Source organism: Anas platyrhynchos, chromosome 4, assembly GCF_047663525.1.
Source record: "Anas platyrhynchos isolate ZD024472 breed Pekin duck chromosome 4, IASCAAS_PekinDuck_T2T, whole genome shotgun sequence".
Lineage (NCBI taxonomy): Eukaryota > Metazoa > Chordata > Aves > Anseriformes > Anatidae > Anas > Anas platyrhynchos.
In genome coordinates this window covers 38,670,604-38,901,227 of record NC_092590.1, presented here as the reverse complement: position 1 = coordinate 38,901,227, position 230,624 = coordinate 38,670,604, and the positions used below count along the sequence as shown (strand labels likewise).

General features: G+C 39.3%; 2 protein-coding genes and 1 long non-coding RNA gene across 16 annotated transcripts; 2 read left to right on the top strand and 1 right to left on the bottom strand.

Annotated features, from left to right (window-relative positions):
* Positions 1 to 1,609: 1,609 nt before the first annotated feature.
* On the bottom strand, positions 1,610 to 19,329 carry LOC106015430 (uncharacterized). Its single transcript, XR_005265219.2, has 3 exons — positions 18,539 to 19,329; positions 7,248 to 12,171; positions 1,610 to 3,753 (listed from the first exon to the last, which is right to left on the bottom strand). It is a non-coding gene; the product is annotated as an uncharacterized lncRNA (long non-coding RNA).
* A 7,697-nt stretch (positions 19,330 to 27,026) lies between these two features.
* Positions 27,027 to 122,475, top strand: GAB1 (GRB2 associated binding protein 1). Of its 13 annotated transcripts, none has more exons than XM_038177970.2 (12): positions 27,027 to 27,582; positions 80,762 to 81,056; positions 92,128 to 92,341; positions 94,966 to 95,046; positions 98,767 to 99,371; positions 101,313 to 101,398; positions 101,604 to 101,907; positions 114,451 to 114,540; positions 116,669 to 116,762; positions 119,487 to 119,562; positions 120,217 to 120,339; positions 120,589 to 122,475. In XM_038177970.2, the coding sequence occupies exons 1-12, from the start codon at positions 27,511 to 27,513 to the stop codon at positions 120,745 to 120,747; spliced, it is 2,199 nt and encodes a 732-aa protein (XP_038033898.1). In that variant the 5' UTR covers positions 27,027 to 27,510; the 3' UTR covers positions 120,748 to 122,475. The 13 variants fall into 13 exon arrangements, with proteins under 13 accessions (XP_038033898.1, XP_038033901.1, XP_038033900.1 ...); XM_038177972.2 differs by lacking the exon at positions 119,487 to 119,562 and adding an exon at positions 117,096 to 117,219 and having other exon boundaries at positions 27,032 to 27,582; positions 101,697 to 101,907; XM_038177969.2 differs by lacking the exon at positions 119,487 to 119,562 and adding an exon at positions 117,096 to 117,219 and having other exon boundaries at positions 27,035 to 27,582.
* A 9,584-nt stretch (positions 122,476 to 132,059) lies between these two features.
* Positions 132,060 to 156,013, top strand: SMARCA5 (SNF2 related chromatin remodeling ATPase 5). Of its 2 annotated transcripts, none has more exons than XM_072037417.1 (24): positions 132,060 to 132,450; positions 134,415 to 134,489; positions 137,279 to 137,445; positions 138,190 to 138,290; positions 138,963 to 139,063; positions 140,937 to 141,116; positions 141,889 to 142,044; positions 142,142 to 142,273; positions 143,236 to 143,304; positions 143,864 to 143,973; positions 144,549 to 144,775; positions 146,360 to 146,481; positions 146,571 to 146,723; positions 147,920 to 148,056; positions 148,707 to 148,851; positions 149,094 to 149,213; positions 149,443 to 149,553; positions 150,097 to 150,210; positions 150,408 to 150,530; positions 151,796 to 151,928; positions 152,874 to 152,992; positions 154,021 to 154,233; positions 154,713 to 154,823; positions 155,712 to 156,013. In XM_072037417.1, exons 1-24 carry the CDS (start codon positions 132,280 to 132,282, stop codon positions 155,775 to 155,777), a joined length of 3,156 nt encoding a protein of 1,051 aa, XP_071893518.1. In that variant the 5' UTR covers positions 132,060 to 132,279; the 3' UTR covers positions 155,778 to 156,013. The 2 variants fall into 2 exon arrangements, with proteins under 2 accessions (XP_071893518.1, XP_027311571.2); XM_027455770.3 differs by having other exon boundaries at positions 132,064 to 132,450; positions 147,920 to 148,052; positions 148,703 to 148,851.
* The last annotated feature ends 74,611 nt before the right edge of the window (positions 156,014 to 230,624 follow it).

Here is a 230,624-nt window from a genome sequence, read left to right as displayed (position 1 = left end):
CTGAGCAGTCCACTCCCTTGCGCAGAGTTCAGCTCTCAGTCCAGACCACCCACATCATGAATGAATGCTCTGATCTTGCCCTCCAACCACCTGGAACTGGATAACTGCCTTTCAAAATAGACTACACCCTCTTTTATTTCCTAATGTCTCAGGTACATTTTTCAGTACTTAAGCACTTCACAGGCAAGGGTGATATCCATTCTACTTCTATAATGGTTACTAAAATGTTTATTCTCCAAGGGAAAGGAAAAATACAGGACAAAAGATACCAGCACACAATTTTTTCAGTGTACTAATATTGCACCTCTGTCTGTTTCTGCCCAGTTTCAAACTCAAGTTTGCAATAGGGAACCTGAGGAATCAGACTTGTAAGCCTGTAGTTCCTGTGACTCCAGAGCCTGGAGAAATTTGGGGGTACACAACCTCTTGTTTCAGAAGACTTGGTGTTACCACTTGGTGCTTTAGTAGAAAGTGTTTTTTTGAATCTGCACAGTGCCCTGGTGATTTGGGACTCTTAAATATGCAAATAAATGTTTTGGAGATCTTACATCTTTCCGGGGCTGTTCTTATTTACAGTGCTGCTGTTGGATGAGAAGCTGAAGTGGGCTGTAGGTGAGCCTCAGGCTGGGCACATCGTTCTTAGGATCCCTGTTCTGGCAGAGGTAATACTGAGGGGAATGTCCAAAGCTGATGAGGAGAGGCAGGATCAGAGACCTGGGAAGGGCCCTAAAATGTCAATGGAAGGATCATTGAGATCTTCCTCTGTCTCACAGGTCCATGGGGGACTTTATCTTTCGAACTCCTCAGCATACCAACCAAGAACAGAAAACAGGATAGAACAATGTAATCATGATACAGTTATCAAAAGATAACCAAATGGCTCATTCCCACCTGCCTAGTAGCTCCAGAGATGAGTTTTGGGAGGACAGCTACCCTCTGCATCCTGGGAAAGCACAAACTTCAGTTCACATTTGCTGAAAGTGTATTTGGCTGCTGGAAGGGCCAGAGGGAAGGGTCCCGCTGAAGGAGCCATAGAGCTGAACTAGTGCAAACCAGCAGTTATGCATAGGAATGCAATAAGGTTTTGCCTAAGAGCCTCCATTTCTAGACACTGTCCCAGCATCCGCATCAGGAAAACAGCCCGCTATTTGTTTCCTTCCAACCTTTGTTGGGTTCAGAGAAAACACAATTTTTTGGAAGAAAAATTCTTCTAGTGGAATGCAGTGCAGAAAATAAAGAATTAGGAAAAGAAACTGCTGATAAAGACTGCATCAAAAGCAGAATAGTGATCAACATCTAAGTGCAGAAACAAAAGCTCATTTACTGTAAATGATGCACTCTGATCTTTGAGTCAAATTCAACCATAGTGTAACAGCATTAATTGACCCTAAGGGTTTGGCTTTTCTTTTTTAAACGTTCTCATCTTGTTTCTGGAAAAAAATATGTGATAACAGATTTGCAATCCGCCTGATTTGCATTCTTAAAGTTTATTATGGCCCAGCCTAGCCCGCGTTCACATTCCAGTGTCTCCTCCTGAATAAACCGAAGCACCTTCCAGATGTGGTTGATACGGTGATTATGTTTCTGTGCTGCAAAAGTTATATGAAGATTTCTTAATGACAAGCACAAGTTTTTATTTAATTTAGGATTTTGCCTTCCAGTAAGCTCATCTTTTCATAATGACAAAGCCAGTTCTGCAAGGTTCAAAGTAGAAGCCCTTGGAGGTTAATTTCCTGCCAGCAGGGGAGGAGTCAACCACCACTGTGTGAGCATCACTGCAAGATATGGGCTGGGACACTTGTAGACCGCCATCAAGACAAAGAAAGAGTGGAGGGAGGCACACAACCAAACATAAGTTTTGGAATTTAGTCCTTGTATTCTGGCTTGTCTGCTTTGTCTTTTAGATGAGAAACTCCATGGGATAAAATTGCATTTTCCCCATTTGGGTATTTGTGTAGCATCAAGCACGGTATCATCAAATGTCGTATAATTCATCACTGATGGGACAATGCCAGCTGTGAATGATTTAAAGACAGAAAGGTCTTCTTCTTAATGCATCAGTACCTGTTTGAATGTACTTTAAATGAAATTCAGTTCCCTTTACAGTTAGGGCTTAGGAAAAATCTGTTAGCTATTCATAGGCCTCATTTTTTTTTTTTTCCTGTCATTGTTCATGCAGAAGGCTAAATAGTATTTAAAAATGGGTTAAATAAATGAAGTTTTTGCTAGTATGTCTGAAAACATAACCTGTTGTCCTGGACTAGATAGACACTTATTGCAACACTGCATTTTCAGCCACATTCCACTGGTTGGAAAAGATATGCTTAGTTCTTTGGAAAAGATCTCTAAGAAGTGAGAAATTCAAAAATGCTCGCTTCATCAATTTTTATAGCCAGTACGTTTCCCTTTGCTTCATGGTTGCCAAGAACTTTTATCCATTAAGGATATTCAGGCTCACATAAATTCAGTTCTTTTACACAGATACATGCGTTCGGAGATAGCTAGCAGTTACCGGACTCCAGGATTTACTTACACAAAATGCTACTGAAATGAAAATATAAGAAATGAAATAAATAAAAGCTAATATATTGTTAGGCAAGTGTGGTTAGGTTAACTGTCTACTGAATGAAAAAAATATATAGAGAGAAATTAATTTAGCACGCAATGTAAATTTGACAGCGTGTGGTGTCTATGTGTCAACTGTGGATGAATCTGCTGATAAAATATCATGATCTGATAAAAGATCCTCTCTAATAACTGCAATAACTGCATTGTATTCTTTATGTTCCCATTTTCCTAGTGGATTGGTTTTCCTTTCATGCCACTCAGATGTTCCCTATGCTCTTTCAGGAGTACTTTGCTATGCAAGCTGCCCAAATATTTCTGATAACACTTACCGAGTTAATTGCTTTCACCTCTCTACTGGTTGTCTCATACCTTGCTGTGATCAGCTTCCCACAGATACATCCCTGGCTTTCCCTAGCAGTGTTCCTAACATTGCTGCTCTCCTTCCCTGCCCAGCAGTCACACAAGGATATCTGCCAGCACCACGTTTCAGATGGTTCAGTTCTCTTCCTTTCAACAACACTAACTTCTCGCAATTCGCATTTACAAAGCCCTGTGGGAAAAGCAAGCCTTTTGGTCAGACATTTTGGGATGTCATGTTTTTATTTTAACTCAGGGAAATTTTCATCAGGGAAAGTAGCTGAACATGCTGTTCCCAGTTTTTCCCCAGTTTCTCTGGAATGTCCTCCTTGGCTGCTTCGATGGGATTCCGAGCTGGCTGAGTCTGCTCCTAAGAGTGGCTTTTTGCTCACCTACTTTTAGTTAGAATAAATAGTTTGGCTTTTGTTTTTACCACATTCAGTGATGGTTCCTTGCCATCTGTTTTTATTGGCTCCAAGTTTTGTTGGGCTGTGCCAGTGACTGATAGACAGAAACCTGTGCCTCTTTAATCCTGTAACTTGCCCCCTTGCTGTCACCAGGTGTTGCCCACACCGTGGTCAGCTGCTGGCAGTGGGGGCCTGCGATACATGCAGTGAGACGCTTTCCATTTTCATCTGCCGGTGTTCTCCACAGACAGCACAGCTTCCTTCAGACCTGCCGGTGAAACATCCCATCAGCTGCACTTCCTGCACTTTCCAGTGACACGATGAACAGCTGTGATTTCGTAGCATGCACTTGAGCATGTCTCCTGATGACGTTTGGAGTTCTATTGGTCACTTCATGGTCTCTTGCGTGCAGTTCCCTCTGCTGAACAGAAATTATATGCCTTCAGTATCAAGGAAATCATGCACTTACTACAGCCCCACTGTGTGTACCTCCTCAGGGAGAGCAACTCTTTTCATTCAGCCAATTTCCAGACACCTAGACAGCCAGCTGCACAAGACCAGAAGAGACCAGTGTTTTGTTTGCCAAGAGCTATTAATGACAGCCTCTCTGGTGTATCCTCTGTGCCTGCTGCTTTCCCAGGCTTCCTTCTCAGCCGAGAACATACCACTTCCTTCCCCCAGACCTGGGGCTCACAAGGGAGCTGGGGACTGAGCAGCCACAAGCATGCTGTGCAATCGATGGGATGCAGTGTACATCAGGTGATGCTAACAGCAGCCTCGCAACCCCCAGGCTTCCTTCCTCCCTCCCTCAGAAGGTAGGTGTCTGGGCTGCATGTTCATGCTCTCTCTTCCAACCTCCCATAGTATGAACAGTTCTTCTGAGGTGGCCAAAAGGACATCTCTGCAGTGTCTCCAAATCTCCCACTGAAGTCTCCAAGGTAGTCTTTAAGCACTTGGAAAACCTTCAATCGTGGCACAAAGTGTTTGGTGAGGAATTGGACCACTACAACATTTGCACAATTTCTTGCCTTAGGATGCCCTAGGTTATGCCTCTTCCCTTAATGTCTCGTCTGCTGCTGCGTCTGCATTATCCCTGTTTTGAAACTCTCCTATGTTCCTCAATCTCCAAACCATTCTCTTTCTCTTCCTTTACTATTTTCTGCCTGCTCCAGCACCTTCTCATTTAGCCACGGTGAGGTCCAATGCTAACTTAATGGAAAGTGCGTGGAGACAAACAGTACAGGGCTCGCTTTGCTCCTGAGTTTGCCTGGGTTTGTCTCTGTGCTCACTTCTGACAATGCCTCAGCCCTGTTTTGCCCAGAAACCAAATATTTCAGCTGATTCTAGAAAAAGTCAGCCAAAGCTGACATCCTCAACATCTTGTCTTTTCAACTTTCAACTTTGAGCTAAGAAATGGCTGATCCAGAGCCTGCATTGTTCATTTCACACCTGATCTCTGGGGTTTTTATATCATTACATAAATGATTTAATTCTTTGTTCTGCTGTGGGGAAAATTCAGTATGCTGCGTAGTCTGGGAAACTCCCTAGGATATGGAATGAAAATGTAAAGAGTGGGTAAATCTGGCAATATGAACTCCACCAAAGGAAAGAAGTGATTCCTTTAGGTGCTCTTCTGCTGGACACTGCTTGAACTATTCTTCTCCTTTTGCTGTGATTGCTGGCTGATTTGACCATCCTCTTCAGAAACTTTAACAGACAAAAATTTGTCTGGTCTTTTTGTTTGTTTTTTTTTTTTTTTTTCCTGGAAATTTTATATAAAAACAGTGCACTGCCACACACACCAGGGAAAAATATAGGTGCTAGCTCCTAACGGCTATGGTATGTATACATTGTATTGAGGTTTACTATTTAAACATAGACCACATCTGGAATTGTATATACCTTGAACCTTATATGTCTGAAATGTTGACTGTTACTCACAGGCATCAGAAATCTGTCTCTGCTTAATGTCACAGGTTTTCCAGCAAAAACTACTGAGTGAATACAGTGAGTATCAGAGTGGCCGTGATTCCCAGTGGGACCGGACAGTAATATAAGCATTGCAGGGTTTGTGCCTACTTTCTTCAAGTTCTTCTCCTATTCATAATTAAATGTTGCACACAGCAAGTATAGGGCACATGAAACCACAGTGTACCTTCTTGCCTACCTCTCAACAGCCATATTTAAACAAGATTTGCTATAAAGATGCTAACGTTGTTTTGTTCGCCCCATGGAAAAAAACATGAAGGGCTTCTGAAACTTGAAAAAGCATGTGAGTCGCAGGGTCTGTTACATAAGGAGATTAGGAATGAAATAAGGACGTACTGTGTACTAGCCAAGCTATCCTTTATCGTTCAAAGAGACTTAATGAAATTCCTGAGTTTTGTAACCAAAATAAGGTCTCTCTCTCATGAAAAGGATAGACTAAAATGCTTTAGAGGAGTCAAAATATGAAAATGAGGTTCTACATTTCTGCTTAAAAAAATCAACAGGATGATGGAAGAGCTATTTTTCTTTTCTGGATTACATAGCCGTACTATTGATCCAACTTTAGAAAATGTTCTTCCTTTAGAGAAACTATTCTTGGCAATAAAATGTTTGTGCAAGCAGCGATATGAGAACATTTTCAGGTGTAAAAACTACAGATCTATTAGGCAACACAATGAAATCCAGAAATATGAGGATAATAAAAAGCAAACTTGTTGAAAATTTATATTCACATCAGAAAGATATCTTTCAGGAAAATTCTGGATACTAGATCCAGAAAAGAAGAGTCAGCGTTGAGCAAAGTATTGATTAGAGGAATGAAAAGATCCATAAAATCCTAGCCATGGCAATGCCAGAGAAATCAGGTTTGTTTATATGTCTCCTGTTGTGGCTTCAGAAGAGTGAATATGTTCTGTCATCTTGAATCTTTGTTTTACAGTTTATAATAGACTTTATATAGTTTTATATTTTGCTGATTGTGTCTCAGTGGCTCAGAATATGAGCCTGCAAGATGGCAGATCTGAAATAAAAACATTATAGAAAGTCTTACAGCTTTTAATAAAAATTGAAAACTATCTAATAGATAACTGAATTCCTGAAATGGCCCGCGATGGCAGTTACAGATCATAAGCTTTTTCTTACTGAGAGCCACGTGGGACTTTCAGCAGGTCATATATTAAAATACACCTTGGCATTATCAAATATTAAGGCAGAAATATTTAGGGCTCACCTTTGGCACACCAGAGTGACGTCTGAACTTCCAGATAAAATGTGTCCCTTCTAAAACACCGACTTGGTGCTACTGAGTAGGCTGAAGGAATGGGGCGGTAGGTTTCTGTGACTCTCAACAGAGGGAGGAATCTCCATGAGACTTTCTGTGGCCCTGGAACACCTGTCCCAGGTATACTGGTCCCCAGTAACCTCTCTGGGAAGCTTGCAAGGAATTGTTCCACCTCATAACTTACCCTGATACCAATTGCATAGGCTGGATGGAAATTTCCACCTATGCTTGGGGCAAGGGACCCAGAAATCTCTTTTGACTGCAGTTTAAGATGTGCAAAGAAACATCTCTCTGTCTCTGTAGGCCCTGTGTATATCTGCCTATTCCACGGAAGAAACAAAAATGTGAATTTCCCCTGCCATTTCCTCACGGGTCATTCTAGGAAGTCATCTTTGCCCTGATGCTGGGTCTCCCTCTCTGCACCCCAAATCAGCATGACTGAGACCCGCTCTTGTTCTGCGAGGAGCACAGACAGCACGAGGAGGGGTAGAGGAGGAGAACTTGGACCAGAGGGGTGGCTCGTCCTGGGGCATTCCTGCTGCAACGCCAGCAGGCTCAGTTCACAGTTCTCCTTGCTTCCTCTCTTCCCAGCACGAAGCAGACTTCGAAGCACAGCATAATTAACCACAATAAGTAATGAAACTGACCTAGTTTGGATTTGATCGCAGTGTTTCCAACTTGGTGTGCCGGCTGGCCTTTCCTGGTGGGAAAACTCCTGCAAAAATAGCCTCCCTTGGGAAGACACCGTTCATCCAGATGGCATACCCACTGAAAAATAGGAAATCCTCTTTCTCATGTAGTACAAAACCCAGATGGTGGAAATTAAAATATTTCCCACATTGTTGAGGGCATCTGAAAGGAAAGATTAACTTGCACCTGCCAGTCAACCAAAGAGGAAATCAGATCCCAATCTGGTCAGATCATGAGTGCTTCTGGACCAGGTGCGGAGACAGATAAGGTAGCACCTGGGATCCATTGGCCCCAAGGCTCACACCAAGTCTTACCACCCCATTCTGGAGTGGGACTTTCCCCTCAGTGCCAGGGCTGGGTGTGTTTCTGATGATCTTCCAAAGCTGCTGGGACACGGTCCTGGGCAACCTGCTGTAGGTGGCCCTGCTGGAGCAGGGAGCTGGACCAGGTGGCCTCCAGAGGTCCCTTCCCACCTCAACCAACCCATAATTCTGTGAAGAGGGCAAAGAGTGGAGCCTGAAGGTGAAATACAATGTGTAATAGGGCAGATGAACAAGCGAGGGGTTAATATGCAAGGAAGAGAACTGGCGAGAGAAAACAGGAAGACAAAGGGAGGGGTAAAAAAAAAAGGCTGCACCAGAAGGAAATTTATCCTACAGAGAATAAAAAAGAGAAAGTCGGACCCCTGGATCCAGAAATTATTTTCATAGCCCTAGGGCAATGAAGAGGGTCAGTTTTCAGTGAACTGAAAAACGAACAAGGAGAAGTAATGGTAGTCTGAAAGTCTTGGGGAACCTTCTGAAGTCTTTGAAATGCTGATACTTTAAGTTACAGCTGCCCCAAACACACAGGGCAGGGATCTTCCTTTGAGGTAACAGCCCTGATGTTGCTGCTCATTTCTTGAAAAATACCAGAAAGCAAAAAGGATTTCTAGAAAGAGTTTTGTTTTGTTTTGTTTTGTTTTCTGTTTCATAGATAGCTGTCCATTTAAGAAAAAATTAACATTTTGTAAAAATAGTAATAATAATAACAATAATGATAATAATAATAATAATAAATAGCCCTTATTTTGTTCTACTTTTTGAAGGTCAGTTTTCTCTGAAATGAATTAATCAGAGTCCAGCATAAATACCATATGCTGACTCTTTAGCCCCAAAGTGAGAGGAAAAATACATTTAGTTTTTGTTTGTTTGAACTTTAATGTAAGGGGTTCGGGGAGCCCTCTACAATGTCCCTTGGTGAAATGTTTACCCTGCCATTTTTCCATGGGGACAACTGTGAGCAGCTGATCTTCCCCTTCTAGGGAAAGGGTTTATTTTGAGGTTAAGGGAGACAGCTACTGGAAAAGAATCTTATTTAATAAAGAAATGAACAATTCATCTGGCAGAGCTGACAAAAAAGGCCTGACAAAGGAGCAATAATAGCGTTAACCTCAGGCTCTGTGTGTGGTCCACAGATGAAGTGTTTTGAAGGCCATGGTTTGCCTGTCCTCTCTGAGTGAAGAGAGGGAGAGAGAAAAACAAATCTGTGCCATTGCTGCCTGTGATTTTTTTTTGTCTTGTTACAGGAAAAGCAAAGGCAACTGTGAGGCCAGCTTACTCTCTGCTTGTGATTGAACATCCTATTCTTGTGGTCATGGCAAAACTAAACGGTGGTTTGGACTTCCAATAGCCCCCACCCCAAGTTCTAGATTTCACTGAAAATACCCGGAGTTTAACAAACCACTTTGTTCCTTAAATCATTGTTTTTCAAGGGAAATTTAATTTAAAAGATGTATTTATAACTAAGTGAAACCCTATGCTATGCAAACAAAAAGATTATTGTTTGAAATAATTCCCGTCTAGTTGGGACCATGTCCAGAACTCATATTTTCTCAGAGCCAAACTGAAATGGGACTACAGACATTCGGCTCTAAATCTGGTAATCCACGACTTCAGGGGCCAAATCCTGCTTTCAGCTCCACTGCTGTAAGTTCAAAGTTACTCCACTGACTTCACATTTGGCCCCATATGTGGAAAACAAGATTTCACCTCCGTGTCATGCTTTGCTCAATTTCTTCTTGGATTTCTCTTTGTCCGTTTTCCTCTCAAATTTAAAAACAAGAATTTAATCCAGCCAGCAGATTAATTTGAGCAATAAAGAGCCCATGTAAAGTGGGCCAAAAAAAAAAAAAAAAAAAGTAGAAACTGGAAGGTGCTGGTGCCTGGAACTGAGGTCCAAAGGCATGAAGTACCTTTTGCTCTGGCTGACAGGAAGCTGCTCCTAATATTTGTGTATTTCTGAGGAAGGGAGAGCATTCCAGTTCATGCTATTTCATGAACAAAAGTGTATTTTAATTAATTCCGAACATCAGGCATTGTCAACTTTAAGGATCTTATTTCATCATGTTTTTCAGTAAATTGCTACCATGATTGGTTCTGCCCGGGAGCCAAACTGAGCGTGGCCCTTATGTGTGTCAGGGTAATGAGGAGGAAGGAATCTAAGTAACCAGCCTTTCCCTTGCACAGCTCACATAGAAATAAAAAGTTCAGTCTGTGGATTCCTCTCTTTCTTCCTTCCCTCCCTGTTGTGAAAAAGAAGACAAATAAATGTGTGGGAAAATAATTTTGATAACTTGAGTTATTCCAAAATCTTGAGATTGATTGAACAATAAATTGTAGATCCATATGGGCTTTAGTATTCATCTTTCCAAATCTTTGTCTGCAACCGGGAAATCTCAGACCTTTTTAAAGAAAAGCAGAAGCTGGCAGTCTCAGACGTTCTCATGTTGACATGTCCCTGGAAGCACGAGCTGTGTAAAAACACAGTCAGTGTGAGATTAGGCAACAAAGACTGTTTTTCAGCTCCATGATAATTACTGGAACCAGGCAGGCTTACATGTGCAGGGAAAGAAAAGGAAAGTAATCCCACCCTAGAAAGTCATTCCTTCCATATGCATGTGAACTCGGATCTAGGCAGAAACCTATGACATGGTTTATGGTTTCCTTAATATAAATTAAAACCATCGAACAAATTATCGCAAACATTTCTTATAGACAATAACAGTAGATGTGTAGAAGAAACTGCAAAGGATTATCGGTGGTCAATATATTTAGTTTGTGAGAATTACCTAAGCAAAATATGGTTTCATATAAACACATTACCTCCTAACACATTTACACCCTAACTGTAGTTTATATTGACAGTGAAGATATGGTTGATCAAAAATAGATCGTCTGCCTTCCCATATCAAAAAATATATTCCTCTCTGTTAACCACATGCCCATCTGCTTTTTATTCTGTCCTTTTTATTCTGTCCTATTTTTATTCTGTCCTTGGTTTTGTTCTGTCCTATACAGCTCTAGCTTACTTCATGTAATTTCACAGGTCTGTTTATGAACGAGTTTCTGTTACTGCTGTTCCTATTATTACTCTTGTTAGGTATATCTGATTAGGCTTTACTAGTCCTAGAGAATCCAACACCAGGATGGAATTAAATGTACTTAAAACCTGTAGGCTACCCAGGCACCTGAATGGAAAAAAGACTGAAACATCCTCAGCAGCTGATGGCTTCACCATGGCACTGCCCTGTCCCCTCCCAGGGCCTCCACCTCACCCTTCACTGGCTCTTGGACCAAAAGTGGGAAGCAAAGGAAACAAAATGGCAAACTAATTTGTTTCTTTGCTGCTCTTCCTGCAGCAGAATCTGTACTGTCTCTTCCCACCCTTTCTCAAGAACAAGGAGTCAAAGAGTTTGTTGTATCCTAAGGAGATGCCACAGGTGATGGCAAGCTACTGCTCCAGGTTTTGTCTGATGCACAAGTCTCTTGTACTTCAGTAAATCTGTAAGGGGAGGATGCGCCTAAAATGCTCATACAAAGCTCACCACTATGCAATTTTTGAAATCAGAAGTAAGTAATAGAAGTAGTAGAGAAGTCAGGTAGGGTTTTAGAAGGAAATACTACTTCTTTAGATGTGTGTTTTAGATAAATAAAATTAATTAAATCCTTCAATGCACTCTTGCTAGGATGGTCTAGGATATTCTCTAATAATCTTCTATCAGGACCACTTGCTAATTATGCTACATTGTAGTACTAAGCAGGGATATCTTAGAAGGGCCTGAAAAAATGTCTCCCTCTCCCATTGAATAAATTCTTACAGTGCATTCTCTGGGCTGTAATAAATAAAGAAAGGAACTGGGAAGCCATTAGGTACGGCCTGGTACATTTCAGGACGAAACAAGACAGCATTATTTTTTCATTTCCAATACTGGCCTAAAATGAAAACTCAGGATAGAAAATGACACTACAAACATTCAATGATAAGGCTATTCAAGCTAGATTTTCAGTCAGTTTAAGGGCCATGCCAGGAATTGTTAGAGAGCTTATCAAAAGAAATAGTCATGATGATTTAGACAAAATAATTGCCTTTGACCTTTCCTTTCCTAGTGAACAGTTCTCCTTCTGAAAAAGCAGACTTCTTAATGGTGGCAGTTCTCCAAAATGGTATAGAAGTACTTATTCATTAGTGACATGGAGTGGTTATCATTGGAAAATTCATATTAGGTTGGACTCTTGCTATTTTAAATAAATTACAAAAAGCCTATTCCTGACTTCTTCCACATAAAAGAACAGTTGACTTGAATGAGAAAAAAAAAAAAAAAAGTAGCAAATCCATCTCATCAGAGTGCAAAATGTACATTTCATGGATACAGCGCTCCGTGCTATAGCTGTGTTCAAGGCAGGTGCTCTTGTAGGAATGTCCCATCCCCGGTCTCCCAGGCAGGAGATCTGCAGGAGCATGATGTGACTCCTGTGCAGCTCAGGTGGATTTCTCCTCATGCACAATACAGCCTTTTGTCCTCACACACATTAGGGATGTGACCAAGCTGTGTCACACGAGCTGGAAAACAGAAAACACAACATATATACACAACTGCATCTTTAGCAAGCTGAATACAATTACAGTGTTTTTCGTACTGCTCTGTTCTTACCATAATTTGCACAACAAGAACCAAATGCTACTTTGGTGCACCAGGTGTTACAACATTATTGCCATGCCTAGAAGCCTCTTCACATCCCTAACTGGGGCATTGCTGTAGTTCAAATAGCAACAAATTACAGTGGTCTAAATAGCAAGTCAAGATAATGAGTCCAAATTGACTTCACTGCAATTGCATCAGTGCAACACCAGGTAAAATCTAGCCTTTGGGTGGAGGTAGCTCCTCTAGTGGAAGGTAGGTTGGTGTGCCTTGCCCTGCTTCTTCCCTCTTGCCAGAGGAGGTAGCAGCTAGAGCCAGGGGAAGGTGCATCCTCCTTTTGCCCTGGAAATATTGGCCATTGGGTGTGCCCTGATTTCCATCTCGTGTTCATCACTCGAGCTCAGAGGATGGATTTACAGCTTGAACTGTCTGATTCCTCAAAAAAACGTTCTTCTTCAGGCGTTTTCCCCAAATTTGAGACTTCGCTTGTGAAACCCTCTGCCCACAGGGGATTCCGCTGTGTGTAAATGCATTGCCAATGTGCACACTGAAATCTCTGTAATTAGTGCAACAAGGTTGTTTTTAAGCCTTCAGCTGATGGAACAGTGTATGATAGTGATAATTTTTGATATACAGATAGTGTCATTGTCCACTGTCAATACAGAGTTCATTTGTGTAAAGGAAAGATATTCTTTCTTGAAAGGAAAGGAAAAGAGGAGATGATTCAGATCAAAGTTGGTATGAGGCTCAGTACATAAATATTCTATAACATGTAATTGTAGAACTACCAATTATATGACATATGATACAGCTTATTGCTGGCTTTACAGAAAAATTATGGCTCATGAGATAATCTTGAGCAGCACTTCAGGGTTGCCTTACTGTTTGGGAAGCTTAGTGATGACAGATACCTGAATCTGTCGCAATACTAAATCAAAAGCTCTTGTGGTATGGCTAAGCTTCATGATAAATGGGATCAGCTCGATTCAGGGACTGCATTTGGGACTGTCTTCCTTTGCTTCCTATTTGCATTGGGCCTGATGGATCCGACCTGGTGATCTTGGTCTCATGGTGAAAGCCGTGGCACAAGCTTGTGCTGGAGCACCTCCAGCTCCCCGTAGCCTCAGGAGAAGGTTGCCAGCCTCTTCTTTCATCAACTTGCCTCCTAGGTCCTCTACATCACAGTAGACCCCAGGGTGCAGGGAAATCAGTGGGACAGAGGGAGGAGTCCTGAAATTTGGCTGCAAATGTAGCATGACCTCTATTACCACTGCACAAGCAGAGAGGCTCTGTAGTTACCACCACCTCTCTTCTGTGCAGAGGGATCTACACATTAAAAAAAAAATAAAAAAAAAAAAAGCAATGCAGAGCAATGCACAAAGCATGTCTTCATCAGCAGTAGTGAGTCTTGACAACTGTGGCAATGTTCCCACAAAGGCTTTGCAAATATTTATTAATTGTTTCAGTGTATGAGAAAAGTATAAACAAAGAGTATTGATTATTTCAGTCTTCTAAGCTCATTATATCTGTGGATACTGCAAATGCTTTTAAGCACAGGAGATTATTCAGGGCAAAGCTCCTTCTGCAATGCATTTGAAGATTACGGGAACATTATTGATATACTCACACACGCTCAGTGGTGCTCCATACGGGCTTATAAAGCCAAGTGGTATCTGCCTTACTTGATCACTCAGAAAGTTGCTGACCTCCTAAACAGAGTTGTTTTGCTAAAGCTGTTTTGCTGATTCCTATGACATATGGGCTTTCCTGATGTGGGAGGTCTGCTTTGGCTGATGGTGGGGCATGAAAACTACGGTCACAAGAAGTTGGGCTGTAATTATATCATATGTACGCGGAGCCCTGCGCTCTGCAGAGAGGAATGTCAAACCACTTCAGTGTTTATCAGTTCCCTATCTACGGGTGAGCTAGGAGAGCTGCTCTTCTTATCTTACCAAGCCCATGTTTCTGGAGCTGAAGGTCACAAATTCCAAAAAGCTAGATCACAACTTGGTGCGAGCTTGTGTTTGTGTCTGTGGCCTCTTACCAATGGCATCTCATGTTTGAACTGAATTCCTGTCAGCATATATTTGCTGCCTCAACGTGAAAAACATTTTCACCTCACTCAGAAAACTACCGTGACTGAAGCATTACACAGTAACTTGCTGCTGCGCAGTTCCAGTGCTTTCTACATACATGCAGTAAATGAGAGGTCCACTTAACAACTGTCATATACCGCGTTTATTATGGACTGCAGCTGTTGACAGTTATGCAACTGGGATGAAATGCATCCCCATAAAAAGCACTCGTATGAGGCCTGTGCCACCACATAGATTCTGCCTGAACCCTCAAAATAGACCTCAGGTAGGCCCAGCAGCAGCCAGGGGTCTAAGTGGATGACAGCAATCTGAGGCACTTTGGCTGCTCTCTATAATATTTTTAATGCATAATCCATCTACCCCAAGTAATTTCACTTCCCCATTTCTGGTGCTGTCTAGGCACTTTGACTGGAAAACAGCAAGCACAGCATGTCTCTCGATTTGCTCTTTTCCTGCAGAGAAATTTAGGAAATCACATAAAAACAAAACAAAACAAACAAAAAAAAAACCACCTATCTTACAGCTTGTTTACACCAAATATTAATGTTGCACCATGATATGGTCTCCTATTCAAATTTACACTTTCTTTTCCTGTAGCTTTGAAGAATCTATCACACACTTTCCTCATGTGGTGTATGTAGTAAGCTGCAGAATTACTTCAATTCCCACTGGCTTCAGCAAGTTGCAGGACTTCTTTTTTTTCATTTGAGCTGAGGTTTTGGCAGGGGCTTTGGGGAAACAGCAGTACAGATGTATGGTCATGTAAGAGCAGATTTATGATTGCACATGAACTCTTTAGTATTTCAACCACATAATGTTCCTTTACATTTAGGCCTTTTACAGAGTGTTACGGAGAATAAATCCATATACTTGCAAGCACATCTCTTTCAGCCACTTATGCAAATACGAAGCTGGCACAAGTCAACATCTGCTGCTGTTACAAATGGGCCTGTGTGCATACTGTTTGCTATGCACATATTCAGTGCAGTCCCCAGTCCTGCAGGACACGCTGTGCTCCCCCCAAATCACTCAGCTTATACCAGTAGAAGTCTGCCCATCTGGAGAAACGGGTCAGAGCAATGTATATCTGTGTGCCATACTAAATCTTTAATTAAGTTTGGAAAGGTCAAAAAGATTTAACAACATTCCTGAACTCAATAAAGCCTACCTGTGGCACCTACCTGTTTTATCTTTAAGCATTGCATGAGTTTTTTCCAAAAACATTACTGTTCTAAGGACTTCTAAATCAGAGGCCACATAGCTATTGATTATTGTCTGCATGCTTGTAGCGACAAGGATCAGCTCTTTGCTGATCTGGACAAACACGAGCAGTGTGAGAACAGGCATGGGAAAACTTGGCAGTTAATTATGGCAAGAGGCTGATCTGGATGCAAAACAGACATGGTTTTATAGCATGTTTTCTCTCTACCAGATCTCCATAACACTATAATGAGCACTGCTGTCATAGTAAATTCCTGCTGTGAGTCAGAAAGGGGGTGAAGTGGAAGAGCCTCCAACACGACCCCCAGTCCTGTTTGCCAGGAGGTGCAGTGAGTACAAGGCCCCAGGACTCTGCCCATGGCTTTTCGTCCTAACGCCCCTTCTGTCCCCTGGGGAGAAAGTGAACAAAACTGGGTTTAAGTTTTGTTCCTGACAAGTCCTGGAGTTAGAGCTATAAAATAAAATAAAATAAAATAAAATAAAATAAAATAAAATAAAATAAAATAAAATAAAATAAAATAAAATAAAATAAAATAAAATAAAATAAAATAAAATAAAATAAAATAAAAAAGTGGGATACGGACACTACATTCTGATTACAACCCTGTTAAATTCCCTGCATCTTTACATCTTTACTTTTCATTTTTGATTTTTATTCTTCTTTGTCTCTGCTTGAGTAATAACATCACCTGCTTGTCTTATACTAAACACATCTTGCTTACTTGCCAGCAATGTCGTTTTGTGAATGGTATATCTTGACTGCTACAGAAAAATGTTAGAGGAAAATCATCATTGCCCATATCAATAGACTCTTACATTGATTCGTTCCATGCTTTCATGCTCTGTTTTTATTAAATGTTTAAGTTGCTGTGTTCTTATTAAATATTACAGGATGTTGCAACAGATGGAAATAGGCCATTGCAACAACTTTCACATTACTAGTCAGTAGCAGTTCCCATTTCATAAACCTGCTTTATGGGAGCCTGTAATTATACATTCATAATAAAATATGAACTATATACAGTTTGTACATTTATTTTCAGTATTCAGCCAGAAAATTTTAGAGTAGAAGCCAAATCATTTTCAAAGGGAAGAAAAGTATATCATGTGCCACATTGAACCAAGATACTCTGTTACACTGAAAAACTGCACACCAAGAACAGAACAATCTCTTCTCACAAGTAAACCTTTATTGAACAAAACATCATGGGGCAAATTTTGTACTTTTGCATTGAAGAGCCTGATTGCACCATAGAGTTGGAGACATATAACTACTGGCTGACATAAAAGTGATCAAGGTCATAAAATACAGCTGAGGTTATGCTACTTCTCCTCACCTTATCATATGAAGGGATTTCAAACCACTTTTAACCTTTGGTTAGCTCCCAGATAGGCTTTTATCAAATCTGTTCAGGCGTGCAACAAATTAGACTTTAGCTTATTATCACTATTCCTCTATCTGGCTTTGCTCAATTAGGTGTGTTGGGCATTTTTCAAATGGCATTAGGTACCTCATTTTTTTACTACAGTAAACTCACAAACAGCTGTGCCAGGAAGAGAGGAAATACAATATTGCTTCTGACAGGACTGCAGCGATACACTTTGTCCCACTGAGCACAGAGAAGGAACACTGTGAGTATTGGGAAAGGCACACAGAGCCGCTTGGTTCCTGGAAGAGTCTTGGTACTGTGGAGCAAAAGTTTTGGGCTCACCTCCAAAAAAAAAAAAAAAAAAAAAAAATGATCTTGCTCCCTTGAAGTATGTAGTTGTCCAAAATTTTGACAGCTTTAGTTTCTTGGTTTTGTTTTTGTATTTTTGTGGCGTTACCTATCCTCTCTCACTATCAAAGATGTTTGCAGAAAGAGTGCTCTGACTTCCTGCCTATTTGATCACAACACTTTATTACTTCTAATTTGCTGTAAGTGGGAGGCCAAGGATTAGCACAGAACTAAGCGTTGCAAACTCAGATCTTCCTGCTATCTGACTGCAGTATTACAAACCATCTACATCCAGCTCCAGTTTACTGTGTTTGAACAGAGAGTTTACCCTCATGGCAAAGCTCACATTCTGTCTTTTTACAACAGGTTAAAATATGAGGGGCAGAACACCTTGGCTACACACAAGTGGTTGCCCTGAACAAAGGGTTGCCTCCTTCCACGTTTTTATGCCTGGCTCCAACCCCCTCTTTTATCAGTTTGTGGCTAATCCTGCACGCCTGGCCTCGCCACACTCCTGCTGTCCGCCCAAGCTCAGGACACCCCTCTGTCACCGTAGCAGAGTCTGAAATCTTTCTCTTGCTCTCCAGAGGGGAGTGAGCTGAGGTGCCGCTCTCATTTCACACCCCTGGCAAAGCATGACCTTTTGATGGGATCATGAGTACCCTGTCATGCACTGCCTCCGACACTCAGTGCTGGAATTGTGTGGCTGATCAAGCAAGCAACAGCTTTACTTCTTACCATGCTGGATGACCTCAGATTTGTGAACAAGGTGATGGCCCACTGGGTGAAGTAGGGGTTTTGCTTCACTCAACATCTACCTTGGTAGATGAGATGGGAAGGGGAGACACAGAGCCCCTTCCCACACACAGTAATGCTCCTCGGCCTCCTGAAACTTCTCACTGATCCTTCCCAACCTCCTGTCCTCATTTTGGGAAACCGTGCCACCCCTCCCACTGAAACAAATGTTGCTCCTCCTGAGGATGAAGATAGTGTCTACAGCCAAGTCCCGAGCTGCTGGTTTGCGCCATTTTGATCCTACTACAGCAGCTTCCCAGTTCCCTTTTCCCAGGTAGGCCCTTGTTACTAAAACACAGCTTGTCAGACACTCTCCGAGAATACTTTTTCCTCAGAAAAATATTGATTCACATTAAATATATTCCTTAATTCTAAAATAGAGCTTCTGAACAATGTACAGGCATAACAAAAAGGTAAAAATACCCAGGAAAAAGTAGCTAAGCAGTTCAGGTACTCACTCAGAAAGCAGAGGCAGACTCAAGTTCTCCTCCGTGTCAGAAAATGCAGGGATCAAAACTCACCCTTCCCACCCTAGCAGGAAGTGAGTTAACCACAGGTTACGCCATACTTTGCTGTTCGCAACCTTCTCTCTGTTTTTCATGACTTTTTCGGTTGGGTCACCGATTCCTCCCCCTTACAAGGGAAACAGCCAGCTTCCAGAGGAACAGGAATACTTAGAGGAAGGCTTCAAGCAATCTAAAAACATTGGGAGGAAGAAGCATTAAAAAATCGACATTTGACTTTTTAAAGAGAACACTATTACGCACTGCCTTTGTATAAAGAAAAAGTAAAACAGTACCCTCTAAAAATTAAAGCTTTTTGATGTTCCAACACTAAAAGTTGTATCTTTTCTCAGGACAAAAACAATCAAACAAACAAACAAAATAAGAGTGGAGCACTATGAAATTTTCAATGCCTGTGATGAAACACCTTAATGATATCTGAGGCCCACACCAATGGCCTCAGCATGAACCTCGGCAGAGTGCCTTTTTCCTACAGTGTTCGTGTGACAGATAATGAATGACAGGAATGTCTGCGACCGCCTGCCTGCCCCAGTGATTGTTCTGGAACAGGCTTCAGTCCTCAGCAAATGAAGCAAACAAATCAAAATTATGCCGTAGTAGTTACACCATACAATGAATCTATGAAAATAAGTATTCCGTTCCTGAAATACCAAACGCTTTACTAAAGATGTGAATCTCAAAAACCACAACGAGCTGTCTGTGAAAGCCCACAGTAGATACAAACAACATACAGTAGAGCACAGGACTATATTTCAGAGAAAATGGTGAAATAAATTAATTTAAAATTTGATGTAATAGTCTCCAGGAGAGGAAGATGACTCAATAAGCAGAAAATATTTGTTTTGGGGTCAAATGTAGCTCTTCCACTCGGTCATGAGTTTTCTGTGAGTGGTTTAGTTCATGTCTTTTGCAAACTGTGGCTTGCTAATGACTTGTGACTATCCAGGTATTATCAATAATTAATATTTGAGTTGTGTGGCTTGTCAAGTGAGCAACAGTTTTAGTTCTTACCATGTTGGATGACCTAAATTTTGTGGATAGGGTGATGGCCTAATCAGTGAACTGAGATACTGATGCCCTCAAGGACACAGGGGCAGGTGGAGGGATAGAAATAGAAGACAATATATGGTGATTTTTTGGAAATTCACATTTTTTATTTAAATGCAAGTAGAACATTAAATCTATTCACCTATAATACGGAAATATCTTTTTCCTGTGCTTTGAGTTCTTTAACTGAAAAATGTGTTTGTGCCTGGAAGAAGCAGGGAAAGTGTGGTATTTCTGGTACATTACTGAGGAGCTGTAGAAGGAACAAAGACTTGTAACACTCAAGCTACACTGAAAAAATGTCAGAGGCATCACTTTGTGGCAAGGAGAAGAAGGATAGAGTTGTAATCTTAGTGAATCTGAGTTCCTCAGTTTTGATCTGAATTTTGCAGTGTTAGCAAGAATGAGTCCATAGTTATCTTGAACTGTTCCCCTCACTGTCCATCATACTTCATTTTTCATTGCTGAGAACTCTGATTGTTCTCCAGAAGTGCTGAAAGTGATGCGAGAGTAAACAAACAATCTCTCTAAATTGTGATCTGATCAAAGTTACATGAAATTGTCTCATCCTCCTGTTCTTTATAGATTTAGCTCAGGACATCCTGAAAAAGCAGCTGTGACTCCACTGCCCTCCTGCTGCACTGTTTCTCTAACATGTTTGCACGTTGTCTCGGACACTGCGTAACCTCGGGGCTAGGCATTTCTCTTCCCCTGATGGTGTCACTACACATGCTATAGCCTGTCAGTTTGAATCTGATTTTTCCTTTCTAGTTTGAGGGGTACAGAAACATTTGGAAGATGTAATTCAAACTCAGGCCATATGATACAGTCCACTCACTTAGCTGAGAACATCTGCTTTGCTCCACTGCTGTGCACTCCTGACTAGGTAATAATTCTAGACAGAAAAGGTCAGACTGAGCCTGAAAGAGTTCAGACCTATGGAAAAGAATCTTCTGATGAAGCCTGAGTCCAGTGGAAACTCTTAACATTAAAGTAAAATAATGAAGCTCTTGCAAAGAAAAAATGCATGTTTCCCTGTTTGAAAAGGCAAAAACTAAGCATACCTTCCTTCTCCACATTTCAGCATATTTAAATGTTATAGAGATGTTAGATGTTATGGTAAAGAGTAGAGGTTGATAAAGTAAAAATAATGGTAGCAACACATTTCTATGTCCTTAGAGGCAGGCTGTGGGAATCTCAGGCCAAAGCACTGCAGGTTTTGTAAGTAAATACAGAAAGACCATGTCTCTCCTTTTCGCTCTGCCCGAACAAGACTGTTCTGGCTTCAGTGCAAAGTGTTTGACTCTGGATCTCAAGTCTTTTTATCTAATTTGTAAATTCAGTAGTCTACCTATTCCTGCTATTGATAAAGGCTAAGGATCTTAAAAATTCTCGAAAAGACTTGACTGAAATTAAAATAACTTAATGACTGAAAAATAATAACTAAATAATAACTGGAAAAAAATATATATCTGTTCAGGACTGTCATTTACCTCCAAGAGCATGGTTACTTTTCTGACTCACATGCTAAGGTTTCATTTCACCTAACTTTACACATCACAAGCATGGCTATGTACTTCTGTGCTACTTGTCTAGACTCTTTTTATAGTCAATGGAGATAAACAAGCTCTTCAAGAAGGCAATTCACCCAATCACCTTAACCATCTGTCTTTGGAAGAGATGAAATGCGTCCTAGTTGGTTATATCTCACCACGGACTATAAAGAAGTGTAGATGAGTAGCTCATATGCAAACGACCACGCTGTAGATGACTACAGTGAGATGCACCCCAGCCTAGATGACTTGCACTGCTAGTTGGCTTAATGTAGTAGGACTCCTCTTTGGCTGATGCTTTAGGCAATTGGCGGGACTATCCCTGAAACTGTCCTTACTCCAGTAGAAAGTATTGGGGATGTGCAAGGCATACATTTCTTATTCTTCTAGTGAGTTAAAAGAGGCGTAAACATGTCTGTCTCAAGAGCTATTGTTTAGCATTTCTGAAGGAGGGGCCCCTAAATCTGCAGATAAGATAATTCATGGTGGTGGTTTCTCTGCAAAGCAGCAGGTTCCAAACAAAGTGAATTTAGGTCCTATTGTGTGACCCTGTAGTCTGAGAACATGTTAGAGAGGCATCTTGTAGCTGTTGTCTCTATTTTGTGGTGGTAGGTCCTCTTCTGTGATGTCTTATGCTGTCGCTGAAACCACCATCCTGAAATGTTTTCTTAATTGCTGTCTCTTAGCCTTTAGCTGCTCCCTCAGTTCCCTACATTGCAATAAATTTATTTTGGGGGGAGAAGTTCAAAATGTCTTCCACCTTGTGTATTTGGAGGACAAACCACAGCCAACCAAAACAGTTTGGGTGATGCGTTCTTGACTATGCACAACAGAGTTTGGTCTCTTATATGACCATGCATTGCAATTTATCCTGAAAACACGGTCATCTCTATAGTAATTCATATTTCTATTACAGGTTTAAAACAAACTTGTCTGAACTGTTAAGTTTCCATGGTGTGGAACCTGTAAAATGCTTCCTGATTTTTATATAAAAAATTCCACTGATTTTCAGCACACTAGGATAGATGCAAAGGTATCATCCTTATGGGGGGAAAATCTTGCTGATTCATTTTTACCAGTATAGACCTGAGGAAGTTTCTGCATGGCTGGCCAACCAGCTCACCTGCTCCTTCTTTCTTGCTCAGTCTAGAGAGAAAAGGGAAATTCCCTTGCATGAAGTAAGGCATTCAACTTATCCCATGGTCAAAAAAAAAAGGTCAAATGGACAAACATTTACCAGTGAATTTCCATTCCAGGAGTGTGAAGGAGAATTTTCTACAAAGATCACAAAGGAGATCTCAATGTATTACAAAAACTGTTTCTTTTTTTTTTTTTTTGTGCAAGTTCTGCAGTATACCCTTTTCTGTGTTTGCCTGCATCAATATTGAAAGGAAAAACACAAAAAAGACAAGAGGTAGTTTAATGACCAGTAAACAACTCTGAAGTGTTTGGACATCAAGTTATCTCATTTAATTATGACTATTTTGTATTGCTCTTTAGTAAATCTCTTTTCCAATAATACATCTAACTACAAACTGAAAGAAAGAAATACTAAATAATGTAATCCATGGACTGCCAGAAGAATTCTTTAAGTTAATCTACCTGGGAATATTTCTGAATCAGAAGGAGAAATATCTCAGATGAAAACAAATTTCAACATCTCTTTTTTTTTTTTTTTTTTTTTTTTTTTTTCAAGCTTAAAAGAATTGTTTGCACTGGTTCATTGTTGCATAAATACCTAAAAATGTCTTGGGATATAGCTTGACATGCAAAATGTATGTTTTTTAATTTGTGTTTTAAGTTTCTTGTGCCATGACAAAGTGCAAATTTTTTTTTCAAATGTATGGAAAGGGCACAGAAGAGTTTAGGCATCACTGTCAGGAGCCACAGCTGAATGAGGCTGCAATGTGAAACTACAGAGGAATAAATACATAGTTTTTCACATCACACAATACAAAGTCAAGAGCTGTAGCAAGCAGCATCTTTTTATGCAAGTCCAGAATTTCTAAGCTATTTGCATGAGAAATTAGTATCATTTATATTTTTAAAAACAAATCCATATGAATTTAATCTCCTCATCTATCAGCTCCTGTTTCCTTTGTCAAGAGGGTTTGGCAGGCAAACCAGAGGCAAATGGATTTACACATGACCTACTTTATGTGGTGAATTATATAAATAGTCTACTCCAAAATTTTGGAGAAGCCATTTAGAACGCTTTGGAAGGCACGCATAAAGGAACACAAAGTCAGTGGAGGAATGAAAGCATCTTTCACATGCTCGTAGGATGAAGGTAGCAATTGAGAAGAAACAAGTCAGAGAAGCCTGACGTCCAAGGCAGTTAGCCAGCCTGTGCCAAAAGCCCCATGACCGTGCGTGTGGCAGTCACACACCAGGGCACAGTGTCACCCTGCCGCTGGAAAAGCCTTTTGTTCAGTTTTGTACAACACAGCTCATCACCGTATCTGATCACAAAATGGATACTGCCTTGGAAGACAACAGCTATATGGGATTCATAAATAGTAACACATGCAACTGTGCAGGAGCTGGGCCTGGAATTATGTTGGCATTAAAGCCGGCGGGAATTCCAGCCGAGCTCCGCTCGCTAGCGGCTCAGCTGGGCACATCCGCTCCTTGGCTGCACACAAATGCCAATTGTAAGCTTCTTTTTTAGAAATGGTGAAAGCCTCCACCAACTGCAAAATGACTGGTGGCAGTTGTTTGGTTTTTTTTTAATGCCAGGATAAAGCAAGGGAAACTCATGGAAAATAAGGCAGCGGTTCCTCAGGCCTATGACGATTCACAGAAGAAAAGAGCAAGATGGATCTTAGAGAGCACAGTGAAACTGCTTTGGCTTTTTAGGCCATCACTGATATGCTAGCAAGGCAGAGAAAATCCTTTTTCCTCCAGGATTGCCCGTGAACAAAACCGGAGAAGACCTCCATAGTGTAATTAATTGACCTGAAAGGATCTTTATTCTCTGAGCTTCCTGAATAAGAGCACACTTGCACGGAAATAACCTGCGGGGTCAAAGTGAGGGGAGAGGGTGGCCTTACCCTGACACAGAGCCCTAGCGGTCAGTTAACCCAGCGGCAGCGTGAGCCAGCGCCTCTGCTGTGAGCCCTCCCCGGCACACCGAGACCAGGGGAAATCCTGTGCTCCTCAGCACAAGACATGTGGCAGGAAAGCAGCAAAATAGACCGTGTTTAACCTTGTTTCAAGTCTCAAAGCCAAGTCACAGCAGGAAAACTAGCTGAAACATTCATTCTTGACAGAGTCTTTGCGACTCATATGCCAATTTCATGAAATTATGCTCTACCCTAATTTAGCCGAGCGTAAGGAATTTTCTGCATGGCATAAATTATTTCACTTGTGCCCACTAACCTCTCTTCAGAGACATGTTTACAGCTCTAACTGTGCAGATTGTAACAGTCAGACCTAAGTATTGCACTGTTTACGCATTTCATTAGAGTTCTTAATTGCTTTGGTTTTCCTTACTATGAGATATCTAAATTACGAACTGTGGAACCTTGCTGGTTATGCATGGAAATCCACTGTATTAATATTCTTGGTTTTGCTAGATGTTAACTTACTTTGAAGAAGTACTGCTTCATGCAGCCCTTTCTTGACATTACTAGTGAAAGTGCAGGTGGGACTGTGAATGGGTAATTCAAATAGCTGAGAGCAGGAAGGGAAATCCACTGTCATGATTAGAAAAGGAGCAGTCCGATAGACAAGATCTTAATTAGGTACTTGGAAATCTTTCTTTGATATGTTATATTTTCATAAACTGAACAATTTTATAAGATTCAGCAACAAGATATGGTCTAAAAGAAAGTTTTTATTGAGTTCTAATTATTTATCGCGATTGTTGACATTAACTGCTTTTCCCTAACTTGTGATTTATCATTATATGGCAGGAATGACACCTACACATAGAATTTGTCTCTGGACAGCTATTTTCCAGCAAGGTGATTCTTACCGAAGCTATATGACAAACTAATGCTGGACTCCAGGCTAACATTGGTTTCAGGGTATTTTAAAATGCAAATGTAGTGTTTTGAAATTCGAACTCAGGGGCAATTTTGTGTCTTTGGGCAAGAAGGCTTGTTTGGTTGGTGCTTCCATAGAGACTGCTTAGCCAAAAGACTGTCTTTCTTTGATTAGCCCTCAAGATTGGGGTTAATTAATGGGATTTAAATGAATGATTGGATCATACTTTAACATGCTAATGACAATGGTATTTTTAGTATGTTCACACCCATTCTATGTGATTGTGCTCTGATAATACTAAATTGTCTCCAGGTTTCTAAAGAAAACTGGACAATTTTGTGGTCTTATCTGACATTTGGAAGTAAACTCAAATGTCAGGATTCTTAAAAAACTGCATTAGCAACTTAAGTGAGGTATAGTGAAACCCAGCTTGAAATCTAAACCTAACACTACAATTTCAAGTTATGCTACCAGCTGCATGCATCATGTCACTTTCCTCATTATTCCTGTCAATAGCACAATGAGGCAATTGCGAGGATGTTGTGTAGAAATGTCAGTGAGGGTGTTTCGGATGCTAGGATGTGTGCACTTCTTAACATTGACAAAGCACATAATTAACCTATTTTCTCTTTTTAAATGTTTTTGGCAAAAAAAAAATAATATGTATATATATATATTTGCTCGTTGATGATCTTTCTTTTACCAGTGAATAGCATTTCACCTGTCATAACACTTCAAGGATTAATGAAAATAATTATGTGCGAAGATTTACAGTGAATTGATGTACTGGTTTTAATCCCTTCAGGCTTTCACCTTTAATTTTCCTGTTATTTCTGCAAATGATCCCATTAAAACGATACAGACGTTGCTTTGCAGCTCTTTAATGTGATACACCTTGATGGATCAGAGCAAGCGGAACAACACGCTGCCTTCAACAAAGGCACACTAGGGGGACTAGCTCTCTGTGCTGGAAGAGCACTGTTGCTAGCAAACAACACAGCAGTCCCATCCCAGAAGGCTGCAATTAAATAATCTGTAAAATAATAAAGCAATAATCATAATAAAAGACTTTTTATTAGGAGATACTTTTCGGCGGAGTGCAAAAGACGGAGAGCACTATCAGCAGACTCGCTCCGGAGAGGAGTGGCTCTGCCGTTTGCCTTTTCTGCTCTCAGAGACCAACTTTGTATGTGGAGATTTTTTTTCATAATAATTATTTTTTTTTCCGTCAAGGCAGTTTGAAACTTGCTAAGAGGAGTTTACTTCTGCTGAGGTGCTTTTAATGCACTTTTAAAAGTTTATTTTACTGAGGTGTTTTTTATGCAGATTTTTTAGTTTTTGTTTGTTTGTTTCTCATCTCAAACGAAAGATTTTGCGGTGCGTTTCACAGAATTCACCAACATTTGGGCGCCGGCTGTAACATTTCTTCTCCACACAGCCACCCGGCCGTGGCAGCCGGGACCCCCTCACCGCCCCGCCGCTCCCCACGCCCCCAAACCGGCCCTAAAACCGGACCGGCTGGGCTGGGGGCGGCGGGGCTGCGTTTTTCGGTGTGTTAGTGTGCCGGTTTATCGCTTTTTCCCCTCTTTTTCCTCCCCTCAGCCAAGGGCCCACTCCCCCCTCACGGCCGCAGCCGGCGGCGCCTACAGCTCCCAGGATCCCTCGGGGATGGCGGTCCCGCCTCTCCCCTGCCAGCCCTTGTTGTTGGGAATGGCGGGGGGGGGGGTGCCGTGCCCGGCCCCCTAATGGCCGGCAGGGGGAGGACCCGGCCCCGCCGTGCGCTCGGGCCGCTCCCCTCGGAGGAGGAGGAGGAGGAGGAAGGGGAAGGGGCGAGCCCAGCCCAGCTCGCGGAGCCGCTGAGCGAGGGGAGTGGAAGGAGAGGGGGAGCCCCCAGCGGGAGGATCCCGGGGGGGCGGCGCCGGCTGAGGCGGGGCGGCGGCTGGATCCTGCCCCGGGACGGCGGAGCCCAAGTTGCGGCGGGGCGGCGGCCGCCCCTGTCTGCCTGCCTGCCGCTGCCGGGGCCAGCAGGAGGAGGAGGAGGAGGAAGGGGGGAGCCTCCCGCCTCAGCCCCGCTGCCCCTCCGCTTGTTGTGCGTGAGAGCCAGACACACACACGCCGCTCCCCGTCCCTCCTCCCTCCCTCTCTCCCTTCTTCCCTCCCTCCCCTTCCCTCGCCCCGCACAGCCCCAGGAGGCCGGAGCGGGCGCGGCGCTGCCGCCGCGTCTCGGGGCTCCCTCGGCCCGGCCCGGAGGAGGAGGACGAGGAGGAGGAAGAGGAGGACGAGGAGCGCCCCGGCGGAGGGGCGGGCGGCCCAGCCATGAGCGGCGGGGAGGTGGTCTGCTCGGGCTGGCTCCGAAAGTCGCCACCGGAGAAGAAGTTGAAGCGCTACGTGAGTGCCCTCGCCCTCCTTCTCTTCGTTTCCCTTCGTTTCCCTTCCCTTCTCTCCCCTTCCCCGCGTCCCCCCTCGCCCTGCCCGGCCTCCTTCGCCCCGTCCCTCCCGGCCGGGCCCGGCGCCTTTCGCCCGCTCCCGCAGCCCGCCGGGCTCCCCCCGTCCCTCTCTTTCCCTCCCCTCCCTTTCCCTTTTTTCTTCTTTTTTCCCCAACTCCTTTCTGCTTTCCCCCTCGAAACGCCGAGCGGTCAGCTCTGCCCTGCCGCGGCTTTATCGCCTTTCCCAGCAGAGTGGGGAGAGGGGCGGAGTTTTTCCGCCTTCCCCGGGGCTCCGGGCTCGGGATATTTCGGGTTTTTTGCCTCTAAACACCGCTGCCCCGGCCCCAGGCGGCCCCCCCAGGCGGGGATGCCCCGGGAGCGCTCCCCGCAGGGCCGGGGGAGCCTTTGCCCTTGGGACCGGAGCCCTGCAGGAGGAGGGAGCTGCAAGCCAAGTGCCTTTTCCTCGTGTTTCCCCCAGCTGCCCGCCGGTGCTCAGGAGGAAATATTTTAGCGGAGCCGAGCCGGAGCTCGCAGGAAAATGGAGCGTGTTTGCTGAGAGGGCAGATTTCGTGACAGGGCAGCGGCCAGGCTGCTGGTGCTGCTCGGGGCTGGCGGCGACGCTGCTGTCAAGTCACGTAGGAGGCAGGGGTGATGCCAGAAGTCAGCTCTGCTCAGCCCTTTCCCATTGGCACCGCCGCAGCCTCATGGTATCTGTGTAATTGGTACAAAATGTGTTTATTTTTATTTTTTTTTCCTCTCTTTCCGTCTTTGTTTAGCCCGTTGGGTGGTATTTAAGTAGGAACGGCCCTCGCAGCTCGGCGTCGTTTGGAGGCAGCTCAGCCTTTGCTTGAGAGCTGAACCTCAACGCAGCCCGGCTGCTTTCCGTCCGCTGGCGATTCACGGCCCCTTCTTGGAAAGGAGCTGTTGTGGGCAACTTGTTAAATGGCAGGGCATTGATGAAATCGGCTCTTAAAGTTAGTTATTAAAAATAATAATAATAAAAAAATAGCCCCTTCACCGGTTCCCAGTGACAAAAACCCTGCTCTCGCCAAGGGCACAGGATCAGACATACGAGAATGACCTGATGGGTCACGGGAGGGCTGTGCTTCCCCCGCTGAATCGGACACAGGCTGTATTTTGGCTGAGCCTCTGAGTGTGTATTCAGAGCATGCCGCTTCACCAGTGTGCAAGAAGTGGGAAAACTATTAGTGTTTTTAAAGTTTGAGTTAATTTCCCACTCAAGCCCTAAATCGTGTACAGTTACACTGTCTGTTAGTGGAAGAAAGTGTAAGTGAGAGTTGGCTGCCCTAAATCAATGCCGTAAATCATTCCCTAATATTTTAGCTTTTTTCCATATGACTTTCTGTTCAGCATATTTCTAGCTCTGTTTCTGTATCAGAATAGCATCAGAACCTTTGAGGGTAAAAGTAGCCGTCGTGTTGGTCAGGTGGATCCCTGTCCTACAAGAGTAGTTCCTTAATTTTCACTTAAAATGGGGATCTACTTTTTGAGGAGGCAGAGAATCAGTGATAATATGGTTGGCCTGTGTTGGCAGGGCTTCGTGTAACATCTGTGTGCACCCAAGGCCATAAGGTCAGAAGTTTAAATCTTGCATGCTGTCGCAGATGACTTTCTGCTTGTATTCTCCCGTGTAAGAGAAAGGAGAGACTGTGTTTAAAGGAGGACTTGAAGTAAAATTCCTCTTGCTATTCTGCGGTGCCCGATCAGTTGTAGGCTAAAGGGTCACGCTCATTTTTAAAGGCATAAAAATGACCTTGACATCGTGATCGCAATCTTTAAGCAAAGAGAAAGTTGACAAATAAATTGGAACTGAGTGCAGTGATTGAAGCATTGGCTTCTGCTCTCTGTAATTCTAAACTTCTGCTAGGGCACAGAAAAGCTATGTTTTTAAAGCCATATTTTATCCTGGTGATATTTCAAGAGACTGCACCAGGAGAAAAGATGGGAAAGTGATTTCAATAGGAAACTGCTTTTCTGCAACGCATACTTTTCACATATATATATGGAAAATTGTAACTTCACGCCCTATTAGATTTTGCATGCAAGTGTTGGGGCAAATCCAGGTTACCATCTGGGAAGGGAGATAAAAAGTCTGAAATTGCAGTTAAATATGGCTTCAGTTCTTAGGAAGGGTGAAAAGGAGCACTTTGAAGCTAGTGCATAGACATGTGTTTCACAGGGACTTCAATTTTTAGTTTGAAACAGTTGGACACAGCATTAAAGCTAGCTTGCAATCATTTGGAGGCTAAAAAAAGAAAGTAAACTGGCCTACAGGTGGCAAAAACAGATTTACTTGGATATATGCCTTAATGCCATGTATATTTTCTCCCCCTCAAAGCAGTCATATTTTGATGTCATGTTCCTGTGTTTCAGGTGTGCAAGTAACTTTGCAATAACCATTTGCACCTGTTGTTCGTTCCCCGGAGCTGGTGTTCAGAACAGTTTCTTTGCTGGAATAGGCTTTCAGCAGGAGATTTTGGGGGAGAATACTGTAGCTCCAAGATCAGGATGTGGATTTAGGAGACAAGTAGGGAAAGAGTTTTGGGGCTAAATCCTGCACAGGTCTCTACAGCCTGTTCAATGCTTCCACGAGTAGCAGGAAAGGACTTGTGTCTGCATAGGGATGCAGGACCGCTATATTTTATGGCTTCTGTTACCTTCTGCATTGTTTGCTATTGCAACTTGTTCTGTTGCCTTCAATTTTGGGAACTTCTGTGCCCTTGTTTTAACCCACTGTCATCAACTTGCACTTTTACTGCTCTTGTTCCCTTATTTTTAAAGACATAATTGGAAATCCACTTTATCCCAATTTGTACTTCAAAAAGCACTTGCAAACCCTGGCTTTGTAGTTCTCTGCTGCATTGCACATACCAGTTAAAATAGCTTGTTCTTTGTGGTAGCAGTACAGAGAATTTTCTACTGTCATAGTGTTAAGAAGCAACCAGATATTTAAACACAGCTGTCCTTTGGTAAAGCAAGGAAGGAAAGAAAAACTTGAGTGAACGGGAGTAAGTCTTCTTAATTCTCTCCTAGGACTACTATGCTTTCGTTTGGGTGGTGTCTGGGGCTCTGTGGGACGACCGAGTATGCTTAAAACTAGGGTCTTAGCGTTGATGCTTGCTTTATGCAATTGATTTGTAGTGTCTACTGAGGTAAAGAGCAGCTCGTGCCTTTGTGATTTTTAAATATAAGTGTGGTGTAGCTGAAGCTAAGCGTGTTTTTTTTTTTTTTCCATACCCATACTTAAGACAGTGTAGGTATGGAAGTAATAAAAGTGGAATATTTTACTGTGGTTTTGCTTGGCGTTTACTCTTTGGCACTAATCACATAGGTACCTTTTTGCTCTTGAGTAATACTTCAGCGTGCTAAGATATGTAATGGTGTTAAGAAATGTTTTATTCAGCAGAACAGTTGTAATCTGGTAGAAGCTGAAGTGCATGACAAAAGCTCATTTTCTGGAAGACACCTGTTTGTGTTAAAACCTTCTGTGATCTTGCATCAGCGTAGTGAGCAAATCTGAGAATCCGGTTGATTTACATGCATGAACACACATACACAAAAAACACAACAAGATGAGCTTGTTTGACATCGAGTGCTGTCCCTGTAAAGCTGGGTGGTCAAGTCAACGCAAGGTAGGTGAGTGTAGTCAGGTAATGTTCTGTGACATCTTAGTATTCAGAACTTGATTATACTTGTGCCTCCTGCAGAAGTTGGTGAAGATCTTGCAGGAAGCAGTGCAGAAGTGTTAGTGCAGAAGCCTTACGTCTTGGACAGAAGTCGGTCCCTTCCCTTCTTCTGTGCACACTGCAGGAACCAGTATCTTGCCTTCTGATATTTATAAACATAAGTTAGTGAACCATAAGCCACGAATTTGAAAGCACAAGTAAACGTAATGTTTGTGTTGCTGATTGAAGGAAGCTGCGTTGTTTTATGTGCTGACTGAAGGTGCTAAAATGGACTTGGTTATAAGTTTGGGGGTTACCTACCTTACAAGCTTGATCTTTGGGCATAAATCTCAGTTCTGCAGCACAAAACTCAATCTGCAAGTATTTATCCTGTGCAGATTTGCGAAGAAAGACAGTTTTCTTCCACTAGTTAGTCTGATTTTTTTTATGTAATATACCATACTGATATATGCTGTGAATTTAAATGTTTCTTATCGAGGATGGTCAGACAGCTAGTACCTGAACTGTTTGAGCACTTACTTGTTGCTGGGGCAAGTAGGAAAGTCAAGAGGAACAGCGCTGTTTCTGTTACTTCAGTCTGAAGTGTGTGTGAACTGCTGGACACAGGAAAAAAGCCATATATTTCTGAAGATGTCTTGATGAGAACAGTTTTTCTTAATTCTGTTAGATAGTAACATTTATTTTGAGACCAGAAGATCTGAGAGATGATGAAATACTCAAATTCCGACTTCATGTTATTGAAGATCATTCTCAGTTGGATCTATAGCAGGCTGTGGATACTCTTTCATCGTGGTTCTCTCTTGGTAGATGGGTTAATAAGATTTGGTGCAGCTAATCACAAGGGATTACAATTCAATGAAGACTAACTGGGAGCAGGGGGAGGAAGTGGAAAAGCCAATTATTGTCTCCAGCTTTCTGTGATGCTGCACAACATCTGCTATTCCACGTAAGCACAAAATCTTGCGGTGCTGAACATTGAGTTTAGGCAACGTATATATTAAAGTCGAAGGAAATCATGAAATACCATAAACTTAGCTTTCAGTTTGCTGCAGATGACCTTGTTTTGCCTGTCTTTCAGTCAACTAAGGCTTTCAGTAAGCCAAAATGCTAGAGAAAGCAGCTATCTTAAATAAATGTGAATTGGATATCTTGAGAAAAGGAATGTTTTTATTGGACAGTTTAGTTTTAAAAAGTCTAGGCCTTGACTGTCAAAATGAGCATATATTTTGGAGGCCGCTGGAGTGCTTTATTACTCCCCAGTGTGTGCATAGCAGTGGTGTTATTTTTGGTTGTTGAGGACACCTTTCAGATGGGATATAATCCCTCCATTTTCCTGTTTTGGTATTGAACAGCCTGCTATTTAGAAAGGGGAGAGTGCTAGTCAGAAAACTGTTTCCAGTGTCCTTTTTTCCTCTGAAAATTTTAAAATCTTGATGTGATGGCTTAGAAATTCTGGGGTGTGTTTGTTTTTGTTTTTTTTTTTTTTTTTAAAAAAAAACTTTGCTAGCCTTTTTTGACATGGCTTTTGGATCATACAGCTAGAATCAAATGTAATCTCATGTAAACATTTAAAACATATTTATTTCTCATTAAATTTGGCTCCTGGCTTTAACGAAAGTCTCACTTAAAAAGTGAAAGGAGCATCAGTGATTCAAGATGTAGCAGTCTTAATTAAGAGTAATTTCATATATTGTAGATAGCTTTGGTTAGGGTATTTCATGTGTTTTTAGTTTTATCTTTTTTTCTAGTCTAAAAATGGACTTGACCAAACTATGTTAGGTAAAGTGTTTTCTTAAATCAAGAAGGGGAGTACAACTGATGGGATGCAAGTTTTGTTTTTACACAGAGCAAATCAAATCAAGATATTATTTTACATTACCTTATAGTTTCATCCCCAAATCTATTTTCTCCTTATTTTCATCCAAACCTCTTCTGTAGCATTGCAGTGACAATGTCTTGGTACTTTTTCTTAAACTGACCTTAAAATTTTCCATGCTTCAATGACTAAACACTTTATTGCCAATAGAAGCAATTTAATCTGTTGCAATTTAATTGCAGTATTTCATTAGGAGGGACAGACCTTGTGTCATGCAAATTACTTGTGCAAGGCAGGCAGAAAGATCAGACAGAAAAGGATAATCTTGTCAAGGCAGGTATGTTGTGTACAGGTGAACATTGTTAGTCCAATACAATTTGCTGTTCTAGGGGCTCTAATGTGAATTAAGATCCTTATATGTACAAACAAGTATTTCTAAGGCAGTACTACATTTTTCTTTTTGGGGGGATGGGGGAAGAACAAATTCTGCTATCTCCAGATCAAAAGGAAAGTGCTGTGTATTCGTAATTCCTGCTTTACCAATTCTTGAATAGGCTATTGCAGTTCTTTTTTATGGATTTCTGGCTTGTTTACTTTAGAAAGTGTTTGTAGTTGTACAAATAGTATTAGCTTTATGCTGGTTGTAGTTTTTCAAAACCGGCTTCTAATAAAGTTACGTAGTCTGTTTTTTCTGCTTGTATTTGGTCTTGCTTCCAGCTGTTAACAAAAGTTTTGTTTCTCATGATTAACTTCTGAAGCTTTTTGGAACATTCTGCACACTTTCAGTTGTAGAAAATAATCTCACTTATAGTGTTTACCTTCTTAGTGGTGTACATGAGGGAAGTGTTCATAAGCTAACTTTAACTGAGATGAAAGAGACTGAATTAACTGCTGAACTCTCTAACCATCATTTTTTTAATTATTTTTTTTAACCGAAGCCTCATATAGGAAGGACTGTATTTAACTGCATTTCTTTGCACCAAAATTACCACTTCAGGATCAAAATACCTGAGGCTATGGTGACGTACTTTCCTTCCTTTTTGCAGGTAAATGGCAGCAATTTTGGATAAATGACAACGTGATAGTTGTCTGTCTTGGAGCTGGTGGTATTACAACATGAAATTAAGAATCAGGCATTTGTGTCCGTATGGCTTGTGTATTATTAAATATAATATCTCTTCATAATAATACAAGTAATTCCGTGTAAAAACATACCTTGAAGAAGTGCCACTTCTAGAAGAACGTGCCAAGATAGCATAGTAGTCTGTCGCTTCTGGACAAAGCTGAGTTTAGGCCCCACGTCAAGAACTGAATTAAGTGAGAAGGTTTTGCTGTTGGTACAGCAATTCACTGGCAGTGTGACTTGAAAAAAATAAGATGCATTTTCAGGAGCTACGTTCTTTGAGAATTTGGGGCAAGCCTCAAGCTTTGCCTTCTCTGCTTTTTCTGAAACAGGTAACTTTGGTTTTCTGGCAAACCCTGGTAAACTTGGATTAGGGGTTCTGGTGTTTGCAGATGGGGCCCTGTGGTTTTACCCCGTGGCTCTGCAGGTAGAGGTGGGTGGGAATGGCGGTAGGACATGTGGATGACCTTGCCTAGCAGGAGGAAAGCAACCTCGTGTCTTTGCTTGTTTTCCACACTAGAGTTTCCCAGCAAGCTAACTGGTCACATGTTGGTTGTCCTGCTCTTTTATAAGTGAAAACAACAACAGATAAACCCTTCGTGGCAGTGGAGATAGTGGCTGTCACAAACTGAATCTGCTTCTCCACCCATTTTCCAGCACAGCCAGCCTTGGGGCAGGGTGATGGCAGATCTGCTGCCTGCCTTCCTTGAGGGTAAGTCTGTCTCCACCCCAAAAGGAATGCGATGGGTTTCAGAGGTGCAGGCAAGCACGTTCCTCTCTTCTGGGGTTACAGCTACTTCCGGGATCTTCGGTATTTTTGCCTCAGAAGAAAAGCAAAAAGAAAAACAACACAAAAATAGACAGACTTCAGTTTATTTTTCTGTGTTGTCTGGGGCTTGGGATTTAAAAGCAAAATAAACCTGTAGGTGTTTATTGCTGACAGTAGGAGTTCATGGGATTAGTCTTGGGGTATGGAATAAGAATACAGGAAGCTATTCAAACACAGTTAATACCCTTGCCTTCAAATAGACTTTTGATATGACCAACACAAAAGAATTACGTTGCACTTGGAAGAGTTACTGTAAGTGAAGATATGTACATGGTATCAAATGAAAAACAGGTTTTGAATTTTAAGACTTGAAGTAGAATGATAGCCATTCATAAAAAAAAAAATAAATCTGGGAATAGTGTCAGTTTGTCGTCATCTCTTTGTATAGAGAACTGCACTGAGTCACGTAATGTGCTAGACAAATGTTCCCGTTCACACTTAATGCATGTTTCTGTTACTGTTTTCTGACACTTGTGTTTCCATGTAGGTTCTTAAACAGCATCAGATGTAGTAAAGAAGCTGGGCTTGATTTTTGGGGGGGGGGGGGGGTGGTGCAGAAGAGGATTGACACTTCTGATGGATTGCTTGTTGGAACAGCTAGATCTATAGTGTATGAGCCATAATTCATCAAGTCCAAGGCCATATGCAGAATTTGACAGTTATAATTAAAAAAACAAAGCATATAAATCGTAGAAATGTAGTGAAATACAGACGGTAAGTCTGCGCTTTCCCAGCAAGCACTAAGAAGAAAAAAGAATATTAGGTAAAACTGTTGGGATTATTTATCTGATGCTTGTAGTGGATACGGTACAGATTGGTGTTGTATACTTGTCAAGAAACAGCTAAGACAGAATATCTGAGTCCTCATGTGTGGACTTAAGGAAATGAATGGACAATTTATCTTTCCATGGTTCAATTAAAAAATAATAATAGGGAGGTAGTAAGAATGAAGAGGAGAGGGTACTCGCTGCAGTTTGAGTCTGAAGAGGCTTGCCCTACCTGGAACAGATTAGGCAGCAGAGCACTCTGCCACACGGAAGTGTCAGAGGTAGGTTAGGGGTGGGATCCAGTCTGGCAATTCAGCTTTCCTAGAAAGTAGTGATCTGTATGAACTTGATTTGAGATTTAAGCCACAAACTAATAGAACTTTATCCCCTTTGATTATTTCACTTGTTACATAACTCCATGGGGTTTTCGTGTTTCTTTTTTTTTTTTTTTTCTGTCTGTGGTGCTATGTTTCTTTCAATTATATGTTTTACTGAGTGATGTTCTCAAGGTGGCATTAGAGAAACTTTTTATTTACAAAATCCTGTTCTGTTGCTACAGGAGAAAACTTTTTTTTTTTTTTTTTTTTTTAAAAAAAGTGCAGGGGTAAGTATGAAGTGCAACAGTATCTTCTGGTTCTTGCATGTGCTTATGTCATCTCAGGTATGGTACGCAATTATTACTGCGAGTTTGCATCATGCTGTGCTTTTTGCAGTCTAATGACTTGTTTCTTATCTAGTGAGAAAACATCCTGAAAGCTCAATGCTGAGGTTATGTCATGTTCTGGGTTGTGACCTAAAAGTTGCCTGTGTGCACAATTCAAGTTGAAATACATAAATTTGTCAGCACGGTGAAAAGTAACTTAAGCTGCTGTTCGCTATTAAAGGTCCATCAGCAGACAAGATGCTTACACAGACTCCAGAGTTGGTTCTTTCTAAGTTGTCACCTGTCTTCTCCTTGCCTGGGGTTTTGGGAAGGGAAACTTTTTGGGGGGTGGGTGGGAGGGGAAGAGAGATAAAGTGAGGAGTAGCATTTAAATGAGTCATTAGTGTAAATTGGGAAACATAGCCTTGGTTTCATCCCAGAGTAATTTTGTCCCAGGACAAGTAACTGCAGAGTTTTCTGCTGTGGTGTGTACTTTAATGCTAAGTTAATTGCCTTTTCACACTCCTTTGCATTTTTCCTTGACCTGACATCTCTGTGAATCTCTACTGCTCTGAGATGAAATAATAATAATATAAAAAAAAAAAAAGACAGGAATTTATTGTCTGATTTATAAAGAATGGCAGGGATGTCTTTGCTGATTATATAAATGAGGCACCATCATCGTTACCTAAACTTGTCAGTGTTCTTTGGTGGCATTTTCGTGTCGTACAGCCATAGCCGACTCATTCAAATCTTCCAGTTCGCTGTTGGGGCCTTGGAATGGGCACATGTTTAAATTGCAGTAATAGTCCGCATAATTACACCTTTTTGCTGGGCATGTGCTGTTGGGAGCTGATCTAAAACTCTGTGGAGAGGAGGTGCAAAGTCATTAGCAACACTGGTGAGATGCCCGACAGCTTCCAAGGACTGCTGGCGAGGCAGAAGCGTTCCCAGCGGGGGTGCTTCTGAGCTCTGCTTACGGGAAGAGGTTTTCCTGTCAGCCTCTGTTACCAGTGTCCAGCAAAGCCAAAGCACGTTCCTGCTTCCTTAGGTGGCTGGGATGTGAGCCTTCTTTCTGGCCACCTTTTTCCCGTGTCCATTTTTTTCCGGTGGTCCCTTCTTCTCAACTTGTTGCTTCCCATTGCGGGCAGCGTGGTACGGGCTGAGAAGGTGGCAGAGGTCTTTCTGGTGACCTCCTTCATGGTGGTTTCTGTTACTTCAGGATGCCCAGTGGCAGCAAAACCAACCTGAGTGTCATGGATGCTGCTCACGCTAGTGATGTGGTTGATATAGAAGGGAGAAAATGTTCACTTGGGAGTGGTTCGAATCCTTTGCTGCTGGTGGCTGTTGTTCAGAGGGAGGGCGGGATGGAGCCTTCCCCTCTGAAATGTAACTGCTTAAAAGAACTAGGGAACAGGGAAGACTGTGATCCATCCTTCCCAGCTGGGCGACCGAGCCGGACAGATGTTTCTTACTCAGTGCTGAGGAGGAAAGTCCCTGGCCAGCAGCTCTAGGGTAAGGGTTGAAAGGTGAAGAAATCCTGCGGGGGGCCTCCTGCTGCGATGATCGCTTCAGCCCTGCACAAGTGAGAGAAGATCCAAAACTTGTCTCCCGTGTCCTTTCCTCCTCCTTCCCCTTGTTGCAACTATTTTCTGTTTATTTTCCTACTTGTAAATTGCATAATTTAGTCCTTACTGTCACTTCCTAATGTCTGAATCATAGGTAGCTCTTCCTGCCTGCAGTAAACAAACATTTTACTCCTGGCGCTTCTCCAGAAGTTGAAATTGTATTTATGGAGGTGGGGGGGTGTCCCCCTGGCAATGTGCTTGGGAAGCTAATTCACTCGTGTACAGATGGGGAAAAACAAAGACTTCAGCTGGCTGCAGAGGGGTGAAGTAAGCAGCTTATCTAGTTTTCTCAACTGATGTAGCTGTTCAGCTGATCAGGACAAGCAGGTGAATGGTAGCACATGATAACAGGGTATAAACAGTGGGTTACAAGCTTCTGAAGTTAGAAATGTTATCAGCTAGGGAGAACTGCATCAAGTCTTCCTGTCGCTGCTGTTAAGTCTTCTATCCAGTCGCAGACCTTGCTTGTAGGTACAGCGCTGAGATGCAGGGGTCTGTCATTTAACCAGTGACTTTTGAGCAGCGCTGTCTGGTCTGACAGTAGGGCTTTGCTCACTTTTTTTTTTTTTTTTTTTTTCCTATTTTAGCACAGGACAAGAAGATAATACAGGGCACTTGGGGACACAAGGTCTGCCTCCATTAGCCTGCTGGACTTCTTAGGCCGTATCTGCCAAAGCTGCAAAACAGATGTCAACCTCGCTTTTCCTGTTACTCCTATTATTTTTGAGCTGTGAAGAGCCTTCATTTTATTTTAATTTTTAGATTGACTGAGTCCACAATGAAGCATGGAAGCTAAAACTAACCCATGGAGGCCTCCCACCTCCTTCTCTCTTGCTCTCTCTTTCTCACTCCCTGTTGGTCTGTCTTGAATCTTGGTAGACAACCTTTGTGGTATATTGTACTGAGCGGCACAGCTCCCTACATTGCAGCTACATGTGGAACTGTTAAATGGGTTTAAAATGGTAAACAGAGACAACAGAGGAAAGATGCAGTTCTTGTTATGGCAATTTGCCATTTGTACCTTCCCATCAGTCTCTGCATCCTCACTTCCCTGATTGCTCCTGCTAAAATGAGAAGGTGTGAATAAGTCAGATTTATTAAGGACAGACTAGATGAGGTAAGAGCACTTTGTATGTCACACTGATGTCCTAATTGTTTTCTTGAAAAAGAAATTCTCTTCTTTTTAAATGTAACAACCTACCTTGATTTTTTAACTACTCTTCATATAGCATGGGAAGCAGATGATTTAAAAAATAAAGATATAAACGGCAGACTGTGCCAATCAAAGCAATAGAATATTACTCCAGCTAAGTTTTATACCAATTTCAGAAAAAATGGTTGAAGCAAAACCAAAAACCAGCACCTACCCTCACCCTACACCTAAAAAACCCCACTGCTGTTACATGCCATGGAAAAACTCATGTTCCGGCTTCTCCTGGCCGGATTACATAAGCACAGGAGTAGAAGGTTTTTCACGGGCAATTTATTCTCTTCCAGTCAGCAAAAGAAAGGATGGATTTCCTCACAAAGAGAAATTTTGGAACTATTAGTTCGTCTTGGAAGTTGTGAATGAGTTACTCTTTCTGTCATCATCTTCTGTTTGCACTATTTCCCTACGTGTAATGAAAGAATCTAGATTTCTTTCCACAATGCTGGGAGGAGTTCTTGATTCCCATGGTTGGGCTTGAATTGAATTTTCAGTATTTGGAGTGTAAAAATAATTTTGGGGATGCAGTTTGGGTAATGAATAATGGTTGGGAACTGAGAAGAAATGCAAGTGTGATAGATGACAGTATGTTGTTTATAACACTGCTCTAGTATGATGGCCAGCTAGTTCTTAAAAACACTCTACCATGTGGGAAATAAATTCTGTAACAACCATATTTAAGGTGTTTTCATTACTGTCCTTTTGCTACCTGCATTTTGCAGTTTTTGGAACTTAATAGTACAAATTCAAGTAAATGCCATGTTAAATAATGTAGGAAATACTTGTGTGTCCTTTGTACGCTGCATGGTGGACATTTTGCTGAATCAGAAGCAAAAATGCAAGGGCTGGGTCCTGTAATTATAGTATTACAGGACCTGTCTACTATTGCCTTTTAATTTATGTTTGTAATATGAAGTTTTTCTGGTTAGAATAAAGATAACACTGAACAAAGAATAATGAATCCCAATTTTACTACCTTTTGCATTACTTTAAGTTGTCTTGTAGTGTTCCATGGTGATATTTTGTCAGTTCTAGTCAATAAATTATCACATTCGTTTGTGAATCTTTTAATTTGAACTTGAAGTTTTAAAATTATGATCTTGCAATAAATTGCAATGATTGTTACTGGCACTGCTCATTTAAGAAGATGACAGTCATGCCTTCTCAAAGGGTGTTGGGTGTTTTTCTTGAAGAAGTCATAAGTAATATTGAAGTCAAATCTGTTGGAGGGTTTTATGATTTTTTTTTTCTTAGCGAATAGTTAAAGCAGTGCTTCTATGAGTTGCTTGTGAAATTGCAGTAAGTGTCAATTTAGAATGCAAATATTTCTCTAGGTAATTGAACTATATAGCCTTTAGTTGCTATAAAACACCTTCATAGCATTAAGAAAAAAAATCATGCTAAGCTCTATACCAAAACTTGTAACTCTGAGAGCAGGCGTAAGCCAAGAAAATGGTTGGGACTGTAGTGGAAACATACTTTCCCACGAAATAAAATCCAAGGATGTAGCCACCATAATTGTGCAATGAATTATCATAAACGTGATGTCATAGTCTCTGCAACCTACTGAAGGGGTAGTCTGATTTTGAAATCAACCAAGTAGTGAATAACAAGTTTCTGAATTGGCCCAGACAACAGCAGACATGTCTGCATCGTTTGGGGAAAGCAGTCATCTCCGTAGAGAATTAAACTATTTCAAAATAGAATTTGTTGACTTAATGTGTTAATCTTGGCTTTCCACGAAGAAGTGCAGCATCCCGCACATATTAATTATTTTTAACAGATCACTAAACTACTACTGGCTTTGTAGGTAAAAGACTGATTGAAAGAAGGTTCATTGAGGCCATTAGGTGTTTAAATCCTACTGGACAGTAATTACAGTTTAGAGGAACTACAACTTCTTACTCTCCCTTGTGGAGAAGGGTCCCAGATACAGGGGTGTAATTGCAGGATTGTAGCTTTGGATTTACAGGGATAAATCCACAGGTTTGCCCAAGGGTGTCTTTTGAGGATCAGGCAGAACCAACAACCTTTAACGTATGAATAGTACAATTTAGAAACTTTATGATAATTATTGTATATGATAAGAAAAATACATTGCTTGAACACCAGCTCTGTTAGGCATGCATTATCTTACTGTATAACAACCAAGTGAATGAGTCCTTTGTTTGTCACACTTTTGGATTAAAAATTAAGTATTGTTCATTAAATTATTAGAACAAGTTGAACTTAAATTAAGTGTAGTAAATACTTGTCTCATTGTCCAAATGAGTATATATTCTAAATATAACAAAGCACAGTATACATTTTTAATCTTTTACTATAACTTCTTGGTGTGGTTATATAATAACTAAAACAATTTATAAACTAGTGATGTGCCAACGAAAGATCTCTTCACTTTCTTAGCAGAAAAATCTTTACACCCATCCCCATGTCCTTCAGGCAGAAACCTGGGTAAATAAACAGGCCTTGCAGTATGCCCAGAGGGTTATCGGTAAGGGGGAGGCGGGAGCAAAATCGAGAGCCAAGAGCCTTCCCAGAAAACTATCTGCTGGTATGTTCCATGTTTGGGAAACCTTGGCTTCCACGTGGTTCAGTCTTTCCTCATGACTCCTACAGATGCATACAGGTGACCTTTTCCAAGCTAGTTTCTCATGTCAGTGGTTCGTTTGTTCTTTTTATGTGTTTTTTCCTTCCATCTTTATTCACTTTAGAAGCAGTCAAAACCTGCTTGTTTGAGCTCCTCCGTATAGCCTTGTTATGCTATAGCCTGCTATTCTGGTAACCTGAGTAGTGTTTCCACTAAAGGATAGTAGGTTTTGCTTTTTTTTTGATTTTGGTCTCACTTTCTTTTGGGGAAGTGCAACTTCTGCATTACTGTGTATCTCTTTGTTGGTATGGACCTGTCCCTGGATGAGTACCCATGCTCATTTTACTTACGTTTTACATCAGTGGCACTTTCTTCATTCTCTCTGTTCCTAAATCTTGCCTTTTCTCTGAATTCTTTTCTGTATGTTGCTATCATACTCCATTTGTTAGTGCAACATTAATATGTTCTGTTTTCTTGTAAGAAGTTTTTGCAGTTCACATTCTCCATTACTTTAAATTATACCCATGTTTTCCTAACAACCAAGTCTCTTGCACACGACTTGGCCATTCTAGGAATATGTAGATGAAATGGCCTGCACTTGTCATTGGATTAGGCATGTAGACTTTTTCCAGACAATATAAACTATAGTTGCTGTCATTTTTTGTCAGCCCTGCTAATCAAATTGTACATTTCTAAATGCAACAACTAATTTTGTCTTAAATGCATGAAATCCAGATGATGTGAAGGTGGTATCCAAAGCCTTTTGTAACTGCAGTGTGTCCTTATAGAGACTTGTATAATTTTTTTTTACCTGTCTGCTCCAGCAGATTTATTTATTTAACTCCATGGTAAGTTAAGCATTTCACCCCTAAGTCCTCTCCAGTTTATTAGAACTTGAGTTTTCTCATTCAGTTCTGACTTAAGGCTGACCTATGATGCGTACAGATGAACTGCAGGTGATATTTAACACATACATGAAATACTCCTGCCGAGAAGGGTAAGGTTCAGTTTTGGACAACAAGAACGGTTGTTACTCTGAGTATGTTACTTAGCACGTTATTTGTCATGTTTAAAAATGACAATAAACGTATTTCAACTTTTTCACAAATATGGTAAATGGCCACAAATCCCTTGAAGAGCAACTGACTTAAGTAACCACATCCCCATTTTTCTTCTGTCTCCCATCTTTCTGAGTTAGTACGCTACTGAGGGAAGGAGCTTGTGGACTATGCTGTGAGGAGAGTTTACACTGAAAACGGTCTCGTCTCTCTGCTTGGAAAGCATGTTGTAGGCTTGAAAAGAAATGATTCTTATTTAGTAATAATATGGGTAGAGTGAGAAATCCCTCTGTAGCTAGGGCTTTGACTGTGTAGAGATCCATAAGGCTGAAACAGATTGAATTAGTGCATAGGAACAATTGACTGAATACCAAGTGCAGAGCATGGGAATTATCTGCGCTCTGTTAGGAGCGCTGCCAAGATAAGCTGCTGTCTTCTGTATCAGCTGCAAAGTTTCTTCGTGGTCATCCCTCAGTAAAGCCCCAAATAGCACACGTGGTTTGAATTCCATTGAGATATGAAAGCAAACACAAATATGAAAGCCAACTCCTGAAAGAATGAAACATTTTTTAATTTTTAAGCCAAATTTTCTTTCACTTGATGATCTCACTGTTCTAATAGGAAAAAAAAAAAAAAGGAGTGAAGCCTCATCTGAAGGGGCTGAAAAGCTTCTTCTCAGTCTTCAAATACTTCCTTCAGTGTCTGCGCTGCCTCTCCCGGGCTGAGCCTCTGTCAGGTAGGTGTCTCCCGGCCTGTGGCGGGCCAGGCCCAGACGGGCTGTGTGGGGCTGGGGGCTGCGCTTATGGCACTGATTGGACTTCGGGGGCTACTTGCTGTTTTCACAGACCTTAAAAACGCTCTGTGAGTGAGTTATTGGAAAACTGAACCGATTGCTTGGCCAAGAAGTGGATCTCTGTATCCCAGATACTGCAGCGCGTCCAAGCCCCTCGCTCTGGGAGAGGAAGCAGTTGTGGAGCTACCTCAGGGCTGTGCGTGTACCGAGGGAGGTCAAGGCACCAGAGGTGGCTGTTGCTAGTGTTAAAACTAAGCAGCCTATGCATTTTGGTTTTGCCATGACCAGTGGTAGATGCCTGGGGGGAAATAGATAGAGCTGTCTGCATGTAGATGTAAAAGTCACCTGGAAGTGATCCAGAAATACTGCTTACTCTCCCAGTTGTTCTCTTGCACCTCTCCGTGCAAGAGATTCCTGGAGCGGAGGGATGGAGATGATGACTTGTTATTTTCTGATCTTGCTAACCTGCAGTGTTCTTAATGGGAATAACTGGAAATGAAGAGGCTACTCAGGTGTAATGAGGTTTAACTAATGTAACCAATGTTTCAACTTGTTCTACTGCATGTTTGCTCTAAGGCTTGTTTACGTATTGTATAAGCCAAACTCGCCTGTCTCGTTGGGTGAGTGTGGTTAAAAGTCTGCAGAGCTAAGTGAACTGCTGTAATATCTTACATAGCATTAACAAAATATGCCCCTGTGGTATGACACATGGCATATGAAATCTAAGTGCTTTTGAGACACGCCTCATAATGGTGATACGCTTTTTTTTTTTTTTCATATGGTGGGAAATTAAGCTTGCTCAAAATGTATTGTAACTATCTTTAGCTAATCAAAGAAAAAAAATCAAAGGCAGAGGGGCAGGGATCAGAGGCCCAAAGGAAGGTAAATGGAAACTGAAAACTCTCACCACTGGTCCTTGGGCTTGTTATGAAATGAATTAGAAATGTTTGCATTGATGGACAGTTTGTATGCTGTGAGGTGATTTTTTTTTTTCTCCCCCAGCTTCCCAAGTACACTGCCTTCTTGGGCTTCCGGTGAGCTTTTTGGAGTTCATCACGCGAATATTTTTGGTATTTTATATATTATCACTTCTTTGGCCAACTTCTTTCACTGAGATCTAGTGTAAGAAGAATGTAGTAGGCACTCAGATAACACTTTCAATACCAAGGAAAAGTACCACTCCAAGTTTTGTCCTTTAGTCCTAAACTTAATGAGTTAATACGAAGCTAAATTTAGTAAAGAATTTTTCAAGTAAGCTGCTTATTCAGAACTACTGTAACTTGATCAGTATTTTGCTAAATACTTTTTGCTAATATGAAGTAAGTCTGGTTTTGAACCAAGTTCTGTAGTTAATCTTTTTTGCCAGTTTTGCTCATGAGAGCTGCTTCAGCTGTAGGATTTGGTTTGTTGTAAAAGCCTTTTGTGCTTAGAATTGCTTTTTGTGGTCCCTTGTTAATGCTAGCATGTAACATCTGCATTCCTGTAAGAACCTGAAGAGTCTCCAATTTTCCAGGGTCCTATCAGAAGTGCTATCTAATGGAAATATTTCCTTATCACACATTGACATAAGGAACTTTCATAGAAATGTTTATTTTGAGAAAAATAAAAAATATTTAATTTTAATGTCACAGGAAAAGTATTTTAACAAGAAAACAGATAAATTCTTCAGAAGTCTAAAAATAAAGCTACAGTGAAGCAAAAAACTTCCACATTATTTTTTCCTTTATACATTCCCTGCTCTACTGAAAAGTTGGAAGGAAACGCAGCTCTGTAATCTCGGGGTTTGCTGGTTTTTGTCTTCTGATGGTCTTCCTAATATGTGTGGCATGGTTTGCTTAGTACTGACTCTCTAAAGTTTTCTAGGGTAATGTAGATAGTAGGCATGTACTCTTGTAAAGATGTGTTGTGGTTTGTATCTCAGTTCTTTACTGTAGTTCTCTGACCTTAATCTGTGTTATTGGAAAGAGGTTTGTGCAAAACACTGGCTCCTAAGGCCATACAGGTGATTTTCATCTAGAAACAGTGGCTACAAGGGAATATGCTGCCTTGTGTGAAGCTTCCCAGTAGTTTTTTCATTATATCCATTTTCAGTCCGAGTGTTTTGAGTGTCAGGCAAGAAACTGCAGTTGCCATTAGCTCACTGAGTTGCGTAGTGATGAGGGTCTGGCTTTTCCCCTGGGATCCCGATGTGAAAGTGAAGCCAATGAGGGTTTAGAAGCACTGCAAAGATGCTAGACATAGCAGTTCTTCATTGTGCTGTGAAATTTCTTGATGGCTTAAAAATTTCTGCATGGTAGGGCAAGTTCCAGGTGGTAAATCAGTCTTGAAATTAAGGAGGTTGTAACTGGTAAACTTTTCTCTGGAATAGAACAGATTTGTTTATCCAGCAAATGAGAGGTGGTATAAGAACGCCTTGCTCTTCTTACTGCCTTAAATTGAGAAGAAGGAGAGAGGAATCCAACAGTGTGAGCTGAGTGCACCATGGGTGAGTGGATGGCCTTGTATATTTACATTTGACTTATTATAGTGTAGTCATTCTTCTTCGTCTTCTAAAATTAGCAGAGCACAGCATAATTATAATACTTTCATGCTTCAGGATAACCTTTGCATTTCATTAGTTCATTGGTTCTTATTTATGCTACGTCAGTTCAGGAAGAAAAATGCTAAACTGGAAGAACTTGTTTTGAAAGTTCAGTACAAGTGTGTGCTTTCTTCATCTCTAATTTTGTATCTCCCACCTCTTCTCTGAATGTGAAAGTCTGTTTGCCTTGTCCTTTATAGTAAATGGGAGACTTCACTGTGAAGCAGCATCAAAGCAGTTTATTTGCCTTCAAATACATGTATGTATTTGATTAGAAGTTGAGTTGACACCCCTTAAATCCTCCTTTCTTCCTCCTCCCCCACGCAAATATTTTTAGGACAAGATTTACTGGTAAAAATAGTAACAGGTTTGAGGCATCTTGCTTTTTCTTAGCTCTGCTTTCCATTCTGCACTCAGGCTTGTGCATCTCAGCGAGGTGTGGTGGTGTTTGGACCCTGCCAGCTGATGTTGGGTCAGTGACACGGTGCTGTGCTGCGAGTAGCTGCTGGCTAACAGGCAGCTTGTCTCACACACGTCGGTGCAGGTTTTTCCCGTAAGAAGTCATGACTTTTGGTGACTGTGCAGTACAGGGGTTTCTAACTATTTTGGGAGCTTTTCTGGAGGGACAAGTAAGCAATCTGGGGGCAGGTTCTTTTCTTCTCCGGTAGCCCTATCCAGTGTGGGACTGGTGGCTGCTCCCTCCCCCTGGCCAAGGGCTCTGTGGGGCCACATTTTACCCTGGATATCATCACCTGAGCATTTGTCCCACTGTCACTGTGTGTAGCAGTGTGTGGCCAGCTGTCTGGGCCCACCCGGGTGTCCCTGCTTGGTGCTGGCATGATTTGCTTGCACGCCTGGCTGGGTCTCACCTGCAGCAGGCTTGTGCTTTGCTGCTTGGGAACTGCGGGCGTGGAAGATGCCCGTGTTCCTATGGGAAGGGAGGCTTTGGTGTTTATCTGCCTGGAACACCACTTGAAAGGTAGCCGGCGAGGAATGTGCACCCTTTAAAGATCACAGTCTTGTAGTATTTTATGGATGCTTTGAAAGGCAAAAGAGTGTTTGACAGGGTTAGCGGGCAAATAAATGTATGTGGCCCTGGGGCTCTTCACCCTGTTGTGCTAACATAGCTTTCAGACAAAACCAGAAGGATGAGCTAGTCATATTCTCTTCCTTCTGTGACTTGTTGCAAAGACTGGAGTGAAAAATGAAACATTTGCGCTTCAGACTGCTCTCAAGTGTACGACGCATACTTCATCTTAGTGTCTTTCCTTGCCGTTGATGTTAATGGAAATAACCTCTTTCACCACCCATTTTTCTTGTTCACAGTCTTTTATGTGACCTTGCAGTGAAGTCATAAAAGCTTGAATCTTTGCTATCGCAATCCTTGCCATAGCAACATGCGTCATAGCCGTATAATTATTTATTTAATGGGTTTAATTATGAAAACTGGAAAAGGCACTTATGAAAACTGGATCAGGTAGGAAAAAAAAAGTAGTACTTTTTTAAAAGGAAAAAATACTTTCCAGATAACTTGAGAAAGGAATAAGTTAAGTTCTGGAGTGTTTGTTTTAAACTTGATTCCCTTGCCTACCTTTTCCTCCTTTTTCATTGTTTTTTTTTTTTGTCCGCTGTGCAAGAACTATGCAGCTGCTTCAGTGACTTTTTTCCCCTTTGCCGACCTATAAATACACTTCCTTTGTCATGTTGTTTCCTAAGAGCTTGGCTTCCAGATAGCTTTGCTGTTCAGAATTTTTCTTCTTTGAATTTCATGTTCTCATGTAAGAAAAAGTAATTGGAAATCCTGAAAAACAAATGCTCTTTGTTGCTCTTTAGTTTTTAGGTTGTTTGCAGCTTTCACTTCTCACATTGTGAAGTCAGCTTTGCTACTGACAATCATTCCCACAATAATCTACAGGAATAAAATTTGAAGTTTTTAAGACCATACGGACACTTGCATATTCACAGAGCAGAGAAGCTTTTTTATAACTCAGTGCTGTGCTTCGGAAGTTCTCTTCATTTGTTTATTGACAGCATGTATACACCAGAAGTTACACAATCAGCAGTGTCTTGCAGGAGTACGCAGGTCATGGGTTCTGATTAACAGCTGAAAGCAATGGGTCCTTTTCCTTAATTCATGAGGGGAGAATGAAATGCGACAGCTGTATTGATTCCTCTTCAGACTCACTGACATGTTGTGAATCTTTCGATATAAATCAATAGACAGCTCTGATGCAGTAGCAGGAAAATACCTGATGTTCTGGCAGAGTTGCCCTTTCCTGTATCTCTGCCTTCAGGCTGCGCTGGAGTCATGAATGAGAGTGGGAGCCGGTGGAGTGGTAGCATCGGAGCAGGTCTTGGCAGCTTAAGATTTTATAGACATTCCTGCTACAACTGCATTAAAGGCTGGTTGCGAAATATGACTTGGTGACAGAGCAGTGAATTGTTAATCCGGGATGGGGCTAGAATTTCAAATTTGTGAACTTTTTGGCATGGAGGTAAGGGTGGGGTTTTGCAAGGAATTTCATGAGTTGGTTCGTGATATAAAACGCCTCCTACTAGATCAGGTTGCCCAAAGCCCCATCCAGCCTGGCCTTGAACACCCCAGAGATGGGGCATCCACAGCTTCTCTGGGCAGTATTGTGCAAGTTCTTCTAGGCCTTCAGAGAAAAAGCAATTTGAAATTAAAAGTACTATTGCGAAGGGACACAGAAGTCTGTACGAACTTGACATCTCTCTATATATATCTGTTTTTACTTAAACTAATAATATTTCCTTTAGTCAAACATCCGAAACCTGGAGGAGAAGTTGAAGTGGAAAGTGGTCAATTAAAAGTGACAGGAGAACTCGTGTTTGAAATCACTACGTTGTCTTGTCAAATTAGATATGCAAGAACTATGTCAAGTCTTCTGCAGCATTTTGTAGGTTTTGTCACAGTTGCTGAGGAGCTGTTGATGTCTTAGTGGTGGCTGGCAGGCATCTTCAGATGCATCTCTGTTTGGTTGAACTTTGAGGGCTCAAAAAACTGTTGTTTGAGTCTAGTGTAGCCTTTGCATTTGGAAAGGCAGATGGAGTGTACTTTCTCCTGAAGTTTCTCTTCCCTTTTCTGGAACAAAGTGGTCCTTCCATAAGTCTGCCACCACCTGGGGTTTGTGGTTGCTATGGGTGCGTGTGTGTTTGTGAATTTCTGTCTGCAGCAGCAATGTGGCTCATCCACAGTGGAGCTCTTTGCTGTCTTATTGAGTGACACTTGAAGAAAAATGGTTTTGTACAACAAGAATTGCTGCATCTTTACAGACTGACTCCTTTCTGTGCTGCTGCTTATCTCTGCTGGGTGCCTTCTCTGCTGACTTGATGAATGTGTCTCATTTAGGTAGCAACTTTTCTTCTTTTTTTGGGGGGGAAGGCTCTGGGAATACAGAGACTTGGAGAGTAGCTGTCTTGTAACAGCAGAACGGGCTGCACTGGGGTGCAGAGGTGGTTTACTGGGAGCTTTACAAGTGAACCTACACCTGGTGAGAAGGGAGTGGCGGGAATAACTTGCACCTAAGAAAACAAACAAACAAAGAGGAATAGGCGAATTCTGTAATGGTACAATCTCTTCCACTCGCCTAAGGCAAGGTCACTACATTTCACCTTTCGCTTCTGGAAAGCTTTCACTTGTGTTACAGGGCTTCCCACACCAATAACTACTGCAAAAATTCCCATTTATTCTTTCATGTTCTTTTTTTACTTGCCTGTATTTTGACAATTCAGCCTTGTTTCTTCTGAGGAAGATCAGATGTTCTTTTAACATTGCAGCAAAACTGTACCACTTAACCATGTTTTGATGCATAATGTAATCAGCTTGATTGCTTTTTAATATGTCATTCAGACCTACGGTTACTGTCAGCTGGGCTGAATAGGTTCTCTTGGGGAATTTCTGTAATGTGTTCTGGTGGATCACAGCACCTGATGGTAATTTTTTTTTTCTTGAGGCCAAATCTGTGTCCCAGGAGTAAATGGTGATGTTAATGTGTAAAGCTGAAGCAAGTTGTGGAAGAGATGCTGGATTCTTTGTCTTCCCCTGCTGCAGTGGGGAGGGAAGGGCAGTTTTTCCTTGGGTGGAGGAGCTGAGGGGAAGTGAATTAGCAGCTTGGAGCTGTGCTACTGGGAAGTCTTCCTCCTTTGGTATCAGTTGTGCACACCTCATTGTAGTTTGATCACTGAAAATCTAGCACTGAGTCTGTAACAGCTTTAAATGCAGTCCTGTTCGTTTTGCAAATCGTAGTGCCAGGCTGCATTAAGAGACAGCTTACTTTTTCAAGTGTTTGTTCTTAAAGAGCTTTATTGAGTGTATGAGGTGTGAAAATAATGCAAGCATGTGGTTGTGCTTTTTCTTTTGTCTGATTGTGGTGGTGTATCAGCTTTAAGGTGAATATGATCTCACTGAAGGATCAGCTGGTTGAACGTGGGACCTCTTAATGTTATGCATTCCTGATTACTCATACCCCTGTACTTTGTAACTAATTACATTTTTTTTTTCCAATTTTCTTATTGGTATGTGATGGTCCTAGGAGATACAGGTGCCTCCTTTTTTCTTCATTGAAAGGAAGCATTAAAAAATCCATGTGGGCTCATTGGATGTCTGGAAAGTACATAGATAAGAATTTACACTTGACTTTTTCATGTGTTTGCTTAATTAAGCACACTGCTCTTCAGTGATCGTTCTCTTAACAGCAGTGTGCTTTGCTTTGAACTTTGGGGTAGTGATGCTTGGCTGCAGCTTGCATTAGTGGAAAATGGTAGGTGGCCATTTTGTGTGTACTGTAAGAGTTTTTCCTGATGCAGTGAGGTACCTGTGAAGTGTCCTTAAGGGAAACAAGATCTCTGCATGGCAGTATGAGGAAGGATTAAAAGCGAGGCAGTGAGTGATCCCCCTTTCCTCTTTTTGAATAAAGAAGGCTTTCCAAGTAACATTGACTAAATTATTAGAAAGGGTTCAAGATGGGAGAATATTGGTGAAAACAAGACTGATAGCTCACCTCTTCAGGCTGATTGTGCACTGCAGGCAGCTTTTTATTTCGTGTAACACAGAAGATAGTGATTTCTTATTGTCACATCTGCACTCCTCCGTTCTTTCCTCCACCCCTCTTTTTTTCTTCAGAAAATTTCTTGGCGAGGCTATCGATGCAAATTTGACCTTTAAGTTTTTGACTGAGCAGCTCGTGTTTCAGGAAATAGTTGAGAATGTGCAAGATAATTTATTGCAGGAATTCGGTGCGTTTTTATCACACTTTGAAGCTGTCAAGGCCATGTAAAAAATCCATCCCTTTCATCTTACCTTACACCGTGAAGGCACAGGTCCTGCTCACGGTGCACTCGTGGGGGGGTGCTCATTGCTGTGGCTGCTGCACCTTGATGTGCTTTGTCACTGGGCTGTGGGCTGTGGACAGTGAGAACCACCTGGTGGGTAGGAGGCATGTACATGGCTCTTGGTTTTGTTCTGAGCCACATCGAGGCCTGCCTCAGGTGGCACAGCAGTGCTGGTAACACTCCAGGGTTGATGCTGTGTGAGGCTGGGTGCTTCCAGCTCTCTGCTAGCAGCAGTGACAGGCCCGAGCTCACCCTGTGGCCTGCTCCGTGTTCTCCTGCTCTCCCCTGTGTGTTGATTCTGTTAAAACAGAGCAGCTGAAGACACTGCGCTGTGCTTGTGGAGACCACCCCAACCAGCCGTGGAGGTGAGGTGAGTCAGAGGGAGAGGGGCAGCGACAGGGCAGATGAGTTGGGTCCTTTTGTCCTGCCTGATTCAGCATAGCCAGGTCCCGCTCCTGCACTTGCTGTCTCCTTTCTTCTCCTGACTAGCCTCACTTTCTATCCCACTGGGGTAATTTTACTTTCTTTCTGGTTAGACAAACCGACGCTGTTTTGTAAGCTAATGGTCTGTCTCCATTAAGTCATTAAGGAACCGTGTTTCATTGATGAAAGTCAAGTTCAACAGACCTGGTGTTTAAGGTCAGTAGACTATCTGTGTAATAAGTGCAGGTGTGCAGTCATGAGTGTATCATGCAAGCTGGTTTTCTTTAAATCATATGTTCTTTCGCACATGATAATTACTGGTAGAATAGAAATACCAGCAAGGTTCATCTTGAAAGCTTCTGTATTTACCTTCCATTTCTTTACAAATGTTGCAGCCAAGCATTTTGTCTAAATTACAGAAGTTAGTTAAGTAATAGTGAAAAACCATGTGAAAACTGAGATCACCTTGACAGGAATTCTGTGTCATAATTTGATAATCCAGTTCACATACTTATTACTTGTTATTTCTTTCTGCTTGTCATCTCAGGTTTTTATTTGGATGTTCAGACTTTAAATGTGGTAAGGAGGAAACCCTAACTGGATTTATTATGTTCAATATGCTTTTCCTTGAAAGAGCGTTGGTCAATTTTGAAAGAGCTATTTTTCATAATCTTGTATGAGTTCTCCTCAAGTGTGTAATAATAACAAAAGGGAAGATGTTTGAAAACATACCACAGAAAGTTGGGGGGGGGGGGGAACAAACAAAAAAACAAAACTATGAGTTGTACCTCCTCAAAACATGAAGGGGAAAAAAAATCCTGTTAGGGTTTTGCTAATAATCAAGGTTCTCTTAACTATTGGAAAAAAAAAAAAAAAAAAAAACCACAAACAAATTAATAGTTGAAAGACAGTCCTGGGTGCTAAGGCATCTTTTAAATCTCTGTGATAGTGCAGCAATCTGAGTGTTTGTTTAAATTTCTGACTACTAGTTTACTAAGGGTGTTGCAAAACTTTTTGTTTATTGCTAGTGCATTAGATAGAAGTATCTGATAAGTGATTCACTCTATGCTTTTAAGAAAAAACTCTGTGATAGGCAAAGAGAAAATAAAGTGTGTTTTGGAGATGTGCATTGCCTCTTCTGGGAAGAACAGGTTTTTTGTTTCCCTCATGCTGCACCTGTGTTAAAGAAACCATTGGGAGTTAATGTGTTCTCCAAAGATACCTGGTGGTGAAAGATCTCTTAGAGAATAAAAGTAAAACTAACCTTGGCTGCTGTCAAATTCTAGGTACCGGTATTCCCATTTTGAAAATAAGCGAGCTATTGCACTGTGTCTGCTTTTAGGAGTGCGCATACTGATTTTGCTTTAAAGTAGGAGCTTCTGACTACACCTTCAAATGAACAAATTACATAGCAGTAACACCCATGCAGAAGGCTGGCTGATTTTTTTAGTAATTGCAGACCTTTTGGTATGTGATCATCAGGCTGGGGCCTGAGGTACTGTGTGGTTTGTGTGAATTTTATATCTGTAGTCTTCACCTGCAATGGTCTCCCTTCCTGTAAGGTATGAAAAAAACCACTATTTTCCTTTGGCTGCATTTAACTATGCGGTCAGAAGCATAGGAGAAGAATTTGAAGTTCTGTTCTGAGCAGCAGAATTCCATCAAGGCTGGTGTGAAATCGAACGAGGCTTTCTCATTCAGGTGTAAGGACCTGATACCAAGTTTAAATGAGAACATCTGCAGAGAGGTGAAAGAGTTTCCAGTCACTTATTTTGATGTGAGTTATTCAGACTTTCTGTATACTTAATAAAAGGGAAAGAGAGTATTAAGTGGCAAAGCAGAGAGGGAACTGGGGAGATAGCAAGGCATTTCTTCATCTGCTGTCTGTCAGATCAGATAGCATAAAATTGAGTGTGGTGTTAAACATTTTCTGTGTGCATGTTTCTCCTTGTGTTTATATATTTTGTTAATACAGCACTACTAGGAGTGCCAAAAGTATCCCTTAAGCTTCATTACAGGTAGCGTATGTGTTCTTGGCATAAATCCTGACCTTAAATCTTCACCTCAAAATGGATTTGTCATGAACAAAAAATTGTTTATACTCTGCTCTTACCCATAGTTTTTAGGTGATTATTTTTAGTTCTCAGATAATAATTTCCTGTTAAGAACACATTTACATAATTCCGATTGATCCATTGCTTCTCATTTTCTAATGATCTAAGGACAAAGTAAAAATGGGGTGTGACAGGAACCGGTGTGTTCTCTTCACGGATCAGTGCTTTCTCCTCGTATTGACTCCTTTAAATTGTTTGGTCTACAAACTTGGTTTTATTCCACTTAAATAGCATTAGAGTGGCGAGATGGATTCTGTCTCCCCTAATGTACCCCTGGTAAATAAGATAGATGCGTGTTTCCTGGCGATTGAAGTGAGGCAATCAGCTAATACCGGGATAGTGAGGAAATATCTATCCAAATGCTGGAGTTGTTTGTTTGGACTCTATATGACCTTCTGTCATCACTGTTGATATTCAACATAAGCAAAATCTAAAACCAATATGGCAGCTGAGATTTTTGCCTGGCAATTTTGGAGATTTCTGAGAAGCTCAGTGCGTAGCTTGTTCTTGGAGTTACTGCTGCTATTGCTGGGCTGTTGGGTGTCTGAAAATGGACCAAGTTCATGGTATAAGTAGTTGCTTATGACCAGAAAATTAGAATTTTCAGGTGTGGACAACACCTCTTTGAAATTTCCATGCTACTTGTGGACCTGCAGGTGATAGCAAGAATAGTCTTGCATTCAGAGGATATATCAAGAAAATTTCTTGCATGTGACAAACAAGAAAAAGCAGTGTATAAAACAGTTGGTAGCAAGTTTTTGCATATGCAATGCTCCACAAAAACTACCTGTATTAAATGTAAGAAACTTGTCCAAGTTAGTAAAGCTTCTTTTTGGATAATCCACTTAGGGAACTGCTTGCTGTCCTGTACAGGAAGGAGGGGAGAGGGATTTAAAAAACTGACGAGGCAAAAAATGACACTTCAAAAGGAGTTGGTTAATTGAGTATCGTAACAGGGAATGTGTTCTGTTCTTGCTCAGAAGAGAATCGGTAACTCTGTACCTGGCTCTATTTTTCCATTTGAACTGCTTGAAGTACTTTTTTGCATTGGAGCCTCAGCTGGGCTTCAAATCAATGACCATACAGTTGAAGTTCATCAACTTTAGTCCATAAAACTTATTCTGACTTTTTCTGGATAGGTGGGACTGTGTGATCAATTTTTGCCCGTGGCATAGCATGCAGATAATAATGGTCTTAATGAAGGGATCGTGGAACTGAGGCAGTTGCTAGAAGTATATTATTTTCTTTCATAAATGATAGTCACAGTACCAAAGCACACCAAGAGCAGTTATAATCCAAAAGAAACACATCTAACAGTTGAAAATGAGAGCATCACATCTTGATGACATCTTTTACTTTCTTTATGGAAGAAATGTCATCAGCATCTTCTTGAACTTAACTTATTCCCTTGTTTTTGCAAATTGGTAGCAGAAGACTTCTAAGATTCCTTTGACTTCAAGATGTAGGCCACAACTAATTTGCAAGCTCCTTCAGTTGAAGCTTCTTCATTATAGATAATGCATAATCACGGTTAATGACAGTATTTATTGTAATAGCATATAGTCTGGAGCAGCTTCAAGTAGTGATTTGTTACTCAATTCTGTTGAATAATTAAGTTGTTCCAGCAATCACCCTGTCCATCACTGTTTCTTACAACAACACCCTGTATTGGAATATGTTTGTCTGCCTCTACATACATGCAGTGGTATATCTATAACTTGATCCTTTCTTCAGCATGCAAGATGCCTAGGTGATCCAAGCTGTCATCCCGTTCCCTGACTCTTCCTAGAAACCATTCAACTACTGAATGTGCTCTGAAGCCTGCCAGAGAGTAGCAGAGTTCTTAGAAAGACTGCAGTGGTTCTGTCTTCCAGGACCTGTAAAGCTGAGGCAACATTTTTGGTTTATTTTCCTTTACAAGACATGCTGCTTGTCTGCAAGTAAGACTAACCTTAGGCTTGTGTGACTCTGTAATGGCAGAACTTACTGCACAGAATTTAGGCACCTCTCTTACTGCACACACCCCAAGCGTTACCAGTGTTTTGTTCAGTTTACATCATTATGTCATGTAGATAAAACAAATTACTTTTTATAAGTATAATTTAATAAGCATTTACACAATGTAGTTTAGTGTGGATGACCCTTAATCACTTGTGATTCAACTCCTTGCATGAGCAAATTTTACAGTAGCTATTTTATCGAAAACACAGAAATGCAACTTTTAAATTAGAGCATGTGTTAGCACAACTGAATAATTCAGACAACTGTGCGTCATATTGAGCAACTGAGGACAGTTGATTGCAGGAAGTCTAAAAATACTTTGTATAAGTTCATTGCCTCATGCACACTTGAAGTGGCTAGAAACTCAAATGTATGCTTGTTAATGTCCCACAGCTTGAAATTCCAGGACTTGGATGGAACAGAGAGCCCCTGTAGAAAAACTAGTGAAATCCTGAATTTGTGTGTGCAGAATAATGTGCTTATGCAGTCAGCTTTCTCGTCCTGTGCAAAATTATTATGGTTTGTCCTTCCCCCTTGTAAACATCTGGAATTGTGATAATTCTCTACATCACCTTGCGGGAGAGGGAGGCCAGACAAATAAACAGGACATTACATTTTCAGGAAATCAATTGTTGTTCTACTTCTTCCAAAATACATCTGCAAGCTCATGTGTACCCATGCACAACTTGTAGGAGATGACTGAAGGATGAGCAAGCGTTGTTTTCCTGTGTGTTCAGGACACGGTGCAGTGTGTGGAGTGCGGTGTGTCTCTCCCACCAGAGCTGGAGGGGGCACCAAGCTGGTCCTGTGCAGGCAGGGCTTGGCACCAACGTGCATCGTGTCTTGCTGCTTGCTGATGCGTTGAGTCTTTCTTGGGGCTGATTGAGTATCCTTCTTCTTCCAGACCAGGCTTTTCCATAATATTTTGCACCTGGAGGAGCTAGCCAGTACTTCCCTCTCTTCCACAAAACCCACTGTACTTTGTGAAATACTTCCTGTGTGCTTTTAATCCAGTTAAATTGAAACTGCTTGGTTTCGCTTTTTGACTGCAATTTTTTACTGCAAGATCTCACATAGCTTCAGGAATGGCCTAATACAGTGACTACTTGGTAGTCTTGAAACAGTGTCTGAAATCATTTTACCAAATGTCAGTCATGTATAATTATACAATCATGTAATTTCTGATGTGTGCATATCATATCACTGTGTGATAATGTAGAACAGAAATTAGGGGCAGGAGGTAGAGTCCAAAAAAGATTATTATGCTTTATTTTCAGATCTAAATCCCCACTACAGAGATTGGAAGATAGCGCCGGTCGCTTATTAGCAACATCTTGGGCTCAGGGTTCATTCTGCTCGAGCTCTGCTGCCTCTGCAGACTTGTCTAGGCCAGCTTTTTATTTTGACTGTTAGTAAGACAACGCCCTGGAGCTGGTTACCCTTCAGATGGTCTGTCCTCTGATAAAAACTGTTCACCGCTCTCCTGTCTGAAAGGCCGTCGGGAGCAGTATCAGTGGAAGCCATCGGGCTTACCTTGTCCTGAGCTGTTTGGATACAGTGCGTTTATCAGCCTCTATATGGACTGTCTATCTTGTCTAGCACTACTCCCTTGGTTTTTTTTCCGTATATTAAGACAGGAACAGCCAGGGCAGGCTGAGATATGCCTTTTTACAGACGTGGTCTCGGTGGTGCCATACAGCACATATGTTGAGGTTTGTGGTTCTGAGCTATATCCATTGTAAATCCTGTAGGTGAGGTTTGAAAGCAGGTTGGCCTAAGGAGCACCTGCACTTTCCCAGGACAGACTCTTTTAAATATGCAAAAATACAAAAACACCCAAACAACCCCAATCCCATATGCAGTGTGGTCAAATGTCCATCTCCAGAAGCATTTTCTCATCTTTAAAGTTTTCTGTGGGTGTAAATTCCAGCACAGCTTCACACTCTGCCTCATCATAATGGAGTCAGAAAGAAATTACTGTCAGGTGGGAAGATCTTTCTTAAAACCTTCTTTCAACATTTGTGTCTATTGCAATGTGTTGGTTAGAAGTGTGGAGCAATCTGTAGGTTTTGACCAACAAGAAATGTGTCAGAAATGTCATGTTTTTATGACCCAAAATAACTTGTCAGGCATTAGGCATTAATATAGTCGTACAGAGTAAGCTTGAGATGATAATTTCTTGATATATGGCAGTAATTGCAAAATTCTTTCTGAAACTGCAGTTCAGTCTGCACATTTCTATTTCCTGTGATCACGTGCTGCAAATCAGTTTCTTCCTGTCTTTTGCTCTTTCTCATTTATTGGTCACTTCTGTGCTTATGGAGTTTCAATGTGCTTATAGAATACCTCACACTAGGAAAAATACTTTGCAAACTAGGGGTTCAATAAAATTGAACTTAGAAATTGGATGAATGTTACTTTTTGTCTATGAAAAAGGTGGCTGGTAGTTTCGTCTCAGTCTATTTCCGAGTAAGTTGCGTGCATTAGTTCTTACTTACTGATTTCTTCCTCTAATTCCACACGCTCAGTAAAAATGAACAGAAAAGTGAGTAATGGGGCCTCTGGTGAATGATATAATCTTGTTCTAATTTCTAAAAGTATCTTACAAAATGTAAATGATCAGGAGGGATTGCTAAATGGCAGTCTAAATCTTGCTGTCTTTAGAAAGTGGTGACTTAAATAGGTGTGTGGGGGAAAAACCCACCCCTGAACTTCAGTTCAGTAAACCTTTTCCTATTTTTTTTTTTTTTTTCCAGGGCAATGTATTTTTCTTGTCTTTTATCCTCTGAGCACTCTTGGTGATTCACCACTGTATTACCTACAAGAACAAGTGCTTGAGCATCCGTGTGACGCTCAGACTCGGTTTAGTCAGCAAGTACTCGCTTGGAAGCGTGTGCCTTTTGACTGTGAATAACAAATATTGTGGGAAAATAATGGTACTGCTGATAACTGAATCGCAGAAACCCGTTGAAGTTTGTTCTCTGTTATTAGAAACAAAGTCTCCCATCGTTACGTGGCTCTGCTTCCCTAAGCTTCGTGTGACTTTTCTACCTGGGCTTTGAATTCTGTTTATCTAAATGACAGTTTTATAGAACATCAGCCAGAGGCATTGAGCGAACTTGGGATGCATGGGGAAACAAACGTAATAAGAATTTGATCTCTCTCTGGTGTTTCTTCCATGCTGAGGGTGCAACTTGCACTTTTCTTACTTTTCATTTAATTAGCATTTCAGATCTCTATGGAAATTAACATAATTACCTCAGTTGCCTTATTACAGGTAGACCAGCCAATGAATATCCAAGTTCTAGGTTGCCTATGGTATTATTATAGTATCTTAATCACGTTTAAGCTGGTTGTGCTTACGATTTATCTCATCTGGACATCTCTTGCAAGTTGAGCATGTGTGAGAAAAGGAGTGAAAATAAGACACTTATTGGATCGTGTTTAAGGAAGATGTCCTCCCCCGTGGTTCAGCTCTTTTAACAGCTACATCGAGAAACTCTTAAAATACTTAAAATACGTTAAAATACAGTATTTTTCAATATGAAGTTTATATAGGAGATGGAAAGGAACATCTTGGTTTCAGAAGGCTGCTAGCAGACTTGATGAATATTGTTCAGATTTGGAAGAAATACTAAGTTGCTGAGTGGGACAATTTAAATACTTAGACCTATTAAACAAAAAAATAAAAAATACACTTGTGCATTGCCAGTGTTCCAGTTACGAGTGTTGTGATTAATGTCTTGAACTTCATGTTGAAGTGTATAAAATTGTCTTACAGTAGTTCGATTCTTACAAAGTGTACGTTGCTCTTTCTGGGTAGACTTCAGTGCTGTGCTCAGGAAAACAAAACAAAAGCAGAAAAGAGAAGAAAAGCTGTCAAAATGGCTCGTGGCAGAATAACAATGCTGTTTTTAAGGTCGATATTTGCTTTTTCAAGTGGAGAAGTGGAGTAAAGAGTGTATTTTTCTTACTCCTTTGAAGCTGATAGAAGTCAAATGAATTTCCCCTTGCTCCGATATTGTCTCCTTATTGTCATGGCAGTTATTTTGATGGGATGGTGGAATAAGTGATTGTGATTTGGAGCTAGATGTCTTTTTACAGAGTTTCACCGCTACACAGGGAGAGATCAGGCTGTGTAGCAGCTTGTCTTCCTACCTTGCTATTTCAGCTGTATTTCTCATTAGGAGTTCACAGATTACTGAAAATTACTTCCTAAAGAGTAAATTATTTTGTTTTCAGAATGCTCTTGCTCAATAGATGATGTTTCAAATCACAGAGGATTCTAAGGTCTTTGCTTATGCAAACTGTCCTTTGGCTGTGCACTTGTGGGGGAAAAAATAAACTTGTAAACAGTCAACAAAACACAATGCTTGACAGCTGCTTGATTATATATTAACAGAATTACAGAGATTGGAAGGGACCTTTGGAGATGTAGTCCAACCCCCCTGCTCAGAGCAGGGTCAGCTAGAGCAAGTTGTTCATGGCCTTGTCTGTTTTGTTGAGCATCTGCAAGGACAGAGCCCTTTATGCAACCTGACTCAGTGTTCAGTCAGCCTCACAATGAAGTTTTTTTCACACTTTTACAAGGAATTACTTGTACCTCAGTTTGTGCTTGTGGCCTCTTGTTGGACTTCGCTGTCTTTGCTTCCAACCACCAGGTATTTATTACACCTTGATAATATCACTTTCCTCCCTAGGCTGAAGAGCCTTCCCTGGAAAGCTGCTTTTGGGCTGGCTGGCCCCCATCCTACATTGATGCCTGGCTTACTCCTCCCAGGTGCAGGACTTTGTATTTCCTTTAGCTGAACTCAGTGAGATTCTCCATGGCCCATTTCGCCAGCCTATTGAGGTCCCTCTGAGTGGCAGCATGGCCATCTGGTCTATCAGTTTCTCCTCTCGGTTTTGTATTGTCTTTGAACCTGCTGGGGGTGCGTTCTGCCCCATCATTAGTGAAGATACTGAACTGTATTGGCCCCAGTATTGACCCTTGGGGTACACCACCAGTAACTGACCTCCAGCTGGTCTTCGTGCTGCTGGTCACAAGCCTGGAATTACAGCCTCTGCAGTCTATCTCGCTGTCCATTTATCTAGCCCATGTCTCACTGTGTTCCTCTCTGAGGATGCCATGGGATACAGTGCTGAAAGCCTTCCTGAAGTCAAGATAAGGGAAATTGACTGGTTGTTCATCCACCAAGCCATTTCTTTCATCAAGCTAGTGAGGCGTGTTTTTTCCTTTCACAAATCTATGCTGTCTACTCTCAATTACTGTCTTGGCCTTATTTGTTTGGAAGTGGTTTCCAGGGTTATTTGCTTCATCAAGGTAAGGTTGACCCATCTGTAGTTCACTAGATCCACCTCCTTACCCTTCTTGAAGACAGCAATGACTTGCTTTCTGGAGGTGTTCAATGCCAGGTTGGAAGAGACTTTGGCAACATGGTCTAGTGGGAGGTGTTTCTGCCTGTGGCTGGGGCATTAGAATTAGATGGTCTGTAAGCTCCCTTGCAATGCAAGATGTTTTATGATTCTACGAATATGGTTATATGAAACCAGAAGACAAGACCTAGATGCTCTTAACAATGAGGTGTTTTACAAGGAATGTCAAATGCAACTAGGTTACCTTTTAATACTATACCCTCCATTTAAAAAAAAAAAAAAAAAAAGTTTTCAATAGGGGAAGAGTCCTGAGACAAATCCTTGTTTCAGCTGGCGCATGTGAATGAGTGGTCTTTTGATCTCCTCATCCAGTCATTGTGCTGACTTTCGTGTTTGTGTTTTAAATGAGTATCATGGCAGTGGATTGAGAAGCTTTCAGTATAATTGAGGGATTTTACTTGGTGTAGCAAAATGGGCTGATAGCAACAGAGTTGTAAAGGCTTAAGGCTGCTTCATACTTCGTCTTCAGCAGTTTCTTTGTTGCTGTTGATTCTTGCTTTTTACAGTTGTTGAGTCTTAGGGGTTCTGTGCATTTCCAGCCTAACTACTACAAGATCATAGCCTCCTGTACTGCCTGATCTCCTTTATTTCACTTCGTTCCCTTGCCCTTACTGAAAGTAGCTAATAGCAAAAGGGTACTTCAGGGAAGGTGCTTTGTGGTTTAGGGGGCAATGCATTAGAGTCCCCAGTCAGGTCTAGATGTGTCTGTTGTCTTCAGGGAAGGAAATCACATTGTGAACTGTGTTTTAATATCTGTGCTTATGCTTCTGTGTTTTTTCTTGCATTGAATAAAGATGTGTATAAATTCTGGTAATGCTGATGTTTTCAAGAATTTGGGGAAAAGGAAAGATGTGATGCCAGTGTGATAAGGTAGCACAGTGCAATTTAAAATGTCTTAGATTTCTGCCCATGAATCTTGTGCTTCTTTGGACAAGGTGCTTAATCTCTCCTGTATGAAATGCAGATACTAAAGGGGCTTGTTTTTTTTGTCGTGCAAGCTATGTAGTATGGCTAGCTTTTTTGTTTTTTTTAACTGCATGAACAATAACTGGATCACCTTGTTGCCTAGAAAGACATTAGAACTCGGGGCTATTTTTTCCCATGCAACTGAAGAACAAAATACAGGCTAAGCTTAGTTTTAATAATTAAATCTTCTCATTAGCCTCATCTGTGAAATAGAACAAGTTTTATTTGTTCAGATGTTACGTTACTTAGAGGTTGGCTGTGTCTTGATTTGGTAAGTGAATGGCGTTAATTACTGTACCATTTTCATACTGGTAGTAGTAGAACAGCTAGTGCATGGGGCTGTGTGGTCTCCATTTGATGAGTTGAAGCTTGCATTTGGGGGAAATATAGCTACTGATACTGTTCTATGAAGCTCAATAAATTTCACATCAGGAAATTTTAAGCTGTGAACATATTAACTGCTATATATATGCCTTGTGTTCTCTATATAGGAGCTGTTGTATTTGGCTATGATTGAGTATAGAATATACATAAAATTTCAAACAGGACCATAGCTCCTAACCTGTTGAATATAAATGGCATTAATGTTATGGTTTGAGCTATCAGTGTTTTCTGATAGCTCGGGTAAAACCTGGATCACAGTTTTTTAATCCTGTGAGTGTTGCTGCAATGAGGTAGGTACTTCACAGCTCTGCTTTCTGTGCATGGCAGTCATCTAGTTGTAGGGGTGATATCAGAGTAAGCTGATTAGCATGATTGATACTGCATGTCAGGGCACTGGCGTAATGGGCTACCATTGAGACTGCTTTGTGAAACCACACGCAGATGAGGTAATCTCATTAGATGATTAAAACCTTCATTGAGTCTGCAAGATTGCAGAGCTTTCAGTTGTATTGCAGTTGGGAACCGATGCTAAGTGAGTGTAGTGCTCTCCTCGAGTGATGCGGAGATGGAGACCTTCCTGGGTTTTTCTCCTGGATGAGTCGCCGCAGCCCGGATAAAAGCCGATGCAGGATTTTCCATCTGGCGGTGTTTTAAAGTAAGGTTTGGGGTGATGGAATTATTTTTTTTCATAGTCAGCATCTGTCTCGTTAGTTGACTTTTTATCATGCTTTGCTGTTCTTTGTGAAATTCTGTAGCATTAGTGTTAAAATTGTGTTTCTGCTTCATGTAGCTTCCCATGCCCCTATACCAAGGGGGAATATTAAGGGTTATATTGCTGGCAGCAGCAGTTGTGGCTTTTATCAAGTAACTGGCTTTTTTTTTTTTGTTTAGTTTTCCCTGAAGGTCGACTTTGCCTTGGCCCAGGAAGAGGTCGGGTGTAAATGGCACTCCTTGTCTTGTTTACAAACAGTACGGCAGGTAGCGCGTGCACGTGCTACGACAGGTGCTATACAGAAATCCCATTTGGCTGGGTCATATGCTACGTGTTCAGGAGCTCATCAAAGGACATGGAATTTTAAGTGAAAAGTAGTGTATTTGGTCACATCCTTAAGCTTTGTTTTTGCTAGCCAAACTAAAAGGGAAAAACAAAAGCTTCCAATTCTGGGACTCCATTGTTACAGTATTCATGATGCAGGCATTTAGGAAGACAGATTACTGGCAATAACTGCCCTAGCTGTATGGCTGAATTATTCTATGTTAAAGATTAGCCCAGTAATCTGCTTGGGGAGGTGGGGGAGCAACAACATTTCCAACTGGCATTGCGTATTGTGAGCAGTTGGTCCATCCTGTTGCTTAAGGAAAATACTGTGACAGTAATATGCATGTATGCACATCTAGTGAGACAAAAACAAGCACAAATTCTGTTTTGGCAAGGAAACCCCTGTGATCTTATCTCTTCTGAGCTCCATTTTCAAATGTGGTCTATGTATTCAGCAATCCTGTGAGGAAGTGATCTTTGTCTAAGAGCTATTGAAGATACAGTGTCAAAAAACACCTCACCAGAACCCCATGAGGACCTGTTCCAGCATGTCAAAAAGTGGGAAATATGCACACTGTGACAAGAATGTTCTTTCATGTGCATTTGACAGAATATAAAAATACAAATCTGTGCAAGTTACTAAGGGTTTATAGACAATGATATGCTGTGAAATATGATCAGTACAGTAAGTCCACACAGCAAGATTTCGGTTTTAATTTTCCTTGTTTAGTAATAATGGCATAAGTTGATAGTATCAAATCATCTCGTATTGATTTTAAGACTCAAGGTCATGCTGGATATCAGTGATAAGCAAGTAATAGGCAGGCCCACAATTAACGTGCAAAGCCAAGTTGACAGACTAAAATGAATTGCTTGACAGTTTCAATCTCTGCTGTATATAGGTATGGAAACATTTTGCCTTTCATCTTGAACTTGCTCTCTTGAATGTATTGGCTGTGTTGAGGAATCTCAAGATCTCTCATTCAGAGACCTTGGTCAAGCCCTGGTGTTGCCCGAGATGCTGGAAGTTGTTTGTACCTACTGGTTAGTTAATGGGCAAAGCAAGCTCCGTACACAGCTGCATGTTGTCTGCAAAGGATCTGTTGCTCTGAATAGAATTTAAAATTATAGAGTATTTCCAGTGAAATGAGGCAACTGTTTTGATTACAAAAATAGAAATGTCCTTTGTTGGTATGAGTGCAAACCAGCTTATTCTTTCCAGAATGTCTGCCTTGAACAGAAGAGAGCAAATCATAAATGAGAACTGTCACAAGATACTTTTCAATGGGAGACCTGGTGTTTTCACTTCTGCTGTCTGCATGTTGTGTCCACTGGAGATGCCTGAAGAAACAAATCAGGAATTACGTTGTTTGAACAGTCCAGTGATTCCAGGTTCACTGAGGCAGAGTTGAAGACAGGGACATTAATCCGTGAATTGTGCTTGTTACTTTGCCATTCTTATTTAAATGTTGCAACTTTTTTTTCTTTACATAGGCTGGCTGTAATATTTGGGAAATCCAGAGGCTGTTGGTTCCTACATACTTGCTTTCAACTCTACCTATACACTGCCTTGATAAACAACTGCAAACAGCCTGTCTTAAAACACTTACGCTTTGAAGTGTGTGTGTGGAAGTATCTTTTTAAATGTCTCTTTGATATCTTTGTTTTAACGTCGTTTCTCACAGAAAGGGGAATTAGGGCCAGGTGCCAGAGCAATCCCAGAAGAGTAGGATTAAGACTGAGCTCTTATCTGCAGGGACTAACTGGGAGATCTGGACTATGCAGAAATTATTTTTGTTCTTACTCTTAGCTCATAAAGAAACGAATAGGTTTTTCTGTATCAAGTAAAATTTTGCTGATGGTAATTTGTGTTTTGAGTGCTAATTTAACTTTAATTGTAAGAAATCTAGACTTCCAGTGTTTCTTTTGCCTTGAGTAAAGCATGCTGATTAGAAATCGCTTGATGTGTGTATCTCCATATGAAATATTCAGAAGTTATTTTGCTGCATATGAACCAGCTATTGAGTTTTTTTTTTCCCAGAAAACTTTCTAATCTTCTTAAAATAGTGATCACAAAATATTTTGCTCTGCTGTTGTGTTCTGTTTTCTTCCTTCCCACCCGCTGCTCCCTCTCCATAACAACATGGTGTGTGAGCCCAAGAAGAAGCTAATGTTCTACCTCTGAACTGTTTCTTTTGTAGTATGTTTGTTGAGCTAGCTGGCCTGCTTCCAGAAGTGCATGAGCATGTTTATACATCTAGCCTAACAATAGTATCATAACACCAATTTGTTTAACCTGGGCTGGAAATAACAGTCTAAATGTTGTGAATCAATGAGAAAGCAGTCCTTTGTGTATGCTTCTCTACTGTGTCAGCTCATTTGTGCTACCTGATAAAAATCACTGGAACTTAGTTGCTGTTCTGCGGGCAACGTGTCAGTTCTGGGAGTGCGATGTGATACCTCTCGTAAAGGCTCAGAGAAGCTCAGCCGTAGCTTTTCCTTCGAGCACTATCACATGCTGTCATCAGCTTGCTCGGGCAGAAGGTGTTTAATTTGTATGGCCAGTTCAAGTACATATTACTGCGGGAAATCAGCTATCCCCAACACTTTGGAGAGGGTGTTTGTAGTATAATAGACTATTAAATAGTTTGCCTAAGTTATTTTTATTACAGCATTTGAGCCGAGTTGTGAGGGGGTGGAAAGCATGTGATTAATGCTGGTTATGCTTATTTATTGCTCACAAAGCAACTCACTGATTGATTGGCGTATTTTACTTAAGGTGCCAAGAATTCGGGATAAATACTTTTTACTGTTGCTTTGATTCAGCGACTTTGCCAAAATCATTTTTCTCTGGATTTAAGCAATTTGGACAGTGTTTATTAGCAACTGCTGTTAGGAGTCCTGGCAGTGCTTAGACTCTTAATGTGCCGTGGGGCCTCACATTTTAGAAGTGAATGGGGAAAAAAAGCAGCACACTTGTTTTGAACCAAAACTTGTTTTGAACCAAAATGAAGTGATACTGAGGTTTTAAACATTTGTACTTCATCATCTCATCCTCAGTCTTCTGATCTTCGCTCTGTAATAATTTAGTTTTAATCTAGCAAAATCTGAGCAGACGTCTCACTTCTTACGACAAATTTTGAAGTTGAGAGTAAGAACGGGTGTTCCTGCCACCTTAGCAAGTGAGCATGTTTTTAAAAGTTGGTATGTTTGTTTCCATGTTATTTAGTCTTTGCCCTCCCTACTTACCAAGAAAAATGAGTGCTCTCTAATGATGCACTAGCTTGGGTGAAGTGGCACCTGTTTAATAGGAGACTGACTGCAGCAGTACAATAATATGACGTTTGTAGGTGTCTGATCTTTGCAGTTGGTGACAGTGAAGATAGAATCATTCTGCATCAGCAGCTTCTAAAATTATGGCTTGGCGTTGTTGTTGTTGGTCTTCCAGTTCTTCTGTCACGATTCACGTAGTGAATAAGCAGCTTCAGCTCTGCAGCTCCCTAGAAGAAAGATGCTTGTGACAGAGGCAGAACTAACCTGACCAAATGTGAAGGGCAGCTGAGTATTGCTTAGAGGAGCTGCTTACGTTTCTTTCAGCACTTTTGCTGGTCTTTAGGTCTGGGAGGGAGGGTGGATGATTGTACAAGTATGGGAGCCGTTCACTTGGAGACTTCAGTACATGCCTTAAATCTGTTTAGCCTTAAATCAGTGAGTTGCTTTGTGAGCAATAAATAAGCATAACCAGCATTAATCACATGCTTAAATGTGTCTTGTCACACACCCTAACATACGTGGCACTGGTGGTTCCTGGGGGGAAGAGCCTTTGGGTGCCCCTGTAAGTGAGGGGAAAATGAGAAGCTTCCTTCACTTGCTTCAGGTTTGATATGGTGTTATGGTGGTATATCTTTATATATAAAGATAAAATTATTTTTTAAAAAGCTGAATTTAAATGAATGACTTCAGTTACAAATGATGTGATATTTTCTGAAGAGCTGGAAGATTCATACAAGATTTTAAATCTTCTTTCTGAACTCACACTGCTCTGCTGCTCCAGAACACTTCCCATCTGAAGGATTAAGTAATGGTCCTGTTGGAAAAAAAAAAAAAAAAAAAGATAAACCTTTTCTAAGTCATCATAATGCAGATACTGGGGGGAAAAAAAGAGTTTCATAGGGATCTGGCAATCGCTAGTACTCAGTTCCAGAATGAAAAGGGTTAAGTTCGGAGTTCGAACAAAAGTACCTGCTGAGGTAGTTTGTTTTTTCCATCTACCAGCAATTAAAAATATTTTCAGCCTGCTGCATGTGTACCTTATAATTCTGTTAGAAGACAAAAAAAAAAATTTAGAAAAACATGTTTTCCCCTTTCCACAGTTACATTGTTCCTGTGCTGGCAGTAGTAAGAGCTCCCAGAGTGTAAACAAAGCAGATATCCTTTAGATGTATAGAGAGCCGATTCAGTAACAGGGCTTCCAGTTTTAGAGTTCCTTTGCTGCCTGTAAGTTAAAAATTAAACAATTATTATAGTAAGTGAAACTCTCACAAAAAGGTGTAAAAAGCAGTTGGATAATGCAGTGCTTGCTTTTCACGTCAAAGAGCAAAGCTTAAAAATGTGAAGTGCTTTGCAAACCAGCTGAAGTAAAGGGGCTGTAACACTTGAATCTACTCAAAATTTAAGACGAAATACAAAAAATAAAACCCTGACATTTAATTTCTCATAGCAGTGTTGGTGGTTTAATGATTAGTTATTTCATTTTATCTATTTTTAATGTTTTTCTGCGCTTTGTGATGTGATCTGATACAAATGAAGACATGAACAGTCTCACTGTACTGAGCAAACAGCAGGCTAATTGTTCGCTTTATCTAGTGCACAGAGGAGGAGGGGAATGAAGTTTGTGGTGAGATCAGAAATTCTGTGCAATTCTTATTCCCTTAGCAGTTATTCATCAGAAGGATGCTGTGCTTAAAACGAACAATAACAAAAAATACCCAGAAGGCTAGACATCTTCTTTTTAATATATGCAACAACAACAAAAACCACCAAATCCTTCTTAGAACTTAAAGGGAAAGATGAATGATGATATTAAGCATGTCTGGGTTTGGGGCATTGTTTAGATGAGAAAGTTGATACTAAAGTGCATTTTGCCTTATCTTGTTGTTTATCCTAGGAAATACTTGGCATAAGGATTGCATTTTCTGTGCATTTAATATTGAAAACAATGTCATTTGCATTTATATCCTTAGATGATACTGCAGATGTTTGCATTCATGTACTAACCAGATGCACAAAGTGCCATGTTTTTGTGTCATATTTGGATGAAGTCTTAGATGTCGGACGGTTTTAACTGATCGAGTTGTGAGCTGCTGCCTGTTTGGTAAACTCAATGCCCTTTGTTGGGTGGTGCCACGTCGGGAGCTGTTCAGCTGGGAGCTTGGCCCATGTAGCAGAGAGCCCTGCTGCAGCACAGCTGTGGTGGCTGGCCTCTGAAATTCAGGCTGAGAAACAAGCTCCTTCTTTCATGATGCAGCTACATAAAGATATTATTCTGCATTTACTTACTTTCTGTCATATGATGCTTACAGCGAAAGAGTACTGGTCAAAATGACCAGAGCTGTGCAGTGGGATTTCTCACAGCAGTTTTCAAAGGAAATGCTGCATTTCTAGAGAAAACAACATAACGCTTCCTATCTTTCCACTTATTTAAACTAAGCATGCAGGCTTGATTCAAGGTGAGTCTGGGAAGAAGTATTTTCTTGTATCTTGTAGTTCACTTCTGTTCTCGCAAGTACGCTTACCTCCTTAATATTTTTTGAAGTGAAGTATCTGTGGGCCCTGGAGGTTGGCCATTAATTTTAGGCCATTGTGTGAATGCTAACTACTTAAAAATAGTCATGGAGCCAACCTTGCTTCCTCTCAGGGTTTATCAGTTGGAAGCATCTTCTTTTTATCCCATGTGTAAGCAGAGACCTCTCTGGATTGATGATTTGATCTGTATAGTGGAAAATCTAGGCAGGATATCCTTTCTCTGTTATTCCTTGGTGTGATGGCATCAGGGTCTGTCTTAACATGGGGGAAGGGAAAGGAGGATCCTATTAACAGGCAGAGTGGTTTCAAGGGACTCCTAAACTATGAACTCGCAGAGAACCTCACATTTACTTTCCTTGTTGAAGCATTTGTGCTTTGAGCTATGATTACGTGGTGTGGCTTCTGCTGCTGAGCTGAAAAGCTTGCTCATGTGCAGTCCAGCCATCTCGCATTTGGAAGCGGTTGTGGGTATTGTGCTGGAATATATCATCAGGAGCTCCTCTGTGGTTAGTGTGAGTGCTTGCAGGCCTTAATGAAATACTGCGCTGATGGGCTAGATCCAGTCTTATGCTGTAGAAAGGCAGTGCCCGAGCTTCCCCTGCTAGCGAAAGAGTATTTCGAGTGCATTTCTGTGACTGAAATGCTTCTAAAACCATGCAGTCAGTGCCTGATGTACGGTAGAGGTTCAGTGAATGCATGATCGAGTGTGTCCGCAGGGTAGCAAGCATGCTCGGAATTGTGTTGGGATATTATTAGGACCTTGTGTTTTGGCATGCTTGTAATTATTCCCCAGTACTACCCCTAGCCTGAAATTTCTTAGCACTTCCAAGGCAGAGGGATGTTATCAGCTTCAGTGACTGAGGAAGAACCTTTGATCTGGTAGTCCTAAGCTCCCCACAAGGAGGCCATATAAAAATGGCACTGATTATTTTTCCCTTGTTCCCCTCTTCAGGAGATTCAGTAGGGCCCTCTTCGAGAGGGGTGAGTCCCTTTCGGAGTCGGCTCGTTCTGCTCTTATCTTGGTGACCTGGTTGTGTTGCGGTGTAACCGCAAAGGAGGAACCTGAAGCCTTTGGGGAGGGATGACAAAGACAGGACGTGATTGTGGGTTTGCAAGACAGCAATCAACTGGGACTTGGAATGCAAGACAAAATCATTAGAACTAATGAAAAGAAATGCTTTAATTGCCTGTCTGGACTTCGGAATCTATAACTCCGGAGCGTTCATGCCAAGACGTTAGTAAAATGTAAAGCACATGACTTTTATATTGGTAATGAAAATGTCTGTGGTGTCATTGCATGGGCTTTTACATGAGGGGAGGATAAAGACCTTTCCCTCTGTAACATGAAGTGCTCTTTGACTACATCAAGCTAGGAAAGTCCTTCTCATTAGCAGACTGTTCAGTGACTTTTGATCATAGGACTCTTTTAATTCTTTTAACTGCAGTGTTTAAATGGACTACTGGTTACATTTCACACGAGGATGTAATAATGATTTGGAAAACAAGATACAATGCTGCAAGAAACTTCTATTACCTTTTACTGCTTACACTATCGTAAAATTGAGTTGGTTTTATGAAACAGTATAATGACTGACTTCAATGCAGAACCTCAATATATGCAAGAATTTGTACCTCTGTACACTGAATAATGTTGCACAGTTTTAACTTAGTTCAGCCTTGCGTCTGGAACAAACATCGTGAGCCTATGAAGCTAGCATGCTTTTTAAGCAACGTTTCGAAAACCAAAGCAAGGGAAGGTTTTTCAAGTCTTAAACCCACCCCTCATGTATTAAATCATTCGAAATCTTACAATTGCTGTTATTTTCAGGCCATTGTGTCTACTTCCTGTTGGTCAAAGGTTATGAGGATAGGGTGGTGTATAGCGAGATGGAAAGCCGACAGGAAAAAGAGAGCCTTGCTTATTTTGGGGTAGACACAACTACAGAAATGGTCAGGACGTTGCCTAAGTTTTCTGAAGACTTAAAGAGGTAAACTAGAAAAAACTGCTCCTGTTGTTTATTTTTCTGCTTTTTAATTCATGTGTACGGAAAATGATTTGGCTTAAGTAAACAGGGGCTTCCTTACAGAACGGTATCTTTCTGCTTGAAATATGTTTTTTTTGTTGTTTTTTTAATGGTTTAGCTTTTATTTTGTTTTAGAAGTGGACTTGATAAAACTTTCTGAAGCACTGATCGAAACCTCCACCCGTTTGTTCACTTGTATTGCTAACTCATTTAAAAAAAAAAAAAAAAAAAAGGAAGTTTAATGCCACAAAGTGCAAGTAGGAGTTCTGTGATGTATTGCTTCAGTGCATTACAGGCATATGTGGGCATACGTAGGTGTGTTAATGCAGTCCTCTAAAACACTTAGCTTATCTTAATATTTGTATCATTATTCAAGAACCATATGTTATTTCTTGGCTGTTAAAACAGTAGTGCGAGTCCTTCAGTTTTGTCAACACGCAGGCTTGCAGCGAGCTGTTGGGAGCAGATGCTGCCTGGCTGGGGCTTGGCGTGCCGGCGCTCAGGTTCCTCCGGCAGGGCGCCTCGGCTCTTGTGGTAAGCAATTGTGGCCAAGCCATTCCGAGGATTTGGTTTCGGAACAAATCTGGATTCACAAGGCTGCTCAGGGGTGGGCAGAGAAGAGATAAATTAGTTGGTCGTGGTGGTTAAATTCTACAAAACTGTTGATCTAATAATAAGTTGTGTGATGGGACTGTTAGAAGCTAGGAAACAAAAACCATTTTTACAGGAGTTGATGAGAGTGAGTAGCTTTTTGTAAACTACTCAGAGTTGTTATACTGAAGCTTTTTAATTTTCAAGTATGCTGGTATATAGTTAGGTATGCAATGTAGCTGATTTTTCATCTTAACCCTTTTGTAACTGCTAGTGATTTATTTGAACCTTAAGAAGTCTATTGTTCGCAGTCTAGGAAAAAGTGTTTTTATTATAATAGAATCTCAGCGTAATATAAGCAAATTATGTTATAATGCATTGGTAATTTTGACTGTGCTGGTTTATTTAGAAATGATTTCTTTCTTTGGAGTTCTTCAGGTCAGCTGTGAAAATGCTCTGAGAAGTTCCGTGGTGTTTCTCAGTGATTAAGGGTGGATGTATGTATCGGACACAATGCTGACTTTTGTTTTACATTTGGATTTTCTTAGCAGCTCTTTAGCCATGTCTGCCCACTTGATTCATGCACATTACAGACCTGATGATTTGTAGTGGGAAGGTTGATAATTTTGCTCCTAAAATAATGTAAACAACACTGAGCATGCCCTTTCTACTTCTTCCCCTTCCCTGCAACAAGTAATTCCTTGCAATGCCTTACAGTATTTAAAATATAGCATGTTGATTTTCGCTGTAATACCTTGGCAGAACAATAGCTTTCCCTTCAGCATGCCCAAAGTGGCCCAAGAAAGTATGAGCCCTCTCATTGCCGTAATAGTGGCTGACTCATTTACAGAAGAGGCTCCAGCTTTAGTCTGCAGATGCTTGACTTGCAAAAATGTCAGCTAGCACACAGAGCATACAGCCTTGGTCTCACAAGGAATGGAGAAGGATGGAGTGTCAACATGTCCTAAATTTTATTTGTAAAGATTATTTAAATAGTCTGGAATTTCCTTTGGAGACTTCTCCGTGAGTGTTAATAGATGTCCAACAGCTTCTTCCAGTAGGCAAGCAACTAGTAGCTTTAGCCACGCTAGCTAGATGGGGAGGCAGTGTGTAGAAATTACGGGGTAACTTTGCACTGTCCTCGACTCCACCTTAATTCATCATCCCTTGTTGAATTTGGAGAAAATGCAGCTTCTGTAGCCCAAATCCCCTTTCTTTTATGGGGAGTACAAAACACAGCATTTAAGCCAAAGAATATTTTGACTGCGATGACACGCAGAATGCCTGGCCTGTGTGCTCATCTGTAGCATTGTCTGTCTTGTATGCAGCATCAGCACACTTTTGAGTGATCCAAACATGAAACAGTGAAGCATGTGTTGTATGTTTGCTCACTGCAACTTCAGTGTCCTTTAAAGGATCCAAAATAGTGAAGGAGTCTTTACACAGTTCTAATGTCTTGGTTTTCCTTGTATTTAAGGCTTTCTCAGGTTATGAAGATAGATATCTGCACAGGCAAGTAAAGGGGAAAAAAAAGGAAGACTGAATCTGTACAAAATATTAAAAAAAAAAAAAAGAAAAAAGAAAAAAGGGGGGGAGGGGCAGCACTGTGTTTGTGAGCTGGAAGACGAGCAATTTTTCACACCCTGTTACAAGCACCACTTCGAAATGACTACCCAGCTAGGGAATGAAAAATGAGTAGACAGAAATAAATGGTGGAATATTTCATCCCCTGCCACTGGTGGGAAAGCAGCTGGAGATATCCATGGAGTGTAGGCTTGACATTTCAGCTGTAGATTAATTGTGCCTTTATAAATACTGATATTTTTTTTGGTTTTCTGCGCATTGTTCTCGTGTGACTTGTCACGATGTGTGCTCCTGAACTCAGGACAGTGAAGCTGGAGTTAAACACAGTGCAGCTTGTTTCTTGCCTGGGTTGTCGTGTGCAGGGAGTCTTGTCAGCGCTGTAGTAATCCTTCTAATAAGAAGTGTACAGTCACTTAATAATAATATTTAAAAAAAAAAAAGGGCAGAACCTACCCTGAATGTTTTGCTTTCTTATATTAAGATTAGGAGGGGGAAGGGACTTTTAATTAAGAACTGATGAAAAGACTCAAGTTAACTTTTGTTTTAAAAAAAGGGCAAAAACCCCAAGAACTATACCACCTTTTGCTGATAAATACACAAAAACATGACTATATACGCATGGGAAAGATGAGAGGAAGGTTCCCAGGATGATGGGAGAGGAAAAGATGAAATGTGGGAGATGTTCTGTGAAAAAGGGCAGCAAACCAAAGGTGCTATGAAGATGTGTGGGTAAGGGACCTGCAACAAATCCACTTCTCTGTATGCCAGGAAAAGTGTTTGTCCTGGTTTCAGCTAGGATAGGGTTAACTTTGCTCCTAGCAGCTGATATGGTGTTACGTTTTCATTGCTGACAAAACAGTGAGAGGAGATGGCGAAGCTCATTTTTGTCATAGGGAGCGTGTTGTTGGCAAGACTGCTATGAAGGTGTGTGTTAGCCATCCAGGGTGGGTGGAGTGAAGCAGAACAAAGCAAAAAGGTAAGCTTGCAAGAGATAAGAAACAGCAGAATATAGGTGTAAGGAGTGGGTGAGATGATGTAGGAAGCTGGAAGGATGGTCTGGTCACTGGTCCTAGCTTGGAGCCAGGAACTGGGCCATCATGTCTCCACTGGAGGTGTGTTGCATTGCATTACCTCCGTGAGTCAGTTTGCCTTTGGTGAAGGTGCAGCGATAGTTCTCTGCTGTGCAGGAGTATTGCAGAGAAACTAGTGCTTGCCATTACAAAATTTCTGACATAGCGTAGAAAAGTGTTGAAGTGGCTGATGCTACCAGTCCTGATAAGGATCAGTGTGATACGGAGAAGATGATACAGATTTGGCTGTATAATTACACTGGGAATAGGCACAAGACTTGAATAAAAATTAAAAAAATAAAAAATAGTGAAGGATTATGAAAACATTCAATTAGTTTTAGATTGACAAAACAGCACTTGCAGTGCTAAAATTATCGTCTGAGTTGTGTTTTGTCCTGTTTTTGATGCTTTAATTAGCTGCGTAATGCTGGGAGACTAGTTAGTTCACATGCTGAACCATCACTTATGAAACAGTGCTCACAGCAAATCTGTGTGCAAGTATTGTTCTGCTGTATTTGCAGTGTTTTCTTTTGTTTGTTTAACAAGCTAAAGTTAGAATCGACAGCACAAGACTAGAAAATGGTGACAATAGTTTGAAAACAGGAAATTTTGGCCTTGTGTGTATTCGGAACAGATGATCAGGATGATGGCCAGGAGAGTGGAAACTTCCACTGAGACTGTTTTTTCCTTATTTTGCTCAGTGAGAAAAGATGGTGCTTCCTGGAAAACAAGTCTTAAGTATTTAAAGAAAGTAATAATATATCCAGTGTTTTCCTCATATCACGTTTGTTTGTTTTGCAGCAATCTGTTTATGCTCCTTAGTGCTTAATGCTGCTAAAAGTAGAACACGGGGACTGTTATGAAATCTTTGAAGTTTCTGCTCTTAGAGTTAAGATACTAACAAGCTTTATTTTGTGCTGAGTTTATGCGGTATGTTGTATTTTTTTTTTTTTAAGGGCATCACTTTTTCAGGAAGAGTGTGGCTGCTCCCAGTTGGCGTTACAGCAACAACTTTAAAAAGTAACTAATAATTCTGTGTTCTTGAGTTGTGGTGCTTATAGCAAGGCCATTTATTAAAGGCTTCCTAGAAACGCTTTCTGAAAAACATCCCTTAATCTATTTCCATGTAGAAATATACAAAGTGCTAATTTCTCAGGGAAAAACTCAGCCAAACTTTTAATTTCACCATTTAGGATTTCTGCAAGTGGAAACAGTGAAGTACTGTGTTTGAAGTAACATTATTTAAGGTGACCTAGTTTAGCTGCTTCCCGGCTGTCCTCCCAGGTACGTGCATTGTGGTAACGAAGCTTGCTGGTGACAGCTGTCACTGCCCTGTGCCCAAAACAAACAGGACCTAAAAAGAAGCCTAGTGAGAAGGAACGCTGCGGTTTGTCATCTGGGCTTCTGAAGGGATGCAGAGCTGAGGTCCAACACATGAGTCAGCGAGGCAGCATTGGAGGTGTTTAGCTCCTGCGATGGATGGATGGAACACCTGGGAACTAGAAATGGGGAGGTGAAGAGGGGAAGAAATATTCAGCTTCTGGTTGCCATCCTTCTTCCTGTTTGTCCAAGACATGCAGCTATTTCCTTGTTTAACTTCAGCACTGGAAAAAAGGGAGAGAGATGGATGAAATGGAGCACAAGCATGAGAAAATAAAAACTTGATGTGGCAGATGAGTCAAGCGACCTCAGCAGTAGGTTCAGGACTAAAACAAAAGTTTGAAAGAGGGTTCTGAAGTGACGTGGGCTGTCTTCCCCTTTCCTTTACTTCTCTCTAGTTACGTTCTGCATCTTTTGTCCTTACTTGAGAAGTTCTTTTGGAGCAAGGCAATGTTCTATCACGTGTTTGTAAAATATGAAGTGTTCCTTTGGATCCTTCCCTGTGCCCCTGGGTGAGTTGCATCTTTCTCCAAGCCTTAGTTTACTTCTCTGGGAAAGAAAAATGGCAAATTACTGCCCTTTGCAAGTACTTCGCAGGATAGTAAGATGAAAAAATGAGCATGTGCCTACTAGACAGATGAGAAGGAAGGTCTTGGAGCTGGGCAGTACTCAACAATTCTGGAGATTTTTTTTCAGTGGGTTCTACCTGAGAGAAAAGCGGATGATATTTGTGCTAATAAGGGAAAAGCAACTTTAAATGATGTGAGGGTTATGGGTCATAATACTTAGCAAACCAGACAAGGACAATCGACAGTTTGTCAGTAAGCAGTTACTTGACCACGTGAGAACTGTAAAAAAAGATTGGCCAGAACAAGTTGTTTTCAATTTATTTAGCAGCTCTAAGCTTTTAAACACTTCATGCAACTGTTCTGGCCTCTTGAGCAGCAGCTTGAGGGAATCTAAATGGAACATTAAGTCCTTTTTAAAATAAAAAGGCAAATTATCTATTCTTTCCGGACCCCTTCCTCCTTCCTTTCCCTCTCCACTTAGACACACATCCACTATTTCCTACATCTTTGAACTAGTGCCAGCAGCTGAACGAGGTACATCTCAAATACATATGACAAGATGATAAATAAATAAATCCATCAAAATTTAAGGGAAGTATAGCTAAAGCGTGGTTGACATCTTCAGCAGATATACCTCATGTAAGGAGATGATATTGCATACAGTCTTAGCTACAAGCTTTCAAAATCAATGAGAAAAAATAAAAACAAAACCACCACTGTGATAAATGATGCTTTCTACTAGTATCTTAGCCAATTTACTCTTTTCTAAATCAAAATTTTACATGTGAGTGACTGAGTGGGAGAAATTAATAAGAATTTATTTCTGTTTTATAATCTACTCAAAATGCTGCTTGAAAAATCCTGGATTCCAGTATTACTCTGATCATTTGATGCTCTGTGGGTGAGCAGCTTGTCACATTTTAGCCTACTTCAAAACTGAGCAAACAAGCCTGTTTCTATAGTTATGATGGTCTCATGATACGATAGTCTCATGATATAAACAGGACAATGTTTGGCAAGAGTGGTGGAGTCCTATGTTAGACCAGCTGATAGGCTTTGTGGCTCTCGGAGAAAACAAGCTGAGAGGCACACAAGTCCTTTCTTAGTCTGAAACAAAAGCAACAAACCTTGTTTTGCAATAAATTATGTTAGAAGCCTACATGGGCTTCTGGTGAGCTTGAGTCGCGTGACATTTGCCTTGTTACCCTTTCAAAAGCACCAGTTTTACTTCAGAATTAGGGGTTGAAATGCATGCAGTTTTGTAGCTAGTAGTGTAAGTACATATTTTAGAATTTAATTTATTAATAACATTTTCATATGTCTATCTATCATTTCAAATAAACAAATTTTCCCATATTAAACACTGGTTTTCTGTGCTAGAAATCAACTAGATTAAGCCTGAGAAGGTAAAAATATACTCAGTAGGTTATGGGATTTGAACATTGTTCCAATACCAATATTGTTTAAGCCTGGAAAAATATTTGAGCAGATAATGTATGGTTGGTAGTTGTAAGTGACATGACAGATAATTAGTACTTAAAATATTCCTGTGGCTTAAACCAGTTGCTTTTTTCTTACTTTGGCGATTAAAAGAAATAGCTCTATGCAAAATTTTCAGAAAATGTCAAAAAGGATTAAAAAATTAAGTATACATAAATACATCTTCGCACATGTGCCTCCTGTCTTTTAGAGAGCTCTTTTTGGAAAGCAATTACTGAAGAAGCTCCTTCATTACATAGATAGCCCAGGATTTTGTACTTCAGTGAGGCAGTATACAGCTTTCATTACAACGACAAATACTGAAATGTTAAAAATAGATCAAGCTTTAAGAATCCCAGATATTTTCAAATAACAAAGAGTGATTTATGTGGGCTCATTTTGCACTTTGACAAAATATAGAGGCGCTTTTGTACTATGATTAGCAAGGGTGCTGATGTCAGTTCTCTTGTCTAGCTTTAAGCTTTATTCTGCTGCTAAATTGTGCTTTGTACTGTAATCCAGAGAACCTTTGTATCTGCCTTATTAGTGTGTAGTTTATGGAATTGCTTTTGTTTTTGAATATAATCTGTGCCAGTTCCAGTGAGCGTGACTCATTATCAGACTGAAATAAACATTCACATATGCACTATGTGAAAACTCTTCAAAAATAGTAGCAGGTGCTGCTGGGCTAAATTCGATGTTTTAAGTACTTAATAGTTGCTGTTTTGTAGCCCAAAGGGCTCAAAACAAATTCTGTTTAGCTGGTTGATTTTCTGAATTTGAGTGCTGTTTACTCATTAATTCTCAACAAAGACTGGTGGGATTGATAATATGAATCTTTCACTTGTTACCACGATATTGGAACTGAGCTTTCATGAGAGGCATGCTTGATGGCTACAGAGTTAATTTTTGTTCCGTGAATCGCGAGACAAATGCATCTTGTAGCTTTCTTTCTTTAATCTTTCCTCCTCCTTTGAGCATCAACCAAGTTCTCTGATTGACTGAAGGCTGAGGTTCAAGATAAGTCCAGTTTGTGAAATACGAGTTCTGCAGTTCATACAGAAGTTATCTGTGGTCAGCCATGTCTGAAGAGAACGCCTCTGATACTGCTGTTTCCTGTTATCCCAGAATCGAAGTTGTCACTTAGCTTGGAAACAGGAAACCAAAAGAAATTCAAGTGTTTTTGGGTCCCTGTTACACAGTGCTTAGCAGCTGTGCTACTAGAAGATGCTGCTTCTGGAAATTAAGGTGTTTGGTTTGCTCCATCTAACTCCTTCCCCAGTTGAACTTGGTGGTGCTGTGTACATCATTGCTTGAGGCCTTGACTTGATCCATTCCACATTACAAGGCAGATGCTGTGTTCACAGTTAAAATGAATGCACTTACTTTACCAAGTGTAAAAATTGTCTTAAAATCAAATATTTTTTGTAGTTTTGTAGCCGGAGAAAAGATCTTCCATTTTCTGTGTTATCTTCTCAGCTTCATGAGCTTGATACCCCAAAAAGCACATGCGCTTGAGAATGAGCAGTTGGTGAGTCTCCAGGGCAGAGCTGATGGCAGTGGTTCAGAGATGGGAGATGGTGGTACAGTTCTGACTGTTTCATGTGGTAAAACTAGACAATTTGGTCGTTTTTCCCCCTACACCTCTAACTTTTTCTGAAATAATAATGTAGGTCCTTCTCTGTAACAACTACTACTGTGAAATGTTAAGTGGTTCTGAGGGCAGAGATGGCTTAACATCAAGAGGAGTGTGTGGTGTGAACAGTGTGCTCTTGAACTATCAGGTTGCTATCATTGAGTATCAGTTGTTGTTTGTTTTTTTTTTTTTAAAAAAAAAGCTAGAATCAGTCAGTCTGAAGTGGCTGATACTGGGGGGGGGGAAGGGGGGAATACACAATGGAGAACTTAGACATATTTTGCTTCTGCTTCCTTCAGAAGTTTTTTCTGGTGCTTTTTCCCCTTCTCCTGGCCTCCTCCCCACCTTTTTCTCTTTACTAAATTCATCCTTTCTCCTTTTTTAAGTAGTGAATTAATTATATGTTATCTTTTTTAAAAACAAAGCTTGAATACAGAAGAAATAAACCTTGAAATACAAACTCACTAACCCTCTATTATAAATTAAATTATAATTATAAAGTATTCCTAATTGTAATTTTTCTTCCTTTTTCTCACTAATTTTCAGGCATGGAAGAGGAGATGGTTTGTACTTCGCAGCGGCCGTTTAACAGGAGATCCAGATGTATTGGAATACTACAAAAATGACCATGCCAAGAAGCCTATCCGAATTATTGACTTAAATTTATGTCAGCAAGTGGATGCTGGATTAACATTCAACAAAAAAGAGTTCGAAAACAGTTATATTTTTGATATCAACACTATAGACAGAGTTTTCTATTTGGTGGCAGACAGTGAGGAGGAGATGAATAAGTGGGTCCGATGCATCTGTGATATCTGTGGGTTCAACCCTACAGATGAGGGTAAGTTCTGTTTTTTGTTTTTTGTTTTTTTTTTTCCTAAGAAAGTGTTCTATCTACATGCAAAGACTGTTCCAAAGATCAAATGACTATTTTTAGCTAGCATATGTTTTAAAACTCATATGCATTGACTGTGAAACTTCCTTGTTACTTTGAAAAAATGTAAGCAGAACAGAGGGAGATACTAAGAATTCATTACAAATTAAGTGTGCCGTAGAAGTGGAATGATGCTCTTCTGTTTTGCATGATGTTAGGTCTTGAGAATATAGGGAAAATCAAAGTGAAATCATGCAAAACAGAAGATAATCATCAAAGGAATCCTGTGTGGTATAAAGCACATGGCTGTGCAAGCAGAAATGGGTGCAAAACGTCCGGTTTCTAATATTGCTATTTCTCCATCTGCTTTGCAACTTGGAAAAAATGTCTTCTCCTCACTGGTTGAAACAAGCAAAAAATAACTTGTCGCTCTCCACTAACCAGCTCAGATCCTACCAAAATAGACATTGTGTGAAAGCAGCTTGTAGGAAACATGATGGTGTTAAATACCTACAAACAGCTCATTGCTATTGCTTCTCCTGAAGCTAGCCTTATTTATTTGCTTATTAGTGGGTTGCATGAATAGCTGTAGCTGTGTGCACAGTCACACAGGGGGTCACGAGAGGCTTGCCTGACTGAATGGGGGGCTGTAATTTAATCCTTTTTTTGGGGGGGGGAGGGAGGGTTGTGGGTTGAGGTAGGGGGAAAAAGGTTGAGGTAGGGCTTTTATCTCTGCTTCTACTCCAGCTCATTTGCCAAAAATGACTGGAAAACATTCTTGCTTTCTGAAGAGGGGTTCTTATCTTTCTTCTTAATGCAGTTTTGAACTAAAACTTCGTCATGAAAACTCCGTCTATGGATTACCACTCTAATAGCAAACTCAGTGAAGGGCACTTATTTTGACAGTTACAGCATGTTTTTATGACATCCTTAATATAACTGAGACCACCCACAGCACATTTCTAAAAGTGATTGTCGTATGAATCGGTATTCAGTCTGCCAGGCATCTGTTACGTACAGGAGAGAGGCAGGCAGGTGATTGCTTTCTGAAGGATAATGCACTAGTGCACCACTGCAGCTGTGAGCAGGAGATGCTCAGAAATCATTGGTTCTGGGGACAAACCAGGAACCTGGGAAGTGAAGAGGAAATGTACTTATCTGGCTGCTGCAGTGTACGTGAGAGCGCATGTCCCCTGTGTGTAATGGAAAAGTAGGGTCACCTCAAAACCACGAGGCCTTCTCTTGCTTGAGGGCTGATGTATTAATTAGTCCTTAATTTTCTGTTGATGAAATTCTCTATGAACGCAGAGAGCTAACAGTGGCCTGTATGGATCTGTTCTTTGTTTGTTGGAATCAATTTTATTAACAGAACTTCTCCCCATTATGGTCTCATTGTGTTATCTTTACCATTTTAGTGTTGTCTGAGTTATCCCAACCCCATCGCTTCATGTAATTGAAAGCTGGCAGTTCTGTCTGCTTCATGGGATTAGTGAGCTCTTGCAATATGTAGGGGAGGAATTAAAAAACGGAAATCAGAAAATGAGTTGCTGAGGGTCTGTGTATTGCTGAATTCTTATTTTATAGGTTATATCTAGCTGTGAATGGAAGACTTAGTCATAAGAATACTTAGAAAATCTGTGTTAATGTAAATTTATTTGGAAGTTAAAGAACAGGTGAAATTTACCACAGGCAATAAACAAACCCTGTTACTTCAGTTTGGATCGGGACAACAAGACAATGTATGGGCCAGAACCAACCTTCCTTTCAGCCTATGGAAATGGAAGATGGTTTTCTTTGGAGCTGGACAATGTCTCTTGCCAGACTGGTTGCAGGTCTTGTGAGAGGACTGTCATTAGCCACCATTACTAGATCAAGGACTGGGACTCACCACCAGCCTGCAGCTCCTGCTATTTGTCTGGAAGCCCAGTCCAGTTGTCTCCTTTAGATTCATGAAGAGACGTTCAGAGAAGGTGGAACTTCATGCTGTTAGAAACTGAATATGGAGTTGCTGTTTGAGTTTGGGAGGAATAAGGGGGAAAGAGAGACGGTCAAAACTGTGAAGAGATGAGGAAAAAAAAAAAAAGGTTGCTTCAGTCTAGTACTAACCTGTTCCTCCCATACTTAATGAAAATTCAGAGATTCATGTGATACTAAGCCTGTATTTTCTTCTTGTTCTTCTTATAAAATTGATTTTCCCAGTAATTTATGATTAATGCTCCCTTGTTACCTTCCAACTAGAAATTGATTTTTGCATGTGAAATCTATTCATTCTGGAGATCTGAAAGATTATTTTTGTATTTGGAGAGTAAGAGTAACTTACATTCCTTTGTTACTGTTACAAATCATTGAGTCTTCAGCTTTCTGATTACATTGACTTGTGTGATCTGTAACAGTTATATGTTTTTAATAGGAATTTGCTTTAACTTAGGCTTTAAAATTATTTAGATTGTCTCTTAAGATTACAATGAGCCCAAAACATCAAGGAAATGTTGATTTTCTAATAATCTCAATAATTCCTCTACTTCTATATGGAAAATTGTGAGTGCATTTTACAACTTCTTCATTAAATGCTTTTTGTTTTCAAGTGGAATATTTTTAAAACATGTATGAAAAAGGGGGGGGGGGAGGCCACACATGAGCATGATTCTCAGTTGCTTTACCACCAATTTTCATACTGTATTTTTAGAATTCATATTTTCTGTGTAAGGTCATAATATAAGGTAGGTGTGGTTTAGTCATGTAGAGGTTAAACTGTAACTATAAGTGAAAACATGCTGCCAGTAATTTGTGTGCTTGGAACTCCAGTGAGACCTTCTGGGATGGAGAAGCAAAACGGACATGGGAAATGACCATTCTCTTCTCCTTGGCGCTGTGGAGACCTCCGCCGAAATACTGTGGTCTGAGTTTCCAGGAGGATGAGGATAAATGCTTAAAGAACAATAGGAGTAGAGGAAGTGGATTTTTAAGTGATCGATGAGGAGAACAGTTGAAACAGTTTATTTTCTTCCCAGAAACAAAATACCTAGGGAATAGTTGGCTTTAAAAGTATAAAAGCTTGTAATAAGCAGGATATGGATCAATTGTTATCGAAAGAGAAGCAATTTGTTTTATTTTTCGTGAGAGATGTAACAATAAGGGAAAACTTTCCCAGAATATTTAAGCACAGGTCCTGAAAGAAGGCTGTGAAGGTCCCTCCCTAGAATTCAGTAGACATTTGTGATCAATGTTTTATACGTAATCAAGCTCCATGTTTCTGTAGTTCAGTGAATTGCATATTTGGCAGTGCAAGGGAAGGAGGAAATGATCATACTATATGCAAACATGTTACTTGCATGTAGTCTTTGGAATAAAGACAGCAATGATGAAGTGAAATAAGAAAAAAAGGAGAAGAAGAAAAAAATGTTGAAAGCTATACTTGGGTTTCACAAATAATTTACATGTGTTAAAGAACATTTCCTTTGTCATAAGAAGTGTAGCATAGATCATGCATTGAAAAAAGTGCAACTTGCCTCACAATATTTTCAAATTTTGCAGAATTCCTGTTCTGCCAATTGCTGTCTGGTATTTGCCTCTCATGCCTTCTACATTTTGAACAGTAAAATTGTCAACTAACTTCTTTTTATCATGTACTGATAATACATGTGTTATAGCTGGACATTTCATCATAGCATGTGTGTAAGAGCAATGACTGGCAGGACGAACATAACTCTACCTTCCTATCTGCTCCTTGTATTCTCTCCAGTAAGGAACCATGCTGTATGGCCAGGTATCACTGCTGCTCGACTTGGCTCAGGATCTCTGAATCAGAGCAGGATACCTGTAACACAAGTGTGGAACAGAAAACAGGCCTTGTGATCATCTACCTTATTATATATGTATCTGTGTGTGTATATATATGTATATACATAATATGTATTATATAAAAATATATAGTAATATATTAATAGTAATATGTTACATAAATTAATACATTAATAATATGTGTGTGTATATATATGTATATGCACACATACATACACACCTTATCTACCTTGTCATGTACTGCCTTATCTGTGGTAGGAGGTATCAGAATGTAAACTGAGGAGTAGGAAGAAGTTAGTTTTAGAATAAAACTTTAGAATAAGGCAGTTTTGATTACAGTGACAGCTCAGTTCACGTACTCCTTCAGTTATTGGACTGTGTGAACTCTGGGATTACTGAGAAGGAATTACCAAGGGGGCTTAGATAAGTAAAGTTGGATATTAGACATATTTAAGGTGCCCTTACTGCATGAAGGGGCAGCCTATAAGAGACACAAAATGTTCTTATCTTAGTGGATGATAGGGGCTGGCTTGCTTGCCAAATCAAAATAGTTATTAATAACATGATGAATATTGGGTACTTTGGTCATGAAAGGTCTCAGAAGTGAGAAATAGATGGAGGAATACTAAGAGAAACATATTGTCAGAGTAATAAACTTTTAAATAATTTTTGTCAATGCATATGAGTGGTGTAGTAAAGGAAACAGAAAATTTGTTACTCTTAGACATGAGGTGGAAACAAACTGAGAAGGCTGGTTTATTTTAATGGGCATGATAATAGGACATTGCCCAGTAGACGTGATGTATGTAATGACAGTCTGTGACTTTTGACACTTCTTGGATGTGACTAATTAAAAGGAAAGTCATTTTCAAGATGACATGCCAGGAGGATTGTGATTGGTGATACTGAATGAGGTTAAGAATAATGTGGAAGGATGGAGTTAAGCATTAGGAGAGAGATCCCCCAGATGAGGATTGTGGGTCAGTTATCTGAAAACTGAGGCAATCATTTTAGAAGTAGCAGCGGTGCAGAGGCATCTATTGTGGGGGCTTTTTTGGATGATTACTTCAAGTAAAGGAAATGGCTGGTGAGATGTAGAAATGTGATTTCTCGGTGAGAATGTCATTGCTAAGAGTGAAGTCAGAATGTGAAGGAAGTTGTCACGGTCACCAAATACCACCTAGAGAAACTGCAGAGTAGTAACAAAATTTGTAGTGGGTCCAGAGAAAGACTTGAAATTTGGCATAGTAGATTTCGTAGAGGTAGCTGATGGCTAAAGACCTGAGTTGGAAGGTGGCAAAGCTGAGATAATCATTGTCCATTTCCAAAAGAGAAAAGGAATACAGGACAGAACATGAAGCTGTCTTCAACTTCAGATCATGTGTTTAAGGAGGGTGGCTAAGAGCAAATGAGCACAAAATCTGTGGTGGTACATCTTCTCTTGGAAGTATATGATGAAAAACTACCCACATAAAAAGCATACAGTCAGGAGTGCAGTCAGAACTTTCATCTTGAGTGTTTGGGGGTTTTATGTTGAACTGCTAGCTGCCTTCAACAGAATATCCTGTGGAAAGTTGATTTTTCTTTTCCTTGAGAAAAATAGTGTGAATCTAATTTGCATAGGTAATTGAGTTATTTTTTCCCTCTGGTTCCTGCTGGACATCTTCTGTGGCATGAAAATTGCCTGACGAGCTGCGTGGAGAAGGGGATTGCAGGAGGGTGGCTTGGAAGATGCTTGCAGATTGCTACTTATTAAGTCAGAAGGTGCTGTTTGCCATGATGCTGAGTGCTAAAAAACATCTTTTTGGAAGCCTGTAGATGTCTGTGGTTGCAGCCAGTGTGCTGCAGCTGCAGCTGGGTAAACTTGCCATGTGACGAGAGCAGCCTGTTCTAGGAGGAGAGCTCTAGACCTTTATAGTGAAGGAAAAAGCTTTTTCATGTGGTGAGCTGCACTGTTTCTCTTCACAAGCACCTACAGAAGTTACCCTGTAACAGTACTTGTTGATTATTTTTCCTGCGTCACCCAGCCTGCGTACCATCTGAAGATGGAGAGAACGGGCTACATCTGTTGCTTTTTCCTTTTTCCCTCTTTTGAAAGAACAGCCTTCAAAAGAAAGTTGCAGGTGGAGAGGGGGAAGAAATTCGGAGTGGAAATGCTTTTGGTGTTTTTGAATTTTAAATGGGTAACCAAAAGGGCAGCTTAAGATTACTTAATGCCTGCAGTTCATATGTACGAAATTGTACAATTGAGCTCTGAAAGCGGGAAATGTTAGGATGTGATAGAAACTTAGAGCAGTTGGTCATGGTTCTGCTTTGTATGCGGGAGCTAGGGCTGTCCTGAACATAAAATACAGTAAGCAACTGCTGAATTCTTTGTTACCTTCTTTAAAAAGGGTATTGTTATCCTCAGGAAAAGAGGGAAGAGATATTTGAGATGACATTAAGATAACAAAACACTTCCAAAATGCATAGGGACTTTTAAAGAACTTAGGAGGGTTTGATCCCGGTATAGCAGCAAGGTTCAGAAGGGAGGCTCGCTGCATAGATTTCCTATTGATTGTAAGCTGATCACTTCTGCTGAAAACCTCTCTTAGGAAAGTTTGGTGTGCTGCCAAACCCTGACTAACGTGTCCGTGCGTCTTCTGGGCTGGATCTGGCTTGCATCTATTGAGTTAAATATGTGAACAGAGCAAGTGCTTGTTTGTTTGCGCCCATTGGCATATACATGCTTGTGCTGTGTGCGTGCACACGCACACATGTGGCCCTTTGATTCCAGGATCTTCCATCTGAGACTGTGTAGAAGCTGAGATGAGAGGAAGCTTGAGCAGTGGATTTGGGGATGTATGGTACTACATTAAGCAGCAGAGATAGTGACTTAACAAAAAAAAAAAAAGTCCTTTTAAGGATTGAAGTATTTAATCATGTGTACCATGTATTTAAAATTATTTTGCATACGTGCAGCTTGCATAGTGGATAGATACAGAAAAATGTGTAATATAAGAGCAGAAATTATTAGTGAATTTTCTTGTACCATAGCATTTTTTTTATGGCCAACACTGTTGTATCTGAAAAATTCTGTACAAGGGTATTGCCAGTATTTTGTTGGACACTGATTGTTTTAATAAGAACATCTGCACCATGGTAAATAGACTGAATGAGACAGAAGTAGAATCACGTGGTTTTGTATCTGTTGCTGATTCATTATTACAACGGGAAAATCCCACTTCTATTTTTGTCTTCCTACCTATGTTGCACAAAGAATGTGTTTTTCTTACTCAGATTGCAATTTTGGAATGTAATGAAGTGATGATTCTTGTAATGAAACTATGTATGTTGCTCACATTGAGAGTATTTCAAGTGCTTGCATTATCAGAATATTGAGAAGAGAATGTATATCGCTGTATGTTGCAGTGCAGAAAGATTTAATTTCTGACTTAAAAAAAAAAAGGCAGCACCAAGTGTGAACTCCCACACTCAAATCTTCTTGATTATTTGTAGTATTCTTGTTCAGAAAGTTTTCCTATTTACCTCCTTGATTTTTGATTGTTTTAGTATTGGGGTAATTACGAGTACAGCTGTGAGGAAAAAGTGTAAATTGTAGAAAAAGTGATGCCTCTAACTGCTTTTAGCAAATCAAGTGACAAAGGTATCTTCTGAGAAAGCTGCTTATTCTAGCTGTACTGAATACAAGAATTATAAAAACAAAACAGGATTCTTTTTATGCTCGTTTGCATGTTAAATATTCTGGATGTTTTTCCAGCTCCCAGTTGTTTCAAAGCAGTTCTAGTGTCTGAGCTCTGGGAACAAACCAAATGACTTCCAAGGCTCTTTGGTGTGCAGATGACTCCTTCCCCAAAAATCTGCTGGTTCAAAATGAAGCAAACTGATTATTTTACTCTTTGAAATCATAATAGGCTGCTGGGATAAACCCTCTTCTTCATATCAGCTTGTGAAGTAAGTGGCTGAAGAGAATGTTCTTGAGGGTTCAGATAGGCAAACAGCACTCGTTTGATCAGTGATAAGTCGTTAACATTTCTGTTTTCTTGGTAGTCAAATTTGAAATAGCTTGAATGTATAAGGTGAGTAAGAAGTGGCACCACAATGAAGAACTTGAGATTGAATTAAAGCAGGCAATAGCCTACACCATTTAACACCTGCAAAATACCAGGGGAAAAACAAACAAACAAACAATAAAAAAAAAAATCTGTAGGAGGACTGAGGGATTTTGTCAAATGGTGTCCCTCAAAGTAAACGAGGCAGCCTGTCATAAGGTAAGCGCTGCTAATGATCCCTTAATGCTAATTGGCTCCAAATGCTTGCTTAGAGAAGAGATCATGAGTGCCTTTGGGGCATTTTGACAGTGTCACCTTTAATAATCAGTAATAATCAAAAGCCAAATGGTTGTAATAGGAAGAGTGAAATATCATTATGTCTTTGTAAATCAGTGTGATCAAATTCTGTGCGTTTTATACAGCGGTTAGTTTGCCTCTTTGGGAAAGAATTATTGGAGCTAGGAAAGGTGAGAGTGAAGGAAAACAAGCTCTCCAATGAGATGGTTTCTGTACCAAGAAAAAAATAGGCAGCACCAAGTCAGTGAAGCTGTGACAAAGATCCATGAAGTTGAGAATATCCCCATTGAATGGGGGAACAATGAATTGGGAACAAATGTTCATTATTTCTCTTAGGAGTGGAGCTGAAGGATATCAAATGAAGTGATCAAGCTCAAGGTTTGAATCAATAGGAAGTAGTTTTTCATGCCATACAAAGGATCTTATGGAACTGTTGTCACGGGATGTTGTGGGAGTCAAAAATAAGTAAATACAGGTACTCAAAAGAGGTAAGAGATTCAGAGAGAAGTCTGTCAGAGGCTGGCAAGCACAAACTCTACACTGGGATGTCCCAAAGCCTCAGAGCCCCAGAAGCTGGGGGCAGGATGTCAGGCTTGCCTTGCTGCTTGTGCTCAGCCTGTCTGCAACAGGCCGTTATCAGAGGTGGCATCCTGGGCTTAGAGACTTCACATCTGAGCCACTATATTTAGCCTGATGGCCTTCATTACCTTACCGTCATCATCATTTACAAGGTGAAGTGAGCCTTCAACTTCTATTTTTTCTCACTTTTTTCTTAGAAGAAACTAACTTTTCTTTCTCCAAATTTGCTGTATTGGTCCTCTATGCTGTTTCTTCCTCCTTCAAGCTTCTTGATTTTGTTTTTCCCCTGGAAAGTTACTATTGAATCTGTTTTTCTTCCTGGGAATGCCAACACATGATTTTGTTGAAATGCCTCAGCCTTCTGTAGACAGGCATCTTGCTATGTACCTGCTAAGCTCTCCTGACTACCTACAGTCTAATTGACATACCCATCTTCCCCAGAAGCTTCGGGGACATCCTGTTAGATTTCTTTTTTTTTTTTTTTTTTCCCTTATGTGAACTCAGCACCAACCAGTTCTAATGATGTGAAGGTCGTGTAGTCAAAGACATGGAACAGGGGCTGGTGATTTGGGCACTCTGAAGCCCTCATAGATCTTGCTTCTCAGTAAACGTAGGTAGAGTATGTAGTATATCTGGCAGGAAAGCTTTCTCTTGCTGTCTTAATCATGTGTAAGCTTTGTGCATGGTTCCTAGTTCTGGAAGGTGCAGAGAGCTGCCTGTCCCTTCTCCTACTGCTTCTTTTTCCAAGAGCAAGAAGGTACGTGCCCGATAAGGCCATTCAGACACCTCTCTGTTTCTGCTATTGAACCCCCAATATTAGGGGAATGAAGAAATATCACTTGCATTATTTAATGCAGATGCCTCAGATATGCTCCTACAAGCTCTTGAAATTCTGAAATACTAGAACGTTGTTCATATTTTCATATTTTACCGTGTAGCAAAGAAACCATTTTACTGTTGTGTGTGTGATCACTGGGTGCAGTCTGGTATTGCCTTTGTTCTGCTGACGAGTTTGATGGATAGGTTAGGTCCAGCCTTCTATAAAAGCTTCTTGTAGGTTATCCTACCTTTTCAGGTAGGCTGAGTTGAGAAACTTTGGTACATCTAGACTTCTTCCACCCACATAGGTGTGGTGGGATTTAATTTCTGAGCCTGTGTAAGTGCTAGGGGAGTTCAAAGCAAGTACTGCTATTCCTATTTCCACATTTAAATCACTTGTACCTTGTGTATGCAGAACGGGAAGCAGATGGGCTATGTTCTGGTCTGTTCATCTGGTGTTTACCGGGGTAGTGCTGGGGAGCAGAAGCTGAATGAAGTTATTTTGTAGCCCATACCTGGCCTGTGAGCTTTAAAGGAGCAGTTTCGCTTGGATATGTTCATTTCAACAGTGTTCATATCAGTCTCTGTTCATGCGATGCACAAATGGGAAATGACAATGAGTTGCAAGTATGCGAGAACCTTGATAATTAAGGAGTAGTTTGTTTAATTACATTGTTCTTAGTCTATGAATCATGAAACAATGCAAAAAATGAAACAAGTATTTGATAATGTCAATATTTTCCAGTATCCCAGGTAATCTAATAGTCAGGAGAGGGAAAAAAAAAAAAAGCATAGTATATATTTGAATAGGAATATATAAAAATTACAGTGCCTTAAAAAAAAAAAAAAGCATAACCACATTTACTGTACTAAAATATAAAGTTGGTGTATGTAATGAGGGGTGCCTAGAGGAACAGGGTAGCTATTGTCCCTCTTTTAGCCATAGGGAATCTTCCATTGCAAAAGCAGCATCTTTCCGGTTGCTTTTCAACTATTGAGAGAGGCCAGTTCTCAAAGGGTGACTAATCTGAAATGAAGTGACCTTGGTCGCTGAAGGATGAATATATATAATATATATATATGCAAGTGCTGACTCAGGTTTTGAAACTCAAGTAATAAGCTATGGGCCTGTGTCTGCTCTTGATTAAAACAATAGAATTGTGTTCTTAGCTGTTTTAGTGCAGCTGTCAGCATCTTTGTTTTTTCTGTGACTCAAAAACAGGTTAAATAAGTCATACAGCCAGGGCATAACCTTTATTGTCAAAGCAAACTTAAGAGTCTGATTACAGTTTGAAAAAATATAAAGAGATTACAGGGATTTAAAGATAAATACAAATGTTGGTATCCAGAACTAAGGTTTTCTTATGTCTACTGACTTTACAATGTTGAATTTAAAAACAATACAAACTTAAGTTGTGTTAAGAAATGTTCTTACAACACTAAAAAAACATTTCTTCATTGTACCAAGTACTATGCTTTTGTGTTTGCAGATGCTGTGAAGCCACCGGTCAGTTCTTTACAAACATCTGCTGAGTTACCCTTGCCTGTCAACACTTCACCGCCTTCCATGCAAGCAGAATCTTCCCTACCTCCTCCTTATCAGCTTATTAATATCCCCCCACTAGAGTCTTCCTCTGGTCAAGAAGATCCTCAAGACTACCTACTGCTAATAAACTGCCAGAGTAAAAAACCTGAACCTATGAGGTAAGTTCTGTTGTTTTTCTAATAACACTTATTTGTACAGGCCAAGGATATTAGTGCTAAAAGCACTTTTTTCTTGTTGCGTCGCCACGGATTTGGATGTTTGTGAACTGTGGGGGAAGTTGCCGATAACTTTTGCTTCTCTTCTTTTTCTGCTTCAACTTCTTGTAGCAATGCTAAGTTGTTTGAGCACCAGGCCCACATTGTATTGTTGAAAAGAAATCACCAATCAGAGGCATCAAATGAACGCAGTGGTTCCAGACTGAATTAAATGCATATTTGTTTCTAACTGCTGCTTCTAACTTAAATAGATGTGCAGCACCTTCTGCATAGGAGGATGTGATATTTACAGTATCTACCTGGGAAATGTTACTGTTTTTTCTGGAATGTATCATGGTGGCAACCCCAAGGAGTTAGTAAAATCTATATCCTTTGAGATTTAAAAGCAAACAAGTGAACAAAAATCTTGACTGGGTGAGGAGGCCCTGGGGAGCCTCACCTGACTTTGAAGTTGGCTCTACTTAGAGGTATTGGAAGAGCTGGACCAGATAATCTCCAGAACTCCTTGCAACCTTGAATATTATCTGGGAGAAAGTTACAAGTCTCTTGAAAGCTGCTTTTCTGCAGTAATTTCAAATAAAATACGCTGAGGGTATTTGCAGTTTAAGAAACAAAATAGCATATTCTTTTGGTGATAGCAAGAAAATATATTGAAGGCTGAGAAAAGTTTCCTTTGAAAAGTGTTTTTGTGAGCGTTTCACATACTCCCTTAGGGCCATACCTTTTAGTGGCGGTGCCTTCTTCCTCAGCACCTTGATGCTCTGCCAGTTTTACTTGTGCCATGTGCTCTCTGCTCCCTTGGCATTTTTACTTGCTCTGTTGTGCCTGAGGAGTTTCCTGCTCCCTTTGCCGATGATTGCATGGTAGGCAAGTATGCACTCTTCACAGTCTTCATTATAAAACGGAGGAATTAGCCTACAGTTCCCCCGGTGTATGGAATGTGCAGCTTACAGGCAGCATGGCATGCCCCAAAGCATCCTGTAGAGAAAGGGAAACACAGAGTCTGACTGGAGTGGTGGTTACATGCTTAGTGATGTGTAGAAGCTGAAGGTGCCTGAGAGGTATGTATTTTTTTCCCCAAAAAATTATCAAAAAGTTTGGTTCTGTTTCCATAGTGGCTTGCCAAAGCAGTCTCTACTCATTTCAGAGTCCTGACTCATCAGATACGTGTCTGAGTGCCCATTTGTTTCCGCAAGGGATGGGCACAGAATGGATTTCCAGCACCAAATGAAGAGGTGTTTTTTTTTTTTTTTTTTGAGTGATCAAGGCTGGGATATGAAATTGATCTGACTTCAGCAGTTGTATGGCTTGTGGGTTAAGTAGAGACAGTGAAGTCTAAGACCATAGATGAGGGCACAAAATGGGGCAAGGTAATAGCATCCATGGATAGCCCCGAAATTGCTTGAGAAAGACATTAGTAATACAGGAGAAGAAGGTATTTGGGTGTTTGGGGAAGGTACAATGTCCAGTGGAGATAAAAAATGAAAAGAGAAATAAGATCAGAATGAAGTAATTGGGAGTGTAGAGATGGTTTAAATGTGTTTTAAACACACATGATACAGGCTTTCTCAATTACATTTACGTAAATTCATTAGTTATGTCCTTTTATTAATGAGGCTTTAGTAATGAAAATTCACAATAGTAGTTATGCTGGGGTTTGTTCGATGTAAAAAGGTTGTATATGTCTCATTTGGTACAGGTATTGTGATGGATTTGGGCCAACGTATACAGGATATAGACCTTTTCCTATGGAATTAGAGGTTTATGCATCTTTGTAGGATGTTATTAAATGATATGTTAGAGGACACTGTGTTCATTACCCCAGTCCACCTTCTTGCAGGTAAAGAAGAAATACAGGTCTGCATCATTTTCCTATTGATTCCAAATTTGGAACAATTCATTTGTGTGTTTCAGGCAACCTTTATTTTAATGGGGAAGAATAGTATGCAAACATCCATTAAGAGCAAATCTTAATAAATAGGTACTGTTTACATTAAAATAATAGGTAGGTGGTGTTACTTGAATGGTTTATTTCTGTAGTGTTTTATATTTGGATTTTCCAGTTGCCAGTATGCAAAGGCATGTTTTCTGCTCTGATTTTGCATGTTATTTTATAGGTAAGCTGGGAACAACTGAATTTGCTTTTAAAACTTTGGGGTTCTTTTACAGGTGAGGTGGGTAACTGAGAAACACAGAGGTTGTGGCCAACCTGCCTGTTCAGAATTTTTTGGAGTTGATGTGTTTCAGAACACATAATTTCAAAATGCTTCCTTATGGTGTCATGCAATACACCGCATAGTGTTGTGAGATGATTTTGGATACAGTACTTGCAGTTATAATTATCATGCTGTATTTTGTCTAAAATAGTTTTATGCTCTGATCACTGTTGGCTTGAGAAAGAGTATTGTTCAACTGTAGCTTTTAGTGCGATTGTGACGTTCATATTTGGATCATAAACTAGAAAATGAAGCCAAACACTGTTTCCGAAACCCTTATTGTTCTGGCTCATTCAAGATGTATATGGAAATAATGCTGTCTTCCTCATCTTTCTTATGTTTATGAACCAGCCAAGGGTCACCCTTTATCTCTGAAGAAGGGCAGGAATACCTTCTCTTAGAAGATTTTGAAAGTAAAAAGATACCACTGCAGTGAGTGAACAGTAGCTGTTGTTGGAACGTGTGTGAGAATTTAATCACAGAGCCATTAACTTGCCTGAAAATATTTGTTTCAGATATGTCTTGCATGGTGTTTTGTGAGTTTTAATAGAAGAAACTGTGTAACCTTGGCTTCCATTTTCTGAAAATAGCTGTAATCACCATAGAGCTGTTTTATCCACATTATTGACTATGCTTGCTGTTTCTGTCCCAGATTGCTGGCACACAAGAGCGTTTTTGCTGCCACTTTGTTTATAGTATTCTATTTATCTATTGTGTTGATTCCTGCAGATGCAAAAAGAATCAGCTTGAAAGGATGACCGGCCAAGCCAGATCATACCCAGCATATTCCAAAATGGGAGATTGCTCCTCAGACTAAAACATTTTGAAATCTTTTCTCTTCTGTCTCTGTCAACATTTAGTTTTCAGTACATGGTGATGGACTTGCTTGTTTTGCCCCCAATATCCCACCTTTGCTCTGTGAGTCCTAGTGCACAGTCCTTGTGAACCTGCTGGTTACACAATTATCTCTTCTTAGTACTGAGTAAGGAATAGTTTGGCCACTTAGCATAATCTGCAGATGCAGTGCCCACACCTGCGAACAGTGAGTTCATTAGTCATCCTCTGCTTATAGAGAGGGTTAGTAGTTTTTGTTGTTATATGGGATTTTGCCTTTATTTTAATCTGAAGTGCAAAGAAACCTTAATACTTGTCTTACTAACCAGAAGTTAGTGGAGTGTTTTTAAGCCAAATGATTTTTTTTGGTGTTGTTGAAAACATGGCAGAAGTCATCAAGCATCCTGTATCAGAAGTTTTTAAAATAAAATCTGTTATGGATCTGTGGTCCTAATCCACCTTTCCTTGAGGTAACAGGAATCAAACATAGAGTTAGATTTTTAAAATTGTAAATGTTCTTCTTGTCATGATCAGTAGTTAATACTGACTTGTGAAATCTATTTAAACTTCAAAGGATGAATTCCATCTTCATTTTGGCATAAACTGCTTTCTCAGACTGTCTTCAAATCTTTGGTCTTGCAAAATCAGATTGGTTGCAACACATTCATATTTTGAAAACTATTTCAATAGACTAAGAATTTGATTCCAAAAGATTTTATTTCAAAATCTGAAGTAAATCAGAAAAGCCCTCTTGTAATGAGCAATGTGTACTGCTGCCATCTGCTAAGCAATTGACTGGTCTGGCTGCCTTGTGTCAGTTTTTGAAAGTCTTATGTTTTCACAACTTCTTGTGGTCAAGAAAGAATTAGCAGCATTTACTGAGACCTGGAAGAACTCCTAAATGTTGCTTCCATGTGATGGGTAATGCTTAAGAGATGGCATTGTACATGTGCTGTAGTTGCATCTTGAGCTTTGGATATTTACCCCTGCATGTTGTGCTTATTTAGAGTCAAATATAACTTGGCATCATTATAATATGTCTCTATGTCTATAAAACCACCGTAGTGCCTACAACTGGTAAGATTTTTAAGGACCCCTGCTCTGCTTTTGTGTGTGAAACTGTTTTTATAGGTTGATTTCTGGTGCACGGCTAAATGGATTGAAGTGATCCCAGTACATGTACAAGCCAAGAACTGAAAAAATAAGATTGAGCCAACCCTATTTTGATTAAGTGCACTTCTTTACTCTTTTTTTGTAAGATATATGGTAGTGCTTATATTATTTCTGTAGTTTGGGGAATTCTTTCATTTCAAAATATATCATGGTCAACTGGAATTAAAATTCTGGTTCTACAATTAACTGTCAATGTCCAGCTTCTCTAGACTGTCTGCTTTTTGTAGCACATAAAATACAGATCACAATTCATCCTGTATTTGCTCGAGTACAATGCACATGAATTTTACTGTGAGTTTGGCCCAGATGAATACCACAGAACTAGAAGAGTGTCTTGAAGTGAGTTTTTCAATCCTTAAAATAGAGAGCAAGGACTGCATCAGAGGCGAAGCTCAGTGTGTTACTACTCACAATGTTCCCAATCTGTAAAGCACTCTGTAACCTCATGTAGGTCCTTCAGTTGTATGCGCTGTATTTTTTTTTTTGCAGTTGTGTTACATTTCCAGTGGTTCATTAGTTCAATTTTTGAAGCTCTGAGGCAAAGGATGTAAACTGTTAGCAAAGAAGAGATGCATGTTTTTGATGGTTGGCAGTATAAGGAATATAAGATTATTCACTTCTTTGGTTTTGCCAAGGGTAAATACATACAAAGAACTTCTTTTAGGGGGTTCCTATTAAACTAAATGCAGATTAATGGTCAGAGAGAGAAACTAATTCTGACCATTGAGCAAGAATGTTAAACGTAGTAACCAGAGCAAAATTGGTATACTAAAATTAATAAGTGCAAAAAAACAAGCTAATTGAAATAAATGTCATAATTAAAGGTAGAGAAAACATTTCATAGGCCATTCAGGCTGATGGAAGATAACATCTCTGCTGTTAAATACAGTTTAAAAAAAAAGTGTTAGATGATTAGCATTTTTCTTGACTGCAAATGTCCACTCTAAGCTAATCATATCAGTTCCCTTGATAGCTGGTGGAGAGAGGTGCTTAAAGAGTCATCATTTTTGAGTAGATATTCAAGAAGAATGGGTTGTTTCACGCTATATCCATTTCTCCAATGACTGCAGAGGAAACCTAAGTGAATAGTTCAACTTGTATTCCTTTCTCCTCTGGTTACCAGAACCCTGTGAGATAAATCCAGCTGTCCCTTAAGTAGAAAATAATAATAATAATAAAAAAATCATCTTACTGACAATTTGAAATTTGAATATGAAGGTCTAGTTGTGATCACTCTTAGAATCTCTAGGATGAGAGTCTTTTAAGGGAAAAAAATCTTCTGGCGGTACTCGTACTGTTGACTTCCCGATTTTTGTTCCTCAGAAGCTTTGCAAACTGCATGGTCCAGTTGCTTAATACGAGTAGTATAGCAGCTATTCCTTGATGCATACGCATGCTGAGGTATTTACATATGTATGTATAAACAAGCACAATAATATAGTCCTGTGGTAATTAAAAAGGGAATTATGATAAAAATAAACTGTATGAACTGCATTAACTGCACCTCTGTTACTATTTTTGCTGTTGTCTTGACTTGGATTTAAACAAGGAGTAAGGCTTGGAATTTCTCTGCCATGTGGAGAAATATAACTGGGGAGGCGTACATACCATCCCACCTCCTCTTCCCACCAGAATAAAAGAAATGACAGTTTTTGGCTTTCCCCATTGGGAAAAGTTGTATCAGTCATATTCGATCCTCTTTTTCATGCTGTTTAGAACTGGCAAGTATTGTGAACTCAAGGATCGAGTGCATTTTCACCTTAAGCACATCAAAGTGCTGCTAGTTCACAGGATGGGTTAAAATGTAAATCCTTCAACCCTTAAACTCTGCTTTAGTTTGGCTTGGTATCTTTCTGGAAATCACTTGCTTTATAAAACATCAACTTGTTGAGCTGCTACTAAAGCTGCACACTTGTGTTGTTACCTGTTTCACATGCATGGGTTTGTATACATGTAATCACTTAGGATTCTGCATAAATACTACTGTTTGTTTAATAGTTAGGTTCCTGCATCTCATTTTGGAAAAGTTGGAAAAGGCTGCCACACTTTTCAGTTGTTTACACTTCATATGTTGTGTTTACTATGTGTAATGTTTGTTTTCTTTGTATGTTCATCAATGTTTTAATCTCTTGATCTCCTGTGTAGATCTCATGCTGACTCTGCAAAATCCAGCTCTTCTGAAACAGACTGCAATGATAACGTGCCCTCCCACAAAAATCCTGCTCCATCAGTGAGCAAGCATGCTGTGAATGGCTTTTTTCAGCAGCAAGGTGTCTATGACTCTCCTCCTTCCCGTACTGGACTGGCATTGGCAGACTCCAGCCTTTATAACCTGCCTAGGAGTTATTCACAGGATGTTTTACCGAAGGCAGCATCTCCAACTGGGACTGATGCAGAAGGAGAGCAGCATGTTTTCAACACGCCATCAGCAACATCTTTGTTAGATGCACAGTTGAGACACATCTCCATTAGTTATGACATTCCCCCCACACCTGGAGGTACTTACCAGATTCCACGAACTTTTCCAGAAGGAACAATGTCTCAGACATCAAAACTAGAGACTATTCCAGATATTCCTCCACCTCGGCCACCAAAACCTCACCACGCTGCAGATCGATCTCCTGTGGAAACATGTAGCATTACTCGTACTGCTTCAGATACTGATAATAGTTATTGCATCCCTACAGCAGGAATGCCACCCTCACGCAGTAATACCATTTCAACTGTAGATTTGAATATCTTTCGTAAAGGTCAGTATTCCATGCTTTGCTTTGCTTTTGCAGGTATTGTGTTAGACAATATTGATCTTGTGAAGAAAGATGTAATATGAAGGGGTTGAATAATATGGGGGTTTGTTTTGTCACATACTTGCTTTTAAAGCACATTTTACAAAGCACTCTATGACAGCGAGGCTTAAAACATGTAAGAAAGCAGAGAAATAAGATTATTCAAGGAAACAGTCAAAATAGCAAAGCAGAGAACATTGATGCATGGTGCATATTGCGCTGTGGTGTTCGGCCTTAGCTAAAAATATTGGAAACCCTAGACATCTTCATAGTATTATTAGTTTTTAGAGAACAGCAGTGAAGAATTAATCATAATTCTTCTTTGCTAATAAGGTCATATAGCTGAGTTCAAAACTGCTGCTATCTGTTCATCAGAACAGCCAAGGTAAGGTTAGCATGTAGTGGTCCAAATTTGCAGAAGCTGAAAGTGTTTCACTAAGTTAGTAGGACTTGGTGTGCATCCGGAGCTTTGAGATCAACCCTGATCTGGTTATTGGTGCCACAGAACTTTTTCTCTCTTTGTGGTGGATATCCATACTGACATTTTAAAGTAAAATTAAAGTTGTTCCTTATAGACACTTAAATGTTGACATTTCAGAATTGCTAATGCATTTCTGTTATTGTTTTTTCCTTCAGCAGCTGGATATATTTCTGGGTACTAGCAAATCTGGTGGAGCTACTTTTACTTAAAGACTTTGGTGTATCTTGTTTTTCTGCCTGTTTGTTTGTTCCCATTCTTGTTTTCTCAGACAACTTGTTACGGAAAGCAGCTGTAGTTGTATTAACAACTCTTGGGCTGAGAGTTTGATTTCTTTCAGGTTCTCGAGACAAGTGGGCCTAAAGCTGTTATTTTTAAAGAAATTTTCAAATGGTTCGAGCTGATGCTAATGTTTGAGGGGATTTTAAAGAGTTGAGTTGTACTACCTATGGGATGGGAGGCAGAAATGAGGAAGGAGACAGGAACAAGGCTTTTGCAGGAGGCAATATACAGAAGGGGTGTGATTGTACAGGCACTCAGGTATTATTCAATTTGTCATTCTTTTTTTTAGGCTACGTGCAATGTTATTGGTGTACTCCTGCTCTACTTCGCTATAAATGAGCAAAATGAGAGACGATAAATAATTTTGCATTAAAACTGAGATGATTAAAATGGAGATGACTAGCCTAAGGAAAAGTAGCCTTCCAGTAAATGTTCTTTTAGTTTGGCTCTCAGTAGCAGAAGTGTTTATTTTTCCTTCAAAGTGAAAATCTTTAAAAATAAAAATAAATAAATAATAATAATAAAAAAACCTCCTCTTCTTAATGTGGGCTGCAAAGAGCCAGGACCCTGAAAAACATGAGATCTTTGTTTCTGTAGATGTTCATTCAAACTGAAAAACCCTGGAAACCCTAACAGGGGAGCTGAGAGGAGGGGGGCAAAGGATACATGAGAGGAATTTACCTGTTATTGCACTGGATTAAATTCTGTTGAATCAGCACTTTCCAAGGGCAGGGTATTCAGTCAGAAAATTTCTCTCCAGACTTCAAATTACATCTGTTGTTCATTTATTTTAGAATAGGTTTCTCATGAGGGCCCTGTATCTCAAAACCTGCTTTTATGTTAAATTCTTAATGCCTGTCTGTTTGAAAGGAAGAATTAACAGATTCTGTAAAAAAGAAAAATTACTGTTGCTTTTCCTGCCATGGAAAACATCACTGTAAGATTTTCAAGTTGACTGGTAAGTGCTAAGTTTGTTTATGAACACAGTCAGCTCAAGTATATAGATAAAATCTGTTGGCCACAGCTTCAGGAGTTGTGTTTGCACGGTCTCAGAAGCAGACAGTAAATAACAGGCTCTGGATGTCTGGTGCCAAGTGACAGGAACAGGGATGATAAATAGCCACTTTCTCTTCTTGTTTCTTTAGAAATTAGTTCTCAAGACTGTTATGATATTCCACGAACGTTTCCGAATGACAGATCTAATTCATTGGAGGGCTTCCATAACCACTTTGTAAGTATGACTTGATCTTATGAGAGATGGCAGTGACAGTGCTTGAATGCTTTTTGTTCCCATGTAAGAAGGCAAGCCGTACAGTGTTTGTGTTTTTCAGTTTCAAAAGAATGTATTAATCTGAGTAGATTAGGTGAAGAGATTCATGTGATTCACAGCTGATTGCATAACTTATTTTGTTAAAGGAAATATATGTTAATTCTAGAAAAACAGAAGCATGTTGACAGTGGGAAGTGTTTCAAGTGAAGAACTAGATGAAAATTATGTCCCAATGAATCCCAACTCTCCTCCACGACAGCATTCCAGCAGCTTCACTGAACCCATCCAGGAAACAAATTATGTACCAATGACACCAGGCACGTTTGATTTTCCGTTATTTGGAAAGCAAGTCCCTCCTCCTGCTCACATGGGTTTCAGGTCCAGTCCAAAAACCCCTCCCAGACGGTCAGTTCCTGTTGCAGAATGTGAGCCACCGCCAGTGGATCGGAACCTCAAACCAGACAGAAAAGGTGAGGAAAATGTCTAATAGAAGTTTATTCTTGCCATCTAATAAAATAGCTCTTACAACTTGAATGATCACTTAAAAAAACAATTTGATGACAAAATGATCACAGATGAAAAAACAATTTTTATCCTATTAGCTCTCCATACAATAGAAGTGTTCTAGAATGTTTTCATGATGTTTTAACATCACAGTAACAATGCCAAATACAAGCACAGGTTTACGTTTAATTTCTGTAGTTATTAACCAAATATTAGCATAGAGTTGCCAACACTCAGAAGTATGAGTTCAGTCCTTGCACAGAGAGGACAGCCAACTTATCATGAAGAGAGCACGCAAAGAACTATATAGAATACCAGTATATACCAATATAATAATGCTTCGTACAGGAGCAGCACACATTTCCATTATATGATGTAAAAATTAATAACTATTTTAGGTATTTGCTTTTGATGTCAACATTTTTAGGAATTAATTACATGAGAAGATTTGTGTATTGTGTGCTTTTTAGCCCTATTCCAAGTATGTAGTAGTCATAGAATAATTCTTACAAAAGCGTTTGAGTGAAGGAAAAAATAGATTGGAGGAAGTGTTAACCAGTACGTACCAACTGAAATGAAGCTTTAACATTATGTATAAGCAAGGAAAATCACTTGATGTTTGGGCTGCCCAGTGCTTAAGTGGTGGCAGCCACACAGGGCAGTTGCAGGAAGATGTTTAACATGGGCTACAAGGTTACCATATAGGTTTTCCTTGGAATCCAAATGGGAGAAGGAAACTGCTAATTCAAGCCAGTTGTTAAGGTATGTTCGCTGTACTGCACAAGCTCGGTGCCATGCTTGCATTGCTATTTGTATAAACTGCAGTAAGTGAAAGCATATGAGCCTAGATTTTGAATTTTGGTGTCTTTATAGACTGTGATAGATTAAACAGTCATAAAGCAAAAATAAAAGTGGCTTTATGTGGGAATACTTTAAAGAGCTGAATGTGTGAGAGAGAACTGTTAAAAGTTTGACGGTGCTGCAACAACTTCAATGACAAAAGTGGAAAAAAAAAAATTTGTACATGTCCTGCCAAAGCTATCCTTAAAACAAAACAAAACCACTCAAACGTAGTGCACTGGGTTTACTTTGCCTTAAAATATGAATTATTTAGGTAAGGGGTGGTATTAATCAACAAATACTATGTGTTCAGATGAGGTTATTTGTATAGAGAATCACTGATAAATGGTTTACACTTCCCAGTCAATCTGAAATGTTTTATCGGCCTATCAGAAATGCCTAAATTGTAGAAGAGGGAACTCAAGAAATTTAGGTTATATGTCTGCACTACTTTGTATTTGAGTAAATTCTGTTTGTAGAATTACATTTAGGAAAAAAATATTTAGATTTAGGGTGGCTGGTTTGATTTTTGAGAAAAATTAATGTCCTAAGCAGATGATCCAAAATATTAACCAAATAAAATTTTATTTGGACATTTTTTTCCATTAAGTGAAAGCAGCCTGTAAATAAGTGCATTGGACAGTATCATTATGATATAGATCATCTCAACGTAAAATGGGAAGTGCCACGTTTCATTCTGACTGTCCATATTCAGAAAATTAAACATGTCTTGTTTCAAAACCTTGGCAGTCTTCTTGTGCCTAATTATTTCAGTGTTAACAGACAGTAGTTCTGTTTTATTTTTCAGAAATACTGGACAGTAACAGATTGAAACATGATACTGGAAAATATTCTTGAAATAAACACTGAACTGCTTGAAAATATTTTCTCCGACTGGCTGGTTTGTGTATTTTACTGATAAAATGCTTGACCTTCAAAACTGTTTAATTTTTATGTTGAAAAGCTTGGTTGATGGTGCAAAGCAGTCACATTGGTGCCTGCTGAGGCAACGCTGCTATTCTTGCATCTCTCTTCTTGAAGCTAAGTTAGTGTTTTACCATTTAAAAGTGGTGTGTAAGACTTCTGCTTTGCTCCTGTCCGCCAATGCTTTACAGCTAAGACAGACCTAGCCAACAAGAGGAAAGAGATTTTGAGATATACTAACACATCTCTTAATAAGTATAGAGGTGCCCAGTGTAACTTCTGTTGGCCATATTTTTGCCTGCTGACTTTTAGAAGCTGAATCACTGTAAATAGCATGATTATTTTATGCAGTGTAAAGGATAACATCAATTTAAGGCTAGCCATGAAAGTACATACTTTGTAGTGAATGCCTAGGGTCTGAAAAAAAAAAACACAGCTCTGTGAAGATCTCGAGCTACCAAGAATGATAATGATTCTGATTTATCAGTGAGGGTTTTATCTTAGTAACACATGCATTAGCTCACTCAAGTTTTATCAAGTCTGCTACTGTGAGACTTCCATTGTTGTGAAGAGCAGATACAATGATGCATCAGGATGGTAATATTCCCATTTCAGTAGCTGCTCTTCATGCAAATCACTTACTCAAGAAATACTTCTGGGAGAATAAAACTGCAGTTCATGTTGAACTAAAATGGGATAAAACTTTGCTTTTAATTGGATCCTTACATGATGAAAGCAAGTATATGCTTCATGTCCTACTGTGTTGCTGTTTCAGCTTTCAAGTTCTTGTAGCAACTTCTATTATCAAGTTGTTTATGGTCATATAAATGTTTTGCAATGGTACTTTGCCACATATTAGTGCATAAAAAGTAAAAAGTGGGCCAGTACGTTTAATAATATCTAGGTAGACATAGGGATGAAATGGCACATAAAATAGTTAAGCTCTGGATATTAATCTTTTTAATTTTTTTTTTAATATGATTGATTCAAGAATTTCTGCTGGAAACCACCACTGCTTCTCTAGATGTGATGTTACTGCCCTTACTGAAATCTGGTGTATTGGGTGCAAGGCTTCCAGGTATATGAGGGCTGTTTTGTGTTCTGTCTGAAGAAGCTGATGTACTCTTTTCATTGGTTACGGACATTACTGCAAAAATTGTATTTTGCACAGCCTACAAGTAGCTATTCCTTCTTTGTAGGCGTATTGAGAAGTATCATCACCTTTAGCTTACTGAGCCAGAGCTAATGCTTTATGTTTTTGTGTGGGCCAGCAAAGTTTGTCGAATGCAGTTTTAGCATCGAATGTCACAAAGAAATAATGCAGTGAAACTAGCACATAAGGAAGGCACTGCTTTTTAGCATCAAATGTACATGCTTATGCATCTCCTCTATTCTGCACTTGTAAGTTTACAGACAGTGTAGTTTGGCAATGGTAGGTAATGGATATACGGTAGTGATCAATACGTGCTTGATCACTGATGTTCTTTGGAGAATCATGTACTAGGCAACAAAGATCTGGCAATTTGTCTATCAGCAGCAATGAGTGAAGGTGTATGTCTTCACAACTCTGATCTAAACACCTAAAGTTCTAGGGAAGTTCTTAAAATTTTCTCAGTTGTGACAGAGGAATGAATTATGAAAATCAGTGATGCTGATAAACTAAATGTCAGCAAAACATATTTCTAAAAGTCACTAAGCTACATGCACAGTGTGTGGGCACTTCTTCACTTTTTGAAAGCCAGAAGTTCTTCAGCCTTCCCAGTAGGAGTAGCCTGAGCAGGAGGGCATGGTGCTATGAGATGCTCTGTGTCATTTTCCTCTGTTTTCTAGAATGGTTTTCTTCTAGAGCATGAGGGGCTGGAGGGGCGGGGGAGAAAATGCAGTGCAATCTCAAGTCTTTTATGTAGTTTCACTCTTCTGGCTCACAGCTGCTTCTGTAAGCAGGGAGGGCTTCCAGTACTTTCTGGAAGTCTTGAAAGTAATTTCAAAAAATGGTGTTGGATTATGGCCCCAGTAGCTGGAATCAAAGCATTTTACTATTTCTTTAGAGAAGCATACCAAAAGGTAAGTGATATATTACTTGGGACAAAATTGAGAGCATTTGGCCAGATGCTTTTCTGCAGTCATCTGTAACTGAATGAAAAAAAAATCTTTCCTTAAAAATGTGTTTTATTCAGGGTGCTGTTTTTTAATATTATATTTTTATTATTATAATATATTGTCTGCACTGATTTTGTATTTCTGCTTTTTGGCTCTGGCTTGCTATGGTTGCATGTAATCATGATGCTAAATTGGAAGCACTGTTGCTAGCAAAAGGCTTCAGCTGGCATCAATGTTGCATCCATCCTTGCAGCTGGGTATGTTCTCTGAGTTGTTAAAAGGCTCTGTGACTGGTTCTGCTGGAGAATGGTGCTTTGGCATTTTACCTTGGGGCACTCACATGTTCCTTTTTCAAAATGCTGCTTATCAAAGAAGGAGCAGTAGAATTAGAAGTACCCAAGTGCAGTGAGGTGAGCTAAGGAAAGCTAAGGCTGCAGAGAACAAACAGCCAGGTTCTGTTCTTCTCCACCTTGTGCTTTCCTAGGGCACTTCAAAATATCTAAAAAAGGGTTGTGATATGAGGCAAGGGATCCTGTGATCCCAGCCTGCTGACAGCTTGTAGGGCCATAACAAACATTTTGCCACTTCACGGGGAACAATTCAGCATAGCAAAATGTCTTGGACAGGCAGATGCTGGTTGACTGTGCTGGCAGTCTGTGAGAAGGTTTTAAGGCCTGACAGAAATCTGTGAGTTCAAGCAACCTTAATCTTCGATACAAATGTGGTATTTATTTGTAGATCAAGGGAAGCACATGGATGAAAACACAAGGGGTGGGGGTTTTGAATTAGGTTTTGTTGGTCAGGAGATGGCTGGAGCAGGAGTGAGCCTCTATTCCAGCTGCTGTGAAAACTCTCCTAGCTAAGCTGAGACAGTATTTGAATGAGATGGGTTGTCTGTGTGCATGGTAATGACACCCCCAGTTGTAATTTTTCTAAGTTGTTATTTTTTTTCAGTTGTGATTTTTCCCAAATCAAACAATTTTGTGATGGAATTTGTAGCAGAAGTTTGTTCTTCAGAGTCTTAGTCTGGTGCTCTGCTTAGGGTAATGTGGTAACTTCCATTTTCTAAAGGGTAGCATGCCTTCATACAGGAGGGGATTTTTTTTTAAGGTTCTAAAAAAGAAAAACATGAACTGTGAGCATATTGCTCAATTAACAAGTCATGCCCACTATGGAATGAAAATCAAAAGTTAAAACTGACTTGATTAAAGTGTAGTGCTACTGTTTTTGTAATGTTGTCGATCCACAGTATTTAAAAAAACACTTCACAGAAGAAGTCAGATTCGTGCAGATACCAGTTCAGGGTCACTGGGAGGTGTGATGGAATGATGTATCAGTAAGGGAATTGCTAATGGTCAAGAACTCAGGATTCCCTGTTCCTTAGATACAGCATTGTACTGGATTTTGTTCCTTGTGTCTTCACTGGCAGTTATATTTATTTGAATGTCATTAGAGTTGAATTATGTTCAAGATGATTAAGATTTTCATTCTTAGTCTTGGATTGAATTTCACAGCTTATTTTGCTGATGGCAAGAATAACAAATAGCTAGTGTAATGCCTTTTCACTTTTTTTTTCCAAAAAATGATTTGTCTTTCAACAAAAATAAATCATCACAATTTTGTGTAGCAATGCTTCTTGCAACTTCAGTCCATGTGATTATCTTGAAAAGAAACTGCTGCTGGCCCTGGTAATTTTAAGCCCAGCAAACAGTAAACTAGGATTTAGAGAGAGTTAGTGATGTATTCATTTCTCTTCATGCAAATAAAATACCCAGTTGCACATTAAAAGAAACAAAGGGAGAGGGGGAAAAAAATTCTCGGAGTTGGTACTTGTGACTATTTTAAAAATGTTGCTGCTTCTTGTTGAGTTCACTTAATCTGGTTGTTTTCCTTAGAATTTTTTATCATTTAAGATCTTACATGACATAATTTATGTGATCAAACCACACAAGTGGACTGCTTATAAAAATCTGTCTTTTCCGTAAGTACTCATGAGCATCTCCCAACCAGATTAACCTCATAAATTATTTCTTTTCCAAAGTACATTTAAAAGTGTAGGCCCACTTTGAAGAGGGAATTAAGCACAGAACTTTCACATGTGACAGGAAGCATCTGCCCTATTCTGGCCACCATATGACCCACTGATATACTTCTGGATGACAGTCATAATCACCCATTGCAGTAGTTCAGTATGAGCCTTTAAAAATCTCGAGCAAAATCATTACTTGTTAAGGAAATTAAGAACCTTCATTAATAATGAAGTTAAGTTATAAATAGCCTAGTGAACAGTTGCCTTGTTAAATATTTACATGTGTTGAGTTGGATGATGTGAACATACTGTACATCCTGATATAGCAGGAGCAACACACCGGCATCCTGAAATAAAACTTCAGAGAAACAATTGAAACGTGACAACAAGAGATAAGGCTTACTTTAAAAATGTTGGAAAAGAGGAGGAAAAAAAAGGGGAGAGGTCTAAAAGAAGTTGGCAACACTGCAGAGTGCCACACTATCATGATAGCTGCACATTGTTAAATGAAATATCACTTCGGCTTCAGGACAAGTAGGCAAGGAAAGATTGTGAATGATGGTTTTAATCCATAGAAAGAACTAAAATGAAGATCTGATGAATCAGCAACTAATTTTCATGAAGACTTTTTAGAGCAGAACTACTGTTTGTTCTGTTTTAGGAAATCCAAGCACTTAATTGTTCTATTTACTCTTGGAAGTTACACTTACTATTTGTTTTGTTTAAGAATTTTTTTAAAAAAATAACACTCTGGGGGATATTTTGGTGCTTACTCAGCGTCCCTAAAGCAGGATGAATACAAATTTACTGATTCTTCCTTCAAGCTCCAAAGCCTTCCTCCACTTGTAGTACTGCAGGAGTATTATACTTCCTCCATGGCAGTACTAAATTACTTCTATTAGGCTAGTTTTTGGTTACAAGCTTTAAATTAATTTAATAGTGTCTTGCAGCTGTGATTGGTCTCAGAAAACTTTGAAACAGCAAATAATTCCAAGACTTTCTTGGATAGCTACATTACAGCTAATGAAGCTATTTCAGTAAATGAAGCTATGACTTCGTGGACGTAACAGTTTTAAAAAAATAAACATGTTTTCTAAAGACAAACTGCAAGAATTACTCTTATACTAGTTGTAGAGACGGTGTTGTACAACTTCAGAGATCCCAGGGAGAGCAGGAACAGGAGAATACCGGTGATAACCCTCCATATTTTTCCTCTCATTCTTTTTTCTTCCCTGTATTTTAATGCCTGTTTAAGCAAACATATATATTTTTATATACATAGTCATGCTATCCCTTTAGCATTTTTACAGTTAATATTATGCTCAATTTTTTTCAAGGAACAAGTTGCTCCATTTTTCAGTTTTCGTTTAAAAAAAATAAAAGTGAAAGCAATCTGAAGTAGTGTCCCTTGGACTTCATACATCTTAGTACAGCTTTAAGCTCCTAATCAATAAACACATCAGAACTCTGTACTTTGGTCTTAAACCACTACCTTTGGTATTGAAGGCTTTTAGTTGATCATGCGTTGGGGGATTGTTAAATATAGACATGTAGAATTACTTTCAAATTAGTGCAGTCAAATAGTATTTGGGTGATTAATAGCTTTGGTATTCTCTGAATAGTTTTTGTGGCATTTGGCAAGTATTTCATGAATACCGGTGAACCTTAACTGTCAGATACAGTTTGCATTTATAATCAGATGTTTTTTCTAATTCATTCTTAATTTCTGGAGTATCCAAAGTACCAGTGTTCTGAAAGAAATTATTTGGAGAATATAAAGGTGTCCAAGAAAACTGGAGAGCATCTCTTTAGATGACTGATTTTAATTCATAATTTTGAAAGAATGAGCTGGTTCTGCTTTGTTTTTACTGTTGTAAAGAGACCAGTCGTTGTCGTCTGTGTGGAACCACTGACCAGAGCTAGGCAGAGTATCGATACTCCTATTTGTTGCAGGATACTAGTATAGAAATGGGTATGAATTTTGTGCAACGAAATACATGTTTCTAATTAGAAGTACCTTGGCAGGAAAGAGTCTTAATAAAAACAGAGATGAAAAAGCTAATTCAGGATATTTGTAGAGTTTCATGTTGAAGACCATGTACTCAGGAATTGGAGTTCACTGGGGTGAGGAAGAGAAGGAAAGGGGGAGGTTATTCTGCATAACTGAAAGTCAAATAATAAACCCGGTGGGATTGAGACTTTTTTTTTTTTTAAGGAAAAGGACACAACAGTTCTGAGTACAGGAATTCTTGGACCTGTGTGAATTTCAGTTTCTCTAAAAAAAAAAAATAAATAAATGCAGCATCTTTATGTATTTAATGGAAACTGAAAAATGCTCTTAGCTACGTTGCTCTCAAAATACTTCTGTCGATGCAGGACACTCATAGATGTTTTTCCTTCTTGCTCTCCCCTTTCTATTCCAAGTAAAGCACTGCTTTAGCATTCCTATGTCTGATCTCCTTGTCTCGTGAGGATTAGAGTCCTGCTGGCCAGGAAACAGCATTAGCAGATCACACATTTCTGAAATTTTATGTCACATTAGTAGATTTGCTTGAAAATTTTAAGCTCTAAATACCTGGCGTTAAAAGAGTGTGTTGGCCTCATTCATGAGGATGTTTGCAATTTCCTGATGTAAAACCCATTGCCAGCAAGCTATGGAGAGCAAGCAATCACTCAAAAAAAAAAGCTCCTTTTTAACAGAAGTCTTGTTAGTACTATTGCTTCAAGGCTATAGCCTGAAAATAAAATGAGACTCTTCACTGGGTGCCTGATGTTCTCAAAACCAAAACTGCACCTACCTACTGTGGTGCTGTAGTGGGAAGCCTTCCTCTCTGCTTCCACCTCGCCCTTTCCACGTCGTATTTCAAGGTGTTTTTGGCAAACAAGAGAACACATTAGGTAATGGGGAAAAAAACAGCAACAAAACTAAAACAAAAAGATTCTTCTATTATACCATTATTTGAAATAAAATCAAACAAGTTAAATGGACTCCTCCTGATGACTTGTGAGACAAAGGCAGCATTGACACACACCAAAATGCCAGGAGCAGAATTCATGTCATCTGACTGTACTCTAACGCTGGATCCATAATCACTTGTTCTACTTGGCAGTTTTTACAAGCAGCCATTTGTTAGAAAAATAGACTTTGTTAGTGATGTTTCAGCACAGAGTGCCCTTGCACAGTAGTTGTATCACAGTGTGTAGAAACTGAGTTTTTCTGGCTGTAGCGTTTTGCATTTTACAGGTGGTGACTTGACTGAACAATAAGAACATCTAATTTTCACTTCTTGTTTGGTTGGTTTCACTTGCTGTAACTTATTTGGTGTTTTGGCTTTTTTTCTTCTGTGGGATCATATCCAGTTGTTTTAACATCACTTGTCTCCTTTTAGTTCAAAAAAAAACCAACAATCTAAACTGAATTTTAACCCAGATTTGTCATTCCTGGAATAGGTTTGTAAGTTAAAAGCGTTGCCTCGTATGAGTGCCTAAACATTAGCTGAGGTAAACTAGGGCGAGTGGGCCTAAACCATAGGAAATGCATTCTTTAGTGTCACTGGTGTTGGAATGCCGTATGGATCTGGGAGCTCCACAGACACCTTGCATCACCTTTAGTAAAGTAATTAAAGGAAAGGTCCTATCACACTTCCTGGGAGGTTGTTTTGGAGAATAAACATTGGAGACCAGTCCATTGTACAGGTACGATGCATTTTCTCTATTATATTCAACTCTTCACTCTGAGAGCACTTTGCTTCCTGCAGGCTTGGAGGAGCAAAGTAGAAAGGTTAGGCTGGGATAGCATCAGGAATTTCAATTGTAGTATTTCAGCTTTTTCAATTCTAAAAATTTTTATTTCTGTTTGTAGATGTGACTAACAGAGTAGCAGAACTACTGATATTTAGATAAAGAATGGCAGTTTGAAATTCTTTGATGGATTTATTTAAAATGTGCCTTTTGAGGGAGTTAGAGATATTATCAAGAACTTTTCTATGCCAGAGCCTTACGTTATTTTTTTCTGAAATGAACAAAAATGGAGTAGAGGAGTTCTGCAATACAGACCCCAAAATAAGAAACATCAGTCTCGTGATTGTGATTTTCCCCCAACTCCTTTTCCTTTGCCTGGTGTCAGGTTTTTCTCTATTGAGATGTAAGCTCCTCAAAAGAGATTGGACTGTTTTTTTTAATTTTGTAGAGACGGAAAACTTGTGCAAGTATTTTAATTCCCTGTGACAAACTAACTAGGGTAACTGCATTATCCTGGCTATCTGGTAGCAGCAAGCTGTTTTGCCACTAAATTTATTTTAGGTTGAACAGTCTTTCTGCAGGAAGAGATGAAAACTCAGTCTATTTTATGCTGGAACATTTTGTATGTTCTTGTCTGATGCGCAAGAGAAATATTATAGGGACCTGTACTTATTTATATAGCTCTCTTCAGAAAGCCTCAGAACAGTTTCGAAGTGCTAAATTAAGTATGAGGCAGGCACTTACATAATGCCCATATTTTATAAACAGGGATAATCAGGAAGGTTAGCTTCAGGAGTTAGTTCAGGAAGGTCAGCTGCATGAGACCACACAGAATCATTAACAAAAGCAGAAATAATGAGTCACAGCCCTGACTTCACTGTGCTTCTCTCCCATACTGTTGGTTTCAGTTGCTTCAGCCTACATTTGGCTGTGAGAGGTTATAAAGTACACGCTGGTTAAATCATTTCATTAACCCTATTATGTGTGCTAGATTTCTCACTGTATTTAAGATCGATGCTCATGTGTAAGTATGTTGATTGGCATTTTAAATTGAGTTGTATTGGCCTGAATTTATTTAAATCAGATAATAAAACTGAAACAGAGTTAATATGACTAGGTAAGGATGTTGAGCATCAAATTGTTTTTATTAGACAACATTGGAATTTGAACTTCTAAATCTGTTCAACGGAGCTTGAAATCTTGGCCTTTTGTATAGGCAAGCTTTTATCATAGAGTTGTAGGCAAGGTACTTAGGAATATTGAATCAGCTCGGAATAAACTTGGCAGCGTGTTGGGTCATGCTTTTGATCTAGGTCCAGTCAACAGCATACTTCACGGAAATACCGTGTGTACCACTTGACAGTCCAAGTCTTTGGTCAGCATTGCCCAGCCACTTGGTCTTTTCATCAGCACTTCTAGCCCTTTAAGGGATTGTCTGGTTTTGAAATTAGAAAAGAAGCCTTTGCGTGAAAATCATTTCATGTTCTTTTGTTTTAAAGCTGCTATGTGAAAATATTAGTAAATAAATAGTCTTACCTGCATGATCTCTTGGAAGTGCTGTGTGAAATTTAAGATACAGTAAAAAAAAAAAAAAAAAGTTTACCTTTCTTATTTGATTACTCCCAATACTTAGTGATAACAGTAATAGAGCACTTCATATGCAAAACCCTTGGGGTAGGGATTTGCAAACTCCTGGTGTTCGTTGCCAAATTTATTTTTTTAAAAAGCATTCTCACTCATTGCTGGTAGTACCAGCCCACATCTGAGTCTGTGCCAGTCCTTTTTCCTTTTGTGCTGTAGGGCAACTTTTGAACATTATCAGCCTTAAACTTATTTGGTTTATTGTAAATCTTTACCTTTCATATGGCTTCTCAGTGTACCACTTGAAGGCACTCACTTTTTGTAATATTAAACAAACCCTTTGTCAGGTAGACTTTCGTGACAAATGAAAAGCATTATTGATCGTATTTATTTAAAATATACGGTGTGACCAGAACTGTTTGCGGAGTTCGAAGCTGGCTAAGAGGTTCCTTACTGAGAAGGGGGTTATATTACTACTGCCTGGAGGGAGCTTGTTAAATCTAAAATGTTTTCTTATTTTGTACTCATCTTGTTACCAGTTTCGTTTAAAAGGTTGCGTTGTGTGATAGCATAGAATATTAGGGAATGATTAGTGCATCTGCTGCACTTGCACATGTTCATATACAACGGGAAAAAGAATTAGATGTCATTTTCTGATAGGGCTGTTTGTGGTGAGGACTGGAATGCTCTGTGCTGTATGCAGGCTGGGAGCTTGGAAAGAAAGTCACCCTGTTTCTGCAGTGACAGCGAGGAGATTTTGATGCAGATCGGTACAGACCTCTCGGTAACAAGTTCAACTACAGTGTGGAGCTCCTGGTGGCTTCTCAGCTAAGGGGGTATGTAGTGGGTAGGACGTTTCCCAAGACCATCCCTATTTCCAAAGTAATACTGGAGCTAAAGAGGACTTAAGTCAAGCTACCCTCAAAGAAATTATGCCTGTAAGGTGACTATTTTCTTGTCATGCTAGATATTCTTCAAATAGGGAATTTATTTAATACAACTTGAAAAAGTGGTCAGTTACAAAATTTGTTGATACACGTTTTAGGCTTTTTGTACAGCTTTTATGCTTGCCTCCAGCAAATGACTTGCATGCAGTGTTTTCTTTGTTTCAAGTTTGGTGCTTAAAGCCTTTAGCGTAAGACCTAACTAGACTGTAAAACTCTTCCTTCAGCAGCTTGCTTGTGCTTGTGGTGTTAACCTTTCTGCAGGGGGTTGCGCTGTTTATTTAAAAAAATTCCATTTTCCAGTTATAAAAAGAATATTATATTAAGAGAGTCTTCTTTTTACCAATTAGGTCAAAGTCCTAAAATTTTAAGACCTAAACCACATGGTTTAGAGCGAACTGATTCACAAACCGTAGGTGACTTTACTACAAGAAGAAAGGGTATGTACTTGAGCACTGTATGTATATGGAGCTTTATAAAAATAAATAAAACTTAAGTGAACTGTTACTCTATAACTCTCCTCTAGTCTTCTTACTTCTTTATCATCTAAGATCATAAACTTGTATCCCATGCCAAGCAAAAAACTATGTAAGAAAGTAAAGCCTTTCTGTTGTGAACAGCAGATGAATACATTACCTTGACATCAACGTAGATGCTAGATATCTTAAATTTTAGCTGTTCGTATTTACTTTTAGCTGTTTGATTTACTGTTTTGTTTGTTTAGAAACAAGTATGTGTGAATCACATGTAAGTTGCTTGAACTGCCTTTTGTTAGGCAGTAAACCTGAAATCACCATTTACTTGGGTCTTCTACTGTAGGTCAAATGCTGAAGTAAGGCAAAATATAATCCTGTAACTATTTAATAATAATGTGATTTACGTAGGTAACTTAATGAACGTTGCAATTAGTCTGGGCTTAAATCAAGATGCTGACGTAGTGCTTGATATTGTCACGTGAAATAAAGTAAATTACAGATAGCAACACTTCTGTGAGATTTTTGATGTTGTTCAGTACCTTTGGTTGTTAAAGCCCATTGCAACCAGATGAAATATTCCTTTGACCAAGTCCTTTACTCTTTCTGCTGGAGTGGTACCTTGGCCACTGATTGTACCTGCCATTTAGCCTCAGGCCTTGACAGAGGACTGGAGCTGAGCTGATAATTTTTGTGTCACTCAATCTTCAGGATCATCTTGCCTGTGTAAAGTTCAGTTCTGCCACCCTGTCTCGTATGATACCTTATACCTTGACACAGATGAATTGTAGGTCCTCTTCTGAGGCTGTGGTGACAGCTTTTTATGAGCAAGTGAGTTAAAGTGGCACAATTACTGAAGCAGGCTTGATATGTTTTGACTAATTATGACTTTTTAATTAAAGGAGAAAATTGTTTGGGATGCTAAAGACTTGTACTTATCCAGAAAATGTGAATCATAAGCCTTTGTTTGATATGTAAGATAGCTGACTTTTCAGTAAACTCTATCTGAGGAGTGAGTATAATGAAAGTATGATGAGTACAGTTCTGTTTTTTTCCCTTGCAAGACAACCACACTGATTAAGCAACTGATTTCAGTCAGTTCCTCATGTGGTCGCTTATGACAGCTCTTATTCTACATGAACTAGTTCTGCATGCCTGATACTTGATCTTGGTGAATTTGTTAATATGCAGCAAACAGATAATTTGGGGGATGGGTGGGGTTGGATGTTACTTCAATGGCTTTGCTTTCTATCTTCTTAAAACAGTTTTAGGGAGAATGAAGTTGAGATTTGAACCGTGGCAACAGTTTAACCATATGTAATTTTGTTCCTTATGAGTCCCATGATCCTTCTTGATTTTTTTTTGAAGGCTTAGGAAGGATGAAACAAAAGTTGGATAAAGAGATGATGTTTCTCACTAACAATCAACTTGTGTTTCTGTTCTGAAAATGGAATTAAAAAATGGCACCTTTTCTAGCACATTAGCTGTCACTGATGGCACAAACACGCTGCTCTGCTCTCCAGTTGGTGAGCACTGAAGCAAGCCAAACACCTTTTGGAATTTAAGTATTGGCTCATCTCTCCGTTCTGCAAACTTAGTTGCAGATTCTGCCCACACTTTGAGCTGTGAAACCTAATCTGTAGGGGCACATGCATGCAGTGAGAGCAGAGTTTGCATAATAATCATTGTCCACGAGCCAGGAAAAGTATACGGAGCTGGCTGCGCTGGCATTTTAAGCCGAAGCTGTCAACCCTATCTGCACTTGTCAGTTCAGCAAGTCATTGTGCCACTGTAAACACAGAACATGATGCTGCCATTTCAGTCTGTTCGAAATGTAAATTATATGCTTGAGTGTATCTTGCAAGTTCTTAATTTGTGTTTTTTTCTAAATACTGTTGCTTTTTAGTAACTGGAAAATTTAAACTACAAGTTAATGTATCATAGCTTTATAGGAATTGAAGTGTCTCCTTTTCTTAACTAGTTTTCACTATTTGAAAAACAGTATTTCTTTTTGGCATTTACACTTTGAAAAGCTATTAAATTTAAGTTTGTTTGGGAATGTTCCGTGCTTTAAGGTTGTCTGTTTCTTATATAGCAAAACCAGCTCCACTAGAAATAAAACCGCTGCCTGAATGGGAAGAATTACAAGCCCCAGTTAGATCTCCTATCACCAGAAGTTTTGCACGAGAGTAAGTTCCTAGCTTTTTTTCATTTAGATTAACTGTTTTTGTTGACTAGTGCTAGTATATGTGTATACACATCTGTGTTATATTCTCAGCCTGTGTAATACAGATTGAGGTTTCCTTTTGAAGTATGTGTGTATATGCATGCATGCGTTAAGACAAAGTATGTCAATGTTTTTTTATTTTGTAATATATGTAAAAGACAACATAACCAAAAAAATGCAACACTCTAGTAATCTTCAATGAAAATTTCAGCTCTAATGTGCTTATTTTTGTTGTTTACCAGGAGGTTTAAGATATTCAAGATGTATTGTTTGTAAAATAATTCCTGGTAATTAGCTCCTCCAGGTTTCCCATGTCTCCCAGACCGGATTCAGTTCATAGCACAACTTCCAGCAGTGACTCGCATGACAGTGAAGAGAATTATGTTTCCATGAATCCAAATCAGTCCACTGAAGACCCAGTATGTAAAATCTACATCTTAACTACTCTCTTCCTGTGCAGTCCTTACTTCTAAATCATGCAAACACAATACAAATCCTTCCACTCAACATCATCTTCTTTTATATTTCTAGATCAAAATAATAAATCTGTGTAAAAGAACTGTAGTTTTGTTAGGATTTCACTGAGGAAGTTAAGTGTATAGTCATTTATAGAGGCTATGGTTAGTATATATGTCTGTTGTACAAAACAAGTCAACATTTGACTTTCTCTTTTACCTAGAAACCGTCTCCTCTTGTCTGCCATTGTTAGTTCTAGACTATGTAGCAATTGGGTATCAGGGCATCAGGGGAAATAAATTATTCATAAAACTTCTAAGATGGGCTTAAAAACCTTTACTAAAAGGAGATCTTCCATGAAATGTGGAAAGAATTGAGGAAAAAAAAAGGATCGATAAATTAATATTCTGTTGAAAACAACAACAACAAAAGAGAACTGAGCTACCTCTGCTTTTATTAGATTTATTTTTTTTAAAAAAAAAGAAAGGTCAAATGGGGCTTTGTATACTAAATATCTTTTTTTCGCTTTTGGGGAGAGCTAATTCAGATGGTAGTTTCAAATATTTAGCTTGCAGTGCTGTCAGAGCTAGTTAAAAAAAAAAAATAGTGATGTGTTCTGTGTGGTGGTTTGTTTTCGTTTGTTTTAACTGGGGAGAGAGAAAATGCAATAGCATTTTCAAGTAAAAGAACAGCAGTAGGCCTAGTCCTGGAGTGAGACGTGGTCCAGAATATTGCTAAAGCAGTAGGGGGATACCTGCATTTTTGCCCCAGGATTTGAGTCAGGGTAGTTTCAATGCAATTGCAACATTCTTAATGCTTGGATTCTCTTTTAGTGGGGAATACATTTTTCTCCTTTAAAGCCTTATGAAGCTATGGTTTCCAAACCTTCTATGGGGTAGAGCCTGCCTGCTGCAACCTTTTTTTGTGCTGTTCATTTGTCTGCCTTCCTATATGGCATGTGCTGTCCCGTTTCACTATGCCCTAGACTCTTCTCACAGTGCTGCTTGCTACCCACCCTCTGCTGTCCCACATACCCTCCCCAGTTCCCTCCAGCCTTCTACCTCTCGTGCTCCATGGCTGCCTGTGGATACCACCTCTTAGGTCCCCCTGAGCAAGCCCCTCCTGCTGACTTGTCTGCAGCAGCTCGGACTCAGTGCAAGCTTATGAGCCTGCAGAAAGTCTGGCTCATGTTTTGTACGGTGTCCGACCTGCTGGCAGTGCAAGTGCGCTTCTCTCAGGTGAAGCGTGCTTCAGCAGTGGGGTGCCAGTGAGGTAAAAACCTAGCCCATCTCTTACAAGAGCACTGTGCAAGAGGCACTGGTAAGTAATTGGTCACATCCCGTTTTACAGATGCAAGAAGCGTCCCGTTCTGCACAAATGTTTGGAGTCGCCTCTGCCCATAAGCAGAATTGCAGAATCGCAATTAGAAGTGGAGACTTCTGTTGATTCTTACAATGCCGTTTCAGGGGGTTTAATTTCAGTGCTAAGATGGTGTATTTAATATTGCAGCCAAAATGGCCTGTCGTTAGTATCTTCTGTTTGCTTGCACCATTCTTTCTTCAAGGTTGTTCTACAGATATCCTTCCATTTTCATTTAAGTATATTTTAAGCTTGTTTTCTAATGCTTATGTTCTGCCTGTCTAGTTTGTTTGACATAACATATCCTTTTCTGTTTAATGAGTAAGAGCTTTTTAAGTTTATTCTGGGAAATCTTTACACAGATCCCAATTTTTGTTAAATATGCAGAAATATGTTTAGAGAGTTTGGGCAACAAAAATGAACCTTTGTCACAGTTGTTTGTGTTTGTCCTTGTTTACCACTTATTGAGTTGGACGATACAGGTGCAATGGATAACATGAATTGAAAAAGCTCAGCCCATTAAGATTTAACCAATAAAATATTTTATTTCCTAGAGAATCTGAATGTTTCCAGATATGTCAAGGCCTTTGTTTTCATGTGTGCTAATAAATTATATAGACTTCTCAAAAGTTTTGATTTGTTCCAATAACATCTTAGAAAGGAGTCCAGACTTTTTTCATCCTTTTCTGTCATCAGCTTTGAACCATCTTGTTTGGACATGTTGCACTTCTGTTTTATTTAATAAAATCAGCAATATTCTGCTTTCTTTCAAGTTGCTGTCAGCCTTACCCTTCTGTCTTTCCTTCTGCCTTCCTCTTCATTTTTTGCTGACTGCTGCCCTCTGTCTTCCTTTTTTTTCTTTATCTTTTAGAGAAGAGTCCTTCTATTGTACTGTTCCTATAACACCTGTTAAGAGGGAGGGATCAGGCTGGGAGAGGACAGAGGAGGTGAGGTTGTAAAAGTATGGGCTAATTGAAATTTAGGTTTATGCAATACAACTTCAGTTCAGGCAGCTCTGCACAAATTTTCTTAAGTTTTAATATTTCAGTTTTATTAATTGAATAATATCTTTTGATTTTAAGTTTAATTATGATAGCTTTTGACTGACATGCAAAAGTTTCATTTGGAGCTTTTCCACTATTGTAAGGCTGAAATTCTCCTAAGATATTTAATAGCAATTATTTTTTATAATTGTAATTAAGAAATGCTAGATTTGAGACGTAACAAAATCTTGAAGAAATAAATAAATGAAGGAAACACCAAAACTACTCCATTCTTATATTGTGATATGAAAGGGGTACTAGGTGGAAGACAGACTGATTCGGTTGCAACCTTAACTTTGGGGGGTTGGTTCTTGGGTTCCCTTACCCACCCCCCCTTGGCTTTTGAATCTGTCCAAAGTTCAACATTGTTCCATTTCCACATTAATTTGAATATACTTGTTGCACAATGCCAATAAAACTTGCATGGTTTAACTGATTGTAAGAGCTCAGCCAGTTTTTTAACCTTGAATATTTGTACAGTTAATAATAAGCATGTTTGATAATTTGAACTATTAACATGTACATTTGCAGCTGAAATTATTTGTATTAAAATTTCAGAATTTGTTCGGTAGCAACAGTCTCGATGGAGGAAGCAGTCCCATGGTAAAACCTAAAGGAGATAAACAAGTAGAATATTTAGATTTGGACCTAGATTCAGGAAAATCTACCCCGCCTCGTAAGGTGAGCAAATTTTGAACTTGTGCATTTCTGCCATGGGGTGCTTAGAATTTTTTCACAAGTAGTTGCTGGGAAAGAACGTCCAGCAAGATCACCCTAATTAGCTTGTCAAAAGGTCAATTGGAGAGGTTCTGTTGGACCAGTCATTGAAAGGTACTTGTTCTGTATCTGTTTGAGACAGACATTTTATTTTCTAATAAATAAATCGTTTGTTTTAACTTTTTTTTTTTGTCCTCTCTTGTCTTTATCCAGAAAAAGAGCAGTGGTTCAGGCAGCAGTGTGGCAGACGAAAGAGTTGATTATGTTGTGGTTGACCAGCAGAAAACACTAGCACTGAAGAGCACACGGGAGGCATGGACTGATGGGAGACAGTCTACAGAGTCTGAAACACCGACAAAAAGCGTGAAGTGAATATACTGCCTTTTCTTTGGAGAACAGAAAGGAGTGAATTTTGAAGAATTACAGGACCACAATGGCAGCATGGCTTGACTGTAGAGTATTCACTGGTGCGTGAATAGGTTCTTGACCGAATAGGATGGAAGCCAAATGACACTTCAAATGTATCAAAAGAATTTTAAGATCATAAATCGGCTATGTGGTCTCTGGAAAATTTGCGACCTGTAAATAACGTGTAAAATAGTATTGCTTAGCTTTCAGAAAACTTTTTGTTCTGTAGTTAACACATCTGTAGTATTACCATGTTTATGCACTTTTTCAGTTACAATGTTGGTTCAGGTATTCCCAGTTAGTGTACCTTAATGCCTAATTTGTCTGGAGATTTTTTTCTTTACACTACTATTTCTTACAATGTTAGGTTAATTAAGCTACATGTAGATATGGAAATTAATATTTGAACTTCATTTAACAACTTAAAATTGATTTTTACAGAAATACTTTCACAATTGAATAATCTACTTGAAATGTCAAGAGATGACCGTTAGTTACCTACTTGTTTATATTTAATACATGCGGAAGATTATTTGGAAGTCTACAGGTTACCTTCCTAACAAAAATTGCTGTGAGTTAATAATAATGAACTATACTGGGTTCAGACCTACAATCCTGGCTTATATGTTAGTTCTTAGTGGTGGAACTTCTATTGTATTTTATTAATGACAGTGTTCTGTGTTCGATGGGTGAAGATTCTGCAGGGTGGGATCTTACACTTCTAAAGACTGAATAATTAAATATCAAGTAAGCCTGCAAACCACTGATGGCATGCAGTAATATTGTGATCTCACACTTATTAACAAGAAATAACCTTTATATTATTTACAGAAGGTAGAGTATATAAATCAGGTACGTACCAAGCACTATTGTGCTAATACACTGATCAGGTTTAGACAATGAGCTTTAGTTTTGTACTATTTAGAAGTTCTAATGTCAGTTTTCAGTTCAAGATTAATGGGACAGTTTGACATTCACTGTTTGTAGTACTAGCAAAATACTGTGATTTTGAATTAGACATAATTCAAACGGAAATACTATGTTTTGACACCGTAGTGCCCTTCTTACGATCTTTATTTTACTTCAATCTCCTGCTTGGCCTTATATTTAAATCCCTATGCAACTGATATTTTGTATCTCTGTTTTTAAAAATTAGGTAATATTCTTAAATGATCCCCTTGTAAACCACTTGTCGCTCTTTCCTGGTACAGGATTTTAAGCTCTGTATACTGTGATCCTTTATTTTACTATGCCAGTTCCAAATAATAATCTGCCTTGGTTTAGAAACGTGTTGTTTTTATCTGGAAGAAAATAGAGCTTTTTAAATACATGAACGAGTTAGGTCTAGATAGAAAATTTACTAACGCTTTTTTTACACAAATGCCCATAAGTAAGCGGTTGGTTTTATTTTCCCACCCAATTGTTTTATTTTGTCCAAGTCATTTAAAAGTTGAGTATAAAGCTGTGTTGTTTTCCAGCGTGTTGGCCTTAGTACTGTGCCTATTCTACCATTGGTTGTTTCTCTCCCCTCACAGCCACAATCTGCCATATGTAAATTATGTTATTTTTAACAAAGGTTCTTTTTAAATTAGTAATATTTCGATGCTTTGAATGTTCATTTAAAACAAACAAACAAACAACTAAACACAATGCATTTTGAGGTGGATTTTAAATAAATCAAGTTGTTCAGTTTTGATGTGTAAATTCTGTCCTGTGAAACAGTGAACGGGTATTAATGTGTGTGTAAAGGCGCCTAGATACAAACCACTTTTTTTTTTTCCAAAGTTGTACATTATCGCATAGTATCTTTCAAACAAAAAGCATCTGGAAGAGTTTTCAAAACAAATCTCTGATGTAAAACCCTGCTGCAAGCAACTAAATTTATCTGGGTCCCAGCCTTCTGGGAGCCAGGAAAAGTGATGTGAGCCAGGGGACCTCAATGGCTTAATCAAAAATAGTTGAAATCCTTAAAGACTCTGGAGCTATAACTCAACTCTGCGTTGAAGGTCTTATTCAATACTGAACTGCTCCTCACTGATGCTACAGCTGACAAAGCCACAGGCATGGTGAATAATTGGTAAGTCTAATGTTTGGTTTAGGACATACTGGTTTTAATAATTTTATTGGTACAATTGCAACTGTGTACCTCCACTGATGAGTTGCCTCTAATTTGTTAGCAGAAGTGATTAGATAATCACTGCTCCTGTTTACGCACCGTAGTTACTTTGCTTACTGTTGTGGTAAAGAGTCATGCTGTGTACTCTTGCACTTGCACATATACCCAAGGAGTACTTATGATCTTAGAATATTTCAAAGCTGTAGTTGTTTATTTTCTCAATGAACAAACAAATCTGGGGGAGAAAGTTTGGAAGAGCTGCTAATCCTTTACACATTCCTAAGCCCTCCTTCCTTGAAACATTTGCTGACTGCACAACTACATTTTTCTAGATATAAATATATATATTTATATACTGCGGTTGTTTGTTTTTTTTTTGTAGTTGAGCCCTTACAGTTTAGGTATCAATGGTATTTTTTTCAGATATTTTGAGCATCTCTGATAGTGAAGTATAAATGCCTGAAAAAATAGGTTTCCTAGGCTGGCCTCTCCTCTTGAGCTAGTGACACAAGTTGGTTTTGCTGTTTGCTGACATCAGTACTTGGTTTACAGATTATACTTATTTTTTCTTCATTTTAAATTTGACAGCATTCATAGCTTTATTATGACTGATATTTTGAGGCTATTTTCCTTGTTAAGGGAAATATGTTTTCAGCTCGTATAGGTAGTAGAATATGAAGTAGTGGCCTAGAACTCCTCTTTAGTTTATTACATTTCTTTGCTGTTTTCTCCCGTTAATTCAAGTGTTTTTTCTACTTCCATGTTGACCAAAGAATGTTCAGAATCAGAGACATGATACTAACTTTGATGATATTTCACCTAGAAAGCTAGAGTGGCACTTTGTGTTGCAGGTTTGTCAGAGCTCTGGAAATTCCGAAGGATGTGAATATTACATTAAAAATGAGTTCTAAAATTTCAAGTCATAGAAATAAAGATAGACTGTTAGATGTGCAATTTTCAATTACTAGCTTCCAGAGAACACTCTGGTAGCAGGGATGGATGCCGATGGAAATTGCAGTAGAGATCAGTGCAGAAGCAGTTTGTCTAGTGTTCCTTTTCAAACAGGTAAGGTCTTGTTTCACTAAAACACTGTTTTCATTTGTAAATATAGTTTTAATTGCTGTGTCATAGATGAGTCATTTTGAACTGCAAATGTGTGTGTAAATCTTGGTCACAAAAATCAGAAGAAAAATTTAGTGCCTTGTACAGTAAGATCAACTCTGAAAATGTTTTGGCATCCCCTTTCCCTACAATCTGAGCAATTGCTTTCCTGGTAAATGCTGCTGGCCACGCTTAAACACTGACTTAATCATTATAGCCTCATAAAGTGCAGGTGCAGAAGCAGAGCTGTTATGTTCTGCTAGAAATATGTTTAGTGACCCTGAAAAAGATGACAATACAAACATGACTGTTAGTCTTTTTTTTTTTTTTTTTTTTTAGCTTTTTTGAGATTTTCATTTATATGAAAGAAAAATCTTGCAACCCATTCGTGTATGGTAGTTGATGTAGTGCCACACACAGGTCATGCAGACAAATTACAATCTTGCCATTTTAATTATGTAATTTAGAATTCATTGCTCCATATAGCTAAATGGGGAGAGATGAGCAGCTCTTTAGCTTTCAAATTCCATTATGAGCTAAGCAAGATCTTTATCACAACGACATTTAAGCTTAGTTATTAATGATTGCAGCAGTCTATATATATATATATATATATATATTAGTCTTGCAAAACTAACTTGGAAACTTACCAGCCCTGAATGAACCCTCCATTCCCTTCTTAACCATTGAGGTTTGTATCATAAAAGCCAGAGGATATACATATTTTCTCAAGAAAATGCTTTTGCCGTGCTATGTCAGTGTACAGTTTTAGAAAGCAATAATACTATGTAGTGTTTGGATTTTTTTTTACACTTAGAACTCTTAAGAAGCAGAGTGCTGTCCACAGGCAAACTTAAATTTGGAGACTGTCCTCTGTATTTCTTGTATTTGGTTGGGGTTTCTGTGTATTACATCAAACACTTCTTGACGTTCATTTCCTCTCATCTTACTATATGTAAATACTAAGGTGATCCATGACAACAAAAACGAGTGCTTGTCCAGCAAACAGTTTAAGAAACGTTCTACAAAAATGTGGCAATTTGCTGTGGATGAACTGAAGACCAAGATGTGATTCTATTTGTTAAATTTGTGTTTTAACTTAACAAGGTATAATTAAGTCTAGTTCTCAGCCTCATGAAGTACAGAGTGGGACAAAAACAAGAAGGTGCTTGATATACTTATGAACGTGTCTTTGGCATAAAAAGTTTCCCAGTGTTATGTTTAAGGTCTAGCATCCTTAGGTATTAATTTTTAGTGACAAAAATGGGAGAATAGGTACTGGGTGACTGAGAGGCTTGATGTCTTACCAGAACAATCCAGCTGTTTAATGCCAGTGGATTTCATTTCACAATTTTTAAAAATGAAAATTTCTATATTTTAGAGGATTGGAAAAGGTTGATGTTTGCTTTTTTTTTTACAAGAAATAAATTACATGAAATGTAGAGATACCTACCTGTGGTGCCCATGCATAAATTAAGAACCACTAAAAGCACTAAACACTTCAGTAAAATTGACTTTCAATGGAAGCATCTCACTGTGATGCAGAATTCAGTAAGACAAAAGATTTTTTTCTCCTGTTTCTAAACCATAAGACACATGGCAGTGTCTTTAATTGTTATTTTTTAGTACTTTTTGTTTTTATTTCTTACTTTAGAAATATTTTAGCTCACTGTGTTAAAATGGAATAGAAATAATCCCATGCAGATTAGAACATAAAATACCAAAGTTGTTAAAATGAGATACTCAGTTTTCTTTCAGTTATAAAATCAATATTTGTACTAATCCATGTTTGAATATTCTTACAGGATTCATGACTTATCCCAAGCCTTTTCCTAGTAAGGTGGATCTGCAGTGAAACGAGAAGAAAATACATGTCACGTGAATTTTGAGAAAAGCCAATAAGAATATGGGTCCTATTACAAGATTTGATTAAATGCTGTTTGAAGTTCTCTTCAGCTGTTGCATGTTAGTGTATGTGGGACTTGTTCAGTGTGCCCAGATGACCTGATTTGCGTTTTTGGAGATGGTACAGAAATCCAGACTTACGAAGATATTTAAAAGGTGTAATACCTAGTAAAACCATTCTTAGCATTACTTTTGGAATTGACTGAGCATTTTCAGGTATGAAATGAAGTGATTTTGACTGAGGAAAAAATTAAAGGCTTACAGTAGGACAACTTGATATTTTATCCAAGTTTAGCTGTTGTCATTTCATTGCAGGAGAGTTGAGATGTTCTTGGATTAGCTGTAACTAGCTAGTGACTAGCAGTGTAACCTAGCAGTGCAGAGCCCAGTGCGTGCCCATGAAACAACAATTAAGGAATGCTGCAGGTAAAGTACAGATTTCTATTTTTAAATCCTGTTTACAGACAAAAGGTTCCTATCTGCATCATTGTTAGTGAATGTGAACAAATGCAGCTGAGCAGCTGAAAGTTGCCTTTACTACTATTTCGTAATCAGGTTTCCAGAATAGGAGAAAGTGTAATTCATATCTTATTTTTGATCAATTCCTATCAGATTTTAAGTTATATAAGACATCATATTTGTAGGCTGTTTTCAGGGAATAGGCTTAGATGAAGTAATCACTACTTGTTTTTGCGCAGTTGTGCTGTGGATTTACATGCACACATTATGCAGGTTAATTGAAATGGTTTAGGATTTTTTCCCCTTACCTGTCATTGGTGAAAGATTCTGGCTGGGGAGTTGTGGAAATACCTCGTACTGGCCTGCTGGAGTACCTCATCTTGTGTCTGGAGTTAATCTCATCCAAATGGTGTTTCAACCCTCTGCTGATGTCTTCATAGTACCACAGATAAATTATATTGTACATATTTATTAAGTTAATTGTAGTTGAGGCCAGAAGGTTAAAACAAATGGTGTTCAGTAATCTGTAGTTAGGCCTGGAGCAGCATTTCTGAAAGGCATTGAGTGTAATAGGGTTGCAAGTTCCCCAGGCACATAAACCCACTCCGTGATCTTTTGAGAAGCAGATGTTGATTGTCACAAAATCACAGAAATGAAGGGGTTGGAAGGGACCTCGAAAGATCATCGGGTCCAACACCCCCTGCAAAAGAAGGTTCCCTAGAGCAGGCTGCCCAGGTAGGCATCCAGCCAGGCCTTGAATATCTCCAGAGAAGGAGACTCCACAACCTCCCTGGGCAGCCTGTCCCAGTGCTCCATCCCCCTCACTGTGAAGAAGTTCTTCTGCATGTTGGTGCGGAACTTCCCGTGATCCATTTTGTGGCCATTGCCCCTTGTCCTGTCCTCACAAACCACTGAAAAGAGGTTGGCCAAACCGCTGTCTCCCACACTTAAGGTATTTGTAAACATTAATAAGATCTCCTCTCAGTCTTCTTTTCTCCTGGCTGAACAGACACAGGTCTCTCAGCCTTTCCCCATAAAACAGCCAGACACTGGTGACGCAGTCTGATCGCTAATAATGATATTGCACTCCTGCAGTGATAGAAGGTCCATGTCAACTTTGAGTAATACTGAATAATGAAATTATGGATGAATTAGTGTTAAAAGCTTCGTTGAGAAGTAAATCACATATTCAGCAGCCTTTGGATCTCTGACACTATTGCATTGTTATCCTATTAGGGTTAGCAAAAAATACTCATATGATGTTGCCAGTTCTATACAGCCACAAGACTGACTTTCAGTTCAGTCAGTGCCTGTGGATGCAGTAGTTTGCTTTTGTGAGGGAGCTGCTCTGCTTACACTGTCTTGTTCTCATTGCCATGCCATTTCGTGAGAAGTGAACTTCATGACTGTGAGAAAACATTGTTCGTGAAGAAGCTGACCACTGGCAGGGATGAGAATCTGAAGCTTTGAAGAAGGAAGGATGTGTCTTCATAATGAACTGTGTGTGTGTGCATGTTATGTTGTTTTGTGTTATTTTTATATGTAAAAATACATAATTGTGCATTTTGTTTGAGCCTTGTTTAGCCACAGTGGCTTCCAAAAAATAAAAGCGTTATCTATTGTGGGTTTCTTCTGTGAGAGTGCTACTTGTTACAGAATCTCCTTTCTTTGAGGATTACTATAACAAGTATCAACAGTTGACACTTTTTATGGGTAGTTCTTGCTCTAAATCGGACACAAGCAGAGACTGATATGCCCTGTGGATGTACATTACAGCTTTAAGCACTGTGGATGAACTCAGTGCCACTTGTTTTCTATGAAGCACAGTGTTAGCATGGTTACTCTGTAATATGAATAACTTCAATGTCATCTTCCCAGTAAAGGCTACATGGATAGATGTTTATACTTCAGTGGTAAACACTTAAACTTTGTTTCCATTGCATTAAGGAATCTATTGAAATTAATATACAGTATCTTTTGTGTGTGTTTTTATACACTGAAAGTCAATGCATCATCAGTTACGATGCAGCTGCACCTCTGTTATTGGGCAATATCTAACTTCTCTCAAACTTCTTTTGTGTAGCATTTTACTTTTGCATTTTAAACTATACTTAAAAACTAGTATCTGAATACAAACCAGATTCTTCCCCTTTTCCTAGCTTCTTGAAATGAAATGGCCTTCATGTGTCTGATGTTGTGACCACAAACCATTCTGTTTCATTCCTTTCCCAAACTTTGATAAGATGTAGTGTTTAATGCATGTGCAGCAACACCTATTAACATAATTGCTGCACAGCTAATGGTATCATTTTGAGTTGCTCTTACTTGCGGTGCTTTCATTTAAATTTAACAAGAATTCATCTCAAGAATATTAATTATGATTACACAACTGAGCAACAAATTTGGAAGATGTCACCCAAGAGATTTGACAAAGATCTGTAATTAAAGTGCTCTTTACTAACTTTATAAGCAAGTTAATAATTAGTTGTCTCTACAGTGTGGCACTGGCTGAGGGATGATTTTTATACCTTATTGTGTATTTAACCATATGTTGGTGTTTAACACATCAGTAACCTCTGTCATGAGCTTCTTTATGCTCCTGGTTGCTTTTAATTTAAGGTTTCCATTTTGGGGCTTTATATGGACTGTTATGATTTTGTGCATTTATGAACATGTTAACTTCAGAGGTCGTTTTTTCTTTTTGTTCTTGTTTAGTCTTCTATGCTTTTAGAGCTTTAGAACTTTCAAACCTTTGGATTTTTTTTTTTTAATTATACCTGCCTTCTGTACTTCTTTGAAGTCTAATAGTTTGCTTTATTTTTGCCTGTAGTTCTGCTTTCTCTTCTGACCATGAGATATTGTAACTCTCTTGGTTTTGGCTGGGATAGAGTTAAGTTTCTTCCTATTAGCTGTTATGGTTCTGTGTTTTGGATTTAGAAGGAGAATAATGGTGATAGCACACACTTTTTCAGTTGCTGCAGAGCAATGCTTACACAGAGCCAAGGACTTTGCTGCTTTTCATACTGCCCTGTCAGCAAGGAGACTGGGGGTGCACCAGGAGCTGGGAGGGGGCAGAACCAGGACAGCTGGCTCAAGCGGATGGCAGGGATGTCCCTTCCCTTAGGATGCCGTGCTCAGCAATAACAGCTGAGGGGAGTTGGCGAGGGGGGCTGCCATTGCCTGGGGACTGGCTGGGCATCTGTTACCTGGCAGTGAGCAATAGTTCTGTTCTTCATTTGCTTTTTTTTTTTTTTTTTCTTTCACTTGTGCTTTTTCTTATTAAACTGTCTTTTCCTCAACCCATGAGTTCTTGCACTTATACCTTTTTCAATTCTATCCCTCATCTTGCTGTAGGGAAGGGCATGATTGAACAGCTGTGTGGTGCTTAGCTGCCTGCTGGGTTAAGCCACAACAGTAACTCCTGCTGCTGCTTCACAGCATGGCTCTCTTTGCTTGGAAATAGTTTGTCTAAAATTCGGATTTTGGAGTTCACTCCTAGTGATATTTCACTCTTGCAGTGATACAGCGTCCATGACAACTTAATGTAAGTAATATTGAATAATGAAATTATGGATGAATTAGAGGTAAGAGGGTTTTTTTTGTGGAGTACTAAATCATATTCAGAAGCCTTTGGGTATATGAAACTATTTCACTGATATCCTATTAGGGTTATCAAAAAATACTCATACAATGTTGTAAGTTCTTTGCAGCTGCAAGACTGATTTTTATTTCTTGCCTCTGCAGAGAGGAAAAAAAATAATTCTGGTTTTATTGTGGAATTCAGGTTTTGGCTAGATTTTTTTTTTTTTTCAGTATTTCCCTGTATGTGAACAAAGTACTTGAGGCTGGTACTTTATTTAATGATAACTGTGATATTTAAGCAACAAGTGCTGTTCCTTTATCATAAAAGTAGAGTTTCTGGAAAGTGAGGAAAACGGAGAAGCTAAAGCAGTAGCCAGGAAGAGAGAAGAAGCAAGTTTGAAGTAAAGATGAAAGATATATTAATGTTTTCTGAGGCCCAAAAGTATCTCAGCACCTCTCACTGACTTGCTGGGTGGCCAAGGTTCAATGAGGTTTGAATGCAGACAGTAAGAAAAGGGAGAAAAATACTAAGAATTCTCTCCTACCAACCTTTATGATCTTACCTGGCAATTTTATACTGACAAATGATGGTGAAGGTGTTGAAACATCAACCTCTTTCCAAATACCTGATTACTTCCTGAATGCCCCACTTTTCTTCACCAGGGATCTTCCAGGTGTGGTTTTGAGTGCTTTTCTGGGGAAACAGTGAAAAATCAGGAAGGGGGGAATCCTGCTTCCTAGCCTCACCTACTGTCCACACGACCCAGATAGTACTGCATCATCAGATTAAAATTGAAGACAAGTCTAATGGTGGATAAATCAATAAACTTAGTATAATTTGCTACTGCTTTATATTGAGAAGTTAAAGCTGTCTCACTGAATGTAGAAGAGAACCTTCAGCAAAGCCCTGGGACTGGATTTCCATCTATGATGAGAAATGATAACAAATAGTGGCTAACCATGTCAGGAAATTTGTTACTATTTGAGAAATCCTGTTCTAGGAAAACTGAAAATTTCTGAGAAGTTACTACTCCTCTTCTGAGTAGTTAGGGAGGAATTAATTGACACAGTTGTTTAGAAATGTCAAAGCAAACTATTTTAACTTCAAAAAATGTTGAAGTCTATAAGAAATAATCATAGCAGTCATTTCTCCATTTATCCTCTACTTCCGCTCCCCCCTCCCCCCCCCCAGCCCCGTGTGGGACATGTAGCTTTGCAAACCTGCTGTCCCTCCATTAACACTGCTTGTTAATGCAGGTGCATCCACAGCTGAACCCTTTCTACTTCTAATTGCAGAGCAGTTCAGCTGCAGTACCCAGTATCCAGCTTTATCTACAGACACAAAGTTGAGGGAGCTTCAGCATGGCTGGGGCTGGCTCCTTTGGCTTCAGCCTCTGTTAGCAGCTGGTGGACACCAGTGGTGCTTGCAGAATTCTCCTTCCCAGTCAGGACGGCACCAAGCGGGTGAGGCCGAGTTCTGTGTTACCTGTCAGGGTGAGCAGGGGTGTGTGGGGTGGCTTTTTGGGAGTGTGTGCCTCAGGTACCAGAGCCTGCTGTAGAGCAGCTCCCTTGCCTAATCCAGCAGGGATATGCGGTGTATGGGGCGTTCGGGACAGCAGCTGGCACTCGGCTTCATTCCATTGTCTCACTAAACAATCCCTCTCCCCCCAGCCCTGGCCTGCATCCTAGGATCCCCAGATACTGGTTTGTGGGCTGGCAGGAGATGAGAGAGAAGGGGGCTTGCGGGGTTGGCCCTGCCACCTGTTTTGGTGACTAATCAGCTCCTGGTGCTCCAGCTGGAGCTGCCCTAAAACAAACAGGGGTTTTATTGTTGTTTATCCTACTCGTGCAGACTTTTTTTCTTTTGGAAAAGGGCACGGAGCTCCCCCTCACCCTCCGCGCGTGGCGGCGTGGTGATGTTCTGTTAACTGTGAGCGTTAAAAGCGAAAGCAGCGCCTCGCTTCGTCACGGATAACGCCCGCCCCCTACTCCCCCCCCCCCGCGCCACACACACAACGCGCACGCGGCGCGGCCGTTAACGGCCCCCACGCTCGAGCGGGCGCGCGAGGCGGCCCCGCCCCTCCCCTCCCCTCCCCACCCCTCCGGCGGCCGTTGCGCGCTCCCCACAGCGCCGCCACTCAGCGCCCGGCGGGGCAGGAGCAGGAGCAGGAGGCGGAGGCGGCGGCCGGGCTCTCGCGAGAGCGGGCAGCGGGCCGGTTCCTGGTTGGTGGGAGCCCGCCGAGCGAGCCGGGGCGGCAGCGGGGACGGGCCTCCGCCGGCACCGGGCTGCGCGCCGCCCACCCCGCCGCCAGGCCCCGTGCGCCACAGGGATCATGTCCGCCGGCCAGCAGGGGACAACGACGACGACAACGCCGCCGCCGCAACCGGACGAGCCGCCCGCGCCGCCGCCGCAGCCGCCCGCCCCGCCGGGCGCCGCCAGCAGCGAGGCCGCGGGGACGGCTCCCCCCGCCGCCGGCCCGGCCGCAGGCGACGCGGCGATGGAGGTCAGGAGGCTCCCCACACCCCCACACCCCCCCCACACACCCCGCAACGCGCCGGGCCGGCGGCAGGTGCCCGCCACGAGGCCGGCGGGGCGGCCCCGGCAGACAATGGAGGGGCCGGGGCGGGCACCGGGCGCGGGGCCCTCGGGGGCCGCCCTCTGCCCCCGGAACGCTCCGCGCCGGGCCGTGCCGCAGCGCGCCCCGTGGGGCCGTGTCCCTCCGCCGCGCCGCGTGTGTGAGGGGAGGCGGGCGGGAGGGGGGGGCAGGGGGACGGGACTCGGGGTGTTCCCCCCCCCCCCTTTCTTTTTTTTTTTTAATTTTTGGCAACAGGTGTTTCTTCCAGAAATTTCAGGGGGGTTGAGCGCGTGCCTGGAGACGCTCATTGTATCGCAGCTTTGTTCCTTCCTGCGCGGGTCGGAAGGGAACGGGCCGGTGCTGCTGGCGGGGCTCTGAGTCACGGCGCGCAGCGCAGCGCAGGGCCGGCCCCGGCCCCGGCCCCGGCCCCGCCAGCTTTGGGGTGAGCGGGCAGCCGAGCGCTGTGGGTAATGGGTGCTGCCTCTGCGCCTCGGAGCCGGCAGCCCTGCACGCTGAGAAGTGTCTGAGTGCCGTCCTGATACTCCCCGGCACCTCAGCGCATCGGTTTTCATGCTCTCCAGCCAAATCGCAAGGCTTCGCTGTGTCTGTCACACGTGAAGAGGTCAGGCAGCGTGCTGCTGCGCTTCTCCCAGCCAGGAGGAGCAGGAGTATGGGAGTATTGTACACCAGTTCAAACAGCCCTGTCCTCGTGCTCCCTGCTAGATGGGTATCAGCCATACCCAGCAGGAGATGAGCCAGAAGATCTGGTATAAGGCTGGAAGACCTTTAGCTGTAATTTTTCATGCTCTGCTCTTTAATTTTGACTTTTGAATGAGACGTCTGTTAGGCCGCTTCTGTTGCCACAGGCTTTACCTTGCCAGAGTTATGTGAGGAGACGCCCGCCCACAAACATCCCGTGTCTTGCCTTCCTTTGTTTGACGTTGTTTCTTGTTTCCGTGTTCCTTGGGTCTACGGACTAGGCTAGGAAAGACTTAACTTAGCTCTTACTTCGCTCAGCTAGACAGCTGATTATTAATAATTTTGAGGATATCTCATTTGTTTCCATTTCTTAGCCTTTCAAGGGTGGTTTTGTGATGTACTGTCTTAGCCTGGTGTAGCAGAGAAGGGTTGTCCTGTTGTTTTTGGCTGTAAGAACTGAAGGAGAAATTACACGTGAGGGATGATGGGGGAAGAATTAACCTAATAAGGGGAGATGAGGACAAAACCCGATCTGAAAGAGCAGTTGAAGGCAGTATGGCAAGGACTTGGCAGGAAGGGGATGAGGGAGGACTGCCCCCTCCTGCCTGCCTGCTTTTCTGTTAGGAGCAGTACTGGTGGTGATAACAAGTTACATGACTTATTAAACCAAACAGGGGAGAAATACAGTTTCTCTTAAATTTCTTCTCTGCTTTCAGGACAGAAGTGCAGTCCAGGTGTTTTATTTAGATTTATTCCCTTGATACAGAACGATAAGGAATTGGGGTAACCTGGAAGAGGAAAAAACTTGAAACCACTCTTGCCCCAGGACTGGTTCTTTCCCGGTGCTCTCCAGAGCCAGCTTTAGAGGGTTTGGGCACAGCACCCTTGAAGCGGTGCGCTGAGCTTCTGGACAACAGCTGGCTCTCTCATCCACCTTGATGTGACGCTTTAATGATGGAGCTAAATTAGATTATAGAGAGCTAGCTCTGTCCGTCACCTTGTGGCAGGGATCTTTGATCCATCTCCAGGTAATTTTACAGTAAGTAATAGAGAGCTGACTATATCAAAGCAGCAAAAGATGGATGTGCCATCTGATGTGAATAGAGCGTAATTTGCAGGGAGCTTATGCTCTTCTACATGGCTGTATTCTCCTCTTCAGATAATAAGTTCTTTCTAATTCTTTTTCATCTCAGGAATCTTTTGATGATGCATCACCAGGAAAACAAAAGGAAATCCAGGAAGCAGATCCCACATATGAAGAGAAAATGGTATGTAACGCTTGGGAGCGTGTACAGTTATCCAGTATTTAGGGCCTGCTTACTTAGTGTTCTGCTCTTTTGAAGTCTCATAACTGGCTTTATAAGAACTTGTCTAGTCATTCAAAAATAAAATCTAAGTAATTTGAAACAAATAACAGAAACAACGTATAGACCCTTTTCGTTTTTAGCATTTTGTTCTCTGCTCCTTCTCCGTTTCCACTGTGGTATTCTGTGGCAACAGCTGTTAATGTGTTTTGCCGTTCCTAGGAAGTCTAGTCTGAGCAGCTTTGAAGTGCCCTAAGTTTAGAAGAATCGTATAATGGAAAGTATTCAAATTTAAGTGGAAAAAAAGAGAAATATTGTAATGTTGCTTTTGAAATTGACTGCAGAGTTGTCCTGCAGGCAAAGAGGATAATGAAGATTTGGGTATTCACTGTCTCAGAAGGAGAAAAGATTCTCTAGGGAAGCATCCATTAGTTTCTAAATGGCTGCTACCTTACTTTCTGAACGTGTAGAATCAGTTGAAGTCTAGGATCTTTTTATATCACTACCGAATACAGGAAAATAATTCCAAAATAATTATTTTTGAACTGCAGGATTAGTACTCCTTTGTAGGAAAAGTATAAGGCTTAAGGCTTTGAGTAGACACTGTATACTATAATACATTATAACCTACACTGTATGCTATAGAAATATATTCTGGCAGGGGGACTTCATAATAAGCAAGTTCTTTCAAGCAGTACAGTGTATGGGACAAAGTAAATAAAAGCTTTAAAAGCTTTTTCACAGGAGGCTGAGAAAATGTTTGCTGTTCAGTACAAGTGCTAACTGTAAGCCTTGTTAAACTTTTCAACACTTTCACTTTGTCAAGACTGAAAGGGATCGTGTTAGCTTTTCTGAAGTTTAATTTGTTCGTCATGAAGCTCTCGTTAAGACCGCTCAAGCATGAAGATGGCTAATTCTGTGCTTCACACGTTACATAAGAGAAAACATTTTCTTATTTTTTAGCTTTTATGGTATCCGGAGTGTAGGAGATGGAGTCACCCACTCCTCACCATTCCATCACATATCCTTGCTCTATTCTTTCTGCTTTTCCTTTCTTCCTGTTCATAGTTCTAGTGTCTGTGACTGCATGTGGAATTTCTTCATAGCAAAGTGAAACTGATTCTTATAATTTGCTGCTTCCTGTGTTTCTTCTTACCACTGAAAATAACCCAGTCTTCTGCTGATTTATTTGTGCTACTTCCTAGAAGTGAACTTGGATTTGTCTCTCCTAGTCTCTAAATAGGCACAATTACAAGAAAGATTGTATTTTATTGTCAAAATAGTCAGAAGATGCGCTGCAAAAGAAAACAGGGAAGGTTTCTCTGTCTGTTGGTATGAGGATAGCTCAAGGTTGCGTAGTACAGCCTGTTCTTGTCTGCGTCCTATCTAAAAGATACAGACAACATTTGTTAGTCTCTTAAAGGAATATCCTGAAGTGCATTGAAAGTGGGTTGTGGCGTGTGTGTGCAGTGCCAAATCTTATGGAAAGTTCCTTGCTAATGTTTTTGAACAAGGAAACGTGTGCATTGCAGTTTGTATTTCTTATCTTTTGTACAGCCAGTGAAAAGTACTTACAAATAAGGATTATTGATGTGGATAGTAATAAGGTCTTACCTAATTTAAATGTCAGAAGCTGTTCGGAAGCAAAACAAAACAATCTTTGAGGGCTAGACAGGAAAGCTGCAATTCGGGGTCTGTGGATTGTAGCTGTGTTAATCAAGCTTAAACTATGGCTAGAGTCAGACTCTTGTGGTACGTACGGGGTTTGCTGCTTTCTTGATCTCCTTTCACCCCTGTCTTTCCGTCTCTCATGCCAAGTAGGATCTGCTTAAAGAGGAGAATACTCAGAGCGCTGGTATTGCTCTTGCAGAAGTCTGGAACATATGTTCCTTTTTACTAAGAAAACTGACTTCCTGTAACTGTGCAAGTTGCTAAATACCAGGTTATGTTGTGGCAGCTGGCAGAATGTCAGGGTGGTTGCTGGTAAACATGGAGCTGTCTTCGGAAGTTCCTGTAAGCTCAGGATACTTGGAGTGGCGCTGGGAAGGTGTGTTGATTCCAGACAGAACCTGTCTCACAGGAGCTAAACTTTTATTGTCTCCTGTAATCTTTTTTGTGTAGCAGAAATGGCGACTCGTATCAAAGGGTACACTCCAAATGCAGCTTAGGCTGAACGTATCTAACAGCTCTTTGCCACTAAAATAGTTTTTCTGGCTTCCAGCTATGGGCTCTTCTTCTGTCCCCCACGCCTTTCATGACAGCCCTTTTGGTTATCTGACACCTCAGCGAGCTGTTTTATCTCACGAAGCAGAAGAAAAGAGAATAGTTGTTGCCAGGTGGGCAAGACGAACAAGTTCACTGACGAATCCTGTGCATCCTGAGTGGGAGTCAATTTCTGGGAATGGGACCATCGTTTTTGACAGGAGAAGGTTGTTAAAGGGACTCTGCTGCCTTGTTTAGTGACACTTAGGCAACCTTTGTGCGCAAGTCAGATGTCAGTCTTAATGCAGATCTGTCTTGCAACTTTGATCTTACTGTTTAGCAATGGTTAGCTTCGATCCAATGAAAGAATATTGAATGTGTCAGCGCCAGTTATATTGTTGATGTTAATCATCTCTTTTTTGCTATTGTAGTTATGTACGTGAAGAGATGTGAATCTGTATTGTTTAAAAAGCATTTGTTAGCTTTGTCTTTTAAATGAATGCATATTGTAACGTCTCACACTTGTTCCGCTTAATTTCCCTTGTCAACAGCAAACAGACAGAGCAAACAGATTTGAGTATCTGTTGAAGCAGACTGAGCTGTTTGCTCACTTCATCCAGCCTGCTGCTCAGAAAACTCCAACTTCACCTTTGAAAATGAAACCAGGACGTCCACGAATAAAGAAGGATGAGAAACAGAATTTACTGTCAGTTGGCGAGTGAGTGATGACATGTAGGCCACCTTGTACTGTAATTAAGGATTTTAGTGTACTTTAGAAGCGTAAGTTAAACTTGCTAGCCTTTTGTCCTATTTGGGTGTGTGTTTTACACTGTGTAATTGTGTTTTTTTCAACTGCCCACTTGTAAGTGGAGGGTTGTCTAAGAATTCGATGAGTTAGAAGAATTTTGTGGTGGTGGTAAAGCACTATCGATTAAAAGTATTCCAGCATGAAGAAAAGCAGGGGCAGAAAAGAGAGCATTCATGGCTGTAAGCTGTAAGAGTTCATGGAGAACATAATGCATCTTACAGGCACCTTGAAAATCCTAAATCTAGAAATTTGGATTGCCTTCATTGCAGCTTGTGTGTCTGCACCATTTCAGGAACTTCTGGCAGATGTTGCAGAGCTCTTAAACAGCGTCATTCCCTGTCCTGTAGTTAAAGGCCAGGACTGATGCACCCTGACTGTGTGGTTTATCCCTTTCCAGTCACGCTGCTCAAACGTTTGAGCCTCCAACATGAGCCAGAATGCCATGGACATCTTCTCGTTAAGAAGCTACTCGTTCTAAAGAGTCAAAAAGCATTTAAATTCATGAGCTTAATTTTAGAGTTCTTTTAAAGAAAACTGCAAGAAACTTCTTTGTGTATTTGTGATCTGTGTGTACTGCAGTGTCATTACATTTTGGAACAGTTTAGTGTCTTTTCAGTTCAGCAAGAAACTTATTTCTTTCTTCCACTTTTTCAGCTACCGACACCGTAGAACAGAACAGGAAGAGGACGAGGAGCTGTTAACAGAAAGCTCCAAGACAACAAATGTCTGCACTCGATTTGAAGAATCTCCATCATGTGTGTTTCCTCTCTTCCTTTTTTCCCCCTTGCAAGTTATTTACCTTCAAAAGTCAAACGTTTGGAGTTTAAAAGAGGAGTTTATTTTCACCATTCCCAAAGAAAATGAGTCAATTTTTGGGTGGCAAGAGAGAGAGAAAACGATAACCAGCACCAGTTTGATGGAGCAAAATACATTAAGGACTGTTTATATTCTGGCTAGAAGGAAGGTCCAGTGAATCCTGTCATGTAGAAATCCAGTTGCCATGCCTTAGTTACCTTAAGTTGCCTTAGTTAGGGAAAGAGCTAGCTTTTAAGTTGGTCATCTTAAAATTTTCAGGTGGAACCAGTCTTCTGATTCAATTTAAAGTACATAATGGCTTCCAGTCAGTTTAACAGAGAATTTAATATTCTGTTGATTTACTGTTGTACCGTGTTCTGATTTTGGGAGGGATTATAGGGTTAAAATTTCAATATAACTTGTGTGTTTTCAGAAATCGAAGCTGTCGAAGCAGCTCACAGAAACCAAATTAGTGTATCACTTGCATCCAGTCTGCTTCATCCTTGGAATTTACTGTGTAGGGTGTACTACTTGATTTTGTTCTGTAGCTTCGATAATCAGTGTCAATTAGCAGGCAAGACTCTTTGGCAAGTCTTTACAAATCTTTAAATCTATTCTTTTATGTCTTGTAGATGTTAAATGGGGAAAGCTGCGTGATTATCAGGTCCGAGGACTGAACTGGCTCATTTCTTTGTATGAAAATGGCATCAATGGTATCCTAGCAGACGAAATGGTATGCATGGAGCCCGGATTTCTACTGGGGGGCTTGATAGCACACGTTACCAATAGAATTTTAAATCAGCAATGTACTTTTTTACATAGCACAAAATGCAATGTATGATTTCCCAAGTTTTATTTTTCTAGTGTGTTTTTAGGTCACTAATGTTAAAACAGTTTCACATGTATGTTAATTTAAATAAACTCTACAGGCAGTTTTAGAAACAGGCATGAAAAGGGGATCTGTTAAACTTTAGAACAATATAATTAAGGGGGGAAGCGTTTTATAGAACGACGTGTCCTGTATATTTTCTCAAAACCCCAGCTATTTTGCTAGGGTATTCTGAAGCTGCCCTTGCGAAGAGAGTGTCATTCATGAAAAGAGCAACAAATGTGGGAACGCTTCCTGTTATTAGGATATAAAATACAGATAGCACGATACGAGTGTCCTTTGTGGATTGATGTTCTCAGCAGGAAGAACTGCAACACTGGGAAACTTTCCAGGAAAAATGATGCGAAGTTGTAGCTAGAGAGCTGTGTTTTCATTCGCATCATGACCGTGGACTTTTCAGTCAGTGCTAGCCATAGCATCTTTTGTTTCTGCTTTTGTTCTTTTTCCCTGGATGAGAAGGGATGAGGGCAAAAGAAATTGTAGTAGTTGGAGAGGCAGATAGGTTTTTGTCCTCCTCCTTTAATTGTATCTGATTTTTAACAGGAGGAGATAAGGAAAAATAAAAGTTGAATTACATACTGGCATGATGCATTTCTCATATCTTACTGATAGTTGCCTTTATGTATAAAACTTCAAGATAAATTAGAGACAAGTAACTTCATTGTTTAGGAACACATTTGATTTTGAAATAGATCAAGGATTTTCATACAAGTTTATGAATAGAGGATTTTCTTTGGCAAGTAGAGTTCTAAGTGGAGCAGGGTTGTGTTAACGAAGAAGTTTGGGAAACTGTCTAAGTCTGTAGATTCATGGTCTTCCAAAATTTGTTTTGGACTGAGGAGTTTAAATGCTTGCTGTTAAGTATTTTTGGATTTATTCTTAAATATTTATCCTTTTGAATTTATCTATGCCTTTCACACAGCCTGTAAACACTTTTCCACATCTTACGCCAGGTGGAATGTGGTCATTTTGAAGACAAAGACTTGAATTTTGGAAACAAAAATAACTTGCATTGATTTTTTCTTTTTAAATCCTATGCAACTAAGTCACAGTGTTTTGAATTATGTAAATGATACATAGGGTCTGGCGTTTGTGTATTTTCCTGTTTTGTTTTAATTAAAACTATGCAGTGAAGATACAAGATTTTTAATATTTCTGTTGAATAATGAACAGTGCTTTAGAAAGTACTTCTAAAGCCACTCAGTATTTGTTTTATTTTTTTTATATATGCAGCTGTTTATATTTACTTATGCTTCACTTTATTCTCATGAGAACTGACGACATGTTGTGGCCTGCAAAAGTCATCTTACAGGGTTCCTAATTTATTCACTTAATTTCACGTTTAAGATAATGAGTACGTGTATGTCAGTTTTTAAAGTTCATTGACCTCTAAATAATCTGAGTATACCCTATCCTACAAAAATAAATCTTTTGAAATAATGTTTTCATGCACTTCTAAGAATTTCTTACTTGAGGGATAAGGCGAAGTTCTAACTTAATAATCCCGTGTTTGAATATGTTACTCTATTACTTTTTTGTTTTTTAGTTGTGCAATGCTGTATAAGCTTTTAGTAACTAAAATGTTGATGCCTTTTAGTGTACCTTAGCAATTTGTTTAGGCTGCTGTGGATTCTATAATGTACTCAGAGCTCACTGTTGAGCTTTTTAAAGGTGCTTGCTGAGAGATTTTTTTCTGACACGTTAATGCTTTTCACAGGGTCTCGGGAAGACACTGCAAACAATTTCTCTTCTTGGATATATGAAACACTACAGAAATATTCCTGGTCCTCACATGGTGTTAGTTCCAAAATCCACTCTACATAACTGGATGAATGAATTCAAGAGATGGGTACCTACACTTCGAGCAGTGTGTTTGATAGGTGACAAAGACCAGCGAGTAAGTTTTGATATTATTTTTCCTGTATTCACGCATGTTAAATCCAGCATGTGATCCATGCTGTTTGGCAGCAGGTTTTTTTGATTATTCTTCTAAGGGTACCTAGTTCTACTTTAAAAGTTTGTTGTTAGAAATTACAAACATACTGGTTAAACTTTTAAATAATTCTAGAAGTCATTGATCCAGATATGATACCTTATGATTTTTTTAGTGTGTCTTTTTAGAATTCAAAAGTCCATGCTCTTTTTTAGTAGAATGTTTCTCATTTACGTGAATTAACCTCTTAATATCTGTATACCTCTAAAATTTGAATTCTTAATAATTGCTGTGTCCTCTCTTAATCCTTGGATGTCTGCATTCTAGAAATCAAGTTGCCAAATAAAGCTGTTTGGGATTATTTTTCAATTTCAAAAAAATCCTTGTCTAAACTAGGACTCAAAATAGTTTTTCTGTTGGTTTGGTTGTGTTTTTTTTTTTTTTAATTTATTTTTAATTCTTAAATTTTAATATTACTGTTTAGCTATTGAAAACCTTATTTGAAGTTCCTGAACTGAAATTCCTTCTCTGCTCTGCCCCAAGGGTTTTAGCAGCCTCATCACTGACAGGTCTTACAGTCCTTAAGTCTTACAGTGGCTGTATGTTTTATTGACTCTGTAATTAATCTTATTTTCAAATTCAGCAGCCTTGTTTTAAGATCTTAGCAGCTCTAGTGTGTTCTTTTTGTTTTAGTTTTGACAAAGTCTCAATAAAGACCTGTCACCTTGCTGTCTAGGCTGCCTTTGTCAGAGATGTATTGTTGCCAGGAGAATGGGATGTCTGCGTAACATCATATGAAATGCTTATCAAAGAAAAATCAGTATTCAAGAAGTTTAACTGGAGATACCTAGTTATAGATGAAGCCCACAGGATTAAAAATGAAAAATCAAAGGTAATTTTTATTTTCACTGAAAGAGATACTGTTCTGAGTTGCTAGGTGGTAGTACTAGTGGTATATTTATATTCATTTATGTCTCAATCTCCTTCAGTTATCAGAAATTGTGAGGGAATTCAAGACTACAAATCGGCTGCTATTAACTGGAACTCCACTTCAGAACAACCTACATGAACTCTGGGCACTTCTTAACTTCCTTTTGCCAGATGTCTTTAACTCATCTGAAGTAAGTGTTAATTTCCATTAACAAGTGAATGTTGGTGGTTTTCCAGACTTGGAAAGGCCTGAATATATATATATATGTGGGTATACACATAGATGTGTGTGTGTGTGTTTGTATATATATGTAGATAGAGATATATAGTCAGATGTATCAGTTGCTTATAACTATAGTCTGGCAGTCAGTGCATGTTTCCAATATTGTATGTTATAAGTACAGTATATGAACTAATTTCCTCAGCTTGTCCATTTTTAAGGGCTATTGTGAGCTTAGCAGATGTGAGAAGTATTTCAAGTTAGAGTGTGGAGGTGATCTCTATTGCATTTCAAAATAGGAGTAAACATTGCAGTTGGTAAAACAACTTTGTTCTTACATTAACTGTAAGTTACCTTACTGTTTATCTAAACTTGTTTACTGTGAGTTGGGAGATACTATGTAATTAGCAACAGACTTCATTAAGTGGCACCTGAGCTGCTGAGCATGCCCAGTGCATCGTAGTATGGTTTCAGGAAGATACCTTTTATTATTGTTGGTATTTTTTGCCCTTTTCAAGAATGTGTTTAACTGGTTTTGAGCGTAACTGAATTGGGAGCTTAACATCTATAAAAGTAGAAATCTTGTGATGTATTACATCAGAATTTTACTTCTTCATTTTCATTTTTCATCAAATGCTGCAGTGGTACGCTTCTTCCAGCTGGAATTTATCCACTGGAGCGATAGGAGTGAATCAGATTCCTTTTCAAGAAAAAATGATTTTTTTTTTTAAACTCCCAGTGGTTTGTTGTTGTTGTTTTAGTTTAAAGATACAGTGATACATATCTTCCCAAGACAATAGACCAAAAGGGATGATTTGTTCTTTTATTCACTCTGTGTGTTAGAGAATCACTTGGATTGCATTTTTTCACCACTGTAATGCTACTGCACCTTGAAAGAAAAGTTCTTACATGCCAATTATTTTGTTGATACAGGATTTTGATTCATGGTTTGATACAAACAACTGTCTAGGGGATCAAAAGTTGGTGGAACGTCTCCATATGGTAAGTCTTTCTGCTTTTTGTGTGCTTCCATAACATCTACATTAGGTTATAAATAATTCTTTTAATATTTCTTGTGACAAGATATTAGGGTAAGATAGCTTATTCCAGAAACCATGGTGGGCTTTCAGAAAAGGTTGGTGAAGTGCAGAATGTGTCTATGTTTTGAAAAGAAAGTTGTTTTGCAGGAGAGAGAAAGGTTGACAGTTCTGGCTTTGAAGGTTTTCAGATACTTGCATTTAGAATATTGGCTATGAAGACACTACAAAGATTTCAGTCAAGCAGAGTTTTATTTTTTATTTTTTTCACTTGAAAGACCAAGAGTGTTCTACTGAAAACCTGGAAGACTTTTAGGAATCTTCTGTTAAAAGAATTGCCCTAGAAGATTTAGAGTCGTCCAAAGAAAGCTCAAGCATAATAATCTGCTGATATGGATTGCTTTTTCACGTGATCTGGTAATAGGTCTAGTGGTTTAGCATTTATAAGTATGCCTGCACTGGTGTTGTTGACCCCTTCAGTATTTCAGTTTACAAAATACAGATGATAATGCAATCTCTTTCAGGTGCTACGGCCGTTCCTCCTACGTCGCATTAAAGCTGATGTAGAGAAAAGTTTGCCTCCAAAGAAGGAAGTTAAAATTTATGTGGGTCTCAGCAAAATGCAGCGAGAATGGTAATTGAGACTGTTGTTTATGCTGTGGCTAAGGTTCAGAAGGAATGTGCTGCTTGTGACTCAATGATTGTGCAGAACTTGATTTAATTCCTTCTGCTATATTAAATTTCTCTGTATGTATTTCCTTGTGACACTTTTATGATGACGAAACTGTGCAGATCAGTGCAAGTTATCTGCTGAAATGGGGGCGGGGGAGAAGCTTTTGACTACACCATATTCTCTTTGTCAAGGAGTGTAGTGATAGGGCAAGGAGTAATGGTTTGAAACTAAAAACTAAACTAGACTAAAAAAAGGGTAGATTCAGATTAAATATGAGAAAGAAATTCTCCACTCAGAGGATGGTGAGGCCCTGGCACAGGCTGCCCAGAGAAGCTGTGGCTGCCCCATCCCCGGAGGTGCTCAAGGCCAGGCTGGATGGGGCTTTGGGCAACCTGGGCTGGTGGGAGGTGTCCCTGCCCATGGCAGGGGGGTGGAACTGGGTAGGCTTTAGGGTCCCTTCCAACCCAAACCACACTGTGCTTAGTGAAGCAAAGGGCAACTGTTTTACAGTTACAGAAGTTTTTTCTTTGATACAGGTATACAAGAATCTTAATGAAGGATATAGATATATTGAATTCTGCTGGAAAGTTGGACAAAATGAGACTGCTGAATATCCTTATGCAACTACGAAAATGTTGCAATCATCCATATCTCTTTGATGGAGCAGAACCTGGTCCACCTTACACAACAGATATGCATTTGGTCACCAACAGTGGCAAAATGGTAGTATTGGACAAATTACTGCCGAAGTTGAAAGAGCAAGGTACGCATCTTTTTGTTGTATTGTTGCTTGCGAGCTGTTTGGTTTAATGACAAAAACTGAAGTCAGTACTTCATAATGTTTTCATGTCTCCTGAGCAAAAAATCAGCACACATTATGTAGGACCATAGTTGATTCCTAGCATGATAGTGGCTTCTCAAGCACTGCGTAATAAAAAGTTGATCCAGAAGGACTTGTGAAGTGCCTTTATAAGTAACTTTTTTTTTTGTGACTGCAAAGGGGTTTGTTTGCTTGTTTACGTTCCAGTTGAGACCACAGAAGCATCAGTTGGTCTGTGCTTTAGGTTTCTCAGCAACATGAGCTGTTTGAAACCTAATTGTGTAATATTTTAACCACTGCTTTGGTTTGCCATGAAATACCGTTATAGATTCAAAGTCTTCATGTAGGGTTAAAGTCCAGTCATTTGTGAAATGTTTTTTGTTCTTTCTGGATATGATTTTGAACAGCACTTGCGTTTTTTTTTTAGTCAAAACTGGGGGAACACCCTGTTATTTTTAAAATGTTTTTCTTTTTTTATATTTTCAATAGTAGGGACAAAGCTCTGGCATACGTTACCGTCACTGCACTAAAGTGAAGGAAAGTTTGTCAATGGGGAGACATTATGGATAAAAAAAATCAAACCTTAGTCTTAGGTAATATAGAAGTAACCTGTGCCCAGTATCTGGATAGTATTCAAACAGCTGTGGACATATGCATTGCTGTAAGACTGAAAAAAAAGTTAACTGGCTACTGTGCTTTTTTTAATTTTGGTTTCTTTCTGATGTGAGACTCATTGTTGGGACATTACAAATAGAATTGGTATGGTTTTAAATCAACTGCTGATGTTAACCAAAAGAGAGCATTTAATTATTAGACCTTGAGTCCAAAGAACAAAAGTCATACTGGGAGCATGTAGGAGGCAGCAGAAACTTTGTAACATTCTGTGTTTTATTTAAATCTCTTAAGTACATTTGAAACATTTGCCTGTGTCTATATATACATATACATTAATATATATTTACATTTTTGAACGTTGTTCGTAGCAGGTAAGTAAGCTGACTGACAAGTCTATAAGAAGAATTTAATTTCTAGATATCTCAAATCCAAAATGCTTTAACATTTTGTTCTTTTTACTTCTTGATTTGTTATATTTGAAAGAGAAATTTTCTTCTGCATCACTTGTCCCAAAAAATTTTCATTTGCACAATAAATACACATAGGCATTTAAAGAATACAGAAATATAAATTTAAAATATTAGAAATTCACTGCAGTACTTGATAGAAACATCTGCAGACGTGTATTATATATTAGGCTATGTAATTCATAGACATCCCAGCTGACATCAGACCCTTCTAATTCTTTCACGTGCTAATGGCTGTTTAATAAAAATACTAGGTATTGTTTTAAATACATGTATATATATTTAGCCCTGAAAACTTATCTTCATTACATTACTTAAATCAGTCTTTTTATTTATAACTACTCTTACATGCAACTGCCCTCCATCCCTTTCTGACTGGCAAACTTTTGTGAAGTTTAATGAATCTTAAGTTTTGATGAAAACAAAACCTTTTTACCCCAAACAGATTCAAGAGTCTTAATCTTCAGCCAGATGACCAGAGTCCTGGACATCTTGGAAGATTATTGTATGTGGCGAAATTATGAATACTGTAGATTGGATGGACAAACACCTCATGATGAGAGACAGGTATTTTAAATTTTAAGTATTTCACTTAAGTAAAAATAGTATTTATGAAACATTTAGTTCAACTGATCATGTTCTTTTTATCTATTTAGGCTTCTATTAACGCATACAATGAACCTGGTAGCTCAAAATTTGTGTTCATGTTGAGTACACGGGCAGGAGGTCTTGGAATCAATTTGGCTACTGCTGATGTTGTAATTCTGTATGATTCAGACTGGAATCCACAAGTAGATCTTCAGGCTATGGTAAGAATCCGGATGGAAACGTCCTTTTTTCCTCATATAACTGTCCTAGAAATGCGTGTGCTGTATGACATAGTATTTTCAAATTTAAATGTCATTTTTCCAGTTTAGCATAATATTAATAGTATTTTTAAGACTGATTTTTCAGTTGCAGCGCAGCTTCCACTTTGTGGAACATGTAGTCACATTTGGACTTTGCAGGAGGGAATGCCGTGGTATATGCTACAGTACCCTTAGTAGTGTTTAATGAAAATAGCCTTTTTTGCCTTTTTTAGTTTTAAAAACTAATGGCATGTGTTAACTCCAAAATTATAAAACCTTCCTTCTCTGGAAAGTAGACCTTACTGTATTTATGCTGTCTTCAGTGAGACTTTGGAAAAGAGGCAAATAAAATTTGAATTACAGTTTTTAAAAAGCAAGCTTCTGTTAGCAACTTCCTTTATTTAATTTTTAAAAGTAGATTTATATGCATTTTCAGCCATGGTACCTATTAAGAACACTACTGATTGCAGAAGAAAGTAAAGCTGCTATTTAAAAATCTACCAGTGTTACCATTGGCAAATGAGGCCTTTCAGTGACAACAAACCTTGTAAATTCAAGCTGTACGTTCTCAAGTATTCTAACAAAAATTAGTTCAAAAGAATAACAGAACCAGTGCCTGGAAGCTAAATCAAGAAAATTCCAGTTACCACTAAAAGTGTATGTTCAGAATACTAATTCTCATAGTGGTTAATGATCAGCCAGTCAGGTGAGGTGTGGTACATTGTATTTTTCTTCAAATATTCATAGCATGACTGAATGATTTGGGGATAGGTAGCTTCTGGTCAGTACAGAGAGAATTTCTTAAATATTTTGATTTTACAGAAGGTTACCTAATGCCAGAAGCATCCAGTCTTCTCCCACGCAATGTAATGCACACGTGCGCGTGCACATACACAAACACAAAACAAAAAGGAAAAGCTATTTTTAGGTATGAAATTTAGAAACATACTTGTTGTTGATGTTGCCTAACAACAAAAAACTTGAACTGCAAATGTGGTATCTCAGGTAGTCACATTAAATTGACTTCTGTAAAGATTTAACTAATCTACACCATTCTGTTTTACAAGTTAGTTTGCTGAAACTAATGAAAATTGAACATGATTATATATTCACACTAGAAAGCAAGCGTTGATTTATTTTTTTTTTTTTTCCCCTAGGATCGAGCACACAGAATTGGCCAAACAAAGACTGTAAGAGTGTTCAGATTTATCACGGACAATACAGTGGAAGAAAGAATAGTGGAACGTGCAGAAATGAAACTCCGGCTAGATTCCATAGTCATCCAGCAAGGCAAGTAGTTGGAGGCAATTTTTTTTTTTAACAACACTGCAGACAAATCATGTAGTAAGAATTAATGGGAACGTTGCTTTTGCTCCAGCTGTATTCTGAATATAGAGTGCAAAGACCCAAAAATTTTACAGCAAGAATAGGCTTTTCCTCATTAACTTTTTAATTACTTCCCCAGTGATAAATACATGTATATAGACAAGGGAGTATAGGTAGACAAACTTGTTTTGAAGCACTCAACTTCCACTTGTAAATGGAGAAATTAATGCCTTGGCCTTTTTCTTTAATAGGTGGGGAGAAGTGATGAGGATGTTTGGTTGGTTGGTTTGTTTGGAGTCAGTAACTATTATACAAAAAGGATTCAGCAGGGTTTGGTTTTGAAATTACAAAAATATGCACACCATAACATAAAGCTTGTATATAAGGTCTTGCATCCAAAATGTTCACACACAAATAAAGCACAGTAAAGAGAATGCATGTTGTCCCTGGCTAGATTTTGCTGGATTTTATTTTACTGTTTTTTTTTTTTTTCACGTGAGGTAAGGGGGAAAGTAAGAGAATGTATGGGAATGTAAGGGAAGGGGGAAATCATATGTTGTTCCTTCAGTAATATAATTTTTTTAATTGCAACCTTTCAATGCTTTTATCTTCAGGAAGACTGGTGGATCAAAACTTGAATAAACTTGGGAAGGATGAAATGCTGCAAATGATTAGACATGGAGCAACACATGTGTTTGCCTCAAAGGAAAGTGAGATTACAGATGAAGATATTGATCACATTTTGGAAAGAGGTGCAAAGAAGGTGAGATCAAGTTTAAAAGAAAAAAAAAAAAAACCTCACCCTAGACTTAAATTGTGTGGTAAGATAGTGGATTACTGGATGATAGCTTCATTATTAGCTGGAGAAAATAGAGTGGTTGTTAGTGAGAAGCTTCATATTGGTCAAATGTGTTAATTTTTTTAATGCCGTTATAACTGAGATGTTTTATAATGAAGTACCTTACAAAAAAGGTTACTGCTCATTTCACTCTTTCCTGCCCCCAGACTGCAGAAATGAATGAAAAACTTTCAAAGATGGGTGAAAGCTCCCTCCGAAATTTCACAATGGATACAGAGTCCAGCGTGTATAATTTTGAAGGGGAGGACTACAGAGAAAAACAGAAGGTAATATTTAAGTTTCTCTTGGAGGGAAGCACTGATTTGTATGAGTAAACCATACTTTTATGATACATTGGTTAAATAAAATACAATGCAGCTATAAAAATAATTTGTAAATTTAGTTACTTAACAAAGTATATGTAGACTTTTTTTATATAGAACTCATAGCTGGTCTGAATGTTTTGCAAGACTTAGTCTTAATACTTCTTGGGGGTGGTGGGATTTGTTTTTATAGATGGCATTTACAGAGTGGATTGAACCACCTAAACGAGAAAGAAAAGCCAATTATGCTGTGGATGCTTACTTCAGAGAAGCTCTTCGAGTCAGTGAGCCAAAAGCACCCAAGGTGAGTTGACTAATTAAAAAACAAATAAATAAATAAACTGGTCAAATATACTTGAGAAGTGGTCAAAGCTGAAAGCAAGAAATTCATTTGGTTTCATAAATTGAGGAGGCACTAGAAGTTTAGAAAAATCCAAAGTATTTAAGACAAATTTCTGTGAGGAAAAATCAAGAGCAGTATAAAACTTAAAGGATTTTAGGATGGTAAGGATATGGGGTATTTCATATTTTATTTTTACTTTCTTTAAGTAGTAGAATTTTATTACGTATGAAACATATCCTTACTGCTACTCAAATGCGTTAACTTTGTTCAAGGGGATGTATGTGCGAATCTTTCCCCACCATTCCCTTTCCAGAAGACCCTGTCTGCTTTTCTCACATACCTTTTACTTCTCTAAGCCTTCATGGTTATACCTGACTTGCACCCTGTTTTAGGGTAATTTTTGTAAAAATTAAGTTTTTTTTGCTCACAGACAGGACTAAGTTACTAGCAAACAGATTCTGGATGTGAACAGGAGTCAAATACAAGCATTTTTATGTATTTCAGGCACCGCGGCCTCCAAAGCAGCCAAATGTACAGGACTTTCAGTTCTTTCCTCCACGGCTCTTTGAACTGTTGGAAAAAGAGATTCTCTACTACAGGAAAACAATCGGGTACAAGGTAATAGAATTCATTCACTGCATTAGTGTATTTTGTTGCAGCAGTTACTGGTAGGAGAGTATGTACTTGTCCTGCCTTTCACGCTGATTTAAATGAAATCATGGTAATCTGAACAAATGATTAGGTTGTATTAATGGAGAAGCTACTCCAAGCCCTGGTGAAAAGTCATCAATTTTACAAAATGTATAATCTTTCAGGTACCTCGTAATCCTGATCTGCCCAATGCAGCCCAAGCACAAAAGGAAGAGCAGCTTAAGATTGACGAGGCTGAACCTCTTAATGATGAAGAACTAGAAGAAAAAGAGAAGCTTCTAACCCAGGTATCGCTGGTTCTTTAGTGAGACTGACATCATCTGAAGTTTGGGTTGTGTTTTACAGTGTTACATGAACATTTCTTAGTGATTTACAAATGCCATATTTAAATTAATATGGCTGCAAATCTTGGTTCATGCTGAAAAAAAAGTTTAGTATTGGGTTTGTTATGGGTTTAGATACCTTTGAAGGACACTTTGAAATTAGTGTATTTAGGTTTTACTGAACCTGATCTACATACAGTCTGTATGTTTTTAAGTAAGAGTTATGTCCAGAGTCTGACTTGGCAAGTTCACATTGACTGTAGCCTGTGACATCTTTTCTCAGCTGGGGGACCATGCAGACTAGTTGCAGAGCTGCATGTGCGACTTTCCACATAATTTAAAGCAGAGCCTTTGCCAAAATGTCACATTCACATGTACTAAACTATACACTGCAGGGCGAAGGGGCAGATTTCTTAAACTAAGACTAGAAGTGATAACGTCCCCCCTCTTAGAGAAGATACAAGCTGAATAGGTACATAATTAGGTAGCTTGTACATTTAAATAATTCAAGGCAGGTTAATACCTCTTACTCCTTGTCTGTGTATTATATTTTCACATGTGTTTTGTGGGTAATTTTAGGACAAGAGCTCTTGTTTGAGTAGTACTGCATTGGAGCAGTTCACTATTAAAAGTCAGTACAATCAAATAAGCTCTGGTTAAATCATAATGTGTCTGGCTAAATATTACTGTGCTTTTTCTTTTAAAAATTAATACAAAACTGCAGTTAGTCTGGCTTGGTAGCTGGTAACTTCAGCATTGCTTTTCCTGTCCCTGCTGCATAGCATCACACAAAGTACCTCCAGACTTTGAGGGAGAAAGACCAGGGAAGATGCAGAAGGCTGATGGTATCTGCAGGGCACTTGGTGGTCCTCTGTAACTAAACAAAACCATTACAGAGACTACTTGCCTCTCTTCAGGGACTTTTTTTCTTAAAAAGTGATCCCATGTTGTCTCAGAGAATAGTGGGTTAGAGGGGTTAATTTATGAGCTGAAGTAGTAATTAAAGAAGCAGTGCTAATTATTAGGTAGTTTTTAGATGGAGAGAGACTATAGTGATCATACCATAAAAGCAGTTTTTCTACTACCATCAAACTGCAGGAAAGCACAGGTTTAATATTGTTGGAATTACAGAAGTGTTACTCAGTCATTTTCAATTATCTGTTGAAAGAAATGTGTAGATGGACAAATCCTGAACTTTTGTGCCATGTTTGCTTTTAATTGCTGTAAAGGGATTTACTAACTGGAATAAGAGAGATTTTAACCAGTTCATCAAAGCTAATGAGAAGTGGGGCCGTGATGATATTGAAAATATAGCACGAGAAGTAGAAGGAAAAACCCCAGAGGAAGTCATCGAGTATTCAGGTAACTTACTTTTCAAGTAGTCAACTCTGTATCTAATGCTGCTTTCCTAATTTGAAATGTCTATGAACAAGCTGACCATTTTACTTGTATGAGTTCCCTGTGTGACCCTTTAAGGGTGAAGATTGTGCTAATGGATTTGGGGTCTGCTGATAAAGATTTTAGTAGGTTTAGCCCCTGCGTAGTTAAAACTGTACTGAAATGTGCACATGCTCTATTGATGACACACTTTCATATATTCTAACTGGTGTTAGATATATTCTGGATAGTGCTGGTTTAAATTCTTGTTAATTTCTGAAAAAAGGAAATGATGAGGAAAAAAATACTTAGATGGAGAATTCTCTTTTCCTTAGATTTAACAACCAATAACTGTCTTGACTCTCTGCCCCTTTATTATTTCACATTGTTAAAGCTAGGGATACTGTAAACATTCTGTGACTGACTAATGAGCATTGTTTTTTGTAACTGAAGACCAGTTGATTACTTTTTCCACTGATGTTTTAGAGAAGGGTCTTATCCTGTAGTGCAGCTGCAAGGTTCTGGGACTTTGTTTTTTATGGTATACAGCTGCTTACTTATAGAGGTAACATTTTACTTAAATACTTAATTGTCTTTTAGACACTTGCTCCTGTCTTTGGCTACTAACTTAGAGTGGCAATCCCACTTCCTTCTGTATTACTGTTTTATCAGTTTCCCTGTTAAGACTTTCTTTGAGAAGGAAATTAGCTGGCCAAACCATACCTCAATTAAAATGAGGGCTCCTGTACCTACCCTCTTCAAAATAGTATTTGTAATACTCCCAACACAAGTTCAGGAAGTGAAGGTCCCTTATCAGGTAAAGGCATATCTATTTTTATACAGCAGTAAGGTCTGGTAAAAGGAAATAACATCTTTTAAGGCAAAAAACTAATTCCATGATTAGAAACTAACCATTTGCTCTTTTCTTAGCTGTGTTCTGGGAAAGGTGCAACGAACTCCAAGACATTGAGAAGATCATGGCTCAGATAGAAAGAGGAGAAGCCAGAATTCAGAGACGAATTAGCATAAAAAAAGCACTTGATACAAAGGTATCCTTGCTGTGTTTCTTGCTTCCTTTATTTCCCTGTGCCAATGAGGTGAGATCCCATGCTGTATGCCTAGCCAATGTTACAGTACATTAAGAAGACACGTTAGGCCTAATGTTCATTTCTTACCTGTTCCTCAGCAGTTGCTACCTTCTGCTTTTCTATTCTATTGAACTGCTGTCCTTTGCAGTTCCTACTCTTGAATTTAACTGCATTTGGTAGGTTTAAACTTCCTATTTTGGCTGATAGCTATGGTGATAACTTCAGGTGTGGCCTTCTGTTGTTTGTAACAACTGTTGTTATATGGCACTATGAACTGATTGTACTGTGATCCACTCCCAGTAACTATGTGCTTTTTGAAGAAGCACAATTTCTGATTGGACCCACATAGCTGAAATGCTACATATATTTTTAGAGGACTTACTTAAAAAGAGAAGACTTACCAGTCAGTGGAGTTTTCTTTGATCCTGCGCGTTTCACCAGCCGGGGCTTGGTAACAAAGAGATTTGTAATATGTTAAGACACTTGAAACAAATACCAGACATTTTTACCTACCTTAGGCTTGACTAGCTCCTCTTCTAAAGAAGTCAGGGGAAAAACAGTGTCTCACTCTATTAACCAAAATGCAGCTGAGCCATGTACCTTTTTCTTTTCCTTTGCTTTTGACCATTTCTGAAGATTTTTTTGTTAAAAAGAATCATTGCCCGTTGCAGGCTGGCAGATTTTAACTATTTTCAAATGTAGTGTCAGGCCTGCACTGCACAATCAAAAGATTATTTGTCAAACAGGCAAGCAGACAAACGTGACAAAGCTGGGTGCTTAGATGATATTAGTAAATGAAATTAGTGAATTAGTGTCTAGAATCTACAGTTCCTTAAACATGGTGACTTTCAGGACCAGAGATCATAAAAGCTCTAGTTTTCTAATATGGTATTGTTCATCTGCCTGGCAGGTGATTTTTTTGCTTTCAGAGAAAACAGTTCTATGTTTCTAAAGGATTTCTTAGTTATGTATGGTCTTGTTTTGTTTAGATTGGCAGATACAAAGCCCCCTTCCACCAGCTAAGAATATCATATGGTACCAATAAGGGGAAGAATTATACTGAAGAAGAGGATCGCTTTCTAATCTGTATGCTTCACAAGCTAGGATTTGATAAGGAAAACGTCTATGATGAATTAAGACAGTGTATCCGAAACTCACCACAATTCAGATTTGACTGGTTTCTCAAGTCCAGAACTGCAATGGTATGTATTAATCTGTTGTGCTCTTTGGCTCACAAACACCTCTGACAGCACACCACAGTTACATAGCAAGCTTACTAAATCACTTCTGAAATAGTCAGGTATGTGCGTGTGGTCACTATATTAATTTTTTAAAGACTTTCCACAGCAACTGTAATGGATGACAAATGGAATAAACTAAAAAGTCTCCTGAGAGAAGAAATGTAAATTCCAAGCTACTGTGTTTCAAAATCAACATGAATTTGAATTAAATACAAATCTGTTTTAAAAACAAACATCTGTGATCAAATCCATTCCTATGAAGCCAGCCAGTAACTACCATAAAAAATTTGTTTCATTCCTTTTTCACTCTGCCAAGGTTTTGCATGATGAAAAACAAACAAACTTACTACTTACTGGCATTTCTAGTATTCTGACATGATGCTTTTTACATGAACTGGCTGCCTAAAGTAGTGAGTGACTGACTATGTTTTGTAATTTAGGAGCTGCAAAGGAGATGCAATACTTTAATCACCCTGATTGAAAGAGAAAACATGGAACTGGAAGAAAAGGAAAAGGCAGAAAAGAAGAAACGTGGACCAAAACCATCTTCGGTAAGATTTAAAAAAGCATTTTTGTAGAAAAGCTCACTTGAAGACAGCGTGCTTTGTCTAGGCCTAGTGATAGCTATTTCTTTAATTAAAGAAAGCACACAACAAAAAACCTTATAGGGCAGTCCTAAGTGCTGCTTAAAGTTTACTACTGTCATTCAGTTAAGTACCCTAGCGGATGCAAAATAAGTTTGGGTTCTAAACTGTAGCTCACATGCTTTGGAGCAGATAGCTTGTTATGTTTTTGATCACTGAGTTCTGGGCTATATGAGTTTACCTTGGTAAAATGCCATTAAGACTTACTTAGCCTTTTTATTAGTTTTTATCCATAAAGAAATAATGTCTGCCACTGAGGGGTGGTATGTAGTTGATGTAGACATTGCTGCCTGCCATCGTGTGCCTTATTTTGGGTGGTGGTGGTCATGAAATGGTCTCTAGAGCTAGATTTGGGAAAACAAGCACATATGCATGACAGTACTCTGCTAAGTGAAGTACTGCGAAACATGCAGACCTTTTCTGTAAAGGAAGTTACAACTTCTACCCCTTTTCTTACCTATATTTTGTTTTTAAAGTTGTTACAAAGAACTGTTCTCAAAATACTTAAGGAATGGTATTTCTGAATGCCTGTTTAAGTAAGGAAGCTTTATTTATAAGCTCCTTATTTGTTTCTATACTTTTTTTTTCCTCTGTGAAATGGTATTATTTCAGGATTAGAGAGTACAAGACCATTACTGTCCTGAGTGGGATGTGCATATTCACATATTCTGCATTTGTGATTTATCACGTTTTAAGCTGCCAGGGTTACCCTGTGATCTCTAGCTGTTTTGTCTTTATGCATTACTTAAAATTTTTCTCTGTCACAATAACTTACTTTAAAAACTTACCTTACAGGCACAGAAGCGCAAAATGGATGGTACTCCTGATGGTCGTGGAAGAAAAAAGAAGCTAAAGCTGTGAATGCAGAATTTTTGTAATCACTAAGTTTAAAAAGTAGTTCTTTAATTTACGGGTCTTCATAAGATGTACTGTATAATGCTCAACTATTATGTCATTAAAGGACATCGGGTTCATCTGTTTACTGAACTAGAAAACATAGTACTTACTGTAGGTTCACTTTTTTAAATGCAACAGCTGTGCTGAATTTTTTTTACCATTAACACTTGAAGTAATAAATAGGCTTCATTTATTAATAAGGTTTCACTGGACTTTTTTTTTTTATGAATGTTTCTACTTCAATACCTATTTATTTAGCCACTCCAAAATTGTGTCTTTGTTTTCGTTTTAACTTCTAAGGATGTTGCAAACAGTGCTTTTATGCTAAGAAAAATAGACTTATTTAGGTGAGGTTTTTTTTTTTTTTTTTTTGCTAAAAGCCACAACCCATCAAGTCCCCCCTTTCTGGAAATTCCGTGGCTTGGTTTTTAACTTAATTAAACTTAAATTTTACTACACAAATGTACATTGTTTTTTGACATTAGTGGTAAGGCCAGGTATTTAGTCAAGAACTAATGATGAATATGTAGATAGGAACAAAATCATAACATTTTTCTACTTACAGTGGCAGCAGAAAGTTAAGTGACACTAAAGTTTGTATTTAATTAGAATGGCCTAAAAATGGTAGCATTATTTTTATTGGAAAACAGCAGCAAGTCATAACATAAAACTTAAGTGTGTGTAACAACCCACACATCTCTAATACAGCTGTGGAAAATGTAGATATGGTCCTGATTCCTGTGAAAACAACTGATGCTGACTGTAAGCGTGCAAGATTCTGTGTTGTCATCACACTGCCATCCACGCCGTTCGACTGTTCCAGTCAAACAAATGGTACCATTCAGGAGTGTTGCCTATGCTGCCCTATTGTCTCTGGCACATTATTACCAAGATTAAATCATGCAGTTCCCAATCACCTAGTTAAACAAAATTTTGAAATCCACTAGAGAAAAAAAAGGTCAAATTCTCAATTTGAATTGAGTAACCTTAAGCCAATCCACTAAAAAAGAAAAATATTCTAAATGCTGCAATGTCATGACAGCCCTAAAAAATGTTACTCAAAATGCACTTTAATTTATGCTTAGTGTACTCTAAACAAAAAAGCTTTACTGCTGCAAACGTCTCTAAAATCATCCCATTGCAAAGCATCCCTCTTTGCAAAAAAGAATAAACCCACAACAAACAACTCAACAGCAGAAAACAAAACCCCAGACCAATCAAATAAGCCATGATAGTTTGTTTACAACTAGCCTAATAAAATTCTTGAGAGGAAGGATGTATTATACAGCTGAGCAGCAATTCCTTTGTGCCAGTACTTTGCAAGCACCGGTTTGCAGAATTAAATGAACTAAACTTCAGAAAGTCCCAAGTCAATTTTCTTTCTTTCTTTTCTTTCTTTCTTATCTTTCTTTTCTTTCATGTTAAAGCAAAATATTTGCTCTAGATGATACAAGTGCATTCCCCCAATGCTATCTGTCTATCAAATACTCAAGCAAAAGAAGAAAAGCAATTACTGTCCAATATGGGAAAGCTGTCAGTACTGTTTTGAAATGCTAGAATCTGTTTAAGCATGTTTGAAAACATTTAATGTGGCTTTACAATATAGTTCTAACATTTGTTGCTCCTACATAAACATTCTCCTCATAGGTAATAACGACAGAGCTGCACTTGCAGCCTTACCTGTGTTGAGTCTTCCACTGCTGTCCACAGGTCCAAAGTTCTTATTAAAGTGAGACAAACCCATTCACTGTGAAGAACACTCTGCTACTTAGCGTCCATTCTACTGCTACCACCTTCCTCCCCACAAATAATTAACAATAAAAAAGCAAAACACTTTTGGAAAGCTAGGATAATATACTTGTAACTAAAAGCAGCATCTCTTTAAGCACCAGGATTCCTTGAGGGATATAAGGATGCTTATCAGCTCCAATGTCCTGCATCAAGACCGGGGCATCTGGGTTGGCTCTTCTGCTGCGTTTAGAGGTTGTGGTGCTAACTCTTCCACTAGCAGAGGACAACACATGTTGGTAGTCAAGACTTCCTTTGCGGTCGTGCCTGTATGTGTTTTCCTTTAATCAGACTGTGTTAGTAGTGTGAATGTACTATTTTCGGCCTCCTGCCACCTTCAGAAAAACAAACAAACCCCGGAACCTCTTCCCCCACCCCCCATGCACATTTACTGTAAACTAGAAGATGCCAGACATCAGATTAATCCAGCTAGAGGTCCAAGTTCACTGCAAATATGTCTATTAAAGCCAATGACTGAAATACACCTTTGGTGATAAGATTAATCTATTTTAATGTATCCTTCTGAAGTAGGCCATGTAAAGCATGTTTTAATAGGCTCTATTTATTCTTAGGCAGTTGCAATAGTCTCTTCATGTTAACACTAACACATACTAGTTTTAATTTTTTAAATTGAATTCATCTGCAAAAAGCATGGTGCACAGTTTTATTTCCTATCATACACAAACTAATTATTTCTTTTTTTCCCATTGCAAGAAAACTCAGTTTATTTCTAATTTTTTTCTAACCCCCAATACCTGCTCACAGTAACACCTGCAGTAACAGCAAGGCAGCAAAAGAAGAGGTCCAGTGTTATGAAGCCTTGGTGTCATTGTTTCTGTGCTATTATGGAAGGGAAACAGTAAATGTGTTACTGAAGTCTGCCCTGTCTTGCTCACTGACAGCACCCACCCATGATTATCTGTATGCTGTCTTTTCCACCTTAGTATTTTTAGCTTGAAAGAATGTTTCTGTGATGTAATCATCAACTTACCTGGAAGAGTGGAGCAGACGACACGCTGAAGCCATCAGAACCAGGCCGTTTTACTAGAGGAAAAAAATCTGTGTGGTCAGCTGCTTAATGTAGCACGAAACTCCAGGTTTCCAAAGGCTCTTGTTTGTGTCTCAGGTTGAGCTTTATCCTAAAGGAAGCAAATTTAGTATTTACAGGTTCACTTGGAAGTCAAGGATCTAAAAATGCCCACTACCACGTCTATTTACATACCAGGATCTTCACTCTGTACATGAGTGAGGGTGAGTCAGCCAGACACCCATGTTCTTGGTTGTCTGAGCTGTGCTTGGGCACGCACCCATTGGCACCAGTGCCAAGGAACACCTCGATGGTGCAGCTGAAGGAGTCACCGAGGTTCTGAATAGGATCCACCATCACTCAGCCACAGATTTCACATCCTAGCAAAACAGATTGATGCATTTCACATTTTGCTAGTCAATTTAAAATTATTAAAGCAAGTTATTGCCAAGCCATTGTGACTGTGGTTCTCAGGACAGAAATTACCTAGGTTTAAGAGTATTTCCCTTTGCACTTCAAGACAATGCACTCCATGACTGCTACTACCAATTTATCATAGGCTTCAGTCTCTTTTTTTGTTACAATTCATACTGATTCTTACAGTGCAGATCTTTTCTGAGTAAGCTTTTCCCTTCTCTTCACTAGAGGGCAACCCATATTCACATATAAGAAGCTACCCACTGATAGCAATATATCAAGCAAAATAAAGTTATTAACAAACTTACTGGGTTCTCATTGGGTTTCAGACACAAAAACGTTGCTAAAAGAGATATAAAACTAGTAAAATATGTATTCATCTCTTGTTAAATGCCTTTCTCTTAGCTTTCATAAAATGCTGAATGTGCAAGTGACTCATTACCTTCTGTAAAAGCTTCATCAGCTCCATCCCTTTGACCCGTCAGATATCCAAAGCTCCTTTTTAGACAGCAGAAGCATCTGAGTATTTAGATTGAACTCTGCGGCCACTGGGTCACTGACCTGTGGGGAAAAGGAACCAAATAATAAAATCACCTTAGCTGTAGCATTATGATGATCATTATTCACCATTGCTGTAGTAGTAATGTGATGATCAAGAATTTCAGTATAAAGTGATTGTACACAGGGAAGCGTGCAGTTATTTCAAATACGCAACTGCTACCGCCTCCATGGCTATTTCCTTCATCTCCAAATCCTTTTCCTGTGTAGCATTAATTTCCTGTGTTATAAGGTAGCCACATGAAGACTACTACTTAAATGGTATCTTTAAATTGAAATAACAACATTTCAGTTCACTCACAATTGTTTTGAGCGAACCAGATTGAGACATTCATTTAATTTGTATACAGTACAGTTGTCTCTACAATTGTCAAGGCATTCAAAACTGGATAATGAAGCAGAAAGATAAAGACCAGCTCTAACGTTCAAAAAGGTTAAATAGTTCTGACACATGGGCTTTGAAATATCCAGTACTTTTGGGGAAAAAAAAAAAAAGTCGTTTTCATATACTGGCTTAAGGATGCAATGTTATTCTAAAAGATTTTTAACAAGTCTTGTATATTCATTGAAAGTCTCTCCAATAGTTTACAACAGTAAGTTAGGGCTACTTGGTGCACTTTATTTTTTCTTTAATATAAACAGGAAAATTGTCAGAAAACCAGGCTCACACTTAATGAAGTGTTTTACCACTTCTTTGAGAAATAACTCTACTGATTCAATTCTATTACACTGATTCCCAGTTTTTTAAAAAAATCAGTCTCAGAACAGGTTAATTTTGAAAACAATCTTGCTTAGAACTAAACCAACACTACTCCCTGCCCATTCCCCCACCTTGCTGGAAAAAAAAAAAAAGGCAAAGTACTTAGGAATAGGTTGGACTATGAGGTAAATAAATGGAAAAAGATTTTAATTACAAGAAAAAAAACAAACAAAAAACAAAGAAACAAACAAATAAAAAAACATTTAGTTCAATTTTATCTCACCAGAGATGATGAAATCTACAGCAACCTAAAAGCACTGTAAAAATCTCCATCTGAAAACACTTGACTTTCTCCTGACAACTGCTGCTGGATGACCTATACCAGATCACCTGTTTCAGCAGTTACAGAACACCTGCCACCCACCCTTCATTTGCTTTTGGCCAGTTTTGCCCATTAGGCCTCAAGAAAAAAATCGTAAGTCCTAAGTAAAAGGCTGTACCTGTTGGAACCCGATGTCCATGTCAGGCACAATTGCAGCAGGAGCTGCAGGATCACAGTCAGGACAACACTGAGGGTGAAAACATTAAGGCAAATTCTTCAAGACTGCCCACGGCTCTAGCACTGGCCTACTCAATGGAAGGTGCTCACTATGATTCAGGCCTCCAGACTTGAGATCCAGGGACACCAGGGACTTCTGACTGTTCCTTATGCAATGAAAGCATCTGACTGCATCCCAATGAGTTGATGCTTACTGATCTTATACTGCTGATGACTGTGTGGAAAATATGTTTAAAAAAAATGACAATTCCCCTTGCTTCTCTAGATTGAAGTTAGAGTGGAAACTCACAGCAAAATCAGAGATAAAACTCCACTGCTGCACAGGCTGATGGAAGGTCGGCTCGCTTCCTAACGGTGTAAATGCAAGGCTAGGATGGTCAGCAGATACTGATGACAGAACAGAACACTGATATTCCTGAAAGAAAAAAAGAGTAAACTGTCATTTGCCAAATTACTACTAGTAATTGGCATGGTGGCATGATAAAACATCTGGCATGGTATAAAATCAGCATGCAAAAGCAAAGAAATGAGAGTGGAAAAGAAATTAACTTTCTGATGAGAGGCTTACTTGCATACAAGCCACCTACCATAATGCAGCTCTGCGCATTGTGAAGAACAACAATTCTTGTACAGGTTTTGTTCTTTTCTTAATCAAATACCATGCGCATAGTTATTTCACATACAACCATATTAAGATTTTTTTGTGTGTCCACAAAACTCTATAAATACATGAAATCAGGAAAAGATCTAGCGAAGAGGATATTTTTTCATAATCTTGTAACTAGGCTTTTACAAAAATGATTTTTAATTATAAATATACAGTTAGAAATGCAACATTAGTTCACTACCTTACACACAACAAAGAAAATCCCATAGGACCAATCTAATTTCTTCACCTGAATACTGAGTGAATCATTTACCGTGTCTATTTTGTTAACCACTTCTCTGCTCTTCAGTAACTGTAGTTAAATTCCATTTCCATATACCCACTCGTTAATTAACTTCAAATGATACATGCTGCAGTTACTACAATTCTTTGTTATTTTGGCAGCAAATCTGATCATCTATCACATACATATTTAAAAAGAAAATTTTGCCTTCAGCTTGATTAACCTGAGTATCTCTGAAGACTTATCTGTCTCTTGCCAGCGTATCATCAATTTTCAGGGCTGAACAGAGAAACTCTCATCAATGCAACTGAGTTCCTCGACATCCAGCAGCTATAACTTTTTTCCATCTAATTCTTGAATACTTTCCTTCATTTATGTCACTGTGGTGCTATGCAAATGAGCGTAAAAATTAGTTTCAGAGATATTTGAGCTTTAAACCTTTTCATCCCCCAAGTTTTATGAAACTGGTGCCTCTTGAGACCTAATAATGAGTTATTTCTGTTTTTTACATAATATGACTCAATGAGGAGCTATCACTTGAGGCAGTCTGTGGCAGGCATTTGCTTATGACAGCGACAACACAATCTTAGGACTCTTTTCTATATAAAGTCTGTTCATTTTAAGTAATCCCTGGGCATATGTTTCCCAAACCATACTCAATCATACATTTCGATCGATGCCTTCCTCCTTATGCACAAATCACATCAGACTCTAATAGAGGTGGTGGAAATGTGAATCCTTCTGATGTAAAATGGGCATAATTCTTCTATGACTGTAATTTGAGAGGTGAAAAACAGGTCCACGTACAGACAACGCTGAATTTTTTCATGTGTTTCCCAGAAAAAAAAAGTCACCGTATCACATGCTTTATTTTCCAGTATTAGGACATTATGCAGAACCATTTCTTTAAAAATGTAGTAATATAGGGCCCTTCTCAGAGGGATAGACGAATACATGAAAACAAAAACAAAAAACAACCCTTAAGCAGTAAAACTAGAAAACTACATTCCCCTCCATCCTCACACACACACAGCACTGTGGATACCACTGATCTCACCAGCTTTATGAAACTCTCGTGAAGACATCTCAACAGAACAGCTAGCAAGACAAAAATATTTCCATTCCCAACTCTGCTCTGGTATCTGACTTTCAGAATGGGAATAGTAACTAAAATAACGTAAAAGTTGAATATCTGTATTTATCTCACCTTAGTGTACATTATTTTTACTGACTGCATGGATTTTCTGAAATATGCATGAGTTGTGAACCACTCTGTGCAAATATTGAAATTGCACCATCAGAAAATCCGACAACATACCAGACTGCTTTCTTTGATGACACTAAATGGCTTTCCTTCTTGCTGCAAAGCTTAATGCAAGTAAAAACTTTGTCTCTCCATTTCTTTCTTTTTCTCCTCTCCTTGTTGTTAGAGGCATCACAGTACACTTCATCAAGACTAATTTGACCAAGGACTGTGCAAATACTGTCGTGTCACATCCTGTATCAGAACTGTGCTCAGCTCTTTTCAGTTGGAAAGAGGCACTTTCAGGCTTACTATTGCCTTATTCCTTTGCTGAGTCTAGCAATTAATTCAAGTTTTGTGTGTATACTTTGACTATTAGCATACTGCACTTAGAAGAACTTTAATCTTGACATACTGAGAATCAATGTGCATGTCAAATTAGCCTCTCGTAACTCTACTTTTCTGCTTTAACTGATGGGTTTCCAAATTATTTCATCTATATTATTGTCACAAAATTAATAGTATACCTGTGGAAACTACTGCAATCACAGGCTGTGCTGCAGTAATGTAAATGTAGTCCTTGCAGATCTACTTCAGGGTAATGAAGCTACTTCTATACCTGTAATGAGAATAAAATCTAATCCTCAACCCCTTCTGAAGCAACAAAACAGTGAAAGCCAAAATGAATGATTTATATTTACACTGTATCTTAAAAATAGTTCATGCCTGCCCTGCCAGTTGTTATAAGGAGTAAATGAATCTTAGACCCAAAGTTTCAGATGTTTAAAAAACAAAATCACAAAGAGAATATTTATCAGTAAAAGTTCTAAAGAGGAAAAGTCCCCACAAAACAAACATGTTTCTTTGTACTCACCATCATCTATGTCAACCAAGATTATTAATTACTTCAGTGCTCAGGAATTCAGTGCCAACTTGGCCTCCTCGTGGCATGCTCAGGAAAATATTGAAGGTCTCATCTTCCTCATAAAGGGAGTCATCAATAATGATAATATGACAGCTTTTCTCAGTCTCATTCTTATTAAAATAAACAACACTGGAATGACCTCCAGGATGTGAGATGTAGTCAGAAAAAGACAAGACAGTAGATGGTACAGTACCAGCAGCTGAACCTATGAGGAGAGAAATTAAATGTCTTACAGGGAGTCATGACATTAAAGAAGCAGAAGAAAAACAGTCCTTTAAATTAAACAAATTGAAAAGAACGTTTTATGCTGGAACTGAGTAACAGATACGCATTAATAAGTTAAACACAAGCAATTTTTCCTATTCATTTATGGTTACATTTTTTCCAGTAGGAAAGTGACTTAGCAGATTCTTACCATCATCTGGCACCCCCATGGAACCTGTCCTGCTCCTGATTTCCTATTCTCTCCAGTTATCCTGACTCATCTTTTCTGTAGGGCTTTACTTCAATCATGTTAGTGAAATGAGTAAAATAACTAAAAAAAAAAAAAAAAAGCTCCCAAAAATATGCTTTGATCTAAATCATTTAGAGTACAGCCCCACCAGCAGTTCAACAGTCACAATGTAAGGCAATTTTGTGCAGGAAGAAGGAAAGATGCAAGAACGACTTTTCCTTTTAATTTCTATGCGCCATCCTTTCATGGACCGGAATGCAGGAAAGTTTCTGGGATGAGCTTATCCTGCACTAACAAATGCGAATTTGAACTTCACTTTTACCTCATTGTGCAATTCCTACAAGGAATAAATAAATAAATATATCACTCCACCTTACTTATGCTGCATTTGTTTGAAATACACGTTCAAAAAGTATAAGTCTAATACACAATATAAACTTAGGTCAAAAGGGATATAAGGACAAAAAGTTTTCGCTAACTTGGTAAGAGTTTCTGTGCCCCGATGCACAACAAAAAAGGGGAAAATGAGGCTGAGCTCTTTTAAGTCACTGATGAAGGAACAAATGACAGAATCCCTAACTCTCTGAGGATTCCTGCCATCCACTCAGGCTGACTCTTATAGGTAAAGGCAAAATAGAAATAAAAGACATCAGAAGGATTTTTTTCAACTAGAAGTTTAAGCAAGTCACAGACCTAAGGATGCTTTCCCATCATCCTTGCCCATGAAGCATACCTAATGATCATATCCTCTAAATAGCCATTTTTTTCTCCTCTAAACAATCACTGCCGGGACAGGCACTTTCTCTTCTGCAAGAAAAAGCTGCAGGCAATAAAATGGTGTCTCTTCCAAAAATAAACATACATGCATGTGTGTACACATGCACACAGGCACTTACATTTTGGTCTTCAAAATATTCTTTAGGCAGAGAACTACACAAACTAAAACAACATGCAAGTTGCCTGCAAAATCACTTGTTTCAACTACTGAAATTACTGGAAATACCTGCTAACAGGTGGATGTTTCCCAGCTAGATAACATACCTTGGAGTGCAGAACAAATGACCATCAATTGTTGAATGACATCACCAGATCTTCTAAGAGGAATTAGCAGTCCACCTCTACTCTGCATGCCACTTGAGGAATATATGCAGTAGATACTGAGAAGAAAAACAAGATGAGAAAAGGGGGGATACAGGCTGAACACCTGCATGACATTACATACAGAGTAAGCAGGTAGCCAGAGAAGTGCTTCAATAAAGAATACAAATTCCTTGTGCAGCTAGTTGAAGCTTTAAGACAGGATGGAACAACAGAACAAAGAAAGATGAGGTACTTATGGGGCTTGCAAGTGATCAGTACTGCACCTAATCACAATTTTTCATGGAACAAGAAGTGATACATACCATCACCAGGATCCACAATTTCAACTATTATTAATGCTGGAATCTCAAAGGGAGCCATAACTGGGTCAGACAAAACAATCTGGAATGTTTCAGATGCTTCATATTCGTTGTCTACAAATACCCTCACTCACCAGGTAGCAGAAGCCTGTCCTGGATTGAACTGGACCTGTTTCTGAGGTTTCCCCTTGAAGTCTTTACCCTAACTGCTGTACCATCTTTGGTTCCAACAGCTGAGTAAAAATTCAGAGGAATTACTCTCCACATATTTTAATAAAATTAAAACAACAACAACAACCAATTTTTTAATGCTCATTTGGAAGTTAGTGACCTTGAAAAAAATAATAAGACAGTTACACAACACTTTTCACTAACACTGTTGCATAGTTCATTAAAAATAAATAAATTAGGGTAGGGTCCTGCTAATGTGTGCATAAGGAATTGTATTTACTTTAATAATTCCATTGACTTCACCTGCTAAGCACTTGAAAACTATACAAACATAAAAAAAGTTAACACATGAGGATATTTATCAAATATAACTTAAGAGAACTATTCAGCAGAGCCAATTTTCCCATTTGTATAAAAATATGTGGATTGAGTTTTCCAGTTATGCCTTCAGAAAAGCTGTAACAGCCTTTTAAGACAATTATTCATGTCACTCAGGATGTTCAAGGCTTCACTGAAAGTGTAACTTAGTCATGTACATTTAAAAACAAACAAACAAACAAACGTCACACCATTATATTTACTACTTTGTGCTGAAAGTTTCTGTTACCACTCTGTGTCTGTGCCATACTCATACACACTTAATGTTTGTGAAGTTCTTTCATCACTGCTACCTTTGCACTAAATAAACCCTTAAGACTTGTCTCATCTGTCCAAATTTTGCTTGGGTGCTCTCTTAGCTAGATTAGTAAATAACTGGACATTTGACATAGAATTGCAGCTCAGTGAGACAGAATAATGTTCTCAGGGTTTACTGTGTACACTATGCTATGCAAATTTGCTTTTTCTCTCCCACCCCCACTTTTTCTTCCTCATTTAATTCTAAAATGCAGTAACATGTCAGATTTCTACCATCTCTACTGGGATATTATCCAAGCAGAATCTTTTCACTGTCCAGGTTTACAAGACTGCGCGTTCTCACCTTGACAAAAATCAGAGAGGTTTGTGTCACAGAGATTCCAGAGCCAGAGATGAACCCATTCAGTTCAAAGTAAAGCAGCAGATGATGATTTAACTCAAAGTAGGCTCTTCTTGCTATTCAGATCAGAAGGCTTTTGTTGTAGCATGAGTTCATAAAATAATGTTAAAGCATTAAGGTTTTGTAGAGCAAAAACAAAAACATAATACTCAGAAACTGGAACATGCTTTATTGTGAACTTGCAAGCAGGATGCTACAACTGATGCAAAGTTTCATTCTGCTTTTGTTACTTAATGCAGTAAAAACACTCAATATGTTTTTTGTTTTTTTTTAAGTGAAGCTGTACAATATGTACAAAAAATGTCATGGAAAGGAATCGGTAGAAGATTTTTTTTTTTTTAATGTGAACTGTTTTTACAAAATTTTAATCCTGCATAGCTTTATAGCTAGGCTTCTTGTTTGTTTTAATCAAAGGTGCACACATACTGGCAGAATCCAACTGTGGATGTAATGAAGCAGAGATCTGTAACTCACCATGGGGTTTTGAAATTCATTACCACCTTTGGGTTTCAATCCAGCGTTAGTTCACATATATGAGCATTTTTTTATTGAGGTTCAACAGCAGCAATTATGACACACTTTATTTACCTCCCCAGCTGAGAATAATTAATCCCTCTCAAGTCAACAGCCTACATGATTGGGGGAGAATCTGATGGCTCGTGAAGAGCTTCTGAAGGCAGTGGAGTATGAAATCATTCCTAAAATAGAACTTGCAGTTTCTCTAGTATAAAACTACTTAGGCTTTAAATGTCTGATTTAATATGAAGATAATATGCTGATATATTTGTGTTGAGCAAAGCAAATATTGTGAAGTTTGGGTGTAAATGATAAAACACTTAAAACCTTAACCCCTTTTTTTTGTTAACTTGTTTTTAAATAAGGAGAAAAAAAAACCTTTCTGCTCAGTGCTTCTCAAATTCCTCGATGCAAAGAAGATTTCTCTGATTTCTATTTTACTCTGCAGAGCTGTCACAAGTGGGTACTCTCCTATCCCATGACAGCACACTCATAGTTTGTGTGCTTCACACCTGACATGCCTCTTAGCAGATAACCCTTTGAGAATATCTAGCAGCTTTCAGATTTTCTTGTCACTCAAAGGTCAGCATAACACTGCCCTTGTAAAATGTGGAGTTGTAACTCACTTCATAAGTTGGTTCTGCAAGCAGAGACCAGCTACTTCAAGATATCTAACAAATAACTTATTTATCAACCGAAGTTAATATGAAATGTATCTTCCTGCCAAAATAAAACGTGTCATTTTTCAGGACTGAATGGGCACAGATCAGGAGATAGAGCATCCTGATTTCTATTGTTTCACAACTGACTTCAGGAAAAAAGCACTGGATAAATAGCAGCAAGAACACTGGATAAACAGTAGAAGCTTATTTACTGGTTTGTTCTTATTTCTACTGATATATACTCACTTAGATTTCATTGGAAAATGAAACACAGACACATCTGAGCAATAACTATCTATACCATTGTTATTCTCATTATTTTGCATTTATTATATATAAACAGAGGAACAAGCAACTGTGGAACAGCTCCTTAGCCTTTCCTGTTGCAAGAAATTTCAAACATTAAAGATTTACTTACTGATAAAAGAGGTTTCTCCCAGATATCCTCTGCATCTTATGGTCACTTCCAGAAATTTCTAGTTCTCATCCATGACGTAGTACTCCCTCTCCAGCGAAATCCAAGCCCAGTTCAGTCGAAATGGCTGACTCTTTAACATATTCCCTGCTGTGTAAAAGAAAAAGTGTCCTGAATATTTCTTACATACAGTTAGCAATACGCAACTAAAATTCCCCTAGATCATAGCTTAAATACATTTATATTTACCTCAGGACAAAACCAATCTCCTTTTCCACCTGTGGATATGAGAGTAAGAGGTGCATCACATGAACCACAATGCCTCAATTCTCCCAGAACTTCCATAGGCAACTGGCACACATCTTCCACATGATGGGGTCTAGCTCAGGGGTCACAGCCTCTGCCTTAGCACACTAGCTCCCTAACTGAGCTACCTCTTAGCTCTCAAAGATCACTTTTTCAAAGATTACTTCTGTCAGGAGCAGGATTAAGCTGGGAAAATAATTCTTCGGAGCCCTTTGGTGGGTGATGTTGCAGTCTTACATTACTGACTCTCTTTAACAATGCTAGCACGCAACTATAAACATCAAACATGAGCACAAGCTGAATTCAGCATCTTTTTTTGCTGTTGTTAAAATTAACGTTAGTTAACATTATTCTTCCAGTCTGTAATTATGCACTTTTGTTACAGAAGGGTCACAATCAAGATCAACCAACCAACTCAAGCACTCAACGTAGCAAGCATCGGAAATGTTGGATTAAAGGATTTCATTCTCTACTAGTGCCCAGCTGGCATGTAATCAAAATCACCTCACAATTCTGATTTGCTTCAACATTACAAATTCTTAGACTAACATCTCTACAGGAGTTGCCTACGCACTTGAAAGGCCTGAGGGCAAAGTCCAGCACAGGATTCTCCTGGTAACTGGAAGCTATTCTAGATTATTCGTTACATGTAATTTCAGTAAAAAAATAGAGAGGTTATGGCTGTCTAACACCTGTCAGCCTGGAGTCAGTTTTAAGATGTTTTAAGTAGTTATGGTTGGTAAATAATTGTGCCTTTGATGAAAAAGTGCAAGGCATTCAGCAGTGTTGTGAAAACAACATGGACTAAAAATAGATTTCTGAAATCACCTTAGCTGTAAGCTGAAGTTTAAACTTATTTACCAGCTGAAACATATCTATATATAAATCGATTTAGCTGATACTATATTATTATATATAGGCTAGAAAAAGACTTGTGAAAGTATCATTCGCATGCTTCTTGGTGATTACTTCATTAGAAAATATTGTACTTATCTTCAGAAACATCCCAGTGGATGACACTTTTGCTGCCAACAAAAAATGCTTTTCAGTGTGATCATTATATTTCTGCTAGATATTTTTACTGAGCCTTTATCTCATGACAGCCTCCTTTTTTTTTTTTTTTTAAATGTAGTGCTCCAAATTAACAAAGACTCATCAGCTTAGAAACAAACGACCGGAAACAAAGGGAAACTCTGACTTCAGGCTAGATTAAAAAACAACATACACACACAAAAAAAAAACACTTAAATTCAAGAACAAATTAATGATCAACTAGCAAATTTCCTATCAGCCTACAACTGCAGTCAAAAGCTCAAGCATGAAGTTACTGACGAACTGCTGTATGGCCCTTCACAGAGCTAAAACCTACACGTAATGGGACCACCCATACACTTGTTTCCAGTCACAAGCACTGACATCTCTGAGGTCAGCGTTTGCACTGGAAAGCCAATCCCATGTACATACAAAACTTACAGCTTCCTCTTCAACACACGTGAAGCACACTTAAATGCGTAGGTAAACACATTGTGGTGTGTGGTTGTTTGGCAAAGACTTTCATCATTCCTCAGATATTCTCTACTTATTTTCTCCTGGAAATGTCTGTCAGGACAGGAAGGTTTTTGAGAGGGCCAATCTGCAATGCAACCATCTCCAGACTATTGAGCCGTGACATAACATTGCTGAAAAAATAAAAAAAAATAAAAATAAAAAGCCCCCTACACCATTATCGTTAATGTGCAGCACACATACAACCCTCCTGCATACTGTAGGGAAACAAACCCATATTGCTTATGCTCAGCTATAGCATTAGCAATCTCGGCACAGTGCGTATCACAGGACCTGATGACTGACTGCTGAAGCTGATGATACAGAGCAGCTGCCATGAATCCTCAGAAAATGTCTTTTGCTTTCATCATCTCTAGGAGAGAGATGAGAGCAAGAGCTCAGAAACTGATACTATGCACAATACCAAGGCTCAACACTTGTTTACCATTACAACTTCTTCACCCATTCCTTATATCAGGATTAAGAAAAGGCCAGAGTAGGAAGCAGTTAGATTTAAGGAAAGTATTTTCTGTAGTTTTTAATGAAGTGTAATCTAAGGAATCTATGTTGAGGATTTAATACAACTTTACTTTAAAAATAACAGGAGAATTTTATTCTGTAAACTGTGTTCCAAATATATACTTAAATCTATTTTCTTATTTAAACATAAACTTTTAGATTATTTGCACATACATCAAAATGCATAAAACTTTTTGGCCTCCCAGTTTTGCAGTTTTTAGGAAGAATATACTTACAGGGTCAATTGCCAGGAAACTTATAAATTTGTGTTAAATATTTTATATTTGCATTTAAAATGACAACAAAACTATCTTGCAAACTTGCCTGTATGAAACATTCAAATTAGACTGTTGCTAGCTCTACAGCTGTGATAAACAGTGTGACCAGCAGGGCTAGGGAGGTGATCGTCCCCCTGTACTCGGCTCTGGTGAGGCCGCACCTCGAGTACTGTGTTCAGTTTTGGGCCCCTCGCTACAAGAAGGACATCGAGGTGCTTGAGCGGGTCCAAAGAAGGGCGACGAAGCTGGTGAGGGGCCTAGAGAACAAGTCCTACGAGGAGCGGCTGAAGGAGCTGGGCTTGTTCAGCCTGGAGAAGAGGAGGCTCAGGGGCGAACTTATCGCTCTCTACAGATACCTTAAAGGAGGCTGTAGAGAGGTGGGGGTTGGTCTGTTCTCCCACGTGCCTGGTGACAGGACGAGGGGGAATGGGCTAAAGTTGCGCCAGGGGAGTTTTAGGTTAGATGTTAGGAAGAACTTCTTTACTGAAAGGGTTGTTAGGCACTGGAACAGGCTGCCCAGGGAGGTGGTGGAGTCACCATCCCTGGAAGTCTTCAAAAGACGTTTAGATGTAGAGCTTAGGGATATGGTTTAGTGGGGACTGTTAGTGTTAGGTTAGAGGTTGGACTCGATGATCTTGAGGTCTCTTCCAACCTAGAAATTCTGTGATCTGTGAAACAGAGGTACTCCATCAAGGTATTATAATTAATAAGGCCCATAACTCTTTCACTACACAGCCTACCAACCTTTTCCTTCCCAAAGAGAGAAGCCTTCAAGGGATGTCTCATAGAATCAGCTTCATCAATCTAAGAAAGCCAGCACTGTTTTTCTCCTGTCAGAAGAAACTTCATAAAACTCTCCTGCCTTTCATAAAAGAGAACATTCCATGTTCAATGCTTTCCTAAAAATACTATCCTTGGTTTTTATTAACCCTATGCTAGTATTGATGTCATGCCAAGTATTATTAGATTTGGGGGAAAAGACTAGAAGAATACAGGGAGGTAAAAGCTGGTCATGTGCTTGGCACATGGGGCCTACATTGCTATGAAACATCGATTTTGTTGGTGTAGCCCTCACAGAGGGACCAAAAATATATTCAGCAGTTTTAAATTAGTAAAGAATAGTACATTAATAAGCCAAATGGCAGAACACTTTCTTTTTGCTCTGGTGAAAAGTACATCTGACCACCATCTCAGACCTTGTTTTAGCTTGGGTGGTTGGCAGGGTTTCTATCAATTCCATCAAGTGAAATTATGTCTCTTTACAACAGCTGCTCTGTGGATGCATGCATATTTGCACTTGATTTTGATTTGCAGATAACTAAGATTTACTGAAAGGGATCAGAAAGGGAGAAAACAGTTCAGATGAATAAACAGTAAAGGAAATAAACGGAATGAGAAGTTTGAGAAGCACAGAAGGAAGAAAGAACAAAAACCATCAGCTCAGAAAAAGTATATATATATACATATATACACACACATGTATATATTACATGTATGTATGAAAAGGAAATAGCTCCAAAAGATGGAAAACTTACAAAGGAGATGAGAGGGAGCAGAAAACTTACATTCATTTGTAACTTTAGCTAAAGCATTAAGGTGCAGCAAAGTCACAAATGAGCAGCTCTCCTCCCATTGTACAAAAATCTTCACAAATTGTTGGTCAAGAGAAAGATGGTGGGTCAGAAAACAGAGTTTGTTGGCAGTTTGTCTTTACCTGGAACAAAATGAATCTCGCACTACTGCAGAGCATTCATTTTTTCAGAGATGTAATTTCCAAGAAAATAAAAAAAAAAACAAACCAAAACAAAACACAATGCTGTCCCCTGCCGCAGATATCACCTTTCCCTGCATTTACACAGATGTACAGATTTAAATGTTTTTTGTTGGTGGTGGAGGTGGTTGGTTTTTAAGATGTTTCAAAAAATGACTAGTTCTTTGTCTTGACTTTTGACACAATAAGTAGATTTTTCCCTCCTAAACATCTCAGTAGTTGAAATAACAGCATAGGCTATCAACCTATCAACCACTTTTTTCAGGAATGAGTCATCTTCCTTGGCCTGTTCCAAGACCTCTCATTCTTCATTTTAATAGCCATTTTGTATCTCAGCAAAAGAAAAATCTGGAGAAATGCTGGATTACTGGTGGAATTACTGTCTAAATAAATGAGTCACTCTGGTCTCCTAAACACCTTAAGTCTGATTATAAAATAAATTCCATTTTAAGAACAATTTTAAGATGCCAGCATTTGAAAAAACCTTAGAGTTGACTTAGCAGAACAAACAAGTAAAAAGAGAGTCAGCAAGTTATAAAATTACTTTTTTTGTTTAATATCTAAATGCAGAATACATGTCAAAAGTGGTTGCTGAACAGCACTTTTTCTTTAAGTGTTTACAAGTAAAAATAGCAGAAAAACATGGGTTTTGGAAAAGAGGACTAACTTCCAAAAGAGTAAAAATTAGCTGACAAAAAAATGCACCTCATCATTTTCAGTGCTCAAATCTCAAATAGTGGCACTGCCTCACTGCCTCTGGGTAAAGCCTTTCACATGGCCTTTAAATCAGTATGTAATAGGTCTTTCACAATTCATGCCTAATTTCACTTATCGTCAGGAAATTTTGAGACCTTAATCAAACTGCATAAAGCTGCTTATACTCACTTTTTTTTTTTCTCTCCCCTGTTTGATGTTGTTAGAGAGGGCGTTAAAGGAACAAGCATGTTGCGGTTCACATTTCACTGGAGCCAATTCCATTACTGCAGCTTGTGGTGGAGGGCTGGTGTGCACAGGTTGCATTACCTTGTCTTCCATTTCTAAATCCAACCCAATTATGAGGATTTCATCTTTTCATCCTTCTGAATTCCAAGAGACCTGGAAGTTGACAGAAAAAATTGTCATTTGAGAATGATAAGTCAGTGCCTACAGTGAAACATTTATCGAGCTTGTGCAGCAGCAGATCAAAAATCATAACTTTTATCTTCCTTTACCTGTGCACCCTTCCCCACTCATGCTCTGGGCTTAAATTATTACAGAGATACAACCAAATTTGTTAGAAGTCATTCACACATGCAGTCGTAGATGCTCTGCTTCTTATGAGTTAAGCCTAGCTCTTACTCCTCAGTTAAGAGCAAACCAATTGTCTTCTTCTACTCAGGTAGCTCAAACAATTGACCATGAAATCAGGCCTATAGTCCAACAAAGATATGTAAAAAGCAGATTGGAAATAGGAGTTTTCAAGTTATCACTTCACAAAAAGCTTTGTCTAGGAAGACCACGAGACAAAAGGAGGGAGAGAAATGGCAGAACAAAGGAACATCAGAACAGCAGTGATTAAAATAAGATTAAAAAGAAAAAAAGTTTTAAAAAAATAGATAAAATAATAATAAAAAAGATAAAATAATAAATACATACGTATATCGGAACATATTCCTGAGGAAAGCTAAGAGCAACCTTGTTAGGACTTGATAAGAAAGACAGCAGAAATACAAGCAGAGATGCTGACTCTTGTTTTAATTTGCAGTGATTCAGGTAACAACATTTTGTACAGTGTCTGGAAAAATGGTCCTTAGTCACTTTACACATTAATTAGAACATGCACAAGACTGAATTTTTGGCTAACCACTTCTGTGACAGAAGAAAACCTCTTTTTCAAAAATAAGCTCAGAAACTTGTCAGTTCTTTGTTCTAGACAGTGCTCAGATTTTTATTATGCAGAAGACTATTAAGGAAGTGAATTGTCTGCAGAAAGTGCTGAGTGTTGCTTGAAAAATATGTATAACTAAGTTAATGCTAAAGTTACTGCTTTTTGGTACTATACATGGCCTGAAAGAAGTCATGGTAACTGAAATTTATTCTTTTACCACCATACTTTTTTTGTATTAACTATATCCAAAACTGTATTCCAAGGAATCATCTTAATTTCCACACTTAGGCTAATTACAGAAACTATCTACCACTGCAGCAGCACCACTATCAACCAATTCATTTAGACAGTCTAAATCATGCACTCCTGAATTTTGCAAACAGTCTGTACGCTGAAGATGATTTGACCAGTGAATTCTGTTTGATCTTCACAATGACAAATACACTGCAGAATTCTGCAAGCCATCTGCACTGATAAACTGGCAAAACTTACGTGATAAATTCTTCATTAGAAATTTCCTTCCCTAGTCAGTCATCATCTTACATATATTTATGGCCTATCTGCGCTTTGATCTTAATCCAGCCTAATTCATCTCATCTAATTTAGGCTTCCTCACAGTATCAGTTGTTTCAAACAGCTATCGATCCATTTGTAAGCTGCCACCTCTGGTTGGTTACCTACAGAAATTATTTGCCAAAACTCTAAAACATTAAGAGAACAATACACAGAGTACGATTTTTAACAAAGATCCTTTTATCACCAGAATATAAATGCCTTCCAGACTCTACTACAAGCCTATGAAAGGGCAGCATGGTAAACGTGCTTTATGGATGCTGTACAGTGGCCAAGGAAAGTGAACATACAAGATAAACTATAAATGAAACTAGAAATGCTGATCACCGATCTCCACTGACTCCTGTCTAAATTCTGGAGAAGTGGCAAGAGGTACCACAGAAATGTAAGATCTGTTTCTTTTGTGCTTCAGTCCATGGAGCTCATTCTCCTGATCTCATCTTTTCCCATTTAATCCTGGAGAAATGCCAATTGAGTCTCAAAGATCCCTACCACACTGCCACTCTACAGAGCCATAGCAAGAGCAGCACATGGGGACAGATGACGACAGTGAGGTTCCCTGAACTCTCTCCAACCACTTGACGCTGGCTGAAGTTCCACAACAGGGCCGTGACCTGCAGCCTCTCTGGGAATGTTAGAGAAATCACCATTTGTCTGACAAGTGTCAGCATTACAGGAAGCGATGACTGCCTCTGCCTCCCTTTCTCTTGATTTTCTGCCCCTGTAACTCTGTGACAGCCTTGATTTCTTCACGCATGAAAGCTGTCTGCCCATACATCCTGTCCTTTGACACCCTCACAAGGGAGTGCTGGCTGGCTTGTTTGAAGCAGCATGTTCATTCCAAGACAATGATCGCTTTTTGTTTAACTGTATCTCAAAGACAATCTATAAAGAAATACTACAGCACCGTCAAAGGTGCTCGTGTTATCCTACTTAGCCTCAACATTCTCTAGGCAAGCCTGAGTAAATGAGAGAAAGAGAAGCAAAAAGAAATAGAAATGAAAGCTTCTGAATACAACTTTGCTCACTTTTACTGACAGAGCTCACGAAGCAGAAAAGTCGTCACTAGGTAAGAGCTTCATCACCACTTATATACTGTGTTGCAGTGAAGAAAGCTTGGTAGCAACTTCATGACATGGCAAGTGAGTGATGTCAATGCCATTTACTCACAGAGCAGATGCTTTGGTTGAAATTATGAAATAAGTGTTGCAAACTTGAGAGCAGCCAAACCCCACAAGTAAACAGACTGCCCCTGAAAAAAAAATGATTGAATTATCAAATTTGGTACGCAAAGGAGAAGAAAGATAATCTTCTACCTATGGATGTACTGATTTGGCAAGCATTTCTTTATGCTAATCCTAAATCTGAAAAAAATATAAATTATATATACATATAAATATAAAAAAATCACAACCGAGTTAAGTAGTTATGCAAACAAATTAACTGGCGCACATTTACTTTTCAAAAATACTCTTCAAACTTCTGTCCTAAAAAATACTCAGCAGAGAAAATCTTTGGATCTGGTCCCAGATCCTAGCCCTTCTGATAAGGTAACTGAATCTAAAAAGAATCTCTGTTTGACCTGTCAGTGACAGCTAAACTTATTAGCTGCACTTGTGGTCTCCTTCCCAACAGCTTGGTCGATGCCTATGACTATGTCAGCATATGACAACAACAACAACAATAATAAAAGTTATCTGGTACCTCACATTGACTGAATTTAATAGAAGGTACAGTAATGTGTTCCATTCATGGTAACTATGATGAAATGACTGTGCAATGTAATCTTACAGAATTCAAAATGCATTACCTGGATTGGACAAGAACTACACAAATCTTTCAAGTGCATCAGAGGCCTGATTTTGAGGTAGACTATTATTGTTTGAGCTGCCTGATTAAGAAGCCAAATTTGTTCACTGTGTTGGAACAAGGTCAAAGTGATGTAGATAGATTTATACATCAGACTGGATATACACGACAAGTATCTTAAAAAAAAAAAGTAAAAGAGTATTCTTTATATGTCCTTTAAGTGGTATTCAACATACAGTTATAAATACAATCCTTGTCTTGGAGACCAACAATTCTTTGAATCACTGGCTACTTTTGGAGAAAGAAGGAAAGATCAAAGGATGAATTTATACTGTACTCCTGCGTACTCCACCCTGGAAAAATATAATTTCAGTTTTGCTGTTAAATGGTCAGTGCCAAAATGCACTAAATTTCTTAACTGACAAACTAAGTAGGGAAGAAAGACATATTATCATCATTCTCTGTGCAAAGATAACATCATGACTGACAACATGAATTTTCAAAGAACAAAGTAGGCCATTGTCTTATGTTAATCATAACTCAGAAACGCAGAGATTTTATTATAAACAAAACACCTCTACATTTTTCAAAATGTGAATTCCATATGTGTTAGCATAAGACAAACCTGTCTGTTGACAATGCAAATGGCAGCTTTAGTTATAAATGAAATTCCTACCCTGAATCAATACTTTTTTGCAACACACTTGAATAAATTTGGCATTTCAGGTCCCTGCCTGAAGAAGTTGAGGCCTTAGAAATGCAGTGCAAGAGATTTATGTTCCGATTTGACCTTTAGAGTATTCCAAGAAGAAGAAGCTGAATTAACCACATTTTGAATCAGCAGGGTTCATAAACACGATGATTGTCTTGGAAAATTATGGCCTTCATAATTCCCCAAATTACATCAACGTGTCAAAATTTGGCAACTCAGTTGATACTACAGGTGGTCATAAGGAAATGGTTCTTATAGTGGCATACTGGGTAGAGACTGAGGCTGAAAAACTGACAGCACCTCTGAGAAATGAGAAAGAACTTTGCTCGCTGAGAATATGTTATTTATTTCTTATCTGCAATCACAAAGAAACATCATAAATTCCTACAGTGTTAGAAAAAGCACCTGTCTGACGTCAGAGAAAGGCTGATGCAATTGTTGTGATTGCTGCTGATCTGTGGAGCCATTTCCTGCCTAACAAAGCGAAACACTCTCTGGGTGACGAGGGCACAAGCCAGAATAATTCATGGGAACATAGCTGACGTTGGAAAAAGTCATCTCATCACTAGTGCCTTCTAGAATCAAATGACGTGTGAGAAGTCAAATGCCATAAGAAGTATTTTCCTAGTCACAGCATTGTAATGAGAAAATCCTGTGCTCTTCTACCACACCCCATACTGGGGTGGAGCACTGGAAAAGGCAGAGAAGACCCTACCTTACAAAGAGCACAAGAGCACTCTGTGTACATGGGAGATGAATCAAACAGACTGAGGCCACCTTCATCAACACAAGTGCTACAAATGCAGCTTCTGTGCCTCAGCAGAAAACTCAGTGTCTTGACTCTTGATAACAAACCCTTCCTAGACTCCTTTGAAAGATAGTTCTTTAGTGCAATGTCTGGTCTACACATTCTGTCCATTAAAGTATGCTCAATTTTTTCCAGATGAGTAACAACACTTAAATGCATTTTCGAGTATTTCAGAATAGCTGACTTCTAAGAACTGATAACAGGCTGAAACAAATGGAAAGTATTAGACTCAGATATCAAAGACCTTATTGTTAAGAAGCTTTTTACTGATACTGACAACGAAGTTCAAGGAAATTTAGGTGGAACCAGATAAGAAGTTTGCAACTGGTTTACTATTTTAAATTTCCATATTGCAAAACTCGACTTCCAAACACCTGAAACTGAATCCCATAGTATCCCCAAACTATTTTGGCTACTGTCGTGGTTTAACCCGGCCGGCAGCTAAACACCACGCAGCCGTTCGCTCACCCTCCCCCCTCCCTCTCTGGGACGGGGGAGAGAAATGGAGAGTGAAGCCCGTGAGTTGAGATAAAGACAGTTTAATAAGACAGGAAAATAATAATAACAAAAAATAATAATAACAATAATAATAATAATGATACAATGGTGATAATACGAAAGTAATAGTATGTACAAACAAGTGATGCACAATGCAATTGCTCACCACCCGCTGACCGATGCCCAGCCTAACCCCGAGCAGTCCGGCCCCCTCCCCCCGGCTAGCCACCCCTATATATTGTTTAGCATGACGTCAGATGGTATGGAATACCCCTTTGGCTAGTTTGGGTCACCTGTCCTGGGTCTGTCCCCTCCCAGCTCTTACTGCACCCCCAGCCTGCCCGTTGGCAGGACAGAGTAAAAGGCTGAGATGTCCTTGGCTTAGTATAAGCACTGCTCTGCAACAATTAAAGCATCGGGGTGTTATCAGCACTCTTCTCATCCTAAGCCAAAACACAGCATTCCACCAGCTACTAGGAAGAAAATTAATTCTGTGCTAACTGAAACCAGGACAGCTACCATAGGAGACGCATGTTGAACAGAACAGATAAATTTGCATTCAGATTGTGAGAGGCATATATGGAACAGGTTTATATGTCCTTTTCTATTCCCCTAATTTCTGGATAGTGACAGAGGAAGTAATAACCACACTGTCCTGAGTGTACCACACGTGTAAGTGGTATAACCAATACCCAACAGAAAAGCACATAGAAAAGACATTTTAAAGTTAACTAGGTCTATATAATTTACAAATGACCTCTGGATTAATATTTTGCACTTTGAATCTATATTTCATTTCCTAATTATCCATCTGTCTATTCAGATGATTCACCAGATGTGAATGGAATTACAGTGAAATCTCTGCCCCTCTAAATTACAAGAGGTTAAACCAGAAGCCATTTCATATGATTTTGAATGTGCATTTAATCTTCATGCTAAAATACCCATTACTGGCAAAGCTTAGTGAATGCAAATATTTTCCTTTTAATAATACTTTAAAAAAAATTACCTACTTACGCTATCAAAGACTTTAGAAAAGCAAATCACAGGCCCATGAACAGAAACACCCATAGCAAACCCATGCAGACAAATTCCATCTCCTGAAAATAATGACTGCATCGTAACTTCAAGTGTGATGGCCAAATGTTAGCATAAACTCCTAAATATTCCTTTGAGGTAGGTTATTCTTTTAACTTAAAGAGCTCAGAAACAAACAAACAAACAACAACAAAACACAAAACAGGAAAAAAAATAATGTAACTCTCTGCAGCCAATACTATAAAGGTTAAACAAAACCAGAAGAAAACCCCAGCAGTTCTATGGACACTGTGAAAACCGAACTCGTCATTCATTGAAACAACTTACTATGAACAACTCAATCCCTTGTGCAAGGTCAAAACCACAACCATTTTGTATTAGTTGCTACAGCAAGCTTTGTGGCATATACTCGTGTCTTTGCTATTGTCAAAACCAGGCTTAATTTCATTGTATTTAAACAATTATTGAAAACCTTGTAACTGCTCTCATCTGTTAGTTATAACACTGGAGAACACATGCACCAGGACTCCACTGTGGTAGACATTATAAAAATCGTTATAAAGACGATTATAAAAAGATGTTATAATAATCGTTATATATAAGACACTATAAAAATCACAGACCAAAACGACCGCCCACCTGAGAAACAGAATGGGGACAACATGAGGAAATATGACAGTCTGCATGACAGATAGTAGCAATATGTAGCATAGTCTCACTGTCACCAAAATATTTGTAAACATCACAGCAAAGGACAGCTAAAAAATCCAAAGGCGGATGTTGATGTACTTTGGTGGATCTCTAAGGAAACTTCCCTACTTCAAGGGAAAAACCTTGAAGATGCTTGCTGGTAAAGCTCATAAGAAAGAATTGGAGGCTTGTACCATGAGCTTGATGGAGAACACAATGACATCTGCAACAGCTACAGAAAGGAAGACAATATTTTTCAATATACAGGATGATGAGAATCCAATCAAAACATGTAGCTGGATCAATGAACAGGAAAGACAATGCAGCAGGATCATTTTTCTGAAAGATTTAGTTTGGGCTTAGATTTAAGGAAATAATGTCAGAGAGGACAACCTAGAAGTTGATGTTGAACCACTGGTAGGGAGAAAACGCTATCAGGAAAGGTATGTGAGCAGTGACAAGGATGAAGACTCCATACTAAGTTACATCTGATGGTTAGATAATACTACCCACATTCACAATACAGTATCAGCTGACTGGGGTAACTGTGTTTTGTTTCAGTTTCCATTCCACTTCTGTTACTGTTCTGAAGCAATGACAAATACGTCAGTGCCTGATCTACAAAAACCTTTCTGCTCTGTTCTACATATCTCATAACTGAACAAGCGTATCTGTTTACCTGTATACATTCAATCAGAAAACGAAGAATTCTGTAATTTCACGTTACAGTTATGACAACACCAAAATTGAATGTATTATCCACAGTGGGAAAGGAGGTCAAACGCATTAATTCCATAAAAAATTGTTGCCTAAAAATAGGTTAATTTCAACATTATGTCATAAAAGTCATTAATTTACCATTAATGCTACATGTACATTGTCAAAGGAAGATGTAAACAAACTGAGACATGAAGAAATTCTAATCAGTGTCCACAGATGAATTGCCCAAGACGGTCATTCCATGGATGACTTCTCTCATATCATTTTCCTTCTCTCTCACTCCTGCTCTCACTTGCACACTCTCTCTCACACTCTGAAATTTTGTCTTATGGCTACAAGGGCAGAGAACAAGCCTTGTAGTAAAATCAGAGAACAAAGGATAATTATGTTCTGGTGCTTTAAGGCTTTCATCATTCTTGGTGAACTCTTATGCTGCAAGCTCTGAACCAACGCACTAATGAAAAAAATACAATAGACCAGTTGAACTTTCTTTAGGAACTGCCAAAATGTCCAAGCCCACCAAAGAATTACGATGGGGATAGGCAGACAGATCTGAGGGCTTCAACACTTGAGCAAATTATGGCAGTAACATACGAGGCTTTGTCTGTAATAACTCTGTTTGCATGCTCTGAGACTGCAAACAATGAAAAAAAATAAATTACTGAAGTCCCATTTCCTTTAGTTTATGTAGGCATTGAGAGAAACATATGCAGAGCACATGAATCCATGATACTCTTGCAGCCACGCTTTAAACAAGTGTATAAAAACATTTTGAGTGTGATTGTATTTGTAGAACCCACATCCTTCTTACATTCTTGGGTGGCCATCAAGAAAACAATCTACTAGAACTTTTGGCTTCAAAAGTAACCTCTGCATTGGTTGCACAAGAAGTACAGAAATTGATCAGATATTTTGCTTGACACAAGAACACTATGTAAACTAGCAGCAACGTGTTAACTGGAAAAACAGTAATGATATTTTTATCAAGTATTTTGCTTGCTCTCAAAAGTGTATGAGAAATCCTTCATTACATTTTGTAGTTGCTTTCCTTGATCTTACCCAGATGCAAGACACAGTAACCTATATTTTATCTTCTACCATTAGGATACAGAACCAAAACCATGAAGACAAAATGTCTGCGTAACATTCAGCTCTGGTTTTGTTTTTTACCTGCAGCATATACTGTAATAAAAGAGATGCCCCAAGAGACTGAATTAATCTTCAGATTTCCTACAAAAAGTTAAAGGGAAAACAAAGTCTCCAGTTCACTCTGTTCACTCCACAGCAACATTAACAGTTGTTTTAACAACAAGGTGCTCTAAAAATGTATTCTATCAAAGTGAAGTTTAATTCACTTATTAGAAGAAGATCAAAGCACACAACTCAATGATGTCTTTTACTGCTACTACTATTTAATCATATTCTTACTATAGACAGTTTGGTGCCCCCCCCCCGTACAGCAAAATACATAGCTGTTTGTGGTGTTTGTTTGCTTTAAACATGTATTTAAAACTTACAATGTTCACCTTTAGTTTTTAGTTTAAAATGAGCTAGGCTAAATGAAAAACATACTTGTGGATGGTTCAAAGACAGCAATTAAATCTACACATAGCTGACAGGAAAGGCAATTAAGCTACCACAGGTGGTAGAGGTATTTGGTAAAGACAGATGAGAAACATCTCTTTTTTTTTTGGTAGTCTCCTTAGAGAAACTACAAGACATATCACAATAGCTTTGGAAGGGCAAGATGCAGGCCAAATTTCTGTTTGAAGAACTCATTTTATTTCAAGCTTTAGTCCAATAAAAAGATACTGGCAAGGAATTATTTAATATACGTGATTTTGAAAAGTTAAAATAGGTCTCTCTGTATTCTGGCATGACCAAATACGAGTACTCAGCCATGAGATCTTCTACATATAAAGAAAGGGGCATTAAACCTTGCCAATTTCCTGTGTTTAGTTTTTTTATACTGTACTTGTAAGATGTTTTCAAATGACTACAGCTTCCTTTGCTATTACCATCTCTCTTCACAACTGCATATGCTGGCATTGATGTTTAAATATGGAATTTAAACAAGATTTTTTTTTTCAATAAAACTAGAATTAGAATAGTTCAGTTAGAAGGAACCTAGAAAGATCACCTATTCCAACTGTCTGACCACTTCAGGGCCAAAGAAAAGTTAAAGCGTGTCACTGAGGGCACTGTCCAAACGCCTCTTGAACACTGACAGGCCTCACCCACTCAGGGGCACCAACCACCTCCCTAGGAAGCCTGATCCAGGGTTTGACCACATTCACAGTAAAGAAATGTTTCCTAATGTCCAGTACGTACCTCCCCTGGGGCAGCTCTGTACCATTCCCGTGTGTCCTGCCTTCCACCTCCTTAGCTGCCTTCCTCTGGATGCTTTCAAGTACCTTAACACCCTTTTTATGCCGTGAAGCCCAGAACTACACAGAATACTCATGACGGCTGCACCAATACTAAATATAGCAGGGGAATCACCCCTATGACTGGTTGGCCATGCTGTGTTTAATGCACCCCAAAATGCAGTTTGCCCTCTTGGCTGCCAGGGCACATCATGGACTCTCACTGAGCCTGCTGATGACCAGCACCACCAAATCCCTTTCTCCTGAGCTGCTCTCCAGTCTGTACCTGTGTACATTGCTCCATCCCGGGTGCAGAACCAGCATTTCACTTTGCTGAATGTCACACTACTGGTGATTGCCCAGTGCTCCAATCTATCTAGATCCCTCTGCAAGGCCATATGTCCCTTGAGAGAGTCAGCAGTGCCTCCCAGTTTAGTACTGTCACCAAACTTGCTAAGGATGTATTCTGCTCCTGCATCCAGATCATTGATAAAAATGTTGAACAGGACTGGCCCTGGAAGAGAGCCCTGGGGAACAGCGCTAGTGCCTGGCTGCCGGCCAGATCAGCCCCATCTCAACAGCCCTTGGAGAACCACCATCAGGCTGGTTCATCACCCAGTGTAGCACGCTCCTGGTCCTCTCACAGCTGGACAATTTGTCCAGGATAGGGCGAGAGATGGTATCAAAAGCCTTACTATAGTCCAGAAAGACTGCATCCACTGCTTTCCTTTCATCCACCAAGCAGCTGACCTTATTGTTCTACGGTAAGGAGATCAAACTACTACGGCAGGACTTTTCCCCCATGAACCCAGGTAAACTATGCCTGACAATAGCCTTGTTCTTCAAATGCTTTTCAATAGCACCTAGGATAATTACCATAACTTCTCCAGGTACTGAGGTAAGACCAACAGGTGTGTATTTTCCTGGTTCTTCTTTTCTGCCCTTCTTGTAGATTGGTATAATGTTGGCTACCTTCCAGTCAGTGGGGACTTCCCCAGGCTCCCAAGACCTTTGGTAAACTGCAAAGCAGTTCGCAGTGTGTGTCTCTGAGCACACATAACAGGGTGGTCTCAGATGAAGACTGATGAAGGCAAAAACACAGTTGCTTTGCTTGCCCCAGCAATCATCCCAGGCACTGAGAACAGATCTGTGCAGCAGATCCCAGCTACTTAACAAATTCAAGATTTAGCACCATTCACTATGTTCAATGCAAACGCTCTGGGGGATTTTTTTTTTTATTTGAATCCCAATATGCAATACTGCAATAACCACTGCACTGATAAGAAAACATTGTTAAAAAGCCTATGTGTAGCCTGAAAAAATCCCTTTCTCTCCATTTAAATTGCTTCAATATGCTCAAATCATGATAAACCCCATTAATAGTAATACATTACAGATCAGCTTTCACCATTAAGGTTTTGAAAGCTTTCAGTGGAATATCAAAGATCACACTCCAAAATGAATCTGACCTCAGATACAACTAGACACGTGTGGATCCGCAGATAAAGCACATAGGACTTTCAAGAAAGGAATGAAATGAAAGAAAAAAATCAAGTGCTTTTCCCTAAAGGTCAATGTTACTGTTTGAATCCAGCAAACCCATCAGACTGAAAAGTACATTCTAAAGAGACACAGTATTGGTCAAAGCTCCCTTCCAGTCGATATCTTCTAAAGTAGGTCTTGCTGTGACATTGATAATGAGTAAGTTCTACATGAGTGAATTTTCAGGATTTAGAGTCTCCTGGTTTTAATTTCATTCACACTGAAGAAATCCTAGAATTACTTCTGTAGCATACACATTACATTTCTTAAAATTCTTTGAATTTCAACAACAGTTCTTCAATCTGATCTAGAACCTAGGCCTCACACGCAGTTACTACAAGAAACAACAGTCACTGGAGTACAATTAACACGGAATGAGACTTGGATTTTTTTTTATTTTATTTTTTTTTTTGCTGAGGAAGTCCTCAAAACCCAAACAAAACATACAATTTTCTTATTATATCCACTGCAGGTGAGTGAGTAACTCTCAATACTGGCATATTTGCTGCTTCTTCTGTGCCTTGGAAGATCCAAGACAAAAAAATCTTCTAACATAAAGGCAAAACAGAGGGCAGCACCTTCACAATATTTGTTTACCGTGCAAGCAGCTTACACCCAGAGTACTAGCACTAACATTGTATGCTCACACTTCAGATACTCATCCTATTTGCTGCACACACATAAAAGGTACAGATTACCTAAGGACACTGACTAGAGAAGAATCTCACTGCTAGGACAGGAGTTGCACATAGTAGAAAATAATGAAGCCTTTACAAATACGACCTTCTAGCTCTTAAGTACCAAAAAGTCACAATCAAGGAAATAACAACTCTGCAAATATCTAGCATGCCTCAGTGAAGACAAGAAAGCAGCAATTTCGAAAACAGCAATACATAAGCTAATGAGAAACAGAGAGCAATCAGTAAGAAATAGAAAGTACCAAATGCCAAACGTTGGGGTTATGCTTTTGAACAGGTTTCTGTTCAGTGGTAACAATATTCTCTAGATATTATGTCTTTGGTAGCCCTTGCTGTTGATGTTGCCAGAACAGAACTGGTTAGCTAGTAGAGCTCAGCTTCTTCAAGCTGTTACCTGTTAAACCCTTAACATTCTACATTCCTGTCTTGTTCTGGGCTTGCTGTGGCATTGAGTAATGATACAGGGGAAAAAATAAATAAATAAAGTTAGCACTTTTAAATCAAAGAATCATTCTTTCCACTCCAGAGATTCAAAACCTAGAGAGCTTTTTTTGTTTGTTTGTTTGTTTTTTAAATGCAAAGAAATTTTGAAATTACTGATTTTGGAATGACAGAACTGTTCACTTGAGATTTCCGTTCTTTCAACAGAAGCAGACCGATAGCCTTGCAGTACATGAGAATAAACTATTTCTAAAGCAACATAAACCACTATTTTCTCAAGCACCACCAGAGAGAATTGAACACGAGCTACTTAGGGTACATATTTCTAGAAATAACCAAAATCCTGTATGGAAGTATCAAATAGCTCTGATCCACATCAGGTCCTCATTCCCAATGTTACTGCATTTTGACAGTGAACCACTACCCAGTGCAGACCTCCAGCCAGACTTTGCACTTGTCTAATGGCTGGTCTGCCTGAACAATTGGTTGCCAAATTGCTTGAAAAACGTTGGCCTTAGTGTATAATCTTACCCACTCTATTCCTTCTGTCCCCCTCACTTGTCAGGACACAGCTGACACTAGCTGGCTGTCATCCCTTCAGGATCACAGAAAAAAGAGCTGGCTGCCATCACTGTAGGTATCAGTACCACTCACTTCACTATTGAGGAACTAAGCTTCTTCTACACCAGTTTTTCATTTCCTTTTCGTGATTACTGTTAATTAAAATATTCTTCTGGGTTTTTCTACCCTTATAGAATCCTTTGAGCTTCCACATGATATATTTGAGAGTTGCAGCTTCTACTTTACCTAGCATTAACCTGAACCAGGTTTCCTTAAACTTCACTTGACACAGATGATGCACAGTCAAACTGTACGGCATCTCACAACTCCCCATCTGCAGCCAGTGCCCCTTGAGCACATAGTCTCCAAGTTACCTCCTAGATGCTTAAAAACATCTTATTCCTACACACTGCAAAACAGCTTATTTGAAATCACCTAACTTTTCTAAATATATTCTCATCTATTTACCTGATCCATTTCCTGATGTACCCATTTCCTTGCTACACATTTAACACTGAACTGCAGAGGAGGCTGATAAGAGTCTTCTATTACACAGCAGTAAAAATAAAAACCTTGCATCTGCAGAAATGGTATCCAACAACTTTTTTCTCTTAAATAATCTGATTTTGTATCCAAAAAATGGTAAAACAATACTTGCAATGTCTTCAAACTATTTTCAGATTTGTGGATATAAGGAGATAAATGTAAAAACCACTAAAAGGGGGCATTTTTTTGCAAAAGGAAGATGCACTGATTTGCATGCAGTAACACAATGCTGATTTGTAAAATCATTCATTAGAGGAGGTCTTACATGTAAAAGTAGATAGATAAATATAGTCATTAACACAAATCTCATGAGATAAAAAAGTTTATGAGAAAAAAAGTTTACAAGCTTAAAGATAAAAAGCTGAGGCTCCTTGTATCAGCCTCAGAGAAGCCTGGGTCAGCCCTGGAACAATTACTTATATGCATAGTCTAAAGTCTTTGAAACACAACAGCTAAGTAAGAAGGTGGGAAAATGACATCCTTCCTGCAAAGTTTTCCTCAGGGCTTTCGCCCAGCCCCACCTCCCCCGTGCAATTTATTTGCAGTAGCATTGATCAAATAGGGGTGAGAAGGCCCCTGAATGAAATCCCTGGCCAACTAAAATGAATAAATAGCGAGGCTCACATTAACTGCAGCTTGGTCACATTTTCACACCCGGAACTGCATCAAACAAAACACGCAGAACAAATTCACACTTTAAGTCACATTCTACATTTTTCTTTCTCCAGAGCTACTTATGGGTAGCAAGGTGTACATAACACAGATTTTCCTTGATATTTCATGGTTTGCAAATACTCCTTCGAGCATTTCAGCAGGATTCCTTTACCCAAAGGGAATTCTAAGTTTTAAAACCACATACCACACAACATCTGAAAGAAGCCTGAACTAGTCCCACAAAGCTCGCGTTAGCAAAACCTTGTAGCTGTCAGTATCAGCAACCTCTCATTACTCTTTTGTCAACAGTAATTGAAAAACAAAGTCTGGAGGGCAGCAATGGCAGGAGTGTCAAAAGGTTAAGTGTACTGAAAACTAAAAAATAAACAAGGTAAACACTATAGGTAAATGAAAGAGTCACTCATACAAAACATCACTGAATATGAAACAGGTGGAGATGCATTGGACTAAACAGTTAACTAAGAAGATCTTTGCAGGAAAATCAATGAAAAACACCACATGCTTCCAAAATCAGATATGGTAAAGTCAAACATAACCACTCTGGGTTTACGGCTTGTCATAGCTCTACTATAAATCTTCAAACAACCTTAACATTATGCTATCCGTATACTCAGCTCAAGAGTAAAACATTAAGAACAGCTGAAACCTACCTACTTCAGATTCAGTTTATACCGACTGTGAAATGAACTGTAGATTCAACACTGGACACTCACAGTTCAGAGCTGCCAGTGTGCACCATGACTAGTAGGTTAAAATTCTGGTATTTCTGTTCAAATCTTCAGTTTAATGGTGGGAACTGGAACAGTTTCCTCAAATGAGAGGGATCATCTTTTCTGAAAATGTACTCCTGGCATTACTTCTCACACGTATCACCAACAGAGGTTTCCCAACAATTCTCTTAAATAGCAGAACAAATAGTTATCCAGATCAAGAATCTAAAGGAATCTTTCCTACCCTCATGTTGGACAAAATCTTCAGAAGGTATACTCTGACATTAAAGGTTAACACTTCTGTCTGAAACAACTTGTTTGTGCTTGTGCAAGGGAACTGACAAGAAAGAAAAATACACATATTCTCCTCACATTTGTTTTCTATATTTAACAACAACAGTACACACACTGTTTTCATTGCTCATTTTCCGTCAAACTGATGCAATATTAAATAGTTTAAGAATATTTTCCTCACATTCCTCACACAGATAGAACATAGAAATGTGGAAAATGTCAGACTTTTTCATGTGTTTTGCTGAACCAGTTGTAAATTGTACTAAAGCAGTATATGCTCTCTTCTCGTGATATGCCTTTAGATATTTTTTCCTGAGTTGTACAACTATTACACACTTGTGCTTTTTTTAGGCACTCCTTTGGGAGGTAAACACCCCCGGGGAAATATGTCTAATGTACTTCTAAGCACCAAAGCCATCAAAAGCCTAATCCAGATAGAATTTCTTTTAAAAGCATTTCCCTGTGCTAAAACAGTAATGACAGAATTGACTTTTCAACCTTCTTTCCCACACCAAGCAAGTTTTAAGTGAACTTCCAGATGTTACTCACTCAGCACACTTTCCTGAAGCCACGCACTCTTCCTGTAGTTGTGCCAGTCACATCAGTATACAAAACCCCTTCAGTCAGTACATACTTTCATCGTAAGCATAGCTGCACACATCTCTTGCCACATCTTTTCTTACTCTCTTTTTTGATATCTGGAGCAGATAGATGATCAACTGATCTAGCTGAAAAAATCACTCCATTTAGCACAGATACAAAGTGCTGTTAATGAAAACATCTAGCAGCTGACACCCTTGCGTCCCTGAGAGCACAAGGGATAAGAATTACCATCTGTTTGGTCATATAATTCTTTTTTTTTTTTCCCCCTCATTGTTTCTCATCATTATTACTCCATTTAGTCATGCCATGGCTGGTGAAAGACTCATATATTCGTCAACTGACAAAAATATAATGTAAGAAACACAAGTGGCAAGTTCCCAGCACCTTCTCTCATGTGCTAAATTAAATGTAAGCAAAAATAGATAGGGAATGCATCTTCCATTTTCTTAAATGAATAGCCCTATTTGATTTTAACTGCATCAGTTACACACTACTACAAAAAGAGCTAGAAAATAATTGGCCTATGAAATTTAGCTTGTTTTATCCACCCCTCTCCCCCTTTAGCTGGCCAATGTCCAATTTTTTCTTTCAGCATAACCCAAGGAAGCACAAAGCCAGAGCCATTTTCAGCTTGCCATAGCTTTGTCTCCCTATTACTCTACTGACTCCTAAACAGAAAGATCTTTCCAGCTGTAAAGTTGCCAAGGATGCAAAGTGCCAGCCACAGAATATGGGTTGGTACATTCTTTGATTATGAAACTGAGGTTTACCAATTTCCTGAAGCCTGGTACAACCACAGCTGAATGAAGTGATTTGCTTATCCAAACCTTAACTAGAAAGGAACTTCACACTATGAATATCGTGTGTTTCCCGCTGCCCACTATTCCATCCTCATCTGTAAACATCAAAAACTTATCCTTGACAGGATCTCAGTGAACCAGAGCCAAGGTTGATCTAATATTGAAAAGCTTTTTAAAGTCCCTTAAGCTATATAACCTTTCATATACAAACAAAGTGACAATAACAAATGACTGGTTCCAAATGCTCAATTGCCTCTTGGACAATTGAAAATAAACAAGTCACATTTCCTTGTTTTGCTAACTGATGCCTTCAGTGCACTGTCTGAAAACAATGTACGTTGCCCTACAAACACTATAAAGAAAATAGTGGAAGCCATATTCAAGGCACTTGTATCCAAGTCATATAACAAATGAGTCCAGCTAATCAAAATGTCTCAGCTAAACAGACTGCAAGATAATTAATAACCCATAATCGAATGATTATTTGTCAGGCACATGCTTTCCTGTGGTGGGATTGGTTTATAACAAACAGTGGAGCGTCGTTAGTTTACATTATTAGTAGTCTAGGACAACATTGTTTAATTTGACAGCTAGCAAAAATCTCCTGGTTAAGATCTAGGCAAATCTAGTAATTCTGAAGTATCTCTGTCGTGACCAAGAGCATCCTCCTCTCTTCATATTTGACATACCATTAGAAGAGGAAACCTACTGTACATATTCAAGAAAGCCATTGATGGGGGGAAGATGTACAACCATGGTACAGTACAGCACCACACATACCAATGGGAGAGGCCAAGAACAGTATGTATCCTCTCTGAACTATGTTGAGCTTCTGTATGACCCCTAAGCCAAAATTCCTATGATCCTGTTAATGTTTGATGTCTTGAAGATAGTTCATCTTTTGCAATCTTTCATCTTACCTTTGGAGAAAGATAGGCTTGAAGATGAAACAATAATCTTCAGTCTGGTTGGTTTTAACTTAAAAGCAGCTACGCCTCTCAACTACAACAATTTATACTGCTACAAGAACAGACGCAGACTGATCATAGACAGAATATAGTAACTGGTTTTCAAGAGACCAAGATACATATTTTCTGGTTTACAGTAACTAGAACAGGAAGCCTTAGCAAGCTCAAATAACCTATTGCTTTTCAGTGACTATCCACACATGACCAGCATGGATTTCTTTTTACTGAGTCTACCAGCTTTGGACAAAATATTTTAACGGTGTTTCAAACTTGTTTTGAGGCCTGTTAGGAAACGCTCACAAATTCAGCTTTCTGTCAAATGTTATTCCAATACCTTCTATGCTCTCAGGATTACATCAAAGTAGTCAGAAAGTTTACAGAGCTTTTTTAGAAGGCAGATCCTTACAGATGTTATTCAAGTGAATTGAGAACTTATTTTATGAACCTTCCTGTCTCTCCATAATTAAGAAGAGCTAGTGTAAAATTCTGAATCAAGTTCACTAAGAAGCCTTCATGTAAATGATTGGGGAAAAATATTGCAGCCTACATGAAAAAAAAAAAAAAAAAGAATAGCCAATACACAAGCAGAACAAAACAGATATTTGAATAAGAGACATCAAAGGAACATGCAAAAAAGTGTGATGTAGACATATCAGTTGATATAAATAATCATTGGTTCACCAAAGCTTTTGGGATAACAACAACATATGCAAAACATGGATGCGCTTCTGTATAAATGAGCAAAATGGACTTAACCAGCTTATCTCAGCATTTCACCAGGCTCTTGGCCATGATCTATGGGAACTGAACTTTCCTTATTTTAAGAAAGTATTAATTTTTCAGTTTGATTCAGTAGTTGGCCTTGATTTCAAAACCATCAATGCTCCACACTGTATGGTTGAAGTTTTGTAATATGCACTGCTGACCACGAAAAACTGACTGTCACTGGCAACAATCCTCCATAAAGGCCACTGAACAAACAGTATCATGACAACTTTCAGGAACTGGTGACCTGGCATATGACCTCAATTTACAGTGATGAACATTTTATCTCATTAAGAGTTCATAGTTTGTCACAGCAGCTTGCATTGTGACACTGTATGCTAAAATGAACAAAATATCCTTATTTGATATGTGTTCATGACATTTTTCTATAAGTAATATGTAAAAGTGTATTACTTAAAGAAATATCTTCCGGATGGTGTAGGTCTAAGCTACACATAGTAAAGCATCTTAGTCTTGCCACTGTCTTCAAAGGAGAAATAGAAGGTGTCACTAGTAGCATTATCACCTTCCTTCAGGATATACCAGATCACTTCATCAATATCAGCTATGAGAGAAATACGCCAAATGACTCACCATAGCATTTTACTGCAGAATACAGGACATAGTTTATTCTACTTTTAGTACCCTATGCCACAGAAGTCTTCTACTTTTGCTTTTCTTTCTTTTTCTTCTCTTTAATACAAACACATTCAGGGTACCTCTAAAATGCTTTTACAGTCCATTCAGCATTAAGCTGTTCTAGACCTCATTCCGATCTACCAAAATACTTGCTCCCCTGGGGTTGCCAGCTGCTCTTGTTGTGGCACTGCAGATCTGTGTGCTTTCTGTCAACTGACAAATGTATGAAAATGATTTTCACAACACTGTAGCTTGAGAGATGAACTGCAGCCTTCTCGGCGGGGTTTCCAAGTGCTCAGCAGGCAGCAAGTCCGGAGTGAGCTCAAAGCGCATCACCTGCACCACCAACAGCGCCAGAAGCCCGGCTCGGGCCAGCCCTGGGCGTCCAGCAGCCGGGAAGGGGCAGCGGGGTGAGGCGGCAGCGACATCCCCGAGCTCTCCGCCGGCCCCACCGCCGCTCATCAGGGGCCGGGGCGGTGACACCGCTCGCCCCAGTGGGGCTGGGGGTGCCCCGGCCCCGGCGAGCTGAGGGAAGGGGACAAGGAGCGGTGGGGGCGCACAGGGCTGCCGCAGCCTGCCCCTCGGGGACGGCTCCTCCCCGCCTCCCCCAAAACGTCTGATGTGTGCTTTGTGCCATGTGCAGGTAGGGAAAGGGCTTTAAAACACAACAACAGAAGTTGTGGGGATCACTACTGCCCTTTTTAATATTTTGAAAACATAACCTGTTAATTTCATTAAGTTTTATTTAACTCTATGATTTTTCCAGCTCCTTCAGACAAATACCACCAGCTTTGTCCCATTTTGCATTGGGATTAATTGCTTTCCCACTCCTAACTACAATAAAATAGGATTGGGCTTTTCATTCTTCAGTTTTTGTCTTGTGCTCTGGTATCTTTATTTGTAAAGATGTGCTCCTTATTAATGAAGTGCACAGGGAGACCAAGCATGTTTGTGTTTCAGTGAACAACTCAAACCCTGTACTATTGGTTTATCGACAGCTAAACACGAGGACTTCTCATATGCGTACATTCACACACAGGCATGCAAAGTTCAGAAATATCTTTATTCCCCCCCACGCATTTAACCAACCTAGGCATTTCTTATGTGGTAAGGAACTGTGGCAGTACACAAGGTCTGCATGAAGCTCAGTGGTTGTATGCTGATGCCCTGTTATTTATTTTTTTAAAGGAAGAAATTCTCATCAAATGCAATGATAAATCTATTCAATCACAAGTTTTCTAAGGAGAAAGTGAAGGATTGCTTTCCTGTGCATGTGCTCATCCTACTGCTCCTTTTCACAGCTTGGTGTGAAGCAATATTTATCAGGAGTATGAAGGCACGACATTAGATGAATTCAGAAGACTGCAGACAGTGCATGAGGAAGTTACACAAAGCTGGTAGTGCTTTAAAGCACTGCCAAACTCCATGCAAACAGCATTTAATAGCTCGGTCTTGCTTCTACCCATTGACTTTGTGCACAGTACAAGAACTTTTATCCTCTTTGTTTCACTGGCTTTTAAATTATTTCACCTTGCTTATGTCACTGAAGCCCATCCTGTAAGTACATAGATGCTGCTATTACATACCAGTAGTCTTGTAAAAACTGTAAATAGATATGAAAGCATTCCCATCAAAAAAGGAGCATTTCCTTCAGCTCTCAGAACCTAATTCAGAGCCCTCTGCAATCACCTTTCAAGTTGCCTTTGATGGGCTTTGGATCAAAGTTATTTATAGAAGATATTTAGAATCAAGTTCAAAGAACTGTTGAAGTAAACTTCAAAGTACTTTCTCTTCACTGGGCTTCAAATAAGCTAAGTAGTTTCCTTCATGAAGGAATATTCCAGAGTTAAAAAAAAAATACAACCACAATACTCCAATATTAAAACAAGCAATGTCTAACAGTAGAGATCAGTCTATAAAAACATGGATGCTTGATATCAGCAAACGTTTCTAGGTATCTTGATTTACCACCATGTTACTCCAGCATTACGGTAGTGTAACTATACAAAGAGATAGAAGTTGCCCATTTTTCCCTCTATATTCTACATATATTTTTTATTAATACTCCAGGGTTCCAAACTGGGCTCAAGAACATTTTTTCCCAACACTTACTGGAGAACATAAGGCAACCACAGGTATGAGGTAGTTCAAACCTTGGTGCAGCACAGTATACATAGCTAGATCCTCAGAGGTCACACAGAGCTAGCAGATGCCAGACCTGCCTGTTTAGTGGCTGCAAATAGTGCACCAGCCCCTGGCACTGCACAGCCACGGATTCTTCGCACCACACAGAGAGAAGTTGTCCTTTTCCATGGAGAAGAGTTTACTTTTCCTCCCTGTACCTACACTGCTGAGACCTGTGGTCATGTCTGGCATTCACCACAACACGGCATAACCTGCCAGAGGAAAACTGGGATTCTTCTTCCCTCAGCTGTAACATTGGAGCAAACAAAAACTTGCAAAGTCTTCCCAGGGGACAGGCCCCAGGTGAATGTGCAGATGCCCAAGTCTGTTGCAGAATGCCTGGCTAGCCTGTGCTCGGACCTTCCCTCCCAGGGCCAAAGAGTGAAGGCTGTCTGTGCTGCACCAGCTTGAATAATCAACTAATGACTCAGTGTAGAAAATGTCATTCCTCCAGACTTTTAGCAGATAATATCTGCCTTTATCCTCTATCCTGTTGGGTGACCATCTTTTCCTACAGAGATGTTTATTAATATCATGCTCACTTTTAACCTATTACCAAAATCTCAATACTAGCATGAACTAGGCAGATAAATCAACATAAATCAACAAGAATATAAAGGTTGAGATAAGAATTATTAGATATGTTTTATCTAATAATTCAGCCGAGGAGCGGCTGAAGGAGCTGGGCTTGTTCAGCCTGGAGAAGAGGAGGCTCAGGGGCGACCTTATCGCTCTCTACAGATACCTTAAAGGAGGCTGTAGAGAGGTGGGGGTTGGCCTGTTCTCCCACGTGCCTGGTGACAGGACGAGGGGGAACGGGCTAAAGTTGCGCCAGGGGAGTTTTAGGTTAGATGTTAGGAAGAACTTCTTTACTGAAAGGGTTGTGAGGCATTGGAACAGGCTGCCCAGGGAGGTGGTGGAGTCACCATCCCTGGAAGTCTTCAAAAGACGTTTAGATGTAGAGCTTAGGGATATGGTTTAGTGGGGACTGTTAGTGTTAGGTTAGAGGTTGGACTCGATGATCTTGAGGTCTCTTCCAACCTAGAAATTCTGTGATTCTATGATCTTCAAAGAAAGAGGAGGCCATTCGCATTCAAAAGCCCATGAAACATACCCTTTCCTACTTAAGCTGATGCTACAGATCTCACCAGATGCAGGGATGTTCAAAGCCTCCTTCTCCAAGTTTAGGAGGCTGTTACGGAATCTGAAGTGATTATTCATGCATCCCCTGCATGCTCCCCTCCCAGTGACACTGAAACACTGATTTAGGTATTTCAAGTTAAAGCATGGGGCCCCTTGAGTTCTGGATGAACAGTTAGGATAAACAAGAGTAAACACACCAATTAGAAGCTTTCCATATAAAATAATCCTGGAGTTAAACACATCATTATGAGCACACAAGCTATTTAAATCAATATGTAGAGCGAGAGAGCTCCCTCTGAGGTTTATTAAAGTAAACCTATGAATAGTCAGGCTTTACTTAAAATTGAGCATCTTCTACCATTGCACAAGTGTATACAATGGCTTCAAGATGCTCATAAAACAATTTTGCATATTATTGTAAAAATGCAGTTAATAATGAGGATCCCGGTAATTAGTCCAAAACAGTCAAACATTGTGACAGTTTCCTAAGCAAATGGTATATGACCAGCTAACAATATGCACAGATTCCTTCTTATGTATAAGCACTGAAAATATAAATAGTAACTAGTCAATCTATAATACTCTTTCCTTACAGATTTGTTAGCTCTTAGAAATTTTATATTGAAATTACATGTGTTCTGCAACTTTCAGAAATGGCTAGTCCATTTAAACAGGGGAAAAATTCATGCTGCGGCTGCCCATCCTCAGGACCTCTTTCGACCTTCTCTATCTCAGAACTGCAAAGCACAAATGAAGTTCAGGAGCTCCCCCATGGAACGCTCCCATGGGCATTTCATACCATAACTCTCCCCCCAGTGGAGCCAAAGGCTTCACTGAGTTTGACTGACAAGGTGGAGCAATTGGGCAGTGACACACACAGACATCAAGAAACCCCCCTGTGCATAACGCTCCCAAACTTTGCTGTCCATTTCAGGGGCTTTGCTGGTTCAGTGGCATTCTGGGGAACATAGACATGGCTTGCAGCTAATTACAGATTTTGAAAAGACCAACATTTTCTTTGCTTAAACTAAATGTCAGACTGAAAGCATTGTGTCCAGACTAAATATTTTTCTACTCTTCTTGTGGTAGAATACAAACACATCATAGATCTGTATCTGGCTGGAGGCTCCATATGTAATATGTTATATTGGAGAGGCATATTGTGAATGAAATAAGCTTTCTGAATCAACTTTAAATTGTTAGAAGCCAGTGATAATCCATGAAAATAAGATCAGGAGTTCTCTGTTTCTATTCTGGACTATCATGTGGATTCACATATTGTTGTGTAACACATTTAATGGAGAGAAAATAGTTAAGACCATGACCAAAGACTTGGATAAGACACTGCTATTTCATACATTCATTTCTATTAACACTTGTGACATTCTGACAAGCATACCATGCGCACCTTCTAAAACTTCACTTGTATACAAGTAGAGTGAGATTCCAATGGTTGTGTGCTTTTGCAGAAGTATAGAAACAAACCAGTTTTATACTTATGCTCAGTTATGTTCCAAAAACATTTCAGTCTCCTGTATGCACACTTAATACATCTGATTTCTGGCAGCCAAGTAGCTACCCAGTCATGTTTACCAAGTGCACAGCATGGGTTTCCTTCCATCCTTCATGCTGCTATGTTTCTTGTGTGACATTTCCCAATTTAAAAACAAACAAACAAACAAAAAAATTATACAGATTTCTGCCCGGGTAGGCCAGATTGCTAATTTATCTAATGGTCTGCTCCCCATGATCTCCCTTTCCATCTTAAATAAAATCCTAAGCCACACACTGGGTTCTCTGAAATGAATAGGCTAGTCCTTCTCTCCTCAATACCCCTGAGCACTCTTTATCATACAAAGTAAATGCCAGTGAGGTTGTTCATATAAACACTGCCCAACATCAGAGAGGACTACAGAACTGACAGCTGTCCTCAGATCTGCTCAGGCAGGCTAGTGAGCACTTCATGCAGAAAGCCTGGGGATTTGGGATCCACTGTGAAGCATAAATATTTATTTGAAAGGTGTGGGATCCCTTAGCTGTCTCCCCCTTGAAGTAGAAACCATGCAATTTTAGGCTAGATCTCACCACCTACCAAAGTTAGCAGGAATGAAAAAGGACATGAAAGCAAGTCAATGGAAGATAAACAAAAAACAAACAAACAAAAAAAACATTAAGATAAAGCATCTGCCATGTATTTTATCACAATACAGAAATACATCAATATATTATAGCCATTAAGTATTTACGGATGTTAAAGGATCTTTTTTAGCAAATCATTTACAAACAATTCAAAGTACTGACACATCTTTCCAGATTTCATCACAGTAAATTCCGTCATGCAAAATGAAAGTGGCTGATATATAAATAGTTTCCTTCATATCTTTGCTCCAATTTGTTCTAAATCAGGATGGCTTACTTCAGTTTAGGCTTCCACAGTGATTTGGTGCATCTTATCAACTGGTTTAGTTTTCATCAAATCTCTAACCTAGCAACTTCACTACAAAAATAGCATTTTTTTCCTTAGATCCATTCTTCAGCAGAGTATGATTTAATAGATTTTCACTTGCCCATAATTATTACAAGGTATTGCTGCTCTGGAGATTTACTCCCTATATTTACAAACTAAAAGCAGTTGGGCGGCTCTAAGAACTGGCTGCTTTTCATATGTTAAAAGCGAAAATTGTATGATTTTTGTAACATTTGATGACTCATTAATTACAAGAAGATAACTTAGAGCAGCTGGATTGGTCAGAAGTTTCAGGAAACTGAAATTAAGTTAATTCCCAGTTTCACTTGTAAAAGCCAAAAATTTTCCACTCTGTACTGTTTTAATGCTATTAGTCTTTCCCAAAGTGTAACCCAGATATAGGGAATCTAAGCTGAATCTGTCCCTGATGACTCTCAGACCTTGTAGCAACTATTCAATTTGTTATTTGAGGAAGAAACGTGGTAGAAAGTTTCACCAATTACAACCAAATACTTCAATATTCTACTAGAGATGGACTTGAGGCTGTCCTGTGTTTGTATCAGGGTTTTCACACGGGTTTATCTTTAACAATATGCTGAGGATTTTTGGCATATGATGCATTACAATGATGCAGCAATTTTTGTATTTTGGGAAAAAAATAAAGCAAAAATGCATTGCTAGATCCCTGCAGCAGCTGAACTTTTTCAAGATTCCTTTCCCGTAAAATAAGAAATAGTTCCTGCTTGTTTAGCAGAAAAATGAGTACTCTACTATTGATACTAAACATTTGAAAAAAAAAAAATCCCCTTCACCACCACATAAGGATACATCTAGTCATACGTATTCTTTAAGAGATTTTAATACTAGTTTACTCCCTCTTACTCCATTGCTTCTATTTACTGCTAAATAGAAAGCCATTCAGATTTCTGGAATAAAGGAGAGAATTTAGGTGTATGTAATATACCAAGTTACTCAAAACAGCCCACAGGGGAAGAGACTAAAAGCAATGAAACCACTTCTCAGCATTTATATGTCAAGTAGGAAAGATTAGACTAGGGTTCACCCGGAGGTTTTGCTTGTTTTCCTTCCCCCACCCTCCCACGCCCCCCCCCCCCCTTTTTTTTTTTTTTTTTTTTTTTTTTTTTTTAAGAAAAAGCCCTTTCCCAAAGGAAAACATCAGTTTCACAGGGAAAGGGAGGGGGAGCTTTTGAATACCAGCACCTACTTGAGTGGTATGAAGCAGAGACTTATGAAGAGGCGAGCGCTCATTAAAGCAGCAGAACCAGCTGACTGCAGGCAGGACTCACAAGACAGGTTCAAACTCAGGCTGCAGGCAACAAGGCTACAGAGGAGTGTGGTGCCATAAAGAAATGCTGCAGCACGTCCCCTGAAAGCCTGGGGAAATTGGCAAAGTGGGTACTTGAACAGTCTCCCACAGCCCAAATTAATAACTCGACTAGATCTGGAGAATCCACCTCCGTGGAGGATCTCGCACCATCCTTAACACAGTATGATGAAACACCTTTTTAAGGCTTCTGACATCGCAGCGTGCAGCTTCTTGTCTATTCTAAAAATCAAGAAGCTTGAGAAATTCATTTGCTGCATGTCCCAACTTTGAGAAAACAGTTTCTACCTTAAATCTTTTAGAAAACAAAACCTATACAGCCTACAGAAAGCAAATACAGGATATGTATGTCAACACAAATGTTGATAGTAGTATGGTCATGCACTCTATATGCACACCCAAATTAGCTGTTGCTCAGAAATTCATCCTAATTCAGCTGAGGCACTAGAAATGCTGATGAAGAACTATAGGATGAGTGTTGCAAACAGCACTAGGAAGATGCTGCTCTGTGAGAGCACACAGGCAAGAAGCCATCGATGCCATGTCTTCTCTTACCTGTCTTCCCCCTGCCTCCACAATACAAGAGTCACTTTGCCTTTTAAGGAATACATCCTACTTTCTTCCCCAACTTCTTTTATACTACTATTCTTCTGTGAACAAGAATTGGCACCATTAAAAGATCAGGCAGCTTTGTGAAAAGGAAGAACCCTCACAATAACATTAACAAACAGCAAGCTAGAAACAGAAGTAGTGAGAGAGAGAGCGCACATACTTTTCTTGAAGCAAGAAACCTCTTTCAAGAAGTTTTGCTTAGGTGGGGATGCCACAACTCACTGATTGAGTCATCACAAGCAAGACACTACGCACAAAACCTTTCTCAACCACCACAGTTTTTCTCCCAGGATCCCCAACTGTGCAGGGAAAGTAAACAGCTATGCCTCCAGCTGAGGTAGAGGAGACTTATCAACCCATTTCTCAGCCCCTATATTGCTACAACTTCAGAGCCAGTAATAAAGCAAGAACTACAGAGATGAATCAGACACCACAGGCATTGTGCGAGCCTTCCGTGACAGTCCTACTTCCCTCCAAGTCCCGGGTCAATAACCAGACATCATCACTACAGCAGCAACAGTTTATGCTTACCAGTAGCCCCTCAGCAACAGGTGCTGCTACACAGCATTTTATCAAATCTAACACTTGTTGACTGCTTGGTCTCAAAAAAAAAATAAATATATAAAGGTAATAACCTTTCCAAGTGATTTTTATTGATTGAATTTTAACTTTTCAGCAATATCACTGAGGCTAGCATTTGGATTTCCTAATGTAGATATTGTCACATTTGCTCTCTCTAGGAAGCATCTCAAATACACGCTTGAAGTTCAACTGTGTACAGGAATAGCAATCACATCTCAACAACTTTTTCCTCTTCCTAGTATTTAAAAAAACAACCTGTGTTTGAGATTGAAGTTTGATAGTTCTGTGGTCTGTAAGCCAACAGAGATGCTTTATTGTAGAATATACATGTGGAAAATTGCATTGAAAACTGCCTCTAGATTTCTGTGTTTTTAGAGCCCTGCATAAGGTTGTTTTAACTCTTTTCAACTCAAACTCTGAAGTATTAGAAAAGCCCAAGACAGTGTTAAATTTCATATTCTATTATTATACCACAATGTAGTATAAGTAGTGAGTATCAGGAAATGCAAAGCTCTTAAGTAACAAAGGAGAGTTTGCATGCTAGGAACTTCACAGAGTTCCACAGCTAAGTGCTTCTCTGAGCTTTAGAAAAGGATCTGAAAGCCTGCTAGACTAATATTAAAAACCTCATTAGCAGCACTTTGCGGTAGCTCAGGATGCAGATATGGTGTAGCCTGATAACAACCAGGAAGCTCATAAGAACTCCAGCAGCAACAAGAACACCTTTGTTCCAACTGAAGAGCTTTCCTTAAAGTTAGAACACTTCAAGACTAATTGGTAGAGTTCGCTGTAGGCGCTATCAAGTTTAAGCTGAAGAGCATTCACTAATACAATACTTTACATTGCCAGTGCAAACAGAGACAAATACCAACCCTGAACAACATCACAAATTTATAATCATCTCACATGATTTGGCTATTGACATACAAGCAGTCATTACTTTGTTCTGTGCTACTGAGCTCTTTTCTCTATCTATTGGATTCTACACCTAAGGAAGGAGATTTTTTCAATGCAGAATCAACAGACTGCAACTATCATCAGACATCTTCAGAATCCACATCTTTGGACAGGGACAACAAGTTCATAGACCATACTTGAAAACAACTGCAAAGTCTGCAGCACAACATAGGAGCTCTTAGGCAGTTTGAACACTTGTAAGCAATTAGGGGCTTAAAGAGAACCCGCTGTACACAGGTAGAGGCACAAACACAAGGCATCAGATACATAAGCGAGGTTAACACCGATAAGAGAACCTCACAAGTACAGAGTATTATCACTGCACTGAATTGTAAATAAAGTTACGTCCAACTAAGAAACTATCCTCCTGCTCCTCTCCTCTAGAGAGCCTCACATACTCTCAGTTGGTTTGGTCTGAATGCCCAAGACACTTGTTTGTATAATCCTACAGACATCAAAGCCAACTAGAAGCAATTCTCCCACCTGCCCAGTAATGAAGTCCAAAAAAAAGGTTGTCATTCAGATTGAGACTTTAGAAGCTGATACTGTCCTCCATTATCTCTTTTTTTTTTTTCAAAAAAGAAACGCTCCCCTTCATTTATGTTCACACAGTTGATTATAAGTAAATACAAATTAGAGAGCCAGTGACACACCTGGAAGGACATGAACATGCTTACAGTTACACTGCTGTATCACCATGACCTCTCATGTACAGCAGCCGCTGTTGGTAAGCTAAGGCAGTACCGATATTATTTTTATCTAGTTTTATTTCATACCTTCCCGAGCAACTTAGAGACTGGAATACAGTTCACAAATTAGAGCAGTAGCAAGCTTTTCCCAAGGTCACAAACATCCCATACCGTGCCGTTATCATGGCACGCTCTAGCTAGGAGCATCGCCTAGCTATGGCAGGAGCTCTAGCTGAAACAAACTTGACTTTTCTATCAGGAACGCAGTCTCCTGAAAAAAATCTGTAGTGTTTCTGTTCTTTCACCCTTTCCCTTGATTAAATGGGGTCACATCATCTGAGCCTCCTCCTTTTCCCCAGCAGAATCACAAAAATTTCAGCAATCCATTTTGTAAAAGCAAGCAAACCAAAAGGACACATGTGCACACACCCCAGCCAGAAAACAAAACCCAAACAAGCCTATTTTTAATATGAAGTAGAATCTAAACAAGAAACAATATTTTTTTAAAAAGACCAATTGAAGAGCCATTCTAGTTGGATTATCAGCAAGAAAAACATTTCCACATTTAGAAATGCAAACAAACCAAATCCAGACTTATTAATTCATTCAAACCTATACAGAGAAAAGCTGCCTACCTCTACAGATAGTAGTAGTGTTCTATGAAAACTTCTACACTCCACGGTCTGCTTCCCCTTTCAGGTGTTATGAGCAGGTGTTGCTGGGCTGGCCTGAGTGGCACCAACCTTCCTTTGCACCTGGGGAAGGTGCTGCCCAGCCCCGCTGAGCAGCTGAGACCCACGGAGTCACCATGCACAGGGAACTCTTGCTCTCAGTTTGCAAGACTGGAGGTTAAACAAAAGAAGAAATGCACTTTGGATCTAAAGCATGTAATTTCTTTGTTTTGTAAAAAGCTTACAGCCTTTGAGTGGAAGAGACTTTACAATGAAATCTTCTGCTATAATTTGTAGCTGCTTTGAAGGCAGGTTTTAGATCACAGAATAATCACGTTATCACAAAGCTTGCTACAAAGAGAGTACTGTAAGTCTCTCATTACAAACACTAACGTCCTTCATTAAAAAAAAACAGCCAGCCACCCCCCAGCACTCTGAAGTGACTCCTTCATCAAAACTTCTTTCTCCACCCTAATAATGTGTTTGGAAACACTGACCAAGGACAGCAATTCATCTCAGTCTATGGGATGCGTACAAGCCCTCAGCATAGCTAATATTTGAAAGTTATTGGTTATTCTCCATTTTCAGCACTGAGCTTCACAACAGGTAGATTTGGTTATTAACCTCTGTGCTTTGATGAGCCTAGATGCAAGCTATTTTGACTTAGCTCCTCTGGTGGTTAGTTAAGTCTTTTATTTGAACAACCTCTCAGAGGTTATGGGCACAAAAGCTCTAGTCTGAAGAATACCATTATTACATTATATATGTACTTACATTTTTCTAACTACTTAGTTAACCCTAACTGCACAATATAATTTATATTAAACAAAAGTATGACACATCATAGCATCTTCTCATTACATTCTCTTAGATTTCCTATCTTCTAAACTCTCTAAATTTAATGCTTTTCTTATTATCATAAGCATTAGCATTCCGTGCTGCTGGTATCTGTGCTTGCTATTACCAAGGCTACAAAAAGGTGAGATCATCTTCCTGCTTCTGTCAGTTACTGTCTTGGTTATACATCCAAAATTCATGTTAACTCACTTCTAATGTTAACTCCAATATAATCAATATCCCCTACTTAGTGGAAAAACTCATTTAATATCCCTTAATTAACTCTTTTTGTCCCTGTAGCACTATACCTAGCCTTCTTTCAAGATATTTTAGAATCTAAAGGATGCATAGCAATTATCTGTGAGACTCTAAAACCTTCAAGATTTTAAAAAACAGTGATTTCCGTCCTGCCTATATTTCTTACAGATTTCCTCCCCACCTCTGTATAGTAATGAACAAAAATCTGTCACCAGAAAAAATGTTATTCCTATCTGGCTTTAAAAAGATGTATTTTAATATCTTTATTATCCTTAAAGCTATTCCTTCTGTATGCTAAACTTAGGGTTTGCCAAAGGAAAGCATGCTATAATCCTTTTTAAGCATGTTCTTATTAGTATGAAGATTAGTACAGAAGTATGAAGATTTAGTAAAGAAGATTGTAGCATGTTCAGTCCTAAGGTCCTGACCACAAAAAGTGCTAGTGAAAACCTGCTCCTGCTGAAGTCAATGGAAACTTAGCAACCAAGTTCCACAAGAACTTGGGTCACCAGTAACAAACTTCCAAATTTCACCCATTTCTATGGTCACTTATTCTGTCTAAAGTACAGAGAATATCTTTGCAGGTTTCAGATTTCTGCATGCTTATCAAACAGTTAGGTATGCTTAGGCCAGCTAACAGACACCTCTGGAGTAGCAGGCCTTGAGGAATGGACAGCATAGCAGAGCTTGACAAAAAGGTATTTTATTATGTTGGGCACATCATGTGTTGCAAGTAAGGTCATCATGGGCCCTTCTTTGGGGCAAGTTCCTATTCCTCATCATATTTGTCTAGGAATGTAAGTTCATTTTTAATTAAATAAAAATCCCCAAGAACTAACCACTACAGTATGAAACTTTATTGTCTTTTAAAGGAAGCAGAGTTGGGACAGCAGCCATTTGCTTAATTCCTTTCCATTCATTCATTTCTATTTTACTGAAATCAGCTGAAGGGAAGAGGGGCAGGCATTTACAATGAAACCAACAGCATTTCTCCTGTCATTGTTTAAGTCCTCTTCCCTGACAATTAGAAAGATTCCAACTATATTAGTGTAGATGTGCACATCTCATCACTTCTGTGTAAATTTTTGCCCACACAGATTCTGCAGCTGAACAACTGAAGTTACAGAAGAGGCACAGGTCTCATGTTGGCTGTGCCTAGAAAGTAGGTATGGCATGTAAGAAAAGGAATACGGGTCACAGAGTCAAAACACAGAGACAAGCCTAATTCAGGAATAAAAGCTTAGGTACAATATGATTGACTAAGGCATTTTACACAGTTTACTTTTTTGTAATGGTTGCATGCATCCCCTAGATTAACATGAACTCCAGACCTCAGCTAGCCTGGTATCCTATCGTTGCCCTTGCATACGGCTCTACTGCAGAGGCAACCTGATCTTTCCAGGACAATCTCACTTGGCCACACCTTTGAGGGCATCAAAGACAACTTCTGCACTAAGGCTCAGTCCAGGCGCACCTCCTCCATGTTGTACAAAGCACACACTTTTCCTGGATCTGCTCCCAGTCCTCTCAGGTGGTTTCTGTGACTTAAGACCTGAGCCCTAAGACAACACTTACTGGCTGACCTAATTCTCACCCTTCTGGAGTTAGTAATGTCACTCAATTCTTCAAGAGGGGAAGGTGAGCCAGACCAAGCACAGGTACAACTCAGCTCCAGTGTTCTCCCAGGGCCAGTCCACCCTGTGCTGCTACCAGCAGTCCTGAAATTAGAGACTCAAGCACACATGAGTTTTCTTCTCCTCATTAGTTCCACAGTAAAAAAGGCCAACAAAATTACCCAGAAAAAAAAAACAAAAAACAAAACAAAAAAAAAAAAACACAAAAAAAACAGCAGTTGCTCACTAATCCTTTTTTTTTTTTTTTTTTTGGAAGATATCTTACAGGGGGTTGTTTTCTTTACCTATAAAAAAGAATGTGTTGAAGTTCTTTGATACTGTACATTCTTTGGGAATAAAGTTGGCCTTTGAATGGAAATCTATACCAACACATAACAATATCATGCAACAGTGTTCCTCTAGAAACTAAAAATTTAGTATCAAGGGGAAAAATAAACAGACGAGAAAAATAAAGGTAGTGGAATTTGATTTATACATTAGATGTGATCAATGCAACCTCTAAGTTTGGAGGCGTGATAATGTGATATAAAGTATTCTGCTATGAGAACAATAGTGTTTAAAACAAAAGATATTTTTTTTCCAATCCTCAGAGAAGGGCTGCTCCTCTCTGAATTTAAGTGAAGGAAGTAATTTTTCCATCAGTTTTGTGTATTTCTCAATGATAATTCATTGTTATATTAGGTAACACCACACTTCTAACAAAAGATGGAAAATCCGTAGGGAACTATATAGTGTGTGTGCCTGTTTGAGAATGTGAAATCTCTCTCCCTCCCCCATGAAAACAGAAGCCCCTTTCCTCCTTTTCCATTTTCTCATAGAAAACATTCAGAAAGTTGCTGCTGTCTGATCTGTAATTTGTTATATGTGGGCAATGTGCTTTGCTTTAAATCATCCTCATTTGGAAGGATCAGAGTGATTTACACAGGTAGGGAGAACCAACAGAGATTCAAGTAACGTTATCTAGTTACTATAGTATTCTGTTGGCAATGACACCTAAAACCATTTGACTAATCTTGTTCTACTTGACACGTTTCTTAATGGGAGCAATGAATAATCTCTTGTTTTCAGAGACTTCCTGGATGTCTGACTACTTCAGCTTCTCTGTTGACTTACTTTGTTATATCTGTGATGTATGGTTTTAACAAATCCCACTTGTGTCTAATTCCTTATTCTCAGATGGCCAATGGGTCCAATTATGAAACTTGAATAATTCTGCAAAAGAGGAAAAAGCACAAACTCCTCTCCACCCTTCTGAAGTCCTGCCATTCATCTGTCTCTTGGCTTTAAAACAAAACTATAATCCATGGTCACAGCAGTTAGAAAAAATATACAATGCTTAATTACAACAAGCGAACAAATATCAGGTTACTTCATACTTAAACAACATTTCAATCTGAAGCTTAATGGCTTTTGGTTGTCTTGAAAATCCATCTTCACAACTAGTAAAACAGGTAAGTAATGCACAGTCCATCCACCCAACCAATTCAGTAAAACTTTAGGACTTAGCGGATAGCTCATACTCACTGTTCCTGCATCCAACAGACACAGGGACAGAGACATACAGCAAGTGTACGTGTACAAACAGGGCAGAGACGTCAGGGCAGGCCTCTTCCCATGGTCTCTGAAAATGGCAGATGGAGATAAACTGCTTGAGGAGAAAGTCTTGCTACACTCCCAGTAAAGTGCCACAGCTCACAGAGCAGTCTGCCTCGCTGTCCTGGTGAGGCTTCTTTCTCCCTGTACCACCTGGCTGACTTAACTCTGCCTACCCAAAAATTTGTTCTGAGGAGCTGGTGGCATAAGGAACCATTCATGTAAAACGGAATTGACAAAGCCTTCTGGAAGTAGCCTTCCTCTTGAAACTGATGTCGCCTGCTTTCTCAAGCAGATGAAAGTAATTTAGGAAATACTGGTAAGAGTTTTGCCACCAATGACTGCTAAAGATGAGGCAGCAGGGAAAGGATTATACTGTGAGAGGAGTTAAATGTTTTTCACCTTAATAATTTGGGGGCCAGTTACCAAAATAGAATGGTTATAGGTAGTAAAGACTATCTTTGAAATTTCAGTTTACTCCTCTCGGGACAATGTCTCCAAATGCAAAATCAATTTGTTAGTATTTTGTTTATTTTAATTATTGTTATCAATATATCTTTTGTTTGAATATGGCCCAATGCAGCACATTCCTGAATTCTGTGGATCAGTCCCTTTTCTACAACACAAAACAAACAAACAAGATGGAACGTCAGATATAAGTTCTCCTATACACAAATTCTTGCAATATCACTATGTGGCCTCCTTATATTAAAACTCACTTACAGGACAGCTCTTCAAACTTTACTACTGCCTGGGGCATTCCAGACACAACATTATTCAAAGATGGTTCATAAGTTACTCGCAAGTGTTTAAAATAATGTCACAGGTCTGTTTTCAAATACACAAAAGCCAGGAAACTGAGAGTGAAGATTGAAATGGCAGTCCTGAACTTTCTCCTCCTGTCTTTGGCTAAGCATGACAGCACGTACAGACATACACCTGAAATACATAGGCACAGTGAGATAAATTAAGGATCAATCCTAACTCTAATTTCAGGTTTCTTTGCAATTTAATTCAGACCTCTGACCTTTTCCTCATAGTTCTTTATAGCAATAAAATTGGCAGATGGTGGATAGAAGAAAGAAATGGCTTTGAAAATTGATGGAAGATCCTACTCTACCTCACTGATGAGATTACCAGGGGTAGATCTCCCTACTCGTTAGGTAACCGGATAGTCCAACAGCACTTCTTTAACACATTGATCATCCATTTAAATGAAGGGTGATCTCCTTTAATGAGATTCACAGAAGAATTTCATTCACAACACAAGGATCCTTCAGACAATCCCTCATTTTTTATATAATGTAATGACAAACCACTGGACACTGTGATACTCGCACAGAAGATTCACGTTCACCTTGTTATCTTGATCTCTGCATCTTAGGCAAGCACAGAAGCATATGGACTTGGCAAATTAGAACCTTCCTAAGAAAGCTGAAAACAGTCTCCTGGGGATGGCAGATGCCCTCCAGGGTGGAAGATGATGTAGCAGGAAAATGAATGGTTGTGTTTCTGTATATTAAATGAGCTCCCCAACCACCAGGCTAACAAGAACTGACAGATGAGCACAATCTTCCCTTCCGCCTTTTTTTTTTTTTTCCCTCCCAAGTATTTTAAACTTGCTCGTTTCATCTGCATGTGGAATAGGAATTTCTTTTGAAATTGCAAATAGTTCCATGGGAATGAAATAGGATTTCCTATATGGTTTTAGGAAAATCAATTTGAAACAATGGTCTGTCCTTTAGTATGGCTAGTGTTTGTTGGTTGAAAAGGAACAATTTTCCTTCCTTTATCTCCTGAATCCCTTTAAATGAAGTTACAAATATATTTGACTATGTTTGTGTATGCCACAACATGGTTCCTTTCTATGCTTTAAGACAGCTGTACAGAATTAACCTGCTTTCTTCCTGTAATCACAAATCACTGCCATGAGAGGTGTCCCATCTTCTTTAAGTAATCAAAAGACTTAATTTTTTGGAAATCTGAAATAAGCCAGGGCTCCTGTTTGAGTGAAACAGATGCCTGAAATGGTGAATGGTTTACTTAGCATTTGATTAGTGTTCTTCCACGTTATTTGAACAATAGTAACAAGCCTCATAGAACAGTAACATACAAACTGTTTTTGCCAGGGAGATACTCAGGAAAGCAACCCTGGAGTTCAGATTATAAACCACTACAATTTAGAACAAATAAATGAATATGAAAAGCAGTTTATTGGCCATCAAAGCTAACGAGATAAAAGTCTGTAAGCAAGCCAAATACCCTTAAAGCATTCAGGCATGAAGTGCCAGCAAATTCTTTAACCAAAAGCCTGTATTCTTAAGTAAACCGCAATATTTGTTATTTTCTACTACTTTCCATGCTATGTGAAACTATTTGCATCTCATCAGGCTTTTCATAGAAGTTATTTACTAGCCAGTGTGGAAAAAACATCTAATTTTAAACATTAACTACATTCAGTGCAAGCCTACCAAGATGCAATTATAGTTAATATTTCTATTACTTCTGTTTGCTACATCAGTCTTTAAGAAAACTTGTGTTTCACTCCTCATCATTTCCCTGCTTTTCATTCCCACTACCTATTTAATTCAACTTAGGAATTATTTGAGGATATTTTTGATATAAAAAGATACTGCACCAACAGAAGAAATTATCTGTGTGTCTCTGGCTGAATCCGTAACGTTTGCTAACAAAGGGGTCTAGATGACAGTTGTTTACTACCTAATAAACTGCATACTCCAGTTTAAAGCATCTTTCAGAGAAAGAGAGACATTAGTGTTTCTGTGCAAGTTCAAGACATTTTAGCACTATTTCACTGTAGTCTGTGTGACTTAAGGACACTGGCAATATTTGTAAGTATCTGGGATAAAATCATATAGATTTCCAGGCATACAAATTGATTTTCAGAGATTCCTTGCATGGCCAAAGTTGTCTATTTTTCCTTATTTCCACTTGAATTAATTGGAGATATCATGTCTACCTGTGAACTTTGTCCTGACAGATATCTTTGGCCTTCTGGATGATTCTTAGTCAGGTTTTATTCACACATTCTGTCCAGGGCTAGCTCCATGCTGTTTTCCCAAACTGGCAAACTTGGGTACGTTTTCCTCTGGTTTAAAATTGGTGGCACAAGGCAGCTGTCCATGCCTCTGCAAGCAGGAGCACAGGATTAGCTTCTGTGGCTGCCACAACCTACATCCCTCTTTGTGGTTCCCCTGATGGGCATTTCCCCCCAGGCTCCATAAGAACAGTTGCCAGTGGAAAATTGTTTGGCTCTTGAGGCCAGCAGTTTTAACAGTTCTAGCACTCTGATGTTTATTCTAGGCACATTGTATTTTGGAGTGATGTCTTCCCTGAGACATTTCTTATGCCTCAATTATTACCCCTGCGACACGCCCATAGTATTTTAACACCTGAACTAATGGTTCAAAACAAACTCAGTAATACAAGATGTTTCTCACTTTGAAAAAGAGGGAGAATGGGGTTTCAGGTGATCTGACCTCTCTAATCACATGAGATAGTCTCAGCTAACTAGGGACACAGGACAAATACCATTAGACATACACCACTGCAAACATCTTAACACACACAACTTCGCAGGGAAATACTTTACTGACAGGTGACCTCTTCAAAGCTGCCTGAGAAACCTGTGAATAAAAATACAGGACTGACAATGGCTCATTTGCTAACATTAATCAAATCTGAACCAGGCAAACTTTATTTATTTCAAATGTATTTCCTTCAGTCTAAATACTTCAGGCCGTTTTGCTAAAAAGATGAAATTTCCTTTGAAAAAAAAAAAAAAAAAGCTATAATTTTGTCTTCCATTTTTCTCCAAGCAATGCTTAATATTCAGAACAATCATCGTTTCAGCCTTTGTAATGAGAGGGCAGAAGAGCAGCAAAGAAGAATTGACAAAGATAATTCTGGAGAAGGTTAACAGCCCAAAAGATCACATTTTAGGGAGTTAATTAACCGTGCTGTTGTTGCAATAATGGAATAAAAATAATTTAGTTCCTTTGATATTTGACCATTTACAGCATATATGTCTTGCAGAGAATGGATTTGTTTGTCAGTGTTTCTTATTGCCAAACTGGTGACCATAAAATCTTCCTATGCTCTGTTCTCTCCTTCAGTAAGCAGCTGTACATTTTTCAGTATTTTCCAAGAGCTTGCAGGGAGGGAGTCTTGTTTATTATCTGTTCAAAACCATGTATTCCTGCGTGTAGGAGTGTAGGTAGACTTAGCAATGCTTAAAAGAGTATTTTTAATTCTGGCTTAATTTTAACACGTTTCTTGGGGCCACTCTGCCACCTGCCTACAGCTAACAGAACTGTGTAATACAATTAACCTTTGCAAACAAAAGCTAGTTAGGTTAAAGATATGCAAAAATATACATAGGCTGAAGGCATCAACCACCGATAGTGCTCCTCCATCTGAACCTTGTCAGGAGCACACTCATAAATGTTTTAGTCAACTGAAAGTAAAAACAGCAAGTGAAGGAAGTTCCTCTGGAAATCTGCAGAAGTAAAACCTCACCTGAGTTGCAACCAGCTCTCAGTCATCAACTCTGACAGCTGCTAGAGCTTCCATCTTTTCAATTTCTGCCAACTGGGTGTTGCTATTCTGTCTCTTTCTAAATGCCTTTATAGATTATTTCACCACATGAAGAAGCATCTTGCCATTCCACTGCCTCTCAAAAAAACGTCCTTCATGCTCTGTGGGAGGCAGGACTGACCCAAGCACATGAATGGAGATACTCTCTGTTGGTAAACTAAGGAATAGCTCAGTCTTGAAGTGCAGAAATATCCTATTTTTATTACTTTTTCTTTTCTTTTGTAACTGCTTAGAAAAATCTTTTCTAAGTTTTCTTTCTTTGATTTTTATTCAAGAAGTTTTCTCATAGGTGTTAGATGATATTTGGGAATACGGGTTCCTTGTCACTGAAAGTTCCTGAAACAGCACTGGAAAACAGGGAATTTGGAATCATTCTCTGGCTGTCAAGTGAGAATGAATGCAGAGTGATGAAAAGTGAGAGTCCAGGTGTAATTTACATCAAGCTGTAATAATTATATATAGTGAAATATAGTCTACATACAGTGTATATCTCAGCTGAATATTAAGTTGACTCAAGGTCAAGTTGCCTTAACAAATCAAGAACTGAGCTGGATGATGATTCAGCTCTAGTTCCCTGTTAGCAGTCAGACTGTGATAAGATGGAATTTTAAGTCTACATGGTAGCAGAATTCCTGAGGAAAAAGTGTCCCCACAACATTGTTATTTTTGCTAAAAACAGTAAGACAATTTAGAACTTTGCCAGTAACGTTAGTTTGACTTGTTTCTCTGGGCTTCACTGTTTCTGGAGACAAATGAGACAGGGTTGGCCATGTAATGCCCTCTCCAGTTGTATTGTGATTAGTTCTGTATATCATTACCACAGTAAGGGCAAATCTTCTGAATTTCTCTTCTAGGCTTTAAATTCGTTTTGACAGAATTAATGAGCCAGACTGCTAAATTACCCTTATTCATGTTTACGTTGCAAACAAGACTGGACCTTGAGTAGGGCTCCAAAAATGCCACAGACGAAGTAAATAGGAGCAATACACAGAAACAGTAGAAAGATATTCCCTCTGCTCCCCACAGCATGTCTACCAGGGAAAAGAAAAAAACTAACAGAGTGAAGATAATCACACATTCCAGGAAATTATTATTAGTTTTTGTATAGCATGGCCAAACCTGTTTTTTACCCAAGAAATATTTTGATTTTTTTTTTTTTAATCTAAATGTTATCTAAGCTATCCAAGACTCTGCTTAAATCTATTACATCTCACTGCTTTTTCCATAGCAATCAATAGTCCAGGTTCAGAGACATTTTTACTGCCACTTTAATTGTATTTCTAATGTAACCACTATAACAATTATTTATTTATTTTTTCTAGTAGTACATCTGATATTCCCATTCCTAGTTAACCCAAAACCAAAAAGAATCTTATGGCCACTTCCACTTGATACTCGGTTAATTTTATTAAGATGACTCTGCCAACTGATTGCAAATATACAGCTGAGTGGAACAAGTAAAGGAGTTACACTTACCTGAACATCCCATCCTTACTTTTTTGTCCAGTGTGTGAAGGAAAAAAAAAAAGGCTGTTTTAAATGAAGCATGTACCATGCACATTAGAAGTTTATATCATAAACTGTTTTCTTTAGGGAAGGAGACCACACCAGTCTTCTACAGCCACCACGGCAGCCGTACAGATGAGTTTATACACACTTACTAATAGTGGTACCCAGGTTTTGCTTTCATTTCCCACTAGGCTATCAAGATGGTACCTGGCTAGCAGTTGTTGAAAAAGATGGACAATGAAGGATTTTTTTTTTTTTTTGAGTGGTGACTGTATCGTTTCATTTGGTAACTGGGCTGCTTTCTAGGGTACTGCATGGATTTTGACTAATGCATGGTTCTTTCTGTTAGCATGTTTCTCACTGCTCATCACCACGAGCAACGTAAGCTGATTTTTTCAAGCTGTCTTGTTACTCAATGCTGTCTGAGCAGAGCGGACAGCTTAATCTTAGGAGAACCTGATGCAATCTGCTACATCAGTGACTGAGATAGAAGTCTGGAAAAACTGAATCCTTTTAAATATTTTGCGCAGTTTAAATTATTCTACCCATATCAATCCAGAGCATTAATGCTTGTGATATGTTTGGAAAAAGGGGAAAAGAAGTGAAAAAGAGGAGACACTTCTACCTCTGAAGCAGGTCTGTCCAATCGCTGTCAGAATTGCATCCACTGACAGAATGCAGCCATGTCTCTTTAAAGATCGCCAAGCCTGGCAGTGGCTTGGCAGCTGTTCCTTATTCATGAAAGACAGCTTGAATGCAAGTAACTTAAGCTCTCACTGAAGCTGCATGACTAAGTGTTTAGTTGATTGAGAAAGTGAACTCATTTCAGAGCTGTTGTTCTGGCCACCTGACACAGTTTGAAGTCAAAAGCATTCTTGAATGTTAGCAAGAAGTCTTTCCCTATGATAGAGTAAAACCATAAGAGCTGTATGAAACCCAGCAAGGAGAAGAAAATGACCTGATCCAGCATGTTGTATTCTTAAGTTAGGAAAAACTTTAAGCTTTTAAAGTTTTAAGTTTTTAAGCTGGAAAACGCAAACCTCAAGAATCAAGCCTACTGAGGCATGTTAATTACTGCACAGCTCAAGAGACTTCTGCCTGTGCAAGTTTACCACGTTGCACAAGGAGCTGACATTTATGAACTGCTTACCAAGCAAATTTCATAACTAATTTATTTGTTCTAATATGCTGGCCACTTTGTGGTTAAGTTTTCGTCTGTTTTAAACTCAGAGGCAGCTGACCCAAACGCTTATCTTTCAGAGAGAGCTTCAGAAGGTATATACTCTCCCAAGTGGCTCACCGTCTCTTCTTTGTAGTTGTGTTGTGCTTTTGTGAGTGACAGATTATTCTTAGGGTCTGGTTAGGCTTCCTGAGATGCAGGCTTATCATACAGCAAAACCTATATTTTGCATACAACAGCTGTTTTGTTTGTTTTATGTTCTAATCATGACATCTTTGAAGTGCATGAATTAGAAGCATACAGAAGTACAAATCTAATCCCAGAAGAAGTTTTGCATGGTACATTAGTGTCAGTTCTAAGTATCAGTTCAGGTGTCTTAGCCATAAAAACACACAATGCAGTAAGTTCCTGAAATACCATTTACAATCTTTCTGTAGACTTCTGACTTCCAGCTAGGAATACTCATGGCCTATGGTTGTTCTTTTCTCTAAACTTTGAGATTAAAACACAGGTTTTAAATACCGGCAAAATAAACAGCTGAAAACTGGCAAATACTTGATTAACACTATTCACATCTATGCATCCAAATTCCTGTCAGTGGCAATTCAGGCCTTGCCGGTTCTCCACAGATCACACATCTATCATGTCCAAAGCATTTTATGAGAGTCCTATGTTAACACCTCCCTGCACACACTTTGGAGTTCAAAAATGTACTGTCCCTATTGTCTGACAGGTTATTAGAAAACTAAGTGCGAAACGTTACTTCCCTCATTAGCTTCTTTTTCAATACGTGCAAGTTTTTCATCTGTTCTCAGGGTGAAATTAAAACTCTGCTAAGGAGAACTGCTCCACACATGAAACCTGACTGATAAAGACTAAGACTGAAACAGAAGAAAAACAACCAAAACAGCTAAGGAGGAAATAATATATAAGGAAATAATTATTTTAAAAGCTCTTCATTTTTCCTCTAACCCTAGCCTCACAGCACATAGATTGGTACAGCAATAAAACGTAGTAAGTTTTCTATAGTCAAGTGTAGTTCAGAATTATGTACAGTAATTTTATGACAGTAAGTATGCTTTTCCAATTCTCAGTTTGAATATTTCCTCCCTGAGCTGTAGGGCACCATAAAGGCCTATTGCATATAGGCCTGCTGTAGGGTCTGCTGTATTTAAGCTTATACCGTACATTCAGCTGTAGGAACATGTGTTGGCAAGTGGAAAAGGTGAGGCAAAAGAGAGTGAAGTGAGGAAAATGCTCTGACAATTCTTTAAAGACATCTAAAGCTTCAGTATACTTTTTTTTTTTTTTTTTTTTTTTTTAAAAATAAATGAGGTCTATTACATAGCACTCACGGGGATATATATCTACTAGTTGAGCAACTGAAGCAGCCCTAAGACACTTGGCTTTTTGTGGTCTTTGTCTTTGCAACAATGAAAAGTAGCAATATTCCTTATGTAATCTCTATGATAAATTCGTTTAGTCATTTAATTCAGTAAAATTAGTACTGTTCTCACCAGTACTTTGTCTATATTCCCTATATTTCCCCGTATTTCTTTGGCAGCTTTTCCCATCAAACCCACTTATTAATTGGGTATGGTAATACTGACACCCACCCAGAAAACTGCATCATCCTGTCTTACCCTGGGAGAATTCAATTTGGCACAGAAACAAAAACATGAAATACTTATTTCAAGCTAGAGTCACTAATGTAGTAGCAAGTTTATCAATCAGTTCTAACTTTAAAATTATATAGTCTAGGCCTGCCTTGCACCACTGCATGGGTAAAAATAATCAAGCTCACTGCTTTCAGAAGCAAGTGACTCTCTCTAAATTACAGTATTTTTATTTGTAAGCATCAACTTTGCTATAGACACTAAGTTCGTGAAGTCTTTAAACAAAACTACGTGTTTTCTGGCCTAGCAGAAATTCTCCTGTGCTTTCAAAAAGATGTTTTTCTAGTCTACCTTGTTATCTCCTTCCCATTCCTTCCTATTTCAGTGATGTTTTGCTTTGAAAACTCCCTTTAAATACAATCATTTATATTAATCTTTCCAACAACCTATTAAAGATATTTTTATTATGATGCACTTGAAATACTAAAAAAAAAAAAAAAAGCAGCTCCCTCTCCAGAACATCACCTCATCTAGCACCCACTCCACTACTTTTACCACACATGAAAGTAACGTGAAGAGAAAACTTATTAAAAGATAAGCCAATTATTCCATCTCATACAATTATGTTAATCAAATGCATACATCTGTCTGAAAGAGCAGGAGCTAAACTAACAACATTCTGTATCATTATATGAAGATTAGGCTTGGTGTATGTAAGAATTTCAAATAATTATTGTTTAAAAAAATGAAATAAAGAGCATTACTGTCATATAACATGATGTATACAAAGATGTGTGTGTACTTACCTGACCAGAACTAGAACTGGATCCAAAATGCTAATTTGCATCTTTTTTTTTTTTTTTTTTTTTTTTTTTTACTAAAACAACAAAAAGGATTGTATTTTCAAAAGCATATTATCACTTGTAAATAGGTAGGTTTAACAGTAAACTTCCACCTGCTTTAAAAGCAATAGCTAGGGAACTGTCTTGCCATCACTATCTCTTTACTTTTACCTTTTTGTCTCCTGTGAACAGGCTGACAGATTGCTCTGTTCTGTGTGATGGATGAAAGCTTAGGATGGAAATCTGAGCCAGTAATCATTCAGGAATGACTGACATTTCTCAGAGTGTCCCTCTAGAAGACTTTATCTCCAGAAAACTTTGTAGGACAATGGCCTCACACAGTAAATCCTAAAAAGAGAAAAAAAACACGGTCAGAAATAACTTGCGACATCACTTTCACACAGGTACATGAGAGCTGGTTGTCATTTAATGTATTCAATATGCATGGTTATTCTCAGAGGGTTCCTCTGGGATTAAAATCACGGGTATTGAGCTTTTCCCTTCTAGCTGCAGCGTGCCCCTATAAGCATACTTAATGCTTGCTTATAAACAGGATGTAGAAAAAAAATTGAAATCCCTTTGCATTTCCTGTCTTAAGTGGAAGTTTTTTTTAGCAATACATTGCAAAAACACTATGGAAACACAGACTCTCTACCATTTGGAATCCAGACTACCTTCGCTCCTGTGTGAACTGAGCATCAGTGACAGACTGAAGCAAGCCTCACGTGCACAGACGCTGTAAGGACAGAGAGAAGCTCACTAACTGCTGCACAGACTAACCACAGAGCCATGAGTACACAAAGGTACGCTCTGAGGTCACACAACCTGCCAGCAAGAGGAAGCACAGATTTGGAAACCACGTTCACAGGATACTGCACAGGGTCAATAAGCATTGAAGAAACACTTGCAGACCCAGCCATATGCTTTTGTGGACACAGCCCAGTGAATTTGCCTTTTGCTGTTATGTGTTAAATTCCTAGCTCAGTTTTTGAATAGTTAGGAGGTGTCTGCTTTATTAAGCTAACAACAAATTTTTGGAAGATTCGCTTGAGACAAAGGCAGTGTTTTCATACATATAGTGTCACAGTTTGGCTCAAGTGGTAGAAGAGTCAGTATTAACATCCTCAGATTTTTCTTCCTGAGGACTTCTTTTCAGTCTGTTATAGACTGAACAAAGATACCTCTTGCATCTCCTTGACAGCTTGTGATGGTGAATGTAACATGAAATATGAATCAACAGAGGCGTGCTCAGACACCTTCCTCACTAGTAAAATGGAAAGTGCCTTTGAACTGATGACAACAACTGGAGTAACAGATCATGACACATCTTCAGGATGGCAGTTCTCTAAGCAAGGCTCTGCATGACACATGGAAAAGTTAATAGGCTCATTTTTTTTCAAAAAGAGTCACAGTAAACCTTGAATGAAAACAAAGTTATTCACCTTTTTGAACAAACATTATTTGTTACATCTTTGGATGTTTTTTTTTTTTTTTTTTTTTTAATTTGTAATCACACTGGAAATACCACTCACAAATTTCGTCTAACTGTAGCAAATGAGTAGGCAAACTTTATCCTTTATCGTACACATCTGATACATCATTTTATGTAATAAATTAGCTTTAAAACACCTGTTATCTGAAATAAGCGATGACAGGTATTTGTTGATTTCAAGGAATATGGAATAATTTAACTCCTATCTAAATACAGCTCATATAAAAAGCGTCCTTTTATCATTGAATAAATTAGGATTTTTTTTTCCTTCCTAGCTTGTACAAATTCTGCAGGCTGAGTGATGATTACAACAAACATTACCGATTCCTGAAGAGAAATACTACTGAACTGTGATAAACATTTCTGTTCTTTGGCAACAGCCTCTCTACTGCCAGCGCTTTTCCTTTGCAGAGCACTGCTTCCTTAGTTCTGCTGTTATGAGCTTTTGGTGAATTTCTTCAGTTCATTAGCAATTAATGAAAGGCAAAGAGGAAAGATTACCTTGCTACATTGCCACACAGGAGCAACCACCCAGGCAGACAAACACACCTCCCATACAGTAATTACACAGCAGCTTTGCTTCCCAGTTTTAAATATTTCCTTGCCATTTATCATTCTGATTTAGGCCCTTATGCATGCCAAGTGATTCACTTAAAACCATGGCAAATGCTTCGAGGTTTTACACCATTTTAGAAGAGAAAGATGCTCCAGCCGCACGTGAGCAGAGTTTATGGAGCAGACTGTATGATAACTGACCAGGAGGTTCAGATGCTGACAGGTACTGACTGCACCGACTGCTTGAAAAGGAAGTGCTTTTCCCATCGTATTACTTCTTGCATATCTGTAATCTCTTTTCTGGCTAAATTCACTTCCTCTCCTGTACTGTTGATACTACCAGGCTCTTATGGCCTGAAATCTGTCACATTCATCAAGTCACAAACTTCACTTGGACTCCTGCCCCAAGGGACCTGACTCAGGAACCCGCAATAGCTTTGCTGTTACTGTCTTGACTTCATTCTTCCTTCTCAATGGGAATGTCTGATAAGAAAAACTCCCTTCAAAATGTCCATGTAATTGGATAGGAAATGCTTTTCCGCTCTAACAAATGTTAGAATCTAAAACAGTATTTCCCTTTCTCAGTTGGGGAATTCACTGCTACTTACAGTGGCTCAGGAACACATAAACACAATGAATATCACTTATCAAGAATGATTACATGAACTGAAAACCAAATTACTGCAATTTAAAGCCTAAATACAATTCAAAGTAGTAAATAATCCCATTAGGATTATTATCCCATCTAAAATGACATTCTCTGAAGCATACTAAGACTATTTAAAAATGTATACACTGCAAACCATCAAATCCCTAGGCAACAAAACATCTCTTTGGAGGTCCTTCCTTTCGCTAGCATCTAGTAAGACTAGCCAGTTCAAATGCTGCTCCTCTGTCTTTGTATTTACACAGCCCACCTCAGCTGGGGACATGGCAACCCACTCAGGGAGAACAGGGCGGCCTCTTCCTTCAGTTACCAGGAGCTGGTAGAAAACTTGTCAGGAGTGAATCTTTTGTCTGCAGCTAATGCACAGCACTGGGTGTTCTGACACGAAGGGATAGACGTGCGTGAGATTAATAACTCATCCACAGCAGGGCTTCCTGCAGAAAACGAGTTTTGCAAGCTATTATGTATCCCCAGCCTGCAGATACTGCTTGTTGAAGTGCTAATTTTTGCAGTTTAAGTCTCTGTAGCACTCTGGATGCAATAGCAGACATGCAAAGGAGTATCTAAACTTACATTTTACTCCAAGGAACACCATAACAAGAACCTAGTGGGCAAGTTATAGATGATCTGACTTTGGGTGGTAGCCAATCGTAGGCTTGTACTTGTCTGATAGGCTAAAAACAGCATTGAAAATCTAAACTTTTTTCAAATTATTTGTAACAAAATGGCTTTCCGAAACCTCATGGGAAACTTTAAGAATATGTTCATAGGATTTCAAGAAAGATGAGTGTTCTAATTTGTTTTTGCTTCAGGCTTAGGCTGGGCTTGGTGTGGTCTATTGATAGATGCTTCCAACTGGGGTTTCAAGTTTGCATTTTGCTTGCTTAGGACTTTTTGTAATGGCTGTTGTTTTGATGACTGTGGTACACTGCCCAGCACCACACATTTCTCTGATCTAAAAATGCATAAACTTACAGCAGCAACATAGTCATACAGCTCATTCCTCAAAAGGCAGTTTGCAAAGCACACCTCAGTAATCTGCAACTGAAAAAACAGCTCTAGCTCTTTCCTTTTTCTCGCTGATTAGCAAAAGAAGATGAAAATGTAAAACATCTAACAAGTTTCCAAGCAAGCAGCTCAAGTATTTAAAGCTAAAACCTGTACTGATTTCTGGGACAAGGAGCACAAAGTGAAAGCAGCAAACACACCATGCTGTGTGTGCATCCCTCTGTACCACACTTCCACCATCTCATTACAGAGGTTGAGCATTTCCATGTGAGTCCTACCGACTTTGCAACCCTTCAACAAGTAGTTTTGCTACAGAGCTGAAAGTTACCTTGTCTCAGGATGGAAGGACTGGTGAGAAGATGCCTGACTTTACTAGCTCATTTCATGGGTCCTTTACCATGCTTGCCTCTTTATCTACTGGAGCATAGACCCCAAATGAAGCTCAGAACTATTTTCTGGCTTAGCTAGAGTTGTCTCAACTGTATTTGGCTTGCCCTGTCCTGAATTCCCCCCACCCTACACCATTATTCTTCACTGGACTTTTGCCAGGGAATTTAGCTCATGGGGACTAACAACATCCAACTGTGCACAAGCCACGGGGCCCGGTACCACGCAGCTCCAGTCCCACGGCAAGTGTAGAGTCAGGAAGGATGAAGTCTCAGAGCTGCTAAAGCTGTACCAACCGGGATCTCCATTCAGGAGGTTTTCTCGTCTCTCTGCAAGAGAGAGAGAAAGAAAACATTGCCATTGAATTCCCTGTGGGATCTGCTATGAATGGGAATTAACAAGGCTTTCTACACTGTAAGAAATATTTCCCGTTCTTGGAAAGCGTGAAGGTTAGACATAGTGGCTGCCTGTTTTGAGGCCGCTTGCCTGACTGCTATTTAGAAGAATGCGTTCTGTAGCCTGGACAAGATAAATGTTCTATGCATGCAGGATAACCATGTTACCTATATAGCAAAATAAGAATGTAGGCCTGAAGGCAGTTTTAATCTTGCAAAAATTATTTTTTACTGCTTGCTACAGCACAGCCATCAGCAGTGGATTCTTTCTTAGTATATAACACAGTCTCTGTGCTTGAAGATCCTTCTATTAATTTTCTGGTTTTAGAGGACAGTAATGTTTTATTTTATCTCCTACAATACATATTTCTAGTCATCTGAAGAACACAAGTTTAACTTTGTTATTACTCAGACCCTCCTGTGCACTTTAATTCACTCTGCGTGCTCCTTCACTGGTAGCAGTTACACAAGTCTGTTGCTTCATTTTACCTCTCAATAGGTGCAAGTACAGATTGAATACTGCTACCAATCCCATGCACAAAGTTGTTAAATGACTTGCTGTTACAACCTCAGTAAATGTTGCCAGTGTTTTTCAAAGCAAATGCTTTTGCCCAGGGTCTATGAAGAGACAACCAGGCAAGCTGACGCTTCAGAATCTGGTCTAGCTTTGGTTCCTTTTCTCTACCTACAATCAGACAGATCCATTTCATATTCCAGTGACTTCACATTGCTATCATAAGATTCTCTGTGCTTGCTCTTCCTGCTCCCTTTAGGTTTAAGCACAGTAGACATTTTTTCTTCATTTCCCTTTAAGAAGCTTCTGATAGCTGCAACAAACACCTGGAAGACATCCAACGTTACAGAAAAGAGGAAAAATACCTACCTACCCTTTTGGTAAATCACCTGTAAAGACAAATATGCTTGTCTGTTTGAGAGCTTTGCTATGCTAACAGTAAAACTCCAAGTTTTATGCTCAACTCTTGAGCTTTGAAATTCCTCCTACCAAGTGTATTTCATCCCTTCCCACATCCTATAGGTCAGAAGTACTCTTTCTATGTGCACAGGCAACAGACTTGGATCAAATGCTCAGCTTCTTCACCTCTGCTCTGCAAGCAGTTCTGCCCAAGAAAGCATCTGGCACAACAGACATTTCCAACAGCACTTGCCCTAAAGCATGTTCGCTGGCACTTTAACTGAGAAACCTTTGGGGAGCAAGGAAGAGGCTTGTTAAAAACTTACTGACAATTTAACAGAACTTGTAAATGATCTTATAGAGAGCAGAACATCAGACTTTTGTAGAGTGACTCAAGAAGGGGCATTGTACTGAGTAGTAAAGAACATTCATGTTTACTGGAATGCAGTTTTCACAGCAGTTTCTACGCTTCCTCTGGGATTTCCAGCTTCAATAGCTGTCTACATTTTGGACTTCTAAGCTCCGCAGTGTAAAACTCATTTTGTCAGCACTGAAGGTCTGACAACACTGCTGTTATCTCCTAAGACTGACAGATGTTTGTACTTTACCACCTTTTGAAGCTTATGCTACCAACTTCGATTCTTGATTAATGAAGGTGCCTTGGGAAAAAACCTACAGAGTAGGAACATGGCGTCGTGTCACACCCTTTTTATTTCCGAATACTGCATCTGTAAAACTTCACACTCCACAGTGCATGTCAAAGTAACACACGGAAGACTGAGCGAGTATTTGAACTGTCATCTCCTGTACGTGGTGTCACATCAGTCTCATGTCAGATCCCAGAACACTTGCCTCCGTACTGACCCGTAAGTCTATAGCTGCAGGGGAAGGAGGAAAAGCAAATCACATGAAAATCTGCAGGACTGGACATTCCAACAGCACATCACAGTGTGCTCATCACTTACTCTAAGAGCTCAGCAAGTCTAGAAATTGCCAACCACTTTCTTCCTAAGCAGACAAACCATTTCAGGCCAGGTCCAACAAACACCAGTTATTACAGATCAAGAAGTGGTATGGTAGGGAAAAGGGTCAGACACTCTTCTGCTTCGATTCTGCTTGGCTTAACTGGGAGAGGAAGATTTGAGTCTGAATGACCCCCACTGATGGGCTTGGACTCCAGCACAGAGTCCCTCAGGCCTCACAGGGCTTTGTGAATGTACCACCAAGCTGCAGACAGGAATGAGGCGTTCTCACCTAGGGGAGCTGGGAAGCCTTTGCCAGGTTCTTGGCCCTAAAGGGGTGGTACTGGGCTCCTTTTCACTTCAAATCACCCATTTCTACAAATGCAATAATTTTACTAAAAGCTCAAGAATGTTCTAAAGAAATATTTTCTTTTGGCTTTGAGGTCACGTTGGTTTGTATCAGAAATGGCTTGAAGGTTCTGCCTGAAGCTAAGGGGTTCCCTTCCTCCAAAAGGGAGTTACCTAATCCAAGATCTTGCCTGTTCCCATGCTATCTTCCTCACCCTCTTCCTCTTGCTTTTGCAAAACATGTGTTCTCCAGCTTATCTCAAGGAGAAAAATCACATATTTCTCTTAGTTGTACAAGCCAGCAAGTCAGTTCTCTGCATCTTCCCTGACCACCATGTAAGAAGAAAGATCTCTGGCATCCTGTTAGGAACACCCAGAATTATGATGTTCCCAATGCTTCATGCAGTAATATATATAGCAGGGTTTCGTTTGTTACTTTTCTGGCGTACAGTCATTCTGTGTTGGCTGGCTCTGCAGTACTTAGCAATTGTTCCTTGCTTATGTGGAAATATTTCTTGGATTAGAATTCAGTCTCTGTGCAGCTTATTTGTTAAACTATGCAGTAATAGAAACGTTATTTCGCCCTTAATCATTGTTAACAGAAACACAACCATGACCGAACTATCTTGGATATACATGCGATATTCAATATCATGTATAACAAAACGCACTGCATTAAAAATTTCTATTGAGTGTCAATGGTTTTAGTTACAACCTATAAAATTACACATAATGAATCCCATAACATTTCACTTACTAGCATTTCTGACTATAGCAAATACTGAATTGGGAACTGCAGAAGGAGTACCACAACAATTCTCATAATAAAAGGGTTCATTGTAGTCATTCTACATAATCCTACATAACTCGCAGTTTCCAAGTTTGCGATCCTTTGATGCTTATTTGGCTACAAAAAGAAAGCCACGTCTCCAAATAATGAAGGAAAAGAAGGTTGTCCTGGACCATTTACTGTCTGAGAATATTTGCTTCTCTCATTGCTCACAGCTAGGTTTATAAAGGACCAAATCATTTATTTATTTATTTATTTGCAAGACAAGCCTAACGTACAGGCTTAGTTCTGATTTGTAGCACAACTAGTCACCATAAAGAAGGTATTATCTTTGTGAAGCAAGTACATGCAGTAATTAAAAGGCAGATCACAAACTATTTAATAAAACAGAAAGAGGAAGTGGACAGCTGTTTCAACATAGAAACAATTTCTGTTAGGTGAACACTCTTAATTTCAGCCAGAAAGCTTGAATTCACCTGGAAGCTGAGATCTGTTGACTGAAGCCTTCCATTTCTTCTTGCGCTTTTCTGTTTGATCTGGAAATCAGCAGCCACCCCAACTGCCATTAATGACTGCACCTGTTTTCCTCCATGACACCATGCCTACCCATCAAACTGGAGGACTAAGACCCAATAGAGTAAAATAGATTAAAAGAAATTTGCAGCTTAGTTCTCTGTTACAATTTCTCTCCAGTGAAATGAAATTTTGCTCCTACTAAGACCTGAAGTGAGTGTCACAGTACAGAGAAATTGAGAGGAAATCCACAAAACAATATTGGAACAGTCTTCACTGTATTTTTTTATTTTCAAAGCAAATTTAGGGCAACACAGCAGAATGCATAGGCAGTTAAGCTCAGCATATCAAACACCACTGAAAGGGCACTTGGATCCCCCACAAAAGAACAGAAGAGACAGTGGCAAAGAAAGAATGTACAATGAATCCTGCTTATGATAGATTTGCAACCATGCAGCTGACTTGAAAACAAGACTGACACATGGACAAAGATAAGACACCTGATTCAAAGGAATTCAGACCTATTTTGGGCCTCGTTTAAGTGAAAGCTGGTTATATTTCCCAATCAGACCCCAGTATTAGGGGTATGTTATACCTGAATTGATAGCCTTGGGAAATATGTAAGCAAACTGTCAGCAGACTTGGGGTTAAACCAAGACTAAGAGAATCTGTCCCTTCTGACCTAGGGAAGGGAACAGAACTTCTGCTAAGCTAAGGGTAATGTGAACTTGGTTAAGAAAACTCACTTGGGAGCCTGTTGAGAACATGAGTTTCTTTTGGTAAAAAGACATTTTTACCTAGAATGTGATTATTTTGGAATCACGGATGAAAAGTATGCTCTCCAAGGACAAAAGCATTGGACTTAAGGGCTCATGAGAAGCCAGAGATCCAGCCTGAGCCTAGCACCAGGGGCTGTATGAAGAGAACAGAAGTGTTTCCAACGGAGTGTATGTGACCATCTGAAGTGCAGTTTTATATACAGGGAACAGCGAGCACTTTGATCTGGGGGAAGATTCACAGAATGGTTTGGGTTGGAAGGGACCTTAAAGCCCACCCAGTTCCACCCCCTGCCATGGGCAGGGACACCTCCCACCAGCCCAGGTTGCCCAAAGCCCCATCCAGCCTGGCCTTGAGCACCTCCAGGGATGGGGCAGCCACAGCTTCTCTGGGCAGCCTTGCCAGGGCCTCACCACCCTGAGTGAAGAATTTCCTCCTAGCCTCTAACCTGCAAGATTATATAGAAGAGAAGCACCCTTCTGCAGAACAATAACTAACCTAGTAGTGCACTCTATTTTGGATCTGGGCTATGCCTTTTTATATCTCTTAGGTATTGTACTTACACATCCCATTTTCTGGACAAACACAGAAACAGTTAAAAAAAGGTAAGAATGGACATCAGCACCATCAATTCCACTTTGGTTTAAGAGAAGGTCTTCCTGCACATGTTCTGTGGGGACTTGATCCTACCTCAAAGTGTTGAGCATACACTAAACACATCTACCAGACTAGAACAGGTAAGGAATTTTAAACCAGTGCGTGTTAACTCTGGGTGTCCTCGTTACATTTACAACTCAACTAATTACAGTCTTGCTGCTTCCCCTTTGAGCTACCTACACTGGAGATTCAAATTTGTACTCTGCTGACCTCATGGAAATTGTTATTTTAGGTCTAAAGCAACAGAAGATTTCTGTTTTAGAACGCACTCTTGAGGTACCTTGTAGATGCCTATTTAGATTACAGGAGCAAACAACGTACCCATACCCAGACATCAATGTAACTGCATGAGGCTTTACCAAGCCCTTAGAAGACAGGCCAGCCTGTATAATTAGAACATGAAGGATCTGCAGCACACTAGACTCACAGAAATGGAGTCTGTCTATGTTAGCTAAAGTGGTGCCTAATCTTGAGTGATCTGGGGTCAAGCCCAGATCTAAGAGACTCTTTCTGTGGCTGCAAGCAAGCCTTACCTCACACCGAAATCTTTCTAAAGAAGGTGATGGGCTGCAATGCTGTAAAGAAACTCTAGAGTCTGTACAAAGCAGCAGCACTGTGACTTCAGTATTGCGTAGCCTCAGCTGCTGTGGTGGTGTGCGCTGCCATGCAGAGGTGGTTAAGAACAGTTTGGCATAGCTGTGTGTTGTATCAGTTTCCTGCTGGATACAGATCCTTGAGGTCCTACACTAGAATGCCAACCAAAACCAACAGGAGAATGGAAACATGAAAAATAAGCTCTTGACCTCTGCTTTGCAGTTACTAAGCTATAAAGAAAAAGGAATAGTCCTCTGCTTCTAACGGTGATAATTGCTACTGAAAACCCTGTGCATTAACAGTACATAAAGTACTACCTGGAAAATCTGCTGTGTGTTTTCATTGCTCACTTGATAGCTCTCAAAATATTCTGATTTGGCACAGGGTAGAGAAATCACAATCAGACAAATGGTTTCTAAAAAAAAAAAAAAAAGCAGCTTGATTTATGACAGATTCTGTTTAATTCTGTTTATAGAGAATCCTGCTGCTGGGAGAAACTGCTCTTGGCACTGACATGTTAATATAACACTACCAAGGGTGAAAATGAACCATCAAGATCACAGCTATGAGAACGTGTAAGTAGTATTGGCTGCTAGGTTTTTATGTAGATGTGCATATTATTATACCACAACTACTCAGTGGAGCAAAATATTTGTAGGAACAGTTAACATTCCAGCTGAGAAATTTATCTCAACCTCTTTACATAAATAATACAAGTGTCTTGCTTCTTGCAACTATTTCTTCCTGTTAATTACTGGGACAAAGCATGTTGAATGTAGCATATTTTAAAACCTGGAGAATGCAACAGACCATAACACTTGTATTGCTTACTAAGAAGAAACAGTCTGCTTTTTAAAGTGTTTTAAGGTATAAGGTGATTATGGATTTCACAGTTTATGTGGGTATTGGACTGCAACTACTCTGGTACACACAAAGGACAGGCACAGTGGAACAAGTTTATCCATCTCTCTAGCCTAGGCTTATTATTTAGTAAGACTATAAAAGGAGAAATGAAGGAAGTGCTTAGCCCTACAGTAGTCAGCACAAAAGTTTTTTTTTTTTTTTTTCTCTGCATCTTTTTCAGTGGTTTCTAAAATCCCCCAGTACTGTCTACGTTACTTTGTCCTTTGCTGACAGGCTTATATTACATTGTTGCAGCCCCAGTCACTGAAAGAGAGTTGTAAGAAATTGGATCACATCTCAGGATCATACAATACTGCAAACATTTGCAGGACAACAGGGTGTCTCATGTTAAATTAAATACAATTATAAGCAAATACTGTCACTATTTTTCTTGGATTTCATGCTTTTATCCTGCTTTCTGTTCTCAGACCATGAGCTACAGAAGATAACTTTTTTTTTTCCCCCTCTCATTACAAAGCATTAGATGCTTCAGTTTTTGCATTCCCAGGTACAAATCTTGACGCTGCAAAAGCAATGCTAGACTTTCATCAGCTGGAAACACATCTTACTGTTTGTTGGTAGAGATACGCAGTTGTAAGCACTACAATTTCAAGTGACTTCACATGACTCTATTGTATGATGATAGAAAAAGATATCGAGTATGATCATGATACACGTTACAGTTCGGTCTTGGAAGGAAATGGATGAGAAAGGAGAACACTCGGCTGTGTAAGTTCCCTTATACTATGTCTACTATTACCACTAATAGTTTTTTGTTTTTTTTTTTTTAGTAGACACTTTCTCAGCTACTTCTCAGACATTTGATGTTTATCAAAGCAACCTACGTCAGCTGGAACAAAAATCATCTGCTCCTTCTTACTTGCGATCCGTGTTATTACAATCCTTCTTGTTCCTTCTAGAGTGCAGAAATGCTCATCAAAATAATCTGCAAATGGAAGCATGCTCATTTATGGCACATGAGCTATATTACAAATATGTTGAACCAGATGAGAACTATAAGATAGGTGGGACATGCTACGTTTCACAAAAATCTTGTGGTACTTGCCATCAAACACAATATCCACACCATTCCTGAAGGAAAGAAAGGTATTTCTTATATTTGAGGTCTAAGCATGTGAGGCACATGCCTGTATGTTTACTGTCACACTAACGTCACATCCAGCCTTTCCAAAACCCAGTTTGTGGAAATTCTTCTGGGCTAACTAGGACTGACAGTAATTGTAGCAGTCAACACTGCCCCCCAGTGCGGGTTGTTTCAACTCCATTCTGCAATGGCTTCCTTTTTCGGGGTTAATAAATGTATTTGGAATGTGCTGTTGAGTATATCATTAGACAAATTAATTTAACTTTCTTTTAAGAAATTAATTTTAAAAGCCAGCGTTTATCAACCTCTACTCCCTTACACAAAGAACTACTACACAAACATAAAAAAGGAAATGTGTAAATATAGAAATATTGGTGTTAGCACTTATATTTGCTGTATGTTATATATATATATATCTATATATCTATATTAAAAAAAAAAAATACAAGTTCCACAGGTCTAGTGGATCAGACACACAGATGATACCTAATGCAGCATGGATTCAT

Excerpts from the sequence above, each read along its gene's own strand:
- GAB1 (XM_038177969.2), top strand. The coding sequence starts at position 27,511 with ATGAGCGGCGGGGAGGTGGTCTGCTCGGGCTGGCTCCGAAAGTCGCCA. Across the intron at positions 99,372-101,312 it reads TTTGAATATCTTTCGTAAAG|AAATTAGTTCTCAAGACTGT; the intron begins GTCAGTATTCCA and ends TTGTTTCTTTAG. Across the intron at positions 101,399-101,603 it reads AGGGCTTCCATAACCACTTT|AAAAACAGAAGCATGTTGAC; the intron begins GTAAGTATGACT and ends TGTTAATTCTAG.
- SMARCA5 (XM_072037417.1), top strand. The coding sequence starts at position 132,280 with ATGTCCGCCGGCCAGCAGGGGACAACGACGACGACAACGCCGCCGCCG. Across the intron at positions 142,045-142,141 it reads TTAAAAATGAAAAATCAAAG|TTATCAGAAATTGTGAGGGA; the intron begins GTAATTTTTATT and ends AATCTCCTTCAG. Across the intron at positions 148,852-149,093 it reads TGGAAAGAGGTGCAAAGAAG|ACTGCAGAAATGAATGAAAA; the intron begins GTGAGATCAAGT and ends TCCTGCCCCCAG.